At 41.0% G+C, this 267436-nt stretch overlaps 1 protein-coding gene across 2 annotated transcripts; it reads right to left on the bottom strand.

Moving 5' to 3' along the window:
* Positions 1 to 50194: 50194 nt before the first annotated feature.
* Positions 50195 to 197231, bottom strand: TMC1 (transmembrane channel like 1). Of its 2 annotated transcripts, XM_047700537.1 has the most exons (20): positions 196863 to 197231; positions 154956 to 155003; positions 151157 to 151328; positions 143938 to 144066; positions 127085 to 127175; positions 125278 to 125359; positions 116215 to 116321; positions 113347 to 113445; positions 97464 to 97606; positions 93736 to 93880; positions 92936 to 93130; positions 89886 to 90065; positions 89599 to 89760; positions 81808 to 81936; positions 70904 to 70971; positions 64874 to 65113; positions 59202 to 59327; positions 55740 to 55818; positions 55586 to 55637; positions 51682 to 51826 (listed from the first exon to the last, which is right to left on the bottom strand). In XM_047700537.1, exons 1-20 carry the CDS (start codon positions 196930 to 196932, stop codon positions 51804 to 51806), a joined length of 2340 nt encoding a protein of 779 aa, XP_047556493.1. In that variant the 5' UTR covers positions 196933 to 197231; the 3' UTR covers positions 51682 to 51803. The 2 variants fall into 2 exon arrangements, with proteins under 2 accessions (XP_047556495.1, XP_047556493.1); XM_047700539.1 differs by lacking the exons at positions 125278 to 125359; positions 127085 to 127175; positions 143938 to 144066; ... (1 more) ...; positions 154956 to 155003; positions 196863 to 197231 and adding an exon at positions 118704 to 118775 and having other exon boundaries at positions 50195 to 51826; positions 55482 to 55637.
* Positions 197232 to 267436: the final 70205 nt, after the last annotated feature.

The raw sequence follows: 267436 nt of genomic DNA, 5'->3' as shown, positions 1-267436 counted from the left end.
AGGTGCATTTGAGCCTTTCCATTTTGATGGTAAAGGAGTACACTGGGAAGAGAATTGGAGATGATGGCTGAATTCTCCAGATACCAAAATTCAGTGACTGCAACGAGGGCACAGAGACTTACTCTTGTAGCATGCTGGGACTGTGATATCTGGAAGATACGATCCTGCGTCAGGACACAAATGAAAGCAAAATGGCCCAATTATCACTCTAAAATTCTGCACAAGGGTAGTAATGGCCACAGACTTCTTGGTGGGGGCTTCAGAATGCCCTCTGTCCTGCCTCTAAGCTGGCCCTTGGATTCTGAATGGTGGGATTATTCCAGGGAAAAACAGTGACATCCATAAACACTTTGGATCATTCCAGAACCCCTAGAAAGTCAACTTTCTTGCCAAATGAAATATCTCTGGCAAAGGTATAGCAATGCTTATCACACGTTTGATTTAGTATGATGTACTGACTAGTTTCACAAGCAGGATTTCATTTCATTTAAGAAATAAACATCTCTGAGTTTTATAGAAATGTTCTAGGAGGCTGACATGGTGTACCTTCAGTGGATTTCACCAGATTTTAAGATTTTGGTTTGTTTACTTTTTGTCAAGTAACTTACTTAAAGATTCGCCAAGCCTAGAAGAATATACCAAATATGAAAGCACAAAACTTTTTTTTTCATTTTCCCCCATTTTTAAAATTAACATATACTGGATTATTTGCCCCAGGGGTACAGGACTGTGAATCATAGGTTTATACCCTTCCCAGCACTCACCGTAGCACATACCAATGCCCCTAACCCAGCCACCCTGTTCCTCCCCACAACCCCCCAGCAACCCTCAGTTTGCTTCATGAGATTAAGAGACTCATGGTTTGTCTTCTTCCCAATCCCATCTTTTTTTTTTTCTTAACTTTTTATTTTAAAATAACTTCAAGCTTTTGGAGGAGTTGCTATAGCAGTGCAAAGAACTCCCATATATCTTTTATTAACTAATTTCTAATATTTTCCCTCATTCACTTTATCATCCCATTCTTTTTATAGATTCACTTTTTTCTTGAGACTAACTTTTGAGAATAACTCTTGGATATCATGTCCCTTTGCCCCCAAATACTTCAATATCTTTTTGTTTTGTTTTGTTTTTTTCTTCAATGTAATTTATCAAAACCACAGAGTAATTACCTAATTCAGGAAAATTAATATTGATAAAATACTAGTATCCAAAACACAATCCGCGCACTATTTTCTCAAATTGTCCCACTATTGTCCTTGATGGCATTTTTTCCCTGTGATCCAAAACTTAATCAAGAATCATGAATTACATTTGGTTTTCATTATTTTCTTTTGTTTTATTGTTCCTTAATAACAGCAGCATAACTCGTAAACATACCTAATATTCAGCCAGGTTGATCCTCAGGGACGCATAAAACTTACTAAATTAGTAAGAGTCAGAAAAGGGGATTAAGTAGCTTTAAAGCATAAATACCTCATTTCAAGATTGACTATTAATTACCATCTTTCCTCATAAATTGTCAAAGATTTTATACACATGGGTTCTCCCTTGGACAATTTTGAAGAAAAGCTCCATGTTCCTTTGAGGACATTAGTACCTATTTCTTGTATGCATTGTTGCAATACTGCCCTTTTTCATTTCATTCCCTAGTTTGTTTGTTTGAATATTTTCTCATAATAACAGGTTGCCAACACTCTAATGACGTCTAGCAAGGCACCTTAATTGTAACTGGTTACAAATCTCTCAGTCACTTAGAAACATGTTAAATGACTTTACTTTCAAAGCACAATTGTAGCAGGAAGATCTTGACCTTTGGAGTAAAAGAGACACTAAACTCTGGTTCTACCGCTCACTAGTGGTATTATCTTAGGTCAATTACTAAACCTTTCTCATTTAGCAATCATTTCTCACTTAGCAATCAAAAGCAACCACCATAGCAATCATGGTGGCCTTGGAATTTGGGACAAAATAACCAACCTTTTAAAATTCCAGTTTGTTTGTTTTTATCTGTAAGAAGGAATTAATACTGAACTTATCTAATTGGGTTATTCTATTAAGTGAAATAATGTTTGTAAAATGCAAAAATATAAGGTTCCTAGTATGAAACAACGACTCAATACACATAACTCATCTAATGATGAATTAACAGTAACAATGAAGATAACAGAGTTTCTTTAGACACTAAATAGCTTTCTCTTGACCTTGACTTTGTATCTTCTACATGTTCTTTCTCTGTCTTCCTGGGTCCTAACTGTTAGACTACCCTCAGTTAGGGCCCTTTAATTATGATATACCCATCCCTCCCATCCATTTTTTTTTAAAATCTTTCCTTCAGACACAGGTGAAAATTCATTATCAAAGAAAGACCAGGGTGGAGGAAAATGTGAGTAAAGAACTTGGCTTAGATTTGAGGCTACAAATTTAAATACATTTAATACCAAAGTGGGGTTAGTTCTAAAGAAATGAACTCAACTGCCTTTCACCCCTGAGTTGCTAGTCCTGATGATTAATCCGTAAGCTAATAGTCTGGGACAGCGTAACTAAGAGAACAACAAACTGAAGAGACTGGTTTCAAATGCAGCATGGGAGCCCACAGGGACAGTGGTCACCCGGTGATTGATTCAGAGGTTCAACCCACATGAATTCAGCGAGGATTAGGGGACTTAAAAGCACATGGCTTAGCATTTGTGTTCAATGTTCAGTCATCTCGCATTCATGCAACCACAAAATGTCAGAGCTAGAAAAGAACGTAGTGTTTTTCTAGCCCAATAACTTCATTTCACGGAGGCATGGAGAAATCGGGTGATGCTTGAAATACCACTAAATTATCAGTGGCAGGGTTTGGTTAAGACCCTCCGTACTTTAACTCCTAGTTCTGTCCCACTGCCTGTGTCCCATGCAGCACTGGAGATGTTTAAATCGATACTTGAATAGAGATGTAACAGCCAGTGCTGTATTTCATTTTATTTTTATATTTAATTATTTTATTTTAATTAATTTATTTCTATATTTAATTATTTTAATATTTATGTATTTATTATATTTTATTCATTTATGTAAAAGAAGTTATGTAACACCCTCTGTTGTATTTTGTTTGCAGATATTTTATTTATTGGAATTTACTCCTTTTGTCTAAAAAAGGAAAAACTTCCAGTGATAGCTTTTTTTACTAAGCCTTCAAGTAATGCAAATCAGCTTTAATCACTTGTAAAGCAGGCTGTCTTGATATAGTTACAAAAATTAAAACCCATTATATGTGTTTATTTAACGGTTACCGGAAGTCTATGAAATACAGTGGATTATGAAAGAAATGATGAGGATTAAGTTCTTGTTCTGTGCAAACACAATTCTAGATGCCTTAGGGTATTTGCTTCATATAAAAAGGAAAGATCCTGCTCTTACAATTCTTAAATCTAGTGGAGGAGAAAATCATGGAAATAAAACAGCAAATGTATGAAGTATGATAAGATGGATGGAATTCCAAGGTAAGCCATAAACATTTAACAAAGAAAAATCCTGGGGTTCCTGGGTGGCTCAGTCAGTTAAGCGTCAGCTCAGGTCATGATTCTGGGGTCCTGGGATTGATCCCCACACGGGGCTCCCTGCTCGGTGGGAAGCCTGCCTTTCTCTCTCCTTCTGCTGCTCCCTGTTTGTGTGCTCTCTCTGCGTCAGATAAATAAATAAAATCTTAAAAAAAAAAAAAGAAAAGAAAAATCTTAAAATGAATAGTAAATTCACTGGTTTGATTTTTCTCAGTTAAACTCTTATTTAATAATTGTAAGTTCATATGTAGTTATAAGAAATCATAAAAAGAGATCTGGTGTGCCCTTTATCCAACCTCCCCCAATGGTAACAGCATGTAAAACTGTAGTACAGTATCAGAACCAGAGCACTGATGTCACTGTAGATAAGATACAGAAACTTTCCGTCACCACATGGATTCCTCGTGTTGCTTCTATTGTCATACTGGTATCTCTGCCAACTTCACTCCAGCCTTAACCCCTGACAAACTGTCCTCCATTTCTTTAGTTTTGTCATTTCATGAATCATACAGTATGTAATCTTTGGGGATGGTTTTTTTTTTTCCTCAGCATAATTCCGTGGAGATTCATCCCAGTTATTGTGTCTAGTAAGTTATAATACATGCCAAGTATATGGCCGCATTTTACCACTGGTAATGGGAAGTGTCTTGACAGATCCTAAGATAGTTATCTTTAGAGAGACGTTCACTATTTTTTCTTTAATAATTTTGAATAGAGGGTACCTGGGTGGCTCAGTCGTTAAGCATCTGCCTTCAGCTCAGGTCATGATCCCAGAGTCCTGGGATGGAGCCCCGCGTCGGGATGGATTCCTGCTTGGTGGGGAGCCTGCTTCTCCCTCTCCTTCTGCTGCTCCCCCTGCTTGTGCTCTCTCACTCTCTCTGTCAAAAAAAAAAAAAAAAAAAGAATAGCGTTGACATGTCTTATCATCCTCAAGCCAAGTGTGAGAACAAGATACCAATGAAAGGGTGGGTAAGTAGGAGGAAGATCTGTTGGCAGATAGTTCTGGAAGCATAACTGAATCTCCTCTGGAGTTCTCGGTTAGATTTAAGAAGAATCAGTTCCTTCAGCATCCACAGCTGACCCTCAACAAAGGCTTGAAGGACACAGTGCAGGGCACTGTGGGAGAAGGGGCGCCTCACAGTCTTAGACAAATTCAAACAAGTCGGCAGATTTTTTTAATACCACGTGTCTTTTTCATCCATCTCCTGAGTATTACCCAGAAAGCCCGAGGTCCTCACCGGGTACGCGGGTCCTCACCCTGCCAAACAGACTGGTTTCCTCCAGCTTCTCCCCCAACCAGAGAAAGTTCGGTTGGCCCCACAGGAACCTCATTTTTTCTCCAATCCTCTGGCTGCTCCATCAGGCTAAGACCCTGTGGCACTCAGTAGTGCTGCCCACCCGTGGGCAGAGTGGAAGGGCGGCCGCCCCAGAACACCAGGCAGTACCGCCAACCTTCCCCAGCCCCACACGACACCATGCAGCCCAACAGCACCCCCTGCCCCACCGCGGAGCACTGAGTTCACTCCAGGCCCTACTGTAGGTGCACTCAATGAACTATCTCATTGCCTCTTCTCAACAAGGACATTAGACCGGAACTACTCTCTTCAACTTGTAGGGGAAGAAGTGGAAAACTTAACTTACATGGCTAGGAAGTGGCAGCATCAAAATAGGAAGCCAGGCAGTCTCACCATGTAATCCTCCTCATTCTTAACTAGTAAAACTAGAACTGGGCACCAAGCCCAGTCAAGCAATCACAAACTACGCAGTATTATTAGCAACATTTACTCTTTTCCTTTGCACTAATGTTCCATGAAAAGTCATTGAGATTTTTCAGACTTCAAACGTATATTTTATTTTTTTTCCTCTTTTTAACATTGAAGTCCAGACCTCTGAGACCTCTCTGTTATACTCCTATTGACGTCTGCTGGCAGAAAGACCCATAAGCTGGGGGTCTTTGTGGCAGGTAACCTCCTAAGACACAGCTGGTAGAGAAGCCTGTCCACATCTCCTTTACACTCATTTTCACAAAGGAGCACTCAAGGAAGCTGTCATCCCTGTCATTCAATGAAATAGTCCCCATCTCGGTGATGTTCAAACAATGGGGTCCATAACTCCAGCGTCCAAGGTCTTCTTCAGCCAAGGGGACTGATTATAGTACTTCTGTACCTTTTCAAGACTCTTAAGCTACTCCCAGCTGCTTTTCAAAGATCAAGGAATTTTATTAGGGCTCATCCCCTCCAACAACAAAGGACTCCCAGTTTTGAATCTAATCAAGTTTTAAGGAAAAAGGTGGAAGAGGAAATATTTTAGATTTTTTTTTTTGAAATATTTAGAATGAAGAACTTTTTTAGAGTCAAGTGATAGCTAAGGGAAAAATCAATGTAAGATTTGTAGAAATACGGAATGAAAGCACAGGGAGATTGTGGGTACAGAGGCTGAAGGGGGAGGAAGAACTATTTCACTATAATGTTGACTCTGGTGATGCTTCTTCATGATATAAGTCAATGGTCTCCTTAACCCAAAAGCTTCCCTACCGCCCACGTGTCTACTGCTTTTCCAGCCCATCGGCTCCCCTCTGTATCCCCCAGCGTGCTTGGCTGATCTCACCTAGCGGTCACCCTCTGTGTCCTTGCTTGCCTCGCACATCAGAGCGCGGAGTCACAACCTGAGAGGGATGCTTTGCTTTTATTCCACGTTCCTAGCTCCAGCACTGGGCTTGACACTGATTAGAAGTCCAAATAAAACTTACAGAACGAATCTGTATTCTGAGACCCTGGGCTTCTGCAAGCTCTGGTTACACGTCCAGAAAAACGTGTCTTCTATGTAAGTCATATATGTTGCCTTTGGCACAATTCCGGTTTCGGCCATCTGCCCTTCCCAGTCCTCTACATCTGGGTTCCCACTGTGTGGCAGCCAGGGACAAGGGAATAGAGCGTAAAGGGAACCAGAGCTGCTCAGCAATGCCTGGGCTTCAGGTGGAGAAGAGTGAGCCAAGCAGATCAGAAACATGCCCTTGTCCTTGTTCTTGTCCTTGCCCTTTTTCTTGTTCTTGCTCTTCTTCTTTTTAAGATTTTACTCATTTATTTGAGAGGAAATGTGTGCACAAGACTCAGGAGGGAGGGGTAGAGAATCAGGCTCCCTGCTGAGCAGGGAACCCGATGTGGGGCTCAACCAGTGAACCCGGGAATCCTGACCTGAGCTGAAGGCAGATGCTCAACCGACTGAGCCACCCAGTCTTCTGGGTCAGGCGACCCAGAAACATGTCCCTCTGAACCCAGGCAGGCACATTGATTCTTCCAAGAAATACTTTGGAGATTTTGCACAGGAGAGGTAACTCTAGCATAGCCCAGACCTGCTTCAAAGAGCCAGCTCCTGCCTCTGATGTGAATAATTGAGCTACTTTGGGTAGAATAACTGTTCTAGGTTTCACTTTCTTCACCTGCTCGGTGAGATGGAGGTAGAACAGTGAAAACTTGGGAGAGTTACAAGAATCCAGCTCTGCCTGGTTTTCAGCTCACAGTCCCTGATTCATAAAAATGTTGGCTTGGAAATCATTAACTATGAAATTATTCATGACAGCTCACATTTTTACTGCATTTTATATGACACTTACACACATTTTATTGTATTTGATTCTTGTAACGTCTCATGAAGTGAGCTGGGAAGGTACTGTTATCCCACTGGATAGCTGAAATCCTAACTTCTAAGAGATTGACTGACTCATTCAAGTTCACACAGGTAAGGCATAATGGCACAAAGATTACGCTGAAATCTTCTGACTTTATTACTCGGGGCTCCTAGACAGCACCCTTACAGCAGTAATTGTTCTTTCTCTCGCTGTACTTTTAAAGTCAGAGCCTGGGGCGCCTGGCTGGCTCAGCTGTTAGGCATCTGCCTTCCGCTCCTGTCCCGATCCTGGGGTCCTGGAATTGAGTCCCACGATGGGCTCCCTGCTCAACGGAAGCCTGCTTCTCCCTCTTCCTCTGCCCCTGCTCGTGTTCCCTCTCTCGCTCTCTCTCTCTCTCTCTCTGTCAAATAAATAAACAAATAAATAAAATCTAAAATAAATAAAAGAGCCTGCTGGAGAAGCAGTTATGGCAAAGGGCGGTAGCTCAGTACTAGGGAAAGAGCAGAAAGGAGGAAGGGAGGTGGGACTCTGCACAGAGACGGTGTGACATTTCCCCTTCACATTGTCCCTAAATGGCGGAGAGCTGCTGGGGTGAGCTCCGCATGGGGAAGAGATGCAAGGAGGGGGTACAGCGCTCCGTGTTCCTGGAATGATGGCCCTGTAACATCGCTCCCTCAGGGATGCTCAGTTTCCCTTCAGAACTCTGACCTATTGACTCTTACTTGTTTTCTTACCATTTCTAAATAGTAGGTAGAGCGTCCAGCAGGGTGGGTGGGGACAGTGTAAGAATGAAAGGGGCAGACTGAAGCAGCTGTCTGTGCACCCATCCCACAGAGATCCCTCTCTGTTTGGAGCTTGAGAAGCTGATCACTAATCCCTTTATACCTTAAAGAGGGACAAGAGCTTCAAAAGAATGTCCGAATGGTGATGGACAAAGAACAATGCGGAAATTTCTGGATCTGTCATCCAAATAAAAATTAGAAGCAAAATGGCCTTTATGAAAGAGCCAAAAAAAAAAAAACAAAAACAAAAAAAAACAAAAACCACAACCCTCCCCCAACAGGATTTACAACAGCAAACATTCTGCAAAGGAAAAGCCTTGAATCTTACCAATCCTGAACCTTTGCATAACTGAAACCAAAAAGTCCATCACAGCCTCCCCCTCCCACTCCCCTCCCCCGGCAGAAAGGGCTGAGGGAAGATGACAATGTTTAGCTCCAACCTGCCCTTGGGATAATTGCACGTTCCAAATGACATCAAACAAACAGGCAGTCTGGACGTTATTGGCATGAAATGCTATTAGGTTGTCAAGAATCCTGTGATCTCCAACTGCAAGAATGGGTACAAAATGACTCGGCACAGGATATTAACGGATTGCAGGATATTCCCTCTCTCTCGTTGCATTCGCATTTTTTTTCTCCAATCATTTTGAGTCACACTCTGGAGGGGTAAAACTAGGTAGGATTTTCCCATTAGGCAGATGGTGCGATTGAAAGAAAAAAAGTGGTTTTGCTGGGCTTAGAAACGTCCCATCTGATCTTCTCCTGGTTTGTAAGCTTTTTTGGAATCAAACAAATGTCCGCAGCTATGACATGATTACACCCAGCAGGTAAAAGAGAAGCACTGAAATTAATGTGTCTCTGTAAGTCATCCACGTTGCAATTAACTCCACACGGCTTTGCTGGTCATGACAGATTGTCTGCTGTAGATTTGAGGAGGACGTCGGCATAAAATGACTGCAAAGTCAAAATCCTTCCTCTAGAAACAGATAAAATCATTCTGTACCTGGCATAGGGTTGTTAAGTGGGAGGAATCAAGTATACACTGTAGCCCAGACCTCTGATTGTATAGATGAAGATACTGAGAGTCCTAGAGGTGAAGTGAAATGGTCCACCAGCTCGTTAGTGGCAATATCACCACTAGAATCTAGGATTGCTGATCTGTACACCGGTATTCTTCCGAGCAACACGGAACCTCTACCTTTTCTAAACATAAAACATTTACACCTTGAATTTGGAAGAAAGTTGAGAGTTGCTGCTATAAACTTTGTTGGTAGTTGTTTTGTTGTGCCAAGTTAGTATTAATTGGGGAATCAGCTTTACTCCATTCTCACTTTATATGGTTTGGGAAAGTTGGAACCCATACATTTGCTCTAACTTCTGGGATGGGCACTGATCCCAATAAGGTCAACTCTGATTGAATTCTTATCTTCCTGGGCTAGTGGATTGGTGTTGAGTTAGGCACCTGGTCCCAACTAAGCCAATCAGACCCCTACCTGGGACTATTGCTGAACTATGGAGAATGATAACTAATACATCCAGCACACAGAATGAACGAGATTTAGGGGATATAATCGGTGTACACTTTTATGTTGATCTCCCCTCTCCCCCAAAAATGTATTTTATGGGAGAAGTTCTGATCCTGCATGAAACTCTAATAGACGTATAAATTTTTTCACTCTCAAGGAGTAAGAAGTTCTTTATATATTTTTTTAAATCTTTTTTTTTTTAAGATTTTATTTATTTATTTGTCAGAGAGAGAGAGGTAGAGAGAGCAAGCACAGGCAGACAGAATGGCAGGCAGAGGCAGAGGGAGAAGCAGGCTCCCTGATGAGCAAGGAGCCCGATGTGGGACTCGATCCCAGGACGCTGGGATCATGACCTGAGCCGAAGGCAGCTGCTTAACCAACTGAGCCACCCAGGCGTCCCAGAAGTTCTTTATATTTTTAAGATGTAATTCAACATGTAGAATGTCAGATCCCCTTTGTGAGTTAAAGGTAAGTCTACTCATCCACCGCTAACTACAGCTGGTGACAGGATAAAAGTGTATGGACTGGAAAATAGGAAGAACTGATCTTTTCTTTTTATTTATCACTTTTTCCTAAATACACATTCGTTTCTTCCTTTCTCAACTTGATAAGCAGATCTCTTCCCCTTCAGGGTCAAATCAGCCAGGGACAGGGTGGAACGAAAAGAGGAGACAGAAGTCTGGTGGGAGAAAGGCCTCACTTGACTGACCCTGTTGTGTTCAGGCTTCATTCTCTCTGCTTCTGACTTTCTCTTGGGGGCATTTTCATGGGTTCTTTGGAGACCACGTGCTGGGGCTCTCATGCCATTCATGTCCTCGACCAGACGAATACTTCTTCATCATGCTTTCAACCTTATTCTTACCACAGCCATAAACTGTCCATGATTCAGTTTTTCTCTTTGGATCGGATCTAAGACAGTGACCCTGGTGCTTTCTCATGAGTCTTGGCAACAGAGGGTCTGTTATGGGCTCACTTCTGCCCCATCCCCCCACTCCATTTATATGTTAAGGTCCTAACCCCTGTACCTCTGAATGGGACTGTATTTGGAGAAATGGCCTTTAAAGAGGTAATTAAGTCAAAATGAGGTGAGTAGGGTGGGCCAGTATGACAAATGACCTTACAATAAGGTATTAGGACCCAGACACACACATAGGAAAGACCACGTGAGGACACATCAAGAAGGTGGCTGTCTCCAAGCCAAGGAAAGAGGCCTCTGGGGAAACCAAGCACGCTGACATCCTGATCATAGATTTTGGTCCCCAAAACTGAAAAAATAAATTTCTGTTGTTAAATAAATACCCAAGGTTTGGTATTTTGTTACGGTGGCCTTAGGAAAGCCTTACACAGTCCAAGAGAAACCCTTATGCATCATTCTTGTTGTCAGAGCTTAGAAATACAAGCCTAACATCACAGTAATTCTTCTTTGTTGTTTCTAGAGAAGCTAGGCAACTTTTTTCTCATCCTTGAGATTTCTCAGGACTCAGAGAGTAACCAGTCACAGGGAAAACTACATTATATGTATAATGTCAATCTCTCAGAGTGATTCCTTTAAAGCTCCCCCACCCACACCTTCTCACAAACAGTTTTCCTCAAACAAATCTTTCCCCTAACTTCTCCTTCATATCACCCATGCCAACCCTTTCGATAACAGAGATTTCCATCATCGTACAATTTGGTTTTGGTTAGCTCTTTGCAGATTCCCCCTATGGCTTAGTACCTCCTTCGCGACGCAATAGGTAGTGATTTTGCTGAAACTTTTGCTCAGCTGGTTATAAAATTACATCCTCCGTGACGAGAGCCCAGGTAGAAATGAAGTCAACTCACAAGAAAAGTAAAACCGGTGGATGGAAAAGGAAAGTCTTGATAGTATCATTCGTGAATTCAGCTGTACCTGAGCAGGGTCTAGCTTGGGATATCGGTTAAGTGAGGGGACCTCAGAGCCAGCCTTCTTGCCCTCTGCTCCCTCATTTTCAAAGCTTCCATTGAAATAAAACAAATCCCATTGATGAGGTGATTATTTTCAAGGGCTTTATTATTGGTTGGTTCAGTTCCCCCGACCTGTCACGAAACTGGCCATAGTGGTCACCACAGCTGGGGCCTGGGGGCCGTGACATGAGCCCAGAGTCTGCACTGCTCAGAGGGCTGAGCAGAAACATCCCTTGGAGCGCAGGAGCCCCTCTAAGGTGGGATGGATGGAGACACAAGCAGTCTCAAGTAGCGCGGATGACCAGAGCCAAAAGTCTTTGAGCTTTGGCCACTGCAGATTCCCAGATTAATTTTTTTGAAACCTTGAACTTCCCAATAATCCAATGAGTCTTTGTGCCTTATCTATACTTTCACTGCAGTATCTTTTATGTCCAAACTTGATTCTCCATTCCTATTACATAAGCCCACGATGCTCTCAAAACTCTCACTTAGGATTCACTCTATTTTGACAAGTGCACGTTTATTTATGCAATTTTGCGTATAATTCCATCTGTAGATCTTATAACTTAAGAAATCCATCTGGGGACGCCTGGGTGGCTCAGTTGGTTAAGCAGCTGCCTTCGGCTCAGGTCATGATCCCAGGGTCCTGGGATCGAGTCCCACATCGGGCTCCTTGCTTAGCAGGGAGCCTGCTTCTCCCTCTGCCTCTGCCTGACACTCGTCTGCCTCTGCTCCCACATGCTCTCTCTCTCTCTCTAACAAATAAATAAAATCTTTAAAAAAAAAAAAAAAGAAAAGAAATCCATCTGTAGATCTTACAACTTAAGAACCCCTCTTTTATACTTGGGCCTGATCTAGCTTTCACAATATTGACGGACATCCTGAACAAAGCAGGATGAGTTTTTATATTTTTTTTTAAATTTGTGCTATCAGGCATTTTATTAAGGGCTTATTATGTGCCAGGAACTATGCAAAACCCGATGGTTTTGCATGAATTGCCTCATTCATTCCTACCACAACCTTCTCTCTAAAAAATATTTATTTATTCATTTATTTATTTGAGAAAGAGAAAGAGTGGGGTAGAGGCAGAGGGAGAAAGAATCACAAGCAGACTCTGTGCTAAGTGTGGAGCCTGACGCGGGGCTCGACCTCACAGCCCTGAGATCATGACCTGAGCTGAAATCGAGAGTCGGACGGCCAACCGACTGAGCCGCCCAGGCGTCGTATCACAGCCTTATGAAGCACATCCTATCTTTATTCCCACTTTACAGAAAACAGGTTTAGTGGTGTTATGTAAAGTCACAGGCCACGGCTGACCCTGAACTCAAACTCAGTTCAGTTTCTGAAGGATGACCTCATACGGCCTTTCTTTTTGTACTGTTTTCTTCTCCTGTGGCTTTGTCCCATGGGTAGTTTCTTAATTCTCCCAATTAGTGAGGTCTGGTATATAAGGCTGCCATAACAGAAGACCCTCCAGATCTCAGTGTCTACACAGTGAGGGCTGATTACTCATACACAGTCTTTGGTGGGCATGGCACCCCCCGTGCCTCCAGTAGCTCTGCCCTCAGAACATGGAACCATCAAGGTCACCACTTTAAGGGAAGAGATAGATGAACAAGGCACACTTGTTTTTAACAGCCTCAGCCCAGAAGTGATATGTTGCGTATGTAATCTGGTCTACGGGACCTCAGGAAATGTTATTAGCTTTGTAACCTTTGCCACCAATGCAGAAGTGCATTATATTTCAAAGCCAGCTCAAAGAAATACATTTACCTAAATATTAAATAAGCTCAGCCATTTTTTCTGCATATTTCCTGATTCTCCCATCACATAAGGCACACCCACAACATTCAGATATAATTATGATCAAGAGAACTAGCAGATGAAAGCTTTCGTGATTCTAATGTGGAATTTGTCGGTGTTTACCTCTTCTTCTTGTGGAGACCTGGTTTCTTGTGCTGGTTGGCGCCTGCAGCCAACCCCAGGACACGCATGAGGTGACACGGCAAACCTAACACCTCAATCTGTGATAAGCCACTCCAATGTCCAGCGTCACACAGCAAAATAACACGGTTCCCTAAAATCCTCCAAAGCAATTTTGAAAAAAGTGAAGAACCCGTAACTGTCTAACTGGACACGAATCCAACCGAGACACTGTCCAAGCCCGAGAGTCAAATAAATACAGAAGCTCTCAAACGGCCCTGCCCTTCAGCAGAAAACACAGGACGTTAGCAAACTGTTTTCCTAGAACTTAAGTGGGAAGAGAAAGGCAAGCTGCAGCTCTGAACATTGTTTGCCCATATTAATCCTGTTCAAAATCACGGGGCGCCCACGGGGGTGCAGTTGGTAAAGGGCTTGACTCTTGGCTTCAGCTGAGGTCATGATCTCAGAGTCCTGAGATCCAGCCCTGCCTCGGGCTCTGCGCTCAGCGGGGAATTTGCTTGAGATTCTCTCTCTCTCGCCCTCTGCCCCTCCCACAATGCAAACAAATAAATAAATAATGTTTATAAAGATATAAGTATTTATAAATAATAAGTAAATGTTTTTTTATAAATAAATAAATAAATAAATCCTTTTTAAGAAACTCCGTTAACCAAGACAATCCCGTTGGGACATCTATCCCCCACCAACCATATTTTGTTTCAGCTGTATTTCTGCCTTCTCAAATGTAATGAATGACAGCTGTATTTACTGAGCTATAGGCATGGCACTAGGCAGGTGTGTGTGTGTGTATGTATTTTATACAATTTTTCATCATTCCGGTAACATCACGAGGGGATGAAGAATATTCATCCCCTGGGCACCTGGGAGGTTCAGTCATTAAGTGTCTGCCTTCGGCTCAGGTCATGATTCCAGGGTTCTGGGATCAAGGTCTGCATCAGGCTCCCTACTCGACAGGAAGCCTGCTTCTCCCTCTCTCTCTACCCCTGCTTGTGTTCCCTCTCTTGCTGTGTCTCTATCAAATAAATAAATAAAATCTTAAAAAAAAAAGGGGGGGGGGGATAAGTTATTTCTTCAAGGTCATGCACTGAGTAAGTTATGAAGCTGGCTTTCCAACCCTGGATTGGAGTGGCTTCAGAGAGTCCCACTTACCAGGTTAAAAAAGGAGTACGCAAGACGTCCTCCAAAACCTCTTAGCGTGTTCCACAGAGACATGCCTGACTCCACTCCATCAAAACCAGTCAGAACGTGGCAGGAAGGAGCAAAGAGACTGAAAAAATTCACAGAACCCAACGGAGAATGGTAGCTTCTGGGACCTGGAGGGTGGGAGAGATGAGGAGATACTAGTCAAAGGGTACAAACTTCCGGTTACAAGATGAAGAAATTCTGGAGATCTAATGTCGAGCGTGGTGACTATTGCTAATATTGCACTGGAGACTTAAATAAGCTGAGAGGAGATCTGCACTTTCCTCAGGACACCAAAAAGGGGGGGGTGGGGTGGGGAGCTAACTGTGGGAGATGATGGATATGTTAACTGACTTGTGGTGACCATTTCACAATATTTACATACACCAAACCATCACATTATACCCCTTAAAGGTATATAGTTTTTATTTTTCAGTGATATCTTAATGAAGCTGAAAAAGAATAATAATGAGGAGACAGGAACCTCAAGGCTTTCCCTATTCTCATCAGAGTCCTGAATAAGAGTGTGGCCAGGTTACTGAGGGTGGGTCAGGGTACGCCCTCTGCCCTTACCTGATTTCACTCCACCAACAAATAACTATTCCTTTCTTCATTTGTGGGTTTGTTTGTTCATTTGTTAACTCAACGTCTTTTTCTCTTACTGTTTGCCCTCTCTGAAGGCTCTTCTCTTACTGTTTGCCCTCCTTTCTCAAACCTCCACACCCAGACAGACACGAGCTCTGCAGAACCTCCCTGCCCGGCCCTCTGAACAGTGAGGACAGCAGACTCGCGGCACCACACCCGGCTCCCCAGCCACCGGGACCACCGTTCGTTTTATGCAGAGACAGAGGCAAAACCAACTGCCCATAAAACGCTTGCAAATAATTTCTTCATCAAGAGAGTGGTTTTAATTCAACAGAAACTTAGCAGATAAGGAAATGGGATTGAAAGTCTGGAGGCTCAGGAGCAGGAAGCCCAGAGTTCAAATCCTGATTTCATCAGTTGTCCTTGTGGGATCTTGACCAAGTTAAGGTCAAGGTTGTTTCCTATAACATGGGGATAAGGATGGTGCCCAATCCGTAGGCTGAGAAGTGAAATGAAGAAGGAAAACACTGAGAACACATAGCAAGTCACCTGCCAGTCACTGTTCTAGCTGCGGACACGGCGAAGAATGCTGAGAAAGTCCATGCTCTCCCTCAGCACGTGCTCTAGGGAGGGAGGCAGAGATAATACAGAAGCAGACAAATAAATACACACTATTTTGTCTAGTTGTAAGCACTGAGGAGAACACAAAGCTGGATCACCATCTGAGAGTGGCTGTGGGGTGACAGAGCCACTCCTGAGGAACATGGGGTGATCACAGACACACCTGCTCCCAGGGACAGCCACCCCAGACAGGCCTCACCAGCTAGACCCCAAAACTGACCATTCCCCTGGAGAAAAAAGGAGAGAAATCCATAATCTCTATCCCAAAATAAAGTCAAAGTTTGTATCAAGCCTTCTTTGCTCTCCTTTTTCCTGTGAGAAGACTCAGCGAAGTCCCTGGATATGTCTGACGGGGCAAACCTGGTTAGCAGATTGCTGAGCGAACTCACTCTTCCATCCAAACGTGTCAGCCTGCAGAACCCAGAACCCTTTCCGGGAGGGACGGGGCTGGAGGCCTGGCAGGCTTCATAGTCTCCCACCTGACTTCCATTCTTTCCAGTCAGAGACTCCATGTGGAAACAAACCTGAGCTCCCATGTTGGTAAGATCATCCTTTTAGGTCAATGGAGAAGGGAGCAGCTTCTAACATTCCCAGGTCTTCCAGCTGGAGTCAGGAAAGCCAACCTCGGCTGCTGCCCTCAAGTGACCTGCTCCTCAGAACATCAGTATCCAGGGTAAATGGGTATCTGACAGTTGTTCCCATGGGTGTCTCCTGCCTCCCCGCCCCCCCCCCACGCCCGACTGCTGGCTCCTTGAGGCTTCCTCACATGAAGACAATGCCTCTTAATCTTCTCCCTCACTTCCTTCTTCTATCTGGGGCATCCTGTCAGGGGTGTTTACCCTTAAAGATCCCTTTAGCAAGTCCACGAACACTTCCCCACACTGCCTGGGGCTCTTATCGCTCCATTGCCATTAAGAGACAATGCTGGACCCATACAGTAGCTTCCTGCACAGGCCCAGCTCTCACCCCCTTCCGGGTGGTCCCACACCAATCTCCTGCTGAATTTGCATCCCACTGAAGGTGACGGCTCACCCCTGTGGAACGAGGCTTGCTCTCTTAGTGTAATACTCTTGCAGTTCTATTTTGATGTGCTGGCTTCTAAGAGATGATCCTTCTTAGGCTCAACAGGGTAGAAACTAGTTTTCAAGGGACAGCCCTCTTTCTAGTGTCTTGGTCCTGGTTTTTGTCAACTGTCCCATGTGCCTCTTGATGAGACAGGACGGGGTGTCCATGTGGCAAGGCAAAGGGTGAATGGCCAGCTTTGGGGAACCCTGCCTGCTCCCTCCAGCTCCAACCAGAACGTCTCTTATACGTCTACATACTGAGCTTCAGCAACAGGTTTTTAGTTGAGAATGGGTTATAGAAAAGGGTGAATACTTCCGGCCTGTACTGATTCCCCCTCTCCCATCCAACAGGCCTGGAGGTTCCAGAAGGATGTGACTCTGAGCTCTACAGGATCCTTTGCATACCAACCCTGAATCTCAAAATCGAGCCCGAGAGTTTGGCGTGACCCCAGTTCCCTTCATTCAACAGATGGTTATTAAGAACACATTCTGTGCACGGGGAACGAAGCACGACGGGACACTTTCTGCCAACAAGACAGACTCATAGATCTGCCCTCTTTTCTGTGAACATCTTAATGCTGATTTCTTTTTTTTTTTAATTTTTTTTTTTTTAATGCTGATTTCTAAGGACTGAATTCTAGCCCACCCCCCTGCCAAGAGCCCTTCACAGGTATCTCTCAGGGGGCTTTATGGCTGTCATACCTGCTTGGGCATCGCAGGGTCCCCGAGGCACGTTCTGCATGTTGGAATCCGAAGAACTCTCACGGTCACTGAAAGCAACCCGTGGTGTTATTTACCAACTGTAACACAGAGCAGGGGGTTCTCGCATCCACCGGTAGAATAGGATGTTTTAAAACTTCCCATTTCTTCAATTCACAGACCTGTACCCCTGGGGCAAATAATGCATTATTTAATTATTTAATAATGCATTAATGTTAATAAAAATAATTAATTAAAAAAACCCTTCCCATTTCTTGCACAGAAGGATAGATCCTATAGGAGGAGGTATAAGACAAGTGGTCTCATACCACACTAAAATTAGAAGGAAAAAAAAAAAGAAATCAAAGAAAAAAGGGAAAGAAGGAAAGATTAAGAAAGAAATGATTTAGGGGAATTCTTCCAGGGGGACCTGTAAACCTAGTGCCTGACCCTCTGGGCACAGTGGCGAACTCCAGTCTTTCACTGGCAGGAAAACGATATTCCATCCCTCTCCTCAAGATGTCCCCAGGTCCGAACATAAAACCCAATCCAGCCCAAATGAGTCCATCCTAAGGCATGGGCCAGTGAGCCAATAAAGTTTCCTTTTAAGTTGTGTCTGTGCCCTTGAAACAAAACCAAACCTGACTAATTCTCATACCATCTCTTTTTCTCTCCTGGTCTCTTCCCCCTCCCCCCACACCCATCATCAAATCAGAGATATTCCTATATTACATACATGTTATTTCCTCTCTCCTGCACTGCCACCCAATGTTTGACATAAACAACTTTTCAATGTTTTGGTAGCTTCATCTCTGTATAAAAAAAAAAAAAAAAAAAAGATGGGCAGAAGGTGACCGTAATCATCACAATTTACTTTTGGTTGTCACATGGCCTAGAAAATAATTCAGTACTTTGAAGAATGGCCCAGAAACACAAGTAAAAGGCCTATGTGCCTTTCTAGTCAACGTAACTATGAGAACTAGGGTGTCCAACTCTTCTTAGGAAGAGAGCTCTAAATGCATCTCGTTATTTTAGAGTATGTGCAAAATACCTTCTAATGTCCCTCTTTGGATTCCTTCTTCTGTTCTGTTTTGTTTCCTTCCTGTTGTTCTCAGGGAGTGTGAATAAAGGAGATGACATAGGCGAAAAGGACAAGGCAGAGAATTAATTCTTGAGTTTTTCTGCCACTGAAATAAAAATATAACAATGATAATAGTTATTGCTCATTACATTCTGCTAAGCACATCATGGTTTCCCTTAAGCCTTGAAGCTCATGCCAAGAAGTTACTGTCTCTACTTTACTGATGCAGGCGGTTGGGGAGCTGGGGGTGGGAATTTGCCCAAAGTCGTAGGATGTCCTAGCTGCAAGGAATACGGGTCTTGAACTAAGCACCTGACATGGACGATCTCATGAAATCTTCACAACGCCCCTAGAATAAACACAGGACTAGCAACAGTTTTGCAACTTGTCAAAGTAATGGGCTAAGTGATAAATTCAGTGCAAAATTAAAACCTTGGTTTTTCTACCTCCAAAACAATGTGCTCTGACTTCGCCATGAAAATTCTCCTATCTTGTTCAGACCACATGTCCTGAGTTGCTATGCATAGCCCACAATAATAGATTTAGTGTTTTATGGACTTTTAGAAAAGCATTTTTTGAAACATCCTTCAGCATTTGCTGAGGTGTCTGGGTCAGGCCTTGGGCTGGATAAGGCAAGCGTGACCGTGATAGAGATGCCCCGAAACTTGCCCAAGGAGTTCACATCCTATCAGGGGAGGGGAGTGGGGGGAGTCGGCTGGGGGGGTGGAGGAGTGTGTGGGGACAGGGAAAGGAGGTAGAGAGTAAATCAGAGAACAAAACACAAAGTCACACCCTTATACAACATACACTCAGTAAAACAGAGGCATGCTACACCCTAATGCAGAACCCCCACATTTGGGGCTGGAAAAGTCTTTGTGGTTGGGATTGCACTGGGCATTATGGAATGTTTAGCAGTATCTCTGAATTCTACCCACTAAACACCAGTATAATGTTCTCCTTCCCCAGATGTGACAACCAAACATGTCTCCAGACATTTCTAAATGCTTCCTGGTGATGGGAGGTGTCAAGGTCCAGTTCCAAATTATGGCCCTGGGGATACATCATGGCAGAGATAAACAATGAAATCAAATTGCAGGTTGTTCATGATCCTGTCTGATTTTTAAACAAGGGCTTATTTTTTGCCAAGTACTTTAGAAACCTGATATCAGTGCATCCTCATAAAAACCTTTCGATGTGTATACAGTGTACTGATGGCCATTTACAGACTAGGACTAAGGCACAAAGACCATAAGCAACTGACCCCACCAGCTGCACGACAGTGGTTGGTAGAGCTAGGATCTTAATCCAGGCCTGACCTCTTAATCCATGCACTGAGGTAGGAACAGCATTTTTTTAAGTCTCGCTGGCTCACTCATTTTCTTTACACGTCCACAGACCAAACATAAAACTACTGACATAGGAGAATGAAGATTTCTATGTTGACATGCGGAGTGATTCTTTGGTGGGTATTCTGTCCTATCCATCCTGGACCTAATTAATCTAGTTTATTTTGGATGGTTCAGTTATGGGAGTCATGCCCATATAACTAGGAAAAATACTTTTTAATTCTGAAGAATAGAATCCGTTTCATAGCTTGGTTTATCTTTTGGCCATCCAACCACTAACTAAGTGGAGGCCAAAAATCCCTAAAGATAACAAAATGTGATTATCTGAGACTACATACTTCCAGTTATTTTTATTGAAATGAGTTAACAGGGAAAACAAACAAACAAAAAAACAAACAGACCTGGACACCACCTCTCTCTTAAATAAATACCTGCAAAGGATTTCTGGGATTCCTAGAAAGTTTTCATTTAAACTGCCAACTCTATCAATCAAAGAGTACAAGTAAATTTGCATTAGTTATATTTTCTAGGTATTTCTCAGAAAATTTTAAGGGCAAAATTTCCTTTCTGGACAAGGTTTTTATTTTTTATTTTTATTTTTTTAAAATATTTTATTTATTTATTTGACAGAGGTCACAAGTAAGCAGAGAGGCAGGCAGAGAGAGAGGAGGAAGCAGACTCCCCGCAGAGCAGAGAGCCCGATGCGGGGCTCGATCCCAGGACCCTGGGATCATTACCTGAGCCAAAGGCAGAGGCTTTAACCCACTGAGCCACCCAGGCGCCCCTGGACAAGGTTTTAAATAGTCCATTTGCTAGGCTTAGATAGCTAGAAGCCAATAGTGATCATTTTATGTTCAGTCGTTTACCCCAATAGACTGTTAGGATTTATTTCTTTTGTTTGTTTGTTTGTTTTGTATATCTGTGGTCTATTAGTAATTATCCCAAATCCAGTAAGTAGAAGAACAACAACATAGAAATCAGAATTGTCAGTGGAGCTTTATTAAATCAATGCACTTAATTGTGGATTGTGGTCTGTGGAATCAGGACCTGAGGGGAATAAAGCCACAGGAGTGACATTCTGATTCAGGGTGGCTAACTCACTAATTCACAATTACCCTGCTGCATACGAGAGGCCAGGGAGAATAAAGACTGTATGTCAGACCTCTGAAATTCAAGTTTACACCCTGGACACAGTGAGACCAGATGCATGCCAAGTGGTGTTTAAGGACCTGATCTAAAAGAGAAATCATCTGCAGATAGGACACTATTTATATGACCGGCTCAAAGCTGCCTTTGCGCCATTTTGGTGGAGATAAAGAGAACCAGATCTGCATATTCATGTAATAAATCTCCCCCAAGAGAAAGGGAGTTTGGCCGACTTAAAATGCAAGCCAAGTTATTTTCATGCACTTTAAAATTACATTAGGAACAAGTGTTGGAAAACATTGTGCTAATCACAAATGTCTGATTTCTACCTTCCGTTACTACATAAAGCAAATATAAAATAAAGAATCAATTCAAATGAAATAGCACTATGTATATCATAGGTTTTTCACTAATTCTGATAAGGGTTTTCTCCACTCCCCACAAATATATATACCCCATATTAAAATAATAAGCTATTTAAATAATAAGCCTGGTGCTTATGTATATACATAACAAATAATTACATTCTTTCTCAAACACTCTGTACCTGAGCAAACTTGTTTCGTCACTCTAATTGGGCTGATTTGTAGTCTTCTTTTTAGATCTATACTTAAATGCTAATTGAGAATTCTTTTTGCCTTAACCTCGTAACTACAATTGAGGTCCCAGGTTATATTTCTTAAAAGCTGCATATTGGCAGATAGTCCAAGATGGCGGAGGAGTAGGAGACCTTAGTTTCGTCTGGTCCCAGGAATTCACTAGATAGCAATCAAATCATTCTGAGCACCTGTGGACTCAACCAGAGATCTAAGAAAAGAATAGCTTCAACCCTACAAATAAAAAATCGATCACTTTCTGCATGGTAGGAAGCGTGGAGAAGTGAATCCCAGTGACTCCTAAGGGATGATAGACCCTGGAAGGATGGAGCCTCCAAGAGCCAGCCACCAGAAAGTGATAGAACAGCAGAGTACAAAATCAGAACTTTCAGAAGTCTGCACAGGGAGCGACATCCCTGCCTGAAAGGTGCTCAGGTATTGAAATGGATTGGAATCCTAGGTGGGACAGTGTGGCTTCAGGATTGCTGGGGTCACAGAACAGGGGTGCCTGAGGGCAGCAGAGTTCTCAGGGATCTGATAGGGGAAGCTAGCTGCAATCAGTGAGCCCAGGAGAGGCCTCTCAGCCTGGGGTTGCCATAAACCTCAAACCATGGCACAGTCAAGCAGCTGCTCTCTGAGCCAGAACCCAACAAACAGCAGAACCAGGGAGAAACCCCTTCCTCCCCCAGGAGGAGCAGCACAGGTGCACACCCCAGGAGTCTGTAGGTTTGGAGACTCCAAATGGGGTTCTGTGCCTGAGATGCAAATGCTCGGTCACAGGCCAGGTGAACAGGGAGTGTAGACAGAGACCAGGGAGACAGGACTGACTGACTGTCTTTCCCTGAGGGCACACTGAGGAGTGGGGCCCCAAGCTTTCGGCTTTCACCTCTGGCCCAGAGATTGGGAGGCCACCATTTTCATTCTCATCCTCTAAAGCTGTGCAGAAAGCCTTCAGGGAACAAAAGCCACAGAGAGCAAAGGGGAGCAGATTACTTAGCCTGGCCTCTGGCAAGGGCAGTTCAATTCCACCGGGGGCAAAGACATGGAGCATCCAAGCAGCAGGCCCTCCCCTAAAAGATCAGCGAGCACATCCAGCCCAGATCAAGTTTTCCAATCCCAGAGAACTGCAAAACTCCAGTGCTTAGGGAATACAGCATACAGAATTCATGGATTTTTTTTTTTCCCCCATGATTCTTTAGTGTTTCAATTTTAATTTTTTTCTCTTTCCTTTTTCAACCAATTTCTTATTTTATCAACTCTTTTTTTAAAAATCTTTTTTAAATTTTCATTTTTGTAGTAACATTCTATCCTTTCATTAAATTTAATTTTATTTTTGGGTATATATAAATTTTTCCTTCTTTACAATTTTGGGACACAGTTTCTTCTAACAAACAGACCAAAATATACCCAGAATCTAGTGCATGGCTCTGTTCTCCTCACCTGTCTGATAATATTCTCTTTTTCTTCTTTTTTTTTGTTAAAGCCTTTTTAAATTTTCATTTTCTAGTTAAATTCTACCCTTTCAATGTATTATATATATATATATATATATATATATATATATTTTTTTTTTTTTTTTTTTTTTTTTTTTTCTTTACAATTTTGAGATGTAGTTTCTTCTAACAAACTGACCAAAATACACTCAGGATATAGTGTGTTGCTCTGTTCCGTTCAACTGTCTGTTTATATTCCTTCATTTTTTTTTTGTCTTTTAATTTTCATTTCTACAGTTAAATTCTATCCTTTCATTATATTTAATTTTATTTTTATATAAATATAAGTTTTTCTTTCTTTCCAATTTTGGGTTGTAGTTTTCTAACAAACCAAAATATACACAGAATCCAGTGCATCACTCTGCTCTGTTCACCTATCTGATTTTGTGTGTGTGTATGTGTGTGTGTGTGTGTGTGTGTGTGTGTTTTGGTTTCAGGTCTCTTCTGATTTTTAGTGTATACTTCTCTGGGGTCATTGTTGCCGTTTTAGTATTCTGTTCTCTCATTTATACATTCTTCTCTGGACAAAATGACAAGATGGAAAAACTCACCTAAAAAAGAGAATGAGAGGCAGTACTGACTGCCAGGGACTTTATCAATATAATATATGTAAGATGTTGGAAACAAATGAAAATGAAAATAGAACTGTTCTAAACCTTTGTGCTTGTACTAAGGGGGAAGTATATAGCAATAAAAGCCTGTCTCAAGAAACAAGAAAGGTCTCAATACACAACCTAATCTTACACCTAAAGGAGTTGGGAAAAAACAGCAAATAAAGCCTAAACCCAGCAGGTGAAGAGAATTAAAAAAGATTACAGCAGAAATCAATGAAATAGAAACCAAAAGAACAAAAGAACAGATCAACAAAACTAGGAGCTGGTTCTTCGAAAGAATTAATAAGATCGATAAGCCCCTGGCCAGACTCATCAAAAAGAAAAGAGAAAGGACCCAAATAAGTAAAATCATGAATGAAAGAGGAGAGATCACAACCAATACTGAAGAAAAACAATTATAACATATTATGAGCAACTATATGCCAACAAATTAGGCAATCTGGAAGAAAAAGATGCACTCCTAGAGATTTATAAACTACCAAAACTGAAACAAGAAAAATAGAAAACCTGAACAGATCCATAACCAGCAAGGAAACTGAAACAGTAGTCAAAAATCTCCCAACAAACAAGGGTCCAGGGCCAGATGGCTTCCTGGGGGGATTCTACTGAACATTAAAAGAAAAATTAATACCTATTCTTCTGAAGCTGTCTCAAAAAATAGAAATGGAAGGAAAACTTATAAACTCTTTCTATAAGGCTAGCATTACCTTGATCCCCCAAAAACAGAAAAAGACCTCACCAAAAAGGAAAATTATAGACCAATATTCCTGATGAACATGGATGGAAAAAATCTCACCATACACTAGCCTATAAGGATCCAACTGTACATTAAAATAATTAATCACCACGACCAAGTGGGATTGATTCCTGGGCTGCAAGGGTCGTTCAGAATCCACAAATCAACCAACCAGTGTGATACACTCTATTAATAAAAGGCCAAGAACCATATGACTCTCTCAATAGATGCAAAACAAACAAATAAAAAACAAACAAACAAACAAAAAAACACCTGACAAAATATAGCATCCTTTCTTGATTAAAACTCTTCACAGTGTAGGGATAGAAGGAACATAACTTGATATCATAAAAGCCATTTATGAAAAGCCCACAGCAAATATTCTCAATGGGGAAAAACTGAGAGCCTTTCCCCTAAGGTCAGGAACATGGCAGGGCTGTCCACTATCACCACCACACAATACTAGTCCACTATCACCACCACACAGTACTAGAATCCCTAGCCTCAGCAATCAGACAACAAAAAGAAGTAAAAAGCATCCAAATTAGCAAAGAAGAAGTCAAAATCTCACCCTTTGTAGATGACATGATACTCTATGTGGAAAACCCAAAAGCTCCTACCCCCAAATTGCTAGAACTCATAAAGGAATTCCACAGAGTGGCAGGATATAAAATCAATGCACAGAAATCAGTTGCATTTCTTACACCAACAATGAGACAGAAGAAAGAGAAATCAAGGAGTTGATCCCATTTACAATTTCACCCCAAACCATAAGATATGTAGGAATAAACCTAACCAAATCTGTACTCAGAAAAGTATAGAACACTCATGAAGGAAACTGAGGAAGACACAAAGAAATGGGAAAACATTCCATGCTCATAGATTAGAAGAACACATATTGTTTCAATGTCTATGCTACCTACAACAATCTATACATTTAATGCCATCCCTACCAAAATACCATCAACTTTTTCCACAGAGCTGGAACAAATAATCCTAAAATTTGTATGGAACTAGAAAAGACCCCAAAGAGCCAAAGGAATGTTGAAAAAGAAAACCAAAGGTGGTGGCATCACAATTCTGGACTTCAAGCTTTATTACAAAGTTGTCATCATCAAGACAGCATGGTACTGGTACAAGAACAGACACATAGATCAATGGAACAGAAGAGAGAACTTAGAAATGGACCCTCAACTCTATGTTCAACTAATCTTTGACAAAACAGGAAAGAATGTCCAATGGAAAAGAGACAGTCTCTTCAACAAATGGTGTTGGGAAAACTGGACAGCCACATGCAGAAGAATGAAACTGGACCATTTTCTCACAGCATATACAAAAATAGACTCAAAATGGATGAAAGACCTAAATGTGAGAATGTGAGATAGGAATCCATCAAAATCCTAGAGGAGAACACAGGCAGCAATCTCTGTGACCTCGGCCATAGCACCATCTTGCTAGACACATATCCAAAGGCAAAAATGAACTATTGGGACTTCATCAAGATAAAAGATAAAAAGCTTTTTTTTTTTTTAAGATTTTATTTATTTATTTTGACAGACAGAGATCACAAGAGAGGCAGGCAGAGAGGGAGAGAGAGGAGGAAGCAGGCTCCCCGCTGAGCAGAGAGCCCGATGCGGGGCTCAATCCCAGGATCCTGGAATCATGACCCAAGCCAAAGGCAGAGGCTTTAACCCACTGAGCCACCCAGGCGCCCCAAGATAAAAAGCTTTTGCACAGCAAAGGAAAGAGTCAATAAGACCAAAAGATGAGCAACAGAATGGGAGAAGATATTTGCAAAAGTCTTATCAGATAAAGGGCTAGTATCTGAAATCTATAAGAACTTACCAAACGCAACACCCGAAGAACAAATAATCCAATCAAGAAATGGGCAGAAAACATGAACAGACATTTCTCCAAAGAAGACATCCAAATGGCCAACAGACATATGAAAAAATGCTCAATATCACTCAGTCGCAGGGATATACAAATCAAAACCATAATGAGATACCACCTCACACCAGTCAGAATGGCTAATTAACAAGTCAGGAAATGACAGATCTTGGCGAGGATGTGGAGAAAGGGGAACTTTCTACACTGTTGGTGGGAAAGCAAACTGGTGCAGCTACTCTGGAAAACAGTATTGAAGTTCCTCAAAAAGTTGAAAATAGAGCTACCCTACGACCCAGCAATTGCACCACTGGGTATTTACCCTAAAGATACAAATGTAGTGATCTGAAGGGACACCTGCACCCAAATGTTTATAGCAGCAATGTCCACAGTGGCCAAACTATGGAAAGAACCCGGATGTCCATCAACAGATGAATGGATAAAGAAGACGAAACAATGAAATCTTGCCATTTACAATGAGGTTGATGGACTAGATAGTATCATGCGGAGCAAAGTAAGTCAATCAGAGAAAGACAGTTATCATATGATCTCACTGATATGTGGAATTTAAGAAACAAAACAGGATCATGGGGGGGAAAAGAGGAAAAAAAAACAAAACAAAATCAGAGAGGGAGACAAACCTCAAGAGACTCTTAATCATAGGAAACAAACCGAGGATTGCCGGAGGGGAGGGGTTGGGGGATAGGGTAACAGGGTGACAGACATTAAGGAGGACACGCGATGTATGAGCATTGGGTATTATATAAGACAGATGAATCATAGACCTGTACCTCTGAAACTGGTAATACATATGTTAATTAATTGAATTTTTTTAAAAGAAATTTGGAAGAAAAGCTACACATTGTATGCAGAGCATTTACAGTGATTTATAATTTTATATGTGCTTATTTGTTTAATATCTCTCTTCCCTCTTAATGCCTTATCTACCCCTGTATCTCAAGTCTCCGGCACCATCGGCACCATAGCAGAGACGCAGTGCATATTCATGAATGAATAATGAATAAATGAGAAGCAGACATGAGAGTGACTATGTGTTCCCTACAAGAAGCAAAGAGCAGCCCCTGGTAAGCCTTTGCTTTGTTTTGTTTCTCTTCCAAAAATGTCTGTGATATTTCTTCTTGTATATTTATAATAAGATTCTCTTTTCTTGAGCCAGCTGGAATGAGTTTCTGTTCCTTGCAACAGAAATGTCCTAAGTTACAGCTGGGGAATGGGGCGCATTGACTAACAGTCAAAGTGAATAAAATAGTAACAAGGTAACATTCTAGTAGGAAACATCAGACGAAAGAAGTAGTCCCGGTGGTAGTGTTTATCTTGGTTTCACACAATCTCAAACTGAAACTCTCAACCAAATTTACTTCCTAAATTTAACCCTTTAAAACTGGCCTCTGACTCCACCTGGTGGAGATACAGAAACCTGTGGCAACGAATCCATCCAAAGGAGTATAAAAGGCACCAGACCTATTTAATTTCTCAAAGAGAAAAGAGAGATACTCAGAAAGTCAAATGGAGGAGCTTCTGGAATGTTCTGACCCGCTCAGCCTCCATGACAATAAATAGGCTTGAACCGTCATTTGCCTGGTGTTCTCGACTCAGCTCCGAGAGTCCAGGGGCCTGGGTGTTCCGTTTTCCCAGTCACTTGCCTCAAGCTTCTGGTTAGTTTCTACCAAGGGGAAGTACAGGCAGGAGTGGGGAAAAAGGATTTGCTTCCTGGTCCAGATTCTGGGGGCACTTTCCAGCAGCAAGAGATAGCCAACACTGCATCACAATCTGATAGCACTCTGGTGCCCATAGCAGTGAGTCCTGTCACCAGGGAACCAGCAGCCCCTCAGGAGTCCCGGTACCTGGTTAGGTGGTTCTTCAGTTCTGGTTTCAGCACTGGCCCAGGCAGACCCATCCTCCAGGATCCTGAGCTCAGTTGGGCCATTGCCTCCATGCATTCCTTCCATCAAAGGGACTGTTGCTGGTCCCAGCAGCTACCTGAGTACCTGAGTATTTATACCTGAGTACAACCAATTTCCTATTCAATTCCTCTGTTTGAAAACCTAAAGTGGCTTTTGACCTACTTCTGTTTCAAGGCCTGAATATCCTGATTCAGATCAATTTCAGAAAATGAATGAGGGGCACCTGGGTGGCTCAGTGGGTTAAAGCCCCTGCCTTCGGCTCAGGTCATAATCCCAGTGTCCTGGGATTGAGCCCCACATCGGGCTCTCTGCTCAGCAGGGAACCTGCTTCCTCCTCTCTCTCTCTGCCTGCCTCGCTGCCTACCTGTGATCTCTATCTGTCAAATAAATAAATAAAATCTTAAAAAAAAAAAGAAAATGAATGAAAATGACCTGGTAAATTAATAGTTAATTTTTTAAAAAACCACAGAAGAAACGCAAAGTGATTTTTTTTTTTTTTAAACCTTAGGAGTTACAAATAATTGACAGTTAAAGACTGGCATGTTTGGGCACATAGACATTCAACTCTTAAAATTTTCAACTCAGGGAAAAAAACCCAAACAAAAAAGAAAATCTCAGATTGAAAAGAGACTCGCAGTCACTACCTTTGTTCAAACTTTTTATCAATTGCATTATAGCAGGATCTCCAAACTATTCTCTCCTCTGTCAGTCTCTCCTCTGTTCAAACCGTTCAGTACATTGTTATCAAAGTTATATTTCTAAAGAACAAATGCTATCACTCTCCTCCGTGACCTACTGGACAAGAAAGATTTAAAAGGTAGTTACTTCTAGGATGCCTGGGGGGCTCAGTCAGTTCAGCATCCATCTCTTGAGCCCTGCCATCAGGCTCCATGCTGGGCATACACCCTGCTTGGGATTCTCTCTCTCCTTCTCCCTCTCCTCTTCCCCCTACCTCCTCCCCTCTCTCCAAAAAAGGGGGGGGGGAGTAGTTACTTCAGGATTAATTAAAGAAATATCCAAAACAGTAGTAGGTTATTTGCTAACCTTTAAACTTTCCTAACAATCATGTGATTACTCAACTGTAGCAGTTTTTAAAACAGTAGGCTAGATCGAGTGGAGAATAGAAAAGCATTAGAGAAAAATCAATGAAACCAAGGGTTGGGTCTTTGGGGAAAACAAAACAACATTGACAGACTTTTGGCTAGATTGATAAAGAAAAAAAGAGACCAAACTCAAATAACCAAAATCAGAAAAAAAAGGGGAGGGTAATACCATAGGTTTATAGAAATAAAAAGGATTAGTAAACATACTATGAACAACTGTATACAAACTGGATAACCTCGATGAAACTGGCAAATTCTAGAAACATATTGTCTACCAACACTGTATCATGAAGAAATAAAAAATCTAAATAGACTTATAACTAGTAAGGAGTTCGAATCAGTAATCAAAATCCTCCTACCAAATAAAAACCCAGAACCAGAAGGCTTCATGGGTGAGTTCTATCAAACATTTAAAAAAAAGGGGGGGGGGAGGGTGCGCCTGGGTGGTTCAGTGGGTTGAGCCTCTGCCTTCGGCTCAGGTCATGATATCTCAGGGTCCTGGGATAGAGCCCCGCCTTGGGCTCTCTGCTCAGCGGGGAGCCTGCTTCCCCTCCTCTCTCTGCCTGCCTCTCTGCCTACTGTCTGTCAAATAAATAAGTAATATCTTAAAAAAAAAAAAAATTAACATCCAGTCTTCCTAAAACTCTTCTAAAATATTGAAGAGGAGGGAGCACTTTCAAATTCACATTATGAGGCCAGCTTCTCCCTTTTATGAGGACCAGACAAACACATTATAAGAAAAGTAAACAACAGACTAATATCCAAGGTGAATATTGATTGCAAAATCTTAAAGAAAATACTAGCAAACCAAATTGAACAGCATGTTAAATGCTTATATAATACAACCAAGTGGGATTTATTCCTGGAACAATGCAAAAATGGTTTTACACACATAAATAAATGTATTATATCACATTAACAGAATAAGGACAAAAGCCACATGATCATCTCAATTCAGAAAAGGCATTTGACAAAACTCAACACCCTTTCATGATAAAAACTACTTAAACTGGGCATGGAAGAAAATGACTTCTGCATAATAAAGGCCACAGATGAAAAACTTACAACCAACATCCTACTTATCAGTGAAATACCGAAAATCTTTCCTCTGGGATCAAGAAAAAGATGAGGATGCCCACTGTCACCATTTCTGTTCAGCACAGTACTAGAAGATCTAGTTAGAGCAATTAGGCAAGAAAAAAGAAATAAAAACCATCAAAATTGGAAAGGAAGAAGTGAAATTATCTCTGTTCATAGACAACTGGACTTCTAGGACTCCTACAACTTTATATAACTTTAGTTCATACTAAGAAAAACTAATGATTGCACACACACACACACACACACAGATGTACACACACAAAAAAACCTGTTAGAAGTAACAAATGAATTATGCAAAGTGGCAGGATTAAAAATCAACACACAAACATGAGTTGAATTTTCATACATTAACAGTGAACAATCCACACAGAATTAAGAAAGCAATTCCATTGAGAGTAGCATCAGAAAGGATAAAATACTTAAGGAGGTCAAGTTCACGTGCTTTTCTACCCTCACCATTGAGCTGTAGCCAGCATCTAACTTTTGGTCTTTAATACTATCGTGGACTGAAGGGGCGCGATGTCCCGTGGACGACAGCTCTTACTAAGCCATAGAGAAAAAAACCAAAAATCTATGTGGATCTGGATTCTAGTGTTTTTGCCAAAAATCTACTTACAATGAATTTAGATTAAAAAAAAAAAAAAAGTGTTTCTCACCATTCCTAAACTTAAAGTTTTGTTCCTTCCACACTGTTTCATTCATTTCTCTCTAGAAGTTAACACCCCTGATGAAATCATGAAACACTTATAAAAACATATGTAAATTTCCCATGATGCCAAAAAAAAAAAAAAAAACCGGGGAAAAGAAAAAAACTTCAAAATGAGAGGACTATCAATGAATAGTGTTGTCTTCTTTAAAGTGTACCTTAGGGGCGCCTGGGTGGCTCAGTCGGTTAAGTGTCTGCCTTTGGCTCGGGTCATGATCCAGGGCTCCTGGCATCCCTGCTCAAGCCAGGCGTCTGCTTCTCCCTCTCCTTCTGCTGTTCTGCTTGCTAGTGCTCGCTCACTTATGTTCTGTCTTAAATAAATAAATAAAATCTTTAGATAAATAAAGTGTCTGTTACTCCCGGAAAAGTATCAAGCTTCAGAAGTTTCTTACGGTCTCACGAGGGAGTTTCATCAGTGGAAAGGATTCCTCCCAGTGGTGGCTCAGTTTGGATCCTGCAACACAATTGAGAGTCAACGGCTCAAGGCCAGACCCTGGACCTCAGCAAGTCAGACAGGGTATTCTTTTGCTTGAGGGTTTTAAAATACCATTTCCACCTTCTGGGAAAATTACTGCAATCTCAGGGAGATAAAAACATAAGAGCAAAAAAATAAGAATATAAATATGAAATGAAATCATTCATTAATGCAGGTAAATCTTCTCATCATTACTTTTACAGCTACAGTTGACCCTGGAACCAGGGCAAAGGGAAGGGGCTTTAATCCTCCCCACCACCTTTACTGCACAGTCAAAAATTCTTGTATAACTGGGTGCATGGATGGCTCAGTGGGTTAAGCCTCTGCCTTCGGCTCAGGTCATGATATCAGGGTCCTGGGATTGAGCCCCACCGAGCTCTCTGCTCAGCGGGGAGCCTGCTTCCCCTCCTCTCCGCCTGACTCTCTGCCTACTTGTGATCTCTCTCTGTCAAATAAATAAATAAACTCTTTAAAAAAAAAAAAAATTCTTGTATACACTTAACGTCCCCAAAACTTCCCTAATAGCTTAGCTGTTGACCAGAAGCCTTACTGATTACACACACAGTTGGTTAACATATTCTGTATGTTATGTGTGTTATATACTGTATTCTTACAATAAAGTAAGCTAGAACATTAGGAAAATCATAAGGAAGGGAGAATACATTTACAGTACTGTATTGTAAAAAATTCACATAGTAGTGGACTTGCACAGTTCAAGGTTGTGTTTTCAAGGGTCAAATGTATTTTAACTTTACTGTAATATTTGTAATGGCTGTGATATTTTGCATGTGTTTTATTTGTTCCTTAAGCTGCTAAGGGCAGTTAAGAGAATTTTGTATCTTATGTTTTGATTTTAATTAAATATCTAGGGGAGTAAAATTAAATAAGCTCATAATCATATAAATATTTGAGATATTCTAACTTTATAAGTTTTGATGGATTTGCTTTACAAGTAGTATAGAAATATTTAGAAAGATTGTGATTGCTCAGTGGTTAAGTGTTAGTAACAGAAAGATCTGAAGTTTAGTGAATTGAGCATTAAACAAAGTAAAGAAAGCGTGCAGTGTCCACTGTGGTGTTAAAGGATGGATCAACACAGTTGACTCTGCAGTTGGGGGAGGGATCCATCAACACGGCACTTTCTCCCCGCCCCCACTCATAGATACCAGAGTCCAGGAGCCCAGAGGGCCAGAACTTCACATAACTTTATTTGGCTTTTTATTTAGTCATGCCTTTTAAATGTTATATTTTTTGTCCTTTGCCCATCTTGTTATGTATCTGAAGCAGACTACAGTCATGACGATCTAAGGCATCTTAACTGAGAATCTCTCTTAACGGACTTTTAAAATTGAACTGGAAATCTGTTTTTTATTTATCTGTATTTCCTACTTAGTCACCAACTTCTTTTTTTTTTTTTTTACATTTTTTTAAAAGATTTATTTATTTGAGAGAGAGAGAAAGTATGAGAAGGGGGAGGGTCAGAGGGAGAAGCAGACTCCCTGCCAAGCAGGGAGCCCAATGTGGGACTCGATCCCAGGACTCCAGGATCATAACCTGAGCCAAAGGCAGTCGCTTAACCAACTGAGCCACCCAGGCACCCAGTCACCAACTTCTTTAGACTTTAACTTCTTTGTATCTGTAGGCTGTGACACATAGTAAAGTGCTCAAAAAACACATCTGAAGAAATTACAAAGACGGTAACATTTTGTGAACACGAGAAATGCTAGAGAGGGCAAGTAATAATGCTTACAGATTACTGATAGGCCAGTAGGTTAGTGCAGTTCCTTCAAACTGAGGTCAGCTGCGTCTTATAAACATGTTGATAAGCTTTGACTTGGCTTATAGGAATCTGGCCTTAGGTAATAATAAAAGGGAAAACAAAACAAAACAAAAAATAACAGGAAAAAAACTGCATGTCCACTCATGGGGAACTAGTTAAATAAATTACAGTTCACTCACTGGATGGAAAATCAACCCTCCATTAAAAATACGTCTTGAGTATCATGTAGCAATATGAGAGATTATTTGTGGCATAAGCTTATTTTAAAAGCAGCATTTAAAACAATTATGACAACATTATGAAGCGCATAGATTAAAAACTGGCAGAAAATAACATCAGAATTATAAGTGTTAATTCCAACCCTCTTTCATTTCTCAATTTATATAAAACATGGTTTTGTAAATTGCCTTGCCTTCTGTCCTTAAATTTGCATCAGAATTAGATGCAGTTTTAAAAAAAAAACGATGCTTCTTGCAACTACATATTTAGTTGCAGGAATCAAATAGAATATACATTCTGGAAAATGTGAGGTTTAATCTAGGAACAAATTCTACTTTTGACTTTTAGCTCAGAGTAAGCAGGAATCTCAGGCGCCCTATGGCAGATCATGTTTCTAGGAGTTTTGTACACACAGTTAATGTAAGCAAATGGTGCACAGCTTTTTGGAAAATGAGGAGGAAAGGAAAGCAGTACAGAGTTGAAATGACAATGAAATTAGGTTCCGACAGACTTAAAAATGTTAGTAAGCATCCCAGCCCACAACCACCACCCAAATGAGAGTGTAGCCATCTTAGAGCCTCAGCCCACACAGCCTCCCATTTTTTAAATCATCAGTACATCTGAAGTCAGCCATGCAGCAGTTTCAGTTTCAGTACTTGTAATACGCCATAGCGCTAAATGCTTTTTCAGGACCTTGTTGACGGACAGTATATGGTGCCGTATCTACTGTTTGTGCAACTCTTAGACTCTTAGTACAAACTCAGCAATCCAGAAACTTCACACCTGTCCCAAGTCCATCTCTTCTTGGGTTGGAGGCAGTGGAGAATGCATTTTCTCCAAAGACCTAATTTCATCCAGGGTCCCTATTCATCTAAATAGACGGGGTGATTGGATGTTTCTCTGAAGAAATACATCTAGGGAGTTTGTTAAAAATATAGATGTTAGGGCCCATTCAGCAGAGATTAAGACTGAAAAGATTATAGAAGTAGAGACTAGAAATTTGTATATTTAACAAGCATTTTTTCAAAAGATTTATTTATTTTAGAGATAGAGCATGGGTGCGCATGAGAGGGGAATAGAGGCAGAGAGAGGGAGATAATCTTCAAGCAGACTCCCCACTGAGCATGGATCCTACACAGGGCTCAATCTCACGACCTTGAGATCATGACCAGAGCCCAAACCAACAATTGGTCACTCAACAGACTAGACCAGCCAGGTGCCCAGAACATTCCCATTCTTACTAGTGAATCTGTTGAAGGTGATATATACATCCTATTTGTTGATAAACAGTGTCTCAAGCACTTCTCAGAGTAGTCTCACCCTACACGTTGGTCATGAAAATATTTCTAACTCAGGGTCCTTCCCTGAACTCATCCAGAATGGTCAGACCAGACTGGATTTCCTCAGACTTCCCTGATCTTCTGCAGCATCCTACTGACTTCATTAAAGCTTTGGGAATTTGCACTGACTCTGTCATGGTCTTTGTGAAAAATTTTAGTTCCTTTTCTTAAGAAGTTTATGATAATCTATTTGTTTGCCAATATACCGGACATATCACCAAACCCACGCTAGCATAATCATTAGGTTTAATCATGGTTTAGGATAAGCTTGACATCTCGGCTGAAGAGTGGATTCATCTGAATCTCAGGCTTCATTTCTGAGCTGACATCCTGTTAGCTTGAAAAAAGAAAAGATGGCAGCTCTAGATATGTCATCCTTGTTTATGCTTCTTTCTGTTTTTCTCTTTTTAAACCTTCTTATCCCGAGGGCTAATCAATGCTCATCTACTTTAAATAAATCTGACCACCTGTAACAAGTGTGGGTATCCTGATAACTGTTGTTTCAGACTCTCAAAAGTTCCTTCTCACCACTTACTTTTCTCTTGTTCATCCATGTCATTGGATGATTCCTGAAAAAAACCTCACCATAAAAAAAAAAACCTCACCACATATCATCCTCATCATCATTATCATTGTCATCATTATTAAAAATTTATTAAACACATAGAAAGTGACAGATATTTTTCCAAGGACTACAGATTTCATTGTATTACATTTTATCTTCACAATCTCATGAGGTCTGTATTTTCCCCCTAATTTATAAGTAAGGAAATTCCATAGTGCCTTTTTCCCTTTCATTCCTTCATCTTCAATCTACATTGAAAATCCCCTCATAGGAAATTCCATATAGGTGCAGGCTTCTGGTTAACTCTTTTCTTGAAATATATTCAACTGAGGCACCTGGGAGGCTCAGTCATTAAGTGTCTGCCTTTGGCTCTGGTCATGATCCCAGGGTTCTGGGATCCAGCCCTGCATCAGGCTCCCTGCTCAGGGGAAGTCCTGCTTCTCCCTCTCCCACTCCCCCTGCTCATGTTCCCTCCCTTGCTGTCTCTCTCTGTCAAATAAATAAATAAAATCTTTAAAAAAATATATATATATATATAATCAATCTTCTGCTTGTGCATGTAACCCATACTTGAGAAACATGTAATACTGTTGAGTGCATATGGTGTAAGGATAATTCTACTCTCTGAAAGGTAAAATATTCTAAAACTATTAGTTGAGAAATATATTTATTATTCTTCCCCTGCAGTGGATCTCCAATGGGCAGCATGTCTTAGTGTGTCACCCATGTGAGAGTCAAAGAAAGTCTCTGACTCGCTGAGCCTAAGTCCTATGCCTATCCTGAGGCTGCATCAAAACAGAGACAGAGAAGATGTGGCCCCTTCCGCTTCCACAGAGGAGAAACTACTTCCAAACAGGAGTTAAACAACCCCCTACCCCCCACCCCCCCCCCACCATCCACCCCCGCCACTGCGTATGTGTCGGCTTGACTGGGTATTCTGGGTGTGCCTAGGAGGATGTTTTAGGTGAGACTATATTTAAATTACAGACTGAGGAAAGCAGATTTCCCTCCTTGATGTGAGTGGGACTCATTCAGTCACCTGAAGGCTTGACTAGAACAAAAAGCCTGGCTTTCCCGCAAGTAATGGGAAGGAAGGACTGCCTGGAGCTCGTTGGTTGGTTCTTTCTGCCTTCACACGAGAACCGAAGCATTGGCTCTTCCTACATCCTGAGCCTGCCGGCTTCCGGACAGGATCTAGACCCACAGATCTTCTGGTGCTCAAGCCTGACTCAGACTATAAATCCATCACTGGCTCTCCTAGGTCCCCCGCTTGATCACGGCAATCTTGGGACTTACCAGCTCTATAATCAGCTTGGGAATTGTCAGCTCTGACCTTGGGATTTATCACACACACACACACACACACACACACACACACACACACACACACACAATTGGTCCTGTTCTGTTTCTCTGGAGAACCCTGATTCATACAGGCAGGGGCTTATCTGCAGTCAGCCAAAAGTGGCAAATCTTTGTAATAGAATTTCCCATCATTTTTTTCTTAAATCTATTCTTATATGTTCTTAAACCTGTTAAATATGCTAAATCTTATATGTTATATGTTAGAATATGTTATGTTAAATCTTACATGTTCTTAAATCTGTTCTTTTCCTTCTCAACTACACATCTCACAGAAGTGCTATAAATAGATCAGGGTTTACCATTTAAGTATCTTTAAAGAAGTTCATTTTTACATTAATTGTACTGTTTGTATTGTTACTTCAACTTTCCAATTTTCAACTTTTTTAATAAGATAAGATTTTAAAATGTCATAGGTTTTATCTAGTTGTTTGATCCCAATTGTACCCGCATTGCCTGGGTCAAATTAAATGCTGGGTTGCAGGCAGGGCTACACACTGATGGCTTGCCGTGCTCACTTTCAACCATATAAAATTTCATCACAAACATGCTAAAGTCAAGGACTTCTTGTGCCCCGTGTCCTTTCCTGTGAGGGAATGAATTCATTCCTCCTCCCCAAGCTATAAACCAAGGTGGATGGAAACTGCTATGGGGATGGGCAGGGTGCAGAGGGAGACTTTTCTCTCTCGCTTGCTAATTCTGTTTGTTTACCTAGAAAGCCTTCATTGTATAAATAAAAACAGAATAACAAAGAAATGAGCAATCCTAAAGACCACTAGGATGGAAACCAAGTAGAATATTCTAGCAATCACCAGGTCAACCGTGAGGAGGGCCGATGTGAACAGTTAATAAATTTGAAGTCAGATTTGCTCATTACATGAAAGTTGTCTCTTATCATACAGCTTGTCATTTCAACAGCACAGTGTAATAGAATATAGCATTTAATCAGAAAGTACTGATTCATATATTAAAGTAATTACTGCAGTGAGAATGGCTCATTTTATTAAAAATAAAAAACAGAGATTCAAACCACTGCAGGCCAAATTACTTACCTCCCAGGCACAGCCCACAAGAACAGCTCAATATAGCACCATTTGTCTCTACAGCAGGTGGGAATCCTGGCTCTCCTTCATTCCAACACCATTTATGAAGAGAATCTACTTATCTCTTCACCGCAGTACTGAAGTCTAGAAATGGAAATGATAAACTTTCATTTCAAGACATTATAATGTCTTTCTCACATAAAACCCATAGAAATCCAGAAAACACATTTTAAAGGATATTTGGCCATGCTGACGGATAAAAAGAAGACAACTCCTGTAATAGTTAAGAAATCATGAGAAATCGTGGAAATACAAACGCCCAATAGGTTCAATTTATAAGAAAACTCACAACATAAGACAAGTGTGAGAAAGTTCTGCAGCAAAGGTGGGAATGGCTCCCATAGGATCCTGCACTGCGATTTCAGCATTCTTGTCCAGTGTGTCATGGGAAGTTTATCCATCAGGAATCTCTAGAAAAATCAGTTGAGGAATTAAGGGGGAAAAAAACCCCTAATTCTTCTGTAAGCTAGCAACCAATATATGGAGGTATCATCGGTTTTAAGGAATTCACTAAATCTAGTAAAAAGCCAGACACCTGGCACCTGAAGTTTGGGGCCAACCTTTCTAGGAACCTGGACAAAACATGGAGGAGAGAAGCAGGAATGATTTAATCTAGACTTCCTGTAGTTCAACCACATTGTGTTAAAAATAGCATTCATGGCCCAGTATGCTAACAGTTATTCTTATAAAAAATCAGTAAGTTAGAAAGACAACTATCATATGATCTCCCTGATATGAGGGAGAGGAGATGCAACATGGGGGTTTAAGGGGGTAGGAGAAGAGTAAATGAAACAAGATGGGATTGGGAGGGAGACAAACCATAAGTGACTCTTAATCTCACAAAACAAACTGAGGGTTGATGGGGGGAGGGAGTTGGGAGGGGGGGGTGGGGTTATGGATATTGGGGAGGGTATGTGCTATGGTGAGTGCTGTGAAGTGTGTAAACCTGGCGATTCGCAGACCTGTACCCCTGGGGATAAAAATAAATGTTTATAAAAAATAAAATTTAAAAAAAAAAAAAGAAAAAAATCAGTAAGTTTATCTCATGGCACATTTTAAACAAATTCAATGAACAGTGTGCCAAACAAACAAACAAACAAAAAAAAAAAACGAGTTTGTAAAGTGAAAGGAGTCCTTAAATCAGGACCTTCAACTAGTGATTCTGTGCAGTCTGTGAACTTCCTAGCAGATCTTCCTGCTACGCCATTCGTATACTGCCTAACGATATTTTATGGCACTTCCTGTGTCTGGATATTTGCTCTAGGCTACAGTTCTTTGTAAAGATCTTAAGAGAGGAAATGGAAGAAGATGTAAATGTTATTGAAGGATGTTCCCTGGGGGAAATCAGAAATTGATCTAATATCTGAATGAGCAAAGGCAGTATTGGCTTTGACAAAAACCCCAAACTTGTTTTATTTTTTTTTAAACATTTTTATTTATTTATTTGAGAGAGAGTGAGAGGAAGAGCGATCACAGAGGCAGAGGGAGAAGCAGGCTCCCCGCTGAGCAGAGAGCCCGATGTGGGGCTCAATCCCAGATCCTGAGATCATGACCCGAGCCGAAGGTGGAGGCCTAACCCACTGAGCCACCCAGGCGCCCCGCAAACTTGTTTTAAAAAGAAACAAGCTTCTGTGAAACAATGTGTATCCTAACACCCAACTGAGAGATGGCTTTGCACGACTGAACAAATATCAATGCAAATAAAAGTCATCTTTGTCATAAAACAATCATAGAGGCTATCAAAGAGGGCAACTAATGCTTTGTGTTTTCTAAAATTCAAGGATGTTAACTTTTAAATGTTAAATATATGTGGTATGTGGGGGTGCCTGGGTGGCTCAGTCGGTTAAGCATCTGCCTTCAGTGCACGTGGTGATCCCAGGGTCCTGGGAATGAGAGGGAGAATGCTTCTCCCTCTTCCTCTGCTTGTGCTCTCTCTGTCAAATAAATAAATAACACTTTTATATACATTCATATATACGGTATGTAGTAACCTTTACATTTTTAAAATGATTCTTATTTGGTATTTGTTTTGTTTTTATGTTGCCATCTTTTAATGGCTAGTCACCAACTAACTCTTAAACTTAATTCTATGGATCACTGAGAGTAAAATATTAATCTCGGTACAACTTTTTTTTTTAAAGCGTTAAAATCTGCCTTGAAAACTGTGAGCTATGTCACACTTTGAGTTTCAGGAATGTCAATTCAACAAGATCCATCCATATCACACAGCTGCTAGAATCCCTAACCCATGTGGAGCTCCACGTACCAGACCCCGCATGGAGTGCTTTGTGGACTTTGACTCAACTGCCTCTCTCGAAGCCTGGCGGCGGAAGTGTTATTCTCCTCCTGGCTTTTCTGGGGAGGACAGTAAGGTTACGAGATAGTATGTCTTTCCTCAGGTCACTTGGTTCACAAGCGATGGATGTCCCCCAACCTTGGACCGTGGAGCTCATTCTCTTCACCAAGACCTCACGGCCCCTCCCTGTGAGCTCTGTGGACCGCCCTGAACTGGCCCTGTGATAGGACTCGGCCTCTGGACTTTAAGAGTCAAACACTTCTGGGGTAAACAGAGGCGTACATAAACTGCAGTAATAATGATGGTGAAGAGGAGGAGGAAGAATCGGTAGGAGAAGGAGTCAGGAGAAGGAGGAAGAAAATGGTAGAAGGGAAGGGGAAAGGGAGGAGAAGGAGAAGATGGTCAAGGGCAAGTTATAAATGCTAAGATGAGACCATGAAGCTGGTACTGGGCCAACCCCATGCAAACCAGCGGATGAGACCCCCCCCCCATTTCCCGTGCCACTACCCTCGCTGGTACAACCTCTCCACCATCCTTGCCTTATCTGCAAGACGAGGACACCTTTGCGACAACCTCCATGGTCATGCGAGGACTGCATGGCGAACCCCTGCAGGTGCTCAGAGCTCGTGTTAGTCCTGCTACCCCCCAGGGAACAGTGGGTGAGTCAAGCGGATGGAGGCAATCTGGGAAGATTCCCGCTGAGCCTTGAAACAAGAGTTACTTGAAAAACATAAACAACAACAACAAAATCCCAACTCTAGTGGTACCAAAAAAGCACCTTCCAGACCACAGAAGCAACCAGGAAGCAGATCCACGAGCAAACCACATTTCAGCTCGGGGTGTGCCGATGGACGTGTTCGGAGAGCGAGGTTCACGGAGATTCCACGAGACACAAAGATGCTGAAGCTGGAAACCTAAGCAACAGTGAGGTGCTAAGGGGAGAAGCATCCTCAAGCACCTCAGTGCATGGGGACTAACCAGGGGTTTTCCTTCACCTAATTTCTTGTCTCAGAGAATCCTGGGTATTTTACTTGTTTCTTTTTGATTTCAAATTTGAATTACAGGCCTATGGGGTCCCAGTGTGCGATCTGCTTCTTGCTCTTTTCCCCCTGCCTAGAGCACACAGTGTGGTTTAAAAAAGGAAAAACAGGGACGCCTGGGTGGCTCAGTGGATTAAGCCGCTGCCTTCGGCTCAGGTCATGATCCCAGGGTCCTGGGATCGAGTCCCGCGCCGGGCTCCTTGCTCAGCCGGGAGCCTGCCTCTCTCTCCGCCTCTGCCTGCCTCTCTGCCTGCTTGTGTGCTTTCTCTCTCTTTCTGACAAATAAATAAATAAAATCTTTAAAAAAAAAAAAGGAAAAACAAAAATAAACAAACAAAAAAACGGAATCAAATGTATAAAATAAAAACATAAGATATAAAATAAAATTAAAATTAAAAGGCTGATATGCTGTGATGCTGAGTTTGGGCCGAGTTTGTTTGCTGTCTGTGTTCATAATTAAACAGATGATGCTTCACAAAATCAAGCCACACAGATAATCTCAGGAGATCTCAGGAGGAGGAAGTAACCTAAAATGTCATAGGGTAATAGTTTCTGTTACTGCATTAATTAGTGTTAACTTCACATAAAACTAAAAAAAAAAAAAAAAAAAAAAAAAAAAGTTTGGGCTCCCCCTCGTGGTAGTATATTTTGAGAGCTGAACTCAAATAACGTTTTTTGTGCAGAAAAAGCATGACTATGCCTTAGTGAACCAAGAGAAACATTGCTTTTTAAAAGAAGAAAATAAGACAGCAAAGCTCTGACAAATGGTTCCAGAGTGTACAAAGAGAGCTGTTCATGTGATGGACATACAGTATCGGAACCAGAGTGCCCACTAATAGCGCTCATATTTAGTGTACACTGATGGTTCCTGGGCATCCTGCCAGCAGATGGAGTGTGCACATATGCACCTGTGTGTACTCATGTGTGTGTGTATGAATTTGTGCTAATTATTAACGTACAATATTTTGCTTTGTGACATAAAAATTCAGGTTTCCGGGTTCTCTTTAAAAATCAGAAGCTCTGGGAGGCCTGGTTCTGCAATAATTAGCTGGAACTGAGTAGTTAAGGCTCCCTAGAGATAAGACCGTTCTTTTTCATTCCACTGTATCCCACTAGACAACTTAGGGTGTCATTTTCTTGGCCCCTGTTGGCGTCTGGGTTTGCAATCTCTGTTAAAGCAGGAAGTGCACAGCAGAACGGCTCCAATGTCCTTGGAAGAGCACAAAACAGGGAATAAAGATCTCTGGTTCCCAGTTTTGTCACTTCCTGGGTGGGTCACTTTGGGGGAAAAGAGTCCCTATCTGGAGGTGTCTGCATTCTTATCATTTCTTATACTACTCCAATCCAATTCCTCTGGGCTTTCCTTTTTTTTACTAAAGAGACTATGTATGTAGAGCAGATATGGATTATACTCTACAACACTATTTTTTGAATAATGGTCACTTCTCAAAAGTAAGCAAATGATGGTCAAGCCTCCAACTATCGAGTTCACTGTAATTTAAACCCTTTTTGTGTGGTCCCTCTCACTCCCCAAGAGGGAGTAAGTAATCAAAACCTTCCAAGTGCCTTCTGGGTGTCCCTTTCTTATCAGCTTTTGTCCCCAGCCCAGTGTCACCCTCCCTGACAAGCTTCCCCAGCCACATTTCCCTCATTTTACCTTTCTCTTGGCCATTATTGGTGGCAGAGTTTGCTTTATTCTTTCCAATTTTCTCATGTTTTTATTCAGTGTAAATGTTTACTGTCCGGATCATCCTTATGGAAAGAGAGAATTGTGTTCAATTCTGGGTTCTGGAGCCTACTACAATGCCTGTCCCACAAATATTTATGCACCTTATACGGTAGTTTCCCAACCTACACTGAAGACTGGTTGGTTCTGTAGAGTCTCAAGTATTAACCCCGGGAAGAATAGAAAAGGAAGAAGAGGTGAGAGTCTTGGAGATCTAGCTGATGCTATTAAGGAAGACAAAGAGCGATCACTCACCATCAAGGAGGTAACAATTCACTTTGCTGGGTTGTGCACTAGCAGGGGGAAACACTTCTTAGCAGTCAGGGTGACCCTGGCCATGAACCCAATGAACGCCAAAGCCAAAAAGGATTCACTGGATTCATCTAGGAATAACTAGTATCATTTGTGAATCACAGATTTGTGACATTCATTTTCTGTAATTTCTAGCTCTAACGGGGGTTTAAGAAATAATTTGGAAAACTGGGAAGGAAATGTCTTCATTCCTAGGGCCAGATCTCTTTTATTAATTTTTCATAGTTCACCACAGATCAGCACGCATATTAACAACAAGAAGGCAATCAATAGCCATGTGACAAATATGTTTAAGAAAAATGAACCACAAACGCTATTACAAAGTAATAATTGGAGTTTTTTTTAATCCATAGGCTTAGGAAATGGTATGAGTTAATATTCAATCCCATCATTGCCTCAAGAATATTATCCCTATGTCCCAAAAAAGGAAGCTCTGTGACCCCATTTATATTCCCCTAGTTATAAAGCATTAGAAAAGGTAATACAAAAGTGTCCAAGTATATGCCTGTCAATACTTCCTTCCTCTCTCTTCGCTGGCCCCCCTATTCCCCCAGACAACCTGGGCAAGACACCACTCTTTGACCTGGCATGTCATTACTTTCAAGAAACTGATTTTTATTCTATTCTATTCCTATCCCATTTTACTTTAGTAATCTCTACACCCAACATGGGGCTTGAACTCACAACTCCAAGATCAAGAGTCACATGCTCTTCTGACTGAGCCAGCCAGGCACCCCAAGAAACTTACTTACTGCTGCTTAGCTAAAAACCCTTCTCTGGACCTTACCAGCCTTAGGTCCAAAGGAGGTATTTACTAACGTTAAGATCCCATATGCATTGCATCCATGTCTTGGTACATAAACATTAGTACTCTGCAAAGGGCCACCTGTTTGTTTGTTGATCCACAGTTTATGAATTGACCTCTCAGGCTCATTCACCATGAAGCTTGCTCTGACTCTTATTTTGCTCCTCCAGTCCCTCAAACCAGTATCTGAGAAGTGCCTGTCATGGATGTCTGTCATGCGGACACCAGAACCCTTTCAAGTGGGTCATCTCCAATGGTCTGCCATATTGGGCTGCCAATTGATGGTAGTGCCACAGTGGGGGCATGCCCCATTCACAGGGGAGCAGAATTGTCTCTCCTCCCTTCTACATGTTGGGCTTGATCCCGTGGCCACCAGCAGAGCATCACAGGTACCCCACTGTCCTGGAGGCCTCCCTCTACCAGTTTACTCCTTCAGATTCAGTCTGCAGTTTCCCTCTGTCTCCACTGGACTCTAATCTAATCCATTTGTATTTCTTTCCCCATTTCCTCAAAGGCAGCAACTCCCACCCCACAATGCAAATCAATTGCTGAAATCATATGGGTGGGAGAGGCCAGCTCCAGCAGCTTACCGTGAATTTCCCAGCATAGCTGAAACCCTGCTCTGTGCACAATTTAACTGAAACCGTCACAGAAACATATTTCATCAAGAGTTTTTAGAGCAGCACTCACTATCGAATGGAAAGGGAATGCAGCCACGCATGGAAGCCACATGTCGTTTAAAATTTCATAGTAGCCATGTTAAAGGGAAAAAAAAACAAGTGAAAAGAACTTTAGTAATTTAGTTCATTTAGCCACAAATCTGCAAAATAATATCTTTCCCACACTCAATCAAAATGAAAAAGATATTAATGAGATTATTTTGCAATAGCTTTTTCACACAGTCTTCCAAATCAGGGAGAAGTTGATGTTTATAGCACATCTCAATTTCCAGCTATGTTGCAAGGGCTCAGTCATCCCATATGACTGGTGCCTACCTGATTGGGGGCAGCTCTGGTTTGGAGGATAGGAAGGCATCAGAGACATTGCGCTGTACAAATCCTTATCTTGCCAGTGAGATTGAAAGAGGCTGCCCCATTCTTAAACAAGTCAAACAGTTCATCAGTAGTAAAGACAGGACTAGAGCACTGGGGCCCTAAGACTCAGTCACACACGTTTATTCACTTAATGCTGCTTATGTGATATTTACTAAGCCACTCGGCTACTAAAACACACCCTTCTGAAAAATACTAAGAATGTGGTGCCAAAATAATCTGAGCAGGGTTTTTTTGTTTGTTTGGTTGGTTGGTTTATGTATTTGTTGTAAATAACTTCAATGCCCAACGTGGAGCTCGAACTCACGACCCTGAGATTGAGTGGCGTATCTATGGACTGAGCCAGCCAGGTGCCCCCTCCCTGCCAAATAGTTGTTTTTATTGGGTCTGTGAAATATTGGGTTTTTCCAACTGAGTAAAACGTGTTTTGCAAGTGGTTTAAGATGGAATAGTTTTCTGAATTAGCTCAATTAAAATCATCCTAATTTTTAAAAAATATTCCTAACATTTTCAAATGAAAATATCCGATTGACAAGAAAAGGAGAATTATGGGTAATATTGATCCAGCTGTTAATTGTACACTGACCTGTGTGCTACCTGCTAAACGGTGCAGGCCAGTTTTCATCGCATGTGATTCCAACGGCAATCGGAACAGAGCCGATCATAATCCATTTTAAAGATGACATACAGGAAGCCTAGTGAGGGTAAGTAGTCAGCCTAGGTCAAAAAGCTAGCAATGATAACCAGAAAATCACATGGCCAGTGAATAGTGCTTTTAGTCCAGGAACAGAACTGGAGCTCAAACCTTAGACTCCCTAGACAGTGCTCTTTAACCATCCCCTCAACTGCCACGCCACACTCAGCCCCCATGGTTAATCTAGTAGTCTGTTGAACTGACATGTATGGAGCCTTTTCCATGATATAAAGGCTGAGTATGTCCACTGGGTCTCATCTATTACTTCACCAGGGACAAACATTTTCCATGGAATCAACTCATTCCATATCCCATTGAGATCGGTTGTAGGTCTAGCCAATGGTTCCTTCTGCAGCAGGCTGATTTTCTCCTGCTGAGGGTCATGCCATAGTCATGTATACAACTTTGAATTCCACTGTAAGAATTTGTCAGTTCTGAGGCCCACCTTGCCCTTCGGAACTATTTACCTATTATCTTTTTTCAGAGGTATCTTCACATCAGGCATAACAAGACCACATTCACAAAAAAATTCTCATATTCTCATAATTAATGTCATTCAGTTTGACCTGCCTTAATATATAGACTGATTTCTCAATACGTGTGCTGAAGCCATTTCTTCCATTTACTTCTATATCAAAACTGTGCTATATACTCCTATAGGAAAAAAGTCTGATCCTAAGAGAAAAAAAAAAAGCATTTTAGGATTCTAACACTCAACTCAGTCACACTCTCTGTTCCTGTTGACTCACAGTCCTTATTTAGCCCATTTATATAATCCCTGCAAAATGCTAACCATACCTGTAGGACCTTATACTCTAATTTATAAGCATATCAGATAGCTAAGTCCATGGCTGGATTATATGATAGAGCAAGTAAGCAGATGTTTAGAGAACCAACAAAGCAGAATTTTTTTTTTTTTTTGTAAGAAAGGAGCATCTGACCTCAGCATGTGTGTAAGTTTAGTTTTTTAGGCTAATCTTGTTTTTACTTAAATTTAGATATTGGGGCTCACCATATTTTCAGTGTGCCATAAAAATTATGATTAGGCTTTGATAATTTCTCATTTCAATAGTGTTCTCAATTACTTCACAGAGCCTATATGTATGGTCAAGCAGAAAAATTAATTACACCATAACTACAATTATTTAGAACTCCCTAAAAACAAGGATGGCAACCATGGCCATTGCTGACCACTAACCACACACCAGGCACGGTGCTGCGTTCTATGCAGATTTTCTTTTTTAATCCCGAATAGAAATTTTATGGGGTAGGACTCTTACTATTCCCATTTTCAGAGATGAGAAACATGAGGTTTTGAACAATTTCCTTAAAGTTATGTGACATATTTTATAGTCATTAAAAATTGTCTTGAAGTAATTTTATGACATGGGAAAATGTTAAATAAGAAAGTAAGATAAAACTAAATATATCTTATGATCCAAAATATTTTACGGAGTCTGTGGGTATATGTGTGTGAATTTGAAGGAAAAAAAACAACTGCATCCAAACACTAACAGTGGTTTTTCTGGATGGTAGAATTATGGGATTTGGGGTTTTTTTTTTTTTACTTTTTTAAATTCTATGCAAAATTTTTAAATCTGTTGTAATGAACATGTACCTCTATTCTTATAAGTTTTTATTTTTTTAAAAGATTTATTTATTTGAGATAGAGTTTGTGTGCCAGTTGGGGGAGGGACAGGAGGAGAGGGAGAGAGAGAAGCCTCAAGCAGTGTCCCTGCTAAGCACAGATCAGACACGGGGCTGGATCCCAAGACCTTAAGATCATGACCTGCGGCAAAATCAAGAATCAGACACCTAACTGACTGAGTCACACAGGCACTCCTATTATGAGGTTTTAAATAACCACAAGTATTTATATGAAAACTTCCTGGTATGTATGAAAAAGTTGGGTGTTATAGAATATCTAAGTTCTCAGAAGAGCTCAAGTATTTCTCATATATATTTTTCTATTATTCATAGTTATTAACTCACCAGGATCCATCCTGGAAAAGGCCGCAGGACCATCCAAGGCCAAGTATCAAGGCAATCCATTACCAGAGAACTCTGAGGAAAATAAATCTCATAAAGGGGCTTGAGAACTCCTGTCACCATCACATTTTGGTACGTCCTTCTCTCAGGAAGTAAAGACAAAAAGAGGCCATGACTATAGTTCATTAGAAAAAAAAAAAAATTCTTAAGTTTCAATGTCTGTCTTCCAAAAAATCAAGTACATACCTGCATTGAGAGCTGAACGTTGCCAATCTCATTCTTAAGTCTCATTTTTGAAGCCTGCTTACTTATTCTTTTGGGATATATTTTTCAACAAATTGCTTTTATCCTCATACACCAAACAAGGCAAAAAAGAAGTTATAACTCGGTATTATATTTTTGACTTAAGTGAGGAAATAAAAATCATCAGATTCCCACCTCACTGGTCCCCCCCACCCACTCCACCCCCCTCGCCAAAGAACTTGGTGTTCCACTGCAGGCTAAACTTCTTTTTTTTGCATTCAATTTACTAAGCATGTGATGCCAATACTGAAGCCCAGGGTTATTTGCCCATCAAAAAATCCTAGCTTTGGAAGTCTGGGAAAGGTGAGGATAACATCTGAATGTTGCTTGGCATTGCATTCGATAGAGAATAAAAAAAAATAGTAAAACTCTTTTCCAGTTTCTGACAATGTACCGTAATACCTGTGTCATGGTGAAGAAAGGGGCAGTCTTGCCTGAAATGGAAAGCTAACATTGATTTTCCTCAATCTTAAAATGGCTTCATAAGTTGTAGTATCATTCCAGAAGATTCTGGAAACCAAGAAGATCAATTTGTCAGGTGGTAGGAAACAGTGGGAGAAAGTAGAGCAGGTGATACTTGGGATACATTATGTTTGACAAACATGTCACACAGTGTTTGATAAATGTTTATCAGATGGAGGAAGGTGTACTACCCCAGGATGGTTCCTGGTGACCTCGTACCCAGTGTGGTCCCAGCATGCATTACAAGCCCACTTCCCTACAATCTACTCATATTCCCTCAGGAAAGGGCTGGTAAATCAAAGGGAAATATTGCAAGTTCCAATAGAGTCAACTAGGTTAAGGCAGGGAAATGAATCCCAAACCTCTTATTAACTCATCCACTGAGGAGTGACAACAGCAAAGGCTGACCCCCTGTGGCAACTAGCGGAACTACACCACATCATAGGATAATATTTGGGTCAACAAACTACATTTCCAAACCTGGCCAGCATGGCTCTGGTATGGGTAGGGATCCATCAGGATAAAAAAACATAGTTCAGGTCAAAGTATTGTTAATATGAACCCCTTGATATGGTTTAAACTGTGTGCTTCCTCTCAGAAGCCAAAGGAAATGATTCAAACCATGTGTCAAAATGCAGTTTTTCAGTTTTCAAATCGAAAAGCTCTTCAGAGAAGTAAATTTAGTTTCCACATATATTTGCCAGAATTTTTTATTTCCCTCAGAAAAAAATGAAAGGTACAGTCTAGCTGGTTGGTTTGTTCATTTGCCTTCTAAAATTCTTCCTATGGCCTTGATCATTATATTTAGAAATAATGATACAGAACTAGATCGTAGCGATCAGAACCTTCCCGGTACGAGGCTATTCTCAGACTCGTCCTCAGACAACGGTGGAAGTGGCCTTCACTCTTTCAGATGCTTGTTCAGGTGGTACTGGGGAAAGATTTTGGGCAGCTCTCTGGAGACTAAAAGGATTAAAGTTTCTAAAAATGCTTAACTTAAATCAGGTGGATATTTAGGTGCCATAAAAATCCAACTTAATTTTTAGAAAGGCTGAAACTTAGAGTATCATGCCTGAATTCTTATACCAAGAGCATTTGTTCCAAAAATACAATTGCTTTAAGAGGTATAAACTCAATTATAAAATAAGCCATGGAGACTCAATGCACAGTACAGGGAGTGTAGTCAATAATATTGGTAATAACTGTGTATGGTGACAGATGGTAACTAGACTGAAAAAAAAAAAAAAAGGAAATTACCTTTAGGAGATGAAGTCCTTGGGGGACGGTTTGTCATCTCTCATCATCTTTGTTATGAAGTAGATCAAGAACAAGGGAGTGTCACCCACATTGTACACTTGGCCACACATATAAACCAATTCTCTAATCTTATTACTATATAGTACAAAAACGACCCACGTATAAATAAGCATTTGCTTTATTTACTCATCTGCATTAGAATCAAATGAGATGATAAACCTGCAGGGCAACAGGCGATTCCATTTCTGACATCAGAGTAACATTTTTCATGCACGTAACAGAAGTTCTTGTTTCACAGTGCAGCTGCTGTAAGTTAAATTGATTCAATTTAATTAACAATTTTAACAATACTCGGTGCCTACCTGTGAATACAGCACGATACTTACTAGGCATACAAAGGAGGTAAAAGGCATGATCCCTGCTCATAGGGAGCTTCCAATCTGGAGAGGAAAGATGATCCATGCATTACAGGAAACAATAAGAACTGTTAAAAATCACAGGAAAGTCTGTATAAATCATAGACTCTGAATTAAAGACATGAGGGCCCAAGGAAACCTACTGAGGAGAGAGAGATTTGGGAATGGAGGCCAATCTGGAAAACTGGACCAAAGGAAGTACCTCTTGAATTTGTATCATGGCAAGTGATGAGCAAATGGATTGGCAGAGGAACAGGAGATCATTTCACAGCCAGATCAAGAGTGAAGAAGGAAAAACTCAAAAACATGGAAACAAAACCCAGCAAGTCAACTGCAGGAAATGGCAGGCAAATTGGCTTAGCTCTGGAAAAGGACGCTGTGGGTGGATGTAACTGAAGTCACACAACAAGCCTGGCTGAGGGCACTGATGGCCGCTCTTCAAAGTCAATTCAAACTTTGAACAAATACTAACGCTTAAACACATCCATAAACTGAGCCCCCCCACCCCATAAAAGTATACGTTTTCCCAACCTTAACAAAAAAGCAAAGACACATCGTGGAATATTAGAATCTAAACTCAGGCAATGTGATCATTGGAGGAGGTCACGATCAGGCTGTGAAGAAGTTGCAATCGTGTACAACTGTCTTAAAAAAAAACAAAACAAAACTCACAAAGAGGTAGGTTGTCTACGAACCATGTACTTCCTCAAGCTGAGAGAACGTCAACCCTGTGCTACTTAGACCTCTATTTCCCTTAGTGTTTTTCTTTTAAAAAGCCCATTCCTTTTCATACTGAACCCACCAGCAAATAAAGAGTCTTGAGTGTACAGTTGTGGGAGCCCTGGAGGGAGAGATAGGAAAAAAAAAAAAATGGAAAACAAGATGTTGGTTTTAAACTGTGAGTTAGTGAATAATTATAATGAATACTTTATAAAAATATTTCTGAACTCTGAAGGAAAAAAAAGGGTGACATATCTCTGTTCCAAGGCAAAGAATACTAAGGCAGAAGGAGTCTATAACACGGAAGTCCATATGAATGAAGTATTTTTAATTAACCCAAATGGTAAACCAGAAACCTGTTTTGCTGAATCACATTCACTCTTAAACTCAGTTTGCTGGAAGTGATGTCAGGGAAACCAGGGGAGAAAGTGCGGGTGCAGGAGCAAATCCCTTCATTTGGAACAAGGTGGAGATTGTCCCTGCTGAACTAGGACTGACAAGGCCTTGACTGACCAGCATGACCTTGACAATCCATGAGGGTTGGAACAAGGGAACAGCAACTTCACGATGCTTGTCATCTTGACTTTTACATGAGTCATTGGTTTTAAACAGCAAGGTGAGGAGTACTTCTGGGTCCCAGCGTGTCTATGAAAGTTACTGGCCACCAGCAGCCGCAGCTGTTCAAGAGAAGGAAAGAGAGAGAAGAGATGAAGAAGCAAGTGACAATTTAGCTTTCACAGTGCTTAATGTTCTGAAAGAGGTGATCTGAAACCCGTATCTTCCAAATGTGCCCCACACTGCTGTAATATTTAGTATTTTTATTTTCAAAATATTTCCATATTTCTTATTTTTCAGGATAGTGAAAATGAGAGTTCTGCTCTTTTTATAAAATTTATTCGGTACTATTTATATAATTAATATAAAAATGCACCCTTTTAAAATTTTTCCAGTAAAAGAATTCCTCATCAGCCAGTAGGAATTCAGTCGGTATTTAGCGAATGATGGTTATGTATAAAGTTCCATAGTAAATTCTGAGAAAGCAACTATGAATAAGATAGTCTCTGCCTTTACAAAGGTTGTACACATTTTTAAGTACAAATTATGGGAAAATATCAAATAAATAGCATGTAATAGGATTATATCATTATTTAAAACAATAAAGGTAACAGTAAGCTTTAACTAGAATTCAGATCTTAAAAGTCAGAACTTTTCCTCACTACTCTAAACACTCATTTGCTCATGTTAAGTTATAGTCACAATCTAGAGCAAATACAAGAGCAGAGAGGACATGTGTGACATATTTGCTTCCAACTCTAAGATGCCCAAGGGGCTCACTTTGGCTTTAAGGACACACAGAAACCAAGAGTGAAGGGATGGAAAAATATATTCCATGCAAATGGAAACCAGAAGCAGGTGTAGCTACATTTATTTCAGACAAAATACATTTTAAGCCAAAAATGGTAACATGAGACACAGACCATTATTATGTAATAATTACATTATTATGCAATGGCATAATATATTACATAATACTTAATTACATAATAATTACATTATTATGTAATGATTAAAGAAGACACAAATAAATGGAGAGATCACTCATGGTAATGGATTAGAAGAACTAATACTGTGAAAATGCACATACCACCCAAAGCAATCTACAGATTCGATGCAATCCTTATCAAAATTCCAATGGCATTTTCAAAGAAATAGAAAAAACAATCCTTATATTTGATGGAACCGCAGAAATATCCCAAATAGCCAAAACAATCTTGAGAGACAACAAAGCTGGAGACCTCACACTTCCTGATCTCAAACTATATTGCAAAGCTATAGTAATTAAACAGTACAGTGTTGGCATCAAAACAGACAGTAAGATCACTAAAACAGAATAGAGAAACGGGGAATAAACACACACACATATGGCCATTTAGTTTTTGGCAAGTACTAAGGATACACAATGAAGAATGGATATTCTCAATAAATAGTGCTGGCAAAACTGGATATCCACATAAAAAAGAATGAAACTGAACCCTTAAAACATACACAAAAATCAACACAAAATGTAAGACCTTAAACCATAAAACCCCTAGTAGAAAACCTAGGGGAAAAAATCTCCTTGCCCTTGGTCTTGGCAATGATTTTTGTATTTGACACGAAAAACAAAAGCAGCAAAAGTAAACATTAAACTAAAAAGCTTCTGCACAGCAGAGGAAATCATCAATGAAATGAACAAGCAAGCTATGGAATGGGGGAGAATATCTGTAATTTGATAAGGGGGTTAATATCCAAAATAGACAAGGAAATGAAACAACTCAACAACATAAAAACCAAATAACCTAATTTAAAATGGGAAAAGGTCCTGAATAAGCATTAATTCAAAGAAGACATACTCGGGGTCAATATTTGTACATGAAAAGGTGCCCTGAGATCACTATCAGGAAAATGCAAACCAAACCACAATGAGATAGCACCTCACACCATCAGGATGTCTGTTATCAAAAAGGCAAGAGACAATCAATGCTGGCAAGGATGTGGAGAAAAGGGAACCATTGTGCACTGTTGGTGGGAATGTAAAGTGATATAGCCAGTATGGAAAACAGTACCAAAGTTCCTCAAGAAATTAAAAATAGAACTATCCTATGAGCCAGCATCCTACTTCTGGGATATATATCCAGGGGAAATGAAATCATTAATTTGTGTTCCCATGCTCACTGCAGCATGGGAGGATGAAAACAACGTAAGAGTCCATCTACGGAGAAATGGATAAAGAAAATGTGATATGCGTATAATATCATAATAATATAATAATATTCAGCCTTATAAAAAAGGAAATCCTGCCATTTACAACAATGTGGAAAATAAAATAAGCTAGACAAAGGAAGACAAATACTGCATGGTATCACTTATATGTGGAATCTGAAAAAAAAGAAAAAAAGTCCAACTGATGAACACAGAGAGTAGCATGGTGGTAACCAGGAGCTTGGGGGTGGGGGGGAAAGGGAGAGACTGGTAGAAGGGTACAAATTTTCAGTCATAGGATGAATAAGGTCTGAGACTATTATATGTAACACAGTGAACTACAGTTGATGATACCATATTATATAATTGAAATTAGCTAAGAGAGTAGAACTTAAGTCTTTTCACCAAAAAGAAAAAGGTAAATATGTGAGGTAAGGGATGTGTTAATGAACTCAGTGATGGGAGTCCTTTCATAATGGATATGCGTATCAAAATGCACGTCGTATGCTTAAATATGTATTATAATTTCATTTGTTGAAGCTGGAAAAATTAAATGCAATTAAAGACACAAGTAGCTTAGTAATGAAAAAAAAAAATCTAAGACAAGTGTAATACAAGGACATAGCACTGGAAATTGTTACATCTGCTCCTGTTGCCATAAAGGTCAGCCAATGTGGAAGGAGTAGCGTTGAAAGAACTACAGAGAAATGGGGCTCAGCTCTGCTCACTTCTAAACTTGGGGCAAAACATGGCCTGAAGCCATACATACCACTCTCTTATTCATTTGTGCGGACTAATGAATTTACTTATTTATTTTCTACTTAAATCCATTTGGGTTGGGTTCCATTACTTACATAGGGGGAAAGCCCTGGTAATGGTAAAAGTTTTAAAGTTAAGAATGAGGGTAAAGTTTGAAAAAATTTTCCCTAAACTTCTTAGACATCACTTTTCCATGAGGAATGCAGAGCGTATAGGGGATCTTGGCAAATAGGCGTATACCTTACTGGAGTGTATTTAAATTAAGGAGGTTACCAAAAAAAGAGATTAGTGATTTAGAAAAGACTCCAGGAAATCAACAGTGGTGGGTTCAGAAGAGCCTAATGGTATCTTCCCTGTGTATCCATCTATGTATAAAAAGGGTCCCACTGAGAAGGAGAGACTCTGCATTTGTGTCTATTTTTTTATATATAAAAGATTTTATTTTTATTTATTTATTTAAGAGAGAGAAAGAGAGCATGAGTCAGGTAGAGGGGAAGGGCAAAGGGAAAAGTAGACTCCCTGCATAGCAGGGATCCCAACACGGGCCCTGATCCCAAGACCCTGAGATTATGACCTAGGCAGAAGGCAGACACTTAGCTGATTGAGCCACCCAGGTGTCCCTTGTGTCTATTTGATTATGACTATATGGATGTCATCTTCATCTTCTGTCAACTTACAAAGTCACCTTTCCATTACTACTGCCAAGTTTACATGTTTGAATTTTCCTTTCTCTTGCCTTTCCCCCACTGGAAAACAACCAAGCCTCCTACAAATGAGGGCTAAGAGGGTCTCAAAAGGTGAACAGTAAAAATTGTGGCATGACTCACTCACGGCTGTAACACCACATGCATCAAACCCCCCATTTAGAGAGGGGGGGGGAAGGGAAGAGCATTTTTCTGTAGGGGGAAAATTGCAATCATCAACATTCCTCCAACCTGCTCGGGCAGCTGCCATTTTCTTGTTGCGCAATTTGTTCTCCAAAGCTTGCTATACAATACAAAAAGGAAAGAAGAACATGAGCTTTCCTGGTATTTCCTACTACTTGCCATTAATAAAGATAATATGTTAATGAAATAAATTATATCCTACCTGTTTCATCTTCTTTTTTAGATCCAGATTTGCTGCCTTCTGGCCCTTTGCAGTAGCATTGAGGTAATAGATGGTCAAGCTACATTTTTAAAATAATAAGATTTATGGTTATTTTTTAGTTCGAGTCTTCTTAAATTTACATTCACTAAATCATAGAACACTGGGGCACTGGAGTGAACTTTAAGATATTTTCTACTCTAATCTTTTATTGTACAGATGAAAGACTGAAGTACACAGAAGTAAAGAAGTACATTTGGGACATGATTACTAGGGATGACCTGGGAAGATGGGACCCAAGGGGGTCCTCTTCCACAGCCCGGCATTCTGTCTACCATACTCCGCTGCCTAACTGTAGCTTCTTCTTGGAAATGTACTAATATCAGTTCAAATCATAATTGAAAGTAACACTTCAAGTTGACATTAATCTCCTGAAGCATAGGGAATGTGTAGAATAAAAAAACTGACTTTCTGCTTTAAATTTCCTCCTTTGGCTTTTATAGCAAAGAATATAATCCTCCTCATCATAGTTCACTAACATGGGTTTTTTTATTTCCACAGAATGTATTATTTGCATTTCTCCCTTCTTCGAAAAGAAAATGTTTTATAAAGGAATAGTCCTAACTTGTAGTTGACATTTACATTTCTAGAAAGAGCAAATTCCAGCCAAACATTTGTGTAAAAATAAATATGTTCATCTTCATTTAAAGCAAAACAAACAAACAAAATGCAGTTAAAAGAAAAAAAAAGGTAACTGGCATTGCTCTTTGTTGCAAATAGCTAGATACTAAACACATTTCCTCTACTCCCCAACCATGCCAGATTATATCCTTTATGAGCCATCTGGTGCTAGCAACACAATTATTGATATGGTTTAGCTGGGTTTGTTTATCTCTTATATGAGTGATGGGAGTTTGAATGCAATTATGTACATGAAAGCATTTGGTATACTATTTGGCATGAAGTAGGTGCTCAATAAATGTGTGTGTGTGTGTGTGTGTGTGTGTGTGTTCGTAGAAAAGTACCTGGATTTGGAGGATAAACCCAAAGACCTCACAAGTCACTCGTAGTTCTGGAATTCTCTAGTGTCCAAAGGAATGAACCCGGCTACAGAGAAGTAACCTGAAATCTACTCAGTTACCCAAAAACCATCCAAGCTGATGTAATATGATCCATTGGGGAAATTCAAAATGTGTATAATGTGTAACATTCTCTAATTAAAGGTAATAAAGAGCTAAGCCAATTGCATGAGCCCCATGAACTGGAAGATGAGATCTCAGGATTCGAAAAATCAAGTCAGCAATAAACTGAAATTGGGTTTTAAATCAGAACCTCAGAACTATAATCAGCCTTGCAGGACATCTATTTGACCTCGTATCCTGCCAGCTTTTCACTACACAATCTGTACCAAGGGTTGGCAAACTATAGTCTCCGGGGCAGAAATGACTCCCAGCCTGTTCTGCATGGCCTATGAACTAAGAATGGTTTTTACACTTTTACATGGTTATTTAAGTACTTATATAATACCCTCAATTTTGTCGTTTGACCCATCCAACCTACTTTAACTAGGATTTGCCCTTTAAGAAAAAAACGTGCCGACCATAGGTATAGACCAACCCTGCCAAGTGACTTCGAGATCTTCTGTATATTCTGTATTTTCCCATTCATCCCAAACTCAGTGTTTGGTGCTTTAAAGACTTAGGGGGGGGGGGGATGAGAGATGGGAAATAGGACATGGGTTTGAACTGACTTATTAGTCACTTGATTTGGGGGTAGATCTTCCTTGTCATATCAATAATGGGATTGATGAGGCCAACCCTTTCAGGTTATAGTGGAAATTAAATGATTAATGTATAGGTAGTGCCTGGAACACAGGCAACGTTAGTTCTTCTTCCACACTCTCAGACAGCTTGTTAAATCTTTGATCGGTGGCATTAGAACAATGTTGCTCCTTTGCTTAGAAATCAATCTCTCAGTAAGTTAAGACGATAGTCATAAAATCTGACATTAAGTTTTGTTGGGTTTTATTTTTTTAATATAGGATCTCATTTATACCACTAAATGGCCTTGACTTTTAAAAACCAGGTGATACTTCACGTGGTCCCAGAAGCCACTGTAACATGAAAACTTGGAAAAGAAAAATCACTTCAAGGGCCATCTGGTGAAAACAGGCTGCATCCAGCAGGTCAATTTCTAACACGTGTGCACCAGAGACTACTACCAGATTCTGAATGCCACCCCACCAGCAAGGTTCTCTAAAAAATAACGTAATCTGCTTTACTGTTGAATTATCCCCCTGGGCTATTAGCTCGCCCTCAGAGAAGGGGTCCTACGTAAAGAGGTTGGATTTATTTTCAACCTACTATTACCACTTTGCTATACTATACGCTTTCTTACCTAGGGAAAATCACTTTAATGATGACACCCGTCGTCTCTGATGTGGCTCATGACCATGACCATGACCGACCATCACAAAGACGATGCTAACAACTCGGCCCAGAACCCGATTCATGTACTTTAAATCATTGTTTTCAGAAGATTTCTTAGTTTCACCTTTTTTAAAAACAAATTGCACCCTTTGCATCAGCTTTGTTTTTAAAGTGTTTCTGAGGGTGGTTTCCTACTTGCCTCCCTTGACTGAGAGAACGCAATGGTGGTTTCAGACTTTCTATTTGAGAGGGCTTCAGGGGTTGAAGGAAGGGCTAGTGCACTTTTTTTTTTTTTTTTTAAGCTCTTTGACAGTAAGCATATATTTTACCTCAGAATGTAATTTTATCTCTGTGGTGGTCAAGAGAAGCCAATGAAAGTTACATGGAGACAAAAACCCCCTCCCAAGTTCCCCTTTGGATACCACCTCTGACTTTCGAAGGGATAGACTAAGTGACCTTTCCAAGACCCTTCTGATTCTCTGATTGTATTACTGTGGACACATACTTACTGATGGCCTTTCAGGGACAAGGACATGGTACTTTCTAGAACCCCTTAAACCCTTAGTCCTAAAATATAGCCAATAGGGCCCCCAGAGGGAATATTAACTCAGAGGCTCATCATTTCTATGTGTTCCCAGCCATCTGCTTTATGGAACAAGAGGTGGGGGCCAGGAGACTGGGGGAAGCTCGATGTGCTGATTAGATCTAGCATTTAGCATTTATGTTTCCCTTGCTTTAGCTGTTTACTGATAATTATTTTGGTTACTTGGGAACAAATCTTATAATCCTAGGCAGGCAAAGACAGATGCAGATGGCTATGAATTACATCCAATAGGATTAGAAAATGGCTCATGAATTTCAACCTCTCACCACCATGTAATTCAGCCCTGAATTTGGGGAGGTTACAGCACAACGCTTAGAGAGCGTGGGAAAGCTTTAAAAAAAATAATAATAAAAAAAATAAAAATAAAGCTGAAATTTACAAGGAGCCATTCTTCATTACAAAGACCCTGTCTATGAGTGGAGAAGCACATACACCATAACCAAAATGATAGCGAGGACCAATCCAGGATTAGAAAGCTGCCTCAAGATCTTCGCCATCCAGCTTGGGAAATCATGCTCCAGTGTTTCTCCAATGACTTCGAACATTCTATTTTTGCCGCTGGGAAAAAAAAGAGGGGCAGGGAAGAGAGGTTTATTTACAACCTAGGTAAAAACCATGACGACAGCAAGAAAACTAGAAATCTTTCTCAAACACCACCTCAGGGCTCTTTCAGGTTGGGAACCTAATGTTTAGCTCCTGCTCTGGGCACTCTGACCTCTTATTGTCAACATGTGGGTGAGGGAGGAGACATGGTATCCCAACAGAAACACACAGTTGAGCAATTAGGAATTTAACCACAGCATTAGGAGAAGGTTTTTTAAAGCTGTATTTCTAAGATTTTGATTGAAATATATTTTATAAATAGCTCATAACTCTACCCCTCAGCCCGCTGTCCTTGTTGGGGAACACTCCCTCTGGGCTGAATAAATAGTGCACTCGATTGTTTAATTAGCCTTGGAAATGAACATAAAGAAGAGCTTAACGGAATAAAGTCCACAAATAATCCAATATCTCTCCCATGCAATAGCTGCTATCTCATTTCCCACAGACTGCTTTCATGGGAGTTGTTAATAGGTAGCCACACTGAATGATGAGCCCTTTCTCTCTCTGCCATTTCTTGTGGACAGGCCCTAATGACTGCAGGCTCAGTCCCACTACAAGGAACAGAAAATGCGAAAAAAAGGAAAATAAGCCTGAAAAGTGTAAGTCCTTAATGGGTTTGTTCTCAGCCCATTAAGGTAAGAATCAAACTTTGTAAGCTAGAAAAATGAGAGCAGGAAGTCTGTCTTATCTTAGTACATAATATTCAGAATTATAAAGTAACGCCCATCATGTCAAGCTATTTTTTTCTGTATGTGCATATTGATTCTACTATGAAAGCTGTAATTCTCAGAAAAGAAGATTAGGTTATTTATCGCCAAGTGGTATGTATCTTCAGAATAAAGTTTGGTATTACACTTCATATTCTGGTTTCACTTTTGTTTTTTGATCTTTATACATTCTCACTGACTAGACAAACATGAACCACAAGTTCCAGATTTTTTTTTTTTTTTTGCTCATGGTCTAACTAATAATAGCTTTTGAAAGACTGAGAGTAACCCCAAGTATCTATTCAAGAGTTAGTTACTGAACTGCCCGGGTGTAAGTTTTGCTTCACAAATTACAAATCTGCACCTAGCAAGACCTGTCTGTATTAAGGAGGAATGTAGCTTGCAGGCCATTCAAGATTATATCAGTTTATTCTGCTAAGATTTCTTTGTCCTCATCCATTCGAACTGGTCATGCTTTTCTCCTAGACATGGGGGATACAGCTCAAGTGTACTCCAGCGAGTGAGAGGGGTACACGGATGGCACAAACAGTACACACGCACACGTGCACACACTAGGTGTGCAGGTCCTAAAGTGAAGTGATCAACCAGCATGCCAGTGTCAGGCGGCAGGACACGACTCTCCTCAGGTGAGACGGCTCGAAGTGTGTGGGTCTGTGCCCAAGAGATGCCCCAGCGTGGGCATAAATTCTGTGGGTGGAACTGGGTGAGGAAGGAAAAAAGGCCAGGATGGCCACACCACCTGGAGGCCAGCGGAGAGCTCAGACCTCAGCTGGAGTTGGTGGGAGGAGCCACAGGCCTCCAGGTGGTCTGCGCCCTGGAGTGAAGAGCCAGGCCCCAGCCCCTTCTCTCTGGGTCAGCTGCTCGGAACACGACGGTCTCCAGGTGACGCAGTGGGGCAATAGGGTTGGCAGCTATTCCCTGACCGGGCTGACTAACGACCAGCAACTTTGGGTGGGATATTTCTGCTTGCCTAAGAGGCAAGTAAGAACAAAGAGGGGAAAGAGAAGAGAGAGAGAGATGGAGGACTGGTCTGAGGAACAGGAGTGATAGGGCCATTTCTAACCCAGGCATGTCTCGATTATGGAACCAAGGCCTCGAAGATCCTCATGAGCCTCTTGCTCGGGGGAGGGCCCAGCATGTGCTGTGAGGAAGGACACAGGCAGGCCCTCCTCAGAAGAGGGTGATAATGGGTTCCTCTCAGGGTTCCTGGCCACCGTGGCTACCGTTTACCTGCATCTCCTTCACCTCAGGTAACACCACACCGTGACTACATGACCTGCTAGGAGAGGAGGGGAGGCTGTGTGCCACCGCCCCAGGCTAAGGGACGCTCCCCATTCCCTGGGGCTTAAACTTCAAGGAAATCAGGAGTGGGGTTATTGCTCCAATCTCAAACACAAAAGGGGCTGGAGGAATGTTGGGAGAAAGAAAAGGCAAGGGCCTGAAGCAGCAGAGTCCCCCGCAGGACCTCGGGGGGGGGGGGGGGGGGGGGGGGGGGGGGTCTGGTCCTGCATCTTAATGGGAGTCCAGATCTCTTACTTCTATACAAACTAAAGAAGCAACTACTGATCCCTAAAAATCCTTTTTTTTTTTTTCTGACAGTTTAGCCAAAGTGTGCCACATCCAAATATCCCCAGAAGTCCTTTTCAGTCTGCTGTGATTCTATGGTCAGATGAAATGACACTGCACATAAGGTCCTACGGGCATAGCTCCATCCACCCTGCATTAGAATTCTATGAGCAGACCAGTCTTGCCAGGGGACCGAGAGCTTCCAGGACCAGAATCAGTGTCCATTTTACTCCTACATTTCCTCTAATGCTTAATGCATAGGCAGTCGTTATTCTTTCATTACTTCAAATTACCGGCCAACACTCTGCTGTGTTTAGACTCACATAGTTGAAAATATTCTATCCCCAACCTCAAGAAGCCAGCAACACTATTAAAAGAAACACACACACATAAAGTATAATAGCAAATAAATAATATAATAGCAGTACCACAATGTAAAACAGAAGTAAATATAAATATAAAAGTGTCACGATACAATATAAATCTGCACTTATTGTACGATCTGTTATTTTTAAAAGCTGCATAAAATGAAAACCAGAACACAACATGCCGAAGTTGAGAGTTCTTATTTCAGTTGGTAATCTTTGGGGTTATGAGCAGTGTTTATTTTCGTGCAGAAACGTTTCTATAGTTTCCAGGTTTTCTAGGATAAACACACAATACCTTTGCAGTAAGATGAAAATACATACAAACATAATTACGGTCATACTGACATGGAGAGAACGGAGAACCTAGGGAATTAGAAATTGTTCAGAATTATTAGCGAGGGGCTGGGGGAGAAACATCGTGTCAGCCAATATGGTAGAGCAATTAGAGAATTTTTTTCTTAATTGGGACACCAAATAAATAGATTTTACCTTGCTGAACTGTTTAAGGTAAATCCACTTAACAGTGTATTGGAATAATCTTCTGGAAAATTCACACTCTTTAATCAGCTCTCAGGAAACCACAACAAGCTAGAATACCTCATCAAATTGCTTTACAGAATGGGTCTTCTTCCAAGGTATGGAGCCACCTTACCTGAAGAAAACATACCTGTACCTGGGAGGGATTAGCCATCACTGTGTCCCTTGTGGGGCCACCCATTAACCTACCTCAAATGCATGTTTGCTGCCCACCCAGCTGCCACATAGGGTCAGACTAGACAGGCTGAGCAAACCACCCCGAACTCAGGATCCCTAGGATGGCCAAGCCGTGAGGCTCCTATTAATGCATGTTTTCTCACCTCATTCCTAGTTTCTGGGCAGAGCAAGCCTTTTAAACATTTAAGTCCAAACAAAGCAACAAGGCATACTTTTTTTTTTGCTCCTAAATGAGGAAACTGACAAGAGAAATAGACTATTTAAGTAAAATAGAAATACCCCTTTCCTGACATGCTACTGAAAATATGTAAAATTTTCCTGATCTCAGAATCTCAATACATACGCAGAAATTTTGCCTAAGTTTGCCAACTGGAAAACACTTGGTCAAAATCAGAGAGTATGCCTTAGATACAATCTCATCTTTTTTTTTCATTAAGTTCATAGTAACTGTGTGTGATATAAAGAGAGGCATGGTACAGGTCTAGCTCAATGCTATCTTTCATAGGAACCTACTTGTTCCATCCAGCTCCATGTGGACCTCGTGGGGTTTCCCTTCGTTTGATATATTTTTCTGAGAAAGATCGACTCGCAACTAGAAAGTTAAAAGCATATCTAAAACTCAACGTGGATATTCACTTGCATGGGTAATTTGCAATTAACGGAAGTCTTTGAACGGCTTATCTGGTGAACTTTATACCCTGAGATTCATTAGACATTTATTAAGACCAAGCTCTTCTTCAAGACTGCAATTTCATATTTAGTCTCCAGATGTCACTGTCTGCATTATTTATTTCAGCCCAGGGTTGGGGGAGGGGAACTGATCAGGATCTGTCAACATCAGCTTCCTAAGTATGACAGAACTCTAGTAGTTTCTGCCCTATCAGCTGGCTTAACATTTTCCTTTTTTTTTTTTTTCCAGTAAAGCAATAACTCCTCAAACTATTGTTAGAGTGAAAATTCCTTTATACTTAAGTCTGTGAGCAATGAAATTTTGACTTTAATAACTTGGCATCTGACAACAAGATTGGCTCATGCTTCTCACCCACGTGGCTTTTCACGTTCACGTTTCTTTCACTTGGGAAGGAGAAAGAAATCAAATGCATGCTGAGCAGTGACTCAACAGGCAGAGATTCTTTGGGGGGACTTGTGGTAGGTTCATTTCATTTCTTTTTTTTAAGAGAGAGGGGAGAGGAGAGGAGAGGAGAGGAGGAAGAGAAAGAATCTTAAGCAGGCTCCACACTGGGCAGGGAGCCTGATGAGTGCAGAGCTCTAACTTACCACCCTGAGATCACCTGAGCCAAATTCAAGAGTCAGACGCTTAACCAACTGAGCCACCCGGTGGGGGGGAGGCGGGGTCCATGATAGATTCATTTCTTTTTTTTTTTTTTTTTTGGTAGATTCATTTCTAAGGCCCTATTTAGGGAATGAAATATCAGTTCCTCATATCCCAGGGACTTTGTTTCCTTTGTCACAGATAGAACTTGGTCATAGAGAACTGGAGAAAAAGTCCATTTCAGTTTGGATCAGAGAGACTTACTGACTTTTCATTACTGATGTGAACGATTTATCCTTGTTATTTTGAGAGATTATACGTGCTGCACATTATCCTCAATGTTTTACTGGCATGTAGCATTATGGATTATAAATGTGTGACCCACTTTATATTCATAATTATCTAATAATGATCCCATTTCTACATAGCTTGTGCAATAATCTACTTTTAATTAATTATATCCTATTGGGCATGACCTAGCAATAACTTCTGATTTTTGGACGTGGTGGCCTAGTATCAGGAAAATTTTCACATCCCCACAAGCATAATCATTAAACCTTGCTCTTTGCTACCCTCTTATGACTCTGATTTATTGTCCATATTTTACCCAGGTAGAGCCCGGGTGCACACAAATCATCTTCCCTTTTATGATTCCCAAGTAAGAAAATTGAGGGACTTGCCTAAGAATCTCCATGTTACCTCATGAGCCTGACTGCCCAAAGAACCACATTTCTACAGACCAAAATGCCGCTGTTGGCGGGGAGGGGGCGGGGCAGGGGGAAACAAAACTCATAGGAGAGACTATTCCTGGTTCCACGCCTGGAAGAAAACAGCATTTTCAAAGGCCAGTACCTGAAGGGGCCACAGTCAAAAGATGGCGGCAGCGACACGATCATGTACAGGACGGGCATGGTGGACAGGAAGAGGATGAGCAGTAGCATGCCCAGGTAGAAGTTATTCGATCTGGAAGCTTTGAAGACCCTGGCCTCAGGGACGTTGCAACACATCACGGCCCAGCACTGGAAGTACATGGATGTGTGGAGTCGAAGGATATTGATGCCTGGGAGGCTAGGGGCGAAGAAGGAGCCCATCCTGGAAAGAAAAACGTGCCTCTGCTCAGTCCCAGTCTTCTCTTCGTAACAGAGTCACACAGCACCTGCTCACATCACATCATGTTTAAACGTAGCGTGGCGTTCGACCCACAAACCCGTTTTTATAAATAAACTTGACTGGTCAATTTCCATCTTCTGTGCACATTTTACCATCTCCCCATTATCCAGGAATTGCCTATGGGATTCTCGCATGGCAATTATGCCGTTGACTAACGGTATCTGCTCTCATTAATAACCTTAAACTACACCAGAGAAAACAATGTATCACATGTTTTTAATTTTTTTTAAAGATTTTGTTTATTTGACAGAGATCACAAGTAGGCAAAGAGGCAGGCAGAGAGAGAGGGAAGTGGGCTCCCTGCTGCGCAGAAAGCCCGATGCGGGGGTCGATCCCAAGACCCTGAGATCATGACCTGAGCTGAAGGTGGAGGCTTTAACCCACTGAGCCACCCAGGCGCCCCTGTATCACATGTATTAAGTTCTCTCTTCTACTTCTCAGATTTCCCCTAATACTCAAATCATTGATTAATAAATTCAGAAATTTAACTTCTCTTTAATATAACTGCCCCTGAAAGCACTTACTCTATTCAAATAAACTGTACATCTAGATTATTTTTCTCATGGCTAATTAATTTTTGCTTAATGGAAGAGAAAAAATTCAAATTTATCTTTTTCTGATGCTATTCTCTATTAGCCATGTAGCTATTATGGTGTTTTAGAGCTGATGTATTTATGCCAATAACAGAGAGTGTTTTCTTAATAGTCTATAGGAACCTTTATGTGTTTGAGATGAAAATTCAACACATTCATTTAATTTAATTTAATCTGTTTACTTTCTTACTTCAGAAAGAATTTTTGTCCTAGAATTTCACTGCTTTGTGCATCTGATTTTTAGAAACTATCTTTAAATGCCACTTTTAAATAGGAAGCATTCAGGTGAGGTCACTTTTACTTGCTGGTTCAGTTGGTGATTTCAACAAAATAAATTAAAATTTTCTTTGAAGAGAAAACCTATTAGCATCATAAAACCGTATTAATAGCAAAGCATTGGTCCAAAACCAAAAAGAGGATAGATGTACACTTATTTTAGAAGAATAAGCAGAGTCCTGTCTTTCAAACTGTCCCAGCTGTAATAAAGCCCTAGGCACTTCTGGTTAGGCTCAGCATTTTATATTTCCTGGATATGTAGCTGCTTTAACTAATCCATCACAAATTTGGTATAAATATGGGGGGGGGATGGATAGGAGACAAGGGGTGAGTTAGATGAAGAAATTGTTTTCTGCTATTTCTGTAACTGAAATGATTCAAACTAGCATTAAACGATTTCATTAAAAATTGGAATCTTGCTGGAATTTAGATCGTCTTGTTGGTAGGATTTCATACAACAGATCTAAATGATAGTTTAACATACTGAATGGATGGGGCACCTGGGTGGCTCAGTGGGTTAAGCCTTTGCCTTCAGCTCATGATCTCAGGGTCCTGGGATCAAGCCCCGCATCAGCCTCTCTGCTCAGCGGGGAGCCTGCCTCCCCCCGCCTCTCTGCCGGCCTCTCTGCCTACTTATGATCTCTGTCAAATAAATAAATAAAATCTTTAAAAAACAAACAAAAACATACTGAATGGACCAGCGACTCTGAAGGAAGCTAAGTGATTTTTTTCTTTTAATGGTACAAACTTCAGATGCTGATCTAGCCATGCAGGTTCATCAGCTATAATACATGTACCACTGTGATCTGGGGAGTCGACAGTAGGGGAGGCTGTGCGTATAGGGGGATGGGGACGAATGGGAACGCTCTGTACTCTCCACTCAGTTTCTCTGTGAACCCAACACTGCTCTAAAATAGAAAATTTATGAATTAAAAAAAGGTAAGAAGATAGACTTTGGAACAGCACAGGGTATCTTTATTATAGGAGAGCAAGAGGATCCTCAAGCCTCAAGAATGGGACCAGAATTACATAGTGCTCCACTGTATCCTCAAATGCCAGTATTAGTGATGTGAGATACTTGTGAATCATTATACTTGTTCCCTTCTAAAAGGCAGGCTTGGCCATGGGATTTATTTTGGCCAATGAAATGGTAATTATAATGAGGTGTCACTACTAGAGACACTGAAAGCCTTGTGTGGATTCTGTTCTCATCTCTCTGCTCTCCTGTCCAGTGATGTTCCAGATGGACCCGATTTTGCCAGTCTAGGAATCCACGGTGAAAGTAACTTGCAAGGGCAGAGCCCTCTACCAACCCACACTGGGCATGTAGAGAAAACAGGAAGTAAACACTTCCCTTTGGAAGCCACTGAGATTTGGGGTTCTGCTGAACTGCTGCATAAGCTAATTTATCCCCAGACACAATTCTGTACATCGTTTAAGATGCAGACTTACCTAAAGCCGCATCTATTTGTACCTCTATGTGTACCTGCTTCCTTCACCTGGATACATGCACACGCACATACCTGTATATGTGCATCTACAAATAAAGTTCAGATTTTCAAAATAATATTGAAGAAATGGCTCAAGAACCATAAACTAGAAAAACAGCACACTGATACCTGCACCCTCCTGCTCATCCTGTCTTTGACTCACTAATCAGCTCGGCTAACTAAGTCCCTTCCCCAGACTTGAGCCCATCATCTGTCAGTTAAAGATCATTGGAATACCTCAGCTTTATAAAATGCTTTTCTTCCAAGAAGATCAAAGCAAATGAAAGCTTCTTTTACTGAGCTCTCCTTATTACTCCGGTGACATGGTACACGTCAGGTAAATTATCCACATTTGATCAACTAAGAAAATGAGGTAGCAGACGGTGACAACACTAGTGAAAGGGTACACAGAGAGACAGTGCTGGAGCAATGTCCAAACCCATCTTCCCTCTTACCGTGTTCTCTGCTGCCTCTACACCCTGCTACGAGGGAGATATGATATGTGTTCATCATTTTAAAATAGGATTGCAAAACCTATGCTGTCCATTTTTAAATTAAGTGTGTCATATGAAGGTTGACTGGTCATTTCAGCCCATTTCATGACAAAAAGGATTTTACCTATAAAGTTTCACTTTGATAGCATCAGTGTAAAAAACCTCCATTAATTAGAAACCCACAAAGCAACAGCTGAATGTCTCCAGTCACAAACCAAGGAAATTGGGTGTTTCTGTATGGCCAAACTCAAGTATCGGTTCCTCGTGCCTTGTAGAATAGTAGCTTGCCAGGCGTGAGTCCCCTGGTACAGGGGACCCTATGGCACTTCGAACACACACTCTCCACACTTTGTCCACCACACCACATCCCCATCCTTCACTAGCTTCCTGGGAGATGAGAAAAGACCATCTGTACCAAGGGTGGACCCAAAGGTCCAAATAATAGTTCTTTTGCTTCTGAAAACTCTGGTAAGTGTATGATTATCTCTGTACACTCAAAAAAACACCATCACTTTCTAATATCTTCTTCAGACTAACAAGAAGCAAGACTTGACCAATACCTAAAGGATGAATACATAGAAAAGGATAGTGTAGTGATAGTGGAGAGATTTCGATAATGGGTCTGTCCATGAGAAAATGGGGGAGGGTCTGTAGATATTTAAGAATCTCAACATGAGGGGCGCCTGGGTGGCTCAGTGGGTTAAAGCCTCTGCCTTCGGCTCGGGTCATGATCTCAGGGTCTTGGGATCGAGCCTCACATCCAGCTCTCTGCTCAGCAGGGAGTCTGCTTCCCCCTCTCTCTCTGCCTGCCTCTCTCCCTACTTGTGATCTCTGTCTGTCAAATAAACAATTAAAATTAAAAAAAAAAAAAAAAGAATCTCAACATGAACAATAGTGGACCACAGAGCTGCAAAATTATAAGTGAAACTCATCCGGACAGCCATCACAACAGCTTTTCCGATCATGAAAATAAATTGCTAGGCCAATCTGTTGTCTTAGCGAGAGAAACAGACATGCAGCAGATGTCTACACAAATGGCACCTGCCAGGTCTGAGGGATTTGTGGCACTCTGTAAAAGCCAGGGAGTTTTAAATCTGATCCAAGGTGATGGTTTCTCATTGTTCCAGGTGTCATGTTAGCCATTTTTCTGTTGTAACTGCGTAATCCCCTCCGGAAAAGGAAAGATGCAGAACTTAGAGAAGCTGCTCCCTTTATGCTGTCTGCCAGTGGTCCTAGATTGGGCCACCTTGACTTTCCTCCCTGCTTGGAGAATGGAAGATGCATTTCACTCTTTATCTCTGGACACATGAGCCATAACTTGCAAAATTTAGGAAGTGAGAGGACGGGAATTAATTTTTTAAACATACCTGATAATGGAGAAGATCATCTTTTTATAGCCTTCCTTTCATATGTATTGACCTAGGGAGGCAGAGGAACTTCCCATGGCAGGACGATGGGGCCCTTGGTTAGTCTTAATATTACTGAAGCAAGATAATTTTAACATTTGCAGAGAGGTCCAGTCTTGCAATGGTTTAATGATCCAATCCAGCTATGACTGAAGGATTTCAGTAACATATGAAGCTTGTGCAAAACTTGTAAAGTTATTGGTCCTTGTACATGGGACAATGGTGTGGCCAGTGGCACACTGTGATAGTAAACGTGTCAGTAGGATAAAGAAGCTCAAGTGTAACTGTCTGTGGGTTGGGTGTTCTTAGTTAAGAGTGACAGATTTCCAAGACCACATGGTCCCCAGATGAGTCACATACTGTGATTCAATTTTTTAAACTCCAAAACAATTCTACTGTATCCGCTCATCTTAACCTGTCAAGGCTGACAGTGAGAATGCTTTCATTTAATAAAAGATATGACAGTCCTTTGTACATCAAAAGACACAATTCTGACATGCAAATGGCCTGTGAAACAAGTTACAAAATAAAGATCGTATTTTTAGCTTGACCTTCGGAGAAGATGTGTTTCATCTCCATGAACTACCGGATTTGGTAACATAGTATTTTTTTTTTTAAAGATTTTATTTATTTGACAGAGAGAGATCACAAGTAGACGGAGAGGCAGGCAGAGAGAGAGAGAGAGAGGGAAGCAGGCTCCCTGCTGAGCAGAGAGCCCGATGCGGGCCTCAATCCCAGGACCCTGAGATCATGACCTGAGCCGAAGGCAGCGGCTTAACCCACTGAGCACCCAGGCGCCCAGTAACATAGTATTTTTAAAAGTAGCAACGAGTTGTATTCTAAATATACTCAATAATGACAAAACAAAATCAGTTTCTCAGAAGAGCCTTCCATTAATTTGTTTCATCCTTAACATGCGGTTATGGGATCATTAATGTTTCACGGTTAGACCCTGGTGTCAGAGGATATAAAAGCAGAAAAAGCCTTCAAATAATCTACAAAGCAGAAACAGACTCTCAGTATTTGATAAAGGAACGCTCTGCAAAACAGGCAGGTGCCTTTGAGGATCAAGAGTTAAGATATGAAAAAAATATATATATGTATTTTGTATTTTTCTATATTCTATAGTATATATAATATGTATAATATACAATATATTCTATATATTCCAAGACATATATATGCTACATATATACTATATATACTACTATATGCACTATGATATATATAATATAGCACATTTTATATATATGTGTGTATACACACACACACACACACACACACACACACACACACACACACATTAGCTTTTCCTAGCAATCCACTTTGCAAAGGCAGCTGTTGACTTAGACCCAGACTGAGGACTTCTCGGACACCAGGCTACAGTGCCTTATGCAATAATGATCTTTGAGGCTTTTCTACAAGTGCTAACACTGTCCAACAGCTGACCTACCAGATCATGCCTTGGTTGAAGATCAGAGCGAGGACATTGCCGCTGATGTCAAATTCAGTGTAGGAAGGCTACAGGAGACACAGATATTCACTGGATTAGCATATCAACTGGTGAAAATTGAAAGCCAAGGGTTTCATCTTCCTGCCTAGGTACGCCTGGGCTCTCAACTGCTTCCATGCAGCAACAATAGCAGAGTAACTGATATGATAAATAATTAGCAATAAATAAACTAATAAAGCACGTTTTCTAACACAGCAAGCCTCAATTTTTTTTAATTTAAATTTTATTATTATTTTTTTAAACATATAATATATTTTTATCCCCAGGGGTACAGGTCTGTGAATCGCCAGGTTTACACATTTCACAGCACTCACCATAGCACATACCCTCCCCAATGTCCATAACCCCACCCCCCTCTCCCAACCCTCCTCCCCCCATCAACCCTCAGTTTGTTTTGTGAGATTAAGAGTCACTTATGGTTTGTCTCCCTCCCAATCCCATCTTGTTTCATTTACTCTTCTCCTACCCCTTAACCCCCCATGTTGCATCTTCTCTCTCTCATATCAGGGAGATCATATGATAGTTGTCTTTCTCTGATTGACTTATTTCGCTAAGCATGATACCCTCTAGTTCCATCCACGTCGTCGCAAATGGCAAGATTTCATTTCTTTTGATGGCAAGCCTCATTTTTTAAAGCAGTCATTCAATGTTGTGAAAGTGTGGACTAGCGGGCTCTCCTTACATGGCTGGGGAAAGTGAAAGTTGAAGCAACCATTTGACTTTATAGATTAGAAACCATTTGACTATATAGATTAAAAACTTTTTTAAAAATCTCATTCTTTTTTTTTTTTTTTTTTTTTTTTAAATTTGACAGAGATCACAAGTAGGCAGAGATTCAGGCAGGGCAGGTGGGGGGTGGAAGCAGGCTCCCCACTGAACAGAGAGCCTGATGCTGGGCTCGATCCCAGGACCCTGAGATCAAGACCTGAGCTGAAGGCAGAGGCTTTAACCCACTGAGCCACACAGGCACCCCTAAAAATCGGATTCTTTTTAACCCTGTAAGTCTACAGGGTTAGAATTTGTTTTAACAAATTGACCTTAAATGCTGACAAATTTTAGCAGAGATGAAACCACCTAAATGTCCACTATTGGTTAAGTAAATATAGTATATCTACATTGTAATTTATACTGCGCCTAATTACAATCACTGTTTGAAGAATATTTACACACACAGGGAAAACTAGAACTTAATGTTAAACAATACATAAAGTTAGACAGTTATTATTTTTATCAATGGAATATGAAATTACGCATAAGGAAAAGACTTGAAAATGACCAACAATTAATAGGTGTTATAGGTAGGTGATGGATTATGACTTTTGTTTTCTTCCTTAAGTTTGCATATTTTAAAATATTTTTCCAAAAAATGTGAATTTCTTTTACAATAAAATATAGAGAAATACAGTACAAGTTTGAGAAGTTATTCAACTAGATAATACCCTCCCACTTAGGGCAGCAACATGAGCCTGTTTTTTGGGGCAGAGGGGCCCCCAGTAGGAACGGAGGTGGGCATCTGTCCCAGGGTGATCTGTCCAAAGCCTTCCTGGTGACACATCAGGCTGCCTAGAAGGAAAGCTTCTATCAGTGGGAGTAATGCTACTTAGCAACCAAATGGAATTGGCTCCTGTTTAAACTGAGATAGAGAACAGTCCGTCAGGAAAACTGGCTAACTGGTAGGTCACAAGAAAAAAGAAGAAACGTGAAAAATGTAGACGGAGCGCAGCAAGACCATGAAGAGGGGCAGGTGCCTAATCTCGTCCCAGATCCTGAAATCCGCAGGTGTGGCTTCAGACCATATGGATCCTCATAAACTCCCTCCCAATACACCTCCACACGCGTACACGCACACATGCTCACACCTAGACACACACAGTGAGATGACCTGAGTGGTGTTGTGCTCAAACCCAAGAAGTGCCCCCCAAAAAACATGTGTAAGAAGATGGAACAGTTCTCTGGCTTGGAAACCCGACAAAACCTTTGCAACTTTTGGATTCTTTGCCTCAAGAGTTCTTGAAGTTGGGCCCCAAAGTTCATCATTTTCCCAAAAGGCAGCGGTACTTCAGGGAAGGATATGGGTCATGTGCCTTGTAAAAGATTCAGGGCGTAAGCAGCAAGAATGGTTAAATAACAAGATAAACTGATGAGATGAGAGACTGCTTCTAATCTTCAGAAATGTTAATTTGGAGTCCCTCCCGCCACAGGAGGGCTTTGCTCTGGACCGCATCTTCTCTTCCCCTGAAGCCTTGTGAGCTCACAGAACACATATGACAAACACTGGGTCGGGTGGCCTGTGCCATCTGTGGTCTTGGACTAGCTCTTCTCTGTGTCAGACCAAGAGTCAACCCTTCATCTTTGGCCTCTTTAGAATGGTGCCATCATTTAACCCACCAGCCTATGTAAAATTAAAAAAATTCAACCTTTTAGAAGTATGTTTTCTTTACTCTCACTAACATATAAGCTTCTTAAAGCCATTTGAGATATTTTTATAGCTAAGTGACGAGGAAAACACCAAAGACACACTAGGAACCCTTGTTCTCATAATGTGTTTGCAGCAGGGGCAGCCGAAGGAATATAATAAATGATTTACAAATAAATGAATAAAATAAATAAATAAATGAATAAAATTCATTTTCATGCACTATTCATAAAATAAATGATTTTATTTATTTATTTGTCAGAGAAAGAGAGCACGTGTGTGAGCACAAGCAGGGGGAGTGGCAGGCAGAAGGAGAAGCACGATCCCCACGGAGCAAAGAGCCAGATGCGGGACTTGATCCCAGGACCCAGGATCATGACCTGCGCTGAAGGCAGACCCTCAACTGACTGAGCCACCCAGGTGCCCCAGGAATATAATTTTTGATGCACAACTGGACCAGATGCAGAACATGGGTACAGGGTATCCCTGGTGTGCCACATGGGTTTGTGGTCCAGACACACGTCTGGGATTCACACCTTAATATTAGACTTTGCCTTGCCAAGTCCCGGATGGGTGAGCTGAGCCAGTTGCTTATCTTGTCAGGCCTCGGTTTCCTCACAGATAAACTGAGGAAATGAACAAGGTCAATGGTTATCACATTATGGCCCATGAGACAAATCTGGACCACCAGCTGCTTTTGTAAATAAAGATTATTTAGAACACAGCTGCATTCATTTGTTTATGTATTCTCTGTGTCTGGCACTAAAACGGGGAAGTTGAATGGTTGGCACAGAGACCACATGGCCTGCTGAATGCGAACTCCTTTTTCCCTACACTCTACCCACATACTTCTAACACAGACGTGTGGGGTTTACCCCCATTCCAAACAATGCCCCGGTTCTCTGTGGACCTAAGCCGGATGCCCTACCATTTCACTCAGTTCTGATACTGACTGTCCAGGACTCAGTCCCACAAAATTGCCCCACTTCAGACACCAATCATAAGTTCGGCGTGTCACCTATGCTGAGTGACTGACTATACACCAGAGAATTCTCTAATTCCATCTACAAGTTCGATAATCTGCTAGAATGGCTCACAGAACTCCAGAAAACAGTTGATTTACCAGGCCATGTATAGGTTTATTTTTTTTAAAAAAATGCAAGATAGAATTAGACAGATGGAAGAGATGCACAGGGCAAGGTATGAGGAAAAGGTTCCTTTTCCGTGTCCTTTCTCAGCACACCACCCTCCAAGCACCTCAACATGTTCAGGGGCTTGGCAGCTCTCCAAACCCCATAGGTCAAGGAGCATTATAAAGACTTCATCAGTAAGTATGACCAACTATTAACTCGGTCTCCGGCCCCTCTCCCTTCCCTGGAGGATGGGGGAATAGGGCTGAAAGTTTCAAGCTTCTGATCACGGTGTGCCCTTTCTGGTGACCTTCCCCCATCCTGAAGCTATCCGGAAGCCACCTCATTAGAATTGCCTTGTCAGAATAAGCAATGCCCCTATCACCCAGGAAAACCCAAGGAATGTAGGGGCTCTGTATCAGGAACCAGGGTCAGAGCAAATATTAGAACAAAGGATGATCCTAGTACCTGTATTGCTTAGGGAGTTATAATAAGGTTTAGGAGCTCTGGCCGGGAGCTGGAAATGGAGACCAAAATATATTTCTTAATTTATCATAACATCACACCTGCAGAAGTGAAACTGCTTACTATCCAGCCCTTTACATAGAAAGTCTGCTGACTTCTGAACTAGATCATTTCTAAGATCCTTTTTGAATCTAAAATCTTTAATTGACTGAAAAATTAGACTTAGTTATTAAAGAATTGCTTCTCTGTAAACATCTGGGAAATGCAACTGAATACTGTATGAGTTAAACTCAGAAAATCTCCCTCTAAAAATAAAACGGAAGTAGGCAAACACACACACACAGATACACACTATAAAATTCAATGCTCAGGGGCGCCTGGGTAGCTCAGTTTGTTAAGCATCTGCCTTCAGCTCAGGTCATGATTCCAGGGTCCTGGAATCGAGCCCCGCATCAGGCTCCCTGCTCAGCAGAGGACCTGTTTCTCTCTCTCCCTCTGCCTGCCGCTCTGCTTACTAGTGCTCTTGCTCTCTCTGTCAAGTAAATAAATAAAGTCTTTTAAAAAAGTTTAAAAAAATTCAATGCTCATTCTTTTAGAGACGTGTTTAGTAAAATCATATGAGATTATATAATATTTTTGTTTCAAGAGCAATGCTTTAATAATGTAAGTGTAGATCATTTTGCAATACGTTTGTTTGTTTGCCTCTAAAACATAAAAAAGCTTAAAGGTAAATGAGGCTTGGGAAAAAACAGGTTTTCTTGAAAACCAAGAAATGCAATGATTCAAATGGGATGTATATAGCAAAGTTACTAAGGGTCAGTCATCCCTAATAAGCTTTTTTGGCACCAGCAAAAAAGATCCCATTTGGATATAGGTTAAGGCCTGTAACAACTTTATGATAGTCAAGGGATTGAAAATTATCTTGTTTTACTTCTGGACTTCTGTTTGTAGTGGGTGAGAGTCAGTCATCTACCCACAGGGAAGACAGAAAGTGGTTGTTGGACTGAAATGCCCAGGAAAACCCATCTGCTCTTGGCAAGTTTCGTTATTTGGGAAAGATCATTAACCTACGGATATTGTGAGATTATCTGAGAGAGAATTCTGTCATTGCAACGTCCTGTCTGATGTACAAATCTAGTTTCCCACACCGGAAATGACTCTGGGTCAATGGTTCTCAAGTGGTCCCCAGACCAGAAGGAGCAACATCACCTGAGAACTTGTTAGAAGAGTAAATTCTCTGGGAGCTGCCCCAGCTGCTATGGAATCAGAAACTCTGTTTTCACACCCCTTCAGGGGATTCTGGTATACCCTCTAATTTGAGAACCACTGACTAGGTCAAATCCTAGCTTCATCCACGAGGATGACTCTGGGACCCCAGGCTGCCTGCAGACAGACTCTGACAAATATTCAAGTGAAACTCCAAATCCAGACTGTGCTGTCCCTTTCTCCAGGTTGTCAACCCTTCACAGGCTACTCAAGACTTCTCACTGACCCTTTAGCATGGCATCTTCCTGGAATGCTAAATAATATCTCATTCCCAGCTGGCAAACAACCATTTATTTCTAATGCTGTATCACAGCCCCTCCTGTAACGGCATTCTATTGTAAGTGACCTGTCTAATCTAGGGAGTGATTTGAGTTACAAATGCCAAAGACTGGCTCATGAATTAGTTATGATTTGACAGAGTCCTTGGAATTTCTAGGGTTAAGCATTACAGTGAAAATTCAACATGACGGAAATCTGGTTGATGGCTTTGAAGTCACTTAGACATGAGTTTGAGTCTTAGTTCCATCACTGACCACCTATATGTCTTTGAGCAAAACATTAAACATCCTCTAATCCTCAGTTTACTGTAACATAAGGAAAAATAGGATCTACCTCATAGCATTGCTTCTGTGAATACGTGGCATATGTATTTTATAGTTCTGACAAAATAAATACTACATTAAAATATCATATCATATATATCAAATCATATCTACTCTTGTGGTCAGTCACATGCCTCTTATTTATGGATATTCTTGAACCCCTGCATTAGAGCACGGGGAAATCTCTTATATTTTCCATATATATAAATTTCAAAAAGACCACCTTTAAAATGTAACTTTAAACAAGATGCTGACATTTTGGGGCACCTGGGTGGCTCAGTGGGTTAAGCCTCTGCCTTTGACTCAGGTCACAATCTCCGCGTCCTGGGATCAAGCCCCGCATCGGGCTCTCTGCTCAGCAGGGAGTCTGCTATCCTCTCTCTCTGCCTGCCTCTCTGCCTATTTGTGATTGCGCTCTGTCAAATAAATAAATAAAATCTTAAAAAAAAAAAGATGCTGACGTTTTAATTTGGTTGAACATAGTCTAATCCCATGCTATGTATTCAACTCTATTTCTCCTTCGATCTCTGTTACCTATTTTATTGGTAAATGGCAAACATAGTGTCAACACAAATTAGGCTATAAGTAAGGGCATTCTGTGTTGAGCTACCGCAGGAAACCCAGAGTTTATGAGAGACTTTAGGGCAGTTATGCTGCATCTGGGTGGTTAAAATCCCTCCTGGGAGAAGCCATTCCACTCCCGACAAGTCAGTGAAAACTTCAGAAACATTGAGAACTGTCTGCTATGCTTGGAGAAGCCTTAGGAAAGATTAACTTACATTACTGGTCTAACACCTGCTTCTAGCCAGTAATTTCCCCAGCTCAGTCCATCTTTATATGTTTGTTGTGATAATACTTTAGCCATAAATTTCTAGCTGGAAAAAATCTACAGGGTCACTTCTAATGTAATGTACTCTGATACAACCAGTATATAATGCAGCATATTTAACGTAATGGCTATATCCAGAAGGACACGTCATTGCCTTTGTTTATCCCCTGGTGACACGAACAGAGGCAACTCACTTCAATTCATGAGCCCTCGATTTTTCAGATGTGAAATAAAGTGTGCCTGATTGATTATGTCAAAATTCCACTCAACGTTAATATTCCATGGATCGCTAAATCTGATGCTAGAGTCTACAGAGTTTAGTTTTTATGGAAGTTGTTGTAAGAAAAGTGAATGGATTTTTTAAAAAGGTATGTTCTCTAGGAATGGGCAATTCAACTTAGAGAAATTTCTCATAAGGAAATAATCTGAGCTTATCTACGAAGATATTTAACTACATGGTTATAAATAAATGTAACTGCAATATTTACTATAATAATTAAAAATTAGATAAAGTTTTACTGACAGCCAATAAAAATTAATTATAATTTGTTCATTTATAGAATATCGCAGTCATTTAAAACGTCATAAAAGAACAGTTAATGGGGTGCCTGGGTGGCTCAGTTGGTTAAGGGTCTGCCTTTGGCTCAGGTCATGACCTCAGGGTCCTGGGATCAAGCCCCATGTCAGGCTCCCTGGTCGGTGGGAAGTCTGCTTCTCCCTCTCCCTTTGTCCCTTCCCCTGCTCCTGCTCTTTCTCTGTCAAATAAGTAAAATCTTAAAAAAATAAAATATTAAAAAAAAGAATAGTTAACCTAGGGAAATGGTCACAGGTGAAAAAAATCAGGTAACCAGTGATTAAATATACACTTTTAAATAATTTTATAAAAATATGTATATTTATAAAAATCTATATTATATAAAAATCTATCATACTTGTTTATTTACATATAAATATCAACCCAAATAAGTAATCCCATAAATGGTGGGATTACCTGTGATTTTTATTTTCATATTTAACTCACACTGGATTTTCTGGATTTTTTATGATGAACTGGTACTGTTTGGGGAACTTGGAAAAAAAATCTTTTCATAGTGGAAATGGACACATTTTTCTCTTTGATTTCTGAAAGGCATCTCAAAAGTATCTTCTCTGCCCATCTCGGGTTCTCCTCTATTCCATGAGAGGTACTTTCTGGACTCATATTTTCAATTAGGATGTCTCGGAGAATATCAGAGACACATTCTCATTGGCCTCTTCTCCTCTCTAAAAGCCCCAGCTGAGAGTTCTGCATCTCCCCTGCCCACACTTTGCCCATACCCTCGGGGACCTGTCTTACGTTGGTCCCTCCACCGAGAATCCTTGCTTCCACTGGGCCTTTGAAATTCTGATCCTTTCCCGACTGGCTCGAGTGCCTCTTGGCATTTCTGATCTCTCTCTTTCTCTTTCTCTCTCCCCCTCCTTCCTTCCCATTTCTCTTCCCTCCCTCCACCCCCAAAGTCATGTTGCCATTGGTTTCTCCTAGAGCACTTACACTTTCTGCTCTGTATTGATCAGGAGACAGCGTTCAGGATTAAAGGTCAGTAAAGCGTGTGAGAACTAGTGGATGGATATTCCAACTGTACCGGGCAGGGGCTTCTCACTCCAGCCCATTTCTCCCCAGTGGGAATGTTGATCGAATGTTGCCGGCCCTTCCAATGTGTCAAGAAAAGCAAGAAATCTCTATCTTTTTATATGTAAAACCTCTAGTTTTAAAATATGAGCTCATTAAAACAAAACAAACAAAAACACTCTGCAAAGAAAGAAAAATCTATCAGCAAGCTGAATCTCAGCAGCAAGGCCAAGTTTGCAACCTTTCCTCAGGCTGACATCTTTTACATCTCTGCACCCCCTTATCACCTGGCCCAGAGCTGTGCTCCTACTGATTCGCACTTAGGCACTCAGCTGTGTCCGTTCTCTAGCGGATGAGTCCATGATGACAGGATCCGAGTCCAAGGTCCCCCATCCACCTTTTACTGTTTCTAAATTGTTTAGATGCTGGGCTGCTCTCTGCACAGCCTTCCAAAGGTAACATGGAAGAAAATTCTCTGTGACCTAAAACGGGAAGTTGTCTTTTTTTTCCCCCTGTACTTTGTACTAACCCAAGAGCACTGTCAGCACTCAATAAATAATAAATGACAGTCATTTAATTACAGCTTTTATGCATCCAGGTCATGTTTTATTGACTTGGTATTTGAAGCAAAATTTTCTAGCACTTAGGAAGAGAGCAGTAAGGGATAAAAGGCAAGCATAAGCCAGGCAGGGGCCTCAGAAAGAAATGCAAATTTTTATGTCTGCCTCGGAAGAGCTGAATCAGATAAGGAAAATAGAAATGAAACCCGGCCAGCTGAATACATCATAGCGGGGAAGGGGAAACCATAGCATTACCTCACTGGCGCTCACCAAAAAGCATTATCTAACCACTTTTGGCGCATCCCACAGGCCCTTTCAGGGAGGATGTCAGAGATGACCTAATCAAAGGTGGGATCTCAAAGTCAGATGGCCAGGCTGAGGGTCCAGCCTGGTGTCTTGAAAACAGTCCTGAGCACAGGACTTGTCCGGAGACTAAGAGGGTATGGGGTTGGAGAGAGGTTGGCATGGGGCTGGGGCAAGGTCGGCACTAAAGGATAGCTCTTCCTTAGCGAGGAGAGAAACATCATTGGCTTGACATTACTGAACCAGGATGGACTCCACGGGCACACCCCTGGAAGCAGGCAGAATTCTTCCAACAGATGGCGTTGCCTGAATGGCGCTAGAATGTAGAGGCTTATAGAAGCAGACAGTCAACTAAAATGCCCACCGAGTGACAAGCACTGTTCTAAGCATAGAGGTCAAGGCTTCTGTTTTCATAGGACTTTCATTCTAACAGAGGGAGACGGATTATAAGCAGGCTTTTAAAAGGAAATGTCAGAGTTACACATCGTATGAAGAAAATCAAGCAGGACGTTGAAGTAGAGAATCTGGTAGGCTACATTAGATGGGAAGGTTGGAGAAGAGCTCAAAGATGGTGACATATTAGTGGAGACCTTAATGACGAGAAGGCATCAGCTAAGCCCAATTGTAGGAATCTGCAACCCTATAGGGGAAAACAGCTAGAGCCAATGCAAGGGTCATCTTGTGTTTGAGGTAAGAAAGAATTCCAACATTTAGGGACTTTACAAAACAAGAACAACAGTAGTAGAAGAAGAGCTCAGAAAGAAAGAAAAGAGGAAACAACAAACAAAGAGATCCTGTAAGACATCAAAGGCCTTAAAAAGAGATTTGGGATTCATTCTAAGTACTTATTAGCCACTGGAGGATTTTAAGCACATGATTACAGTCAACACTTCAGGTCATAGTTCCCAAGATGACTGTTAAGAGTTGCAAAAGAGGGACCACGGTCACCCAGCAATGTGGGAAACTGCAGAGTGATGTGTGCTCTGTTGCCTCCCTGAACTTTATGGGGGTCGCAGGTGGTGGGGGGAGTGGGACTTGCACGCCGAGGGTGAACTGGGAATGGAGTCAACATCAGTGGGGTTCAGAGAAACCTGGGTTCTTGCTGCGGTGCTGGAAGGACGTCGACTTGCCAAAATTCAGGTCCACCACTTGCCAGACACCTATCAGCACCCTGGGACCACCTCGGAACCTGGACAGCTCCCTACTTGTGTCTCTGCTGAGCTCTTATTGGCCAGGGAGCTTTATGCAACAAGCACCATATTTACTGGATCCATTTATCACCCACTGTGCTGCACAGTAACTGTCTAGGAGTCTGTTCAGTAGAACTCAAAGTTGATATTACCCAATTTGCCTGGCTTCTAGAAATGTCAGCAAGCTTCATGGGCAGGGGGCTGGCTATGGGTCCCAGACTGACTGAGTTCACCATGTTCTTGGATAGGTTGAGGTTCACTGCTTTAGCCACCCTGTGCTCACTTTACTAGAATGTCATAAACCATGATGCTCCTGTCTGACACCCTTCTGAATTAAAACTATACCCACGGGTCTTCACTTCCTAACATCTAACACATGATCCCACCTCCTAAATTCTTCTTCTGGCACAGCATATGGAAATGATAAGCCACGAAGGAATAATCAGACAAGAGAAAACTGAACCTCATACTTACATATCCATATTCCAAATCCCAGCACCAGCAATAATTGCAAAACCTCACAAAACATGCCCGGAGAAAGTCCCCAATGAGGATCGTGACGTAAGTGGTCAGAACATCAGAAACGGTCAGCCGCACAAATTCCTGTCGAGATATTATCCAGATTGAAAAGGGGATCTCTCCATTCAAACGGCCCTAGTGTTGGCCTCAAGTTCGTTATGCTTCTGCATAGTATTAGCTTAGAAACTGCCATTAATAGTAAGAAAATAGTGAGGCATAGCTAGCAAGTGACCAATGTTTCACCCTTATTTTATTAGTCTAAAAGTCATTACCCCACTTCCGGGGCACCTGGGTGGCTCAGTGGGTTAAGCCTCTGCCTTTGGCTCAGGTCATGATCTCAGGGTCCTGGGATCGAGCCCCACATTGGGCTCTCTGCTCAGCAGGGAGCCTGCCGTCCCCCCACGCCTGCCTTTCTGCCTACTTGTGCTCTCTCTGTCAAATAAATAAAAATAAATAAATAAATAAAAGTAATTACCCCACTTCCAAAACCACTGTATCAAAAGTCTTCTCACTGAGAAACATTTATAAGCATGGCACGAGAAATAAAACCAGGAATATACTGACCACACGTAAGTTTATAACTTTGATCTGGCAAACAGCAATGTTTATGCAGTTAAAAGATGACCTTTGAAAAGTACTGGCAGCATCCGTGATACAGGATTAGTTTTTCTAACGTGTTAAAATGTTTATAAACCAGCCTGACAATAGATGGGCAATGCAGTAAGGAAAGAAGTTGGCAAATGGTAAATAAGAAATTTACGGAAGGAAATATGCTGTCAATCAAATGTTGAAAAACACTGAAACCCCCCCACACAAAAGTGCAAATTAAAACAATGAGTTGTTGACTCACAGAAAGATGAATCTTTAAAAATCCAGGCTTCGGGGCGCCTGGGTGGCTCAGTGGGTTAAAGCCTCTGCCTTCGGCTCAGGTCATGATCTCAGGGTCCTGGGATCGAGCCCCGCATCGGGCTCTCTGCTCAGCGGGGAGCCTGCTTCCCTCTCTCTCTCTCTCTCTGCCTATCTCTCTGCCTACTTGTGATCTCTGTCTAATAAACAAATAAAATCTTTAAAAAAAAATTTAAAAAAAAATAAATAAAAATCCAGACTTCTCCTTATTGGTGAGTATGGTGAATGTCAACCCCCGACAACATTTGGGGGGGAATTTGTGGAAATCCATCACATTTCAAAGGAGATAGAATATGAAGGAAATCCACTTGTAGAAAGATGTCCCACGGCAATATTCACACAAGTGCAGAGATCTATACATGTGATTATGAAAGTAGGGCTTTTTCCAGATAAAAATTGGAAACAATTCAAATATGCTTAGATTTATGAAATAGAAGGGCTTGTCCACACAATGGACTATTGTGAGATCTTGAAAGAAAAAGAGTGTACTGTGGTTAGAGATGCACAACTGCGTGAACATACACTAGAAACCAGTGAATTGTGTAATTTTAAATGGGTGGAATGTGTGGTATATGAATACCTCGGTAAACTTTAAAAAGTTCTAGAACACTATGCTCTGATAAGAAATGGATCTTTAGGGGATGCCTGGGTGGCTTAGTTGGTTAAGCCGCTGCCTTCGGCTCGGGTCATGATCCCAGAGTCCTGGGATCAAGTCCCACATCGGGCTCCTTGTTCTGTGGGGAGCCTGCTTCTCCCTCTGCCTCTGCCTCTGCCTGCCACTCTGTTTGCCTGTGCTCGCTCACTATCTCTCTCTGACAAATAAATAAAATCTTAAAAAAAAAAAAAAAAGAAATGGATCTTTAAAAATTTACAAAATAGGGTATGTGGTATGAACTCATTTGTTAACAAAAATTCCTATGTGTATATACATATATGTATACATATAGGCATAGAAAATTCTGGAAAATTAGAAACTGGTTACCTCAGTGGTGTGGACTTAAATTTATGTGCAAAAGGGTATGTGCTGTGGGTTAGAGGGAAAGCTCACTATTTCCTCATGGAACCCCTACAACAACCAGTGATAAACATAAGAATAGACACATAATTATAAATGTTCGTTATGATAGTTCTCCTCTGCTCTTCCTTTTCTTTTCCTTCTCAGTAATTTATGTCCCAAGACTGAAGATACTGAACATCTAGTAATACATATTTTGCCAGAAATACTAGTGTTCTTCTATAATTTCTAAAGTCTTTTGGTTTCTACTTCCAGCTACCTAATCTCCCCTCTAAAATGACTAGTGAGGGCGCCTGGGTGGCTCAGTTGGTTAAGCGACTGCCTTCAGCTCAGGTCATGATCCTGGAGTCCCGGGATTGAGTCCCACATCAGGCTCCCAGCTCCATGGGGAGTCTGCTTCTCCCTCTGACCTTCTCCTTGCTCATGCTCTCTCTCACTGTCTCTCTCTTCTCTCAAATAAATAAATAAATAAAATGTTTAAAAAATAAAATAAAATAAAATGACTAGTGAGAAAGAATTTTCTCATGGGGCAAAGGGCCATTTGATTAGCTATCACTAGATTAGTTTCCAGCCTCATACTTCGGAGCAATACTTCCTAAACGCCAGATCGTCTACCACTTCCATGATTCTTAATACGTCCAAGTACCATATGAAATATAATGTATCTCAGATTTCTTTTAACTTTAACATACTTTATTCTTAAAAAAATTGCTGCCGCTATTATAAATATAACCTGCTATAAATAGCAGTTAACTAAAACATACATATAACCCAAACAAAAATTATTATAGTAAAACCTTAAAAATATAAATTTAAAAATTTAGCATTAGTTTTCACCAACCACTGTGCCTGTGGGAGGGCTTGTAGGCTGGCAGTATATTTTGGGAAGTGGTGTCAAAGGAGGGAAGTGTTTCATTCAGGGAAGAATGAAACAGAAGGAAGGAAAGCTCTTGCCTGAGAGCATGCTAAAAGCTGCCACTACTGGGGCAAGTGAGTCTTATCCTTCTGAGGACCCACCTGGAAGCCTAGAAGCTATATAGAGTAAGCCTCAGAATTGTCCATGCCAGTGACAGAGGAGGACATACTGATCACCAGCAACTACTCCCATTAGTCAAGGATGTCCCCATGTGGTATTAACACCTCACTTGATGACAGCAGAGGAACTCTGAAGGTAGAGAGAACAAGCATACAGCTGTTGAGATGCTGTCAGGTTAATAGCTGTGTGCAAAACAGCTGGAGTAAAAGGTGGGCCAAGAGAGTGCAAGGTTTCTGCATAATCTGGAAGTTTCTGTATAACCCGGCTCCTGTCTAACTCCCCATATTCTTCTGGTATTGCTCATCCTTCTTCTTCATTCCAGCTCCCTGGCTTTCATTCAGATCCTCAATCTCCATACTTCCTCAGGCCACAGGGCCTTTGCACGGGTCTTCACACCACTCAATCATTGTTACTTCACCTCTTGGCTCAGTTTATACCAAAGAACACACACCACTAAAGCATCACTGATTTAGGAAGGTTTCACTCACCTCACTGACAAGGGTGAGTCTCCCTATAAAAAATACTCAGATTCCATGCATTTCATTCTTACAATGCTTAGTTAGCACTGTAAATTTGTAAATTTTGCATAATGACTTAATTAACGACTTTGTTTACCCCCAGAAATTGTAGTTTTCACAAAAGCAAGAAACTAGCCCACCTTGGGGCCCATTGGACCTCTAGCAGCCAACATGATGCCTGCCACTCAGCTTACACTCAATAAATATGGAACGAATGGTTGAATGATAGTAAATTCCTGCAGGTATTTCGGGCCATAACTTTTTTCTTCTGGTTCTTATTCTCTTTTTCATTCCCAGGCAACTTGAGTTCAGGTTCTAATAACTAGTATCAATTAGAGGTAGGCAATGAGGGATATTTTTTGGCTTCTGTCACCATGTCAGAAGGCCTTCCTCAGGTAAGAGAAAATTCCACAGTGGTTATAAAGTCGCCCACGTCTTCCTAAACATCCTCATCCCAATGTTTAAAATCTTATTTTTTCCTAAGCAGTAGTCTGTCATATAAAATACCAGAAGAGGATTGAAACATTATATGGAAATGTAAGATTTATTCACAAACCACAGAACACCACAGTGCTTCCTAAGAAGGAGAATCCCCAAAACAGTGGCCCAGCCCACCTGAGGAGCACCAGCCCCAGGTCCCAGCATGCTAGTCAGGATGGGAGCACAGTTTCCATAGGCCCCCTGCTGAGCACCACACCCCACACCTCGCAGCTTTCCACTCATGACAGTTAGTTAAAATGCTTGCACAGCTTTGATCAGCAAACATAAGAGTCATTAGCAGGTAACAGGAAAGGGGCATCATGGAGGACCACAGACTCTAGACATCCCATGGCAGGAGTTTAGAGAGTATGTGTTGATGCTCATTATGTTTCTAGGGACAATTAGCACTGTAGACAAGGATGTATAAACTCTCATCAGACTGTGTGGGTTAAACCTGGGCTCCTGTCATTTACTTCCTTTAAGAGCTTGAGCAAATTATTGTAGCTTTTCAGGTCATGGCCTCCTCATCTATAAGACAGAGATAGAAATATAACTTAAAGGGTGATTTAGAAATTCAAGGAAACAGCACTGGGCACATTATGGGCATTCAATAAATGTTAGCCACTGCTGTTCGTTCAGTTGTTGGCGGCTTTCTCCTTCCCCAAAATGCAGACCTCAGTATATAGCTTTAAATAGCAATCTCCCATGGGTGTTTGCTACCTACCTATTAAATGCCATTGCAGATGGACCTAAGTGGTTACATCTTGAGATTCCTTGGAGGGATAAAGAAGCCACCAAATTATCTTATATTCAGACTCAAATAGAGGTTTGAGTCCTATATCATCCTTGAAGAAACAAAGTAGAGGGCATCCATGGAGGAGAAGAGGAAAGTTCTGGAATGTTTTTATAGAACAATGTGTGTTTGGGGTGTATCCCCAACCTGACATGCACAGCAGATACCTTTACTGTTTCTTCTGGAGTCACCTTTTTTTTTTTTTTAAGATTTTATTTATTTATTTTATTTTAGAAAGAGAGAGAGAGAGCAGGGGCTCATGAGCTGGAGGATGGGCCAGGGAGAGAGAGAGAATCTCAATCATGCAGAGCCATCGTGGGTACAGAGCCTGACTCAGGGCTTGACCTCACCAGCCTGAGACCATGATTGGAGCTAAAATCAAGAGTCAGACCCTTGGGGCACCTGGGTGGCTCAGTGGGTTAAGCCGCTGCCTTCGGCTCAGGTCATGATCTCAGGGTCCTGGGATCGAGTCCCGCATCGGGCTCTCTGCTCAGCAGGAAGCCTGCTTCCCTCTCTCTCTCTCTCTGCCTGCCTCTCTGTCTACTTGTGATCTCTGTCAAATAAATAAATAAAATCTTTAAAAAAAAAAAAAAAAGAGTCGGACCCTTAACCAACAGACACACCCCTGGAGTCACTTTTTAATGGTTAAACAAAATGTTTCTAGTTGCATGGATATTGACATGGATCTCTTAAAAACCAAACTCTCCAGCTCTCAGTGTTTTTATGTCCCCTGGTTCTCTCATCCCCAGAGACTCTACCTCCCTCATCAACATTCTGTTCAGAACCACTACCTCTGGCCCAGCCCCCACAGACTTTCCCACAAGTGTTGTATGCCCCTTAGGGAAATGAAGGAGAAAGAGAAGGGGGCAGTAAGGTGAGATGATGAAGCAAAGAAAAGCACCAAAGATGGGATTTTTTTTTTTTTTTAAGGACAAGACAAGCAGCAACGTCCCAAGAAGAATTAAATAAGTGACTTTCCTTTTTAAGTCAATATGTGTGGGGCCAACCCAGAAACTTCTGCATAATCAGAGGCGTAATTATCCTCCTCCATTGCACTGGCATTCCTATCTAATTGATCACTTTCTCTTCCCTCAATCTTCTCCTTGACAGTCCGTACTAGTAAGATGGTTAAAGGGGAGCTTGCATAGCCCCTTTATGCATTCTAGGACATAAAGAAGAGAACATCTCAAATGTTTTGAGTTTGTGGAAAAAACCTCTTCCCCCTGATTTTTCATTTCTTTCCATTTTAGCTGAGGACTCACAAAGCAGCCTAGATGTGCTAGGACTTACATGAAGCACTTTCAAGGAAGGACCCCTGAAATTCAGAAACCTATATACTTCTGTGCATTCCCTTCTTGTTGCTGCTGTCACAATCCACCACACGCTTTGGGGCTTAAGACAACATGAATTTATTCTCTTGCAGTTCTGGAGGTCAGAGATCTAAAATCAAGGTGTAGGCATCAGGGAGGAAGCTGGGTCCCCACCTTGTCCAGCTTCTGGAGCCTGCTGGCATCCCTGGGCTCACAGCCCCTCTTTGTCCATCTATAAAGCACATCTCTCCAACCTGGTTCCACTGTCATGTCTGGTTTTTCTGACTTTGACTCTTTTGTCCCTACTCGTGATTTCACTAGGTCCATCCACATAATCCAGGATAGCTTTCCTTCATTTAGTCCCATCAGCAAAGCCCATATTACCATGAAAGGTAACATTGTCAGATGGATTCCAGGGACTGGTAATGGACATCTTTGAACGGCCATTACCCCACCTACCATACCTGTCTCCTAAGTAAAGGCAGCCTACATTCACTTATAATTTCAGATATAATACACCTTATAAACATGTATGAATGTGCATGTCTGAAAATGGAGTATTTAGTTATATGCAATTGGAAAGGGAAATGTTTATCTGGACCCTGAAAGCATAAAAATAAAGTAAAATAAAATCCTTAGTCATACCATACTGTTTGGATGTGTATATAGCATCACATACATTGTTCTCATTTTTTTCCCCACAATTAAAATCATAGTTGATTGGCTTAAGTCTGATGAGCATCTAATAAGAGCATGAGGGCATCTAATGATATCCTCATTTGTTTAAATTGCATCCATTTTATAAGACTAACACTAACTTTCAATTTTTCCTTTTAGATTACAAAGAAGGAGTACACAGCAAAAAATTATTCAAATAATTCCACGAGACCACATTACTGCTGAGACTGGACTGTTGTCCCACAGGCAGGTAGATGCACGATGACATATTTAAAAGTATCTGGTCCTCCTTGAAGATCCCAAGTCCAAAACCAGTTTACGAAATGCACAGTTGCAACGTCAATTCTATTAAGATTGAATTAAAGACTTTTCAAAATAACAATTGGATCTGTATAGAAATAAGAGATGTGGAATAGTTTATTGGTGTTTTCTTAATTTGGTTTCCCTTATTGGTCAGAAAGCCATATGAAACATTCTCTCCTTTCTCTGGTAAAATAACAGCAGTCTTGGACTGGGGTCATTTACATAATCATGAAAACAACTCACCTAAAACAGTATTTCCTTTAACACTTAGGGGACAATTATTCGAGAAAAATGGACATTGCTGAAATTAGTATTCATGTGTGCTCCCGAAGGAACATTCTTTTAGTGGGAAACTGGAAATAATAGGTAAGAGTTCCACTTAAATATTCGCAGGAGCCTGTATCTAAATCTAGGTGCTTTCTTACAACACAAATAGAAGATGAACCTCTCCTCACACCATTTAAAAATATCCTTTCTTTAAACACAGCTTAAAAAAGGTGTAAAAGTAGTACTTCCCTCAATGGCTGGAGTGAGGACTGCATGAGAGACTATACATGAAATTCATAGCAGCACCATAGTAAGCCCTCAATACATCTTTGGTATTTTTTATGAAGCAACAAAAAAAATAGGCCACCTTTATGAAAGACATAATTGATTCTGCTCTTTCTTCATCCATTTATTGTCATCCACGTCTATTGTGACATTACCTGCCCCACCATTGTTTCCCAGCAGGGTCCTCGAGGTACATCTGCGGGGTGCACAAAAAAAGGTGGCCCAGTGCTATTTCCGGTGAGGGAGGCATTGTAGGCCTTGATCATGTTGGTTTCCCAGAGGGTAATATTGGCCTTTACCAGCTTCTCCTCTTCAATCTAGGATGCAAAGGGATGGAGGCAATGATGGAGACAGCACAGGTTTCAAAGGCATTTCTAGCAGTCTGGAGACAGGGAACGTAACAACACAGGGATGCAGAAAGCAATCCAGATACAAGACTCACCTTGTTGTTAATCTCATCCATCAAGGCCAGAATAAATACATACAAGTTGCCTAAAAGTAGAGCAAAAATGCGTCCCAGTAGCCATTTCAGAGCGATGAGGGGATGGTAGTCTTCCAATTCAGCAAATAAGTCAAACAGTGTTGGACAGAACATCCCCAGGAGGGACATGACCATGTTCATCTACAGGGAGACACAAGGAATTAACTAAGTTAATGGTATTTAAAAAATAATGCTTTCTTCCAGGATTTTGCAAGATTTCAGCTATATTCCCTTCATCTTTTATAAGACTAAAGAAGATTATCTCATGCACTTTTAAAATTTGATCTCATTAAAACAACAAAGAAAATATTCAAGTCCCATTCTCAAGGCATGCTTGTGTATGAGCCCGTATATGTGCCAGTAATAACAGTCTGTTCCCTAGTGTAATGAGGGAAGAAATTTATATCACCCTATGTCCAATGAACATATGCTTCTACATGGGAACTGATTCTGATATGGTGATAGACTTTTTTCTTTTTTTAAAAGATTTTTACTTATTTATTTGACAGATCACAAGTAGGCAGAGAGGCAGGCAGAGAGAGAGGAGGAAGCAGGCTCCCCGCTGAGCTGAAAGCCCAATGCCGGACTCGATCCCAGGACCCTGATGCCATGACCTGAACCGAAGGCAGAGGCTTAACCCACTGAGCACCCAGGCATCCCACAGTCATACACTTTGCAACAAGAGTTCCAATGGAAAGCAAAAATGTTCTTCTTGGGGAATGAGGTCCAAACTGGAAATACTAATTTGACAATTATCAGCATATGGGCTAGTTCAATCAGTTGGAATAAATGAGCTCCCTGAAATGGGCTCAGGACTAAATAGTGAAGTCTGGGGAATATACCCTATTAGGGGCAAAAAAAAAAAAAAAAAAAAAAAAAAAGGAATGGGTTTATCAAAGAAAACAGGAAAACAGGACATTTAGAGAAACAAAAGGAGAACGCAAATCATCATGTTATCAAAGCTGAGGTAGGAAATTTCCAGGAGTGAAGAAATGGTTTAGAATGGCAGTGTGGAGAAGGGGGAGAGAATATGAAAAGTAGTAAATGTATGGTCCATATCTCCTGTCTGGCACCTTCATAATTAAAATATTAGGCTATATTAAATCAGGGAAAAGAATCCAGTTCATGTACTACTTTTGTGATGGGGAAAAAGCCTCCCTGAATGAAAAAAGACTTTGGTTAGCCCTGGCAGGGCCTTTCCTAAACACTTGGTTCAAACTGTCACCACTAAAATTTCCTATTGCCATTTCTTGATTCTGTGTTTTGAATGATTATAACTACCAGATTGTATTGAGAAAATACTGTCAGTATGGTTTTTCCCATTTTTATTAAGAACGTTACGTGAGTATGACCAAGAGAAGATAAAAATCAGCATGACGTAATATAAAATCAGCATGTATAATTTCAGCCTAAGGTAAAAACTTGGCAGATCCTGTGCTATCTTTTATAAGATAAATTTAAATTCTGTTTCATCAAATGTATAAAGTTATTCGTGCATCCTCATTACTACCTTTGTTGGCCCTTAGGACTCAGGGTCCCCTTAAATAGGTGTTAAACAGACTCTTACGTAGAATGATCCTTCCACCTAATGAAAAGAAACTATCTACACTTTACTATGGTTCATTTATACAAAAATATGATCAATATGAACCATGGGCCAAAGTAATAGAAGTTATCACAACCGTAAGAAGAAACTTTGACAACAAACTTGATAAATGCTTTGAGGTTCTCCTCTGTTTTAAATAAATAAAATCCCTTTACCTAATGACGTTTTTCTTTTTTTTTTTTGGCAAAATAATTTTATTTTCTAACACATGGTTTTTTTTTTTTTTGGCAAAATAATTTTATTTTCTAACACATGGGTTTTTTTTTTTTTTGCTGTTGTTGTTGTTTTGGTTTTCTTTTCTTTTGTTTTGTTTTTTACCTAATGACATTTTATAGGTTTCCATGAAATGTCTGTGCTGTTACAGACCCCCATCTCCAGGATTATCATTTCTGAAATACATGGTATGTTTTCATTTGGAGTCTTTTGTTGTAAATAGGCTATATTTTGTCCAAGATATTTCTAGAAAATTCTATGCTTATAAGGACTTTCTGAATCTTTTTGGTCTACAAGGCTCAGCAGAAGTTTCAGTGTGGGCACTCTACACTTCCCACAGCCTTAATCTATACATACTTTGAAAATGCTCAAGTTTAAAAAGATACCACATTGTATGCCAGGACATTTTATGAAAGGCAACAGGCCCTAGCAACAAGACATAGCGATTTCCTTATTCTCTACATCTGAATTTCCTTATTCTCTACATCTGCTTTCCTTCCTCTGACCTGCTCAATGGGCACATATCCTGAAGACACATCACCGTCAGATTTAATTCCAGGCAAAGAGCTGGCCTTCCTCATTTGACTATCTCTTGGAGGGAGAGGAAATAAGGCAAAGGGAGGAGAAGGTGGAAAGTGTGCAGTGAGACTGCTAGGGAGAAACAGAGAGAATCCCAGACTTGCCGAAAGCGGAGGAGGTAATCTGAATGTTTCCAGTGAGATAAACATAGGAACCAAGGACTCTAACATTGCTGTTTCCAAGAATTAGGGCAACAATTGGATCTTTCAGTGACAGATGCAGAATCTACAGAGAAAGAAACATAGAGTCATGGAAGGAGTGTTGGCTTTGAAATCAAGATTCCTGGGTTTTAACTCACTCTTCCCCATGGTTCTGTGACCTGAACACACCACCCCTCCTCCTGACATTTATTAACCGCATCTGTAAAATATACTGGTTGGAATACATGCGTTCTAGTATCTCTTTCAACTCTAGCTTTCCATAAAATCACAAAATGAGAGACAGACAGTAGAAAGATCTGGAAATAAGCCTGGAATGGAGTGGAAAATGTGTGACCGGACAGTGTGGGGTAGACAGGTAAAGGACGGCCTTATTTAACATTGCACCAGAGAAGCATAACCACACAATTTCAAATGTCAGGTTCTAAGCACATAAAAAGCATGCAGAGACGAACTTCATTCTTTTCCCACCACCCAAGGGTGTCTGGATCTTGCTGTGCAAATTCCTGGGATCGCTTCACAGCCCAAAAGATGAGGTATCCACTCCCGCCAAGTGTTAGAAACACGAAGAAGTTAGCGAGAAACCTCAGGAATCTGATCAAGTGGACGTTTTCTTCTACTTGGGCTGCTCTTTCCTCTATGATTGCTTCCTGTACTCAAGCAAAACAGAAAAACAAAATATATCTGAGCTACGAAAACTAGCATACACTCAGAAGCTGTTTTTGCAAACATCTAATGAGGAATGAAAATGTGCACTCCACCTGGGATTCCACAAACCAGGCGGATATCAGCAGCAAGAACGAGTGAAAGAAAGGAGAATTCTTATATACTCTGACTGATCTCAGATGAGGACAAACTTCTTTCTACATTCTTCTGATAGTCTTTTTTTTTTTTCCTGAAGCTCCAAAATAATACCTAAGGGTCATTTTAAATATTGAGCTAGCTTATTCCTGTAAATAATTAGTAAGCCTTGTTCTATTATTTAGACTATCTGATTTCTGATTATTAATGGCCTCCTGTTTCAAGCCAATGGCAGTATTTTTATTACCAAATTTAGAGAAGAAATCGTGCTGTCGTGTGTCATCAGATATTTTCCAATCACAATCAGAACCCTGCCCGGATCCTGGTAGGCAGAAATGATGAGTTAATCTTTCTTTTAATTGTCAGGATACTTTGCTAAGCTAAACCGTATGGAATGGCTCTGATTTTCATCTTGGAAATCCAAAGGCACGGGTCTTGAAGTTGATGTGTTTACCTTGAAGTTCATGGTGATAGAATTGAATTTGTTGTCTGCGGTTTCCGGATTGCCGATCAGGTAGTCCCAGCTCGTGAACACCTTCCAGCTGAAGTTGAACGTGTTGTCTTCACCGCCCCCATCATCCCCAATATTTTTAGTCATCCTATAAAAACACAGGGTTTAATCCAGCCCCCTGGATCCAGAAAGAAAGGGAAAGGGTAGGGAGTAGCAAAATAGTACAATTACAGGTAGCCTGGAGAAGCAGTATCCTGAAAGCATGTATTTCCAAACGAAATTTGTTCTTAGGACCAGAAAATAAAAGTTGATCTTCAAATTTTGGTTTTAATTCTTTAAACTGTTCATTTTCCAGGCCTTTTGGGATTAAAAGACTGTGAAGCATTGATGATTTTAACAATTAAACAGGTCCTACAAAAATATGTACTTTGAATTTGTTTTCCTCACCTGTTTTCTTAGCATCATCCACTTGGTTCTTAACCTTTTGTGGGATAAGGCTCTCTTTAGAAATCTGACAAAAACCCATGGGTCCCTCCCCAGGAAAAAAAATGTGTACACCCTTAAATTTCTAGGTGGCTTTAGCTTATTTCCAGACCCCCCTGCAGCTAGGAATGAACTAACCCAGGGCCGGTCAGGAAACTCCTGCATAGACGCCAACTCCCACCAAGTATCTCTTCCCAAAGAACAGACTGAATGCATCAAATTTCTCCATACTTTACAACTCTCGAACAAATATCAAAATTTTTATACAATGTTCATGCCAACTGGTTACATATATCCTAATCTACATACTTTAATATATATAACTGATTAGAATATGTGTGTGTGTGTGTGTGTGTGTGTATACACACATACTTTTTTTTTTTTTGCTTTGAGAGCTTAAAATGCATTTACTTACAGTTTATTTCAGTGGTTAAAGATCTATATTCCACTCACTCCACTTCCTTTCTTTTCCCCTTATCACTATAAATAGCAAAATTAAAATTTCATATGATACATATTATAAAATGATCCCATAAGGTTTTGGTTTTCTGAGTATTACAGCGCTATGGAACCAAAAAGGAAAGAAGCACCATATAAAGCTGACATGACAGGTTGGCAGGCATCTCTGAGGTCGCTCACATCCCCTACTATTAGCTTCACTCCTCATAGAGGTTTATATATTTTAAATGTGCAAAGTTATGAAAAAATCACCAAAAATAATTATCCCTTACATCAGTCTATCACTTTGCCCTTTGAAATGGTGTCTGTACGTATCACCATGTTTTCCCTTTCTCAACAACTGAACAAAAAGTCAAGGGAGTTAATATTATTCTCTCTTTACAGATGGAGAAGCTAAGGTTAGCATTATGAAGTGATTTGCTGGACACTTTCCAGCAGTTAACCACAGACGTAGGTCAAGGGCTTAGGCTCTCTGACTTCACTCTGGTGCCCAAGCTAGGCCTGCATGAGATATGTTGAATCACATAAAATGCCCCTTTGTAGGTCAAAAGGTGTTGAAATCCAAGATTTCCACTGGTTTAATCAAGAGAGAAGATTACTTCACTCATACGCCACCATCCACTTCCACGCTCTCACTGAGCAAAGGGCAAGGTTTCAAGTCAAAGTGGATGCTTGACAGATTGAAGTTTCGAATGGAGCTTCCCTGGCAAAATTGTGTGGTTGTAGACAGCCTCTCAGATAAGGGAGCATGAGCTGGGCGAGTCCAGAGCACCCAGCATGCAGGAACTGACAAGAAAGAGGGGAATGCTCAAAGAATGAAGGAAAGACAAAGTGCAGGACTATAGTACACTTCTGTTCGGAGGGAGCCCTGATACCTATTAAACGTTCCATGGACAGCTCTAGCCCTTGCCCACAGAGAGACAAAAATGCACCTACCTATGAACATTCTTCTCTTTTCAAGGAGGCTATAGGTTTGAACCACTGTGTCTATGAGACACAACCTCCACGTATCTGTTGCTTCGTTGGGAGGTTGTAGAAAGCAATGGTCGCATTCATGCCTTTGCCTCAACTTCTTGCCTCGGACCCCAAGTTTACATCTCTGTTTACATGCTGGGGTTATTTGGTCATTTTACGGTTGTATGTGAAAGTTTTTAATTATTCAAATAAGTGACTCCATAAATCCTAAGCCAACAGGGTCACTGTAATGGAGGCTCTGCTCAAAAGAAAGTCAGGACGAGGAAGGGGATTGAAAAGGAGGTAGGAAGCAACTCTCTAGAAGCTCACAGGATAAGCCTGCTACACAAGGGGGAGAAAATTATAGCAAGGGCTATGCTACACGAAACAGCACATATTACACTCTGGAGAAAGGAGAAACTGCAGCAAATATTTGGCTGCAAAGGCTAACACCTAATACATGAATAACATCTGCATAACATGAGGATGTCATATATATATATTATATTCTATATTGGCCACAACCACTGTTTGCTCCTTAGTTTACAGGCTGTTTCTTCAACTGAGCATCCTGGGGGTAGGGATTTTATTTTGTTCACCACTAAATTCTCAGACACTAGATAGCCCTTGAGATTGCCCACAGTAATTGCCCATAGTAACTGCTCAATAAAGTTATTAAATAAACGAGTAAATATATGAATTCTGATTTTGGAAATCAAGTTAGCGCTTGACTGATGGACTGGCATCAAAATGATTCTCCCAAGACCTCTGTAACATAACTGGCCCCCCCGATTTTAGTTTTGGCAAATCCGAAAGGTTAAAAGAGGAGAAAGAGCATAGACTGGGGAATATGGTAATACTTTACCAGGTAGACAGACAGATACCTTACATTTAGGATCCCAGATTACATTTGGACAGGGAGATGAATACTGTGGATGTGGGGTCTTGAAAACTAAATACGACAGTGTCCTCCGGTGGAACCAGTTTGGCAGAGACAAGGCATGAAGTGTGTCACAGACTATTCCAAAGAGCTCCTGCTTGGGGTAACCTGGACCCTCGGGCAGAGGTCCTTTCCTGAGATGAAGCAAAAGGCCAGTTCATCTTGATCACAGTCTAGTAGAAGGGTTGGGACTCTCTCAAGTCTCTCCAGACTTCCATGCTAGCTCAGAGAACTGGCTCATGGATATGGAGATTAGTCATAGCCCCAGATGCAGGTTTCTGCTGTGTCTTTAAATGGGTTGTTACACGTGCTTCGTCAGTTCTCTAAAGAAATTCTTCCCCACGCTCTAATAAATGTTCTTCCAGACAGACCATGATTCTGCAATTGATGGTGATGGCCTTGTTGGGGGCCATTCGTTTTCTCTGTTGTACATGGTTGATTTTTTTTTTTTTTTTTGGTTGAGTAACTACTTTGGCTCTGTTTTGTTTTTTTTTAATGAGCTCAGAATAACAGATCCTGCCTACTGAGCTGATTCTGCAACTTGCAAACCTCTCGGCACAAAAAGAAAGGGGGCCCAGCAGCTGTTTCCCTGCCTTGTTTGCAACATGGAGTCACACCTTGAAGTTCAAGAAGGCGTGTCTTCAACATCGGTTTAAACACAAGATAGGAGTGCAACCCAGCGAGATGATCTAAAGGCCTGAGCTTGTGTTCAACCCTTTTGTTTGGGGAATGTCATAGTCTAACATTAGTGTTGGTATTAAAACCACATTTTATCTCTTACAGATTCAGTATCCTCTCGATATAAAATAGGATAAATATTATATCCCATTCTTAAATTAATACTATTTGATTCCAGAAATCATGGCTCATTTCCCAAGAGGCCAGTGAAACTTACGCTTTAAGGACAACCAGAAAGCTGTAGCCAATGGACATGATCCCCACCAGAAAATAGGAGAGTGGCAGCCTGAAATTCATCCATCCAATTGTTCGTTTATTGTCATAATATCCATAAAAGAGGATGGAGTATTGCGCCAAGCCCTAAAATCCAACAACAAAGCCACTTAGCAGATGTTATAAAGAGCAACTCAAAGAAAAAAGATTAACTTTTAAGAGAAACAACAAAATGGCATTAATTTTCAAACTTGGGAGTTGAGTCCTATTGTTTTTGCTTCGTAGAGCAAATGTTTCAGCTGCCACATTGATTGGCAGCCTCTTGGTTTACTTGAAATTCAGGGACTTCAAAATAGGCCAAATTTTTAACCAAATATAGGCTTGCTCAGCTGTGGAGCCATTACCGTGAAATGCCCATTGATTGAAACATCAAAAAACACTTCATGGTGTCATTAGATTTACAGTTTTAAGAGCTTGCTTAACATTTGGGGAGGATCGGAAATGTGTTTCCTCAAAGTGTCATGGCAAGTTTCCACTTCCCGTCACCTGAGCCACAGCTAGATTGCTTCTGCCGGAATCACTGAAGCTGTGTGTCAGCTCACACTCAGCTCACTTTGAGCAAAGGTGAAAAGCAGGTGAGAGGTCAAGGGAACAGATCTGCACAACCTTGTGCACATCAAGACTATTAGAGCATTCTCCCAGAGCAAGCGTGTTTATTCATGCAATTACATGCTCTTTCCTTAATATTATCTGCCAGGTAATTAGAATTCCCATCTCCCTAGCTATCTGAATAACCCTCTTTACACAGGGAACATTGGCATATTCTGATGCTCTTTCTTCTGCCATGGTCTTCATCTTTCTCTCCTCGAATTCACTGGTTTTCACTCTCGGCTTGGAAGCATGTTTCTGTGTTACTACATTTCCACTGCCACAGCTTCCCTCTGACTTCATCTCTCTGGCGGTAACTTGAAATTACTGTGTTTTGTGAAGTGAGACAATAACAACTTGCCAATGCGAGGCTTCCTCTGGAGATCAAGTGAGTCACCCTTGAATCTTAGAAAGCCCAATTGGCTACCTTTAACATCATTTATGCACAGCCAGGGACTTTAAGGCCCACTTAAAGTGGGGAGGCAGGGTGGAAGAAGAAGAGGAGAAAATCCCCCAGATGCTAATTCCCCAAAGGAAGATTTAAGAGAAGCAATTGAGAAAATTGCCTTAAATGGAGATCATGCCTAGCTCAAAACAGAGGCCAAAAAAGATCTGAAATAATTATTGCTTTTGAGATTTGCAGCAAGTTTGTGTTTTAATACTGTGTAAGAATTAGCAGGCAAAATCTCAGAAGAAAGGAAGAAAATCTCAGGAGAGCTCATGGGCTTTGAGTAGGGTAAGGATGGAATGAGTGGGATATAGGTAAAAATGGAAGTGTTTCCCCACACCACACCTGCCTTTGTCTGCATTTTTTTTTTTCAGCTCAAGAAAAAAGAAATCCTACCCAAAAGAAAAATCTGGGGCTAAAGAACTAGCAGAAACCTCAGACTGGGGAAGCACATGGGCTAATCTCATGACCCAAAGAAGAAACCACATAGAGAGGGATTGGTCAACTACCCAAGACCCAGAAGTCATCCCTGGAGAATAATCACTGGGAGGATCTCCCTCAAGCAGTTCAATGACATCTTCTTGTTTCACATTAATCTAGTTAAAAACTCTGCTTCCTCTCAGCTATTGTAAATCCAGTCTCCTCTACCTGTCCTGAAACTTCAGGCTGGCCTTCCTGTCCCAGAGCAATAATAAGAGAGCCTAGTTAGGATAGGCACTTGCCTCTTGTCCATTTTAAAGATATCCTAAAGTATTTAATTTTTTTGCCCATGAGAACAACATATAATTTCCCCTGCAAATGACCCTTACTTCATTTCCTTACTGTTATCCCCATGCTTGGTGACAATGCAATAATATCAATTAATACATTTCGTTGAACGTTTAAGCATTTGCCAAACACGTTCCCTCAGCTCACAGAATCCCTACCAGAACCCTCTGAGGTTGCTCCTGTTAGGGGCAATGGGTCTTCCTCCACTCTTGGTGTTGCCTTCCGTGAGGGCAAGACCCATAAGTGTAACACTCGCAGCTTCTCCCCACTTTCTCATGCTGTCCCCTCACGCTAATCTGACAGCAGAGCATGGAGGAAGAAATGGGGATGACGCAGGCCACCTCTCTTCTGTATCCTGCGAAAGCACATGCTATGCCCTACCCCTGGAGGGAGCATTCTGTCCTGGGCTGCGGCTGCTGTGTAGGAAGTTCTGGCTGTGAAGCGCATGTGCCCACAGAAAGATGCCACATTTTTTCATATCAACTTTAACAATAATACAGACAACATGTCGACCTCCATCTGTCTAATGCTTTGTCTTATTTCTGATCAGCTCACAACCTGGTTAAACAAGGTAGTGGGTGTTATCTACCATGATTCCCCCACCCAGCAAAGACTCAACAGCCCTATTTCTACTTTGCAGATAAAGAAACTGATCTTTAGAGAGGTTAAGTGCAGGCTCACATAGCCAGCAAGTGACAGTCTGAACTTGAACTGGGTCTGTCTGATTCAAATCCATGTTCTTTATAACTCTACAAGCTCTACTGCTTCTCCTATGCTTTGCTTTTCACCCTTTATATCATGCTAGCACTATTCCTTCCCAGTGAAACAAAGACACAAGAAACCCTCCCAACCCAGTTGGGTCTTTTGACCTATGCCCCTGGATTGATCCATGGTGGTACCAGGACCTCTTGAGAAGGACCTGAACACCCCTTCTGAAGATTCCAAAAGGCCTCACCTCCACATACTTAAACATTACAACCTGATGTCACTTTCTAGTTTATAATGGCAGCACCGGGATTAAGAGATACCTCCAACACAACAGGAAAGGAGAAAGTAGATAGACAACAAGCATCTGGTGAACTTGTTAGGTTAGCACAATAGCTACTGGGCCAGATGGCTCATCTGGTGTGGGTACCATTCAATGCTTGGCACTTCATAAATATTAGATGGCAACCCAAAGGGATAAGGTTCGTTTTGGGGGGGAATCCTGATGATTTCACAAGGGTTTCTTCAGTTTGCCTATGACTCCATGTGCCATCAAGCACGTAAATAAAAGAGGCACTACTGAGAACACAATTTTTAAAAAGCTTTATCCAATTCATCTTAGTAGCATACTGAAGGGTGACTTGAAACAGCCCTCCCCTTCCACTCCGTGGGCCCCCCACACTCCACACATCTTTCCCTTTCCCTTAAAACTCCAACAGCAGACATCTGGAAGTGACTAAAATAGCAATGACTCCTAGCCTAGCCAAAGTTCTATTCAGTTTCTATGTCAGCGCACACGGCTTTCCCTGTGGGAGCATTCTCCCCCCCGCCCAAAATCTGTGACAGAGAAGCCATAGTCAGAGCCAAGTTTCAAATGAGCACGGAATATTCCCATCCAACCCTGGGTTCCATGCTTGCACATTGTCTATTAAGAGTCTCGTTTCTGTCTAAGTGCTATAGCTGGTCTTCGTTCACAGTCACCAACACGTTTCCCCCAGAAAGAGAATGTTGTGATGATGTTGCTAGGAATCAATTCATGTATTTGTTTGGCTAACTTTTTATTGAGAATTGACTATTTGCCAAACATGATGCGTAGAGGGAGTAAGATCCCAGATGGCTAAGGCGCCTGCGAAACATCCTTTTCGTGACTATCTGTCACCTGAAATTATATTAGAACTCCACCCCTTTGGCATCTCTCATGACGGCAAATAGGTCGTCACTGAGAAACACGACATTCCATCCCCACAATGGTAAATGAGTTTCAGCACCCTTAGCAACTCTTTTCAGTTTGTAGTAACTGTCAGACCATGGTTTGGGGGCGGGGCGGGGGGGATCTTGAAATCAAAACTGGTGGGAGGAAAAGAAGGTGTAATTTCTGACCATGCCTGCTGAGGGCATATGAAGGGAGGGGGCACCACACCATGGTCTACGTTCCTACCCTTCTCTGTACAATTACCAGTCATTTATATCTTAACGTTAAAGAAAGTTGCAAGTCTATATGTAAGATAGGACGTGACATCACTTAATATCTCATAAAGCCGACAGAAGTTAGGAGTGAGAAGGCTAAAAAACCCCCACCACAAACCTCAGCTAACTTCACAAGGACGTCAGCCAGCCCAGCACCTACATGTACGCACTGAGATCCTGCCCATGGCTGCCTTCTTTCCTTCCGCCCAGACTCCCCAAGCTTCCACCTCAAGTTTTGCTCACCTCCCTTTGCCTTTCTTTTTTACCGCAACCCAGATCTGGGAGTGTGAAACTGACACTCCATGGCTCTGAGCTGGGGAGCATGTAGATTACAGAGAGGAAGCTAGGCTGAGTCTTTGCAGAACTTCTGGTTTTCGATACTTGGAATTAACTACCTGTCTACAGGACTGTAGTTCTGAACTCCCACCCTCAAAAAGCTGTGAAGTAGACAGTTGCTTCTAGTGCCTATTCTTAGATCAGCAGCCTCGTCTCTTGGCAGCCTTCCCCGAGAACTCACGTTGTAGATGTCCTGTTCCCCTTTCTGGCTTGTGGATACCATGCCCTCTCTGCCAGGGCTCCCTCTTCTCTCTTGTCCCTCCAAGAAATGGACATTTTCATGACTTAAGTGCCCATGAATAGGTATTTAAGGAAAGAAATGCTTATTAAACATCTACCACATGCCAGGCATTGTGCAAGTGCTTTACACACACAACTTTATTTACTTTTTTTTTAGACTTTTATTTATTTGACAGACAGAGATCACAAGTAGGCAGAGAGGCAGGCAGAGAGAGGGGAGGAAGCAGGCTCCCTGCTGAGCAGAGAGCCCTATGCGGGGCTCGATCCCAGGACCCCGAGATCATGACCTGAGACCAAGGCAGAGGCTTTAACCCACTGAGCCACCCAGTCGCCCCCTTTATTTACTTTTTAATATCAATCAGCTAGTTAGGTGTTAATACTACTATTTTACACATGACAGTTAGGAAGATCAGAGTGGTTATCTTACTGTCTCACAGGTTAAGCCGCAGGATTCAGACTGAGGTCCGTCTAAATCCCATGACGGAGTTCTTCTCATTATGACACTGCATTTTAAACTGTGTGGGCTTCCATAAAGAGCATTTCCATTTGTCCTTTCTGTGCCATGGTCCACAACTGACACTAATGTTGGGAATTCTAGCTAATATGCCCAGGGCCCGATATATATCTTATTTCACTTGGCTATCCCACAGAAACCCTGAACTCAAGAAGCTCTCCCAAGCCTCCTCCTTCTTCCTCTCTCAGAGCATGACACCAAACCTATCTGTCATCTCAGTCAGTAACCTGGGTATTTCATTATCTTCCCACCTTCACCTGTAAGTCACCTGCAGTTACTAGTTGAATCCTGTAGTTTTTGTCTCACGATCCTATGTGACTCTGATCCCTTCTCTGTACACCACAGACATTCACAGCCCTCTCATCCTCCATCTTATACCAAATCCAACCAAGTCCATCTCATATTCACACAGAACCTTCTGAAGGGAAAACGACCACATTTCCAGCCTATTTGACAACTTTCTGTGCTCCCCACTGCCTATAGAATAAAAGTCTGACTCCTTCACAAAATGAATGAAACTGTCCTCCTTGAGGACACCCACCTTTAAAATGCCAAACACCAGCTAAACCCCAGCTTTGCTGAATTACTCATGGGTATTGAGTGTATGACACCATTTCCTGCCTCCGTGCCTTGGTGCATGCAGGTTCCTCTGCTTGGAATGCTGTTCCCAGCAATCCTCCCCATTTCAGAATCTAGTTTATTCCTACTCTTCCTTTAAAACCAGTTCAAACTACCTCTGTAAATCCTTTACTGACCCCTAGACCAGAGCTCCTTGTTACTGGGAAATGGTTATTTCCTTCAGGTGCACAGAGCTCCACTTCATGAAATACTCCCCAGCCCCCCACTATCCCTCTCTACTCACTCCCCCCCAGGAAAGGCACAGTGACTTCTCAAATCCATACTTTTGGAATGAATTAGCTATAGTTGCCTAGCCCAAATATAACTTTCTTCCTGTAGGAAATAAGCTTCCCCAGGATAAGATGGACCAATTTGGAGTCCCATATTAGCAGGCCCATTTGGCTAAGACTCTCAGATTAGTTCTCCCATTTAGCCCCCACTAGTAATGAATGTGAAATTTTGGTGCCCATCTGCCTCCCCTTTCAAACAAATTATTCATAATTCAAATGGAAAACAGAGTTACAGCTTTACTGGGTCCTCTCAGGTCTCCAGTAAACTGAACTCCAGTAAAGTGTCACACAGAACCCTCCCTCCCTTATGCCTCCATGTGCCTAGGACACCTATCTGTTAGCTTGAGGTTGTCCCATCATACGGCAATTGTTGGTTTGCACATCCAATTAAACCAAAAGGTCCTTGTGGGCAGGGAAAAAATATTAGTTATCTTTGCATTCCCAGCATCTCACACTCAATTTATGTTTGCGGAATGACTGAATGAACAGAAAATTTCTTCTGGTGGTCATTAGCAATCCTCAGTGAGATTAAGCCCTTTCAAATTATCATCTAAACCACCTTTTTCTGTTTTTCTTCTCCCTGCTACCCATTTTAATAAAAGAGAGTAAATCATTCAAGACAGTTACATGATGATAACAATCTTATGTTGGGATCTAATGAATTAAAACACCAAGATAGTGTCTGAGAAACACTAATGTTGCCAAAACTCCTTAATTTTTTTCTACTCATTGCCTAAAACTCTTAGAAAATGAGAAATTCTCAGTGTTATAAAATGAGCTTCTCCATATAGGTTATTCCCAAATGGGAAAAATGGTCTTTTGTTTCACAAGGTGGAGATTAAAAGCATTGTATTATGGGGTTTTGTTGTTTAACTGACTACTGGTCTTCTATGTCTGTCTACTAGTTCTGTAAAGTAATGAAAAATGAAGCATCATAAATTCATATATGTGAAGAGATGTACCTGGTTATATGGATATAGCCCGTACTGGGAATTACCTTACCTCATTTTACCTTTTTTTTTTTTTTTAAGATTTTTATTTATTTATTTGACAGGGAGAGAGATCACAAGTAGGCAGAGAGGCAGGAAGAGAGAGAGAGAGGGGGAAGCAGGCTCCCTGCTGAGCAGAGAGCCCGATGCAGGGCTCGATCCCAGGACCCTGAGATCATGACCTGAGCTGAAGGCAGAGGCTTTAACCCACTGAGCCACCCAGGCGCCCCTCATTTTATCTAGTTTAAAAGGAGTTTTTGAACAAATGGAAATACAAAAAAAAAAAAGTGGAGAAAATAAACTATTTGAAAAAAAAATGAAGTTCAGAAAATTTCAATCCTACATGAGCAGCATATATTTTATTTCAAACATTTAAGATCAATGAACGTAATTAATTTCAAGTACAATATATAAGCACTCTACTGGAGGTCCATGATGCTGGAATGTGGGACAGAGTTTTTACTGAATTGTTTTCAAGTGTTTGAGACTTTGAATAATCTATTGTCACAGCAGACATATCAGAGTCAAAATCTGGTGCCATCTGTTTGTTGGGATATGGGATAATTTAATAGACTGTGAAGTTCTAATCTGACTTGATGGCTCAGCCTTTAATCTATTAGGTTGGCAGCTAATAAAATATCAGCAAATTCTGACCAGGCAAACTGAGCTCTTCCAAAAAAGTCTTAGTCTCTCCGCTTTCTGATATTTATCGACATGTGATGCTGTCACATATCGATAGACTCTTCCTTGTTGTCCTCACATCCAATTTCCTCCTCTCTGTTTCATTGACCTTTTTAAGTTCCAAGTTTGATAATGCTGCTACTCACCTACCACTCACCTGAATTACCTTCACCTGCTCTGAGAAAAAAAGAATCACGGCCCAGTTTCCTGAGGGCCCCCTATGTCTTGATACCACTGTAAGGCCATCCACCCCAATGCCCCTTTATCTAGTTTCACTAACCTCCAGTCAGTGCCTTGAGTAGGTCAACCTTCTCCCATGACAGGTCCTTTGACTCGCTAGGCTCGTTTTCTAGAATGCCTCTCCTCTCTCTCAAATTGGGAACTGAGACTGATTCCTCAGAGCTGAACTCAAATCTTATGTTCTCAGAAGAATTTCTGCTCTCCTCTACCTCCCTCTCTTAGGCCACAAACCAGGTCTCTCTGCTACATGTTCTCTTGATACGTTTACCTTTCTTCTGTGGTACTTGGCACAGTCATAGTTATTTATTTTTGTGATTATTTGATTATTCTGCTAGACTTTCAGTGTCGGAGGGCAGAGACCTTGTTGGGTTTTGCTCACCTTTGCTTGGCGCCTGCCACACTGCCTGGCATCTGACAAACGCAGAGTAAGTGTTCACTAAGTTAATGAACGGAAGACTTGGTTCTGTGATCACATCCAAAGAAGGGATGCTGATTTTGTGTTGCAAGTGTGACATCAGGATCATAGGCACCCCAAAGTTTGGCAAAAAGAAAAAGGTCTGCTTTGGTTTGGCCAGGTGCAGCTTGAGAGAGATGGTGAAAACCGGAAGTGGTTGCTGAATTAAAGAAAGCATGGATAGACATGAAGACCCTAAGGGACCATTGTCACCAGTCTACAGAATAAAAGGACACCAAGAAAGCTAAAAGCAGACCCAGGGATCTCTTCTGTCACAAGCTATCGACATGTAGGAGTAGCAAATTAAGAGGCCTATGAGTGAGAGCAGAATTTGAGATGCCCCTTCTCTTAATCAGACCTAACAAGACTATTACACCAGAGATACCTATACCGGACATTGAGGAAGTAAAGCAAATATGGGAGCCAGGGACGAAGAGCCTTTAGATGCCACCAGTCCCAGCACCACATGCCTGGGCAGCACCCACCCTGTTCAGTGAAGTCTTCTAAGGAGTCTCACTACAGATACAGAGAAGATCCTTACCCCTTCCAATCACAGGATCTCTATTCCAGGCAAGAGCCATATGTCTGGGTAGGACTTGGTAATCTACAGGCTTAGCTTTGTCCCCAAGAGGCTTAGCAGTCTGGCTTGGGGTCATACTTTGGCTGTAACCCAAAGATTGTTTATCGGGGCACCTGGGTGGCTCAGTGGGTTAAAGCCTCTGCCTTCGGCTCAGGTCATGATCCCAGGGTCCTGGGATCGAGCCCCACATCGGGCTCTCTGCTCAGCAGGGAGCCTGCTTCCTCCTCTCTCTCTGCCTGCCTCTCTGCCTACTAATGATCTCTGTCTGTCAAATAAATAAATAAAATCTTAAAAAAAAAAAAAAAGATTGTTTATCATCTAGCGTTTAATCTTTGCCAAGCCGGCCCTAAGTGAGGCTGAGACAATGCCGGGTACAAAGAGGTCATGCTGGTTATTGGAAGCTTGCTGAAACGAAGTCAGAGTAGCACAGCACATCAGTAACAGTTCTGATCTAAAGTAGAGAAACCAAGTCACATTTTCAGAGCCTGGCAACACACAGGTGTGCTGCTCAGAGAGCATTCAAGGACACCGCCTCTAGACGCCACCACTTTGGATCAAGCAGTTGGAACACAATGTGCTGGTCCTGAGACCACATCCTCCCAGGTGGCCCCTGATCCAGAATGATGAGAAATACTAGAGCCAGTGATACGGGATTTCTCCAATGGATATACTTTGCTTGGAGATTCACCATTTGGCTGGCCAAGACCTTTTCCAGAACTGTACTGCAGACTGAAATTCTTCCTGCTCAATCTTCAGCCCCCTTCTCTCCCTTCACAGGAATGAGGCTAGCTTTGCTAACTGGAGACTCTTCCCACCTACTTGTGCTCCCTCTCCCCATTCTTGTTGGTAGATATTTTCCCCCAAAACATATCCTGTATCTAAAATTGTCTTGATGTCCATTTCTTAGGAAACCCAAAATGAAGGGTATTTGCCCCTTCAAAGAAGTACTCTGTGCACTGAGGGTGGTAATATAAATTGGTGTAGTCACTACAGAAAATGGTAGGGAGGGTCCTCAAATAATTAAAAATAAAAATACCATATGGTCCAGTAATTCCACAGATGGGTATTTTTCTGAAGAAAATGAAAAAGTAACTTGAAAATATATTTGTACCCCCATGTCATTGCAGCATTATTTATAATAGCCAAGATATGGAAGCAATCTAAGTGTCTGTCAATGGATGAATGGATAAAAAAAAAAAGTGGGGTGTGTGTGGGTGTGTGTGTGGGGGGGTGTATAATGCAATATTATTCAGCCATAAAAAGGAAGGAAATCTGGTAGCAGTATGGATGGACCCTGGGCATTATGCTAACTAAAATAAGTCAGACAGAGAAAGACAAAGAATGTGTAATCTCACTTGTACATAGCATCTTAAAGAAAAAGAAGAAAAGAAAAGAACAAGCTCATAGTTACAGAGAACAGACTAGTGGTTGCCAGAGGCAGAAGGTGGGGGATGGGCACAATGAGGGAAGGAAGGAATAAGGTACAGATTTCCAGCTATAAAATAAACAAGTCATGGGGATGCAATGTAGAACATGGAGACTACAGTTACTAATTCTGTATTGCATATTTGAAAACTGCTAAGACAGTAAATCTTAAAAGTTCTCATCACAAGAAGAATTCTGTAGCTGTGTATGTTGACAGATGTTAACCAGTCCTTACTGGGGAGATTTCATGATATATACAAATATTGAATCATTATGCTGTACACCTGAAACTAATATAATGCTGTATGTCAATTACGCCTCCGTAAAAAAGGGGGTACTCCCTGAAAATAAAGATGCATTTGAACTACTGAAATATCCCTTAAAAAAGATGTTATTCCATATGTCTATCACAAAAATATCTCTTCTAAATGTGGCCAGTACAATATGAGATGAAGGAACTTCAGAGAACTGACATATGTCTGCGAGGAGACACTGTCGCTCTGGAAGATTATTATTTAGAAGAGCGGTTGCAGCCGAAAAACTCAGGAAGGAAGCTGCTGTTTGAAAACATTTGGAATGTCTGCAACAGTTTCCTCTGAGGACAGACTTCAAGGACGATATGCAGCACAAGTGAGCAGGGCAGAAGGAATCAGCTTGGGGTGTGTTAGAAATAAACCAACAACGTGACATTAAAATCAGCCCCATTTTACCTTGAATTTCAGTACCTCCTTTAATTACCTGTGCTGTGTTTGGCAAACTGACCAACCTCTCTGAGTCCAAATTCCCTCAACTATAAAAAGATTACTGGGGCTCCTGGATGGCTCAATTGGTTAAGCCTCTGCCTTTGGCTCAGGTCATGATCCCGGGGTCCTGGAATGGAGCCCCGCATTGGCCTTTCTGCTCAGTGGGGAGCCTCCTTCTCCCTCTCCCTTTGCTCCTCCCCCAGCTTGTGTGCACACTCTCCCTCTCTCTCTGTCAAATAAATAAAATCTTTAAAGATGAGAAAGATGAGAGAGAAAGAAGGTGAGGATGTGCGGGAGCACAGGGAGAGGGATAAGCAGACTCTGTGCTGAGCGTGGAGCCCAACGCAGGGCCCATTCTGGGACCCCAAGATCATGACTTCAGCAGAAATCAAGAGCCTGATGTGCAACCAACTGAGCCACCCAGGCACCCCTATAAGAAGATTATTGATCTTCATGGGGTGCCTGGGTGGCTCAGTGGGTTAAAGCCTCTGCCTTCAGCTCAGGTCATGATCCCAGGGTCCTGGGCTCAAGCCCTGCATTGGGCTCTCTGCTCAGCAGGGAGCCTGCTTCCCTTCCTCTCTCTCTGCCTGCCTCTCTGCCCACTTGTGATCTCTGTCTGTCAAATAAATAAATACAATCTTTAAAAAAAAAAAAACCTAAACAGCCTATAGGATGTTTTAAAAAAAAAAAGATTATTGATCTTCATTCTGAAGGGTTGCTATGAAGATGAAATTTAATGTATGTGCCTACTTAACATGATAGGTGTTAACTGTCCTCTTCTGTCCCTTCTAGGGCTTCATCCCACCAACATCTATGCTGACCGACAGAAAAGGGGAGGCAAAGTTCACTCACCATTTATCCACGCGCAATGTACAAGATGTTCACAAGCTGGAAAACTGAGTGCATTTCCCTTTATTCACACTCAAATCTTTACCCAAATGATCTCACCATCCGATACCAGCTCAAGCTGCTTCCAAATGCCACCTCAACTCCTCCCTCTCACTCACAAGAACATCAAGACCATAGCCTTTTTCTCTTTATCATTCATACGCCATTTTTGTGTCTCCAAGTATTTGCCAACGAAGACATCCTCTTCTGACCTGAACTTGTTCTTCCAATTCTACTACTTCAAATAATACCATATCTGCCAATTCAATTCACAGCACACATACTAGACAATCTCCCTATTTACCATTTTAATGAAATATGTTTTCCTCCAGATTAGTAAGCCCCATCAGGAGGTACTCAAAAACAGGATCAAAAATACAGTGCTTGGTAGACCGTGACTTTGAGCAGCCATAAGACTGGCTAACCTAGCCAATCTCAAATGCCATTTGTCTACTATTAATTAAAGGGAATTTTGATGAGTTATGACATGTGGGTTTGTTTTTTTTTTTAAGATTTTATTTATCCGTTTGAGAGTGAGAGAAAGAGCAAGCACAAGTTGGTGCAGAGGGAGAAGCAGACTCCCCACTGAGCAGGGAGCCCAATGCAGGGCTCGATCCCAAGACCCTGGGATCATGACCTGAGCCGAAGGCAGACACTTAACGGACTGAGCCACCCAGGTGCCCCAAGCTGTGACATGTGTTTACAAATGACAGAGCACTGAGCTCCAGAGAGATACTTTGGGGCCTTGGGGGCTGTCCAGAGAGAAGTCCTGAGTCTCCAAGAGGAGACTCCACTTCCCAGCCTCCACCTCAAAGGTTTTCGGACCCTTCACATCATATAAGCTCCTCTGCCACAAGAGGTCATGCTTGCATCTCTTTCACAGTGTTCTATAAATCTTTTTCTGCTTCTCTTCACCTACATCTATACGGCATTGCTTAGCTGAGCCGGTATGTTAACCTTCTTGAATGCAACAAACCAACCCATGGCTTAATTAGACTGTTCAGGCACTTGTTATCTCTGCCCCAGGCCTGAAACATGTCTTTTCCCCCTGGCATCTCTGGCTCTTCGGAAGTGCAGAATTCTGTTTTTAGGGAGCTCAAGGATACCCAGTAAATGATTTCTTCCATGATGCCACAATAGAACTCTGTGCTGTCCAGTTAGACCATCTTACAATACAGGGTGGGCACCTCTATGAGGTCATTGTTCAGAGGACCAAGTAGAGACCTTGGGCAAGAGTAAATCTTAAACCTACCATCATTCTACTTGAGAAGCTAATTTGCAAATTGTGTGTTTATTATGAAAGGTGAAGAATGGATCTGTTTCAACTCCTTCTCCCCACTGAGATAGCTATGGCATTGAAAGGAGTTGGTCTGTGTTCTGGAAACAGTCAGTGAGAATGCTGTTGGAAATCAATGCAACAAAATTATTGATAGAATACTAGGAATAGAAAGAATACTAGATTAGGAGCCACTCGATAGCTATAAGACCCTGAACATGCTTCTGTGACTCAAAATTTCCCTCATTTTATAATGTGAAACATGGGATGGAAGAGCTCTAAAAGCAATCCTATCTCTAAAAATCTCTTATTTTATGATACATGCCAAATAATTGAGTGGTTACAGTATGCAGAAAAATTAAGAAACGCTATAAATGAATAATACCACTTTAATGACTTTCTTATTTTTTTCTTGACCATTTATATTCTCTTATTGCTTTAGAACTGCTTTTAGGCAGGCCTGGAATTATGAAGGAAAATGTGTATCACAGACTACTCCAGTTCCTGCCTTCCTCTATCCACCAGCAAATAGTAGTTCACCCAACTGAACATGAGAGAGCTCCCAAGAGCAGTAATAAAATCCTGGTAAGTCCATTTATTGCCCAAGCCCTCTCTCCTGGCTTCCTCCTGTATCCACCTGTTAGAGCCTCTGGTTTGCCCCTAGAGCCACCTTCCTCTTTGTTTTCCTCAGCTGACTAATATCTCTCAAATCCCTAATGGACTTTGCCCCCCAACTTTTTTATTTCGGTTAGCTGACAAATTTCTAAGTGCTTAAACCTCATTAAATAAATATTTACAAATAAAAAAAAAAACTTTTGTTCATTCTTTCAGTTCTTCTTTTCTCTAGTTTGACTCAAACATCAGAAAATGCCAATGATACTATTAGTTCCTGTTCTTATTAACCAGACTGGAAGTTTATTACCTTGCTAATAAGAAGAGAATGAGATGTAAAAGCAGTTTCAGGTGAGCGTTGGTAAAAAATTATTTGAAATTTAGAGAGAGGGGAGGGAGGGAAAGAGAGAGATGTATGGGGGATAATAGAAAGGAGAAATAAAAGATAAGTAAAATCTAACTCAGAGGTCATATCCTTTACAAATCCTACACCTTCACAGGCAAAATTAACAACCCCTTACTCAGGGCTCCCCTGTGTCTTTTTCTTTTTGTCTATTTTGCTATCTTCTACCATCATGAGTGCCTTGAGGTCAAGAATCATGTCACCTGTATCTTTGTAAAACCAGTGTGTGTTTATATTCAATAAACAAATGATGGATTGAAATGAAAAGTAAACTAACAGGGATGACTAAAGATTCCAAATGCCACAAAAATTGGGGCTGACATCATGCCTTCTGCTCATTCTCTAGCTTGCCTGGCTTAGTCAGAGACCGGGAAACTTTCCTGAAGTTTACATTTTCTGGAATTGTTCACATAAATTAATTTCTATGGCTCTTATCTCAAGGATCTACAAATCCTCCCCTTACTCAGTATTGTCGGTCAATAAGATTCATGAAGCCTCTGTTGGTTGAGTATCATATAAGGGCTTCAAAGAACGTGTAACGGATATGATCCCCTCTTTAGGAAGCTCACAATTTAGGGGGCTTGAGGGTAGAATTCAAAACATCTGTGAAATAAACCTATCAATACTATTGCCATGAAGAGTGTTTATTAGTTTTTCCTCTCCTTTTATTCCCCAGGCTTCATAAAATCTTATTCTCATTTGCTACTCTGCAAAAATTCCTTGAATTATCAATTCCCCAATTCCTACCTTGCTACTTTCTTATCCTCTACACTTTCAAACATCTCTGATCTGGTTGCTATTTTGAAAGACAATGTGTGGAACTGAGGAGCTGCCCCAGACTTGAATCAGACTCTGAAATAATTTTTCAATGGGCAAAAATGAGTCTCTGCCGTAACAATAATCCCCACCCAGGGCAGCTCAAAGAGTAATACTGTCCTTGTACTACAATCAAGGAATGTTTATACGGGTACCACAAGCGAGTGTACTCATTTTAGTATCATTTAGAAGTTAGAATCCGGTACTATTTAGTATTTAGTATCTAGCTTTATTTATTGAATAATTATCAAATAGTACTAACTATTCAGGAACACTAAATTGATTTGTTTAGGGAAACAAAGAGGTTAATACAAAATGTTAAAGCTCTAATTCCCTAAGAATCCTACAAGATTTTTCAAAAGGTGCATTTGCAAACTCTCCCTTTGTTCTTTTTCCAAAGCCAGAGATAAAGGTATTTGTTTCAAGACTCTGATCTTTGAGTTCACCTTCATTCAGTCTACATTCCCATTTAATCACGTTATCATATTCTTAAGCCAATCCTTTCTCTCTTATCCCATCCCTCACTCACTTCCTTCCTTCCTTCCTACCTCCCTGTCTTCCCCCCGCCACCTTCTTCCTTTCCTTCCATCCTTTCCTGGTTTTGTTGTTGTTGTTGTTGTTGTTTTAGCAGGGGCAGGGACATATCTCTTTAGACCTTCAACCAGGCCAGAAGAAGAGACCATGGGGTTTCAGAGAGTAAGCAAAAATCCATCCTCCTACCACCACAGCTGTGTGCAGACACTTACGTTGAAGTCGTACAACACACCAAAGTTAGCCGCGGATGCCTCTTCAGCTCTGGGAACTGTCTTCCTAGGTAAACTGCCATATGGCAAACCCCAGAGGTACTATACAGAGAAGCAAAGCAGGCAGTTAATAATTGGAAACAAAGTCTGAGCCACACATGTGGTCACAAATGGTTTTGTTTAAAAGCACTTCTTACACATTTTCATGGCGACTCTGTGGGCCTCCACGTGGGGTCCCATTTTCTGGGAATCGACTACTAAATCCAGAGTGAAAAACAAAGGCAGTGCTAAGAGCCCTGCATGCTGAGCTCAGTGGACCACCAGCAGTTGGCCAACCACATTGCCCAGAGGCTTGCTGAGCAGCCCCACTACCCACCACCACCTCCAAACTGGTCTTTCTTAAGGGGAGGTCTGGAGAGGAGAACAGAGGCCTCTGGGGAAACTAGAGTGTTCAAAAAAAAACAACAAAAAACATACTACCCACATCTTCCTATGGGGCTACCTCCTAGGGGTGGAGGTGGAGGGAGATTCTGTCCTTCATGTTAAGGAAGAGAAGACTCAAGTGAATCACTCATCAGTTTGCGAGTGTCAAACAGGAGGAAAGATTGCACCCTCATTATATTTGCTTTACCACTAATTCAGGTTTACTGCCCTCATCTGATGCTACCAGACTCAAAGAGGAGTTATTAGAGGCAGAGCCAACAGGTGAGAGAGCAAGAACAGGGCTCCAGCAGGTGTCTTGGTGAGAACTGGAAAAAGCACCCCTCTAGCCCCAGGGCAGGTACGTGGCTTGCCAAGCAGATGCCACTTCTTGTGTAACATGAAAACTTTCCTTCCCTTGGGCTGGAGGTGGAGGATGAATGCGGCTGGAAGCCTGGGTGCGAAGCCTGCCTGGGCAAGGGCTGGAAATCAACCCCTCCTTCTACCCTCCGCACAAGAGGCATGGGTTTCATGGAAGCTTCTTCGCTTCCTAGGACTGAACAGAGCAGAAGGTGGGCCCTATCCATGCTGTCTCACCCCAAAGTGGGGGGCCACAAAAGACAAAGAAGATTAAGGTCTCAGGCTTGCCCAGGGACACAGGAACTTTGGGCAAAAGGGCATCTGCCTAGAAGGAATGCTGAATGAGGCTCGTGGGAGCAAGCAGAGGCAAAATGGAGCTTTGAGCTCCAGGGAAGGGACCAGCCTTGGCCTCTGGTGTTGCTGCAAAGCTAGCACGTCCTCCTTTGTTCTTTTGCTGGAGCTGGGAACCATTGCCTGGAAAACAGGATGCCTCTCAGCATCTTACACAAACCTGTAAGACAGCATCCAAAAGACAATACGCTTCTTCGTTCTAGGACTATATCCCATTGGACACAGACTGGCTCCCTGCTCTCTCTCAGGCATTCTGTAATCTCCTAGAGGTGGAGCAAACCAACCACAACCTTCCATTTCCATGGCGGCTGTGCGGTATGGGGGAATGAGCAAGCGTGGCTGACAGAACTTCCGAGACCCTGAGTCTAACACTATGGGGCGTCATGATAGCCAGTGAAGAAGTTTCAGGGTTCCTTAGAGAGATGAGCAGAAAGAAAGCTGGGGTTAATTTGAAGGTGATGACATGCATTCTGCCTTGCTGTCTGAAGTTTTCACTTGAGAGATGAACTCTACAGGACTTCTGATCTGTGTCCATGGTCTCCTAGCCCTAGAACCTTCCGAATTACTTCAGGGATTCTAAAACTAATGGATTAGGTTGCAAAATCTTGGGACAAAGGGTACAATCATGGTACCACACCCAGAACAGCATTAAAAAAAAACCTCACTCTGGGATACTAGTTAAGCCCAATAAGCAATGTGTGACTCTGTTTCCATAGTTGTAAATGGGGAAAGAAAACTCTTCTATAGTCTACATCGTGAATTTGTTGTGAGGCTCAGGAAATAAAAGAAGTGAAAGTGTTTTTGCGCTTTTAAAAGCTAAAACTTGTCATGAATGTAAGGAATTATACCCGTGGGGAGGCTTGATACAGAAACTGGCCCTGATTCAAAACTGTGAGGATAACAAGTCCCTCAAAACACTTAGTTTTGGCTGTGGGCAATGCTGTTCTGAACAAACTGGCTTTGAAATAATGGTACCTGAAAATACCCTTTGTAGCTTGAGTAAAGCCTAACCTGCCTTTTGTACAAGTAAGCATCCAGTGGTCAGAGTCCTTTAACTTCTTATGGATAAAGGCTCCAACCCTCGTCTTGCTTCTTGGCCTTAGTTGATGGACTCTTCCCACCACCCCCTCATGCCACCTTTTAACTCAGGGCTTTGCCTTCTTCTTCAGTCTGGAAGCACTATCTGTTTTCCTCTCTGCCCTTGATCCTAAAAGACCCCTACTGTGTATGTGTACATGTGCATGGGTTGGGAAGGGGGAGGGCTAGTTTATCTCATTTTACATCCAGAAAAAATTGCTCACTTTGTGTTTCTTCAGATATAAAAGCTAAATGTCCTGAGTTGCACTAAGATGTTTTTCAAAGCAAACTTGGCAAAATAAATACAGTTCACAAGGTGTGAAAGCCTTCCTTTTGAGCAATTAACATTTGAGCACAGGGACCACCTTGGGAATCTGATAGAAGCCATGAACCGTTCCACATAAAAATGTACATTTAAACATTCACACGGCACTTTATGTATGATTTCAGGAGGCTCATCTACCCTCTGGAGCAAGGATTAGGATCTTTGGCCCATGGGTACCATTTTGAAGATGAACCTTGTTGCAAGCACTAGGACTCCAAGAGCGGGTATCGGCCAGTTAATTGTGCTATTCTTCAAAAGAGAAAAGAAATTTTCTAGGACAGTGATCACATTTTAGCTTTTTTTTGGGGGGGGGGTAAATGATTAAGTCCAATTCTTACCTCTGGCAACATGATGAGGCTGAACGTCAGGATGAAGAGAACCATGTTTACCCCATACATCCATCTCAAGAAGAGGAAGTATGAGGCCACAGAGGAGCCAAACTGACCTGTCAAAAAGAAAATGAAAAGGTTGGAAGGCAGGTCAGCACCAAGCGAAACAAAAGCCGAGTCTTGGTGCTTTCAAAAATTAATCTGCTCATCGCAACACACTGGTCCTTTCCACACTGACAGTCTTCAGCAGTCTGTTTCTACCCAGGAAGAGAAAATGTTACTGGTAATGGAAGTGCTCCCTGCTAGGTAGATACAGCTGCATAGAACGACTGTGACCTACACCTTCAGAGCCCACCCAGGGGAGAGCTGCCTGGGGCTTAGCAGCGAGGATGCTAGTTGACGAGCCCATTTTATTCCTGGAGGTAATAAGTGAATATCGTTAAGTGAGTGATACCTGTAAAGTGATTACCACAAGACCTGCCAGTAGTTAGCAACCATTACCCTTATAATCACTATACTTCTACCTCCCTTCTCTCAGGCAACAATGCCCTTCTCCAAGGCCTTTCCCTTTCCCACATCCTTCAGGGACAGCTCGCTTGCAGACCCTCCAGTGCTATTTGTGTGTGCGTCACTGCCATGTTTTAGGTACCATGTAGGAGCTGAAGTTCATTCCCTCACTCTTCACATATTTAAAGTATCTTCTGTCAGGAATTATCTTAGATGCAAAACACGATGTCACAGACAGGGTTATTGCCCTAATGCAACTTACATTTTAGTGAGGTATGGAAACAACAGAGAGGCAGGAATTTTAAAAACAAATAAATAAAAGATGTATCTATTTATCATAATATATATGCTACATTCTATTATATATCATATTAAATGTATGTACAGTATATGTCATATTATACACTATATATGCATATTCATATACATTGTATAGTATCTGTATTTTGTAGGATGTATCATATATGCATGTAGCATATATAGGATACATATGTATTATATATAAAATCACATACGATTGCATTATTGTAATAATTATAAATGTATGTAATCATTATAACCAGATGGGTCCTAGAGAAAGGAGGTAAAATACTGACAGCGTTGCTTTCGATTAGCTCGCTGAGAAAGGTGTATTAGGGCAACATCTGAGCAGTTGTCTCAAGCTGGACAAAGAGGAAGCAAAGCCCCGGCTGGGGAAGAGCAGCTCAAGCGGAGGAAAGAGCGAGAACAAATATCTGGACACAGGCAAGAGCTCAGGACAGTTGAGGAACAAACCAAAGGGCTATGTGCTTGGAGCCCAATAAACAAGGGAAAGCGGTGACAGATGATGGTGAAGAGACGAGCCAAACCACACTGCATAGGGCCTCCTAAGGACAGGTAAGAAGTGAGACTTTTATTTTAAATTGTTGAGAAAGTCACCCAACAGGTGTTAAATAGCGGGGTGGGGGGTGGGGTAGAATGGGACCTTTAAATTCTTTTCAGCTTTGGGAAATGAATTGGGAGGGGACAGGCAAGAATGTGCCATCAACATGCACATGCCCCAGGGGAAAGTGATCTGTCCAAATGGTATTTACGAGAAAAAAAGTTTTTTAAGGTTTTTTGTTTTTTTTTTTTGACAGACAGAGATCACAAGTAGGCAGAGAGGCAGGCAGAGAGAGAAGGAGGAAGCAGGCTCCCTGCTGAGCAGAGAGCCGGATGCGGGGCTCCATCCCAGGACCCCGGGATCATGACCTGAGCTGAAGGCAGAGGCTTAACGCACGGAGCCACCCAGGCGCCCCACGAGAAAAAAATTTTTTTTTAAATGTATCTTAAATCAGAGAATGGAAGAGGAAGAAAGAACAGGAATTTGGAGTCTCAGGTTGAGATTTCATCTGATAACAAAAGCCACACTTTTTCTTTATCACTTGAAGTTCAACATCAAGTAGCTAGTTTTCTTCCCAATTCCCAATGCCTCTATGCAGTTGCCCAAGAAGGAATGATGAACACCCACAGCTGCCCACCCCATCAGGCCCTTTTTCCCGACTCATTCAGCAAAACACGTCCAGGGACCAATGGCTTTCTTGGCCCTCTGGCTTTGCAGCGTCACCAGTAGGGAAACATTATTGCAGAAAGGAGGCGGCTCAGATTAAGCAAATTCCAGTCTCTGATTAGTAAGATAAGGCTGAGCTCACAGGAGAGTCATGCTTCCCTTTCTGAAACTCAGGTCTATTCTCTAGGACCCGCCTCGCCTATTCCCAAAGCATAGTGACCATTTTTATAGGAACTTTAAAAAAAAAAAAAAAAACATGTAAATGGACATTTTTAAAAATCAATTATTTTTTAGTCTGAATGTTTGGATCCATTTCCCTTTGTAGAGAGATGCAGAGTTCTACTGGATTTCTAAAAGCGTGTGGTTTTGATAAACATGCCCATAGGAGCTGTAACCCAATGCACAGGTCCATCTGCAGAAAGGCTGCGCAGATCTGCCTTTCTCAGGACATCTGATCATCCACCTGGCTCCCAGTGATTTCAGATCATCTCAGGGCTGTTATCTATGTTCTCTGGTAACAACTGCCCAAGCCCCGCCACAGCCGGGCTCACGTGTCAGGTTTTATTGAAGGCAGTAGACTTCTTGCTTGCTAGTCATTACGGTTACTCATTAACTGAAGAAGGAACTTGGCCTCTAGGCATCTGGAGCAAGTTTTTCCTGAAACACCGAGATCTTCTGGTATAGAGTCCCAAGCACATGGTGCTGACTCATCCTTTCCTCTTTCCCCCATCCCTCCATCTTTCCCTCCCTCCCTTCCTTCCCTCCTTCCTTCTTAAAGTTTTGCTCTTCTCATTAGCACCCATCACCCACCTTCTCTCAGCCTCCATGCACAACCCTAGCAAATAAATTTCTTAAATTGAATACAGAGTACAAATATACCTAAAGGCAAAAAAAAAGAGAAGCAAATTATAAGGCTTCTGAAAGTATCCCCTCCCCCAGATATAATCTATATTCATTATGGATGAAATAGACTCCAAAGCTTTCAAGCTCCATTTTTTCACAATTATTTTATTGGAAGTAGAGAAGTAACCATTAAGCAGCCCCCCTTCCTTACTTTTTTTTTTACACAATCCTAAATCTAAAGGAAATGAATTTCAGGAAAACAGATTTCATTAAAAGTAGTGATTGTACAAATGACCCAGACACAGGTCAAAGAGACCAAGAAATCCAGAAGACGTTGTTCCTTCTATAGAACACCTATCAATGGCAGAGGGCAGACATCAGTGACAAAAGAAAGATTGTAAAGAACACAAATCAACCGGTTGGCATCCACGCTCCACAGGACCTTTCCCTGTCTCAACACAAAAATAAAAAAGGAGAAATCTTTCCTCTTCATATCCATTTATCCTAGTGGTTCTGTCTGATCAGAGGTAGGTGGCTAAATCTGGCATTGACTGAAAAGAGAAATCTTCCTGAAGTGTAGCTAAGAAATCATAATTAAAAAGAACAGTCATTCCATGTGCTTAGTCTCCTAGATTAAATTGTTTTACTCTTGTAAAGAACAGGAATGGGGGGGGGCGCCTGGGTGGCTCAGTGGGTTAAAGCCTCTGCCTTCGGCTCAGGTCATAATTCCAGGGTCCTGGGATGGAGCCCCATGTCGGGCTCTCTGCTAGGCGGGGAGCCTGCTTCCTCCTCTCTCTCTCTGCCTACTTGTGATTTCTGTCTGCCAAATAAATAAATAAATAAATCTTTTAAAAAAAAAAAAAGAACAGGAATGGGTAGTAGTAGTAGTAATATTTGTAGTAGTACTAGTAGTAACAGCTGACATATGTTGCTGGTCAATTATGCATAAACTTCAATTACTGTAAACTTCGTCAGCTCATTTTATTGCTTCTAGAACCCGATAAGTTTAAGTGTTATTAGTCCCACTGTGTGGATGGGGAACCAAAAACCTAAACACAGCATTTGACTGAACCAAGACTTGATTAATGACAGTAATAGCTAACATTTAATGAATTTTGTTTCACAACCTATTTTGATCTTGTCATCATGGAATTCCTGCAAGAAGAGAACCTCTATACTCTCACTTTACAGAGACTTGGGCCCATGGGTTACACAGCTAGTAAATGATGGAACCAGGGTTACACAGGGAGTTACATAGTGATAGGTAGTCAATGATGGAGCCAGGGCTCTAAACTAGGCAGCCTTGATCTGTAGGTGTTCGACTCCAAATCCAGATCTCTCTTAACCACAGTGGTATACTGCTACTCAAGTAGAATTGTAATAACACTATTATTAAAAAAAAAAAAAAAAACTAGAATATACGGAGTAAATAAGCCATGAATGTGTATGTCTGAAAAAACATAGGCAATTTCCACCAATCAGCTAAGGCCATTCACATTCATAAATTGGAACGGTGCCCAGAAATGACAAATTCTTTTTTTTCTTTAATCTAATAAATTCTGTTTCCATAATGAATTATTAATATAGTAAAACAGAGTCCTTGGTACATATTCAAGTGAGGCCTTTTAAGCTTATGCAATATTCTTGTTGCTGAATTTCCTTGCATTTCTTTTAAACTAAGGTTAAAGTTTCACCTCTCCCTTTGGTTATTTATTATTAAGGCAAAGTAATTTATAGTCTGTTATCATGTATAATTTCCTCTTGAACAGATGGGTAATAAGACAGGCAGACAAATATGAGCATTTCTAAATGGGGGAAAAAAAAAGACCAATTTAATCACCTGCTGTATGAGCACAGTATAAATACCATCTCATTAGGCTAGGACATGAAGCATAGTTTCTTTCGAACTGGCCTAGGGGAATTAAATGTGGCAAATTTGATTTCCATTTTCTGCAGCTCTGAGGCCAGTAGGGAAACATGAAGACATGAAACTTGAAGAAACTCTGTTCTTAGGGTTGTCTATCTAACAGATCTTTCCAGTCTGAAAAATAGGTCACTCACACCTTATTTTAATGCCATACTTTACTATTAGGAAGAAGTAGATTTCACTTCTGAGAAAGACTTGTAATCTCCAGATTGAAGGACATTCCATGATTTAATCCATGGTTTTGATAATAATTCTGGAGTCACAATGGATATAGACTATATTTCCTGGGAGTACAAATACACAGCTTTTCCAGCAAAATACGAAATACAATGTAGTTAATACGGTCTATCCTTGTGGGTAATCCTGGGGTTCTTAGCATGGCCTCTTCACAAGGCCGACGTGACAGTAAAATTCAACGGCAGCCCCACATGAAGTAGAATTTCACAGCATCCCTTTGTGGCAGGAATGATCAAATCTATTTTTGATGTGAAAAACAAAAACAAAAACAAAAAAACACCGAGGTCCTTAAGTAACTATCTAGTCACACTCACAAAGGAATCCAGGCCTTACTGGAATCAAGATATGATCAAGCATGAGTTTTAGACGTAAGTTCCCCTTTCCATTCTGCCAATTATTAGAGTTTTATGAAAACTCAGAGAAGACTGGCAATTTGGGACTCTCTTAAAAACCACACTTAAATAATACTTCTTTAATATTATCTAGAGATTGAGCAGAGAATGAGGGCAAATGGATTAGAAAGACTTTGGAATGGAACTTAGCTGCTCCTGTTTTAAAAATGCCTCTGACCACAATCTGAAATTTCTTCATGATTTAATTGCTTCTTTATGACCTGTCTTCCCCACCCACATGCATATTAACATAACTGGATGTAAGATCGAGCCTTGACTGTCCTTTTCAGTACTGCATGCCCAGTGCCTGGAAACAGGCCGAATAATGGCAGGTACTCCATGAATATTTGCTCAATTAATCAGTCCAGCCAAGTTTACTTTGAAGATTAAATGAGGTATTATGTTAGATTATTCTGACTTTCAAAAGGAATATAATAGTATTTCTGACACTTCTGTAGGATTAAATGGTCATTTCTGTAAGGGAAAAGTATTGGTGTTATTTTACAATATGAAATATGTCTTTTATAAATAGGGTACAGATTCAATCTACTTTTTTCTAAGAAGAACTAGTGGAGAAGGTAAATTATGCAGGCCTCTGTCGCTGTAAGTCTCTTTTTCATTTAACCATTTCAATTATTTATCACTCAAAAGTACAAAGAACTTCATCTGCTTATATATAAATCTCAAGCTGATTGTAAGTTATAAATCATAGAATGTTAGGTTGGAAATTGCCTTGCATAGGAACCAATTAAACCCCAAATTTGGGGGAAGGTCCAAATGTAGAAACAGAGGCCCCAAGTATAAAAGGATTATCCATATTGTAGAGCCAGTCAGGGGCAAAAGAACCTCAACCTTTAGAAAACTGATAGCATGCCCCATCTCTTTCCCAATTTCCATTTACTTAAGTTTCAAACACCATCACAGATGCCTGCCTCCCTGTCCTCCGAGGGGTACTTTCTAGAAGATGGCTGGTACAACCCAATCAACCCAATGACTTTACTAATACTAATACTAAGCCTCTTAGAGAGGCTTTCCACTTGTCAACTACTACAATAGCCCAAAAGCATATGATGTCCTGATGATTACCATTAAGATCATAAAGCATTAAGCATCTTAAAGAAACTTAAGTACATAATTAGACAAATAACTCATTCAAAATAAACACATGAGAAAATGGGACACAATTTCCCAAATAAGATAATGATCAAGAAAATCTCTAACTGCTCCTTCTGAGGCAGAAGGAAAAGTTTATAAAATCTTCCTTCAAGTAACAAACGAGTAAGCCCCATTGAGAAAAACCATAAGCTGTGGAGTCAGAGAGACTTCCTGACTTCTCAGCTCCTCTGGTGACTCATTCTGGGACCTTGATTTAACTGCGACTTGAAAATAGGAAGCATAATGGGCACACTGCAAGCATGTTTGAGATTATATGAAGTGTCTGTAGGGTATCTAGGTGACACGTGAAGAGGGGTGGTTGTGGCCGTTGTTGGTGGAATAGAAAATAAGGATCAATTCTTCACAGTGAGGCAAAGCACTTTCTCCACAAAGGTGGAGAAATCAGGACAACCTAATCAAACCCAAAATTGCATACGGAAGAGAAAATAATCCGCATCTGCTGGAGTTATCCAGCTGACTGTTCCAAATTTCCTGGAGGAAGAGGGGAGGGAGGAAGATAACTAAAAGTATAACTGAATGGCTCTCGATCTGTCTTTCCCTCAGTAACACACACGCTGGATGGTAGTCGTACTGTCACTCATTCCTGTGTGAGCTTCCTGGCAAGAAAAGTCATTGGTTTCTATCCCACTCAAGATAAGCCACTGCAACACAGGTGGACAGGACATTATTATTGAGACAAGCTAGACAGTGGACCTTCCAAATAAATAATCTGCAAATGTACATATTTTAACTCTCATTATTACAAATTTCTTGGGCTACATCTCATGACTATCAAGATTCAATCCTATCATCTCATAGATGGATAGACCAAGGCCCAGAGGGATTAAATGACTGCCTCAGAGTTGAACAGCAAAGCAAAGAACCAAATCCAGAGTTCTTTCCACACAAATTGTATCAAGACCGTAATGTTCCAAATGGCTTTCCGCTCCTCAGTGCCTTTCAAGGTACCACATTTGAGCTGCATGCTTGAAACAAGGATTCCACGGTGTCTGTTCTGCCCTGCTGGGTCTAAATTCTTTTTCACATTTCCTAGAATGGCAAACATTTGAAGGACATCTACTATTTAGTTTTATTCAATGCGTATTTATTAAAGTCAAGCAAATTTTAGGTCTGGTGATCCAGGAGTACACCAAACCAAACCTCTGCTTTCGGAGTCTACCAGAAGAAGTAAACATAAAATGAAATGAAATGAAATTACACTTAAAAACTAAATTAAATATACAGTATTTTACACAGCAAGTGTTAAGGAGGAAAATAAAGCAATGACAGGGCGTAACAGCAATCTGTGGGACGAAGTGCAATTAATTAGCTGATGTATTTTTCATTCATTGCCACCTGATAATGAGAGACAGAAGACTGAGGAGAGGCACTCCTAAAACATGCCCAATCATGTCCGTGAAATATCCATCAACTGTGTTTTCTCCCTATGGAGCCTCCATTTCAATTATGCAATGCCACATTTAACCAGCAGGAAAACCTGCCTCCTGATCTGAAAAGTCAGGGAGGAAAATCAGATCCTAGTCAAAACTCTTAGAAACCAAAATATGGCAAGATTATGCTCAGAATTGTTTCAGATATTATCCCTTTTTCTTTATATTCTTTACCCTTCTTATATTCTTTTTTTTTAATTTTTTTTAAAGATTTTATTTATTTGACAGAGAGAAATCACAAGTAAGCAGAGAGGCAGGCAGAGAGAGAGGAGGAAGCAGGCTCCCCGCTGAGCAGTAAGCCCGATGTGGGGCTCGCACCCAGGACCCGGGATCATGACCTGAGCCGAAGGCAGCGGCTCAACCCACTGAGCCACCCAGGCGCCCCTCTTCTTATATTCTTTTTATGTTTTATTTTTTCCTTTATAGGTTTAAAAATTATTTATTACATTTACAATGTTTTAAAATTTTTACTTGCCTTATTCTAAGCCTAGAGCACTGTTCTAAACAGGCTTTCGATGGAGTATATTCTGTACCCTAGAAATACCGTATCAAATGAAGGCACAATATGACATTCACATAGCAAGTTCCTGCATGATGATTACTTATTCTACTTCAGATTTGAAAATGAGGCTTTAAGATTTCTTCATTCTTTTTAGACATTGTTCATTTTGATTACTATCTCTCACAAGAATATATATTTTCAATGTCATATTCATTGCCAATAGAAAATCGCAGCCTTCCTCGTGATACTTATAACTCAGCGTCATTGGACACAATACTGACTTCCCTGTATAGAAGAGAAAAGGTCAGAATGAGAATATTTGGGTCTAACATAAAAAAGGAGAGCAGGGTCTCCAATGCTGTGACTGGCAAGTGCTCGCAAATTTTCACAGTAAACAAAGAAAATGTACAAAATGGTTATTTTTGTTTGTTTTCTTGTTTTTAACCTTCCCAATAGTATAGAAACTGAGAAAGGCATCTGGTAAGTTTATAAACAACCTTCCCATCTAAGGAGATCTCATGAGCACTTACTTTCAATCGCCTTGATTTTATTTTCCCAAGGGACGCAGGCAGCTTTGAAGTTTTCAAAATCACGAAGAAATTTTGCCCATTTCTGTAAAGAAAGCCAAATACAACAGTAAAACCCAGCCTCTTGTTTGCCAAGAGGTTTATCTTTTGCCCCCAACCCAAAATATCACAAGACAATGAGCTTGGAAAGATTTCTCTGGTGCCACATAAGAATTTTTGTAAAAAGGGAAAGCAGTAGGTTTTACTTGCCTCCCTGCTCCCCACCCACCCCCACACCAATTCAATTAAAACAACTTTGATGCATCCCCTGTTTTATAGCAAATAGGCTGAGACACATCTGTGTATTCTGCTCAACAATAAGGGAGCAGGGACTGAGTTTGCACCCGGTATTAGGCGATCAGCAAATTGTATGTGTTTAATTAAATACTCATTCATTGCATGAAGAAATTGATGAAATATGAGTAAAACACAGCTTCTGCCTTGAAGGGCTGCTGGGTCTACTAGAGTAAGCTGAACATAAACAAGAGACTTCAACACAGGATGGTGTTACGACATAGGACAATTTTTATTCTGGTACAAGTAGAGCAGCTAATTAAATGGAAAGGCATAGTATCACAGAAAAGGGAGGAAGAAAAAGATTCACAGTTTTTATAAAAGACCTTCATTCCATTTTATTCCACAATGTTGGTTCATCCATGGTCAAGAGGACCACAAGGACCACATGGAAGAATGGGAATGGGGCGCATAACTTCACGTTAAGTGTGCATTATCCTGAGATGACACGTGAGATGGACAGGCATGTAGGCCCCAAATAACAGTATGAGACAAGTCTGAAGTTCAAAAGATTGCCCCAACTAGAGACAACCCAAATGCCCATCTACAAGAGAACGGATGAACAAATTGTGGTGCCTTCATACGATGGATTACAATAGACTGATAAAAATGAACTAGAGTGGCCACAACATGAACATATCTTATGAATATCATATTGCATCAAAGAAGGCAGAAACAACAGTATAAATATCATATGATTCTTTTCACTTAAATGATAAGAACAGGCAAAATTAATCCCTGACATGTATCATAAATCTTTCTATCTCTATTCCCTATTTAAGATTTATTAATTTTATTCACAAAACCCCATTGTATGGAAATGCACTTAGCTTACAGGTGGGGTAACAATTGTAAAGGGGGATAATAATGCCTGCATACCTACTTTGCTTTGAGAATTAAATATGATAACTTAATTGAAGGATTCAGTTCAGTGCTTTGCATATAGTATATACTAAATAAATGTTAGTTTCTTTTCTATCTTTTCCAAGAATCTGTTTATATTGGTGTATCCCTTTTTTTTCTCATGTTCTATTCAATTTGTAGTTGATGTTATTTATAGAGAAGAGGTATATGGCCTAAAACTTGTAGACATTTGAGAAAGAAACTTTAACCCAGAACCCCTTCACTACCAGGGAATAAAAATCAAAGGGGCACAGTCTTTGCCAGTTAGGGGTGAGAAAAATCACACAAGTAAGTCTTCTGCCATAAATCAATGTTTCTCAACTTATTTTTCATTTTAACTCCTTTAAGTAGTATTTTGGGGCTTTTTTATTTGTTTTCTAAATCACATCCTGCCCCAAATTTTATTACAAAAATATACTGTGTATTTACTTTATGTGTGTACATGCTTCGTACACAGAAAATGTAAGACATTTTCCCTCTCCCATAATAGAACCAATTTTCTCCCTCCTGGAATCAATATGGCTGCCATTGAGAATGCATGGCATCAACTAAACTGAGTTGCGAAAATGCTTACCTTGGCCATCATCATCTTAAATGCAAACCACCGCTTTCCTTTCCCTTTCCCAAGGGCTCCTTCATTTTCACTCACAAATTTTTTTGCTTCCCTGAGAAAATAAAATAAGGGTAAAGGAGGGATAGTTGAGAATCATGGAAGAGAGGTAATGGACATTTCATTTTATTAGGTTTGCAGCCTTATTTCTTCTAGAACCTTAGCACATTAATTTAAGCTCTATTTCAAGCTCAGGGCTTGTAATAGATGTTTAAGCTTTTTAATTCTGGCCAGGAAGAATAAGATATTTTAGGCTCACTTATTATTATTAATCAGCTGGAGTCATGAAAAAGCAAGGAATTTATGCTAAGTGTCAAAATAGAGAATGCTAGTTCTTTTCATTTCTACCACATATAAAATTGAATCCAAAGTTGACTTCAGATTCTGGCAGTCAGAATATTTATTTTAAAACTCTTAAAAAAAAAAAAAGTCAAAGAGTTTAGGACAAACTGACATAAAACACACTTTACAGACCTGGTGTTTAATCTCATAAAACCAGTTATGACTTGAAACAGAGCAATCAGCAAGTGGGGTTGAGGGAAGAAGGGAAAGGAAAGGAATATTTTGAGCTTCACAACCCAAAAGAGCCTCAAATATAAACCTTAACATTATTCCCAAATAGTTACACATTTATAGCAGTCACATTAGTGTGTGTGTGTGTGTGTGTGTGTGTGTGTGTGTGTGTAGAAAACCATGAACTCAGCAAAATGGTCGATGTTAAATGTACTGCAGTTTTGTAACTTTGGCCAATTTTGCTATTGTTGTGTGTTGGATATGAGAAAAGAATTTTATGAACAGAGGTGGCCCAGGATTGTCTTGATCTTTTAGGGGCTGTAGAGGGCATCGTCCAGAAGAACCCAAATCTGGACTGCCTTTGCACAGCCGCAACATTGTCAGCTGAATGGTCCCTGGAATGTGTGATTTTACAGAGTAAGACCCTTCAACATAGGACTATAAATAAACGTATTAAAATACAAAGTAAATTAGTGACAGTGCTAAACTCGTGATTTTATAACACCCAGTGATCAGAACCCAACACACACCTGCTGACTTAGCCAGTAACTCCACAGTGGGGCCTCCTCACCCACCTGCGTCTCTGCACCTGCCCATATTCTGCCATAAAAACACGAGGGCAATGGAGTAGATTCTCTTCAGTCATCAGACAGAACCCCCCAATGAGTTCCTTGATGGCAGGGACAGGATCTTGTCCTTCTGTATCCCCCACAGCACCGACCACTACTTTGAGCAGAGGAGGTGCTTAATAAACCTAAACCTTTTGGAAGTGGAGCTGAGAGGTGTACTTGAGATACACATAGAGAGGGAAGTATCCAATAATTGTATTTTCCACATTAATTAATGCTCTGAAGCAAAGTCCCTCCTAAACGTTGGGATTGTACCCTTCTACATGAGTCTTCCCAGAAACTTAATAGGACAGGGGGCCCTTGGGTGGGCTCAGTTGGTTGTGTCTGCCTTCCACTCAGGTCATGATCCCAGAGTCCCAGGACAGAGCCCAGCATCTAGCTCCCGGTTCGGAGGGAGTCTGCTTCTCTCTCTGACCCTCCCCTCTTTTGTGTGCTCTCTCTCTCTCCCTCTCACTCTCTCAAAAAAAAAAAAAGAAAGAAAAAAAAATATATATATGTATTTTAAAAAATGAAAAAATGGGGAAAAAAGAAGAGAAAAGAAAAGAAAGGAAAATAAAAAAGAAGAAAAGAAAAGGAAAGGAAAGGAAAGGAAAGGAAAGAAAAAAAGAAAGAAAACTTACTAGAGCAGACCCCTGGAATTGGAAAGAGTTACTAGATTGGCCCTGACATTTGACATCATCTCTGAGCTATGAAGATTAATTTCAAAATGGTTTCTAAAACATTCTACACATTCTAAAATGTTTAATGAAGCCATATCAAAAAATACAAACTGAGCTCTCATGACTGGGTTTCCCCATCCATGCAATCAAGAAAACATATCTCATTTAAGCATTAACAATATTTTCTAGAAATGATATGGCAGGAGTGAGCATGGCAGCTACCTCACAGACTTTTATACAATGTTGAACTAAACTCAACTTGACTGTAACTTGAATTCTGACCCATCTTCTGTGATTTGTCTCTGTGACCTTGCCTGTCTTTTGACCCCCTCTGTACACACATTCAGGAGGTTCGTTTCTCAGAAGAAACCATGCATGCCCAGGATTCACACACACGAGCACAATCTGCAGTTTCCCTCAGTTACTTCATGGCCTTTAGCAGGTCAAGACTCCTCAACACACAAACTAGAGGGTGAGCGACGACTTCCCTGCTCGCCCAGTGGTAAGAAGAAGGGGAGATCGAAAGTGTGGAAGTGTTGGAGGGATTATTACACAGTGGATTTTCTTGTAACAGTTGGTTCAGAACTGAAAAAAAAATCTGTTTTAACATGATTGATGCATTACAGAACAATTTAAGCATAATGTAAATTTTGTGTAAACTGTTGGCCGCCATTTTATACTCATCTTTGTCAATGTGTCATTGATGATATTTCTGAGTAGTATTCCCCTGGCCCCAGTTTTCCCATGAGCCCTGTAGTTTTTCATTGCCTTATTTTGCACAGTGTGGTGGGTTTTAGGAACCCACACATGGTGTTATAGTGGAACTGACTGTAGTTCAATTATTTGGCATCAAAAATGTTGAAATTCGTACAATCAAGTATACACGGGAATCATCACATCATTCCATTCTAATAAACACATGTAAATAGAGAATCAAACATTCTTCCTAGTAATAAAATCAAAATGTGTTTTTCAAATGTAAAGTGCCCACTTTATGGGCATATCTTCTACTCTGGATACTTAGCAGATAATTTAAAAGACGCTCAGTTTGTTTTTTTAGAGTTACATCACTTTCTAGATGAGTGGCCAATTAGAAAACATGACTGCTCTCAACAGCCATAAGTGTAAAGATATAGCTATTCTACTTCATATTTCTGACAAGATTTTTAATTTTGTGAACTGATGATTGTATTATAGGATCATTAAACTAGCAAGATTTAAGAGAGAGAAGCAAGTCAGGGTTATAACCAAATTACAATCACCACAAAATTAATCATAAATTCATCTAATAATATCGAAACCTATTTACATGGCATTCATAAGGTTTTTGTCAGTTATTATAAATATGGTTTTCCTTGGGAGCAATCTAAACAAGGTTTTATCATTTGTTTCTTCAACTGACAAGTTTTCCTGATGCTAGGCATACTTTCCTATTTCTCTCCCAAGTACTAACCCACCCCACCCTCAACATACATATTCTGACATTGATTTTCAGATAAAAATCTGGACTTCGCTCAACTCCACGTAGTCTCAGGTAGAAATTTCTTCTCTGTCCTAATGCCTTACCCACCTCCTCAGTTCTCCAAATAACCTTCCCCAAGTTTTATACCAGAAAGATCCCTAAAGAGTCATTCTAGCTCCTTCTGTTCCCCATTGCCCACTCTTGCCAAAGTAAGTACAGGACTCAACTCATCAGAAGTCTAGGGGGTGATGTTAAAACAAAGCTAGGGATTACAGGGTGGGAAGAAAGTAATTTTTTTTTTTTTAGCAAGAACAGATTCTTGAACTTCCTTATAGGATGCTCTCGGGATATAAGGGATATATTTTGCAGCTTGCTGGCCTAGAAGAAGGGACATTGCACAGGAAGAAATTGGTGACTCAGTGACAGAACATCTCTTAACACTATTTTCCAGGCTAACCTTTGCGATGAATTGCATGATTTCAGGAAAAAAGAAAAACAACGACGAGGACAACAACAAAAACCTAGTGCCTCCTAATCCCATCCTCTCCAATAACAGATTTCTTAACCAGAAGACAACATCTTTCACTGTGCTATTAGGAATAAGATAAAAAAAAGAAACTATCCAATATGGAGAGGAGTACTGACTGATATTTATCATACTAACGTGCCCATTACAGATATCAGAATCCAAGAAAATAAAAGAGCAGAACCTCTGAAAACTAAAAAGCAAGAAAATGTCTATGCTCTTCCTAAAGGTAATTCATCTTCCTACCCATTTGTAGGTATCTGGATAATTTAAAGGGATTTTTTTTTTTTTTTGCACAGATAAAATGAATAAGATTTTGTGGATAAACTTTGAATATCCATTGGCTTCAAACCATCCAAATGTCTGACTGAAAAATGTGTGTCACTCCCTTGAATTGCATTCAACAGAAGCTGCCTGCCAAGTCTGTAATCCGGTCTCCAGGTCTTGGAGCTCCAGCCAGCCCTGGTACAGTATGCACAGCTCCCTGCTCTGTAACCCCAGACCCAGGGATAAATAATTGAGTGAGATCTATTTAATGGCGATAATACCTGGCCTCATAATTCATTTATCAACCCCTTGTGTTGATAATTAGAATAATAAGGTTTCATGGGCTTTCGAGAGTGCTTTCACAGTTAGCTGAAAGAGCACACTTTGGCCTAACTTACAAAATAGATAATTTACCCACAACACATGATACAGCCCTGATGACACAGGGGAGTCAGGACACGCTATGCTGTCTTTGACACATTCTCATGCCAGGAAACATGTTCCTTCTTTGGGTTAGGTCAAACTGACTCTATTTTCCTCTTGCTTTCAGTTGGATAGTATGATTAGGCAACCAATGTATTGCTCAAGGAAACGAAAGACATTTCAAAACTGGTCTTGAAGGCAACTGTAATCAAGACTTGTACTCATGAGCCCTTCCCGATAAAAGGGATCAGAAGAGTGAGAAGTCTTTTCTTAGTAAACACTGTTGTTTAAAAAAAAAATTTTTTTTGACTCATTTAAATGGACTCCAATTCAGAACTGTTACTGTTCCTAAAATAGCACTGAGTAATTGAAAGGAAGTTACAGAGGTTGGAAGCTACTTTCATGCACAGAGACTGGAAATAATGACTATAGGCCTCTTAGATAATAGAACTCCATAATTAGACTGGTAGCATTACTTAAAATCATCCTAATACTGGAAGCAAGGATTCAAAACACCTGTTTTTTGTTTTGTTTTGTTTTGTTTTAAAGGAGATGCTGGTGGCAGTGGCGGTAATGGTTGGATGCTCAGTTGTGTCATCTATGAAATGGAGATACTAATAGCTCTGTCATGGGGTTGTCCTGTGTTTTACGGGAAACAATGCATGCAGTACTTTAGTCATAACACATGTAACGTATCCACGGCAAATAGTAAGAGCACTATAAATAGGTACTGTTACTAATAGCAGTAGTACTAATAGTGCTGACTTCAATTTTTAAGCCTGAGTCTCCAAATTACAAAGTTGAGAAAAGACAAGGTATTTCCAGGCAAAACGACTCAGGAAGCCAGCCCATTGCCCATCAGATGATGAGATGTGCAAAGAGTGGGAATTGTTCTTGCCACTAAACAAGTGGGAGAGGATTCAGACACACATTTGAGACTGAACGTGAGGACCCTGGTGTCCAGCTTCAGAAGACCAAGTTATGCCTCAGCCTGAGAGGACACAGGGGTGAATTCTAGCCTGAGACCAGCTCCAGCAGCTCTGTGCTGCTCCAGAGAGCCCAGGTCAGCTGGGGTGTCTCTGTTGTAAGAGGCAAAAAGGGATTTCTCTCCCCTGAATATGACTACATTCTATTCAATTCTATGATCTGTGTCTTGTCAATGAGACATGGGTTTGAAGCTTGGCTCTGTCACACACTAGCTGTGTGCTCTTCTAAGCTTCTCACCTGTAAAATGTGATGGGCAGCTAACATATACTCAATGCTTGCCACCTACTGGGCACTACTGATGCCCCTCATCCCACGGAATCACTACAAAATCCAGCAAGGTGGCAACTATGGTTATCCCCATCTCAGAGACGAGAAACAGGATTTATGAAATTGGGGTCCAGGCTTTCCCCAAGAGTAAGTGTCCCAGCTTGTTTGGGATTCCAGCTCAGGGCTCCCAGTTTCCCCAGAATAACAGCATTATCTATCTCCTGTGACTGGCACAAGGACACATAAAAGTAGGGAGGACATGGTACACTTAGGCATTTTTTTCTAAGCATGTATCGAGTGTGTTTATTCTTAGCAATGTGTTAAGTGCTTTGAAAGAAAGAAACGTGGATTCTTTTTAAGAAAGAATCATTAAGAAAAATGAGATATAGGCCCATTAAACTGTTATAACAGTGTTCGACAGCTTTAAAGTAGAAAGGGAAAGGACACTGGAGGCCTGAGAGCTTGTTGATCAGAGAAGACTTGAACCAGGCATTGAAGAGCTGACAGAATTCAAGTGGGCAGAGAAAGGCATTCTAGGCATCAGTTTGTAGGAATTTTTCTAACAAAGGAGATATTTCTACCATGGAGCACATGTACAAGCTCATATTCTTAGATAGACTCACATTCATCTCTTCACCAGGCCACTGACAGGGCTTGGCAGACAGACCATGCTGATTTTGCTTGGTTCACGTTCATTTGAATCAAACACATGCAATAAATTCTGAATACTGTAAACAGACGGATTTACAAGTCATTGCCTCAGAGTGAGAGAGGCCATTCTGCTTTGGAAGACTGGGTAAAAAGATTCTGCACAATACCCGTGTGTTCATGTTTCTACCCTATGCTAAACATTTCTCGGTACTAAGGAATATGTTTTCAAAATGCTGTGTTGTGATATTTAGGAGTACTAAAAAAGAGCCTTAGTTTTTCTGTTGGAACAGGGTGTTCTGCCTTTTGATCCATGTGTGGGCAAGACATTTCAAATGACGGCAGTTCAGCAAGTTCCGCAAATTATCAAGACTACCTAGTGAACTTGACTACTTGCCACATGGCAAACTTGGATCTGGAGGTCTGTCCTGAGCACTGGCAACAGAACTTAGGTGAGGTCACCAACAGAGCCTTCTATGCTCGTAAGTGAACTAGGCTTTCTACTCAGTTGACTTGAAGTTGTACTATTTCACTGTTTACTTGCATAGCATCCCTTCTAAGCTTTTCTAATGCTTGTGACCAAGCACTGGTCAAGAAACAGTGTAATAGTATACGCATAAAATGAAACATTAATTCATCCAGAGAGTCATGTCTCTATGTAGATATCCCAGTATGTATGGGTATGTTTATATGAAATAACATAGACATTATATATATGTGTAAATTCATGCATGTATACTGTTAAGGCATAATTAACAGCTATTTGAAAGAAGTGCACTTAAAATTTCTAATTTTCAAGACTGTAGAAAGAAATTTTAGACAAATCATATTGAATATGTAAAACTATTCCCAGAGCACCTGGGTGGCTCAGTGGGTTAAAGCCTCTGCCTTCGGCTCAGGTCGTGGTCTCAGGGTCCTGGGATCGAGCCCTGCATTGGGCTCTCTGCTCAACAGGGAGCCTGCTTCCCTTCCTCTCTCTCTCTGCCTGCCTCTCTGCCTACTTGTGATCTCTGTCAAATAAATAAATAAAAATCTTTAAAAAAAAAATAAAAAACTATTCCCCTTTCTTCCTCCCATTTTTCATGATATTCTAATATGATATTCTCCAAACATTTACTGTAGTATATGCATTTTAATAAGGCTTAACCACTTTTATTCTATAGCAACAAGCTTATTTAAATCTCCTGAAGTAATACAAAACTTGCCATTCCTTGGTCATATACATAAAAATATCCTCAAAAATGCCTTCACGGGGCACCTGGGTGACTTAGTTGGTTAAGCATCTACCTTCAGCTCAGGTCATGATCTTGGGGCCCTGGAATCAAGCCCCATGTGGTTGAGCTCCCCATTCAGCAGGGAGCTTGCTTTTCCCTTTCCCTCTGCCCTCCCCCCCATGTTTTCTCTCTCTCTCTAATAAATAAATAAAAATCTTTTTTATAAATGCTTTCATTATTCTCTTATTATAAATCTGATAAGGTAAAGGGTTACTTTTGGATTTCATACCTTACTCAAGATCTGGATGACAATTCCCCTAAACAAAAAAAGCACATTTCTCAAATTAATTGTATTCTGTGCTTATCATGTACACATTTGCTTTCCTTTCACTGTTAATGTATTATGTCAAACATATTTAAAAGAATTTTCTAGATAATTGTAAGTGGTAATTAGTGAATTTCTCTTCTTAATCACCTTTCAAAGATAACACATCTATGGATAGTCTAATAACAAGTTGTGAAAATTAGCTGTCACAGTAGCTGACATTCTAAAGAATGCAAGTAAGGTAAATTGCTATTTATCAAAAATGGTTGGAGGGTAGGATATTCTGGCAATGTGGGAAAACTGATTCAGTGTATCTGAAGTTAAAAAGATGAGGGTAACCACATTTTATCTATCAAGAAGAAAACTTTAGAACTTTCTTTTGTCTCATTACTTTTTATTATTATCTTATGGTATACCAAAAAAAAAAAAAAATCCCTGTTTAGGGGCGCCTGGGTGGCTCAGTGGGTTAAAGCCTCTGTCTTCAGCTCAGGTCAGAATCCCAGGGTCCTGGGATCGAGCCCCGCATCAGGCTCTCTGCTTGGAGGGGAGCCTGCTTCCTCCTCTCTCTGCCTACTTGTCTTCTCTGTCAAATAAATAAAATCCTTAAAAAAATAAATCCCTGTTTATTTCAAGTTTGAGATTATTCAAATTCTGGATAGGCAGATATTTGTGAAAAGTGGTAAGATTGATTGCCAAGAGTCTCGTGAGCAACCCTGAATATTAGCATATTTTAGACCCATTTTCCAATGACCATTAATTACTCTTCCATCAAGCATCTGGACAGAACCTCAGGCTGATTTAATGAAGGAGTGTTTGGGATTTTGAGGATGGTATGAGAGGCATAAATGCCTTCACAACTCTCTAGAAGAGAGAGGAGCTAGAGCCCAACGGGCCACCTGAAAAGCTTGCAAAACCAAGTGAAGAACAGAACATCTCCAGGTAACTGGTAAAACAGTACACTGTGGATAGGAAAGATTCAATAAATCATGAAAGAGATAAAGAACTTTTGGTAAGCAAAAGTATATGTAACCCTAATGTTTCAGAGCTGACTTCCTTAGCAACTGAAAAAGTTTCAAATCTCCAGAAAAAAAAAAAAAAAAATTTCTCAAGTGGTTCCTATTGGCATCCTTTAAGGGGGAATTTCAAAATGTTATTTGGAAAACATTATTAAAATTACCCATGGTGATTTTTCTAACCACTCACAATAGCACAGCAAATATTAACAGGCTAACTCCAGAAAGAAAGAACTGTCAGGAACACTGTTCTTGTTTAATAGAAAAGATTTTTTCTTATGCAGTGAAAATAGTAAGAGAAGCAATCGGTACAGGTGAACTCAAATGTGCATGGTAAAGTCAGAAGAGATTTCAGATCCCAATCAAGGCTTGATTATTCTTTAATAAAAAAAAAATTTCCTCTTTAAGATGAATTTTTAAAGGAAAAAGAAAGAAAGAGGTAAACAAAGTCAGACTTTTTAAAAAATCAGACTATTAAATATAGAGAACAAACTGGTGGTTGCCAGAGGGCAGGGGATGGGGGATGGGTGAAATAGATAAAGGTGGTTAATTGAAGATGGCATCGTCCATCTCATACCTCATGGTCATCATCATCATCAGTAACTCATGATTTGGAAAATCAGAATGTGAATCCAAATTGTATACCTAATTTGTTAAGCAAAAGCTTATAAACTTTGTTAATTACTAGGTAAATATTGAAGGCCTTGAACATAGGGATGACATGTTCAAAGTGGTACTTAAAAAGAACACGCTGGTTATACGGCATGAACACTGTCTTTGGAGTAATATAGACTTGAGTTCTGCTCTGAGTTTGCTGAATTATTTGAGACCATTTCATTATGCTATGGTAATGGAGGAACTCATCAGAAGTAATAAGCATAAACAATAAGAAAGCTTTTGGCTCATATTATGCAGGTGAAACTCAAAGGCAGGGTAAATTTGGTGTGTCTGTGACTATGCAGGCACACAGAGCCCCATACTCAGGTGGCCCCAGTGCCTACTTTAATTCTCTGTCATTGGTTCTTGAAATTCTTAATAATTGAAATTCTGAACTATTTTTTAACAAAGGGCCCTACATTTTCATTTTGCTCCAGATCCTGCAAATTATGTAGCAGGTTTGGCACACGGGATGTGTTAAGTATAGCTAATAAATAAACCTGTAGCATGTGACACATAGACATAATTAATAAGATGTGTTCCAATATAGAAGTAAGTTAGTAACCTGCAATACATGCCAAAGAAAGACAGAAAACAGATGGAAAATATGATGAACAAATACGAATATTGTAGTTAGAAGTGGATGGAAAGACCAATTTATGATCCTGTCACTTTAGGACTGATTAACTGTCACCATTAAACTGACTACCCATCAGCGTCATCCAATGTTTCTGCTCTCCTCACGTGTTCTGCTCAAGAAAAGCAGCTACAACTTGTAGTATTTCAACAGGCTAATTGACAAGGTACTAATATACTCCAGCGTACCTGCTCTGTGTCATTCTGATAGAGCAAATGCCTATCACTGATCTATCATCTTCATTCTATGGGACCCTTTGGGATATCCGTCCTCTTGTTTTGTTTTTAAGAGGAAAGAGTGCACCTGCACCCTCAGGGGGTTCAGAGGGCAGACAGAGAGGGATAGAGAGAGAGAGGGAAAGAGATTAAGCAGATTCCACACTCAGCACAGAGCCTGATGTGGGGCTTGATCTCACAACCATGAAATCATGACCTGAGCTAAGATCCGCAGTCGGACACTTAACCCACTGAGCCACCCAGGCGCCTCAGGACCTCAGTCCTCTTAACGTGTGCACACCATCAGTAGAATGTACAATGAGCCTAAGATTCTCTCTCTCCCTCTCCTCTGTCCCTCCCCACCCCCACTCACACACACATGCTCTCTCAAATAAATAAATAGTAAGCTAAATTAAACTTAAATAAAAAAGAAAAATTGGGTATCAATGTTACATTTTGATCAACAAAATTCAGATATACTGATTTCCAATAGTCTCCATTCTTAGGATGAGAAAATCAGTATATATAAGGTACCTATAAAGTGTAAGAACTGAAAGCCACTGCTTTGGTTGAGTTCTTGGTTCAAAAGAATCCCAAATGGTTGAAGGGTGTCTAGTTAGAAGGTGTGTACACATGATTAAAGGTCTTCTTGTGTGGAAGGTCTCATTCCTTCATAACGACAGATGAAGGAAAGGCCTTTGTGAAACAAAGGAGAAATCATGATTCTTACCTATAAAAATCTCAAGCTCCAAGGAAACTTGAGAGGAATGGATGGGAGCCAGGGGGCTAGTTTTCGCAGATGGCTCTGGCAAAGGAAATCAACTCTGGTCTATTCTTACTGTCCTAGAAATACATTCGTTCCCCTGACTGGAAAAAAAAAAAAAAAAAAAAAAAAAAAAAAAAAACAATAAAATCAAAAACAAAACAAACAAAAAAAGAATGCTAGAGGGCGAAGGAAGATTGAATAAGGAAGACTATTACCTTAATGACTAGCTGACCATTAAAAGCACATGTTTAAATGTAAGTGAAATCCTAAGAATTACTTTCTTGGCTTTACTGAATGTTCCATTAAAAAATCACCAGGCCAAGACAGCCAATGGACAACTCCCAGAAACATTGGGTCAAGGTGCCACAAAGAAAAGAAATTAAAGCAGTTAGTATAATAGCTAAGTAACATGAAAATAAATAAATTTAAGATGGCTTCTACCCAAGAGCCATTTCCATGCGAAAGTATACTGGAGTACTCCCATTCCCTACTTTTCAGACTCATGAAATGTGAGAACTGCTCCCTCCCCAAAATCAGCTTCTTTAAATATCCAGGTGAGGGTTTTTAATTATTTCTTATATAATAGGCACAGAAGCATTTTTTTTTTCTTCAATCAGATGCTTTATACACAAGTACATTGTGTAGAAGAAGGAAACTGTGACATCTCTGCTCAAAGCTCGTGGTGTGGCAAGCACCACTCTTAAACTCTGCCTCCCTTTCCCTGAAGGGATTCCACCGAACGACTGGAACTCTGAGGAGAGCAGTTTGAAAACTACCCGCCACAATTCAATCCCTTCCCTGTATAAATAAATACATGATGCTCAGAGAGGAGAGGTTCGAGGTAGAGCTTAGTGTGGAGTCCATGTCTCTTAATTTTCAATCCCTCACCCACCCTACTGGAACAAAGTAAAATGGTTGCTTGTTCAGGTTTACTCAGGAAGGCTTTAAATCTACCATGTAGAATGTTCTGCTATAGTTAGGTTTGAGTTTCAGGAGGAGTAATAAGCAGACCTGGTATTTTCCATCCAGGTGTTTTCTATCACCTGTGGTGGTTGCTACCAGGTTAGCTCAGCGACAGACTACAGGGAGGAAAGATCTAGTCAACCAACTTCTGAGTGAAACCCATCAACAGCTTAAAAACAGATTATGCCTAAAAATCCTCGCTGTCGGATATTTTTGTGGTTAGTTCCTACTAAAAAAGAGAAACTGACTTTCAAAAAGTTGGAAAATAGACCACTATTTCCCTTCCCCTGTCCCATCCCCTCAACATATTCTCACCCATTCGATAAACAGTTTATGGAGTAGGACATTCTGTTTAATGAGGTTTTCTGTTTCTCAGAATCAAAAGATGGTGGCCCTCAATCCTGACTGTCTATTAAGGACTTTTTTTTTTTTTTAAAGATTTTATTTATTTATTTGAGAGAGAGTAAAAGAGCATGAGACGGGAGAAGATCAGAGGAAAAGCAGACTCCACATGAAGCTGGGAGTCTGATGCAGGACTCAATCCCAGGACCCTGGGATCATGACCCAGGCCAAAGGCAGTCACTTAACCAACTGAGCCATCCAGGTACCCTATCAAGGACTTTTAAAGCAGAAAACAAAAGTATGCATATTGTAGTCGGGGCCAGATACACCTGCCCCTCCCTCCCCCTCCCTGAGATTATCACTCAACAGGTTTAAACCACATGAATGTACAAAACTGCGCTAACACGCAGGAAAACAGACTAAAAAACACAGTTCCACAGCGACAGTGAAAAAGATGTGGCTTCTCTTCAGGCCAAAAAAGCAAATGCCGCTGCCTTGAAAATGCTGAGCTCTACTTCCTGAGCCATGTTGGAGAGTTCTTCGGGATTAACAATCCATTTTTAGGGCTTCTTGCCATGTACTAACTGCTTATTTAACTGTCATTTTGCCCTCAGCTCTGAAGATGCTCATGTTGCCAGGGGTGGACCCTCTTTCAGAATGTGGGAACTACCTCCGAGCCCCACCACCACCCCCACCCCACAGCATCCTCTGCTACTATGCCCGATGCTTTCCTCTAAAAGACATCTTGAAAGCCTGACCCTCTGTTAAATCTGTTAGAAGTTTCACCAGTTTTTCAGAGTCCAGAGCCAGATGGAAAGCCTTGGAACCTCAACACAGATCCAAGCCTGTGATCAAAGTATCTGCTCTAGTTATACTGATCCCCTCGCCTTGCATTCCATTTCCTTAGCGAGGACTGATGACTGGAGGTAAATTCTGGAAATAACATTACCCTCAGAAACGTTCTGGAGGAGTTAGATGTCCCCAAAAGAGATAAAGGGTAGGAGAGAAAAACTACCTGGCCTCCAGGCTGGGGTGGAGAAACCTTTATATTTACATAAATGTAAATGGATGTAAAGCATCCATCCCTCGCTCTAATCACAAGATTGAAATCCATAAGGGAGAGGCTCAATTCAACATTCAGAAACCCACAGAGGGAGGCAGCAGGGCCCTACAGAGACAACAGTTTCATCACAGAGGCTGAAATCAAGGGAGTCAGGCTGACCGTGACCACCAGCTGCGCAGAGAACTGCAAAGCCACAAAGCAGGACCCACTTCTGGCCATGGAGAATCGTTCCAAGACAGTGAGCGTGACTGACAGGTGAGCAGGCATAGCTGAGTCTTCTCTGGGCCTGCATCTGTGCTTCTATTCTGCAAGCTGGCTTTGAATCTGACGTTCAGAATCACTGTCTTGGTAACATGCCTAACTGACTCCCTAGCTGCACGGGTAGGAGGCAGCAGACTGGAAAGCATACAAGGTTTAACCAAGTAGCATGAGCAGGTGACACGAATTGTTTGAGAACTGTGCACACTGAAAAGTGAATGCCCTTTTTGTAAGGGCAACAATTGCCAAGTCCCAGCCACTACTTCCCATAAAAATACCCCACTTGTCCAGCAGAAGCTGGATGTCTGGCCTTTTTTTTTTTTTAATATAGGCTCCACACCCAGCATGGAGCCTAATGCAGGGCTTGAACTCATGACCCTGAGATCAAGACTTAAGCTGAGATCAATAGTCAGATGCTAAACCAACTGAGCCACCCAAGCACTGCTGGATTTTTTTTAATGTGAAATCTCCTACTTTCCAATGTTTGACAAGAAAGAAAAAATGTTATAAAAAATATATAGATAGATAGCCCCAAATGGTTAAAATGGTAAATTTTGTATTATATATGAATGAAAAGTGAAAAAATTATAAAATAAAAGGAAACAAAAAGCATGTGGTCTGAATAAAAACCCAACATTCAGTCCTAAGACCTGGACTGAGAGCTACAGACTCCCCATTTTCAATCTCTGCCCTAACAACAGGGCCTGGTATTCCCTTGCTGCCTTCCCAATACCTCTTTCTCCCCTCTTCCAAAAATGGGTTCATTTCTGGAACTCAGCTCAAGGCTCAGGTCCTGGAATCTGCCACGGGATTACCCTGGGTACATTTGGAAGATGTGAAAGTAGTTTGGCCCCAGATTCTGCCAAATTGTCAAGATGCTCTGTTCTTTGGTGGCAAGTCAAAATTGTTTGCCCATCTAGACTGCTACCAATGTGTCATCATCCCCCAGGGCTCCCGAGGTTGTCCCTGGCTAGGTCAACTTCCACCCAGCCCAGCCTGTCTCACACTCTCTCCATCAGGAGAGATGGAGAGAGTGTGACACTGGTCACACTGCAGGGGACCAGGCATCATTGACTCTGTCCTGAGAGGAAATAATAATTACAACTTGTGCTCCCCGGCAATGTGCTATGCTCTGGCGCAGTGCTAAGTGTTTTATGTAAATTATCTCACTTTATGATGCCAATAACCCTGTGAATTAGCATAATTTCATAAGGAACCTGAATGGCAGAGAGCGACACAACTCATTCAAATTTGCACAGCTATTAAGTGGAAGGTCTGAGATTCAAACGGAACTCAGAAGCCCCTTCCTGCTCCACTGTCCTATGTGGGAAAATAGAGAGAAGGGAGAGTGGGGGTACTTCTGTGCCTTCTGCAGGTGGAAAGGGAAGATCCACTCTTTGGCATTCTTACTCAATTTCACACCACGCTGAAAGTTCACAGTATCGCCGCTTTCCAATTTGACAGCGTTCCACATACAGTTACCTGTGGTTTCCAGTTCGGGGGGATTTTATGGCCAGTAATATTTCAAAATATATTTCAGAAGCAACATAAGGTAGTTGTCAAACTCGTATTTTGCCAAGTAAGGGCACTTTTAACCCTAGCATTTAGCATCACTACCACTTCATTGAATGAAAACTATTTTAACAGACACACACACACATACCCACATACATGCATATGCACACACGTGACTAGCTCCACGGAACCAGGCACCCTGCTTGGCTTTGCTTTCATTCATGGCTGTGTGTCCATTGCACATGGAGTTCCCAGCCTACAACCATGGTGTTCTAGAAGTTTGCTGGGAAGAGCATTGTTTGGAACTTGGAAAACCACACTCCACAAAACAAAATGGTGCTATTAAAAATGATGGCTAGGTTCCCATTTCACAGGACAGATCTAGAATATCTTGTTTTATTTTAGATATGAGGTAACTGAGGCCCAGAAGCTTAACAATGTCCTTAAATAACATATACTCTTTTGCAAAACTAAGATTAGAAGTGAACTATCCTCATAGCTCCTTCAGTTCTGTTTTCATCACCAAAGACAATAATACTACACTATAATATTTAACATTATTGGTTCAATAGGCCAGTGGAGAGACAGCTTTGGAAATTCACCACCACTTACAAAAATGGTTCTGAAAAAAACGCCATCGGTAGCACAATGGGAAGATATAAACGTGCTTATTAACACAGACGCGTTCCCTCGTAGTCATGCCTCACCTCCCCAACAACCTTGGCAAGAAAATAAGAGTGTGATCCTCAGAAGTGATCAGAAGTGATTCTGCTCCCATCCCTCAGAGAGAGAGAATCATTTGTCTTTTCATACAGGAAGCTGGCAAATCCATGTGCCTCTGAGTGTGTTTGTACGCTCATCAACACCCAATGGAAGACTGAAATTGGGTCACTGACATGTCACCATGGAATAGCTATTAGCATAATCCTTAATTGGAATCCTGTGTACTGTTCTGTTGGCTTAATATCCTCCCTGTGCTTTAAGGAGAGCCATCACCTGATTATATCATTTGAGGCTGGGACCCTGCAGAGAAACATGAATGTGCAAGCCACACAAATGGTGAAAGTCAAATATATTATCTCTTCCAGAGAGATAGGAATGAATATATGAAACTGAAGAAAGTCTCAGTTCAAGGAACAAAGGACTAAGAGTGACCAGAGGTTATAAGAATCTAAACAATGGATTTGTTCATTTTTTTAAAAATATAATCATTAGCTCTGCCTCTCTAATGATGTTACATATATATGCATGTACATACATATATATGACATGTTCACACACATGTAGCAGATATAATATGCTGTATATGTGTCTATGACCATGAATGTTATATATAATAACGAGTATTCTATATATATGTTATATTGTATAAAGTACTAGATATAAAATATAGCTAATACTCAAGAGGATTTAGGAGATCAGCAATCCCGGAAAGGTGTCTAATTATGTATGAAAAGTGGCATCATACTTGAGAACTTCAATTTTCTTCTCCATTTTCCAAGGTTTGCATTTGACAGTAGCAATCACTTGTCTCTTCTCATCTAACTCTGCCTTCAATCTTTCCAATTCCTCTTCATCAATTTCTTCTTCTTCTTCCCTTTAAAAGGAGGAAAAAAAAATAAGTTTTGCTTGATTTCCAAACTTAAAAAGACTGCTATCAGATACTCAGTCAATGGGAATCAGCTCGGCTGTAAACAGAGGGCGCTAAGATTCGGATGTGTTAGAGCTTGTATCTGTGTGAATGCTGATATAGAATTTCCAGAATTATTATAACTTTAAACAACAGTGTTTACATTCTGAAGTCCTGAAACTGTTTCACGTCCACAGCCTCAAAGTCTCAGGACTTAAAAAAAAAATCTGTGGAAGATTAGTTACAGATCTATCAACATATTTTCCTCTCTTCTTTGTTCCCTCATACATTTTCCCCAACCGAGTCTACATTGCATTGAAAAACGTTCCTTTTTGATAAGGATAGTACATTAGAGGTGAAGATGTCTTTGAAGTGCCCTTACAAATTTGTTAGCCATGTCTCAAGAGAAGGAGAAAAATTGAACTAGGGGGAAATAAAAAATCTATTTCTCAAAGGTAACTTAATCTGTTAATTAAATTCAAAACTTCAGTTGATAAAATTCAACTTGAAATATATTTGGTGGAAGCAAATCCTTTGAAGAGACCTTCAAAGGAATTTAGTTTCTCACTGAGCAAATGAGATGTATCTTTTCTCTTCTATATTCCTGGGATGGCAAAAATACTATGTGGTTCAGAATTAACAAAACAAAACAAAAAAATCTAAATGTAATTTTAAATCGAGGAATGCAATGCCCTATTGTCAGGATTGATTGTTTTAGTGATAGATTGGTTTATTTATTAAGTTATTGTCACTCAACTTCAAACTCTTCCTTCTGTAGTTAATATTGTGATGCTGGGGCTGGGACTCTGTGGGGGACCCTTCTGTTTGTGGCTGGCTCAATGGTAGGCCACCAAAAGAAGATACTAAGAAGGGACTTAGGCTGAACCTAGGCTTTCCTTTGGCTTCTCAGGGTGGCAGATCCTCTTTACTAATGCCTCTTCTCCCCACAAACCGAGGGGCCTTCCCATAGCTGCAGTAGAATCTGGTTTGCCAACTTTTCCAACACTCTCACAGAACCAGCCAGCTTCATCACCAGCCCCAGAGAGACCAGACGCCTTCAGCATCACCCCCTCCTCAGTGCTTCCAGCCCCTGGCATCTGTCTTCTACGCTTCTAAGTTTAAATTTCAACCCCTTTCCACCATTCCGCCAGCCTTTGGAGTGTAGCTGCTTCCCATACTTGCTGTCACCATGATACATAAGTGCTCTCTTGTCACCTTTCCAGTAACCTAGTTAACAATTATTTATACCAACTCAACAGTTCTCTAAGTAAATATTTTCTGTTCAATTAACTGCTGAAGTTTCTTTCTCCAAACTACATCCTGACTGACAAAGAAATTGTAATCTGGCTCAGCATTAGTCAGAAACATACTTTGCTGTTCACTCTACTTGTCCCGACTCCACACAGCAGGACGATGGCAGAGCTGCCTTTGGAAAGTTCCTGCTGAGGCACAGGAAGACAGAGCCATAATCTTACGGCCCACTGTACAAAATGACTTTGCCTCTTCCTTTCTTTCCCACCAACCCAGCTTTTAATCATGTCATGAAATAAAAACTCACCTTAATTTTCTAAAGTAACACTTCCTGTCTACAGTTTGTGTTTTTGACCAATTCAGATATTTGGTTCAGAACAGTTAATTCATGGTAAGGGAACTATGAAGAACACTCTAAAATACAACTCTGATTGCTATTAGGTTGTTCCCCTTTTAATTATTTTATGTTTAGTATATAAAATCTTATGGTGCTATACAACTATGACATAAAATACCTCAGGACATTTTTGCAACATCTATATTCACAGTTGTTTGCTTAATTTGCCCATCAGAATAATAATGTGTGTGCTGGTTGATCATAAGAGGAAGACATATACTTCAGTAAAAATGATTGCTTTGTCAAATCACTATGTCGTACACTTGAAACTAACGTAACATTGTCTGTCAATTACACTTCAGTTGAAAGAAAAGACTGTTTTATTAAGATGACTCAAATAATTTTCCTATGTAGACATAAACCAAACCTAGATTATACAGATAACTGTTTCATTGAAACCTGTATGGAAACCATCAAAAGGAAAAGAAAATATGTCAAGAAACTATTACGAATGGATTCAATTAGAAAAAGAAAAAAAAAACAGAAAAACTTAAGATTGCTTGATATTTTAAGCAGTTGCTTGATATTTTAAGTCTTTAATTTGCCTATCCTTCCAAAAAAAATCACAATACTGTTGGCCCTAGAAAAACAAGGGGCCTGGGTACACTAACCACTATGCAGTTGAAAATTCATATATAACTTTAGACTCTCCCAAAACTTAACTATTAATAGCCTACTATTGACCTAAAGTCTTACTTACTGATGACACAGTTGATTAATTTTGTAGATTAATTTTTAATTTTGTAGGTTTCATGTATTACATACTGTATTTTTATAATACAGTAAGCTAGAGAAAAGAAAATGATAGAAAATCATAAGGAAGAGAAAATACATTTACAGTACTATACTGTATTTATTAAAAATAATCCATGTTAGGCAAGAATCTGCAATGGGAAAAAGACAAGTCTCTTCAACAAATGATGTTGGGGAAACTGGACAGTTTCATAAAAAAGAATGAAACCGGATGACTTTCTTATACAATACATAAAAATGAGCTCAGAATGGATTAAGGACCTAGATGTGAGGCTTAAAACCATAAAAATCCTAAAAGAGAGCACAGGCAGTAATTTCCCTGACATTAGCTGTAGCAACATTTTCTAGCTATGTCTCCTGAGGCAAGGGAAACAAAAGCAAAAATAAACTATTGAGACTACATCAAAATAAAAACCTTCTGCACAGCAAAGGAAACAATCAACAAAACTAAAAGACAACCTATGGAATGGGAGAAGATATTTGCAAATGACATAATCTCATAAAGGCTTAGCATTCGAAATATATAAAGAACTTACACAACTCAACACCAAAAAAAAATCCAATTTTTTTAAAAAGTGGGCAGAAGACATGAAAAGACATTTCTCCAAAGACATACAGATGGCCAACACACACATGAAAAGATGTTCAACATCACCAGTCATCAGGGAAATGTAAATCAAAACCACAGTGAGATATCACCTCACACCTGTCAGAATGGCTAAAATCAACAACACGAGTAACAAGTGTTGGTGACGATGTGGAGAAAAATGAACTCTTCTTGTACACTGTTGGTAGGAATGCAAACTGGTGCAGCCACTGTGGAAAACAGTACGGAGTTTCCTCAAAAAATTTAAAACAGAACTACCATATGATCCAGTTACTCACCCCTGGGTATTTACTCAAAGAATATGAAAACACTAATTTGAAAAGATATAGCACTCCAGTGTTCATTGCAGCATCATTTACAATGGCCGAATTATGAAAGCAGCCCAAGTATCCATAGATAGATGAATGGGTAAAGAAGATGTAGTACACTGGAATGTTACTGAACAATATGAAAAAAAAAAAAAAAGAATGAAATCTTGCCATTTGCAGCAACATGGATGGGTCTAGAGTGTAATGCTAAGTAAAATAAGTCAGAGAAAGAAAAACACCATATGACTTCATTCCTGAATTTATTAAATCTTATGGATTTAAGAACCATAGCAAATGAAACCATAAGAAAAAAAGAGACCAAAAACAGATCCTTAACTCTAGAGAACAAAGTGGTGGTCACCAGAGGGCGGGTAGGTAGGGAGACAGGGGAAAGACCACACTCATCATGATGAGCACTGAGTCATGCACAGAGTTGGCCAATCGCTATGGTGTACACCTGAAACTAATATAACACTGTATATTAACAATAGTGCAATTAGAATTTTTTTTAAAAAGGAGAAAACAATCCATGCGTATGTGGATCCATGCAGTTCAAAAGCATGTTAAGGGTCAACTGTGTCTACATGTAAGTATCTTAAAGCTTTATATTTATGAATTTCCATTAAGAATCATATCTAAAACAGTATCTCATTTAATCCAGAGTCATCAAAAGATTTTTTAAAATGATCTATTAGGTATGTGGGTTTACCATATAAATTACAGCTTTTTTCTTTACATGCCAATTTCCAGAAGCCATCTAATGGAAATCTTCCTAACACTAATTATATGTTTTCTTGCTATCTCAAATCCAGTACTTTATGTGTTTAACCCCTTCTATGATTCCTTGAAACATGCAAAATCTCTTCGATAACCCCCTTTTCTGATTATCCATATATCTATCACCCCGTACAACAAAGAGTTTTGTCTCCTCTAAGACCCTGAACAACTTCATCCTTCTTCTCTGGCACATTTATACTGTCTTACTTCACAATAATTTGTGTCTAAGTGGCCCCCTCCCTTGCTCTATTATGAACTCCTAGAGAATATAGTCAATTGCATATTCATACCCATGTCTTCCAAAGAAATTAGCTTCCACAGCAGTGGAGCTGGGTAAATACTAATTACATAAATGTTTATATACAGAGTCTTTCTGGATGACAGGGTTATCATCATAAATCTAGGGCTCAAAGTCCACTAAAATAGAATACTGTCCTCCAAGATTAGTATGACATGGAAAGATAAGAATAAATCCTTACACTAAATAACCCCAGATGGGTATATTTTTAAAGTCTTTGTTGTTAATTGCTCCGGACAGATAATGTTGTGCTCCCAGATATAGTTGTTTTCCTGAGTTATCTTCAGATAGGCGGGTAATTAAAATATTATTTTCACCAGTATATAAGGGAACTGCTTTTCTAGGAATCACTCAAAGAAAAAGTGCTAATCATGTTAAAAGAATATCATATAGATATGCTTCATCTTCAAAAATGTAGGGCTAATCTGTGCAAGAATGGCTTTCTATGTTAAGTTTGATTTATTTAAACAACAGTTGTTAGGGGGGAAAAAAGGCATAATGTGTGGAATTGCTCACTGCTATGAGCATATTTCTTAGTCACTTAAAACTCGGTCAGGAAAAGCCTGTCATATTATTAGAAATCCTCCAAAATGTATAACGAGGCAGAGTTTTTTAACTGTCTCCAAAGATAGTCAGCATTACAACCTTGGTTTTAGTTGGCTTCAAATGTTTTGTCAGTACGGGGGAAATTCCCTGAGGTGTTTCACTTGAATGTTTAAGTTTAAAAAGACCATAAATCAATTAATCTAAATAAATGTGCCCTGATTTGCCTACAGATCTTTTTTCAAAATATATTTGCTGATACATTTTCTTAAAAAAAACAAAAAACAAAAAAACTTATTTTCAAAATGAACACAGAAAATGAGTTATCAGTCATCACAAATAATTTATGATACTATTTAGTTTAGTTGCCCAAATTATAACACTATTTATAGAATCTGAAAAACCTTTGGAGACAAAGTTCACTTTAGCCAAATTTGGCTGTGTGGAGAAGTGAAGAGGACAGGTGACAAGGGTGCTTGTGGGATTCTCAGAAAGAGGATGAGAGAGGTACCTGCTAAGGGCAGACACTGTCACTGAGACAATGTTCCCTCAGGCACTAGGGGAGACTCAGTTGATTCTATGATCCTATTTCTAGGGGGCGTTGAGCAGTTCTCATGAGATCCTTAAGCACACCAAGAGAGCACAGAAATTTTCACCCAACTCAACTTTTTAAAAGGACCTCTCGGAGACACAAGTGGAGAATAAAAGCAAATTCTGGAACACATCATGCACACTTCTATTGATGAAAGAGCACAGGTTTTGCTAATAGGAAATATTACTACATCATAATAGTGACATCAATGAGTCTAAAAAGTGTGAGATGATTTCTTTTTTTTTTTTTTAAAGAAAATAGCATAAGAAGACTTAAAAAGAAAACAGAAAAAAGAATACCAGAGTCAAAATTTAAAGAAGGTGGTGCCTTGGTATTCAAAGATGGAAGAAAAGAGCTTGGGAGGAGGAGAGAAAGGAAGAAGCAGAGGGAGATTTAAAAATCGCAATCAACAAAAACATGAGGAAGAAGTAGGCGGGGTAATTCCTATACTTTAGAAGGAACCATAATCTATCAATGCTAAGCTTCTCTATCTGCCAAAATTGTCATACCATTGTATTTAATTACAATGATTTATGAAAAGGAAAAGCTAGTTGTAGACACTCATGTGTCACTTGGGGAGGACATCTTAGAAAGTTCCTCTCCATCCGAAGTCCTCGTTCACAGTGTTTTGGAGGAGATCCCCTCACCCCGTGGTGGCTCCCATGGCCCTACTACCCAGGGAATGACAGAGTAGCTGTTCTCATAAAGCCTTTCCCAGGGGTCTAGGTTTTCTATTATTCGATATGTGTCGCATGCACACTTTTCTTACTGGCCTGCCATCTGCAAATTTCCAGAAAGCCAAGACTTGAAAATTATTTAATGTATTATTTTATACAAAGTCAGCACTCAGTGAAGTGTTTGCCTGGTGGAAATGATGTATGTACGGTTGTGACAAAAAGGGAAGGACAACACCAATACTCCGTTAACATGGGCCAGCACACTTTTTCTTTCCCGTAAAAGAATGGATAATTAATATTATTAGGCTTTGAGAGCCACATGCAGCTCTATCCCTTATTTGTCTTTGGATTTTGTTCTTGGTTGGTTTTTGTTTTTATTTTTTATTTTTTTAAAATCCACAACACTTTAAAACTGTAAGAACCCACTCTTTGTTGTTGGGATGGAATTAGCCATATTTTGCCAAACATTGCTCTATAAGGTAAAGTGATTTGGGATCATTTTTTAGGAATTTTCCACTCATCTTTGATAACAATGCATATCATTAATGGAATAACTTCAAAATATTTCAATGAACTAATATATTAATAACCTATGACAGTTTTGACCTCTCATAAGGAAATGTTTTAGCCCATCCTTAATACGTATATTCATTTTTTAAATTCTATTTAAATTTTAAAATACATTTAACTAAGTGGAGTAAAATGGCAGCCTTAGATTAAATGTGTCGTCTTCTTAAATGTTGTTTTTAATTACCAGTTTTAAGACCGCAGAGTACCTAAAGGGAGTGGTCTTCTCTCAGAGGTAGGCATTTTTGAATGAATCAAGTTTCAGTTACAGATCAGAGCTTACTTACGCTCCTCTCTTCAGCCTCCTCCTTCTCTCCTTCTCTCTGGCCTTCCTTGTTTCTTCATCCTCTGGTTCAGGTTCTGGGTCATCCTCATTGATAACATCTCTGGTCCGTTTCCTCTTTGGTCTCAAGCTCTCCCTTCGAGGTAGTTTATCTTCCTCCTCCTCTTCCTCCTCACCTAAACACAGCAATAAGTGCTTAGATGAGCGATATCACAAAGTTCTCTCTCCCGCTGCCAAATGTACACTTAGTGTCTTAATGACCACTGTCACACATGAGATCACAATCCAGCAAGTCCCCCCATCATGAGAAGATACACCAGACCAATATGGTATTTCATAGCCTGCCATTTAAATACTCTTATCTAGAATCTTGTTTCTTTTGTGGTTCATCTACTCAAATATGTGAAGGTGGATCCCCAAATTTTAATAATCCTCAGAAATCCAATCTTCGTTTACACGGTTGCTAGATGACATACAGTTTTAATACCATACCATAACGTCTAAGACCAGGTTTAGAGTTTACTGATCAAATACATAAGGATTAAGTGATTAGCTACTGTATGTTTACTACTACTTCTATCTTAGAACATAGGATAGGAAAGACAAGAAGATGCAGCAAACTAGAATAATTTTGAAGAAACTCACTCAGCCCTTAAGATTTCTCCTAATTCAAATTATCTTTATTCTTGATTCCAAGATTGTTCTTCTTTTTCCTAAATATTTTTCCTTTTCTTAAATGAAATTGATACTAAATATATTTACATAAGTACTTGCTTGAGCATAGTATCTTTTTGACTAGAAATAGAGAACATATAAATTTAATGTAAAACTGAGAGAAATGGCATTTTATTTTATTCATCAACTCACAATTAATGCTTCATCTGTCTGTAACTTCACTGGAATCTTCCGGATAGAGTACAGAAAGAATCTAGTTCCTTCACAGTTTATAACATATAATCTTACTTCGCTTTCATTTTTGTGCATCTTCTGGTATTTAGAATAACCTATTATTAAAAAATCAACTCATAGTTATCACTATCCTTCTAAACAGAAGCTATTATAGGGAAAAACTGTACTTTAGTGGAAAACTATGAATTGTACAGTGTACCCTTTTGTACTATCTGATTCTGATTCCATGGGAGCTAGTTTCTAATTTTGAAAGTTATAGATTGCTAAACAGCAATGCAAAATAAATAATTCTTGTCTGTAGACATGTACATGAACACAGTGCAGTAGAGAGACAATCTTTCCTCACCAGAAAAAAAAATCCCAGGGGTGCCTGGGTGGCTCAGTGGGTTAAGCCTCTGCCTTCAGCTCAGTCATGATCCCAGGGTCCTGGGATCAAGCCCCACATCAGGCTCTCTGCTCAGCAGGGGGCTTGCTCCCTCCTCTCTCTCTGCCTGCCTCTCTGCCTACTTGTGATATCTCTCTGTCAAATAAATAAATATTTTTTAAAAAGAAAAGAAAAAAAAATCCCAGAGAACAGACATGCTTACATCTGTACAACCATTTCAATATCCCTGATCTATAAATATCTGTTTCTTTGGATTTTCCTTTTAATGGATTAGAATACCTCACTAGAGTCCTTGGTTGTTCATTAAATATGTTCATTCTTACGTGTGTCGTGATTTTTATTTATTTTTTAATCTTTTTAAATTTTTTGTTTTTCACTTTTATCTGAGGGAGGGCCTGAGCAAAGGGAGAGAGAAAATCTGAAACAGGCTCCACAGCCAGCACAGACCCCACTTGGGCTCCCTCTCATGACCTTGTGATCATGACCTGAGTCAAAAATCAGAGTCAGATGCTTACCTGACTGAGCCATCCAGGCACCCCTAATTATATTTTAACATTACTTACTGAAATACTTTTATTGATACTTCAAATCTGACATCCAAATGTTATCTGTAGTACTAAAGTTCGGCTAGCAGAGAAAAGCAGAAGGTTAACTTTCAAACTAGGCTTTGAGAACTATACACTGTCATCAAAACCAAGAATGATGTTCCATTTGTTAAATATGCGGGATTGTTGCATGTTATGTGAACCCCGTCTGATATTCTGAAAATTTGCCCAGTCTTTATTAGTCACATGCGTCACCATTTAGAGAAAGGACAAGCCCTTGATAAGGAATGAGGAACAATTTTCCCACAAATATTCGCAAGCACTCAAGCAGCCACTTAGGACTCTGCATTTTAGGCTATTTTGTATCAAGACTAAACTATTAAACTTGTAGTTTTGCCATGGATGAGAAGTGTTGTCTCAGATTTCTCTTTTACCACTTGGAAACAAAAAGGCTATTATTAGTGACTTCACTAGTTTCCAAATACCCAAATTCTAAAACAAATAATCAATATTTTACAGTTGCTGACTAAATACAGATCTGCATGCAGTTTTACCCTCTGGAATGGTCTCTGTTCAATATGGAAGAGTAGCAAAATATGCCACCTCAAAATATGACAGCACGAGCTCAGGACATACCACCCCATATTGTGCCACTTTTGTATGCTGATAATATCCCACGGTAGGCACTTGATAAACAGCAAATGACTTGAGAGGTTTTTCCTGAACTCCCTTCCTCTGCCCCAAACACAGATCCTCCGAGAGGAACTCAACTGTCATAAACTCCCTCACCAAGAATTTCACCCTTAGGGAAGATTGACTCATCACAAGGGAAGACACTAGAAGGCAAGACCACACCCAGACAAACTTTGTCACAATTGTGTCTCCCATGTAGTCTCTGAAGGGCCCACTCACCATTCCTAAAAATTATTTATTCTCTCCTAAAAAGGCCTACACACCCCCCCTCTTTGTTTCTTGTTAAGATGGCATTTAAGACTAAGTTCTAAGCCACCTAAGAGAGTTAACTTATTTTTCCTGTGTATCTCTCACATATACCTGAGGTATACATATTAATAAACTTCCATTTGTTTTTTCTCTGGTTATATTTGTTATTTCTATTATTCTATTCTATTATTCTATTCTCTGGTTATATTTGTTATTTCCATTTGTTATTTCTCTGGTCTTATATTACAGTGGTCTCAGCTAACAACTCAGAAGGACTAGAGGAAAATTATTTTCCTCCCCTCTAGTACTCAAGCCATGACAAGCAGAGTCTGTGTGACTCTGAGCTCTTTGTATGTATAATGTCCTGAATGACTGGAAACACCTGGTATCATGAACGTTCCCCGGCTGCCATATTGGGCCCAGGGTATTACATTGGATGGTGTTGATGTATCCTCTAATGGATACTGCTCTTCCTTTCAGTTCTAGTTAATTCAGAACTTTTGCTCATATAATGATCTTTCCCATGAGTGGTCTGTATGTGAGGGATCATACTCCAAACTCTTGAGCTAAACCTACACAAAGTAAAGACAACAGAGCAATTCCAACAAAATACTCATGAAGTCAGCACAAAAGAATGTGCTTTTTCCTTTTAATTGAACCACCTGATCAATTCAGTCAAAATGGCCAATCTGTTCTATTGTAATAGATTGAGCCCTAGAGAAGAGCTTTTAGAACAAAGACCTTAACAGGGAAACTATTAGAGAAATATCAAGTGGACTACCATCCACTTGATCATGAGTAACTGAGACATTGGGTAGATTGTATGCGTGCCTACTGAATGGAATCTAGAATGGAGAGATTCCATTTGCTGGACTTGACCTCTTTTCTGAGAACATCAAAAGTTTCCCACACACGTGGTAGCGTGGGTTTACATGTGGCAGCATATCCCACAAGATAAGAGTCCCCTGAATTCACTGCAATTCCACAGGAAACACATTCCACGTGGGTCCCACCCCACTTACTTGAACTTTCATCTGTGTCATCTTCTTTTTCCTCCACTTGAATTTGCACTGTTGAAGAAAGGAAAAATATGGCAATTCCTTAAATGATAGTACAATGATCAGTAATGGGTTTTTACTGTTATTATTTTCATCATAAAGTTTTCTGTGCTGTTAATGCAAACATTTTCCAACAAGCTTGTCAAAAACAGCATTGTTTATTAAAGATATACGGCCACAGCATCCTAGACAGTGTTGTGCAAAGACTTCTCTGCTCCACTGCCTTCAAAGACTTGGAAAACATATCAATTATGAGCCTGTCAGCTCAACTGAATATAACTGCTACCGAAATAAATTCCGTGTTGCAGTGAGTAGACTTGGGGTTTGCTAGGTCACTGCATTCCATGATAAACTACATTGTTAGTAAAACTATATCCACATGCACAAACAATGTGGTTATTAGAACCAAATTAATTTATTAAAATAGAGAACATTTCATTCTAACCAGTTACCAGTGTCAAAGAGCCTTTCAGAAAATGTTGCAAGGCTGGTATTTCCTATTTCAATGATTTCTGTAGGTTGCATAGGGAGACAGCCTAAATTTCCCAATATATATGATTTACCTTGACGATGTGGAAAGAGGGGTATTTTGCAGTTCTTCCCAATACAAAGAACATTCTGCATATTCCTCACCCCATATTCAAGATAGTGTCTTTTTAGTTTTCCTCTATTTTTGCAAAGGCATCAAAGGGTATTAAAAAAATTGTAATTGTCCAATAATATGTGGAAATGTATTAACTGGCAGATTTTTCCACTTGTCATCTACTGTCTGTTCATCATAGGTCTCAGCCAGAGACAAAGCTCTGCAACTTGCCCAGGTAAAAATGAGAGTCGCCTATTTCTTTAAAACCATAGTCTCGGGGCACCTGGGTGGCTCAGTGTGTTAAAGCCTTTGCCTTCGGCTCAGGTCATGATCCCAGGGTCCTGGGATCAAGCCCCACAACCAGGTCTCTGCTGAGCAGAGAGTCTGCTTCCCCTCCTCTCTCTCTCTGCCTGCCTCTCTGCCTACCTGTGATCTCTGTCAAATAAATAAATAAAATCTTTAAAAAATAAAATAAATAAAATAAAACCATAGTCTCGTCACTTGTTTATAAAATAGTATCATATTTTTATTTAAGTCAGATGAAGCCTGAGTCTGAGAAAGTAAAGATGACAACACAACGTCACTGCGAACAGAGGCGACAACCTCTGTTTTGTTTCTGCTCGCAGACCGTCAAAGGTTATTTTTCAGAACTTGACAGGCACATTGAAAATGGAACGCATGCCAGGAGTTTAAATTCTTTTCACAAAGAAGATTATTGTAAAAGCACATTTTGCCTTTAAACAGCATCTGCATAAAAATTTTTAGGATATGCAAAAATGTTATCACTCAATGTCAAGCCACGCAATGTGAAAATAAGTATTCTTTTGTTCCGAGTGGGACATGGGCTTCTGTTACTGGCTACAACTGGATCTGCACAGGACAAAGATCTTTATGGCACTACTGAGAGTCTGCAAGAGTAAAGGCAGACACTTCTAAGAAGATGTTTTGCATTTAACAATCAGTCTTGGTCTTTTATTTGTAATTAATGTCACCACCAAGCTTCTTCAGTCCAGAAGCTTCTTCTCCCTCGGAAGGCATTTGAATCACAGAAGATTAGCCCTGGAACAGAGTCCGACTCATGTGTATAATGTAAGAACAGCTAAGGACGAACAGCAAGGACTGACCACTGACGCCTCTGTAACACCAGAGCCAAAGTGAAATCCACACAGAGTATTACATCCATTTATAATAATCAAAAAAACTCACTAGGTATGACAAAATGAAACAAAAAATATTAAAGGAACAAAATACAAGCAAATCTTTAGGAACGATCATATGTTAAATAAGAACAGCAGAATGAAATGTTCCAAGCCAAGAAGATGAGCAACAAATCCATTTCCTCCGATAACCAGGGGAGGAGGAAGGCGAGGCAAGGCTGCAGTCATGGATTGTATTCTCAAGTAAAGGAAGGATAGTAATAAATGGCTATTAAATAAAACCTAAAAATCCATGAGAGGAGACATCCTTGTGGTTGCAAGTAAAGAACTAAAAAAGAGCTACGGTTTCTAAGTGATGTAATGGAGAGTGTGGCAGAAATAGCCCCTTCCCTCCTCTTGAGGTGACCCTCTGACCGTGAATTCATCTGGGCGTGAGCACCTGCACATTCTCACTCGTGTTTTCTCTACTCAACGGCATCCCCTTAGCAGGTGAGTCAGGGGCGATGAAACAGTTGTCTTCGTGGTTGTTGTGGTAATTGGATTATTCTTGACTCAAACCTCAGCAAAGGCATCATCAGCATCAAGAACTAAACATCAGCACTGTGGCCAAATTTAAGACTCCTTCAAGTGCCTCAGACCAACCTTGATTTTAATGGAATGTCATTTGACCCAAAAAGCAACTGTCCTTGGTGGTCCATATTCCCTGCAACTCGAAGCAAGGCTAAGGAACGGAGCTAAGAAAGCCCTCCAAGTCAAAACCCCGTGCAAAAGAATACCACAGAATATTTAAATGGGAGCTACAGACAGTCTTTTCCTCCTCCGATGATTTTTGGCATGGCCTGTTGCCATCCCCTCTCTCAGCAATCCCTAGTAGCTTATTCCCGATCATATGACCCCCTCATGCTTCGGCTGCTTCCCAAAGCCTATTGATTACGTCCTTTAAAAATAACCTCTCTCCTGGGGAGTGATGGGAGGATGGTGAAAGGAGAGGAGGGGGAGGTCCTGTCAAAATGTTGGAGGCAGCGTGCAAAGCTGCATTGAAGAATGCTATTTAGGAGAGGAATATGCAGTCAGAGCAGATGAATGCCTAGGCAACCCAGATCCTCGTTTCATGCAAATAGACACAGTAATTAAAAACAGTAAAAGGAAACAACAGCAAAATGTCACAATTTAGAGGCATCAGAATCATTCGAAGAAGATGTTGTTCTAGGCTTTCTTTTTTAATCCATTGCACTAAAAGTAGTTTATGGTTCTTCAGCTTCAAGGTAGCCAAGTGGCCAGAAAAGTTAGGTGGTGTTGCCCATTCCTCTAACCCACATCGAGCTCTTGAAGAGATGTTTGGAGCATTAGGTGATCACTCTGGAAACAGAGCCCGTTTATCCAATTGGCATATATTGTACACTCACAAGGGAGTACAGAGCAAAATGCTCTGGGGAGGGAGTTTGTAGATTATAAAAGAAAACACAAGGAGTCTTTAAGGAATCTTGCTACTTTATGCCAAACAATGACTTTATAAATGAGATCCAAGATTCGCATGAGTATCTTACCCAGCTTCACTGGGTGGTAGCAGCAATGTATTGGTTGTTTATTGGGCATTTTTTGTGTGTTTCTTTTCAGGGTTCTTTTTTTTTTTTTTTAATGTGTGAGGAAATGTCAACATTGGTCCTTCCCATATAAAGGGGATACATGTCACCTCAAACTAAACTGTGTTGGAAGGGACATGCATCTATGCTGTAACAAGGACATTTCTGAATATTTGAGGAAGAACCTATGCCATCAGTATGGGGTGTGATGTGGAATATGAGAGGAAGAGAAGAACCAATGACAAGCAGAAGGTTTTCATCCTTGGCACCGAGAAAGGTAGAGTCAAAAAGAATAAAAGGTGAAAAGGCTATAGGAAAAATAGTTTCAGTGGGAGGAGTTAAGATCAGGAGTTTAATATGACATGTTGGGGTTGGGTTGCCTATTAGACATTCATGCTTGAGTTGAGTAGGCAATTGGGTATATAAGTCTGGAGTTCAGAAGTGAAGTCTGGCCTGGAAAAACACATTTGGGAATTATGAGCACCCTGATGTTAGTTAAAGCCACAGGACCAGGTGAGATCACCACATAAATGAATAAAAATAAAACAGAAAAAGGAGACTCCAAAATTGAGAGGACGGGGAGAAGAAGAAAAACCAACCAAAGACACTGAAAATGAACCATTAGTGGAGCAGGAGCAAAGTAAGAAATGTGTTGGAGGCTTAGAACTCAAGTATAATGAGGACTAAAAATTGACCATTGGGTTTTGCAGTGTGGAGGTCAATGTTGACTCTGGCAAGCAGAGATTTACTGAAGTGGTGTAAGGAAAAGCCTGAATTTCAATGGCTTTACAAGAGAATGGGCAGTGAGGAATAGAGACAGCTAGTTATGCTAGCCAGAATGTACTTACACGCTGATGGCAGAGATCCAGTGAGAACGAGAAATTGATGTAGGTTATTAAAAGACAATGTACTCAACTCATATTAGATTCTGAATTCTTTTATTTCACTGGTGAAGCATTTGGTTTTGTTACTGGGCTGTTCTTCTCTGACTGAGACTTTTTTTAAGAGAAGGGACAACTTACTACTATACCCCTTGCTTATATATAGTGTCAACTGTATAGCAGTTCAAAGTATGGGACTAAAGGATGATAAAGGGAGAGAAAAAGAAAAATGGGGAAGAGTAAGAAGAAGGGAGGAATACAGCAAATAAAGGGAGGTAAAAGGGCAAAAATGAGGTGAGATCACAGTAAATAAGAGGGGGAAAAGTACAAATATAAAGCAAAACACTGCAGTTTGTCTTTGCTCTCTGCTATAAACATATGTGCATTCTTATACTTAATATTAATTATAAATACAAAATGTTATAAATTCTAAATTTATGTACTCAATGATATTTCATATTTTATTTTTTAAAGATTATTTATTTGACAGAGATCACAGGCAGGCAGAGAGGCAAGCAGAGAGAGAGGAAGGGGAGCAGACTCCCTGCTAAGCAGAGAGCCCAACACGGAGCTCAATCCCAGAACCCTGGGATCATGACCTGAGCCGAAGGCAGAGGCTTTAACCCACTGAGACACCCAGGTGCCCCGATATTTCATATTTTAGAGACACCTCAAGTTAACAAAATCTAGACTGTCCTCAACTATTTCTTCCATCGATACTTTTTAAAAATAAGAATGTGAAGGTCAAAGAACTAGAAAATGTGAACAAAATAAAAGTACTTTTTTTCTTAAGAGAGTATATTCCAAAGTAAAGTTTGCCTTGTTCTATAAGGAAGAAGACTTATGATCCCCTTACCAAAAGCAGGAAATCTCTTTTTTCAAGGGGGAAAAGAAGAGAGAAAACTGACCAGTGAGACTATGAAAAGTAAACTGTGATTTACAGAAATCTCTTTTAAATGCAGATTCCTTAGGAACAGACACTGTAAATTTTATGCTCTAAAATTTCTAGGTCTGATGCCATCCAGTAGCTGCCCAAGTTGATTATAGTAAGGACAATGATGATGGTGATGCAATTATGATACAAAGAAAATTATATGTATCTATGTATGTATTTATAAGCGGTGTTTAAGTTTTAGCCAAGAACAACATTTAGATATTTTGCTTTTCTAAAAACCAAACAGAAGGTAAAGCAACCCAAATTTCAAAAAGTAATGAGTAAATTTAGCCATAAAGAAGAACTTCCCACCAGTGAGACACTTTGATGCTATATCAAGTCACCAAACCACACTGAGGTACCCTTCCCCCTGCAGAGAATGCCCCAGCATCCTGCTTCCACTCACAGTTACTGATGGGTGCAAAATAGGGAAGAGAAGGCACTGCCTGCAAAACTGAATAAAAATGATGGGATGGGGGCGCCTGGGTGGCTCAGTGGGTTAAAGCCTCTGACTTTGGCTCCGGTCATGATTCTGGGGTCTTGGGATCGAGTCCCACATCAGGCTCTCTGCTCAGTGGGGAGCCAGCTTGCTCCTCTCTCTCTTCCTCTCTGCCTGCTTGTCTGCCTACTTGTGATCTCTGTCAAAAAATAAATAAAATCTTAAAAAAAAAGAAAAATGATAGGATGAGATCCTTCTTCCTCAAGAATAGGACCTACTCAAGACCTGAAATCTGATTCATTTTAAATCAGTAGCTCCCTTTATTTTTGTTACTTTTAGGGAAGGACAAGTAGATGCTTGTAACATTTGTATATAACAATCCTAACTCCTTCAAATGATGGAATTAAGCATAATGATTGGAAGCCATTGCGTAGAGAAGACTTATTTAAGTTCCTATATCATTCAAATACCATAAAAACCTGTAAACTACAAGACATTTGCAAAATCCTTGGAGTGGGGGGAAAAAAAACGAAATGAGATCATGACATTTGAATATCATCAAGGATTCTGGGGGAAAGGTTTAACTTGACAGGTTGGGGTGGATATTTTCTCTGCAGATGTCAGCATCTTTCTTAAGACCATTGAGAAAACGGACCACTGAACACATGCATTCAAAACCATGCTAATGAAAACTTTTAAAATAAGTGCCAAAAGGCTGGTCAGATTTTCAATCATTGTAATATCTTGGAGATACAAAATAGTTATTTGAAATTACAGTGGTTATAAAATTACAAAAATAATAATTTTGACCTTTGGTAAGACTCAGCCACATGAAGAAGGGAGTGGGCCAGATATTCAACTGCTATAGTAGCTGTCGTTCTCCAATATTTTTCCTTCTAGATTATATTTATTTTTTGAGGCTGCGAAGCCCTTAAGAAGTAGAGAATAAATAGCTGCTGATGTCTGCTTTATTAAAAAACACAATATCGGGGCGCCTGGGTGGCTCAGTGGTTAAGCCGCTGCCTTCAGCTCAGGTCATGATCTCAGGGTCCTGGGATCGAGCCCCGCATCGGGCTCTCTGCTCTGCGGGGAGCCTGCTTCCTCCCCTCTCTCTGCCTGCCTCTCTGCCTGCTTGTGATCTCTCTCTCTGTCAAATAAATAAATAAAATATTAAAAAAAAACACACACAATATAAAATATTGTAGTTGTCAAACAGAACAGGATGCATTCTGCAAAGAAACACATTTTACTATGAGGTCCTGGAGAGAGAATGGCCAACCCTGAGAACAGACAGAGGAAAAAAAAAGGAGATTCACTCAAAATAAAAATCCCCCCCATCCATTTACAGTGATAATAATCTTTTTATAGACACAAGAAGGGGGGAAGGGGCCGCACACCCAATTTTTTTTTGCACTTTTTTCCTTCTGTTTTTATTGTACATGAAATTAAAATTAAATACAGGCTGAGTGGGTAGCTGGTAGGTTTCCAAATTCTCCCATCCTTGAGCTGGAAAAGGAAATATGAAATGCCAAAGCATAGTTCTTCAAATAGTGAATTATATACTGGAGTATTTGTGAGAAACTGTAATTAGATATTTTATGATATCACTGGTCTACAGAAAAGCAAAAACAGCTCTTATTCTATCTGGTTTAGGGGGCTGGCTTATTTCTTTTAACTATTCATATTCAATAAATAGCTGTTTACAAATGCCTTTAGAGCTCTCAGTGGTTGCAGAAAAATTAAATGGTGAGTCTTGCCTTTCCTTTGCATTTAGAATATTCTGGGGGAGGGGACATTTCTTACTTAACCATGCTGTCGTAATATATACATTCAGAGTGCGTGTTCTCACATTTGAATTACCACCATAAAGAGCAACCACTGTAGATAAGTGTGCTAAAATGAAAATACGTTCTCTCGTGTGAGTTTTTGTGGCTAAAATCTTTTATAGAAATAGGATACCAAAATAACAACCAGATGAAAATAATGTGTTGTAAGCCCTTGGCAGCTACGCTTCTATCTGTGGATTGCTTAGAACAGAAAGGAATCTTATCCCTCCCCACCCAAGCATTTCTGCAATATTCCAAGTCACGAAGAAGAATGCTTGTCAAGATTCATAGATAAACAAACAACATGAAATAAACAAAAAGGCACTAAAGAAATGTGTAACGACTGAAAGCAGACGATTGTTCCCGGAGTTATTATAAAGCAGGAAGCAAGGCTGGCTGAACTCGGTGCAGTCTCCATCCTTCCTTCCCAGCACTGCAGAGAGGATGTAATTACTTCTCATTAGCATACATTAGCGAATGTTAATGAGTGTCTTCTAAAGAACAAAGGCAGTGTGGGGCAGCGTAGAGGTTGGATGTTGGCTGAGTTGTAAGTCAAGGACTGCAAGGGAAGGCAGAGGCAGAGAAAAAGAAAATGAGACTGGCTTAGGAAGGCATTGGTGGTTTCCTAAAATTTGGAAGAACTGTCTTCCTGACAAAATCGTAAAAATGCCAAGAAGGATGAAATGATTTCGTTTATTCTTGTTTCTAAGGAAAATTAATTAGGAGGAGAAGGAAATAAAAGAGAAAGCAAGTCATTAACTAAAATGAACCGTTCTTTTTTCTAGCTCTTCAGCTGTTCTGGAAAAATCGTATTTTATAGGATTTGCTACGCAACGAGGGATATTAATTAACATCATCATCAGTTAAGGAAAAGAATTCTGAATTTTAGGTGCAGGTGTTCTCATGAGTTTGTGAGAATTGTGACCACCCATCTACCCATTCTGATCTTTTTCCCTACAGACTCAATTTATGATATTCAGTAAGACTCAACCTGTAATTTGTATGTGACCTATAATGTTATCAAAACAGTTCACACAGAATGTGAAATATGTGTTAATTTATAACCTAAATGCAGCTAAATCATTATAATATATATTATATGGATATATATTATGCATAAGTTCTCATAATAAATCAGAAAACACTTTTTAAAATAATAGGAAAATATATAAAATAAGATAATAAATTAATTAAATTCCTTTTAATCAATCTCTCAAAAGATGCTAAATGATAATGAGAGAGAGATAACCTACTGGTCTGTTTCTCTGAAGAACCCTAATCCAGACAGTCTTTCTATTCAAGAATACCAGGATAGAACCAAATACTAGAAATAGTAACACAAGACACAACTTGACAAGCTCTACTAGAGAAATACAAGCAGAAGTTCTAGTAATGCTCGTACGACACAGGGGGCAATCATGTTCACTAGGGAATTTCCGGAATTTGTCAGAGTTCAAGTACTTCTGGAAACAGGCAGAAGACTAATCAGGACAAATAAATGTTTCACTATCTGGTTTCCTTTGAATTAATCCCACTTGCTCCAAGACCATGGCCGTGAAGAAGAATGTTTGTTTGCACGAGCATATGAAGAAGGACTTTTGTTCATCTGGGTCCCTAAAACTAGTGCCTTCATACCATAGAACTACAAAAGACAACACAGACTTTTCAAGTAAAGCAACTGACTTAGTGGAAAGATCCTGAGTTTTTGAGTTAGAAGAACATTTGTGTTTTGGCTCTGCTACAATTTTATGCCATCTCATAACTTTGGATAATTTATTTAAATTCTCTATGCCTTGGGGAAAGGAAGGAGCAATTACCACTATACAGAGTTGCTGTGAAAACTCAATGTAATAATAAATGCACACAATGTGGGGACGCCTTGGTGGCTCAGTTGGTTAAATGTCCGGACCCCTGCTTTTGGCTCAGGTCATATATCTCAGAGTTGTAGAATCAAAGCCCCTTGGGGCTCTGCATTTAGTGAGGAGTCTGTTTGGCACTCTCTCCTTCTGCCCATTCCCACCCTCTGTACCTGGAATATAGCAAAGGTTAAAATAATCTACAAGGGCTGTTCATATGCTTTACATATATCTACACACAAAATTTTGACAGTTTTTACCTAAAATCCTAGAAAAATAAGGAAGACACATCTATTCTGACCTTTACCTTCACATCTTAGACTCAGCAAGTAAGAAAATTGCCATAATATTCAGTCTTGGATTGCATTAAAGGCCATTTAACCAAAAGATAAAGACAAGGAATAAAATATGACCCTAAACTCTGTCTCTTGGTACCTTTAGCTGCTCCTTACCCTGCCTGCTGATGATACCAACCAACCTGGAAAGTCATGCTGCTTGAGCCAACGGTCAGCTTAAGCATCCAATTCTTGCATGGTAGCAACTTGAGGAGCAATTACCAAAGGCTGAGGTTGACTCAGAAAAGGGGGATTAGCAGCCTTATTCACCATTGTGAATAATGGTTTTTTGGTGACACAAAAAGTGTAAGATTAGTTCGATACAGAGACAAAAGTCAATAGACTCTGGAATGAGAGGTTTGCATGTTCTCTCTCACCTGGCTTCCAAATTCCAGAAATGGCAATGCCCTGGCATTTGGAGGACAAATTATTATACCTGTGTGGCAACAGAAAAAAAAAGGTGTAGGGTTAGGAGCATTTCACAGGAGCCTGACAATCTGCCAAGTCCACTGGAAGTTTCCACCTTGCCCTTGCTTATATCTGGGTATCATGATTTTAAGTGCTTTTGTTGTTGTTGTTTTCAGTTAAAGCCTGTCAGTTTTATTTTGATTAAACACCAAAAGTTTGGGACTGTACTTGTAACTATTATATCCCACAGGGAAAGACAATGATCAAAAACTAAGATCTAGACCAGGTCTATGATAGCCAGGCAGAAGGTAGGAAAGAAAATTGATGTTGGTAAAGACAGATCCCTTTAAAGAAGCAACAAGTAAGTTCGGGTGCTCTTACATTTCTAATTCCACATCATCCCCTCCTTTCCTTTCCGTAAGATGGAATTAGTTTGGTTATTGGGACAAGCTACATTCTAATTCCAGAGAGTAGAATCAGACTACCTCAGGCTAAGTTTCCTAATTCAATACACTATATTTTTTCAGATGATTGAAGGTAGAACTCAAATTGTGATGATAGCTCCCAAAGCTACTCAGCCTCCCTAAATGTAATCAAATATTTCCCAAGAAACTAGTTCCTAGGTCATACCCAACTAGAATTGGCATTGAACTCTGGCTCTTCAGACCGTCATCAAGACTGTTCAGTTCCAGGGCACCTGGGTGGCTCAGTGGGTTAAAGCCTCTGCCTTCAGCTCAGGTCATTACCACAGGGTCCTGGGACCTAGCCCCGCGTTGGACTCTCTGCTCCGCAGGGAGGCTGCTTCCTCCCCTCTCTCCCTCTGCCTACTTGTGATCTCTGTCTGTCAAATAAATAAATAAAATAAATAAAATCAAACTGTTCAGTTCCGCTTCCTGTCTCCTGTGTCATGAGATCTCACTGTGAATCCATGTGTGCATATGCGTGTATTGGTGTGTGTATGTGCATGTGGGTGGGTATGTAAGAGAGACAGAGAGAAAAGAGAAAGAATTTTAAGAGACTTAAGGAAGCATTCCAGTATCCTGGATTTCTCCTCACAGCCTCTACATTCTTCTCAATCATCTATGCGGTTCCAGACAACAAATTGTGTCAACTGCTTATGCTGGGTAAATGAAGCCCAATTATCATCAATAGCCTAACGACTAAAAATCGGATTAACTTATTTTTTTTTATCCATCGTCTCAGCCTGGCAGCATTGAGAGTGTGTTTTAATGCATTCCATGGTCAAAAGCCATCAGCTTCCCTCTTCATTCAGTGACGCTGAATTACGCTCCTATCTCAAAATCTTTTTGCTTGTCCCCCGATTTGTGGAGGACTTCTAGCAGAAAGAGGTCTAGGCAGTGCTTCTCAAACCTTACTGGGCACCAGAATCACCCAGAGAGCTTGTGAAAACACACATTCCTCTGCCTCATCCACAAAGACTCTGACTCAGTAGTTTGGGGGTGGGGGGTGCCAATAATGGCTTTTCTAAGTGCTTCCAGGTAATAATAAGGCTGCCAGTCCTCAAATCACACTTTGGGAAGCAAAACTATGAGGCATCCAGAGGGAGTGGGGAAAGTCAATAAGCACCTGCCCCCTTCTTTTAGGAACCATAACTATTATGATCTAGAAATTATCTTTCTTTGATTGTCTATCTTTATGCCAATTTCACACTCTCTTGATTATGTACCATTACAATAAGCATTGACGGTAAGTATAGGGCTTCCAAATTTGTCCACTCTTTTCAGATGCTTAGCCTCTTCTAGGTCCTTTGCATTTCCATATAAATTTTAGGATCAGCTTCCCAACTTCCACAAAAATTTTAAGAAGCCTGCTGGGATACTGATTAGAATTGTGTTGAATCTAAAAATTAATTTAAGGAGAATTGATATTTTGACAATATTGAATTTTCATTCCACAAATGAGTGCATCCATTTGTTTAGACCCTTCTGTAATTTCTTTCAGCAATGTTTTGTAGTTTTCAGCATGTTGGTCTTTCACTACTTCGGTCAAATTTGTTTTTTTTAAAGATTTTATTTATTTATTCGACAAAGATCACAGGTAGGCAGAGAGGCAGGCAGAGAGAGGAGGAAGCAGGCTCCCTGCGTAGCAGAGAGCCTGATGCGGGGCTTGATCCCAGAACCCTGGGATCATGACCTGAGCTGAAAGCAGAGGCTTTAACCCTCTGAGCCACCTAGGCACCCCTCAAATTTGTTTCTAAGTGCCTTGTAATTTTTTTTTCCTGATATCAAAATATTTTTAAAACTTCTATTTCTGATTAGTGTTTTTATATATTGATCTGTAGTTTTGTTTTCTTGGAATGTCTTCCTTTGATTTTGTTATCAAAGTAATCCAGTGTCAGAGAAAGCTGGAAAATGTTCTCTCTTCTTCATTCTTCCACAAAAATTTGTGCAAAGTCAGAATTACTTCTTCCTTGAATATTTGGGAAAATTATCCATGGAAGTAATCAAAGTTAGACATATTCTTTCTAAGACAATTTTTAAAAAAAGATTTATTTAAGAGAAACAGAGAGTGGGGTGCAGAGGGAGAGGGAGAGTCTTAAGCAGACTGCACAGAGAAAGGAGCCTGACATGGGACTTGATTTCATGATTCTGAGTTCACAACTTGAACTGAAACCAAGAGTCCAATGCTTAACCAACTATGCCATCAGGTACCCCTGTTAAGATAATTTTTAACTATAATTTAACTATAAATTCAATTTCCTTAAGGAAATTCTGTAAGGCTATTAAATTCATTTGTTTCTTCTTGAGTGAGTTGTAGTAGGTTGTCATACAAGTAATCTGGACAATGTATCTTAGTTATCAAATTTCTTGGCCTGAGTTGTTCATAATTTTGCCTTATTATTCTTTCAGTACGTGTAGAATTTGTAGTGATGTCACATCTCTCATTTCTGTCTTAAAATTGTTACTTTTTTTTTTTTTAAAGATTTTATTTATTTGTCAGAGAGAGAGAGGAGAGCGAGCGAGCACAGGCAGACAGAATGGCAGGCAGAGGCAGAGGGAGAAGCAGGCTCCCCGCCAAGCAAGGAGCCCGATGTGGGACTCAATCCCAGGACGCTGGGATCATGACCTGAGCCGAAGGCAGCTGCTTAACCAACTGAGCCACCCAGGCGTCCCTAAAATTGTTACTTCTTGATAAATTATCATTCTGGTCGGGAGCCTGGGTGGCTCAGTGGGTTAAGCCGCTGCCTTCAGCTCAGGTCATGATCTCAGGGTCCTGGGATTGAGTCCCGCATCGGGCTCTCTGCTCAGCAGGGAGCCTGCTTCTCTCGCTCTCTCTCTCTCTCTCTCTCTCTCTGCCTGCCTCTCTGTCTACTTGTGATCTCTCTCTGTCAAATAAACAAATAAAATCTTAAAAAAAAAATTATCATTGTCATTGGTTTATTAATTTTGTTGATCTCAAAGAACATATTTTGGTGTAATTTTCTCTTTATTTTTCTGTTTTCTATTTATTTCAATTCTGGTCTTCATCACCTACTTTCTTCTGATTTTGGATTTTATTTATTCTTTGGTTTCTTAAGGGTAGAAACTGAGATCCTTTTTTCTAATATAGGCATATACTATTAGTTTTACTGAAAATACTGCTTTAGCTGCATCTCAAAATTTTTAAGCTATGTGTGTATTTAAATTCAGTTCAAAAAAGTTGCTAATTTCTCTTGATTTTTTTATTTGGCCCATGGATCATTTACAAGTGTTATATTTAGTTTCCAAGTATTTGGGAATTTTTCAAGTATCTTTTGCTTTAGATTTCTAATTTAATTCCATTGTAGTTACAGAATATACTTCATATAATTTGAGTCCTTTTAAATGTGTTGAGACATATGTCTTAGAACATGATTTATCTTGCTAAAGTTCTATGTACATGTGAAGAGTCTATATTTTGCTGCTCTTAGGTGGAGTTACATAAGTGTCAATTAGTTCAAGACGGTGGATAGTATTATGGAGGTCTTTTTTTGTATGTTTATTGATTTCATTTTGCTTTTTCTATTATTGTAAAAAAAAGTGCTGACTATAATAATGGATTTATTTTTTCTTGCAGCTCTATTAGTATTTGCTTTATGTACTTTGAAGTTCTGCTAGTAGATATATAATGTTTACATTTGTTATTTCCTATTGATAAATTTACCTCTATCATTATGAAATAACATCACTGACTCCTGATAATATTCTTGTTCTAAAATAAAACCTATCCAATATTAATATGATCACTTCAGCTTTCTTTTTACTAGTTTAATACAGTGTATTTTTTTCTATCCTTTTATCTTTAACTTATTTATATCTTTATACTGAAAGTGGATATGTTATAGGCAACATATAGTTGGATATGAAATTTTTATCTAATCTGACAATTTCTAACTTTTAATTTGGGTATTTAGACCATTGATATTTAATGTTCATACCTACAAGGTTGTTTTGAAAGCTATCCTCATGCTACTTAATTTTTATTTGTCTTACCTCTAGTTTCTGCTTTCCTCTTCAGTCTTTTTTGGATGAATTGACTTTTCCAGTGATTTTTATTTTATTGACTTTTATGGCCTGTTATCTGTAACTAGTTAAATACCACTTTAAACTAACTACTTAATATAGTGCCACAGAAAGTTATATAAATAGCAAATTATATAAATGCCATTTCATTTATAGTGTAAAATCCTATGCCAGAATGTTTTCATTTCTTCTTGTCCAGACTTTGTGCTGTCATCATATGTGTTTTCAAGTTCAATAATCTTGTCTTCTGCAATGCTAAATCTACATTAATCCCATAAAGCATATGCTTCATCTCCCACATTACATTTTTCATCTGTGGAAGGCAAGTTTTGTCTTTTTAATTTCATCTATGTCTCTACTCAATTTTTCCATTAGCCTCTTAATTACGTACAATGCAGTTTCATAACTGTTTCTGTACCAATCATATCAACAGTATCAATTATAGGATGATTATATTTAATTGATTTTTCTCTTAATTATGGGTATTTTCATGCTTCTTTGCATTAACAGTAATATTTGATTGCATAGTAAACATTATGAATTTTTCCTTATTGGGTGTAGGTATTTTTATATTCCCATAAATATTCTTTACCTTTGTTCTGCTATGCATTTAAGTTACTTGGAATCAGCTTTATCCTTTAGAGTCTCACTCTTAAGTTGCTAGTAAGACCAGAGCAATGTCTATCCTAGGACTCATATTTTCCTATTGTTGAAGCAAACACCTTCTGAGTACTCTACATGGCATTCCATGATTATAAGGTTTTATACTCTTGCTGGTGGGAGGAGGAACCTCCCAGACCTGTATGAGCACTAGGGATTGCTCCCTCTAATCCTATCGGTTGCTTTTTTCCCAGCCATATGCATACACTGATCATTAGTCAGTTGAAGACTCAGTACGAATGCTCCATAGATCTCCAAAACGCTCTCTCTCTGTTCAGCTTTCTCTTCTCTGGGACACTTCCTTGATCATGTTAGCTGACTTAATCTCCCCAAACTCTCAGCTCCCCAAACTCTCAGCTCCATCTCCTCAACTCTGACAGCTCACTAGTCTCCACTTACATCCCTGTTCCCTGTACTGTTGTCCAGAAACTTTCTAGACAGTCAGCTGTGGCAACTGGGGAGTTCACCTCATTTATTTTCCATTCTCAGAGGTCACTGTCCCTTGTTTCTGAGGTATAATGTCTTAAAATTTGTTATTTCATATACTTTGTCCATTTTTTGTTTCAGATAAAGAGTAAATTCAGTATCTATACTCCATCCTGACCATGAGGAATCCATTCATTCTAAATGTTTTAGAAGTGTCTTGAGTTCTTTTTTCTTTTTTCAGTCCATGAGAAAAAATATGAGTCAAGAACTCTGGCTGCCTTCTATTCCTTTCTTTTGGTTTCACACCCAATTATCTCCAGATAATTCCACATGGAATTACCAGTTTTGAGGGAATAGTTACATCAATTAACAATGTAGCCACTAAGTAGAAATAACACTTATAAATATTTTAATGACAGAAATGTTTACCATATATATTGTGCAAAAAGATTATTAAAATTCTATACATCTGAAATAAATGCCGTATGCAAAAAAAGTGGGAAGAGCAGTGAGTGATATGAAGTATGCCAAAATGTTAGCAGCCATATCTGGTTGGGGAGACTGTGAGATTTTCTTCCTCTTTGGATTTTTTCTGTCTTTTCCAAATTATTATAATAGATGTGTATTATGTTTAAAAAGACTAACTTTTGTTTTTATTTTTAAGAATGAAATTTAGGGAGACAAAAAATGAGAGACAATTTTGATGGAAAGCTACAGAAAGTCAAAGATTACTGCTTAGCTATGTCTCCTAGGATCTCAGGCACTCTTTTTTGCTTGGTCTTGCGGTAATAAACATACCCCTATGTTTCTATAATGAAGGCCTGGATTATAAAACATCATGAAAAAATAGGAATTGAGTAGCCAGAATTTAGCAAACAATGTTTTATTCTCACAGTGTTAGGAAGAAAGGAGCCAACTCATAAAATGTTAATAGTGCTTTCTTCAGTAATGGCTAAAATGTTCCACCTTGTAATGGAACTCAGGAAAATGCTTCTGAAACATTCTGGAAGTTTAAAGAAAACTGATGGGAGAGAGCTTTAGTTAATGAACTCTACTTTCTCTTGGTTGCCAAATTAAGAGACCTCAGTGGACTATTTGATCCTTAGGTCAGGTTCCTTCTACGATCAATTTACAGAGAAAAGAACAGTAAGTAGGAAAGAGGTCCAAAGAATCCATCCACTAAGTCACTCAATCAACAAGAATACGCTTGTGTATACAGCACCAAGTAGGGCTGTATGGCTCTTCTATAGTTGAAGGAGCACTATCTTGTTCTTAGACTCAAACACACCTGAATTCAAAACCTAGCTCTGCCACTTCAAAAAGAGTAACTACAGGCAAATTTGCGACCCTCCTGAGCATCAGATTTCATTTCAACAAATCATGAAAACAAATTATCTCATAGAAGTAATGTGATCATGAAGAAAAATATATGTAGCAGTATCTAGCGTACGGAAGGCATTCAAATCTATGTTCATCCGATAAAATCTGGGCAGCCATAAGTGACTAAGATATTCTCTTTTCATTCTAAGAGGTCTCCACCTAGCTAGCAGACAAGATATTCACAAACAAGGAGCTGCTGGAGGTGAAATATAATTGAGCATCCTACTATTTACTATCAAGGATAGAAGCCAAGAAAGGGAAGACAACCCAAGGAGCTGAAATGGTTAGAGCATGTAGACTTAAATTGAGTCTCTAGATGTGTGAATATTTTTTAAAAAAAAATGTATGTATGTACAGTTTTATATATAATACAGGATCATGTCATATAGGACATGTACTCTTCTTTCCTATATTCAGATACATTCAAAATAGTTCTTAAGGCTACAAAACAGAACATAGAAACATAAACAGGAATATGTTTAATACTTACAAAAAGTGTACGATAAAGTATATAAAGTACTAGTTTCTTTCAACACTTCGAAAGATATGTATACTTTTTTTTTAAGTAACATCACAATCACATCTTCACATGCTTTTAAGTATTATTTGTTCTCAGTATAAGGCTATTGCCATTTTCATACATAAAAATTTTTCCAGCACTGTAACAACGGTAATTTTTAATCCATTCAACTCATCACTCCCATCCTATAAGAGAAAAGCTGAATGAACTGAAAATCAACTCTTCTTCAATCTGTCGGAGAACTGACCTTCACTGGGAAAACCAATGCTCCCCAAATAGGAGAGACAAACAGGCAGAAACAAAGACAACTAACCAGGGCAGAAATGCACAAACAGAAACCACTGTGGGAACTGTTACCGGGTAGGAAAACCAAAACTGTAATTGACAAATTACTGGAGGCTCCATGTGGACAACTCTGAGAATTAAAATGAGTCTCTAAAAAAGTAGAATCGGCAAAGAAGAAGGACAGCCAACTGAGTGATGGCTCTGTTATTTAAAATTTAAACAGATTAAGTGGGTGAATCCATTTAGATGTGGTGAATTGTATAGATGCACCTGTCTTTATGATTTCCCAAGATTTGACTGCACATGGTAGTGATGCGATCTTAGAACATACAGATGCAAAAGAGGAAAGGAGGAACATCAACAGATTGCAGATTTCTACAACACTGTGTGAGAAAAAGGGAAGAAGTTCCTAATCATCTGGGCCAAACAATGCAGTGAGGTGTCAATGAAGAGAGGGGCAGCTGCCTTACACCGCAGATCTTAGAGATTGGAGGGAGAGGGTAGGAATGAGATGTCACGTGGAAAACCGCCCTAACATCAAAGTCAACACCACAAGTTTCCCTTGCCAGTCCCTCCCACTAAGGGGCCAAGAGCAGCCAGTGAGATGGAGAATCCAAAAACTATGTCATCACTAGTTCTCCCACCCTTCTTTGATTTTCTTCCTAACACTGTCACCACCTGGCATTCTGTTATTTAGTTAATTGTTCATTGATCTACCATTTCCCCTACAAGCAAGTAAACTCCAGGAAGACAGGACCTTGGCTGATCTTTAACTCTTTTTCCTTAGTGCCTGGTAAAGAGTAAGCATTCAGCCAGTATTTGTGACAGGAATGAGTAAATGAATGAATGAATGGATGGATGGATGGATGGATGAACCAAGCCATCAATGAATGAAACAGATATTTCACAGACTTAGCACATTTCCCCCTGTGTGTTGGGGCCTTCGGATTCGTAAAAGAGAAAGGAAGATCATAAGCAAATCACATGGAAGGAGGAGGCACAGGCCACAGAGGGAGTCAAGATTTGCCACACCAAGTTAAGACTGCTTCTGCGGGGCTCTTTCATCATTTTCTCAGAGAAGATCCTCTATTTTCCCTTACTGGGCCTCTCAGAAATCTCAATATCAACATACTTTTCCATCAGCTATTATAAATCTTTCCCCTTGAAATTTCCAATTTGCCATCTTTGTGCTCTAGCATCCATGCCAGCTGGCAGCTCTGTCCCTCATATAGACCATCCATCCACCCAGAGGAGATAAAACTTCAGGGGATCAAGTCACAGGAGGGAACTGCAGGTTCTATTCCCAACTTCTATACAGCATTATGCAGATAATGTTTCTTCACAGAGAAAGCAAATTTCACTCACTCACAAGTGGGATAATTTTTCCTCCTAGCAATCGGTGCCATACACTCACGAGACTCTAGCGCCCTCGACATTTAGACCAAGAGAAATTTACAGGGAAACAAACAACTAGACAGATTTTTTTTTTAATGGAGAAAACTACTGAAGGTTCATTAGATTAATCTCCAAGTCTGTAAACTAAAGTGGCACCACAGTGCTAGACATAACACCCAGGTCTCCTGACCCCACAGCCTGAGTCACCCATTGCCAGAGCTGTGAGTTCCAAAGAGGAGCTTGCAGTGACTTATTTCAGGTTACAGATGCTTCCACCCATCCCCTCACAGGTCACTTGAATGCAGTGTTAAAGCACCCTGGATGTGATATTCTACCTGTGAAATATCTTTGCACCACTTTCTATCGCAATCTATTTAAATATGTCACTGAGTCTAAAAATAGACCTAGTTGCTTAAGTCCTGCCTTCGCTTTCATATAACCTACAGAGGAAAATAGTACCAGAGGCCAACTTCTTTTCTAACGTCTCCTGCAAGCACGAGCTAAGAACAGGGAGCAAGGCCCCAGGCTACAATTACCTCCTCTTATACCCACCTAAAAGCAAATCCCAGGCGGTGTCTTCAAAAACCTAGTTTCCCTCACTCATTATGCCTGTACCCATGCCTTATGGTTGGCCATTCACTCAATAAATATTTACTTAGGTCTTCACTATTCTTGTTGCAGTAGGGGATATGTGGTATTAAAAGTTGGCCATGTCCCTGCTTTCCCTGAGCTTCCAGGGCAGTTAGGGACACAATGATACATTCTGAGTTTCTGGAAGAGTTCTGGTTACAAATGTTCTGCAAACTATAATATACTACCCCAGAATTGTCTATTTATCTTTTTTAAAAAGGCAAGAGAAGGGGGTGGCAAGATGGCAGAAGAGCAGGAGACTGAAATGACATCAGGTCCCAGGAGTTCAGCTACAGTTATCAAATCATTCCGAACACCTACAAACTCAACAAGAGATAGAAGAGAAGAAGAGCAGCAATTCTAGGAATAGAAAATTGACCACTTTCTGGAAGGTAGGATGTTCGGAGAAGTGAATCCAAAGTGACAGGAAGACCGATCTTGGGGGGGGGGGGGGGTGCGGAGGGCCGGCTCCCAGCAAGTGGTGGAGCAGTGGAGCACAAAATCAGAACTTTCAGAAGCCTGTTCCACTGAGGGACATCACCCCAGAAGCTAAGCGGGGTAGGGGGGAGCCCTTGCCGGGACACTGTAGTCTCAGGACCTGCGGGGTCACAAAAAGACCAGGGGTATCTGAGTGTGACAGAGCTGCCATGTATCCAAACAGGGAAGCCGGCTACAGAGATGGAGCTGAGGAGTACACTCTCAGCTTGGGGTTACCTTAAACCATGATCTGAGACACAGTTGGGCCACTGCTCTTTGAGCAGGGACCCCACAAGTGACAGATTGGGGGAGACTTCCTCCTTCCTCCTCAGAGAGGAGCAGCGTGGGAGCACATGGCAAGAATCTTCTGGGTTTGGAGACTCCAAATGGGTCCATGCACCAGAGACAGAAATGCTCGGTCACAAGGCCAGGTGAGTATGGAGCACAGCCACAGACCAGGGAGACGGGAGGGATTGACTGTTTTTCTCTGAAGACACACTGAGGAGGGGGTTCCCGAGCTCTTGGCTACTCTGGGCCAGAGATTGGGAGGCCGCCATTTTCATTCTCCTCCTCCAAAAGCTCTACCTAAAGCGTTCAGCAAACAAAAGCTCCTGAACGCAAACCTGAGCAGATTACTGAGCCTGGCCCCTGGCAAGCGCAGTGCAATTCCGCCTCCAGCAAAAACATTTGACAATCACTGCAATAGGCCCAGAAGAGCAACAAGAACATCCAGCCAAGATCAAGTTCAACGAGAACTGTGGAACTCCAGAGCTAGGGGAAACCAACACACAGAATTCACGGCTTTTTCCCCATGATCCTTTGGTTGTGCAAAGTTAAATTTTTTTTTAATTTTAATTTTTTCTTATTCTATTTTTTTAACTTTTCCTCTTTCCTCTATTAATGTTTTTTAACTGTTTTATCTTATCAATAGTGTTAAAAAAATCTTTTAAAATTTTCATTGTTATATTTTATCCCTTCATTGTATTTAACCTTATTTTTTGTACACATATAGGGTTTTTTTCCTTTAAATTTTGGGATACAATTTCTTCTAATAGATCAAAATATACCCTAAATCTAGTGCATGGCTTTTGTTCTAGCCTCTAGCCTAACCACATTCTTTCCTCTTTTTTTTTCCCTTTTTCCAACCAACTTATCTTATCAATTCCTTTTTTAGAATCTTTTATGAATTTTCATCTTTACATAGTATATATATAAACTATATATATATTACATATATAATAAAATAATTTTATTATATATGTAATATATATATAGTTTATATATATATATAAATTTATATAATATAATATATAAATTATATATAAATAAAAATTATATATATATAATTTTTTCTTTCTTTAAAATTTTGGGAGATAGTTTCTTCTAAGAGACCAGAATACACCCAAAATCAAATGGGTGGCTCTGTTCTATTCACCAGCCTAATATATATATATTTTGATGTGTGTGTGTGTATATATATATATATATATATATATATATATATTCCCCCCCCCCTTTTTCTTCTCCCCCCAGTTTCAGGTCTCTTCTGATTTGCTTAGCATATATTTTCCTGGGGTCTTTGCCACCATTTTAGTATTTTGTTCTCTCATTCATCTATTCTTACCTGGATAAAATGACAAGGCAGAAAAACTCACCACAAAAAAAAAGAACAAGGGGCAGTACCAACAGCTAGGGACCTAATCAATACGGACATTGGTAATATTTCAGAACTGGAGTTCAGAATGATGATTATCAAGGTGCTAGCTGGGCTCAAAAAGGCATGGAAGATATTAGAGATATTAGAGAAGATATTAGAGAATCCCTTTCTGGAGAAATAAAATCCCTTTCTGTAGAAATAAAAGAATTAAAATCTAACCAGCTTGAAATTTAAAAAGCTATTAATGAGGTGCAATAAAAAATGGAGGCTCTTACGGCTAGGATAAATGAGGCAGAAGAGAGAACTAGTGATATAGAAGACCAAATGACAGAGAATAAAGAAGCTGAGCAAAAGAGAAAAGAGAGACAACTACTGGACCACAAGGGGAGAATTCAAGAGGAAAGTGATACCATAAGATGAAACAATATTAGAATAATTGGGATCCGAGAAGAAGAAGAAAGAGAGAGGGGGGCAGAAGGTATATTGGAGCAAATTATCATAGGGAACTTCCCTAATATGGCAAAGGAAACAAGCATCACAATCCAGGAGGCACAGAGAACCCCCCTCAAAAATCAATAAAAATAGGTCCACACCCCATCATCTAATAGTAAAACTTACAAGTCTCAGTGACAAAGAGAAAATCCTGAAAGCAGCTCGGGACAAGAGGTCTGTAACATACAACCGCAGAAATACTAGCTTGTCAGCAGCCTTATCCACAGAGACCTGGCAGGCCAAAAAGGACTGGCATGATGTATTCAGAGCACTAAATGAGAATAATAAGCAGCCAAGAATATTATATCCAGCTCAGCGGTCACTGAAAATAGAAGGAGAGATAAAAAGCTTCCAGGACAAACAAAAATTAAAAGGATTTGCAAACACCAAACCAGCCCTACAGGAAATATCAAAAGGGGTCCTCTAAGCAAAGAGAGAGCCTAAAAGTAATAGACCAGAAAGGAACAGAGATAATATACAATAATAGTCATCTTACAAGCAATACAATAGCACTAAATTCATATCTTTCAGTTGTTACCCTGAATGTAAATGGGATAAATGTCCCAATCAAAAGACACTTGGTATCAGAATATATAAAAAATTAAAAAAAAAAATCCATTGATATGCTGTCTGCAAGAAACTCATTTTAGACCCAAAGACAGCTCCAGAATTAAAGTAAGGGGATGCAAAACAATTTACCATGCTAATGGACATCAAAAGAAAGCTGGGGTGGTAATTCTTATATCAGATAAATTAGATTTTATGCCAAAGACTCTAATAAGAGATGAGGAAGGACACTATATCATACTCAAAGGGTCTGTCCAACAAGATCTAACAATTTTAAATATCTATGCCCCTCACATGGGAGCAACCAATTATATAAACCAATTATTAACAAAATCAAAGAAACACATAAGCAATAATACAATAATAGTAGGGGACTTTAACAACCCCCTCACTGAAATGGACAGATCATCTACGCAAAAGATCAACAAGGAAATACTTTATTTTTTTTCTCAAAGATTTTATTTTTATTTGACAGAGATCACAAGTAGGCAGAAAGGCAGGCAGAGAAAGAGAGGGGGAAATAGGCTCCCTGCTGAGCAGAGAGCCTGATGTGGGGCTCGGTCACAGGACCTGGGATCGTGACCTGAGCTGAAGACAGAGGCTTTAGCCCACTGAGCCACCCAGGTACCCCAAAATAAAGACTTTAAATGACACACTGGACTGGGGAGACATCACAGATATATTTGACATTCCAACCAAAAGCAACAGAATACACATTCTTCTCTAGTGTACATAGAACATTCTCCAGAGTAAATCACATCCTGGGTCACAAATCAGGTCTCAACTGGTATCAAAAGATTGGGATCATTCCTAGCATATTTTCAGACCACAGTGCTCTGAAGCCAGAACTCAATCACAAGAGGAAAGCTGAAACACAAATACATGCAGGCTAATGAGCATCCTACTAAGGAATGAATGGGTCAACCAAGAAAGTAAAGAAGAACTGAAAAAATTCATGGAAACAAATGAAAATGAAAACATAACTGTTCAAAATCTTTGGGACACAGCCAACGTGGTCCTGAGAGGGAAGTATATAGCGATACAAGCCTTTCTCAAGAAACAAGAAAGGTCTCAAGTATACAATCTAACCCTACACCTAAAGGAGCTGGAGAAAGAATAGCAAAGAAAGCTTAAACCCAGCAGGAGAAGAGAAATATAAAGATCAGAACAGAAATCAATGAAATAGAAACAAAAACAAACAAACAAAAAAACCCGTAGAACAAATCAACAAAACTAGCAGCTGGTTCTTTGAAAAGAATTAGTAAGATTGATAAACCCCTGGCCAGACTTATCAAAAAGAATAAAAGGACCCAAATTAATGAAATTATGAATGACAGAGGAGAGATCACAACCAACATCAAAGAAATGTAAACAATTGTAAGAACATATTATGAGCAACTATATGCCAACAAATTTGACAATCTGGAAGAAATGGATGCATTCCTAGAGACATAAAACCTACCAAAACTGAACCAGGAAGAAACAGAAAACCTGAACAGACCCATAACCAATAAGGAGATTGAAGCAGTAATCAAAAATCTCCCAACAAACAAGAGCCCAGGGACAGACGGCTTCCCAGGGGAATTCTAACAAACTTTTAAAGAACAACTAATACCTATTCTCCTGAAACTCTTCCAAAAAATAGAAATGGAAGGAAAACTTCCAAACTCATTTTAGGAGGCCAGTGTCCCCTTGATCCAAAAACCAAACAAAGACCTCATCAAAAGGAGAATTACAAACCGATATCCTTGATGAACATAGATGCAAAAATTCTCACGAAAATACTAGCCAACAGGATCCAACAGTACATTAAAAGGATTATTCACCACGACAAAGTGGGATTTATTCCTGGCCTGCCAAGGTTGGTTCAACATCTGCAAATCAATCAATGTGATACAACACATTAATAAAAGAAAGAACAAGAACCATATGATACTCTCAATAGATGCTGAAAAAGCATTTGACAAAGTACAGTATCCTTTCTTGATCAAAACTCTTCAGAGTATAAGGATAGAGAGTACATACCTCAATATCAAAGCCACCTATGAAAAACCCACAGCGAGTATCATTCTCAATGGGAAAAAACGGAAAGCTTTTCCCCTAAGGTCAGGAACACAGCAGTGATGTCCACTATCACTGCTGCTACTCAACATAGCACTAGAAGTCCTAGCCTCAGCAATCACACAATAAAAAGAAATAAAAGGCATCTGAATCAGCAAAGAAGAAATCAAACTCTTAATCTTTGCAGATGATAAGGTACTTTATGTGGTAAACCCAAAAAACTCCACTCCAAAATTGCTAGAGTTCATACAGGAATTCAGTAAAGTGTCAGGATATGAAATCAAGGCACAGAAATCAGTTGCATTTCCATACACCAACAGAAAGACAGAAGAAAGAGAAATTAAGGAGTCGATCCCATTTGCAATTGCACCCAAAACCTTAAGATACCTAGGAATAAACCTAAGCAAAGAAGCAAAGAACCTTTACTCAGAAAACTATAAAGTACCCATGAAAGAAACTGAGAAGACACAAAGAAATGGAAAAACTATCTATGCTCATGGACTGGAAGAACAAATATTGTGAAAATGTGTATGCTACCTAAAGCAATCTACACATTTTATGCAATCCCTGTCAAAATAACATCAATTTTTTTCAAAGGAATGGGACAAATAATCCTGAAACTTATATGGAACCAGAAAAGACCCTGAATAGCCAGAGGAATGTTGAAAATGAAAGCGAAAATTGATGGCATCACAATTCCAGACTTCAAGCTCTATTACAAAGCTGTAATCATTAAGACAATATGGTACTAGCAGAAAGACAGACACACAGATCAATGGAATAGAATAGAGAGCCCAGAAATGGACCCTCAACTCTATGGTCAACTAATCTTCAACAAAGAAGGAAAGAATGTCCAATGGAAAAAAGACAGTTTCTTCAACAAATGGTGTTAGGAAAATTGGACAGCCACATGCAGAAGAATGAAATTGGACCATTTCCTTTCACCACACACAAAAATAGACTCAAGATGGATGAAAAACCTCAATGTGAGACAGGAATCCATCAAAAGCCTTAAGGAGAACACAGGCATCAACCTCTTCCTCCTCAGCCACAGCAACTTCTTCCTAGAAACTTTGCCAAAGGCAAGGGAAACAAGGGCAAAAATAAACTATTGGGACTTCATCAAGATCAAAAGCTTTTGCACAGTGAAGGAAACAGTAAAACCAAAGGACAACTGAAAGAATGGGAGAATATATTCACAAATGACATATCAGACAAAGGGCTAGTATCCAAAATCTACAAAGAACTTCCCGAACTCAACACCCAAAGAACAAATGATGCAATCAAGAAATGGGCAGAAGACATGAACAGACATTTCTGCAAAGACGACATCCAGATGGCCAACAGACCCATGAAGAAGTGTTCTACATCACTCGGCATCAGGGAAATACAAATCAAAACCACAATGAGATACCACCTCACACCAGTCAGAATGGCTAAAATTAACAAGTCCAGAAACGACAGATGTTGGCAAGGATCCGGAGAAAGGGGAACCCTCCTACACTATTGGTGGGAATGCAAGCTGGTGCAGCCACTCTGGAAAACAGCATGGAGGTTCCTCAAAAAGTTGAAAATAGAGCTACTCTACAACCCAGCAATTGCACTATTGGGTATTAACCCTAAGGATACTAATGTAGTGATCCAAAGGGGCACATGCATCCAAATGTTTATAACAACAATGTCCACAATAGCCAAACTATGGAAAGAACCTAGATGTCCATCAACAGATGAATGGATAAAGAAGATGTGATATGTATGTATGTATGTATATATATATATATATATATACATACATACATACATATAATGGAATACTATGCAGCCATCAAAAGAAATGAAATCTTGCCATTTGCAGCAACATGGATGGAACTAGAGGGTATTATGCTGAGCAAAATAAGTCAATCAGAGAAAGACAATTATCATATGATCTCTCTGATATGAGGTATTTGAGAGGCAGAGTAGGGGTTGTGGAGAGTAGGGAAGGAAAAAATGAAACAAGATGGGATCAGGAGGGAGACAAACTCTAAGAGACTCTTAATCTCACAAAACTGAGAACTGCTGTAGGGTGGGGGTAGGAATAGGGTGGCTGGGTTATGGACATTGGTGAGGGTATGTGCTATGGTGAGTGCTATGAAATGTGTTAAGCCTGATGATTCACAGACCTGTACCCCTGGGGCAAGTAATACATTACATGTTAATAAAAATAATTTTTAAAAGAAAAAGCATTTTAAAAAAAAGGCAAGAAAGTGTTAAGTGAGCACACTCTTAAAAAAAAAAAGAAAGAAAGAAAGAAAGAAAGAAAGAAAGAAAGAAACAGAAAAAAAATCGAAAACTTCTGAGTTCTATTAAACACCAAAACATGAAAGAGGAGATCTGTCACATGCAAAACCGTCCTAAGTAGAGAGAATGATTCCTAAAGCAGAATAAAGAGCCAAAACGGTAGTATTGATACACAGGAAAAACAATGGGGTCAAAAGAGAGAAAGTGATCCGAAAATGGGAAGTCAAGGTAGATACAATAATGTTAGTGCTTATTAAACAGTAGCCAGTTAGAGAGATCCAAATCCTGGCAAAGACAAACCGTTCCTGTGTGTGCGTGTGTTTCTCCTGCTGAGACTGGAATGTTCCATCAGACCTGACTGAAATATCACTCGACTCTTATGGGCTCTCCCAGCAACAGTGCACTGCAATCTGCTTCCCCATGTCAATTTTCTCTAAGGCAATCATGTGTTGGCCGGCAAACACAAACCATCAGTTTAGCAACTAGCCAACTGGCCACAACAAGCTCACTTCAATCTTGAAATTTTTCAAGCTCACAACCTAAGAATAGAATTTAATTTTATAAGTGTATTTTTAAAAATTATATACAGAAAATCACAAATTGAAAAAAAAGACCTGGTCAAGTATGTCAATATTTGGTTTGGAAAAAGTGTCACCAGCCATAAAGGACATAAGTGACGTCCACTTCAAAGCACTCAGAGAAGAATATGTAAGAGATGAATACTTAATGCCACAGGAAATATGAAGAGAAAGAAATTGTATTTTACTGAGGAAATTCAGAAAAGCATCACAGAGGAGGTGGTCATCAACTGACCCTTGAAGGATGGATAGGATAATGATGAGCAAAACTTGAGAGAGGCTAAGGTGATTAGTAAAAAAATAAAAAATAAAAAACAAACAAAAAAAATAGAGTTGGAAAAATGTGTTCGGTATATAGGAAATGAAGAGTAGATCAAACGGGTTTGATATGAACTTAAAATAAGATTAAGTTCAAAAGGCAAAAGACCACGACATATCAGACTGGGGATTTTAAACATTATATGAGAACAATGTAAAACCAACTAAGCTTTCCGATGAAGGAAGGGACATGATGGAATGATGCTGTAGGAATTAGGCAACCCCAAAAAATGAGCCAGAGCTGAAAACTGAAAAGAACTCTTCAGCTACCAATAATTTACACTGTCATGTGAAAATATTGTATTGATTTTTTTCTAAGAAACTCAGATACCTCCATGAAAGCAAGCGTAACATGAAAAGTGGAAGTCGAGAGTTTTGGAGGACTGGATTCTAAATTACAATGGTATTATTGTGATATGGGTAAGGACATGAATTCTGGGCTGTTTCACAATTTTAACTGAAACTTGGAAGTCCTAACCTGCAGGGTCCTGGAGACGGTTCTGCGAGATCCTTGCCAGGAAGATACCAAAGACTAGAATACATTTCTTTCAGAAGTGTTCTGCAGGTAAGTATTACCAAAATGTATCTATAAGCAGAATCTTTTCTGTGGAGTCATAGAAATTCTGGAGCTCTGAAAAACTGTGTATTTGGGGAGCGGGCAAAAAGGCAAGAAACTTTCCTTTGAGTCAAAAAAAAATGTTTAAGGCAGATAGATCTGGGGGAAGAGTTTATTGTATTGGTCACTGCTTCTCAAAAACCAGATGTTTAAGAACTGGAGAACTGATCTGAACGCAGTTCAGTAGGCTCAGAGAAAAGGAAATATATTTGAAGTCCAGAATTCCATTTCACAAAATCACCATATGTGAAGGCTTGGGTTTTGTAATGTTAACTTGCACACAATACTGGCTATGGAGTGAAAAGGAAAAAAAAAAAAAAAAAAAAAAAAGACTGTTGCTGGGAAGGATGTTTAATTCTTTATTAATTGGAAGTGTCATGGTGTGGCATAAACGAGGAACCCATTGCCAGTTTAGACTTTAAGCCAAAAATAGCATTAACATCAAAGGGAGAGAAAGGCCTCTTCAATCTACATAGTGTGTAGACAACCTGCCCTTCAAGGAGAAAGGGCAGACATGAGGTAGAATACAGAACATTAGTCTTCGGGAGTAGAAAAAGACTTGTGGCATCATGAAGTCATTCTCATAGTTAGAAAGCAAAGATTGTGAAGTTTTGGTCATAGGTTAAAAATAAGCAGGAATCACAACTAGAGATCTCAGCTAAGATCAGGCCAGGAACAGAACAGAGGACAGAGAATGGAGCTTGAGCTACACCACCCCCTAAGCAATTCCTTGGCTGTCTTGCTTAAAGGTTTAACTAGTTCCCTTAAGACAAAGAACTGAGTATTTCCATCAAAATCTACAATATGCTCTACTAACTATAACTATATTCACTTCAGTAAGTGTAAATCATTTAATTAAAGGGTAAATATAGGTTACCTTAAATCAAGCTCCATTGGATTTCATTTTCCCAGCCCTGGATAATATTTTAGACAGACTCTATAGGTTTTATAGTTATAAGAACCACCTCACTTTGATAATTCATACCCATTTTCTGGAAGTAAGGTATTAAAATATCCAGTCTAGTTGAAGTTAAAACTGCAATCTCACAATCTATTCAAGGCTTCTCCCTCTCCTTACTCATGCCAGCAACTGAGGCCTGGAGACCTAAATGGGGAAGGAAATGGAAGCGTATCTTTGACCATTTCTCCTGACCTATACCACCTTTTCTACTCACTTTGTAGGTTCTGGCTCTGGCCTGAATACTAGAATGAGTATTAGAAGGGCAAAAGGTGGGGCACCTGGGTGGCTCAGTGGGTTAAAGCCTCTCCCTTCGGCTCAGGTCATGATCCCAGGGTCCTGGGATTGAGCCCCACATCAGACTCTCTGCTCAGCAGGGAGCCTGCTTCCCCCTTTCTCTGCCTGCCTCTCTGCCTACTTGTGATCTCTGTCAAATAAATAAACAAAATCTTTAAAAAGAAAAAAAAAAAGAAGGGCAAAAGGTTAAGTATCTTTACTCACACTGGGTGGTCACCATGTCTTATCGTGGCCATACATGGCCATTGCATCGGAAAGTTTGTGAGCTCTTCAAAAACCATCCCTTTTACCCTGAGGGAACCATCACACTGTGTTTTCTTGACTTGGTTAATGTATTTTCCTGAGGGCCTCCTGCAATACCCAAAGGACACCCCAGGAGATCACCCCACAGGCAGTCCCTGTATCTACACAACCTCACCCCAGCTAGCAACTTTTGTGGGTGAAATATCTTCAAAACCAGTCTGTTACTTTCCACAGCACCAATGTGGCCCAGGAGGAACATATGAATACTTGGCTTGATAAATTATGGAAATGTAACTTGTTTTATCAAGACATATTCCTATTTGTGGGCAGTATATCTTGTATACTCTTTGCAGAAAACTGTCTAGGACAGACAATGAAAACTGACTGGAAAGGAAGTCAGGGAGAATTGAGTTAATATTTATGGAGGACCTCCTATATATAAGGAAGTTGAACTAAAAGAGGTGAAATGATTCGTTATGGAAAGTAACCATCATTTTATCATCCCAATTACTCTGCTTTTATGGGAACTTCTCTACCACCTCCCCAACATTTTCTGTGAACTGCACCCTGACAGAAACAACAACCAGCATGGCTGAGAAAATGAAGGCTTTGGTCACTCTCAGCCTGGGCCTTACCTGTCATGTCTACTGTAGGAAGGAGAAGACCATATGCAGCCAGAAAGAAGAATGAAGCATATTTCCTGGACTGTCACAGTATCGGGTTCTATCTGAGCTTGTGACTCAACTTCATTCTTGCCTTTGGGTTCCATAAGTCACCCCCTGCTCTCTTGTAGCTTGAGCTAACTAAGCTGGAATATGTCGTCTTCAACCAAGTCATCGCCCTTAACTAATACACCCTCCCAAGATCTAAATGCTGCAAAGGTACCAAAGCTCCAAACCCAGGCCTGCATGATTCCAACATTTGTTCCATGACCCACACTGCCAAGAGACAGTACTATGATGGTATGATAAGAACAAGTGCAGGTCTGGGGTGCACAGACAGACCGCTAGCAATCAGAACATTGAAGTAATCATCCAAACATACTCAGAACTCATCAAATCCATATCTTCTGAATGTTTCAGCTCTGCAGCTAAGGAATGGTTGGAATATATTGAAGAATGTTCACTAGAGATCCATAAAAGAAGATGAAAGCATTTGAAATGAGAAAAAGCACATAGTATTGCCTCTACAATTCAACTGGCACTTCCTATCCTGCACCCAAATATCTTTCTCATTATGGTCTTATACTGTTTTTTAACATTTTCTTTGTCTCATCTCCCCCAAAATGCTTCTGAGCTTCTTGAGGTCATGTTTTTTGTTGTATTCAACAAACAATAAACATTGTGTTAAATGAGCTAAAATTGAAGGCACACAGCTTGTTCATACAAGGGGGACTAAGAAAACAATTTAATAATTTGTTATGAATGTCTGCATTGATGGGAACTGACTTCTGTCCATACCACAATCAAGAAGAAGAATAATTCTCACATACTAACATGAGATATTTAGCTAGTATTAGGGATAAATTGCTCCAAATTGGAGCAATTGTTGTGGAATATGTCACAGGAGGAAAAGCCTTAGAGTTTCAGCTTCCTCATAGGGGTATGTGTCATTGTCTAGGGCCATTTTGGTTTGGGTCCTTTTAACTTCTCACTGAATAAAGAGTTATAGACTTCGTGATTCTTACTTCAAGTCTCTCCAAGACCTATAAAGATATCAGACAAGAGTGGAATTTCATCTTTTTACCCCATTAGAACATGCTATATGGATAAACCTCATATTTATGAATCCTGGTATATGGAATTCAGATTCTAAAAGTTCATATCTTTAGTAAAGACCAGGCCCATGAAAATGCTCCAAAGGAGAAAGATGTTTTGAAGATGTTCTCAATTATCTGCTTAGATCATCTAAAAGTTTTGATAACTGGAAGGAATCCTAAAATACTTAAGGCAAAGCATACTATAAACACAGTACTGAGGTTTTGCTTCTAGCCACAATGAAATAAATAGGAATGAATGAACCCTCTTACCTTAAGCAACTAGAAAGCCAAATGAAATATATGAAATATCTCTTTCCAGACATTTCTGAAGAGACAGTCCAAGACAGGGACCCTGGAAAGAAGGGGAACTAATGCGATGCTCCCTGACATTGCCTGATCACTTTGCCTAAGGCGTTTCTAGGCTGCAACACAGAGAGGGGCGACCCAAACAGAGGCTTGTGGTCCCACTGAGCTGAGGGGACATAGCTCTGTTTTCAGCGAGCCCAAAGCAGGTAGAATGTGTGAGGTGAAATAACAGAAAGAAAAGAGAAGGCAGAATAATTTCTGGAGCTCACAAGAGACAGGAACAGTTTAAGTTTTCCAGTAGTCAGGGTGGAGAAACCTTCTAGTTCACAGAGCATTCATTCGAGCCCTTAGAAAGTCATTGTCTAGACCACGTTAAATCTACTAAATCTACTCTGAGCTCGCCCTAACAGAGCTTAAGATCAAGTCTCAAAAGTATCTACCTAATTCGAAGTAACTTAACTGCATCCCAGAATATAATCCAACAATATTTAAAGGAATACCGAAAAAATCCAGGACCCAGAAATGTAGAATTCAACATCTCCAACAGCAAATAAAATAACTACCAGGCAGACAAAGAAGTTGGGAAATTAATAATTCCCAACCAGGAGAGCAACCAAAAGAATCAATAGATACCAGAAATGCCAGAAACGCCATAGATGACAGAATTAACAGACATTAACAGTAAACCAACTATTATAAATATACTCCATGTGCTTAAGAACATGGTGTGAAACATAAAAAATATTATAAAAATACAACGCAAACTCTAGAGATGAAAAAGAGATATCTGAAATGACACTGGATGCAATAAACAGTGGATTTGACAGTGATGAAGACAAGAGTGTCAAATTTGAAGATAGAGATTTTACCCAAAATGGGAGAAGTAAAATAGAAGATTAAAAATTGAAGAGCATCTCTGACCTGTGGGATGAAATTAAATTATGTAAAGTATATGTAATTGAAGTTCCAGAAGTGGGAGTCAGAAAAAAGTGAGGAAATAATGGCCAAAAACGGTTTAAAATTTTGACAGCAACTGGGGGACCTGGGTGGCTCAGTCAGTTGGGTGTCTGACTCTTGATTTCAGCTTGAGTTGTGATCTCAGGGCCATGGGATTGAGCCCATGTCGGACTCTGCCCTGGGCACAGAGCCTGTTTGGGATTCTCTCTCTCCCTCTCCGCTCTTCCTCCAACTCATGTGCGCACTCTATCTCTTTTAAAAAGATTTTTTTTTTCCTTGCAATTACACACCAAAGGTCCAAAAATCTCAGTGAACTCCAAACAGAAAAAGAGATGAATAAAATTGGGGCGCCTGGGTGGCTCAGTGAGTTAAGCCTCTGCCTTCGGCTTGGGTCATGATCTTGGGGTCCTGGGATCGAGCCCCACATTTGGCTCTCTGCTCAGCGGGGAGCCTGCTTCCCCCTCTCTCCCTGCCTCTCTGCCTACCTTGTGATCTCTTTCTCTCTGTTAAATAAATAAAACCTTAAAAAAAAGAGATGAATAAAATTATAACAAGGCAGAGAATAAACAAATTGCCAGAATGAACAGTAATAATGAGAATACAATAAAAGTAGCCAGACAAAAGTGACACAATGGACATCAGGGAGGGTATGTGCTATGGTGAGTGCTATGAAATGTGTAAGTCTAATGATTCACAGACCTGTACCCCTGGGGCAAATAATACATTATATGTTAATAAAAATAATTTTTTTAAAAGTGACACAAGATAAGAATGATCATGGACGTCTCATCGGAAACTATGAAAGAGAGAAACTTTTTTTTTTTTTAAAGAGAAACTTTTCAAGCACTGAAAAGAAAAACAAACAAACCAAAGAAAAAGGAAAAAAATTTATCAACCTAGAATTTCATTCCCACCAAAAAATATCTTTCAAAAATTAAGGTAAAGACTCTTTCAGACATACGTATCATGAGTGAAATCATTGCCCACAGACCTGACCTACAAGACATACTAAAGAAGTTCTTCAGGCAGAAGAATGATGCCAGAAGAAAAAAAAAATTGTATCTGAAATATGAAAGAAAAAAACACTGGAAATAGTAAATATATGGGTAAATACAGAAGACCTTTCTTCTTATTTTTCCAAATGTCTTTATAAAGATAATTGAATGTTTAAAGCAAAAATAAGAATGATAGATTGTGGAGTTTATAGTATATATGGAAGCAAAATGTACAAAAAAATAACATAAGATACAGGAGGGGAAAATGAAATCCTATTACAGTTAAGTTTCTTAAAATATCTGTAAATTGACATACCATTATTTGAAGGCACAAAGTGATAAGCTAAAGATGCATTTTGTAAACCTACTAAAATAGAGATATAAAAATGGATACAGCTAATATACCAATAGTGAAAACAGAATGATTTAAAAATATACTTAATCCAGAAAAAGGTAAGAAAAGAGAATAAAGAACGACGAAGAGATGGGACAAAGAGCATAACAAATAAATAGCATAAAACATGCTGAACATCATTAGTCACTAGGGAAATGCACATGAAAGTCAAAGATGTACTACAACACACTTTCTCAAAAGGCTAAAATTAAGATTTACTTGCAACATCAACTTTTTGTGAGGATGTGTGGATTGCTAGAACTCTCAAACATCGCTGGTGAAAATACGAAATTCTACAGCCACTTTGGAAAAGAATTGAGCAGTTTCTTTGTATTATTACTATTATTATTTGAGAGAGAGAGTGCATGTGTATGTGTGCACACATGAGTGGGAAGGGCAGAGAAAGAGGGGGGAGGGGTGGAGGGGGAAGCACACTCCCTATTGAGCAGGGAGCCTGATAGGGGAGCTCCATAGGGGACTCAGTCCCAGGACCCTGAGATTATGACCTGAGCTGAAGGCAGAGGTTTAACCAACTGAGCCACCCAGGAGCCCCAAGAATTGGGCAGATACTTATGAGATTAATCAATCACTTGCCATATAATCCAGCAATTTCAATCCATACATTCACATAAGATTTCTATTCAAATGTTCACCCCAGCTTTATTCATAATGACCCCAAACTGGTAACAATTAGAATGTTCAACAGGTGAATGGATAAACAAACTATGGTACCCCCATACAATGGAAAGCTACTCAACAATAAAAGGAAATAAACTATTGGGATATCTAATAATGTGAGTAAATCTCAAAAGCATGCGGTTAAATGCAAGAAGCCAGGCACAAGAGAGTACCGACTGCCTGTTTCCATTTACATGGAATTCTAGAAAATGCATAGTAATCCATGACAGAAAAGCAGCATAGCAATCGCTTAGTTCCAGTGGTGGAGTGTATGGGGGGGGTGGGGTGGGGGGGGGCGAGGGAGTGTATGGATTTATGCCAAAGAGAACTAAGTAAGGAACATTTGGGAGGGGAAGAAGTCTTGATTGTGTTGGTCATTATAGTACTATGTAGATATTTGTCAAAGCTTGTTAATTGTATCTTTTTAATGTGTACAGTTTATCATGCATATCTCAACAAGGCTGGCTTTTCAAATGGAATTAAAGAAGTGGAAATAAAAGAGTGTCAATACTTTATCATTCAGATCATCCCTTGGTCACCACTGATGGGCATTTCAAACCCAAGAAGTGCTGCCCACTGCAGAGAAATCCTGAAATCACAGGCCCAGTGAGAAACAAATGCATCAATGTTTCTAATGTTTAAAGGCCCTGTGTACCTCGTAAAGCAATGTTTTGGTTCTGGTTTTGTTCTGATAACCATTCAGTACTGCCCCGAAAACATTAATCTATAAATTCTTTGACAAGGAGGACTCTGCCAAATCACATTCTTCTCAGAGCACATGAAAAGAATCAAATGCATTGTTTGTTGAAGGGACCAAATAAATAAATGAATGAATAAAGGCATTTCTATAATAACTTGTCATTCCAACACTTCTATGTATATTATTTCTCTCTTTAGGAAATGATATCTATTCATCTTTAAATATAGTAAGACCCAGTCCATATGAGCATCACAAATTTAGAAGCTTGAAGAATTTAAACAAGCAGAGCTGGGGTTTATCTTTGCATTGTTGCCCGGTCAGCGGCGGGGGGCGGGGGGGAGCATATGCTCAAACAATAGTATAGCAACGTGACAATGGTCACCACTTTTATCTTGCATGTCATTTCAGGGTTTACAAGTGGCCTTCATAACCATTAATCCATTTAAGCCATTTAGGAGCACTATTTTAGCAATAGGCAGCTTCTATCTATAAATAACACAATCTATTCATGCACTGAGGAAAAATTTCTAAGGGATTTTCTAGTTAACACTTTGTTAATCTGTTCTAAACAAAGAGAGAGAGAGAGAGAGATCAACATTATTACACTTTAACTTACAACCCAAAATTATCTTTTTTTTTTTTTTAACAAACAGTTAGTCTGTATATTACAAGGTATTTCTTTGCAATGTACTTATGTTCTGAATTGACCTTCAGCCCTGCTCCTGGAAACTCTCCACTCCCTTAGCTTCTGCGATTCTCTTCTCTGTAGGATCTCCTCTTAACCCTCTGACCCATCTTTTCTGTTTCTTCCTTGGGTTTATCCTCCTCCATCTGCCACTAAATGGAGAAGTTGACCCCCTGGGGCTCCATTGTTGTCTATCTTCCCTTGCTATACTATATACTCTTCCTGGGAAGTTATGTGATTCTAGGAACTTCAACTCTCAGATGTTGCCAAAATCTCTATAACCACAAAATACTTGCAGATAATCAAGCCATACCCCCAACCAAAACTTTTTCCCTCCCCTCGCCAAGTCTTTTACTTATTGGAATTTCCTTCTACTCCATTGCCAAACCTGGAATCATGAGAGCGATTTTTGACAGCTCCCGCTCCCTCATCTTCCCACATTCACTCTCACCAAGTACTAGCATTTCCATATTCTAAATGTTTTTGGAATCTTTCCTTTCTGTGCCAGACACAAACTTCATGTGCTTCATCAAATTCCTTCCAATGCTTCCGTCGGCTCCAACAGCATCCCAGCCCCAACCAATCACCTGTCCTTGAAGTGCAAAGCACACAGCAGAGTCAACTACCTGCCGGCCTAGAGAGTTAGGATCTCTACCACTTCCAGACTTGGAACAGCACACTATGGAATGTGGGATTTGGTATCTTACAGGGATGCCCTGGTGCAGGGGGCAGGTAACACAACTCAGTAATGTGTAGTGCTAACTCCATGAGGTGATAACAGGTGATGGGGGGATCTAAGCAGATCAATTTGCCTTTCTTCATTTCTTCATGGGCTACCCATAAGGACAGTTTTTCCTTGTGCTCTGTTTGGAGAAGTTCAGTATGCTGAGCAGTGTACCTGCCAGCTGACCTGCTATGTAGGTCCTTCCCAGTGTATTGAATTGGCAGCCATCACGGTTAAGATATCCCTTGTCATCCCTTCACATCTAACCATCGTGGTAATTCATCACTACATATTATATAGAGCCTGGCATGTAATAAGCACTTAATAATGGACACAATTATTATGCTATGATATTATGTAACCAAAATAGGCAATGCTATTGTTCTTTTCATTTCTTATGAAGTCAGACCATTGTCTAAAAAACTACATTCATTGTGTTTCAACCAATTTGAATCCATTTTGTTAAATATAAACCAAACATAACTTTCATAGACAAAGTCTGGAAGAAGAAAACAATACGGCCATAGTAACCTATTTGTGGTGTGATTCTTTGTTTTTGTTGTTTTTTAAAATACGCTTTTCTAAAATGTACACATTTTCTGTAACATATATTCCATCCACTATCAAATAAACTTTAAAACATCTGTTGTTATGAAAGCAGTAAGATTAATAAATGATAAATAACAGCATGAATAAACAGCAAGAATGATCAAGTCCAACCTTACTTGTTTAACGAAATGGTTGATACCTAGGAGAGCTTGTGCAACCTTATTCCAAGTTTCTGTAAGAATAGTTAGATCTGAAATGAGCCCACTACAACCAGGAACTTGAGGACCCCAGGTTGGAAAATCCTAAAGTGTTTGAAATCGAACATCTTAAAAGGATTTAAGCCCTGTCCTTATTAATGGAAAACCAATCCCACCCTATTAAAAGCCAATTAGGCATCTCTGCGCCATTTCTAACATTTTCTTTGGAAATACATGTAGAGCCTCAAGAAAGTGGTTATTTTTGTTTTTGTTTTTTGAAAACTTTGACCTACTTGGATAATGATATTCTTAAGCCTGTCCAGATGTTTGAAGTCAATAAAACTACCAAGCTTATTAAATAGGATCCCACTCACATTTCTCAAGACACAAGCCTGAAGCTCAGTGACTTTAATAGATTATCTCTAAGTGAAATCTCTGTCTCCACTTTCCATCCTAAGTTTCAACAAGTCAGCAGAAGAGAGGACCAGGACCAAGGCCATCTGGATTGCTGAAAAGCAAACATGTATTTCCAGGTTATCCCCTAGTTGAAAATTCTACCAGTTTGTCTTTTAGGGACTGAAATGAGGCTGCAAACAGAGCCAATATAAGCTCCGTAAACATCACAGGATGATGGCCAAATACGCCACACGCTATCTCCAGGGTACCGAGAATGTACCCCTGTGGAGTCACAGCAACCAAAAATGTGTGTCGTTGTATCATTCAGCCTTTCACATACATCCCCACACTAGGGTTTTATGCCTCTTTTCTTCACTTTCTCTGCCTTAATTCTCTTCCCTCACCTTTTCAGCTTTCCTTAATTCAGAGCTGTATTTAATTCACAAAGTGCACGTATTTAATTCACAAACTGCAGCAGAACTGGTCCCCTTCACAAAGCTGCCCCCCACACCAATCTGACACAGAACGTCCAATTTCAGTTGTTGGCTAAACCTCAGTGTATTCTGCTTCCTTCACCGTCTCCCCGAATGAAAGAAAGGGAAGTCTGAGCACTTACTAGTTGGTGAAAGCTTATGCGCATTAAAGAAAAGAGATTAGAGGAAAAAATAAGCCCTTTCCAATTCTCAAGACACAAAAGGTATCTAATCACAGAAATATAAAAAGAAGGGAAAGCCCCAAAGAGGGAAGAAAAATTGGGGAGGGGGGGCTATTCAAAGTTCCCAATCTCTGAGAAAGGTAGTCTTCAAGAATCAGGTCTTTATTTTGAAATACCTCTCTTGGGTGGCATCGTGGTGGTGTCCTCTCAGAGTGTCTTAGCTGCCAGCTGACAATGATGACAGGCTGAAGGGACAAATGTTTCAGGTTTGGTCCAGCACATCCACACACTTCTGCCTGTCGCTGAAAGTGCTCCCTGGTGCCATTTCACAGTCTGAAACATAAGAAGGTACTAATTTCCTCGCCATTAAATTTTCATGAATGTTTAGTTTGCCATTTAGGGATGGAGTACTCAGGTCAAAGGGGTTGTATTTGGGGCTCATGTCTGAAATAAAACTAAACTGATCGTGTAAGCTGTATTCAAAGCAAATCTGGCTTCAGCCCCGTGTGTATGAGCTAACCTGCCTTGTTTTGAATGCCTTCCTTTTAGGGCTTTATCAGAATTACAGATACCAAGGGCAGTGTGAGTGTTGGGCAATGCTCTTATTGACTCTTAACGGAGAAACCCTGACCATCAAGTGTACTTGGTAAATGAAATGAGGCAATAAACAAGGTGCTCCTACATCTGGAGTTCAGGTGAGTGCAAGGCTATGGAGCCTTCAACGTAGCCCCCAGCCTCCAATGTGGGGAAACCTGGAGATACTGTATTTATTTTCTCAACTTGTGGAGGATAAAATTGACTGTAAGAGGAGTTGCAGGACACAATTTTAGAACTTTTCTCTTTATCAAATCTTCTCACAGAAAGGTGGTCATCTTTGACTTTAAATGATAAAAAATGATAAACAAAAGAGATTTCTACCATTGAAAAGAAAAGAAGGGGCAGAAAGTGCTGTAATTTAATGTTGCAAAAGAGACTGCTTTTTTGAGAGCGAGGACACTGGCATTCTCTGGTTACTTCGGTGATAGCCACTGACCTTGGCAAGAGGAAGCAGTGTTTTGAAATGGATCCCCACGGCACATTCACCCTAGAGTAGCTTTTGGCTGCACAAATGCATTTGTGCACACATCTGACCCTTTGAGCACATAAACATTAGTACATAGATTCTAGCCAAAATAGTGTGTAGCTCACTCAAAATTGTGGCTTAAAACAAAGCTCCATTAGGATGATACTTGCCTAGTTTTTCCCTATTCAGACACTTAGGTCTTAACTGTAACAGTGAAAGAGGATAGAGCTGATATAAGAACTTATATTTAAAGATGCCCAGGGACACCTGGGTGGCTCAGTCGATTAAGCCTCTGACTTTGGCTCAAGTCATGAGCTCAGAGTCCTGGGATGGAGCCCTGAATGGGGCTCTCTGCTCAGCAGGGAGTCTGCTTCTCCCTCTCCCCCTCCTTTCCACCCCACTTATGCTTGTGTTCGGTCTCTCTCTCTCTCTCTCTGAAATAATAAAATCTTAAAGATTAATAAATAAAAAAAATAAAGATGCCCAGAGTGGTTCTTCAACCTGAGAATTTATAAAGACATCAAGAAATGTTATTGTAAATCACTGGACATATAACCTAGAGTGAGAATAATATGTAATTTAATTGCTATTAAATATGAATTTATATAATTAAACACTATTCTAATAAAAACCATCACAAATTCATGAATAAAATAACAAAAATATTGTATCCACGAAATTGTGCAAAAAAGAATATTAAAAGATTAAAAGAAAAATATTAAAGACAGAAATTATCACATTAAAAATTGATGGATTCCACTGTTTTAAAATAAAAAAATTCTATTCACCAAAGACGTTTCAAAGAAACTAAATTTATATCTCACACAGCACTTCATAAGAGTATAAAAAATAAAGACTATCAACAAGAAGACATGAACACCAAAAGGGAAAAAAAATAACAGCAAAAGACTTAAACATTTCACACATGAAGATATAAAATGAAAAAGAAAAGAAAAATAAAAATAAAAACGAATAAAAATGTAAAATGTTATTCCACAGAAGAAAAGATATAGCCAACAGACATATGAAGAAAGGCCCAATCTCATCTTAGTGAAATACAAATCAAGGCCACTAACAGAGAGGGTATGTTGGTCCGAAACCTTGGAGTTCCTTGGGGTGAACTTGAAACAGGCCCAGGTCCAGGGAGGGTTGGTGGGAGAGATGGAAGAAAGAGGCAGGGTACTGAAGATGGTTACATGGCAGGTTTTTTGTTTTGTTTTGAAAAAAAAAATTTTTAAGGTTCTGTTTATTTGAGAGAGAAAGCGAGCATGAGCTAGGGTAGTGGTGGGAGAGGAGGAGCAGAGAGAGAGAGGGAGAAGCAGGCTCCCCGCTGAGCAGGGAGCCCAACTCAGGGCTGGATCCCAGGACCTCGAGATCATGACCTGAGTCAAAGACAGATACTTAAGCCACTCAGCCACCCATGCATCCCGGTAGGTGGCAATTTTACAAAAACAAGGTAATGTACTCACGAGGCTTGTCTTGGGCAACCTCAAGACAAGTAAATCTCTGCACATGACCACCAAAGTCTTCGCAGTTCATACGGAGGCCTTAATGGGGTTCAAATGGTCTCAACAATGCATTGCTCTCTCGAGACTGTGTCCTTGAAAACAGTTCCAGCCGCCATGGCGGGCAGAGCACACTGGGCAAAAATAGGGGAAGGGGACGGGGCCTCCAATTGCCCTGGGGCCAGCTTGAGGGTCTTCCAGCAGTCTTGACCTCTGGATGACCTCCTCCAAACTCCACCCCTCTTGACTGGCTCTCGGGATCTTACAGATTTCCCCTCTTTCACAATGAGCCCTCATGCTCAGCTGGGGCTTCATTAGCTTGGAGGTGACTCATTACACCTGCAGGCAGATACCACAGATGAAGATACACAGATGAAGGTAATGATTCCCGAAGTAAGTAAGTAAGCCCTGTGATCCAAAGCACTGATTTATTAAGTCTGCGCTAGGCTGAGGGTCAGATCATTTGGGGTGCTTGTTTGTATCCTCATGTGCTTTGATAAAGATGATACCTGAGCAGACTCCTCAGCTATGAACACACAACATTTTGCTGAGATGATGGCCCGGGTGTTTTCTTGTGAGGCGGTAATGATGACCAAGGCGGTCCTATTTTGGAGGACAGCTTTTCTCCCTAGAGACATTTCAGGGTTCGGTAAGGATAGGCTTTGTCAGCTATCACATCAGGCTTGTGGGGTGAGTTTAGTAAGGGCTGCTGTCTGTGCTATCCTGTCCTCCCAGTCAATACAGGGAAGAAAGATGGTGGCCAGGTGATTGTACCATTGGAACAACAGTACAATTCCCCGAGGAGAAGGAAATTGGCAACTCTTGTTATTGTCTTGTTATTGTCAGGGTGCAGCAACCCAACCGCCCCTATGAAAACCATGTCCAAAGATCTGTGCTCCACAACCACTGGGACCCACCTGGGCTCACCCAATAAATACCTGAGCAGCGTGACCCGTCACCACCCGCCCAGCCCATATCCTTTAATGTGACGGAATGACTGCGTGATTCTGGGGAAATCCATCCTGTCTTCCTGGTACAACTGGGCTGGTTCTGTTTAGAGCAGTTTCTTCTGTTCTCAACACAGGAGCACATGAGTGCGCAAATGTTCGATACCCAGGGTAAGCCACCTGAACCCATCCCAAATTTGAATGTCGCCACCACTGTTCTAATAGTGGTATGTTTAGGACCCTCTGGTGAGCAGTTAGATAGGCTGCTGTACAGTCTGATTGACAGAAAAAAAAAAAAAAAAAAACCTATCCCCAATGTTATTAATAGTGTGTGCCACAAACCAGATGTCTGGGTCAGTATCAATAATATCATGAATTAGAGTGCCAATCCTAGTGCCAATTCTCCCTTAATGTACTGCTTTAGTGCCTTCCAATCCCCAACCTGGCAGGGAGATACCCACCAGGGCTGTCCTGCAGAGCTACAGAGGGACGCCTGCCCACATGTCCAGCAGTTAGACCGATACCTTTGTCAGGCACACAAATGGGTCCACAGTAGAAAGATATTTTTGTCATAAGCCTGTGACTAGATACCACAGGAGCCACAGAAGTTTAAAGTCAAAAAGATAGATACTCAGTACGAACTTGTACGGGAAGTCTTTCCCTTCTATAGGAATTACCCTTGTAGTCTGATTTAGAGGTTAATGTGGCTTGCAGCTTTAGGAACTTAACCTGGTTGTGCACACCATGTGTGTTGGTCACAGGAGGCAGCACTGTCAGGCATAAGGAGATGGACTGGGGGTGGACTATGCTAGACTAGGACCTCCATATTTCCCCCTCCTTCAAAGGTGCATGATTGCCTTACAGATAGGGTGCGTTTCAATGGGTCTTACAGCAGGACAATGGGCTGAGCAATTCCTCCTCACTCAGGGATACAAAGTAACTCACCCACCCAGGTGGGATGTCCTCTTGCACATTCCAGGAGAAAACCTCTCTTCCTGGCATGAAGGGGCATGGTGTTTTCAGCGGTGTGGTATGTTGATCCACAGTTGAGCGTCGGGGCCAAGACTGTCTCTTGCAATGTCCATACACTTAGAATGTGTGTTTCAGCAGGTGATTTACTTTCGTTTGGCCAGCCAATGTGTTTTTACCTATTAGTAATTTAATCTGCTGCTTTACCATGACTTTCTTGGTAGCAAACCTGCCGCCTGTGGTTATAGGGGCAATGGAATCTTTGTTCAATGTCATGTTCTTTTGCCCAGTCTTGACATCATGAACCTTATCACTGTCTATTCAGCAAGGGTATCCATACACAGGACTCAGTTTCTCTAATCCGTTAATGGTGGCAGCCTGGCTTGCATGGCAAAGGGGAAAGCTGGGGTTGGGCCAGGTAAGTCGTACCCAGACACCAAGGCATATTTAGGACCCTCCCTGGGAGGCACGGGGCCAATATTATCAATTTGCCAATCCCTCGCTGGTTGAGAACTCCAGTGGGTGACCCCCAGAATCCTATGGTAGTGGCCTTGGGCACTGTTCAGATCACACCGGACATGCTGTTTGTTACTGCACTGACCAAGGCACTGTACTTCAAGGATCATGAAGCATCTTGGCAATGTGCCATCCCACCTGGGCACACTCCAGTGGCTACTCTTACCGTGCACCCCATCTGCTGTATCTACTGAAGGGTTAGTTACAAGGGCTTATGCCTAAACTAAGGCATGGGCTGCCTGATTGCCAGGGTATGTCAATGCCTTATAAGCCAGAATATGGAAAAGTAAGGACTGCCTCAGGCTATCGCAGGCAAACCCAATGTCTTTCCACGTTTCCTGTCCCTATGAGGACTTACTCGTGATCATATACCCCTTGTCCAAGCCATAAGGTTAATCCTTTTCAATAGCCTAACTCTGAGGGGAGAGGGTTAATGACCGGTGTGCAGGAGTAGTCCTCACCAGCCAAACTTCTCAGAGCCCAGCCTATTGGCTGCTGCGATTCATTTCTACTTCCATCCAGATGGTGTCAGTGTTGGGCTGAATAGTGACTACAGGGCCTGCGGGTGGTTTGCCCCACTAGACCCGTCTGTACACCTGGCTTCAGGAGGAATTTCCCTCCTTGTCTCTCTGCAGGGGCCACCAAAGGAATAGAAGGGCATTTGGAGGTTCTACATACTCAGCTGAGCCCAGCAGGGCCGGAGTTTCTAGAGACAGTGGCCTGGTGGGCAGAGTGACCCCGCTGCACACAGCCTTGCACTTAACCAAAGTGGGAGTCTGAGCCACAGCAGAGGGTCAGTGGAACATACTCTCAGCCCATCTGTTGAGAGGAAGAAAGCTCTTCCCATGACTTGCTGTAATTCCAGGAGAGGCTTTACCTGGAGGAGCGCTGTAGACAGGGCTAGGAGCTGTGGTCTATGAGATAATCAGGCTTCTGCCCCTTCCAAAGCTGGGACCAAAATCCCAGGGGCACTCTCTCCTTCTGTTGTCTCTGCCACAGTGCCTTCTGGAGTCAGAAATGCAATGTGGGGCACAGCTGTTTGATGGGGTCATCACCCTGTTTAATTTCTTGGTAGTCCACAGTCAATGGCCACGAGCCATCTGCCTTCTTTTACCAGCTGTCCTGGGCTACTGAAAACACTATGGGCAGGGCATACAATACCTATTCAGTGCCATTCTCAGATAGTTTCTCCTATTCCCTTAGGCCCCCAGGCAATTTATATTGCTTGCTACCCCTCTTGGCTGGGGTTCCCAGTTGGTGTTTTCCCCTCGGTACTGGTTTGATTACTCTGACTCAAAGGCAAATTCACTGATAAAAGTTTGCAGAGTTTGACTGTAGGTTGGCAATGCTACAATATGTTCTCTGGTACTGGAGAGAGAAAAATATTGTATTCTCATGGGGGAGAACACCCAGGTTGCAGTGCCAAATGGACCTTCCGGACTATATCTGTTTGCCTTGTCTCTGAAGGCCCTGATCAGACCACATTCACTGTAGGAATGAAGGCCAAGATACCCCAGTCCATCCCCCCAGTACCTGGTATGCCCATCCTGAAGCCAGTTGTAAGACAAGACACTTTATGATATTGGGAGTCCACTGCTGATCTGGGGGAAACTGACAAATCCCAGGGATGGGTAGAGGCTGTGGGAGAGACCTAAGACTGACAGGGAACTTGAGAAGCCAATAGGTTATCGAAAGCATCTGGAAAAGAAGAGAGAAATCAGAAATAAATCCACCCACATATGGTCAAAGGATTTTCAAGAAAGGTACAAAGACAATTTAGTGGAGAAAGAAGAGTCTTTGCAATAAATGATGGTGGAACAATTGGACATACATTGAAATAAGAATTTCAATGCATCCTATACCTTATACAAAAAGTAACTCAAAATGGACCATAGACCTAGTGTAAAACCTAAAAATATAAAAAAAAGTCTAGAGAAAAAAAAATAGAAGACTATGGATTAGGCAGAATTTTTTTTGAGGTAACACCAAATGTTCAATCCATAAAAGAACAGATTTATAAGTTGGACTAAGGAGGAGGAAGGGAAGGAGGGAGGGAGGGAGGGAAAATGTCTTTTAAAATTAGATAAAAACCACCCAAATACACAAAACAACATGGATAAACCTCAAATGATTCATGCTAAGTAAAAGGAGCCTGTCTTCAAAGTCTACATGCTATCAATTCCATTTCTATGACATTCTGGAAAAGACAAAACTATAAAGACAGAAAATGTACCAGTAGTTCAAGAGCTGGAGAAACTGACCACAAAGAGGCAGAAGGAACTTTTGGGGATGATGGAACTGTCCTATATGTTGCTTGTGGTGGTTGTTACACAAATATGTTTGTCAAAACTTAGAACTATACACATAAAAGAGTGAATTTAATTACATATGAATCATATCTCAATAAATTTGACCAAAAACAAAAATTAGAAACTGACATCTCCTGGGTCAGCTTTGGTGCACGGTTCTTTTTCTCTGCCCGTACTGAGTCTTTTTAAAAATGAAATTAATGGGCAACAGAAAAAGAGCATCTCATATGATTTTTTAGATTTCTAACTTCTCTTTGAGAAGACTTGACAACACTGTGACCACATCTCACATGGCAATAATCTTCTGCGGCTGAGTAGGCACCTTTTTTCTCTGCCATCACGAGTCAATCTATGTGGTGGTTTTACTTTTTATGGCATATTACCTCCCCAATCCCTGGAGACATCAGAGTTTGAACCCTCGCCTCAAACTCATTTCAACAAACTCTACTATTGGCATGATCTGTTACCCAGCTGTGAACAAACTCGTCTATAGGAACAGAACAAGCAAAGCATGGGATGGTAAGAGATCCAGGGAAATAGAGACTGCCAGGTTCCTGTAGTTAATACAGAGATCACAAGAACATGGCAGAGAGGACTGGCAATTTAAGGCTGATGTACAGGAAATTACAGCTGAGCATGTGATCTGAAAGACAAAAATAAAGCCAAAATGTGTGTGCTATTTCATCTACCTCGTGGGGATATTAGCCATTGGAACCTAAAAAGTAGGGATATTAGAATCTAAAAGCAAGCATATTTTTTATTTCCAATAGCCAGCATAGTGCTTCATATATAATAAATGCCCATAACTGTTAGCTGGAAGGAGAGTGAAGGAAATTAATCTATGGAAATTGAAGTAGGGACAACTGCACAGGTGCAACATCTTCGGACACAGGACTTCAGAAATAGAAGGGACAGTGCTTGATTTAATGTTCTGCTCCTGCAGAACATTAAATATATTTTTTTGCATTTTATTTATTTATTTGACAGAGAGAGAGAGGACACAAGCAGAGGGAGCAGCAGGCAGAGGGAGAGGGAGCAGCAGACTCCTGCTGAGCCGGGAGCCTCAGGCAGGACTAAATCCCACAACCCTGGTATCATGACCTGAGCTGAAGGCAGGCGCTTAACTAACTGAGCCACCCAGGGGCCCCGTCATCTTGAAATTTTTTTTTTAAGATTTTATTTATGTATTTGACAGATCACAAGTAGGCAGAAAGGCAGGCGGGGGGGGGGGGGGGGGAAGCAGGCTCCTCAGTGAGTAGAGAGCCCAATGCGGGGCTTGATCCCAGAACCCTGCGATCATGACCTGAGCTGAAGGCAGAGGCTTAACCCACTGAGCCACCCAGGCACCCCCATCTTGAAATTCTTAGTAATTTTTTTTAAAAAGGAGGCCCTCTGTTTTCCATTCTCACTAAGCCCCACAAATTATAGAGCCAGTACTAAATCCAGGAGCTTCTGGACACACACTTAGCTTTCTCTAAGAGAGGATGGTGAAGAGGACAGTTTGTGACATGGTGCATCCATTTGACATGGTCATGAAAACCTAGGAGACAGCATGAACATAATTTCAAGTTATTACAGGACTACATTGAAGTGTGTTGACAAACTATAGAAGGAACATATGGGCAGGACTGGAGGGTGACAAAGAAATTACCTGGACAGTTCTGAGTTGACAGATTACGATAGACCCTGAAGGGGGGGGGGGGGAAGGAAGGAAAAGAAAGAAAAGAAAAGAAAAAAGAAGAAAGGGAAAGGAAAGGGAAAAGAAAAGAGAAAAGAAAAGGCCAGAATGGAAGTAGTGCCTACAACCTCAAATCACACATAGCAGTTGTGGAAAAGACTGCCACTCAGGTGTCACTAGTTTTATCTACATCCACAAACATCATCGTGACCACCAGTCCACCTTGTCTGCGAAATGAGAAGGTGGACGTGTCTAAGAAATGTCTTTAAATTTGTATCCAAAATCAAATCCCGAGTCAAAAATACCATGAACAGAAGGGTGACGGAAGATAGAGCCCTGTGGTCTCTGTTTCTCAAATGCCTGATTCTTCATCTACAAAGTGTAAGTGTGTATGAATTTTAAATGTCCCTTCCCACATCTGGGAAGCTTGGCGCCATTCAGGCCACTCACCTCTCTCGCTCGGCCTGGAGAGAGCAGAGACCATATCACGAGACGGGTGATGATGTCCCGGGCCTTCTCATCATGGTTCCTTTTGCACTTTAGCCAGAGACTAGACAACTGACCACCCAAGTCAGGACACTTTTGAGAGGGCTAAAATGTGAAGCTGGAGAGGACACAGGGACAATGAACATAAACCATGATTCCCCCAGGAATCCCCCAGCTACGACATACAGTCACCCTAGTGATAGTGTCGTGGTGCATAACGTAGGTATCCCATTAGCCTCATCTATGTTATCAAGAAGCGGCGATCACAAAGACATTGTCAGACATGCTACTGAGTGTTTTTTCTGTGCCAGATACTATGCTAAATACTTTTTTTTTTAATTTATTTATCTATTTATTTGACGGGATGGGTATACAAACAGGGGGAGTGGAAGAGGGAGAAGCAGGCTTCCTGCTGAGCAGGGAGCCCAATGTGGGGCTCCATCCCAGCACCCTGGGATCATGATCTGAGCCAACGGCAAATGCTTCATGACTGAGCCACACTTTTTGAATACAGGTGCACAATGCTTTTAAAAACTGGTCTATGAAATTAGTTCTTCGGTCTACTTAAAATGATTCCAATGTAAATTGGGGTTCATTTGTGTTGCTGGAGTGAGAGACAGCCCCTAAAGAACTGAGATGAACAATGAGAAAACAGTAGCTGTTTTAAAATGTGGACAATGGAAAACAAAATTACCTTTGAAGGCAGCTTGAGTATGATACGTAATTTTGAAGTAAACAGTCCTTCTTGTTTAATTGAGAAAGCGTAACTTTGATGTTACACTTTCTTTAATGTATTCCTCTATGTATTAGGCAAGGACGCTTATTTTAATTACAAATGTAAAAGCAATTATACACATTTTAAGCATATATTTCACATGAGTGACTCTGCCAGTATGTGGAAACGAGTGATGAAGTTTATAAATTACTTTATGAGGTGACTGGGTGGCTCAGTCAGTTAGGCTTCCTACTCTTTATTTCCACTGGGGTCATGATCTCAGGGTCTTAAGGCTGAGCCCCTGCTTCCCACTCAGCAGGGAGTCTGCTGGAGAGTCTCTCCCTCTTCCCTCCCCAAGCTTGCATGCTCTCTCTCAGATAATAAATAAATAAAAATCTTTAAAAAAATTATAAATTACTTCAGGGCTGTTTTCTAAAAACAACTTGCAGAGAAAGTCTCTGGGAAAATGTCAGCTATTTTATATATATTAATGTGGTTTCTGAAGATAGATAGATACGGATAGATAGGTAGAGTTACGGTATTGCTACATTCCCTGATAGAAAAGCTGTAAAATTTTTGTTCCCTTTCTCAAAGGATTTTTCTAAGAAACAGCCTTCTATAGCTGTGAGTATTTTGCTATTCTTAGAGCCAGTTGCTATTAGAATTCAGGGGATTAGGAATTGTTTGCTAATTTCTTATATTTATTAATTACACGGGCCATGTTTAAAATTAGGAAGCCTACTCTCTTAAACTTATAGTTAGCACCTTTTGAAATGTCTTTCCATACATTATGGAAATTCATAGCCTACAAATTGCAAGTAAACCCATCAAATATTAGAATATTAGAATAAATTTCATTAAAATATCACCAGCCATTATTTCCCAGGAATGAAACACAGCAACATAATGCTCTATATTCCCTGATTATAAAAATGAATGCATACTTATGTTAAAAAATAAAAAATGAGAAAGAAAAGTTTACAGATGAAAGTAAGAGTTTCATGCAGAGGAGGATTATGAATTACTCTTTAATTTCTTTATGCTCTCCAGTAATTTAACAACTATTATAGTAAATAGGTACCAATTTTCCAATCAAGATGAACAATGACTGTGCATGAAAATAAAATAAAATGCTACTTATTCATTGAGAGTAAGAAAGAATGAGGAGATATGACAATGGTTTTTTTTCTTTTTTTTAAAATTTATTTATTTGACAGAGAGACCACAAGTAGGCAGAGAGGCAGCCAATGTAGGGCTTGATCCAGGACCCTGAGATCATGACCTGAGCTGAAAGCAGGGGCTTAATCCAATGAGCCACCCAGGCACCCAGCAATGTGTCTTCTATAAATAAACCCTTGACTATTCTTAGAATAATCAGGTTTTGGTCATAAATCGGACATGTGATAGCACTGTGACCTTAACCTAGTATCCCTAGCCCTCTCTGTCAGGTAAGGCAAAGGGACACTTTCTGCCAATTCACTCTCTCTGCTCATTTATTGCTGTCATTCACCCTCCATCCATACCACTGAGAACCCATCTATACCAGGCTCAGTTTCAGCAGGATAGTGAACACACAATCTGCATTTTTATTACATTTTTCCAGCTCCTCTGTGCAGATAGGTTATGAAGGGGTATGGTGAGGTGGGATGGCAGGCAGGGGCTCCTACAGCATACTTAGTGTTGATGATGGCCTTCAACTAGAGCAAGGGCAGTGGACACTGAGGGAGGCAGACAACTTCAAGACATGTTTGGAATTAGAACAGTCTTGAGACTGGCCAATGAATCAGAAGAATTGTAGGAAAGAATAAGGAAAAGAAGGATTTAAAAATAATTCCCAGGGGATGCCTGGGTGGCTCAGTTGGTTGGACGACTGCTTTCGGCTCAGGTCATGATCCCAGAGTCCCAGGATCGAGTCCCGAATCGGGCTCCCAGCTCCACGGGGAGTCTGCTTCTCCCTCTCACCTTCTCCTCGCTCATGCTCTCTCTCACAAATAAATAAAATCTTAAAAAATAATAATAATAATTCCCAGGCTCTTGGGCTTCAGTTACAGAATGAAAGCAACCACTGTAGCATATGGGGAATGATAGATGATTAATGTATAAGCAAGTAAGTAAGATCTTTTTAGATAGAAAATCAGGATTATAGGACAGAAAAGGATTGGAATAGTATAGGAAGGTAATGGGAGAGGAGAGAAGGCATATTTTCATCAGGATACCAGGAAAGGGCTTTCTAAGAAGTTACATTTAAGCCGAGTCCTAAATGAAGTCTCTAGACATGATCATTACCTACACTACCTCAAACCTAAACTCTGAAAATCGCAGAAATTCAAAAAATTTCCTTCAGATTCCATATCGAAATTTACTTGGTAGCTATTCCTACTCTAGGCTATATTGATTTTTTAAAAATTCAGGGGTTCCTTATTACCGTAATACCCACTCTCATATAATTTTCCAGCTATGAAAATATCTATGCAGTATCTTCTACACCCAAGAACATGGCCTGGACTACTTAGAATAAAAGGGATTTTGCCAATGACTTTCTAGGATTCTTTAGTAAACTTATTTGTCCACTTGCTTTTCAGAATCATTTTCAAGCTATGTATCTGACACTGTTGGATCTTGGGTAGAAAACAGACTATGGGGGCACCTGAGTGGCTCAGTGGGTTAAAGCCTCTGCCTTCAGCTCAGGTCATGATCCCAGGGTCCTGGAATCAAGCCCCACATTGGGCTCCCTGCTCAGTGGGGAGTCTGCTTCTCCCTCTGACTGCTGCTCCCCTGCTTGTGTTCTCTCTCTCAAATAAATAAATAAAATCTTAAAGAAAAAAAAGAAGAAGAAAAGGGATGTCCATCTCAGACATCTCCACACTAGGCAATTAAAATAGGGTTTTGAAAGAGAAAGTAAAAGGAATTTGAATAACTATGTCTTGGTGAAATCTCTAAACTTCAGAAAGTAGACAAACCGGCTGACGCTGGTAAGTAGCAAAGGTCTGACCTAAGGGATTCTGCTTGGAGGACCGCTGATATTTGTGTCTATTTTCCCCATCATTTTTTCTCATTCATTGATTAAACCAAAAATTCGACAGAAGTTCTAGGCTTCTCCTCTAAGGGTAGGTTTCTCAGTCATGGCCCTATTGATATACTGGACCAAATAATTCTTTCTGCGGGTGGCTGGGCCTCTGATCCGTAGAATATTTGGCCACATCCCTGGTCTCTGCACACCAGATGCCATCTGCAGCAGCCCCCTTGTTGTGACAACCAAAATTGTCTCCAGACTTCATCGAATGTCCCCTAGGAGACAAAATCATGCCTGGCTGAGAAACACGGCCCGGAGGGAATGCGTTCCTATATACCATAGAATCAAAGAGCCACACGTTGCTGGATTCTTTATGAGTGACAGAATTAAAAGCACAGGGAAGATCTGGGGCAGAAAGACACAAGGGTACCAACCCGCAAACCTCATGTCTTCTCGTCTTGGCTCGTTCTCTCCTAGAGGCTTTGTGCTCCTGTTTCACAACACTTGTGTTTTCTTGCTTCCTGCTCTTATTGGGTAGGCTTCGTTGAGGTCTTTTGCAATTATTCCTTCCTGACAAGCAGACTGGTGTTCAGATTCAATGTTTCGAAACAGGCAGGGTATGTGGAAGGCGGACTTTCCAAGTCACTGGACTGCCATCTCTGCTTCCCCGAACTCCTTTCTTTCCAAAGACATGCATTCTGGAGGGAACAGCAGCGGAAGAAGGTTGCATTTGATGTGAGACAAGCTGTGAGGCACTGATCCTGGGAGGGGTCGTTCACAAAATAGTCATGCCTTTTAGTAGGTCCTGTGGCATGTAGCCATTTGTAGATGGTAGATTGTAATTTTTCATGAATTCTCTTGCTAGAAAGTCTAAGAGACAAGTGGCTTGGGAGAGAAGATCTCACCCAAGTCCAGCAGAGCTATGCCAAGAGAAAGTTTGCCAATACTGGGAATTTTTTAAAAAAATCATCATTCACTTGCTACCCAGCCACAGCTATAGATAGGAGTTTACCAGACACCAGGAAACATAAAATAAAATGGGACTCTATCACATATTGCTTCCTGTTCATCAACAAAAAAAATATATAGTAATACTTCTTTCATAAAAGTTATAAAAATTCACTAAAGGAAACATGGAAAATGCATGAAAAGTACAAAGAAAAAAAATTATCTCTAGTACCACTATCCAAACCCAAATACCACCACTAACGTTCTACGGATTTCTTTCCAGTTTCTTTTTTTAATGTACACATTTAGAGAGTATAGAGGAGTGGGGGGGGAATATATATATATATATATATATATACATATGCCTGTATATACATATGTATATATATATTTCAGTACCCCACTTTTTAAGCTAGAATTGTATGAAATGCATTTTAAATGTTATTCATAAACATAATTTTTAATGGTGCATTAAGTTGCATCAAAATGATGTACCATGGCTACTTGGGCTGATTCTAATGATGTGCCATTAAAAAGACTTGCAATAAATATTTATAATAACTTTGTTATTATAGAGTTCCAAAACTAATGTTATTGAATTAAAGGGTATAAACATTTGAAACATCTTAATATGTGTTTGTGTACAAAAATTTGAATCAATTTATAGACCAGTCAGCAAAACACAAATATGCCTATCACATTTTGTCCTTACCAATATCAGATATTTTCATTAGCTTTATTCTTTCTTTGGGTTAATTTTGTTCTTTACTTTCATAACCAGTAACCCTATTTTCCCCCATATATTTGTGTACTAACTGCATTTCCTCTTTGGAAAAATACCGTGACTATTACAGTGTGTTGTCAAAAGAGAGAAATCAAAAGCAGAAGGAAAATACCTATCTTATCAAGACAATTTTGAAAGTCTATGGTCATTATAAGAAGTAGAATTTCTGATGTCACCATTCTCAAGACCTCATATTCTCATTTCTCATCACCCTGCCACCTATAACTACAATTTTCCAGTCAAAGCAAAAAATTTGTGGTTTCTCATATAAGCTATAAGCCCTCAAGCCCTTGACTTTGTACATGCTGTTCCCTTGTCTGGAATGCCCTTTAATGTACCCCAAATGCACACACCACACATGCGCACAGAGCCTGTGGTCTTTCCCAGGCCCCAGCAGTCGCTTGCTGTTACCTTTCTCATAGCCTCTGACATTCCACATCATAATCACTAATATTCTTTTCAGACTTTCCTCCTGCTCACGGTTTCTACAAGGGCAGGAACACCCCATCTTTGATTTCTAGATTCCACATCACTTACCATTCTGCCTAAGAGAAAGTAGAAGCTCAGTAACTGCTTCCTTCAATATGGACATTGCTGAATAGTAAATGTCGTGGCCTTCTTAGTTATCCAATTCTGTCATCCACAGTAATTGTCAGGATTTTGAGGGAGAGACTGAGTGGAAAGAATACAAGCGTCAGGGACCGCGGAACCAGGGTTCAAACTTTTAGTTCAACCACTAGCCAGTTCACCATCCTTGGAATAATTACCTAATATCTTTGACATTCCATTGGAACAAAGAGTGATCATAATACATACCTTATAGGATTATTTGAATATGAGGTACTGAATATATGTAAAGAATCTGGCATATAGTAGTGGCTAAATGTAGACATCTTTCTAGTTATTATTGTGTATTTCCATTATATGCATATTTCTATTCCATATATATTTCCTTTGCAATAAATATTCCCGAATTCAAAGGATCTGATACCTATGTATGTATTTTTCTTTGAAGCATGAAGACCAAGACACAAGGTCAGTGGCACTGACCATATTCTTGCTTTTAGGGAAATCTTAGAAAAGAATTAGTTCTGATTACAGTTGCGGAAAGTAGGCCTATATTTTCCAAAGGCAAGAGAAATCAAGTTCTCTGTAAAAAGCACATGATCTTATCATCAACTGCTTAATTTTTTTCTGTTTGCCCCATTAATATTGCTGAAGGTATGTGGGGACCTCAAATTACTATAAATAAAGGCTTGCTGTCCCTGATGGCAGAAGAAAGGAACTTTTGGAACATGCTCTACTTTTCATTTCTAAAAATATATCCACTTGGGCCACAGTAGAGAAGCATGTGAAATATTCCCAGTTAAAAATCAGATCTATACTGGTGGTATGTACAGCAGAAGCACGCGCGCACGTGTGTGTGCGCGCACACACACACACACACACACACGCACATCCCAGAAACCCTCTGAAGCTCAGTTTCTTTTATTTATCAAACAGCCATGATTCATGCATGCCTTCTGTGTGCCTTCCTTAGGGCTAAAAGACATTTTCATCCATCTGCCAACCAGATGAACCCAGAGAAAAAGTCACAAAGACCGCCTAAGTGAGGATAACACAAGTACTTGTGCAGAATGAATTTGCCAAGATCTTCTTCCCCTACCCTTAACCCAACCCCCATCACAAGCTGGTTTTATGTCCCACATGCCACGGTTTCCCTTCTGATGACAGCTCAGACCCTCTCCCCCAACACTGTGTGTTTTCGGCTTCATACCACACATGATTCAATGTAAACTACGAAGCCCCTAGTACAGTACATGGTGTAAACACGGGCTCCATACACAGCGCTTTCTATCTACCTTTTCAAATCCTTCTGAGCGTTCAGGAGATCATCCTCCACACCCCAGAATTCCTTCCACAGAGAGTCAAAGTTATTGCCGCAGGCCTTCTCAGATGCTGAGAAATGGCCAGGAATTTTCCATTTTAGAGGTTTCTGGCATTCCAACACAAGAAGAAATGCCAAAAATGGCTTGCAAAAATAACAGTAGATTTTGCATCTAACAAAGGAATGTTTTTAAGTACTACAGTGTACTCTATGGTGATATTTACAAAGTTACAAGATGCTCCAGCAAGTGTAGCTGAGGAATGCAACAGGAGTTTCAAATGTACCCTACATGTCATCCTCCAAATCGGCTTATTGTGTACTGTCCACGTGTAGAGCCTCACTTGAAAGTGACATCTGACGTATAAATTTCAAGTCCTTTGAACTGTAAACTCTTCATTTCAAGTCCTTACTCCCGGGCACCTGGCTGGCTCAGTCGGTTAAGCGTCTGCCTTCAGTTCAGGTCATGATCTCAGGGTCCTGGGATGGAGTCCCTGTGCCGGGCTCCCTGCTCAGTGGGGAGTCTGCTTCTTCCACTCCCTCTGCTCCTCCCCTGCTCATAATCTCTGTCTCGAATAAATAAATAAAATCTAAAAAAAATAAAATAAAGTTCTTACTCCTGTCTTCATCATAGTGTTTGCCCCTACACATCTGTGAAAAGAAAACCATGAGCAAATAACAAAAAAGATGGGGTAAGATTTCCCCTTAAAAGAGATGAAAAAGAGGCTCAGGGGAGCCAAATGAGGCCACTATAGCAACATCAACTTACAGGTTGAACTGAGAAGAATTTCTCTCCATAACTCTGGCAACTCATTCACTGTCACCAAGGAGGCCTTGACCCCCCACTTGGATAAGCAAGGTCCCAATCCAGCCTCCCAGGAGGGTGAACTGGAATGGGAGCCATGACAATCAGGCTATGAATTAGCAGGCTATGACTAGAGTAATTTTCCCCAGACTTCTCTGGCAAAAGTAAGCTAGTCCTCCCGCAGAGATGCCTCAAGAGTTTATAACTTTTAAACTGAAATTGTTTTTCTGAAGTAATGACAAGGCGCCAGTGAACACTGAGTGGAGGTTACTATTTTAAATGATAAACTATTTTAATTGTAAGAGAAATAAACAATAGGATATTTGAATTGCTTATAATGACAGACATGCAGCAACACACAGAATAATATATTTGTAACTGGAAACTACAGGTTAAAGTATAACACTAAATACACGTAAAGATATAATCTATCCATGTTCTTGTGAAATTGTAGGGTTCAAGACATGACGTGATTGTTCTATGGGTTACTGAATAGTAGAGAAAGAATTATATACAAATAGTATGGAAAAAGACAACGTGATGTAGTCTGTAGTCGAACAGCTCAGGCTTTGGTCCCCTCCTTCTCCTCTTCTTTTCCTTCCTTAACTCTACAATGTGGATTCTGCCGGCATCACTCCTGGCCCCACCACTCCCTGACCCCAACCTCCTGGAACCTACTTTTGCTACCAAGGTAAACCCATTGTTGCTAAACTCAAAGACACTTTTCATCCTTGTCTTATTTGATCTCCAGCCACAGCACTTGACTCTGTGGCAAACACCCTTCTTTCTGGAACCACTCAGTCTTGACTTCCTTGACATCATCTCTCTTGGATGTCATCTTATATCACCTGATCTACTCCTTCATGGTCTCCTGCAAATGCTTCTTTCTTTTTGATCCCCTCACTGTTGTTACTAATGGGGCCATCATTAGGCCTTTTTTTCCCTTCATTTTCCCTTCATTCCCCTACATTATTCCCCCAGTGACTTCATCTGTTCCAATGACTTCAAGTGCTTTCTCCTTGCTAAAGAACTTCCTAACCTGTACCGCCAGGCCAAGTCTCTCTCCTGAGCTCCAGGCCTATAGAGCTGTTTACAGGACAACTGTATCAGTTATCTATTGCTGCACAAATCTCCTCAAAATAGTGGTACAAATTCCTGACAGCTGTTCTACTCCTGAATCTGGAGGTCAACTGGGCTCAGCTAGCCAGTTCTCCCTGCACTGAGGTCTCACCAGTTGTGGCCAGATAATGGCTGGGGCTGAGATCATCTCAAAGTCTTCTTCATTCATATGTCTATCACCCAGGTTGGAAGATCTGTATAGCTGAAGTCTTAAATTCTGGACCATTTCTCTCTACATGTATATACGTGATCAGTCCATGTGGAGACTCGTCTACATGGCCAAGCTTCTAACCTGACAGTTGAGAGCTCTGAAAAAGAACTTGTGTTTGGAAGTGATGTCCTCATGTTCAGAACTGATCTGACATCCACAGCCAGGCTACGTTATTCTCCTGCTGGACGTAAACAATCTCATAGAATACTGACCTCAGACAAGGTTACTCTGAGACCATAAGATAAAATAAGACCGCTTCATAATGTCATTTAAGCACAGGTAAAATGCCACTATAACATCTATAAAATATCTGACCATAGAATTAACCCCACTTTCTGAAAACATCCAGTCTGGACCAAATCTATGCTTTTCTTTTTTTTTTTAAGATTTTATTTGACAGAGAGAGAGAGAGCACGCGTGCGTGAATGCATGCACACAAGCAGGGGGAGGGGCAGAGAAATAGGGAGAAGCAAACTCCCTGCTAAAAGGGAGCCCTGATTAACCAGGGATAACCAGGGGCTTGATCCCTGGACAACTTGAGCCAAAGGCAGACACTTAACTGACTGAGCCACCCAGGAACTCCAAATCTATGCTTCCTTAAACCTTCCTCCAATCACCCAACCAAATCCCAAATTCTATAATGGGTCCTTTCTAACACCTTCTTCCTGAAACACCTCACAGTTCCCATGATGTTCATTCGTCCTTGCTACAAGTAATAAATGTAATTAACCTGTTTAACTACAAAGGTGTTCCTGATGAACTTGAACTGAAGAGCACTGGCAGGTCCCAGAACAAGCATTTCCCAAGAAATCAGCAAGGCCTTTTCTAAACTAGCCTTGTGTATTACATAGCATCCTTTCTGCACGTTCCAAGGAAAAAAGATGTGATGACCAGAGAAAAGGAAGTCTAGAAAAGAGGTATGTGGATGAACCTATGGGAATGAAAAAAAAAGCCGATGTCACATTAATGCCCACAGAAGAGCATACACCACAGAGAAGACCCTCCATGACCATGTGCACAGGATGACCCATACCATGACTCTTAGCTAGCCCCCTCTTCAGACATCCCAGGGCCTGTGCCAGAAGCCCACGCACAGTGGTCACAGTGCTGCAATTGAGGCCACCCGTGCTGAACGCGCTCCCACTGCTGGGTTCCCAACCTGTCAGCAATAGAGTCTCATGCCAAGCCCTTGACATAGCACCATTCTTCGGGGAAAACTCACCAAGCCACCCGATAGAATATTAATTATATCAGAACCCAACTCTCTTGACAGCAGCTAGCAATTTGTCCTTACCAAAATCAACACATACTCTGGATACCCATTTGCCTTCTCTTCCTTCCAGTGCCTCTACCAGCACCACCATCCAAGGGTACTGAGCGCTACAGAATATTTGACGCATCCATATGGCATCCCTTAAAAATATAAATAAATAAACTTCTCATATCACTACCTGGCACACCTGAAACTAATGTAACATTGCATGTCAACAACACTCGAATAAAAAAGAAAAATTTTTAAAAATATGGTGTCCCTTACAATATCGCCTAAAACCAACTTATCGTGTGACGGCAAAGGAAGTGTAGTGGAGCTTGGCTGTAAAGGCAATTCATCGTTGCAGCTGAGTGGGGTTGAGTAGAAGCTGGTCAGCCTTGGCTGCTCTGTGCCTCGAGCCCGAGGTACTCTATGGAAATGGCCAATGATTGCCGGTGGGTACAGAGGGGTGAAAACTCTGATAAGGAGAAATGGCCCGAGGGTGCAGCTCAAGTTCCTCCTTAATACTGCTATTGGGCTCTCGCAGCCACTGCCTGGAGGATGAAACCTGAAAGTGTCTTCCCGCAACTACTTCTTACAGCGCCCTCTATTGATGAAACCGTCTATGCAGACGGCTGGCCCAAAAAAAAAAAATATATATATATATATTGCCGATTAGATTTTGCTCCAGTAACACAAAGCAAGACAAAGAAGGATGAATTTGCAGCTCAGAGACAATACTCTGCTAACCGTCACCTTGCAAGTTCTAACTAAAACTAAAACTATTATTGTAACTACATTATTGTTCTGGCTGAAACTATTATTAGCATTCACATAATTTTCTTGTGGCTATCTTATGATTATGTTCCTTAGGATAAATTCCAGGAAGCAGAATTACTGAGTTCAAAGATTCAAACTTTTAAAATCTTTGGATATAGAATAATAAAGCTTCTTTATCATGCTGTGCAAATTTATGTTCACTCCAGTAGAATATGAATATATAAAGAATAAGCACAGTCTGGGCACTTGTAGGAGTGTGATATTCTGGAAGAAATGCTTGACAGTGAGTGAGCTAACGTAGCATGGCCAGCTCCTGTTCTCTACTTGTGTTCTTTGGAATCTCACTAAGGTAATTTCCGTTTGTTTGTTTATTCAAATGGCTATCAAAGCAGAGGTAAACCTAAAATTCTAATGGGGGAAATGTTTTTTAAAATGAAACATGAAAATATCTACAAGTAATACTGATTCTTGAAAGAAATGTGATTCAAGAAAGCCAAAAAGCCATGTCTGCTTTTTGGAATTGAAAACGGGAAATGTTCAAGATGTCCCCTCACTGATGGCAAGGTTCTCCTCGGACACACTAACTAACCGGCAGGGTTGCTGAGAGGATCAGTAAGTAAGCACGCGGGAGGAGACAATAAACAAGAGTTTTATTTCCTGAGAGCACTGCTGTTCGATTGCTAAAAATCCAATCATATATATTTTTCATTTTGCCAAAGCTGTTTTCATTAAGGATGGAAAACACTTCTCGTGCTCAAGCTAAAAGTGTGTTACAATAAAATGTTAAGCCCCAATGACTATTAGTTACAGATTTGATGGTATTTCTTCCCAGCTTCTTAACTAATACCATTTGTCTTCTTTAACTGCTTTCGCTGAAATAAACTCTCAATGCAGTGAGCAGAAGTGGAAGGCAATCAGATATTACATGATCTTTGCATTTGTCTTTGTTTCCAACATACTTACTTTGCATTAGCATTTGGGCACTTACCCTGCCCAAGTTGTAATAAACCATTTGCACTGTGTCTTCATCCTAAGACTCCTTGAAGCAAGAGTCCATTTTAGTAAACTCTATGTAGCATTGCACTTTGCATGCATAAGCTCCTAAAAAATCAGGTGTTTCAGGGGCACTTGGGTGGCTGGGTCAGTTAAGCATCTGCCTTCAGCTCAGATCATGATCTCAGGGTCCTAGGATGGAGCCTGTGTCCCACATCGGTCTCCCTGCTCAGTGGGGAGTTTGCTTCTCCCTCTGCACTGCCCCCCCCCACCTTGTGCTCTCTTTCTCTCTCTCTCAAATAAATAAATCTTTTTTAAAATTTAAAAAAATAAATAAATAAAAAATCAGGTGTTGCAGACACAAATGTTTTCATTTTTCAGGCACGTATCATAAATTAATGAAGCAGGAATAATATAAAATAATAGGGATCCATGGGGGACATACCTAAAGGAATTTATATAAAATGAAATGAAATAAAATAAAATGAAACAAAACAAAACATACTCAGGGAAAAAAACTATAAGCTACATTCGACTATAAGACAGCCTGCTTATGACATCTGTATAAAACTTGCGTGAACTTAATTAGAAGCTGAAGTAGTGCTAAGAAAACTAAAAATCGATGAATCAAAGAAAATCAGGACTCAGGTCTGAGCCAGAAGTCCCACTGCTTCCAGCCTGGTCTCTATAACCCCTAGCTCACCCTCCATCTCCCTCCCACAGCCATGATGCTATCACCTCCCCAACCCCCCTCATATCATTCTTCCTAGTGCAATGCATTTGAGGCCTTGATTTTTTTTTTCTTATGGTAAAACTCACATAACATAAAATACCCCATTTTCACACTCTGAAGTGTAAAATCCAGCGGTAAGTTGCATATTCATAGTGTTTTCAACCATAACCAACATCTACTTCCAGAGCATTTTCATCACCCCAAAAGGAGACCCTACTCATTAAGCAATCCCTCCCCACACTCCTTTTCCCAGACCCTGGCAATGACTGTTGGCTTTTTGTGAAATCTTTATTTTTGCTTTCCGTTGCATGCTCAGCTCAGCCCACATCGAAAGAAAATCAGAGCAGAACTCAGGTCTGATAAGATGAGAAAACAGACACAGAGGGCAGAATAAAACTCTCTGAATGCAAAGTTAAGGAAGCTTCATTAGATAATTTCCCCACTCAGGTTTCTTTCCTGTTCCCCATTGGGTGTTTCTCTTCTCTGTGCCCTAAATTGTGGTCAATTATATTCTGTTGCCCCGCAAATACTTTGGGTTTATGTTTTGAGTCAGCTGAAAATGAATTTAAAATGCCTGGTATAAACACACACGCATTCCATCCTGTGCCAAAGGACTTTCCTTGGCTGACTCAGGATTGTTGATTGATGGTGTCAGTCTCCTTGGAAATCACTTGGAGACTTTTGAGAAGATCCCCCTGCAAGGCTGAATTTCTCTGAAATGCTGAATTGTCAGCTAGTTACACCAATGCATTGAAAATACCTCTTGAGGTGCAAGACAATCACTATAAATCTACACGAACCAGACCTTGAGTATCTTGGAGGTCAATCTGCATTCACTTACTGGTCAGGCCATGGAACATTCACTTGTTCCAAATCTGGCCATTTTTCTCTAGCTCTGGGAGATAAGCAAAAAGATGTGTGCACACAAATAGGAATACAGGTTAACTTCAAAGTAATACAGATGTAATTTTAAAACTAGAACCACATAGGGGTGCCTGGGTGGCTCAGTGGGTTAAGCCGCTGCCTTTGGCTCGGGTCATGGTCTCAGGGTCCTGGGATCGAGCCCCGCATCGGGCTCTCTGCTCAGCAGGGAGCCTGCTTCCTCCTCTCTCTCTGCCTGCCTCTCTGCCTGCTTGTGATCTCTCTCTGTCAAATGAATAAATAAAATCTTTAAAAAAAAAAAAACTAGAACCACATATTCTACTTTTGATTTTTTTTTGTTTTGCTTGGTAAAGATGGTTTCTTGGGCAAGACACCTCAATTTTGGGGGGTCCCCTTTGCTCATCTTTAAATTTAAAATAGTTGGGGCACCTGGGTGACTCAGTTGTTAAACATCTACCTTTAGCTCAGGTCATGATCCCGGGGATAGAGCCCTGTGTTGGGCTCCCTGCTCTGCAGGAAGCCGGTTTCTCCCTCTCCCACTCCCCCTGCTTGTGTTCCCTCTCTAGCTGTGTCTCTCTCTGTCAAATAAATAAAATCTTTTAAAAAATTTAATTTAATTAAATTTAAATTTAAAATGTTTACCTCGATTAGTAGTTTCTTACTCCAGGTATCAAAATCTGAACACAGGTATTACCTCTACTCTGAAAAATAATATATCTTTCCATTCATATGCTATTGTTTTTAAAATATTTGAATTTTTTTCCCATGCTCGTGGATTAGAAGAATAAGCATTGTTAAAATGTCTCTACTGCCTAGAGCAATCTACACTTTCAATGCAATTCCGATCAAAATTCCATCTGCCTTTTTCAAAGAGCTGGAACAAACAATCCTAAAATTTATATGGAACCAGAAGAGACCCCAAATTGCTAAGGAAATGTTGAAAAAGAAAAACAAAACTGGGGGCATTGTGTTGCCTGATTTCAAGCTTTACTACAAAGCTGTGATCACCAAGACAGGATGGCACTGGCATAAAAACAGACACATAGACCAGTGGAACAGAGTAGAGAGCCCAGATATGGACCCTCAACTCTATGGTCAAATAATCTTCCACAAAGCAGGAAAAAATATACAGTAGAAAAAAGTCTCTTCAATAAATGGTGCTGGGAAAATTGGACAGCTATATGTAGAAGAATGAAACTCGACCATTCTCTTACACCATACACAAAGATAAACTCGAAATGGATAAAAGACCTCAGCACGAGGCAGGAATCCATCAGAATCCTAGAAGAGAACACAGGCAGTAACCTCTTCGACATCGGCCACAGCAACTTCTTTCAAGATATAGTGAAAATGAACTTTTGGGACTTCATCGAGATCAAAAGCTTCTGTACAGCAAAAACAGTCAACAAAACAAAGAGGCAACCCATGGAATGGGAGAAGATATTTGCAAATGACACTACAGACACAGGGTTGATATCCAAGATCTATAAAGAACTCCTCAAACTCAACACACACAAAACAGATAATCACATCAAAAAATGGGCAGAAGACATGAACAGACACTTCTCCAAAGAAGTCATAGAAATGACTAACAGACACATGAAAAAACGTTCATCATCATTAGCCATCAATGAGATTTAAATCAAAACCACATGGAGATACCATCTTAAAACACCAGTTAGAATGGCCAAAATCAACAAGACAGTAAACAACATGTATTGGAGAGGATGTGGAGAAAGTGGAACCCTCTTACACTGTTGATGGGAATGCAAGTTGGTACAGCTGCTTTGAAAAACAGTGTGGAGATTCCTCAAAAAATTAAAAATAGAGCTACCCTATGACCCTGCAATTGCACTACTGGGTATTTACCCCAAAGAAACAGATGTAGTGAAAAGAAGGGCCATCTGTACTCCAATGTTCATAGCAGCAATGCCCACAGTCACCAATGGTTCTTTGTAGAAAGAACCAAGATGCCCTTCGATGGACGAAAGGATAAAGAAGGTATGGTCCATATATACTATGGAGTATTATGCCTCCATCAGAAAGGATGAATACCCAACTTTTCTATCAACATGGACAGGACTGGAAGAGATTATGCTGAGTGAAGCAGAGAGAGTCAATTATCATATGGTTTCGCTTATTTGTGGAGCATAAGGAATAACACAGAGGACATGGGGAGATGGAGAGGAGAAGTGAGATGGGGGAAATTGGAGGGGGAGATGAACCACAAGAGACTGTGGACTCTGAAAAACAATCTGAGGGTTTTAGAGAGGCGGGGGGGTGGGAGGTTGTGTGAGCCTGGTGGTGGGTATTAAGGAAGGCATGTATTGCATGGAGCACTGGGTGTGGTGCATAAACAATGAATTCTGGAAAAGAAATTTTAAAAATAAATAAAATTTTTTTTAAAGTTTGTTACTTTTTTTTATATTTAGGAAATACAAAATTATTCATGCTAACTATAGAAATTTGGGAAACAAAGAGAAGATAAATAAAATCACCTATAATCCTGCCACGCAGATATAGTGATTTCACTGTGTGTTCATCCACTTTTCTTTCTCTCCATATTTATACATATATTATTTTGGCCAAACTGAAATATACTATTGGCATGATATTTTATAACCTATATTTTTACTTAATCATGTATCTTAAACATTTTCTAAATCATGAATTATTTTTCTACAACAAGGTTTAAATGACACTCTCATGTGAGTACATATTATTTTCTAAGATTTAGATGGTTTCTAGTATTTTATTATTTTTAACAATGCTGCTATGAACATCTATGATGTGATTACATTCACATCACTGTGAATTAAGAACTATTATTTTGGGGGTCCCTGGGTAGTTCAGCTGGTTGAGCCTCTGACTCTTGGTTTCAGTTCAGGTCATGATCTAATGGGTTGTGAGACTGAGCCCCTCAGGGGGCTCCACACTCAGTGGGGGGTCTGCTTGAAAGATTCTCTCCCTCTTCCCCTCCCTCCCCTAGCTCTCTCATGCTATCTCTCTCTAAAATAAATTTATTTTCTTTTATTCATTTGTTTGTTTTAGAGAGAGAGAATGAGCACAAGCAGGAGGAGCGGCAGGCAGAGGGAGAAACAGGCTCACTGCTGAGCAAGTAGCCCAATGCGGAACTCGACCCTGGGACCCTGAGATCATTACCTGAGCCAAAGGCAGACGCTTAAATGAATGAGCTACCCAGGTGCCCTGGCATTATGAATTTATGGTGATGTTTCAAATCCCAACCTATGATAATAGAGTTTTTACTAATTTCTTTTAATTTTACATTTTTATGTTTTTCTTTACTCATACTGGACAAGCAAGCATTTTTCATGCCCAGAAAAAAAAGTAAGAATAGTTCTTGAAAAAGAAAACACCCTCTATTTCTCTAATTTCTTGCTTAATCTTGTATATAATGTTGTTTAAATATGTAATACAAAATGAGACATAAGCTACTTATGACTGCAGTTCTTATATAATAAAAATAGAAAACTTGACAAACTCAAAGCAAACAGGCTTATAATGCTAAGAACGCTGAATTCAACAACACTAATTTAACTTGACAGATAATAATAATGACCTTCATAAAGTGGCGCCATTCCCTTCATTGTGACCATTGTACTGATTTGGGAGGAAGGGGGACAGGTTCTTTGGACTCTGGTCCCCCCGCCCTCCTGTGCCCTTCTTATGGTTTGATTTCTCACCACTTAATACTACTCAACTGACTGAAAACTGCAGCAGACCAGCTTCAATCCATCATTTGGTCTCAATTACAAACTCGGTTGACCTCTTTTCCCATATATTCTTATTCAACAATTACAGATACTTTGCTTAGTACTAACGCAGCCCTCATTGTATGTCCGTACTCAGCTCTGAGGTTCAGTCTGATGATCCTAAACATTACATATAAACCCTGGGCATTATATATAAATAGAAATATAAACATAAACACCACACACACGCACACACATGCACACACACACGCACACACATGCACACACACACATTTTCATTTTACCTTTCCCCAATGTTTCACACCTAATTAGCAGTGGAGCTGAGATTCAAACTCAGATCTCTCTGTTCCACTAAAACACCCAGACTAAAATAGGCCGTGACTTTTCATAACTTGGGGAAATGAACGCAGAAGTGATCGATGTGCTAGGAGGGGCCTGAGATCTGGATCCAGACAAGTGTAGTGAGTTCTACTCTGAGCTGGCCTTGTGAATTTGGACATGTCCCTGAACCTCTCTGGATTTCAGCTTCCTCATCTGTCATGTGAATGGGTTAGATCATGGCCCTTTACAGTTCCAAAATTCTGTTAATTGTCTATACCGGCCAAACACCCCTTTAACAAAGAGGAATGACTTATACAATAGTCTCCCTTTTTGCTGTGGAATTTCTATTTCCATCTAAACATCTAAACCAATGAAGTCAAAGAAGAACTGGGAAATTATTCCAAATTTGGAAAGTGTCTATTCCAAATAATTAAATACCAAAAGGATGACCATTTGATTGAAGGATATGATTTTAAAAAGTCTATCACACTATCCTGGAATCCTGCTAAGAGTAGAAAAGACACTTTAGAAACCACTCAGAACAATCCTTATTTTACTGACACAAGTTTCTATGATTTCCCCAAAACCAAAGAGCTTGTTTGTACTATAGACAGATGATTTATTACTGGATTATTAATATCTAACGTACCATAATGTCTTCAAAATTACCTTCTCATATTCATTGCCAAAAACAGAGGAGGAAAGCAGTATAAAAAAGTGGTTAAGTATAGGTTGTGAAATTAAATTGTCATTGTGCAAACTCCAACAGCAACACTTCCTGTGTGATGTTGCGGTAATGAGGTAATGCCTTCATACCTCGGGGTTCTCCATCTACAAAATGAGGTGACAATCACTGTATATACCCCTGGGCTAATCAAGAGAATTAAAATACTAAACCATGTAAACTGTTTAGTATATTGCCTGGCACATAGGAGATCCCAATATCAGCCAGGATTTTATATTAAATTGTGTATTAATACATTGGCTCAATTTGGTTGAGTGAAAGCTTGTATTTCTTCCATTCATATTCAGGGTCAGAATTAGTCTAAACTGGTCTTACAGTTTGGTCTTACAATCTTACAAGGATTGTCAATCTACAAATTAGGCAATGATAAAAGTACCCACCAGGAAAACAGGAGCTCTAAAATTTATTTTAAGAGGGTGCCTGGGTGGCTCGGTGGGTTAAGCTGCTGCCTTCGGCTCGGGTCATGATCTCAGGGTCCTGGGATCGAGGCCCGCATCGGGCTCTCTGCTCAGCAGGGAGCCTGCTTCCCTCTCTCTCTCTCTCTCTCTGCCTGCCTCTCTGTCTACTTGTGATCTCTCTCTGTCAAATAAATAAATAAAATCTTTAAAAAAAATTAAAATAAAAAAATAAAATTTATTTTAAGAATAAAAAGATATATGGCTGTTTTCCACTGCAGGATGCTCAAGTCAAGGTGTTCCTTGAAGAGTTTGCAAAAATAACTCTGATATCACATATAAGTAACAGCTCATCCACTGTTCTCCAAATTTTTGTTCCCTATTAAGCAGACAATGATTTATTTGATTTTTGCCAGTGTATGGATATGGCTTTGCCATCACCATATTTAAGGGACAATGATTAAATCCTTTAACACACTGTGTATGAATTTCAAAGGCCTTCATGACTGTTTATTTCATCTTTATGGACCTTTAAACCTAATAGCTTTGGTTGCAATAAAAAAGTGATTTCCAAAAGTTAAGCATCTCTTCAAGGCCACTGCCAGGCTGTTCAGCTGATCAAAATTATGATGTCACCCAGACACAGAACTCATGTGTCCTTGTCTTCAACTTGTCCACTAATTGACAATGGGGGGGGGGCAAAATTTGTGTTCTGTCATTAAACAAGGACATTAGCCAAAAGAAGTATCAGTTCAGTTCAAGAAATACAAATGTCGCAATTCTGCTCTGGTTTAGTAGTTTGGGGATAATATATAGGTTCATTTAAAACTCACAGTACAATAAGTCATGTCAGATTTATCCTTCCCTCTGCTTCCCCTTTTGAAATGTTAAGGTGGTCAGTCTGAAACACAGAGGCCTGGATGATTATAATCATAAGAACCAGCTCAGGGCCACATTCCCCTGATATCCCTTTCCTAACCATTCATTTTCCCAACTGTCCTTTTCCTTCCCTTTCCCTGTGAATAAAACATTCCATCTCTCCTAACTCTTGAGACCTTCATTAACAGCCTCTCCCTCCACTAGCCCACCCACTGACTTGCACACAAAGACAACACACCCTCTTTCTCAGGCTCCGCTGTCAGCCTGACCTCCACATACCTACTCCCAAACTTACACCATGTTCATAATTATTCCTTTGGACCAAATGTAACCCTTTCACCAGGCAGTCCTTACTCTTAACTAGCAAGCCAAGGAAATCCAAGACATAGCTTCAGGATACACAGACAGATACAATTTTGCTCAAAGAGGCATGAACACTTTCACTACCTATCCAAAAGACACTTAGGAGCAAAAAGAGTAAGTTAAGGTAGATTAATATGCCTAATGATTTGAGGGATGAAAAATTTGGTGAGGACACCATCACATTTCCTTTAAATGCATTGTATCTGCTTTCTAAGAAGTACTGTAAAAGAACGTTGAAATTGGAGCCAGGAAAAAAAAAAACAGCTATAGAATTAATTCTGTGATTCTTTTCACTGAGTCACATTGACACGGTAAGCAAACTGACAATCTACTTACCCTCAAGACCAAATTTCTCAACCTCAGGAAGGCTGGTGTTTTAGGCAGAGTAATCGTTTGTTGTGGGGAGCGGCCCTGTGTAGAAAAGTTAGTGGTATCCCCTTCTTCCAGCTGTGATAATCAAAAATGTCCCCAGACATTGCCAAACATCCCCTAGGGGGCAAAATCTTCCCAGATTGAGAACCACTCTCATAGACTGGACAAAAGACGGCTTGTTATAGATCTAGGATCAGTCAAACCTCAGCCTGTATAGGGCAAAAGGAAAACCCACTCCTGATCTTTGTAAATAAAGTTTTATTGAAACACAGTCATGCTCCTTTATTTATTTAACATCCCTGGGTGCTTTCTCTCTAAAACAGCATCGTCTGGGAGTGGGGACATTGTGTGATACTGTATGACCTGCATAACCAAAAATATTTACTATCTGGTTCTTTAGAGGAAGTTTGCCAACCTCTGTCCTAGTCTACTGGTTCCAAGCATCTTTTTAGTGATGACGACTTTTTATAATGAAATCTTATATAAAACTTGTGTCAGAGAGGCTCCAGATGGAACATTCAACTTGGGTAATTTGAGGAAGTAAAGCATATGCAGAGTCAGTAACACAGGCAATTTCAAAGGTGTGGCACAGTACAGAGAAGTCACAAAGGGCTAAGAGGCTGGGTGTTCTAACCACCCGGAGGCCGGAAGGGGAGAGAGTAAGACGACTCTGCAGGAAGGGAACCAGGGGAATAAACATCTCCCTCACATTTTCCCTCCCTCCCGTCTCACACGTGTGTCCCCTAACAGCCAAATCAAACTGAAGCCAGAGTACAAGGTAACTCATTGAAGTTATCTGACCTTACAGGTCAGTCTCCCAGGTCACAGATGGACAGTGGAGCCGGGCGGGGTGGGGGGTAATGGGGGACAAAAAATACCCAGCCTAGAGCCCTAATGACTGAAACGGATCAAAGTCAAGTATCTATGATGATTTAGTAGGGGAAGATATAAAGACCAGCACAGCCTGGCGGGGCTCTGACATACTTACCAAGTTGAAACACAGATCAAACTTTGAAAATCCTCTTCTGACTCCTCTGCTGGCCTTCTCACTTCATTTGCCTCCTTTCTGAAACAAATTCCCAGAGTCAGAGATGTCAATGCTGTTTTTTCCTAACAAGCTGCAATCCTTAAACCCATTGACACCATTTAAACCTTCAAACCCAAGCACCAGACAGGCCCCTCCTATCCCTCCCAGCCCTCCACCTTCTCTGCTCAGTCGTCAAATTGCTGAACATTGATAGAAACATTTTAAACACCCTGATTTCTGAATCCATGTCAACGTCATCATATCAGGGCAACAACAGGAGTCCTTTTGCTCAGCTTCTGGTGACTTTCAGTCCTCAACAAAAACTGAGCTCAGTATCTTTTTTTTTTTAAGATGTCATCTATTAATTTGACAGACAGAGATCACAAGCAGACAGAGAGGCAGGCAGAGAGAGAGGAAGGGAAGCAGGCTCTCCACTGAGCAGAGAGCCCAATGCGGGGCTGGATCCCAGGACCCTGAGATCATGACCCGAGCCGAAGTCAGAGGCTTAATCCACTGAGCCACCCAGGCGCCCCTGAGCTCAGTATCTTAATCACCAAATCTGATAGGCTTTTCCCAATCTCATCAGCCTTAACCTCTCTGGAACAAACAGTCTTGCCCTCATCCTTTCATTCCTGACTGACTTCGTTCGGCTTCCATAGCACCATATAGTCCAGAATATATATATATATATATATATATATATTAGTCTAGGATTTTTTTTTTAATTTTATTTATTTATTTGACAGACAGAGATCACAAGTAGGCAGAGAGGCAGACAGAGGGAGAGGGGGAAGCAAGCTCTCCACGGAGCAGAGAGCCCAATGCGGGGCTCGATCCCAGGACCCTGAGATCATGACTTGACCCGAAGGCAGAGGCTTAACCCACTGAGCCACCTAGGCACCCCTAGTCTAGGATTTTTAACTCGTACCTTGACCACCTCTTCTTTGTATCCTTTACAGGTTCTTCTTTTTTTTTTCCACTTAAATTCAGTTAATTAACATATAGTGTATTATTGTTTCAGAAGTAGAGTTCAGTGATTCATCAGCTGCATAGTACACCCAGTGCTCATTACATCACGTGCCTGCCTTAATGCCCATCACGCAGTTACCCCATCCCTCCAACCCCTTCCCTCTGGCAACCCTGTTTATTTCCTGTAGTTAAGAGTCTCTTATGGTTTGTCTGCCCCTCTGATTTCGTCTTATTTTATTTTTCCTTTCCTTTCTCTATGATTCTCTGTTTTGTTTCTTAAATTGCACATTTGAGTGAAATCATATGATAATTGTCTTTCTCCGATTGGGAAAACACCCTCTAGGTCTATCTATGTCATTGCAAATGGTAAGATTTTATTTTCCTGATGGCTGAGTAATATTCCATTGTATATATGAACCACATTGTCTTTATTCATTCATCTGTCAATGGACATCTGGGCTCTTTCCATGGTCTGGCTATTGTGGACATTGCTGCTATAAACATTGGGGTGCAGATGTCCCCTCAGATCACTATGTATCCTTTGGGTAAATCCCCAGTAGTGCAATTGCTGGGTTGTAGGGAGCTCTATTGTTTACTTTTGAGGACCTGCCATACTGTCCTCCAGAGTGGCTGCACCAGCTCCTTTGCACATACTTCTGATTGAAGGAAAAAATTTTCTTCAAAGGACCTAATAGTAAATCATGCCTCCAACAATACAAGGAAAGCAAATAAAAAATAAGCAGTTTCAGAAGGTTATGTCTTGTAGAATACCAGTAACGTTTCCTGGAGAATTAAAAATCTTGTGAATAAGTAGTTTTCCACACAACTAGTAAATAACAAGATACCATTTCCCTCCAAACCTTCTTATGTTACTCATTTCTCTTAATGCTCCCATTTACTCAGATTTGAAACCTCAGATTGAGGAAATAATGGAACTTTGAGGCCTGGAAGAAGCTTCAAAGTCATCTACTTCAATTTTGTCATTCTGCAGATGAGAATTAACTTCCCGTGGCCTTTGCCTTGGTATGGCTTCTAAAGAAATGCTCTAGCCCCTCTTTTTTTTTTTTTTTTTTAAAGATTTTACTTATTTATTTGACAGACAGATCACAAGCTGGCAGAGAGGCAGGCAGAGAGAGAGGAAGGGAAGCAGGCTCCCTGATGAGCAGAGAGCCCGATATGGGACTCGATCCCAGGAGCCTGGGATCATGACCCGAGCCGAAGGCAGAGGATTTAACCCACTGAGCCACCCAGGCGCCCCCCCCCCAGCCCCTCTTTTTATTAGCCATTCCTACTTGGTCTGCAAAATCTTATAGTGTTAACTCTCTCCTCCACGAAGTGCCACCAGTTCTCCACAGGCTTTAGACCTTGTGAGTTTTGTGTCAGCTTGACTGGGCCATGGGCACCTAGCCATCTGGTGAGATGAGCAGGGCTGTGTTGGATGGTGTTTCTGGTCTCTGATGTTTTGAATCAATAGACCGAGTAAAGCAGTTGCCTTCCCTAACATGGGTGGGCCTCATCCCATCAGTGAAAAGTCTAAATAGAACAAAAAATGCTGAATAAGAGAGAATTCCTTCCACCTGGCTACCTTGAAGCTGAGACATGGGTTTTTTGCCACCTTCAGACTCAAAGGGAAACATTGGCCCTTTTTGAGCCTTGAGCCTGCCAGCCTTCAGCCTGGAGATACACCATCCCTGGGCTCCCCAGCTTGCCAGCTACAGAGCTTGGGACTCATGGGCCCCATAATCATGTGAGCCAATTCCTTATATTAAATTATATCACCATCTCTATATATGTATGTATGTATGTGTGTGTGTGTGTGTGTGTGTGTGTATGATTTATATATAAGCAGTATAAGCTGCTTGAATCTGAATATTGACTCTGGCATTGACAAGTTACCAGAACTTGAGCAATGTGTTCAATCTCTGTTCTTCAGCTTTCTCCTATATAAAATGGGAAAAACATCTGCTTCACGTGGTCGTGAAGATTACATGAGTCAGTGCATATAAAATGCTTAGACTAGGGTCTGGCACAAAAGGCATGCTGAAAAAATACTAGTTGTCTCTCCTCCTCCTCCTCCTCATTATTATTCATCCATTCATCTGTCCTTCCCTTCCTCCCTCCCTCCCTTTTATCTTCAACTGTAGAGACAGAAAAAGATCTCCATGGAGGGCAGGAGAGGGAAAGGGACAAAGGCACACGGGGAGAGAAAACTGGAAACCTTAATAACTGTAGTTTCATCATATTTGGAATTCATGATTAACCCTTGCAATCTTTGAATACCTAGCCACTTTAATTACCACAGCTGTTTCATGTACTTCTTTTGTACATGTTTTTTGCTTCACTGAAAATATTTCCCCCAACAGCTCCTGTTATCTCACCTGGTGAACCCCTCCCTGTCAAGCCTACTGATCAGGAAGTCTTCCCTATAGAGGTCCCTACTCTCACCCCTGCAGAGTGTACCACCACGCCCTCTAAACTACCGTTCTTCCCTATACTCCTGTCACAGAATGGTGATGCTTAATTTTTGTACCGTATCTGCTGACTCTTACTACTCAGTGAATTGAGGCCGGAACCCCACTTTGCATACCTCCCTAGCACGTGATAGACATCCTATAAGTTCTTGTTGACTGAGTAAGTCGATGGATGAATAAAATGGGGAAAAAATCCACTTGGCACTTACAGAGTTGGAACTTCTAACAGTATACCCTGCTGGATATTTCAAACTTGGTTTTGAAAATATTGGACTAAGACTCAAGACTATTAGTCAGGGTTCTCCACAGAAACAGGACCAGTAAGATATTCTAGAAAATATCAACTAAACTATACTGACAGAAAGCAGATCAGTGTTTGCCTGATAGAGCGAACTTCTGGAGGGGGGGGGTGTGACAGAAATGTTCTGGATATTGATAATTGGTAGTGGTTTCACAGAATATACACTTGTTAAAACTCACTGAAGTGTACCTTTTTAAATTTATTATATTTTAAAATTCCCTGTTCTGCACTTTTTATCTCTGTGACTTACTTATTTTGTAGCTGGAAGTTTATACCTTTTAAATACTTAGAGTTTATTATATGTAAATCATATCCCAATAAAATTGATTTAAATTATTGAAACCTAAAAAACAAAACAAAAAACATAGGCATTTTAGCATTAGAGGCTGGACTTGACTACTGTGCTAACTTCTGGTGCTTTTTATTTAGGATACACCTGAGGGCACTAATCTTCACAACATTTACAAATTTGTTTGACAAAGAACTTCAAAAGTCTCTTTGGTAAAAATAACTCAACCCCAGAAAGCATAATCTTTATCACAGTCACTAAAAATACTTTAATGTCATATTCCATGAACTGATCAGAATACTTTAAGTAACATAAATACACAAATTTTTTCAGAATACATGAATCTTTTAAAAATATTTTATTGATTGGGGCGCCTGGGTGGCTCAGTGGGTTAAGCCGCTGCCTTCAGCTCAGGTCATGATCTCAGAGTCCTGGGATCGAGCCCCGCATCGGGCTCTCTGCTCAGCAGGGAGCCTGCTTCCTCCTCTCTCTGCCTGCCTCTCTGCCTGCTTGTGATCTCTCTGTCAAATAAATAAATAAAATCTTTAAAATATATATATATATATTATTGATTTATTTAACAGAGAGAGACAGAGAGATCACAAGTAGACAGAGAGGCAGGCAGGGGAGGGGGGGAAGCAGGCTCCCCACTGAGCAGAGAGCCTGATGTGGGGCTCGCTCGATCCCATAACCCTGAGATCATGACCTGAGCTGAAGGTAGAGGTTTAACCCACTGAGCCACCCAGGTGCCCCAGAATACATGATTTTTTTATTTTTGGTACAACTGTGGTAGCCAGCCTCAAAGATGACCACCAATGATTCCATCTCCTGGTATTCATACTCTTGTATGGTCCTCTCCCACATTTTACCAGGGTTGGTCAGTGTGACTAATAGAATATGCAGAAGTGATGGTCCTAAAATTAGATTGTAAAAAGACTGAATATCCCATCTTGGGTGCTCTTTCTCCCTCTCCCCCTTTCCCTCTCAGATCACTAGCTCTGGGAGAAGCCAGTGGCCATGTCATGACATCAGCTGGCTTGCCTTCAGAGAAGCCCACATGGCAGGAACTGAAATCCCTAGCTATCAGCCAGCAAGGAACTGTGAGGTCTTCCAGTAACCACAGGAGGGAGCTTGGAAGGTCATCCGGCCCCAGCTAGTCTGTCAGATGCAACGGCAGCCCCAGTCAACAGCTGTCTACAACCTTATGAAAGATTGTTGTGGACTTAATTGTGTCTCCTCAAAATTCATATGTTGAAGTCCTAATTCCCATTACCTCAATAGGTGACTGCATTTAGAGAGGGCCTTCAAAGAGGCCCTTAAATTAAAATGAGGCCATTAGATTAGACCTAATCTAATCCCAGCGGTATCCTCATAAGAGGAGGTAATTTTCGCTCAAAAAGAAACAGCAAGGTCGGTGTGCGCAGGGGGTGGCCATGTGAAATAGTATGGAAATGGTGGCCATCCACAAGCCAAGGAGAAAGGCCTCAGAGAAAACCAACCCTGTCATCACCTTGATCTTAGACCTTTAGGCCCCAGACCATTAGAAAATAAGCTTCTATTATCTGAGCTACTCGATCTGTGGTATTTTGTTATGACAGCTTTCGCAAATGAGTGCAGAGACCCAAGCCAGAATCACCCAGATAAGCTGCTCCTGGATTCCTGACCTACAAAAACTGTGAGATAATAAACGATGGCTTAAGGTGCTAAATTTGGGGGTAATTTGTTAGTCAGCAATAGATAAGTAATACATCACCTAATTACTTGACTTCCTTGCGATAGGGCGACAAGTGATTTGCCTTTCTAAATCTGTGTTGTGATTAAATGCTGTATTGTTTTTGTTTACAAACATATTGTTTTATGTTTCAAATAATTCTCTTGTTGTCTGAACTGTCCAGAAACTATTTGTTTGTGGAGTCTGTTGTTTCCATCCACATTATTTAATTTTAAAGGGAAGAAAACAGTATATAAATAATGATTAAAATATATGTACTTTAAAAATCATCTCTTTTACAAAATTTTCCCTCAACACTTGTTGCCTATTTTCTTTTTTTTAAATTGAGCTATAATTGACATATAACATTGTGCAAGTTTAAGGGGTACATGTATTGATTTGATACACTTGTATTGCCGTATGACTGCCACCATGGCTAACCCCACCATCATGTCACATAATCATCATTCCTTTTCTGTGACAAGAACATTTCAGATCTAGTCTCCTTTTTTTTTTTTTTTAAGATTTTGTTTATTTATTTGACAGAGATCACAAGTAGGCAGAGAGGCAGGCAGGGGGTGAGGAGGAAGCAGGCTCCCCACCGAGCAGAGAGCCCGATGTGGGGCTCGACCCCAGGACCCTGGGATTATGACCTGAGCCTGAAGGCAGAGGCCCAACTCACTGAGCCACCCAGGTGCCCCAAGATCTAGTCTCTTAACAACTTACAAATACAGAATACAGTTTGGTTCACTGTAATCACAATGCAGTGTATGATATCCCCACAGTTATTATCTTGTAAGTGCAAGTTTGTACCCTTTGACCAACATCTCCCCAGTTCCCCTGTCCTTAGCTCCTGGCAACCACCATTCTACTGTTTCTATGAGTCTTTTTTTATTTCTTTTTTAAGATTTTTATTTATTTATTTATTTAACAGACAGAGACCACAAGTAGGCAGAGAGGCAGGCAGAGAGAGAGGAGGAAGGAGGCTCCTCGCTGAGTAGAGAGCCCAATGTGGGGCTTGATCCCAGGACCCTGAGATCATGACCTGAGCTGAAGGCAGAGGCTTAACCCACTGAGCCACCCAGGCATCCGATTAATTTCTTGAAGTTAATTTAATTTCTCAGTGAATATTTCAGACGTTGCAGTGTCTTCTCTTATTGTCTTAACTGTCCAGAAACTGTGATGTGTCTTCATGTGTGAAAATTGGCATTAAATTAAAAGCATATTGAGCATTAATGTTTTCTCCTTGATAATGAGATTATAATTACAGGAAACTTTATTGCCAAGTGATGATGGCCCTTCCTCCCATTATATTCTGGGAAGATAGCTTTAAAATGAAACATGACATGGCCATGGTTAGAGGAGATGTTTTATACTTAGCTTCAGAACATAGAAATATTTCTGACGTAGGGGTGCCTGGGTAGCTCAGTTGGTTAAGCCTCTCCCTCATGATTTTGGCTCAGGTCATGATCTCAGCGTCCCCGGATGGAATGCCTGCATCAGTCTCCACGCTCAGTGGGGAGTCTCCTTGAGGACTCTTTCTCTCCCTCTCCCCCTCCCCCTGTTCCTGTGCTCTCTCTCTAAAATAAATTTTAAAAACCTCTTAAAAAAAGAAAGAAATATTTCTTTTTTAATTTTTATTAAAAGATTTATTGATTTATTTGACAGAGATCACAAGTAGGCAGAGAGGCAGGCAGAGAGAAAGAGGAGGAAGCAGGCTCCCCGCTGAGCAGAGAGCCCAAAGCGGGACTCGATCCCAGGACCCTGAGATCATGACCTGAGCTGAAGGCAGAGGCTTAACCCACTGAGCCACCCAGGCACCCCAGAAAGAAATATTTCTGACTTAACTTATCCAGGAAAAATGCTGTGCGTGTGTGTACTTGTGTGAGAGAGAGAAAGAGACAGAGAGAATATTCTGGACATTATATATACATGCTATGGACAAAGAGAAAAGAACAGGCAAAAAGCCAGGAAAACAAGCAATAAAAAAATCCTTGGTGTGTGGTCAGGCATGAAGTTGTAGCTTGGGCCTTCAGTGACCACAGAAATGAGTTAATAAGCCAATAAAGTAGGTGTCCATTTTAGATGGTCAGAAGCCAAAGCACTTAAAGTGATTTACACAGCCCTGCATCAGGATCGTACCCTTGTTCCCCAAGATGTCTTAAACATGGAGCAGAGCCATCTGTACAATTGAAGAAATGATCTCCAAAAATTATCAAGACCACCTCCATACACAGTACTATAAATGCTACTGAATAAAAAAAGTGAAAATGATCAATCATGAGTGACTATCTTTCCTCCCACCACCTCCCAAAACGACAAGCCTTAGACTAAATAGTAGATGCGCTTTGGTTTTATCATGAGTCAGCAGATTTGGCAATTTCTCTATCATCAGAAATGTTCACTGGGGAGAAAGCAAATTTCTGTCTAAAGATAGGAATGTTGGGGCACCCGGGTGGTTCAGTTAGTTAAGTCACTGCCTTTGGCTCAGGTCACGATTCCAGGGTCCTGGGATTGAGTTCTGCATTGGGCTCTCTGCTCAGTGGAGAGTCTGCTTCTTTTTCTCTCCCTCTGCCCGCTGCTCTGCTTACTTGTGCTCTCTCTCTCTCTGTCAAATAAATCAATAAAATCTTTTAAAAAATAAAATAAAATAGGGGTGCCTGGGTAGCTCAGTGGGTTGGGCCTCTGCCTTCAGCTCAGGCCATGATCTCAGGGTCCTGGGATCGAGCCCCACATTGGGCTCTCTGCTTGGCGAGGAGCCTGCTTCCCCCGCCCTCTCTGCCTGCCTCTCTGCCTATTTGTGATCTCCATCTGTCAAATAAATAAATAAAGTCTTTAAAAAATAAAATAAAATAAAGGTAGGAATGTTTTCACAAAAAACAATGTTCACATCAGAACACGGCAACATTAGTCAAAAAACACACCAACAAAGTGCTGTCAGTGTAGTTTCTGGAACGGTGGTGCACTTGCGGGTAGGAATTCCCTAACAGGAAAATCACAGCGAATCATTATTGGATATAATTTCTGGGTTCAATCTAAGTCCATCACTTATTGGCTGAGTGATCTTGAGTTGAGTGACTTGACTTTCTCAACCATTGGTTTCTTCATTTGTAATAACGTCACGGGGGAGGAAAAATAATGTTTCCTCTGTCTTCTGAGTTCTAGCTCAGACCGCTGTAGGAAAAGACAGATGAATGGGGGAAAAACAAACAGAAGCTTATGCACATGTGTGCCTCATGATGCGTGAGAGATCCCCAGGGGAAAATGAGTCACTCTAGAAACCCTCCGAACTCTGACTTCAATACCATCTTCAGCTCCGGACAAACGAAAGAAAGGTGAGCAGAGGCCAGTTACAGGGAAGCTATTAGGAAATGCATGATAAACACAGATAAAGCTATTATGCAGAATTAAGCCTAGTGCCTTCCGCATTGATCAGATTCTCTCGTAATTAAGTCATTGTCCTTCTCTTCCTGATACCCAGAGGGAAACCCTCTTATAAATGGCGAGTTTCTTCGTAAGCATAAATTTCTCTTTTTACAAAAGGGTAACTTCTCTGCCTTCAGAGCTTCTCCGGCACCTGCTGCTTCTCAATCAGCTCAAAATAATACGTATGCCCAGGAGGCATAGTTTGGGGTGGCAAATTCAGCTACCCTTCAAAAGTGCCTGCATCCTGGGGTTGCCAAGAGGATTAAAAGGGCTAATACAAGTAAGGGATTCACAGAGTGCGGTTGGGACATGGAAAGTACCCAGTAAAAGTTAGCCGTTACTATTTCTGAGCAATGGTTTTCCATGTGGGTCGCTGCACCAGCAGTGGCAACATCACCTGGTAACTGGGCAGAAATAGGACATGTGCGAGCCTTATCCCAGACCAGCTGAATCAGAAACTCTGGGGCAGGATCCAACACTCTGTTTTAAGAAGCCCTGTAAGTGATTCTGGTAACATACCAAAGTTTGAGAACCATGCTTACAGAGTATAGGGTAAGATGAAACATATGTTCTGCTAGAATTTATTACTAAAAACTTCTGGGTTTTTGTGAATATTTATATGCAGGAAAGTGCTTGGTTTTTTGTTTTTGTTTTCTCTCTAAATGACAGGAAAAAGAATTACAGCAGTGACGTGGAACAGTAGGATTTCTGTAGGATAGCGCTTTCCATCTTTTTTGATTTTGCTAGCTAGAACAGGTGATGCTACACAACTGTGTTTCAGGAAATCTAGTATTAAAGTGTCTACTTTGTAAGGCCCAAGATACAGTGGAAAAGCTCATTTAAAGAAAGGAGAGTGGGGCACCTGGGTGGCTCAGTGGGTTAAGCTTCTGCTTTTGGCTCTGGTCATGATCTCAGGGTCCTGGGATGGAGCCCCGCATTGGGCTCCCTGATCAGCAGGGAGCCTGTTCCCCCCACCCCCTCACCCCCCCTGCCTCTGCCTGCATCTCTGCCTGCTTGTGATCTCTCTCTCTCTTTCTCTTTCTCTGTCAAATAAATGAATAAAATCTTAAAAATAAATAAATAAAGGAAGGAGAGACTATGGTATTGGTGGTCGTCGGGAGAGTGTACACTGGCACACAGCCTACTGCATTAGTCTTTTTTTTTTTAATTTTTTTTGAAGACTTTATTGATTTATTTTACAGAGAGAGAGACAAGCAGGGGGAGTGGGAAAGGGAGAAGCAGGCTCCCCACTGAGCAGGGAGCTTGATGCGAGGCTTGATCCCAGGTCCCTGAGATCATGACCTGAGCCAAAGGCAGAGGCTTAACCCACTGAACCACCCAGGCGGCCCTACTGCATTAGTCTTAATTATTTCCACGAACAGTGTCGTAGGACTCTAAGATTGGAGCACAAGCATGCGCTGAGTCAGTGACAGAGCCAGGTGCTGGGGTATAAAACAGGGTTTCTAAGTCTGTAAGTTCTGTTGCTTGAAGAGAGTCAAGAAGGTGTAGACACAATTAAAGGTAAAATCACTACTTAGAACTAAATGGACCAAAGTGTAAAATTTTGTCACTTCACCCTGCATACTATCATAGAGACTTTCTTAAAGTGCCCATTTAATCATGTCACTGTACAGCTTAAAAGACTTAAATGGCTCCCTTAAACCTGGCAAGTGAGAGCCTTTGTAATCTGGCATCTGGTCGACCTGAGGCATGAACTTCAATCCTGAAGTTAACACCGCCTCCATGGAGCCCTCCCTCCGTCAGCAGGAAGTCAGCCCCTCCCGGCTCTGAGCTTCCTCTGGAGGTCATTTCTACATCATGTTCATAATCGTTTGAATGTCTGGATCTCCACAAGGCTTGTACTTCACTTTCAACGACATTGAGAAGCCCATTTTCATTTTTGTTTTTCCAACAGTTGGTGTAAAGCCCAGCACCAAAGAGACACTTAGTAAATTAAGACTTCTCATGGGTCTAAATGCAAGATCTGTGTGTGAGCCTGAGATCAGCCCAGGAAAGCCCAGCGATCTCATGGAGCTTCTCTCCACCCATGGAAGCACCCACATCTTTGAATTTCCAGAAGCTCTGCCACTTCCAAGATTCCAGTGTCATCCTCCTCTAGCAGAAGCCATGTCCAAGACAGAACATCCTATTTGTCACCACTGTCTTCTGACAGACACAAAAATGCATTTCTTTAAGATAGCCTGACCCCAGACCGTCCAAGTTGCTCAGGCTGTTAAGTGTCCAATTCTTAGGTTTCGGCTCAGATTGGGATCTCAGAGTCATGAACCCTGCTTAAGATTCTTCCCTCTCCCTCTGCCCTTTCCCTTTTCTAAAAATTTTTTCTTAAAAAAAAAAAAATCTAATATTCTGGCCCCAAACTTACTAAATTAGTTAACTGATATTAGATTGAAACTCCAATTTTTACCCCAGGCTCTAAGTCATGAGCTTTATAGCTTCAAGATTGAAGTCAAAGCGGCAAAGTCAGCTGGGTGTAGCAGTTTAAAACAGCTGACCCCACATCTGTCGGCTGACGCAGTGATCCTGGCTCCAGAATGGTGGTAATTATTTTCCTTTCCCAGCCCCCCTCTCTTCATCTGACTTCCCTCACAGCCCTGCTACTGTTTCACAAGTTCTCAGATGGGCATTTAGAAGACACTTTGGCTTCTTAGCTTGGCTTTGCTCTGTGCCCCTGCTATTTTCTTCTTGCTAAATCATTCAGCCTGAAGCATTTGGCCCAGGGTGGCTGAACACCCCAGCCAGCAATCTGAGCCAGTTCCTTCTCTGGAGCCTTAATGCTTAGGAGTCACAACACCTTGAGTTAATTGCAAATTGTTCGAGAATATCCTATTTATTCGGTGGTTTAGGATCATCTTGCGTCTACAGCCATTTCCCTTAGGCCAAGAGATACATTTCCAGTGTTTCAGTGAATGGGATAGATGTGTACGGAATGACAGTGACACCCCTCACCCTTCCCAATCCCCATTAAAGACCCAGCTCCTCACTGTCAGCCTTGAAAAATCTATCGACAGTTCCCTATTGCTGGTTCTGTGAGGGCTGAGGCTCCTCCTTTATTTTTTTTTTTAAAGATTTTATTTATTTATTTGAGAGAGAAGGCACGAGTGAAGTGGAAGGGCAGAAGTGAAGCGGGAGAACTAGGTTCTTGTCTCACAGAGTCAAATGAATCTTGCGGACAACAGAGTGGGTAAAGTGATAGAAGTTTAGTAAGGGAAAATACAGAAAAAGCTCTCAGAGTGAGAGGGGTTGCCACTGAGAGCATTCAGGGTTGCTCTTTTATAGAAAGCTAGCCCGGGACCTGAAATCCTTCTAACATCTCTGTTGATACCACCATTGAGCAAGGATTAGTGATAAGACTATGATAACACATTCAATGGCTTACTTCCTTTTTAGGGTCTGGTAACTCTTCGATGGTCACAGGTGATCATAAAAAAGACACCCACCCACATGCCTAAGGCAGGGTGGTCTACCTAGGGGTTTGTTCCCCTATTTGGTTTCCCTACACTTCCATATTTTGGGGTTTTCTGTGAGCCTGATCACAGAGCTCTCTCTCTCTGCCTACTGAGCACTGAGTGTCCCTTACTCAGAAGCAAAGCAGACTCTCCATTAAACAGGGAGCCCGATAAGAGGCTTGATCCCAGGACCCTGGGATCATGACCTGAGCTGAAGGCAGATGCCCAACCAACTGAGCCACCCAGGTACCCCTAATCTACAGAGTTTCTGAAACTGAGATCCACACACCCACAGGTCCTCTATTTTTGGGAGATATCTGTGAGAAAGCTTTCACCCCATCTACCTTCTTCAGCATTCACTTAATGGAGGAAATCCCATTATCTTTGCAAATGAAATGAAATGTCCTCTGGTATTCCTTCTTCTACTTAAGCCGTGTCTCTGCTGTCCCTTTCACCTTGCCTAAACAGTGTCCCTCACTATGCTGGTCCATTAGTAAGCAACTTTATACGGAGATTGTTGTCAGAACCCAAGCAAGCGGGGAGGAGGAAACATGGATCTGGAATCCCCAAGTGTACAGGACGAGGAGAGGAACAAATCCAATTCCTCTCCCCCGTGGGAAGAAAGTAGGGAGAAACAGTTTCCAGACTATGAATTCTGCTCTCCCCCAAAAGACCTCATCTTCTTCCCTCCCAGAACCCCTTCTATATGGTTCATTGATGAAGACCCTGAAACCCATTTGACCTTCTGAACAATAATAAGGGCAGGATTCATCTCATGGCCTAAAACCAGGCCCTTGGCCTTGAGGAGTTCAGTAATTCTATTATCAGAGCTCTGTGTCCACTATATTTGCTACACTTTTCAGCAACTTTTGGGAGGCAAAGATATTAGTAATAATAGATAACAGAGAACAATCAACACCTCACAATGCTCCATTACGTTATTCTTCTAGTATTGTAGAGGGGGAAAAAAAAGAAACAAACGTGTTTTTCATTCAGTTGGAGGACAGTTGAATCTGTCTTCCAAGTTGGAAGAACAGAGAGAGGAAATAATTTATGTCCCTGCAAAATAAGTCCCTCAGTGGCCCCCTTTCAATCACAGGGACTGGTGGACAAGGAGACCGAGATGGGGACCAACAGTAGAGGGTTTCGTGGAGAAAGAGGACACTCCCCTGTCTTTGGAAAAGAGGATGGTCCCCAGAGCAGAGATCAAACAGAGGAGTCTACTTGCGTTTCCGAGAGGGAGTCTATAGACGTCAAAGAGTGCACAAAGAGATAATAAGAAAGCAACACGGCCCCGGCTGAGGATTATTTTGTTTTGTTTTGTTTTGTTTCCATTTTCCATTTAAGATGTTTGCTCTGCTAGGATATAAAGCCCATCTGTGCTCTCCAACCTGTTACCCATAAATGCCCCATGAGGGTGTTATTTTCATGTCATTCCAAGAAAGGGGGATGAGCACGGCATTTGGTTCAGCATGGAGTAGAGAAAAGGGACCTTGAAAGGAAACGAGAGGCAGGGAACATGGGTGGGTTCTCACCGTAGAGAAGGAGGAGGCAGGTCTGCAGTGACATTTATCCCCAGGAAAATGCAGAGATCCCGGAGAAGACAGAAGACACAGGCTCTGCACTGACATCCGGGCCCCACTACTCACGCTATTGTTATCACCGTTAATGCCCATGATGGGAGCCAAACAGAACCCACCCAACACAGATCCCAATAACATCAGAGGCCCGGTGGCCTCTCTATCTGGGTATCATCATCAGTGCATTCTCTCTCTCTGCCCATACCAAATGCTAACCCATCTTTATCCTCAGGGCCTCGGGGGTGGGGGGGAGGTGAAGCTTGGAAAAGGTGGCCGTTTATGCAGTTGCTGCACAAAGCGACTACCAGTCTTCAGTCTTAATCTGCGGGAGGGAGCAGCAGATGCCCTCAAGGTGGCCCGTGTCTTTCCAGAAACCGAAATCGAACACAGATCTTGGGGACTCCAGAGCTGAGTCTCTCTGAGCCGAAGTGCACTCTTGTATCCCGCTGACCGGCTTGGCCAGGACACTTCGCTCACCCCACGTGAAGGCCACTGTCTTGTCCTTCCTTCTCTGAGCAGGAAGAAAACTGGGTGGCCAGAACTCTGGCCCGTTACAGATGTAAAACGTGCTTCTCCAGAGAGGCAGCAGCCGGAAGTCTTTGCTAATAAGCTTGTCCGATTAGGAATCCCACATCTTGTCATCTGAGAAGGCTCCCACATGGCAGTTTTGTGATCCTTGTCACCAAGGCTCTGTCACAGGAGCAGCTAAGCCGACGGTGTAGGAGTTTGTGAAATTCGAAACCACAAATATTTACCAGGGTTGCTGGTGGCTGGTGTGTCTTCCACACACACAAAATGAAGTAGGAACGAGATCTTTCCATGCTGTACACTTAGAAGCCCTGGACAGTCAGCCGTCTCACACGCGGCGCCTTCCAGAGACTCTAGTGGTTTTTCCTTTCTTCTTTTTTTTTTCCCCCCTAATATTTCAACTGTCATTTCTCTCCAGTTAGTAATGTATTTTTTTCAAGGTGGAAGGAAAGCCCTTAGCATTTGAACTCCGCAAAGGAGACCTACGGACATACAGCTCTTAGCTGCTTCAAGCTGCCCCAAAACGACTTTGTTAAATGTATATTATCCTGAGTTTCCCTGAGGAGACGGTGTAAACAATTCCTTATGAGGTGGGCTTTGGTACAGATTTCCTCTACGGGTGTCTGAATTTCTTCCTAGAAGAATCTCTGCTGCTGGGCAGAAGCTGTGATACTCAGTACTTTCAATGAAGTGGTCATTTCTTATTCGGGCCGAACTTAGATGAGTAACCCGGTTTCTGCGACTCAGTTTTCTTTGACGAAATTAGATTGTTGTATGATCTGCTGTGAAGCCAGAGCCACCGTGAAGCACCACAGTACGCAAACACGGATAATGGAGCGCACCACACCGCCAACGCGGATCCTTGGTCTAACTGACACAGTGTGAGGGCAAAGTGATGGGGAAATGAAGGGAAAGGAGCGGCATGAGAAACAGAGGAGGAGGGAAAGGTAATTGGATTAATTAGACATGAGGGAAGCACTGGGCTCCCATTGCATTTGTCATTCCCATTCTCCCCTGGTGGAGGAATCTCCAAAAATAGGCACCCCCAATTTGGAGGGGGGTACACTGATAGGCTGAGGATACACGGACAGTCTTTATACCTGTTAGCCATCAGTTTCTTTTGCCCACCTTTTTAAACCCCAGTATCTCATATAGGAAAGGTACTCAGTCGCAGCCCTGATAAATATTTGTAGAGCAAATATTTAAAGCTAATGTGGAAACCATTCGATAAAAGGTTGATAAGGAAATGGAGATCAGGTGATGAAGATCTGAATTCAAGAGTCAGCATCATTAAAGTGGAACAGCCAGATATGATGTAGCTCGTGGAGTGGTGCACTGACAGACACAACGTCATATCCTTGCAAAAATCTGAACCTGGACTGGATTGAACCTTTAGAGCTTACTTCCGGTTGATAAAACGAATGGCCGCTGGAGGACCAAGTCAGACACCAGCTCTGGGAAACAGACAAATCCAGAAGGTAGGGCATTCTACAGCTCAACTCACCAGCATCTTCAACAAGTCAATGACAAAAAGAAAAAGAGAGAGAAACACAGAGAAAGAGAGAGATTGGAGATGACTGCTTTGGATCTTGATCGAATTCCAGTTCAAACAAATAAGTTATACAAAGACAACTGGACAGACTGGAACGTGTACTGTATGTTAAATGACTCCAAGGACTTATCATTTAGTCATGGATAATAGTAATACCTATAGCTATGTAAAAAAGTCTCCATATGGACGCCTGGGTGGCTCAGTTGGTAAGCACCTGCCTTCGGCTCAGGTCATGATCCCAGGGTCCTGGGATCAAGTCCCACATCAGGCTCCCTACTCTGCAGAGACCCTGCTTCCCCTTCTCTCTCTGCCTGCCGCTCTGCCTACTTGTGCTCTCTCTCTGTCAAATAAATAAATAAAATCTTAAAAAAAAAAAGTCTCCATGTTTTCAGAGATGCATATCAAAATAGCATGATGTGATAATTTGGGATTTGCTTAAAATACTTAATGCATATGTCAAGGGAAGGGGAATCAATGAATACTGTGTGGCAAAATCTTTATTATCATGGGGTCTCAGTGATAAATATAAGGAAGATATATGCATTGGGGAACATTTTGTTGTTCTCCATGCTTTTGCTTTAACGCAGTTCTCATTCTCTTCAAAAAGTAAATACCTTGAAGGATGTTCTGACCAGGAAGAGGCATGGAGAGCTTCTTAAAGGGCTAAAAATGCTCTCTTATCTGATGTGGGTATTAGTTACACTGGTGTACACACTGGCAAAACTCATCAAACTATACACTTAAGATTTGTGCTTTTCATTGCATTTGTTATGTTGCATTAAAATAAACTAGCTTCCATCTTAGCAGGCAAAATTAAATTAAATAAACACCTACATGAATAATTAAATGCAACGCACATCTGCTCCCTTGGCCCTGTGAGATGCCCCCACTTCAGAGATTCCTGAGAATTCTAGCATCCACTCTTTAAATGGTCTTCTATGTACAAATAAGCAATGACACACAGTCAATGGGAACACTATCTCCTTTTAGAGATTGGAAAAACTATTACCCAGTTTCTGGGGTGATGGGACTTGAAAAAGAAGCAATTACAAGCTTTGGCCTTGAGTCATCAGCATCCTGGGACCCTTAAAAGAAGAAATGGAGAAAAAACTGATGTGTTTTTAGGCAAAGGGAGAGAGGGAGGCCTGGAGGAGGGCCTAAAGGGAGAGCAAACTTAAGACAAAGCCACCACAGCCTGGGTAGTGCAGTCCCTTGAGCATCCAACTCTGGATTTGGCTCAGGTCATGATCTCAGGGTCCTAGGATCAAGCCCCGTGTTGGGCTCTGTGGTCAATGGGGAGTCTGCTTGTCTCGTCTTGCTATCCCTCTGCCCCTTCCCTGCTCATGCTTTTTCTCTCTTTCAAATAAACAGATCTTTAAAAAAGAAGGTGAAACCAACATTGCAGATATCACGTGAAGTGAAAAAAAAAAAAATAGGGTTTTTGACAGCATTGGACCACAGGCTCCAACCCTCACTGGAAGGCCATTCCAATGCTGGACTTTCTAGTTTATAAGAAATGAATTCCCTTTAAGCCTATTCAAATGAAAGCCACTTTAATTGATACAGTGATTATGTTCTGTACTATATGAGACCCAACAATGGTCATTTCTGAGTGGAAGAAGAGCGGACGCCAGACTCTTGAGCAAACAATATACAGTCTGGGCAGGGGTCTATGAAGTCACCAGATACAAAAGCTCTGTCTAATAGGGACATCATATCCAGGGAAGTGACTGACCAGAATCAACCCATTTGGCTTCATGTCCTTCAGTAAGTCTAATGCTAGTGGCAAGAAGTTTGGCTTAGGGGCACTGGGTGGTTCGGTCCAGTAAGTGCCCTGCTCTTGATCTTGGCTCAGGTCTTGAGCTCAGGGTCATGGGATCAAGGTCAGGGTCAGGTCCACCCTCAGTGAGTCAGCTTGAGATTCTCTCCCTCCTTCCTCTCCTTCCCCATTATAAGAGAAATCAGAAACAAAGAAAAATAATAAGCACATTCTCAGACCACCGAATTGCACAGCCCAAATTACTGTCATAATCAGTTAGTGACACCTCGCCCCTTGCAGAGGAAAGGCCCCAGTGGTGAGCAAGGAAGGGAGAAAGTAACTGATACCCAGGGCTGACACTGCAGGGCTTACGAGACAGATGGCTAGAGATGAGCAATATCCTCACTGAATGGCCAGTTACAAAATGCAAAGCAGGGCGCCTGGGTGGCTCAGTGGGTTAAGCCGCTGCCTTCAGCTCAGGTCATGATCTCAGGGTCCTGGGATCGAGTCCCACATCGGGCTCTCTGCTCGGCAGGAAGCCCGCTTCCCTCTCTCTCTCTCTGCCTTCCTCTCCGTCTACTTGTGATCTCTGTCAAATAGATAAATAAACTCTTTAAAAAAAAAAAAACAAAAAAACAAAATGCAAAGCAGTCTGAGAAGCCCAGCTATAGGCCTGTTCTTGTTTTCCTCTGATTCTGGCTTTGGGCGGAGACCTCTAACTTCCTTATTTCCACAGGAGTCCTTTCAATAAGCACTTTCAATTCCAATGCTTCTCTTCTTGAAAAATAAATACTATTTTCCATAAATATCCAATTTTCTCCAACTGGATCTCTCAAAGAGAGAGAGAGTGTGTCTTCCCTCTAGTAAAATTTACTTAGTAGGCAGAGAGGCAGGCAGGTGGTGGGGTGGGAGGGAAAGCAGGCTCCCCACTGAGCAGAGAGCCCGATGCAGGGCTCGATCCCAAGACCCTGGGATCATGACCTGAGCCCAAGGCAGAGGCTTAACCTAGTGAGCCACCCAGGCGCCCCTACTCTTATTTTTTATGTGTAAGAAATGAGTCTTTTCTCCCAGGGCAATATTGTTCAAGCAAAAGGAACCCCGTCTGTGAGATCATAGCTGTTGCATCGCTTGCTTCCACCAGAGGGCGCAGTTGCCGGTTCACACACCCGGAGTCCTGCAAAACTTAACCACAGAATAAACAGCTTCACAAAACTCACCGTTTCTCCCTCTTCCGGAGAAATCGCCACTGCTTAAGACAGCTACGGTCTCCGTGACTGACATGCCGGATACTCACTAAGTGTCTCAGAGGGTTTTCCTAAGTGAAAGATATTGAGCCAAGCCCTTGGGTAGCGCTGGTGTTGTCTGAGAGTGTCGTGGGAGAAATGACCGTTTAGCAAATAATCGCACGCATAAACACACAGCCACCAACTCTGATTTATGCTACAGAAAGAAAAAAGGCACCGGATTGTTAATGCCACACAGGACCAAGCTGGGGAGGGGGATGGGGGTAGGATCAAAAGGAGGGGAAGAAGCTGAGTTATGGAAGGGGGGAGAGGAAGCATTCTCCCAGACAGAAGGAACAGCAGATAAGAAGGCACGGAGGCTGGAAGGATTATGGCACTTAGGAAAGACCAAGAAAAAGAGAAGCCAGAGCTTTCAAACAGAGGATTAGAACAAAAGAAAGTTAGAGAACTGAATGATCCCATTGGTAAGTCCTTGGCTTCAAGAAGCATTTATACAATGACTCTCAAATTTATATCTCTAATCACCCTCCCTCTGAGTTTCATATATATGTCCCTACTGGATATATCCACTCAGTTCTTTCAAAGGCACACTCAAATACACATGCAGCGCTCAATTCATGGTCTTCTCTGGTTTGATCACCTGTTCCCTGAAAGCCTGTGAACAGGACTTGGCCATAGGTTCCATTGCAAAATTCAGAAAACAGAAAAGAGTTCCTAAATCCTCCTTTACACTTAGCTGCGTAACAATCTACCACCAAATCCTGTTCATTTTATCCGCCAAATCCGACCTTTTTCCTTTAGATCAGTGATTCTCCCAGTGTGGTCTCCAAGCTAGCCAAATTCGCAGGCATATCCAGGGAGCTTGTCAGAAATGCAAATTCTCAGGCCCCACCGCAGTCCTGCTGAATCCAGGGGCCCAGAAATCTGCAAGTTAACCAGCCCTCCGGGAGGCTGGAAGTCCAGCACACTTGAAGAACCACCGTCCTAGACCCACAAGCCCCCTGCCTCTGCCGGGAACCTGTTTGATCATTTCTGATCTGCGCTGCTGTGGCACTTCTATAATTTTTCTTCCCCGCATCAATGAAAGCCTCCATTCAGGACAAATCTCAACCCTGGCAAGTACTGTAATCTACTGGAATCCGCAGGAAACCGAGGACCGCAGAATCTCTAGGGGGCGGGACCAGGTTAATTCTTTGAGAGCTTCCCTTTAAAGGCCGAGACTAAGAACCATTCCAACCCGCAGCCAGGCTGATCTTTTCAAATGCAAATCTGGTCCTGCAATTACCTAAAACCAGCCAGGGTCGAGCCCACATTCCTGCCACCTAAGAGGCAAGCTTGTGATCTCATCCCCGCATTTAAAGCCTTACTCACTGCCCGCTGGGTTCAACCATGCTGATGTCCATCTTCAGGCCTAGGCAGGCCCATGCTTTCTCCTGGCTTATATTCATTTGTACCTCTTGCTGTCCTGCCCAAAATTGCTCTGTGTTACCCCTTTGCTCGATAACCTTCCTCATAATCATTCTGTTATCTGAGCTCCAGCGTCCATCCCTTTGCTTGGGAAGTCTTTCCCAAGCTCTTTGTCATGGAAAGAGCGGGGTTGACTGGATACTGATTTGTCTCATCTCACTCCAGAAAATCCTGATCTAGGAAGTTTATGGCTCATGGATTTATTTACCTTTAATTTTATACTTACTTGTGATTATTTTACTCCTGTTTTTCTTCCTCCCTGGATTGTAAACTGTAGAAGTTGTACACACGGGATGCACTAACAAATATTTACTAACTGATGGGACAACTCTTTGAGATGGGCACTAATGAACGTTCTCCTTAATATAAGGGGACACTGAGTCTACACAGTTTAAGCATCTTGTTCGGCTCGCACAGCTGGTAAAAGGCGTGGCTGGGTTTTGAACGCCGGTCAGGGATTTTCTAACCTCCAAACTGTTCAGCAGGAGAGATTTCTAGTGCCGGATCCCAAGCCTGAGCTTTCTCACTCAGGATTAAGCTTTGTTTGGTCCTTGTTAGAGCTGGCTCAGCTTGAAGGCCACACAGTTATTTCCTTTCCATTGAAATCACAATCTGCTCCAAGGAAATGAAGCTTATGGCTCTCAGGGTATAAAGGGCAAATGTGTGGGAGAAGCCAGAGATCAAACTGTCAAGTACACTTGTTATAGAATTTTTCATGAGCTAAATTCAAATGCTATCAGTGGGTCAACTCCCCCTTGGATTCAAAGGAGTGAGAACAAAGGATGAGGAGAAAGGCAGCTGTCAGTGCATAATCAGAGGCCAGATGGAATGGTCCAGTCCTTGGGATGTGGAGTAGACACAGCCCAGGGCTACGACAGAGGTCACAAGAGAAGGCAGAGCAGCAGACGCTAAGAAGCTTTTTTCCCTCGGGCAGGAACGCTGGGGAAACATCTGATTCCCTGTAGTTTATCAGTGGATCCCACACAGTTCCACTAGCTGCCCTTCCTCCTACTGATCCAGAGTGAGTCAAAACCCCAAGAGGTCACTCCCTCTTTCTCCTTTTCCTCCTGGGCAAAATTAGGAAGTTCAACTTAGATGACCTTGAAAGACATAATGCTGTTAGGATTGACTCGGGAGAGATAGGAACACACGTGGCTATTGGTAGTCATTCTCAACATCAGAAGGATCGTGACCCTTTCATGCTACTCCTCCACCCCTACCTCATCTTGTTCCTCAAAGAAGTGCTTCAGGTCAGGTCCAGTTGGCTCTGAAGTCCACATGGAACCATGAAGTTCAAAGCAAAATGAATCCAAAGCAGAGTCTATGCCACTAATATACTAACTCCCCAAACTGGGGTAAACTCAATAAACTACCATTACAGAAACAAATATCTAAAAGACAACTTGGGGAGCCCTATTTTTTTAATAATTTAATTTGTTTGCATGAAAATGAGTGATGTTTAATCGTCGATAATTAAATCAGAATAAATCCAGATGGCAGTTCACCTCCACGTATTTGATATATATGGCAGAGTTGGAGCAAGACGTTGTAACAAGGTTGATGTCAGCACTAGGTGTAGTAGCTATGAAGCAGGACCAGCTGAAAAGCTTGAATAAATTCAGCTCTGATGTGCCTGGGCTCATGCTCGTTCCCCAAACTGCACCTAAAGAAATCTTCCCGGGACGCCTGAGTGGCTCAGTTGGTTAAGCCTCTGCCTTCGGCTCAGGTCATGATCCCAGGGTCCTGGGATCAAGTTCCGCATCGGGCTCCTTGCTCGGCGGGGAGCCTGCTTCTCTCGCCGCTTCTGCCTGCCTCTCTGCCTACTTGTGTGTACTCTCTCTCTCTGACAGATAAATAAATAAAATCTTAAAAAAAAAAAAAAAAGAAATCTTCCCATCTCTTCATCCCCAACTCCGACCTGGGAAGCGGCTTTGCAACGTGGCCCCCAGATTCTGTGACCTCCCTCTGTTGAAACGTGGTCTGTGTTCCTTCTCCTCAAATTAGGGCTCTAGAAACTCCTCGATGAACAGAATATGAAGTGACACTGTGCCAGTTGCCAGACTCAGGCTCTAAGAAACTGGCAGCGTCGACTCTGGGCCTTGGAACCTAGCCACCATGTTGTGAGGAAGCCAAACAGCCGCACGGAGAGGGCCTGGGTAGGTGGTCCGGCTGACAGTCACAGCGGAGGTCATGGTCCACAGCCAGCACCAACTGCCAGACATGCCTGGCCCCCACTTTTCATGCTGCCCCTGAAGATGCCACGTGGTTTAGAGACGAGCTGTTCCCATCCAGCCCCATCCCGACTTCAGCTCCAGACGCAAATTAAAGGATTGTTGTCCTCAGCGCTTAAGTTTGGGGTGATGCGGTAGGCAGCGACAGGTGGCAAAAACAGAAGCCTTCTTTGAGTCCTCAGTCACCGCACCGCTACCATCAGTGAGAGTCCTGAGCACCGCACCGCTACCATCAGTGAGAGTCCTCAGTCACCGCACCGCTACCATCAGTGAGAGTCCTCAGTCACCGCACCGCTACCATCAGTGAGAGTCCTCAGTCACCGCACCGCTACCATCAGTGAGAGTCCTGAGCACCGCACCGCTACCATCAGTGAGAGTCCTCAGTCACCGCACCGCTACCATCAGTGAGAGTCCTGAGCACCGCACCGCTACCATCAGTGAGAGTCCTGAGCACCGCACCGCTACCATCAGTGAGAGTCCTGAGCACCGCACCGCTACCATCAGTGAGAGTCCTGAGGGCAGTTCACAATTATTTCCCCTCTCTCCTCCTTCTGCAATAAGATGGAAATGCATGTCCCACCTGCTCTGAATTTAGGCATGGCGTATGGGCTAGATCATGGCCAATGGAATGTGACTGGAAAACGTGTGTGCCAATTCTGGGAAGAAGCTTTTTAAGATCTACTGCGTGACCTGCTGAGTTCCCTTCCCTGTCACAGAAATGGTGGAAGCCCACTTGGAAATGAATCTCCCCTCAGCCAGACTTCCTGAAGGGACCAGGATGAGCAGGGCTGCATTGCTAATCCATGTTGGACAGATTAATTAGTTGCTGGGTGAAGCCACTGGGATTTTTTTTAAAGTTACTTGTGTGCACAGCAAATGACCAGGTTTCTCAATAGCAGCACTGGTGACATAGGAGCTAGATGATTCTTTGGGTGGGGGGCCGGGAGTGGCGGGGGGTGGGGGTAGGGAGACACGATGTCCTGTGCCTAGTTAGGGTGTTCAACAGTATCCCTGGTCTCCATCCAGTAGATGCCAGTAACACCACCATTCCCATCTGAGGCAACCAGAAAGGTCTCCAAGCTTTGCCCAAGTTTCCTCAGAGGGCCTTAGTTGAGAACCACTGACCTAGACTACTTCACCTGTTGCAACCATCACCATGCAGATCGAATGGCCTCCCCCTTGTTCTTTGGAAGTCTTTCACAGATACTTCTCTATGATACTCTTATCATTCGCCATACTGACTTATAGTAGTTCCTTGGACTTGGTCACCCTGAAGATTGTAAGGACAAATGGAAAAGTAGGGAAGAGCTACCTAGAGCTCTAGCTTTCTGTTAGTGATATGCCAAGGGAGGGGGTTGGAATTCACAGTCTTGCTAACAAGTTGACCCAGTTTAAGACCACCACAAGTGGTTGCACAGTACACAGACTGTACAACAGTACCTAACCACAAGGATAAGTGGTGAATGAGATCCATCCCACAGTGTTTACTATGCCACTTTCACACAGAAGGAGGGAGTTCTTCTCATTCATCTATTTAAAGAAGAGCCTTTAAAACAAAACAAAACAACAACAACAACAACAACATAACTTCATGCCAAGGTCAGTCAATACCCGCCCTGACCCAGGCTGTCGGGGAATCTGGGATAAATCCACATCAAATAGGAGAGGAAAATCAAAGCTCCCCTGTCTGATGTTGACACAGGGGTTCTCTTTTCCTGAATCATGGAAAGAGGTGGAAAGCAAGTTCAAGCCACTGGACAAGAGTGAAAGAAACTCGAGTTAAGACTGTCTAGAATGAAAAGAAATGCAGTGAAAAATTAAGTCTCCTTCCTACTCCTGATCCCTGATATTCCCTCCCCAGGGCCAGCCACTGTCACAGGCTTCTTCTGGGGCCTTCCAGAGAAATACTAGGCATATTTAGTGATATGTGTATATAGGACTCCTTCTCTTTTTATTTATTTATTTATTTTTAAGAGATGTGGGGGAGTGAGTAGCAGGGGGAGAGAAAATCTTACATCAGGCTCCAGGCCCAGGGCGGAGCCCCATGCAAGGCTCCATCTCGTGACTCTGAGACCCTGACCTGAGCCAAAATCAAGAGTCAGACACTTAACCGACTGAGTGAACCAGACACCCCCAGCTCCCTCTTTTTTTAAAAACACAAATGTTGGTATACCAATGTTTGCACATTGTTTTACATCTTCTTTCTGAGCTTAAACATACATCTTAGGCAGTGTGTCTTAGCATTACAAGCCTCACTATTTTAAAGGAGCATATTTAATTTTATGGATAGACCTATTTTATATAATCTGTTCCTTACCAATGGGCATTTCAGTTGTCTCCAAGCCTTGCTATTACATCACTGCTTAAATAGAGACTTTTACAAAAGAGTAAAAATTTTTAAAAACTGCTTACTTCATAATAGGTTAACTTTACCAGGATTCCCTAAAATTGGTTATTTATCTGAATAAAGCCAGCATCTCCATTAAATGACCCCAAATCCCTAAACCCTAATACATGGGCCTGTGGCACTCTCTAATCTATGTAAATGAAGCACCAATTAGAACTGTTTATTAAAGTTTCCATATAAAACGCCAGCTAAACTGTATATATTAGTGCATGTCGAAATCAGCCCTTGTGTAAACTGTTTCCAAAAGAACACAGCCAGTAAGAATCTAGCCTTCGCTGTTTATGAAATTTCCCTCTGGTTCTGCTCAAGCAGCTCTTCTTGAGGTCGTAAATTAGCTCCCAGAGTCAAACAGTTCAGGATGGTGGCGTGGAAGTCCAACATCAATACCAAGCCCCAGGGTCTGCCATGACTCCCCCATCCCCTCCACTCCCCCACCCCCCACCCCGCTGGTCCACCTGCGCCCCACCCGCCCCACCCCTAAACAACACACATTACAATGCTTGATGGCTTCATCGAACCAAGTTGTGTTCCCATCAAATGACTACTGTGTTCCAGCACAACAGCAGAACAGTCTGACCCAGGACCTCCCCCACTGACAACTTTCCATGCCTTATTCACGCCACCCTTCCCAATTTCAGTCAGATCTAATCCAGAGAAATTCTTTGTTGAGAAGGTTTTACCCTCATGCACGCTCTCCGCCTTAGGAAAACACAACTCATCCCGGCCATCACTTTTTCCTTCCCTTTTCTTCTTGTCTTGTCTTCTCCTTTCCTCATTTGCTCCCTCTCTTCATTCTGACTGCCAAGTCAGAAATAGCCCTACTCATGATCCAGAGACATTCAGGAAATCCCCATGACACTTTCCCATCCAGGAAAAGGAAAAGCATATTTTTCCCAGGAAGACATCCAGATAGCCAACAGACACATGAAAAGGTGTGACCGGCGTCGCTCATCAGGGAAATGTACATCAAAGCCACCGTGAGATACCACCTCACACCTGTCCGAATGGCCAGCATTAGAAAAACTAAGAAATGGGGGCGTCTGGGTGGCTCAGTGAGTTAAAGCCTCTGCCTTCGGCTCAGGTCATGATCCCAGGGTCCTGGGATCGAGCCCCACATGGGGCTCTCTGCTCAGCAGGGAGCCTGCTTCCCTCTCTCTCTGCCTGCCTCTCTGCCTGCTTGTGATCTCCATCTGTCAAATAAATAAATTTTAAAAATCCTTAAAACAACAACAACAACAACTAAGAAATGGTGAGGACGTGGAGGAAGAAGAACCCTCACGCATCGTTGGTGCAGCCAACTGTGGAAATTGGTGCAGCCACTGTGGAAAACAGTATGGAGGCTCCTCAAAAAATTAACAGTTGAAATTCCCCCAAGTCCCTTTTTAAAAATATTACTCACCTCTAGATAAACCTGTCTTCCTTGGGGACCAATATTAATGGTAATCTATTACTTACTAACAATGCTCCGCGACAGCACTGTTTCGTCACTTCTCACCGTAATTCAGCGACGTTGTGCTTTCTTGATGAAGCCTCCTCGGCTTGAAATGACCTGCCCTCAACTGCAGCCTTTGAAAAATCGCTTTATCTCTCAAGCCTCTGCAGAGTGAATTGTTGCTTCCCTAGCCTCCCGCATCGAGTCGTATTTATTGCTACTTTACCTGATTATTTAGTTTTGTTTTGCATTATTCGAATTTGAGAGACCGAGCCTTGTTAATACTTGTAAACCTCCCTTCCTGGAGCACATCTATCTGGCACGTGGGAAATGCACAGGAAAGGCGTCCAGAAACGAAAGAGGTTTCTGCGGGTTGGGTTAGGAGCCGAAAGACCATTTGCAAAGTGATCTCCTGGCCAAAATGCATTGTTTTTCGAACGTTTGACTTATTGGTTTACTTATAACCAATAAGTATTTCAGGCAGCCTATTCAGACTTCTGAAATTCTTCAAAAATGGCCTATTTTCTATAAATGAAAGTCAGGATCAAAGATCTATATCAAGGAGAAAGGAAGAACCCAGATATGTGAGCCATAAAAAATTGGACTGAAAGTTTGGCTCTGGGATTCCTGGCAGCCAAACACAAAGGAAAATATGTTCAATTATATGGTTCTTATTGCCTGGGAGGAAAAAAACCCATTGCTTAGGGGAAGGAAAATTTTCCCGGTACTTCATTCTGAAACAAAAGCTCTTGTATAAGACTTCTCATAGGGGATGTTGAATAGTCAAACAATTGACTCAGTTGGAATTTTGGGTGCATCCCTTGTTCTTGGGACTGCTAATGGTTGTATGGCAAGAGGCAGAGGCAAAGGGGTTAAAGTGGTGAAGCTATTTTATCTACTTTTAAAAAACAAAGATTATGGGGTGTCTGGGTGGCTCGGTGGTTGGGTGTCTGCCTTCGACTTGGCTTGTGATCCCGGGGTCCTGGGATCAAACCCCAAATCAGACTCCCTCCTCAGCGGGAGGCCTGCTTCTCCCTCTCCCGCTACCTCTGCTTGTGTTCCCTCTCTCGCTGTATTTCTCTCTGTCAAATAAATGAATAAAATCTTAAAAAAAAACAAACACAAAAATTATTAGAACATGTTTAATGAATAAAACCCACGCAAAGGCCAACATAGCATCCTGGAAATAAGTGTAAAAATTGTTTTGTTGTTGTTACTGGTTTTGTCTGTTTGTAAAAACAATAAGGACATTTCTATCTCTGCTTTATGGAGGTTTTGAATGGGAAATTGTAGACCACTGACTCAATATTTTTGAGGTTTAACATGCGTTTAACAAGTAGGATATTGGAAAGGGGCATTCCATAACTTGTATTTAATTACTGAACCTTTGAGTTTACTGAGCCTGGGATCGAGCCCCACGTCAGGCAGTGAGCCCGACGTGGGGATCGATCCCAGGACCCTGAGACCATAACCCAAGCCAAAGGCAGATGCTTAATGACTGAGCTGCTCAGGCACCCGAGCCTTGGAGATTATTAAAATAGAAATAAATTAAGATGATGTTTCTTCTCCAAAAATCTAATATGAAAAACTCAAGATTTTCGAAATCAAGGGTTTTATTAAATTTTGTTTTCCCCATATACATTGAGGTAGCAATTCCATAAAATCAGAATCCTGTGTGGCAAATGAGCATACAACTAGAGCAGGTAGAGACTAACAGGAAGGCAGGAAGAGGGATTTAAAAAGACCAGTCAAGGGGCGCCTGGGTGGCTCAGTGGGTTAAGCCGCTGCCTTCGGCTCAGGTCATGATCCCAGGTCCTGGGTTCGAGCCCCACATCGGGCTTACTGCTCAGCGGGGAGCCTGCTTCCTCCTCTCTCTCTGCTTGCCTCTCTGCTTACTTATGATTTCTCTCTGTCAAATAAATAAAATCTTTAAAAAAAAATAAATAAAATAAAATAAAAATAAAAATAAAAAGACCAGTCAACATCCTTGGAAACTTCCAAGGGGGCTATTTGGCTCCCACCATCAGAAGTAGATCAACTTCTAGACATTAACTAAATCCCCAGTTAATATCCAGGCTGCCTATCCAAGCCAAGATCAACTGTGCTTTAAATTTCATTTTAAATATTTAGGGGAAAACAAAAACAAAAAAACAAAATAAAACAAAAAAACACAAGTGAATCAGCTGTAGAGCCAGAACATTAAATCATAGTACAATTTTCTAAATGTGTTTTTCTTACAGTTTGCCAGCTTCTAGAAATCCCTGTATGTTCATTGTTAAGTATAAGATGCCATCATTCCTTCTAAATCTTTTCAACATGAAAATTGATAGCACTATTTTGCTAATTCTATTTTCTGCCAATCATGTCCAACATATTCTCTTGAACCCGAGGGGTGGGGGGAAGTCAGATTTATGTACAGTGTTGTGAGCATGAGAATGTAAAATGTGGACTGTTTACCCCCAAATAGTTTACTAATGAAAACAGCTAGGCTTTTGAGTCACTCCCCATTATTGGCTTCTATTGATAGAGTTCAGTACTGTTACTCCGGGAAAACAGGGGTGATGAGAAGACAAACTGCTAAGCAAAATATATCAAGAATATATTGGAAATTCGAGCAGAATTTGAAACTAAGCCACCCTGATACTTCTTGCAAGGTCACTGTATGGTGAATCCATAATTCTTTTTTTGGTATTTAGCTGACCCAAGAGTACTCACAGCTAGGAACTTTAATCCAGGGAGAATACATTTAGAAAAGGAGGATGAAAGATATAAATGGACCTAATGCATCTCCCTCCACCAACTGTATTTCCAGTTAGGCTACAATCCCATGAGCATGCCACAGAACAGAATAACATGATCACTACAGATGGCGCAGGGATTGAACCTAATATTTATTCATGGAATATTCTGGTAAGAGAGGGCATTGAAGAAAAAATCAGGAAAGCTAAATGTAATAGGAAAAAATCAATCAATCAATCAATCAATACCCCTAAACTAAGTTTCCCTTGTCATCCTTCCGTTTCTCCTTATTCTATTTAACAACTATGCCTCGGCCACCCAAAGAAACTTTGGTGTTTTGAACTCCAAAATGCTAACCCTTCACCAGTCCTGCACCAGTCATTATGCATTATGTATGAAGGTAAGATAATGGAATAAATTCATTTCTCAAATGTTGCCCGAATAGCAGAAGCATTCTTTTGAAGGCGGGATCAAACTGGTGTACGGAGTAATCAGGTTTTCCCTGAGCAACCTGGACTTTCTGCATGTCCAGAGACAGGCAGAGTCAGTGAGAGGTGTTGGTCACCCCAAATCTTCTGGCAGAGTGGCCTGGGGGCGTTTCTGGTTTGACTTGGACATCATCCAACCCTGAATGAGAGTATAGTTTGTGGGGGGGAGGGGGCGTGTAATCCGCAGATGCATGTTCCAGAAGCTCCCCGCTCTTGCTTCACTTTAAAGAGGTTCGGGGCGCCTGGGTGGCTCAGTTGGTTGAGCGACTGCCTTCGGCTCAGGTCATGATCCTGGAGTCCTGGGATCGAGTCCCGCGTCGGGCTCCCGGCTCCGCGGGGAGTCTGCTTCTCCCTCTGACCTTCTCCTCGATCATGCTCTCTCTCACTGTCTCTCTCTCTCTCAAATAAATAAATAAAATGTATATAAAAAAAAAAAGAGATACGGTTCAATGCTAAATGAAACTTTCCAAGGCCGCTGGATGTTTGCACTCCTTTACCTGCGGATCCGAACTCGGAGCCCACCACAGGAAGGGATTTGCAAGCCCTGGTGGGTATCATATAATGAAGAAGCTGGTGTGATCAAACTTCACTCTGGGTGTGTGTCTTCTGTCCCCCCCCCCCACTCCTGTCACTGCCACATACAAGTGTACTCCCAAGTTTAAAAGGGGCTGGAAGTCAGTGTCTTCTATGTCTTAAAATGTGCAAAGAAAGATTTAAGACACGGAGGTAAGATGGTACAAAGCCTGAAGCTAGGTTAGAGCCCCTTGCTGGTGCAGATACCATGAATGCCACTAAGGAAATGAGCAGAGTGTGCATAATGAAACTACTGCTTGACAAAGATATGAGAGGAACGGCACAGTGTGCTGATACTGGGATTTCTGGGAAAGAAATATGGCAATTCTTCCAAACTAAAACATAAGGAAAACGAGACAAGACAATATAGCAGGGAAATACATAGTCTTGGTGTTCAGGGTGCCTCAGAATCATCTGGGGGGACTTGATAAAATATCTCTGGACCCCACCCCCAAAGAAACTGGGTAGGTCTGAGATGACACCCAAGTACTTGCATTTCTAACAGGTCCCAGGTCAGGCTGATTCTGTTGGCCCAGGGACCACACTTTTTCAAGTAAGAAGGCTCTCGACGCTGACAGATTGGTGGCTGAACCTCTGGGCTGCCATCGCCGGCTTGTGAGCCTTTGGGAAAATAATCCAGACTCTCTGAATATTGGTTTTCCCTCCCTAAATAAAGATAACAATGTGTACTGCATAAGCGTGTTGTGAAGATGAAATGAAAGAACATATTTAAAGCACCTGAGACCCAATAGGGACCTTACAAATACTTCTGTTTCCCCCGCCCTCTGAAGGCAGAGGTCGGGGAACCGGAATCCTGACCCAGGCGGGGCTCCAGGAAAAAGGACAGGGCTCCGCGTGCCCAGAACCATGAGCCGTATTTCTCAATCCCGGGCAGGCATCAGAATCAACGGGGGTACCACGGAGAAGTGGAGATCTCCGGGCCCATCCTCCAGTCAGAGGACCGAGTGGAGTCAATGGGCTGGCGTGGTGCCTGGGTGACCGACAGTGGCCAGGATCGAGCCCGGTGGCATACAGACAGGAAAGTCTGATATTTCTGAGGCAGAGTCCTAGACGGCAGAGACCAACTGGTGGCACAGGGAACTGAAAGGACAGCAAGGTGACTGCAAGGGCTGTAAAAAGGTTGGTTAGGTTCCGTCAGAGAAAGCGCCTTGCGGAGGAAACAGGGGAGCTGGGAGAGGATCCCTCTGCATGTGTGCTTAGGGGACCCAACTGAGTTGAACTTGAAAAAAGGCAGATGCACAGATCATAAATAACGCCTAAATACACTGCGATGAGAGCCCCTCACCTGGGAGGTGAGGAGAAAGGAGGTGAGGAGAAAGGCTCCGCTCTGCGACCAAATGGATTATGTTGATTTCTCAGTGGGGCCAAGACAGGACAAAGGTGTGAAGAGGAGCCAGAAAAAATGCCAGAAGCCCTAGATCCATACACAGCAGTCCCCAGGTTGGGTCTACTCTCCCCAGATCAGTCCCAATAGTGGAAAGTGGAAAGTGATCCACTGAGCCACATCGACAGGAGCTATGAACAGAGGTTGTTTTTAGGGAATCGCCCCTCATTCTCCTCTTCCGCCCTCCTCAGGCGGCACACAGGTGTGTTTCTCAGAATGCTGGGCCAGGGAAGGCTGCAGGTGACATGGCTTAAGTGAAAACTAGGAAAAATGACACATCTTATAACTCATCCTTGACTATGCCCAAGGCATATTAACATACTTAGTACCTCCAGAGAGCTCCCTTGCTGGAAATCCTTATTTCACTAAACACTTGTGCAGCATGCCTCTTGTAGCCGATTCTGGAGAACACGTAGTCGGAAACACTGCCCTACGGCAACGTCCTCGCCTGCCACACCCTCTCCCTGCCCCAGCATCAAGATTGGAGCTGGAACCTGCAGTGTCCGAAGACAGAGACATTCAGGCTCCCAAAACACCTCCTGCTTGAAAGAACACATCTGTGGGCTTTCAGATTCACAGCGTGGCCTGTGTGGCAGTCGCCTTTCATCACTGGAGTGGTTGAACAAGTAGATACTACATTTCATAACAGGGGCACACCTGCCTGGCACTCTCCACCCCCTGGGGAGATCGGAACACACACACACACACACACACACACACACACACACACACCCATGGGAATGGGAGCCGGGTGGAGAGAAATTCTTAGTGTGAAAGAGAAAATGACCCAGTCAAAGTCCTTGAGAAGGAAACTAAAATTGCAAGCGAGGACCATGAAACCACAGTATGCTGGCTGGGTGAAGGCCCATCATTCAGCTGGCTTGTTTTCCAGCAAGCTAATACCCCCTCCTTGGAATTTCAGCTTGTAAATATATTTATAGCTGCTCAGACACAATATGCCGGATGCTAAAAAAAAAAAAAAAAAAAAAAATCCACTTAGTCATTGTTCCTGGTGAACAAGTTTTGCAAGAGTTAACCTAACCCTCACACAAAGATGAAAAAAGTTTGCCAAAAGGTTTAGTAGGGAAGAGGGTGCTCTTTGCCTAAAGGTTAGCTGATTTCAATCAGGTGGGTACAGAGACAAAGTATTATTTACATACAGGGTGAACTGTTTTTGATCTAACTAGACATGGAGGCATTACACAGTGTCCTGGCTAGTCCCCATGCTAATTGACACCTTGGTCCTCTGTACAATTGCACAGAGAGCCCTGAGAGCTTTGGCTTCTTGTTCTCTGCTCCGCCCATCCTCTCTGGCCCAGGTCCCACCACCTGCTGAAGTGGGAGTTTCCAAATCAGTTGTGCAACTTTTCCTATTGACTTCTCGAGTGATTAAAGAATTTTAAAGCAATTAATCTAGATGTGACTCCCCTAGGTGGTAAGTCACTTGAGGGCAGGGTCAAGGGCAGCTCTGGAACTTCTAAGAGGAGGCACACAAGGCAGAGATGTTACGGGAAGAAAGCAGTCAGAGGCTGTACTGGGGGACTGGACTTGAAAAGTTGGTGGCATAAAAGCACATTGTTTATCCTTAGAGGATGTGCTACAGGAGGATTAAAAAAAAATTTCTCTGAGAATAATTTTGGTAAAATTCAGGAAAATCAGAATTGCTCATATTACAGATTAAGAATGCCAAGGCTGGGGCACCTGGGTGGCTCCACTGGTTAAGCGTCTGCTGTTGGCTCAGGTCATGATCTCAGGTCCTGGGATGCAGCCTCATGTTGGGCTCCCTGCTCAGTGGAGAGTCTGCTTCTCCCTCTGCCTCTCCCCTTGCTCATGCTCTAACTCTCTCTCTCTCTCTCAAATAAATAAACAAAATCTTTAAGGGGCGGAGGAAAAGAATACCAAGGCTGCTGAGCAGATAGAGGTACCAGGAGGCAGAACGTAGAGGGGCAAGAAGAACCCGGCAGAGCCCAACAAACACCCCTTAGTGCCGGACAAGAAACAGAACTGACTCATCTTGACACCGTGGTACTTAGCACAGTGTCTGGCCCAGGTCGGAGATCTGTACATGTTTGTTGACACAAAGGGCACTAAGCATTGGATGGAGCTGGGAAGAGAGGATTGAGAAGACAGGACGGAAGGGAAAGAACAGAATGAAGAGGGTCTAGAGAAAGAGGTCAGAGAGGAAAGAGGGAAAGGAGAAGGAAGGGAGGAGGAGCAGAAAAAGAGAGGAGAGCGAGGAAAGATGACACATTTGGCACCAAAGCTGGGATTATTCACGACATTTATGGGGCTTCTGAGAGTTTCAGTTGTTTTTACCCTCTTGGCCAAATACAGTTGTCGGAGCTTAATACGATCCCAGTTCTTGGATTATGAAACTGGGCTTCTTTTTTTCTGGTTCTGAGATGCTTTCAGGAAGTGATTTAATACAGCCGGCTTTGACATCTTAACGGAGATTCTGCCACAGGCCTCCTGCTCAAGGGACGCCCTCTCTTTAGGCACAAAGGAAAACCTGCCTTGCTTTCGCAGACTTTTCCACCAAAAGCATTTTCCTGGGAACTGTCCCCTAACGAGTTCTTTCTGTCCTTCCAAACTCTGGTTTAGCTGATGGGAAGAGACGTGCGAGTCCAGTTTTAATCCCCTCCGTCCCCTTGCCTGACTCAGAGATACCAATCAGAAACGCATGTTTGATAGCTCTGTCATTTCCACTCTAGAGGAGAAAAATGTCACAAGCCCTGGCTGGTGAAGTAACCAGATGAACAATACAGGAGAGGCCAGAAAGAGACCAGAGCAAGGATAAGGGCCACCCTGAAGGCTGCTGTGACCCCCACACCCTTCTAATATAAGGCTCCTTTGTTTCAGTGAGTGTTGCCTTCTGGGCAAGAATGGGCCAATAAAAGGCAAACCATCTGTGCATGTGCTTCTCTCAGATGTCCACAAAAATCCCCATCGTTGTTACCTTCTGGGAAGCTCAGAATGTTGTCATTGTTCCCAATTCTCGTTCCAAAGATTTGCAAATTTAAGAGCATGGTATTGAGTTTTTAAACCTCATCTACTATTGTGGAATAATAATGTAAGTGAGACAATGCATGTAAACCCATTGTGTAAGTGTGTTATTATTTATCTCCTTCCAAGTAAAGAGATGGAGGTGAAAGTGAGGTCAGGGTGGGGGCTGGGAGGGAGAGGCTGGCCCAAAGAAGTTCTAGAGCCTCATCATAGATGGCAGTGGCTCCTTTCACTACACCCAACTCTAGCCACTAAAATCGTTCCACAAGTACATGCGGTCACTGTGCTAGTTTGAAGGGACCAAACAGCACTGGTCTTATCTTTCTAGGGGTCTAAGCTTTATGGTGGAGACAGATAAGTGAACAGTCTCAGTGAGCGTGTTAATGAGCAATGGGAGGTGAACACAGTGTGAGCGTTAATCCTACGTATGAACTTGACTGGGCTACGAAATTCCCACAGAGATGGTAAATCATTATTTCTGGGAATTTTGTGGAGGTGTTTCTGGAAAAGACCAGCATTTGCTCATTGCAGATTGGTAGATTGAGTAAAGAATGCTGCCCTTCCCAGGAAGGGCATTATCCAACCTGTTGAAGGCCTCGGTAGAACAAAAAGCTGAGGAAGGGTGAATTTGATTTGTCTGTTTGAGCTGAAATATCCACCTTCTGCCTTTAAACCTCAGCTCTCCTGGTTCTTGGGCCTTCAGACTCCGACTGAATTACACCACTGGCTTTCTTGGTTCACTTCTTGGCCTCCATCGTTGCATGAGCCAATTCTAATAATAAATCTTCTCTTATATATCTCAATATATCCTATTGGTTTTATTTCTCCAGAAAAGCCTGACTAACACATAGGAAGATGTAGGGACTGTAGCAAGGGTGAGTGGTCAGAGAATCCTTCTCAGAGGAGATGACTTATACAGTTTCAACTTTGGTGTCCCTCACGAGTCCCATGACCTCCACCACAGAGCAAGAATGGGTCTAGAAAGTGATGAGAAAATAACCATTCTCTACCTTGGATTCACTTGGCACCGTGCACCAGTCCAGGCTGCCTACGGTTAGCATGTGACCTTTGACAATCCACCTGTGAATGGGTAAGCTTTCCTGTCGAGTTTCATCAGTGATTCCTTTTTTCTTGGAGGAAAGAGTGATACGAAAGTGTTTTTGTTAAAAGAACCATTGCTTGCAAATGGCTTATCGACTACATCTGGGTTGACTGAGCCCGTGGCAAAGGAAAATTTTCAACAGGAGAGCAGCATGAAGGACCGCGGCCTCTGCAGTGGGAGCCGTGTCTGCGACAATGCTCGGGTCATTGCTCCGCATCTCTGTTGGCGCCATGGTGGTTCTGAGCCAAGGGTCCATCGGGACAGCCGCTCACACTGGAGCACTCAGCAGCTTGGGCACCCAGGGAATGAACATCTCTCAACACACTCTCCTATCTCCTTTCCTCCCTCGTCTATACTGGAGAAGACCCTGCTCACAGTTCTTCCTGTTCCTTTAACTGGTCGCCAATCTGTCATCTCAAAATTGCCTTGTAGCCAAGGAACACCCAGATGAAGTACAGAGCATGACGATAGCCAAATCAAAACAGGGGGGAAAAAATGAAAGAGAGAGAAATAGAAAAAGACGGAAGGTCTGAAAAGTAAGCTTTCAACATAAATACCACTAAAATGTTGCAGAAACGGAAATCCTCATTAAAGGGACTTGAAATGAGTGACATTTTTTTTTCTGAGAAATATTTAGGTTCATTGTGAACCATACAAAGGAGCAAAAGACCAGCCACTTTGGGAGGCTATTACCTGCTTCCTTAATGGCTTTAAGTGAGATATGTTCTCTTCCAAGGTCAACACAAAGGCCTTAGCAATAGCTTCCCCTCTGTCCTTCAGTCCGGGTCCCTGTGGTGGGTAGGAATGCTGGCAAGCCTGCCAGTGTCATCATGTACTATGAGACCATCCGTGGGTGGTAGAGTTTAAGGTGGTGCATTCATTCTACCTCCTCTTACTCTAAAACCCCTATTTACAGAAGGACACACTGCCCATCTGTCTATATAACCCTTCTTTATTCTGAATTAGCCTTCATTTTCTGCAACTTATATTTAAACAGATATGACATTTAAAATTCTGGGCATAGGGGTATAAAGGTGGAACAGATATCCCCAGAGTGAAGTATCTGAGAAAAAGAACGATTGGAGGGGCTATGACTAGACACATACAAAGTGGGTAAAAAATGATGAGCAGAAAATTCATGAGAAGAAATCCAAACTGCTCGTAAACATGTGGAAAAGATGTTCAACCCTACTAGTTATCAAGGGAAATGTCTACTTAAACAATAATGAGATAGTCTAATAGTCTAGGTTTTCTGGAGAAACAGAACCTATAGAAATATGTAGCTAGACATGGAAATAAATACATTATGTAGGAATTGGTTCATATAGTTGTAGAGGCTGAGATGTCCCAAGTGCTGTAGTCAACAGGCTAGAGACCCAAAAGAGCTAACGGTCAGTTCCAGTCCAAGTCAGAAGGCCTGAGAACCAGTGGTATAACTTCTAGCCCAAGTACTATTGTGAAGGCAAGACAAGACCCAGGTCCCCATGGGAAGATAGTGAGGCATGGAAAGAGGATTCTCCCTTATTCCTTCTTCATCGGATTGGATGAGGCCCACCCCATGGGGTGGGGGGTACAATTTACTATTAAATCAAATGTTAATATCATCCAGAAACACTTTCCCAGACACATTCAGAATAATGTCTAACCAAATATCTGGGCACCCCGTGGCCCAGTCAAGTGAGCACATAAAATTAACCATCACAGATACTATTTCAAAACTCCATATTTTTCATGTAAAAAAAGTAAGCGTTGGCAAAGTGTGAAAAGAATCAGAAGAGTATACAAATTGCTTGTGGGAATATAAGATGGTATCACCTGTTTGGAAAGCCATTTGTCAATCTCTAGTAAAGTTGCGTGTGGGCACACCACACATTTATGAAAGACTTTCATATTTATACAAGGCCAGATGTTCGAGGATTCACTTTATAGCATATTGATAATACTAAGAAACATGTGGTTGTGTATCATAGAGTAGATTTTTAAAAAGTAAACAATCTACATGGAGCAATACGATAAATCTCAAAAACTGAAAAATGATAGGTACAGTGTGATACCATGAGTGTAAACATTTAATGAAAATGATAGACTAATAGAAAATATTACTATATATTTTTTCCTGGATAGATACATATGAAGAAAATTATTTCCAAAAACAAACATGCATAGGGATGATTCACACCAACTTCAAGATAGTGCAAACCTCTGGAATACAGAAAGGCAGAGAGAAAGAGTGTGTGGGTAGGGGTAGGAGGGAGAGAGAAGTGATAGGAATTGGGTGATTTGGCTGTAACTAAAATTTTACTTACAAAAAAAAAAAAAGAGATTTGGCAGCATGCTAATTTCTCTGAAATCTAAGAGCTGAGTATTTAGGTGTTATGTTATTTTCTCTACTTGTATGAATATTTGAAATTTTCCAAATTAAAAATAGAGTAAATGAATTAAAAAGCAGTATTGTAGTAAGATCCCCTAAAATATAATGAGTGATTAAATAAAAGGATATAACATTAAAACAATATGGAAGACTGTAGACCAAACTATTAGTACTGGTTATCTTTGGGACAGGTCTTTAAGGGTTTTATTCTCTACTTGCTAAATTTTCCTTCTGTTTGAACTTTTGCCATGATTGTGGATTACCTATATAATAAGAACAGCCAACCAAAACGTTGAAAATGGGCAGAGAAGATGAAGATGTAAAGAAATTTACATATAGGCCCTTACTCAAAAAGCACCCTTGGACCCCCCACCCCTTGGTGTCATTTTTCCAAGAGTAGGCCAGAGGAAAGAAGGAATGCGTTTATATTCTTAGAAGCCAATAACTAGCTAAACCCCAATTTTGCAATTATGCAACACCAGCTGCCATTTCTGAACATTCACAAAGAGCTAAAAAAAGGGCTCATTATGTTCCTCTGAAATCTGCTCCTCATCCTGTATTCTCTGTCTGGATGAACGTCGCCACTAGGCTCACCAAGCCCAATCAATTCCACCACCTTAATAACTTTTGTGCCCCATCCCCCACTCTTGTCTCAACGCCCCCACTTTAGTTCAAATCATCTCACTGATTGGCTTTTCCTCCTGCCTTAGGGCTTAACCCTTGGAATCCAACCGGCCAACAGTACTCAGGTCAATCACCCTTTTATTTGATCATATAAATCCCTTCCTTAATTAATTATCTCTACAAAACGTGCCCATGTTTCTCATTACTGACAAGATAAAATGCCAACAGCTTCAAAGTCCTAAAGACTAACTCCTGCCTACTTCCAGGCTGACCTCTTTCCAGGCACCCATCAAGCCTATAATTTCTCTGTAGTTCCCTGTGGTTTCCTGGGCTTCACCCCATGTCTTCCTTAAATGCTCCATGGCGGGGCTTCCCCTGCCTAGAATGCCATGCCCCTCTCCACCCAGGAGCAGTACATCAACTTTACCAGTCAGCTCAGCCCAACATTTTCCTAATGAACGTGTTCCTGATTCTTACACAAACATGCACGCACATACTCACCTGTCCATCTGGTCACAGAGCTTAGCTCTTTCCACTGCCTTCCTGTTCTTGTTTTATGGATTAATAATTCTCCAATTGTCTCTGAGTATACTGAATAGAAGCTGTTGGTTTTAATTATGTAGTTTTTAGTTGGTATCTGTATTTCTCAAATTCCATTTCCACAAGGATCAATCTGTTTTTCTTGGATTACCTTATTCATGCTGCTGGTTTCCCAAACATGTCTGATAATTCTACATTCTACTCTTCAATTTGCCTTTCAATTTCTAATTTTTTATTTTAAGAATCTCTTATCTGCTGATAATGTCCCTTTCTTTCTCTTTGGTGTAGAGGTTGATTTCATTTTGTATATCTACACTTTTATTTCAGGGAAGTATGGGGAAGCACAATTCATATGTACAAATGTCCTGTCCACCACCCTGATCAGAAAACCAGCTGACCACCCTAGAATCCGCTAAGTCAACAGACCTTTCCTAATCATGAAGAATAGGCAAACAGACAAATTTCTCAAGACCGAAAATACTTAAGAATGTAAGTTGAGAATATTGTAGTTAAGCAATAATTATTTATATTAACTCTGAAGCCTGCAGGGTAAGCTTTTTCAAGGAAGAGGCTACCTCCACATCTTTGAACCACAGTACCTAACACAGTGCTTCACCAAGAGCATGACTCAATAAAGAGTTGTTGAATAAACACAACAGAAGTTCTTGAAGCAATCCTCTGGCTTTCTTTTGCTGTGATCCTATCTATACTAGAATATGTCTCTAATCTAGCTTGCTTTTTAACTGGGAGGTAGAGAAATTAGACCAAAACAAATGTACAAGAAATATGTGTGGAGTAGAAATTCCTACTTCTTTTGTGGCGAGGAATATATTTTCTGGATAGGTGAGGCTTTGTGACTGAGTGTGGACAGAAGGGAACACACTGAAGGGGGAAATTCAGTTTGGAGGTTTGAGAAGAGGTGGAGGACCAAGCGGTGAATTTGAGAAAAAGAGCTGACCACAGAATCCAAACCATTTGTGTCTTGGATATCCTTAGCCTTTCTCCTTTTCTACCCAGAATTCCCTAAGAAATAATAATCAACGTGAACCCCATACCCTCTTCTTCCTCTCCCTTACTTCCACCTGCTTATAGGTTTTTAATCCCAAATTCAATGCTTACAGTCCACAAATATGGAAATTTGGCCAAAGTCTAAACTTAATGTATGTAATAAAACAAAATCTAGGGCTGGAATGTCCAGGAGATTACAATCACATTTGAGAGCCCCAGAGTAAAGTCTTGATTAATGAACAAAGATTCAAGAGGCACAGCCATTTATCTGAGACAAAGTAAGAGTATATAGTATCTTAGCTGGTATATAGTATATAGAGTATAGAGAGAGTATATAGTATCTTAGCTGTCTTTAGCTGGAGAGCTATTTTGTGGATAGTGCTAAATAGCCATTTATGCCTTCCACAGAGGGGAAGAAGGACTAGCTTTTGCCGAGTGTCAAATATCTGAAACTATTCTGAGGAAGAAGTTACAAAAATGAACAAAAAAGACTGTGCTCGAAAAGTTCAAAGACTAATGGCAAATACAGACAAGTAAATAGGGCAACTACAAGAAGGTGTGATGTGTCCTACAATAGGGCGATCCCCAGGCATTCTGGGAACATAAAGAGGAACACACGCTTGCAGTGAGGGGTCAGGGAAGTGTTCCCAGGGGAAGTGAGAGTTTCTTTAAAATCGAAAAGATTAACACATGTTATCCATGATAAAGTCTGGGAGAAGTTATGGTAGAAAAGGGAAAGAGAATCTCATGGCAGAGGGAGCAGCCCTGAGGTCAGAGGGAAAGAAAGGTAAAAAAAAAAAAAGTCCTACTAGGACCCCCTTATGTCTGGGATATTATCTGTGAGGCAGAGGGTGGTGAGACCTGCAACAGGAGAAATGAGCAGGAAAACCACTAAGGGACTTCGGCCTTCACACTAGAGAGCTTGAACTTGACGAGGAGGGCGGTGTGGAGGGCAAGGAAAACGTTTGGTGAGATGAAGCAACAAGATCT

The sequence above is a fragment of the Lutra lutra genome, chromosome 13 (genome assembly GCF_902655055.1).
Source record: "Lutra lutra chromosome 13, mLutLut1.2, whole genome shotgun sequence".
Taxonomy (NCBI): Eukaryota; Metazoa; Chordata; class Mammalia; order Carnivora; family Mustelidae; genus Lutra; species Lutra lutra.
The sequence above is the reverse complement of the archived record's forward strand: the minus strand, read 5'-3'. Positions and strand labels throughout refer to the sequence as shown.

What these genes read in the sequence shown, in the direction of transcription:
- TMC1 (XM_047700537.1), bottom strand. Translation starts at nt 196,932, where the DNA reads ATGAACTGCGAAGACTTTGGTGGTCATGTGCAGAGATTTACTTGTCTT. An exon ending in AGGAGGCTGAAGAGAGGAGC is followed by an intron (nt 144,067 to 151,156) that starts GTAAGTAAGCTC and finishes CTCCTTTTAAAG; the next exon opens with GGAAGAAGAAGAAGAAATTG. An exon ending in TTTCTGGTTGTCCTTAAAGC is followed by an intron (nt 93,881 to 97,463) that starts GTAAGTTTCACT and finishes GTGTTTTTATAG; the next exon opens with GATGACTAAAAATATTGGGG.